Genomic DNA, 286,015 nt, shown 5'->3' with positions numbered 1-286,015 from the left:
TCGATTGCATAGACAGCCCTGCTTACAGTTTACTTAACAGGGAGTGTAATGGAGGTTTTCTGCCAATGAAGATTACCACCCTACCACCTTTTTCCACCATTGTGGTGGTGGGAGGGCATTTGCCTGAGGCTTTTTCCTCCGTTTTTTTGAAACACACATCTCCTGGAACTAAAGCAGTACTGCTTACTTTGATTCTTGACATTCATATACTTTTGTGAAAGTGTAACAGATTAGTATATAAGAATAACTACATGCCATGCAGGTTATTTTGTTTGAAGTGTTCAGGAAAAATATAATGTAAGCAGTAACAGTATTCACAAAAAGGGCCTGGTTTTCTTACAAACACTGGGGAGAAAAAAAAGCCTTTATGAATTGGCCCTTCAGTGATGTCCTGAGACCACAGGAGATGTTTTAACATTTCCTGTCCAGTCTTCAAGTCATAGGTGGAAATGCAGCAGTTCTGCTTAGTGAAGGATAGGAAAAGAGCCAATGACAGTACACAGTATGCTGCCCTCTGGTGGCTGCAGAAAGGCATTGCAAAGTTTAGTTACTGAGGGATTCATGTCCTATCAATGATTTGTAAGTCCACCCTTTTCCTACTATCATCATATGTTATTTAGTAAAGAAAAAGTAGGGAAGAAACAGTACACGTCAGCCTGAGATAAAATTGAGTTTATTAAATGCAATCATCTATTAAAATATATATAAGATAATCAGTTTGTCTTATCTTATATGTATTTTAATAGATGATTGCATTTAATAAACTCAGTCTTATCTCAGGCTGATGTGTACTGTTCCTTCCCTACTTTTTCTTTGCTGTATATTTGTCATGGGGTTGTTTACCTTGTTTTTTTGGACTGCATTTAATGAACATCATCTCTCCCTATCTTTAGATTGCAAGCTGCCCAGATGGCATGTTCTTTTAGGTGGGTTGGTAAATTTTATTGAAACTTGATTTTAAAAGTATAGTGTTTGAAATTCTCTTCATAAAGACAAACTTCTCGTTTGTGAGGTAGGTGTATATATCATAGATGTATCTGTTTGTATAGATAAAGAGATGTCTGTAGATATAAATAAATCCCTTTTGTATCGGAAAGCAAAGTTACTTACCTGTAATGGGAGTTCTCCGTGGACAGCAGGATAAGTCAGCCACACTTTGGTAACGTCATCTACACATTAGATGACATCACCAAAGTGTGGCTGACTTAGACTGCTTGTCCATGGAGAATAAGGCAATATGCAGAAGATGATTAACGATTATTTTGATATTCTGATTTCTTTTCTTGGTTGAGGACAAGTTTCAAAAGGAAGTGTCTTGTCCTTTGATGCTAAGCCCCAAGTCTGGTTGGTTAAGAGCCTTTTTTGCATATGTCTGAGCATGCTAAGGTTTCTTGCAGGAATATATAGTTTGGTATGCTTAAAGGTTAATCCTCTATTTATTATATCCTCATTATATATTATCAAGGAATTTCTTTAGCATCAACAATCTTTCAAAGACTTCTGATATATTATGATTTACTTGAATGTTATATTGTTAATCCTTTCAAATGTCTGGACTAAATAATGAGGTTGAATGGCTGTCTCTGACCTAAGGTTTATAAATAAAGTTATTCCAGGGCTTAGTTGGGTGTCCTGCTATGATTGGTTCAAAAAGTCACATGATCTCAGGATATTTAAAGTAGCTAGTGGGACGTTGCCACCATGTTAGAATGAAACAGAGACTGGCTGCGAGTCTGTTTGATGGTAAGAGAAGCTAGAGTAGAGATACGCTTGTTGAACATTTGATATTCTAACTATTTGATTGTCTTTTGTTATATTTCCCAGGGTATCTCCTTAAAACAGCCTAGTGAAACGTGGGTCCATGTCGGAGTCCCGTTTTAATACTGCAAGCACTTTAAAGAAGCACTTTAAGTTATTTATGACTACTAAAAGCACTTTAAATGATAAGGAAATATATTTGAGTGGTAGGCAGGGGGATAAGACCAATGAGGAGGCTAGCTACACTGAAATTCTGTACTTTCAACAGATTTATTCTGTATAGAAGTAGCCACTGAGGTCATATTCCATAATCAGAATATAAGACTGTATGAAAAAGAGAAGTGAAAAGTGACACTTGAAAGGATTAACAATATAACATTCAAGTAAATCATAATATATCAGAAGACTTTGGAAGATTGTTGATGCTAAAGAAATTCCTTGATAATATATAATGAGGATATAATAAATAGACGGTGAATTGTTTAGTTCCTCATATAAATATAAATAGAGAAAGATATTTGCCAAATATTGGATGTGTGAAGGTTAATCCTGCCATTTACGTGAAAACAATTTTTATTGAACAGAAAGATAAAAGAACAATAAATACAGCAAAAGGTACAATATTTGTTCAAAATACAATTGTAAAACCCCCCAATACAACTCCCCTTTCCCCCCACAACAATATCGCTAACGAGGAAAATTACAGCAAGTAACAGGAAAGGTAAAGAGAGAGCAAATATCCCACAGTGGCCAATCGGGAAGGTCCCAAACAATATTCAAAAGAAAAGGAAAATCAGGACCCTGGTCTCTGATGGGCCCCAAAAGACACAGGAAAAGGACCTCCCCCCCCCCCCCCCAATCCGCCTTCCCCTCCCACAGAAGACAGCAACGAACACACACACATAATCCTACCATTTAAAAATAAATCCTAACCTGAGTCAGAAGTTTTGTTGGTCAATCTAGGAACTTGGCAGTTTGCTTGGAAAATGCCTTCTTGTGATTGTGGGCAATTATTGCCTCAGGTATGAATTTAGAGTGTAAGCCGTCTGGGTACAGGTTGCCAGATTTTGTCTTAAAAAAGAAAGAGGAGCCTGGCCCTGTCCTGTTCCGCCTCAAGCCCTGCCCTGTTCCACCCCCAAGCCCACCCCCACACGGACCTTCCTGAGTTCGGAGCCACTTCTGGAAGGCCTCTGTGCATGCGTGGATGTTGATACGATGTCACACGCATGACATCATCACATTGACATCCATGCATTAACAAAGGCCCTCCTGATGTGGCCCTGAGCTCGGGGACTTCCAAACCCTAGACAAAGTGCCGGGTTTTGGAAATCCCTCCAGGCACCCGGACAGTCCTCTCAAAAGAGGATATGTCCTGGTTTTCCTGGAAGTCTGGTAACCCACCTTCACCTGACTGAAACTCATGTGGAGCTACTCCAGAAAAGGCATGAGCTAAATTCAGAATTGTCTTCTGTTCCAGCTCTTATACCTAGGCAGTGGTTTTGTGACCCTCAAAAAAGAAACGTACATGAACAGCCAAAAGAACAAATGAGTAAATGTTAAATCTGCATTCAGTTTGCAGTGATGGAAGTGTTTTAAGTTAGAAATGAAAGGCTTTACCGGTTCCCTGTGCAGAACAGGAAAGTGACTGTTAAATAAGCACCCCGAGAGAGCTAAGATTTTTGCTAATTTGGGGTTTAAAAAAAAATATATTTTAATGTTTATTATAGTAACAGCAAAATACAATGCAAAACATAGTCAAGCACAGTGTATCTTAGCCTTTTGGAACTCAATCTGGGATAAAATAAATTGTTTATTGGAAAACCATGTAACGTTATCTTATGATACTGTGATATTTGGAATGTATATGAGAAAAAAGAGTCAGATATCATCGAGTAATAATAAACTTTTAATGATCATGACTGGAGTTGCCATCCAACATATTACTAATAACTGGAAAGATCATACTAGGTTGAACTTTAATTTTTGGTGGAATTCATTATGCTACATATATAGAATGGAAAGATCAATAGCGATACAAAATGGAAATTATAATAATTTTATTAAAATTTGGGAGCCATTAACGTCTTTTTGTCATGATTAAATGCCATTTTTCTATTAGTCATACAACAAATAGTAATGGGAGGGGGAGGGATACAAATATAGGTTTCTTATAAATGAAGAGATTTGAGGGAGGGTGGGGAGAGGGTTACATTTGTATGTTTAGATTATAATGATAAGATATGCAAGTGCTCTGATTAATTGTGTTTATTATGATATGTTGTACACTTGATGAAAGTTTTAAAAATGAATAAAGAATTAAAAAAAGAAAAAAAAAAGCACAGTGTACAGGTAACCATGGGGTCTCCAACAAAGCAAAACATATACTGTAACTCTTAAGTACATGACTTTAAGACTCTAAACAACCCCTCTCCCCTTCCCTCCCCACAGAGTTAATTTGTTTTCTTGCATGAAAGAGAGAGGTACCACAGGTTATGAATATACAGTCCCAGGCTCCAGCCCAGATGAATACACTAGAAATCCTCAGCATGAACTGCAGGCTGTGCCCCAGGGAATTGCTTGATTAACTGCATTTGCAAAGGGTATTCATTTGCCATGCCTAGCTTTTGAAGAATGCAAATTTCAAGCTTTGGTTGCATTCATCTGTTCTTTGTTTAGGCTGGCAGTACAGATCCTAGAAGTGTGGAGAACTCATCCTGGTGCCATATGGTATCCAGATGGCCATAATGTAGGGCATAGTTTCTCAAGAAGCGTTACCGCGTGTTCGGGGGACGTGAAAATATGCGGGGCTCCCACCCCCCTTCCTCCTAAAGCCGCAACTGCCACAGGTTGGGATCCCATGACCGCCTCTCTGCCCACTAGCCTCCACTGCTGCCACAGGGGATCCCTTGCCCTTCTTTCTGCCCCCCCCCCTGAAGCTGACCTGGAAGGTTTCCCTCTGATGTCGGAGATTGAGATTGAGTGAAAAGAGTTGGAAGTAAACAGCTTCTCGTTGGAGCACTTCCTCCTCTGCTGAGTTAGACCTGCTTGCTCATGTGAACCGCACCAGCTTCCATACGGCCTCAGAGCTGAAATAAACAGGCCTAGGCTGGCAGAAGAAGGGACCATAGCCTAATGTTCAGCCGGCCTTTTCCTTCTCCTCGTGCTATGTGAGCGTTGAACCTGTGTTTGGTGGGAATTAGCAGGATACATATCACATCACACATCTCTCGGCTGAGGGGGGAGGGGGTGTTAACAGTGCAGTTGCTGCCAGTACCTGAGTGAATGAGGGGGGGCAGGGGAAGGTATGTGACTTGGGGTTGAAGAGGACGTAAAGAACATAAAAATAACCATACTAGCTCAGACCGTGACGGGACTAAATCGCGCGAGACAACGGCGCGTCGACAACTGAGCGCAAGGTTGACGGCGCGCCGAAGAAAGCACTATTTTAAAGGGCTCCGACGGGGAGTGTGGGGGGGAACCCCCCCCCCCCCCATTTTATTTAACAGACATTGCACTGGCGTTGTGGGGGGGTTTGGGGGGTTGTAACCCCCCACGTTATACTTAAAACTGAACTTTTTCCCTAAAAAAACAGGCAAAAAGTTCGATTTCAAGTGTAATGAGGGGGGTTACAACCCCCCAACCCCCCCCCCAACACCAGCGCGATGTCTGTTAAGTAAAATGGGGGGGGTTCCCCACCAACACCCCCCCCGTCGGAACCTTTTAAAATAGTGCTTTTCTTCAACACGCCGTCAACCTTGCGCTCAGTTGTCGGCGCGCCGTTGTCTCGCGCGATTTTGTCTATGAACCGGTCAGACCGATGGTCCATCTAACCTAGTATCCTGTTTCCACAGTGGCCAATCCAGGTCACAAGTACAAAGTTCAGTTTTAAGTATAATGTGGTGGGTTACAACCCCCCAAACCCCCCACAACGCCAGCGCAATGTCTGTTAAGTAAAGTGGGGGGGTCCCCCCCACACCCCCTACACCCCCTCCGTCAGAGCCCTTTAAAATAGTACTTTTCTTCGGAGCGCCATCAACCTTGCGCTCAGTTGTCGGCGTGCCGTTGTCTCGCGCGATTTAGTCCCGTCACGGATGTTGGCACTGTCATCTTGAGGCTGGGACATTAGATCATCTTTTATTCTATTGTCCATTTATATTATTAGTTTGGAAATCAATTTGGCCTCAAATAAATAGGATGATGGACAATCCAGTAGCCTTGATTTATGGTACTATTTTATTTGGTACAACCATGAGAGCAAAGAGTCAAATTTCGTCACATAATAACAAACTTTTATTCATATTGACTGGAGTAGCAATTCAACAAATAACATACAATTGGAAAAATTATGACAGATTATGGTGGAATTCGGTATGCCATATATATAAAATGGAGCGCACAATAGCAACACAGAAAGGTTACTTTGGTAAATTTCAGAAGATTTGGAGACCATTAGCAGATTTTTGTAATGATTAATAACATTTTCCCATAATAAGATATTTGTTAAGTGGGGATGGGGGTGGGTATTATTTTATTTATCTCATAATATGTATGAATTAATTAATACATTTTGATGTATTAGGTTAGATTTTCTCAAATAGGTAGGGAAGGATTGGGGGATTTTCTATTTTATTTACATTTGTCATATATATTAAATGTATTACATAATATTTAAATCATTATAAAATATGAATATAAGTATGATATATTGTACTTAAAGTGTTCATGAAGAAAATCAAGTGTGTATTTATGAGATTATATGAATTTTTCTGATACACTTGTTGTAATAAGCAAAACTGAATAAATAAATTTAAACAGAAACCTAAATCGTAGCAATATTCCATGTTACCAATCTCAAGGTAGCAGAGGCTTCCCTCATGTCTCTCTCAATAGCAGACTCTCTTAAAATCATAAATACAAGACGCCAATTTATTTTTTCTGTTACTGCACCCCAAACCTGGAATTCTTTACCCTACCACTTGAGACAAGAAATCAATTTAGAAAAATTTAAAAGTAACCTAAAAACTTTTTTATTTAATGATGCCTTCATAAATCAATAATGATTTCATTATAAAATAATTCCAAGACTCTGACTTACCCCTCCCTCATGTACCTTCCCTAAATGTTTTCCCCATCTGTACATTATATTGTAACTTCTAGCCCTTCTCTATCCTATGTGTGTCTAGTATTGTTAAATTTGTCATCAGTTTTATTCAACATTCTTTAATGTATTAATTTTTTATATTGTAATTTTATTATGTACATCGCTTTGAATTTAGATAAAGCGATTAATCAAACCTAAATAAACTTGAAACTTGAACTTGACTATCGAGCTTTCCTCCAGGAACTTGTCCAAACATTTTTTTTAAATCCAAATATGCTAATCACATCCTCTGGCAATGAGTTCCAGAGCTTAACTATTCTTTAATTGAAAATGTTAACTCCTATTTATTTAAAAAAATGACTATGTAACTTCATTGAATGTCCCCTAGTCCTTTTTTCTGTTTGAAAGAAAGAGTACAAGATTGATTTATTTTTACCCATTCTACACCACTCATGATTTTGTAGACCTCGGTGATATCCCCTTTATAGCCATCTCTTCCAAGCGGAAAAGCCCTAACCTCTGTAGCCTTTCCTTGTATGAAAAGAGTTCCACCCCCTATATCATTTTGGTCACTCTTATTTGATTGGGGTGGGGGAGGGGCAGAAGCAAGGCCATTGGCCCCAATTCACTAAAGTCAGTGATCGTCGCTAAACTTGTTTTCACAGGTTTAGCGACAATCACTGCTAACCGACCCGATTCACAAAACAGCCCACCGCGTGTTTTGCCCCCGATCGCCCATTTTCCAATCCAGCCAGTAAAACCCCATGCAAAATAGCCAAGCGATTGATTCACTTACACTGCTTGGCTATTTTCCATTGGGTTTTAGGATCCTAAAAACCCAACTGCTATAGACCTGTCAGTAACAGGGAGGAGCCTGAGGCACCCAAGCCAATCAGAAACTTCCTTAGGCTCCTCCCTAAGGAAGTCCCTGATTGGCTCAGGTGCCTCAGGCCCCTCCCATGGGAGGAGTCGAAGACACCTGAGCCAATCAGGGCCTTAGGTCCCTCCCCATGCATCACATGATGCACCAGGGAGGGGTACTAAGGCCCACAATGCTGATGGATGCCGGCGAAGGAGCAGGAGGGCCTGGGCACCCCTCCTGCTCCCGAATTAAAGGTACGGGGTCCCGGTGGGGGATCGTGATGGCAGGGGAGGGGGGTCTGATGGCAGGAGGGAGTGGGCATCCCTCCTATCATATCAGTTTGGCGCAGGAGTGTCTGGTGGCAAGAGGGAGTGAGCATCCTTCATGCCATATTCACATTGGGGGGAGAGTCTTGTGGCAGGAGGGAGTGGGCATCCCTCCTGCCATTTTTGGGGGGTTCAGGGGGGGGGGAGTTTTTTGTCATTTTTTTATATTGGGCCATTTTAAAAAAAAAACCCAACCCAGCAGAAGCCCTGACAGCAGTTACAGGAGCTGCTTCTCCTGTCACTACTGTCAGGGCTCTTCTGTGCATGTCTCAGTCACTCACTGAGCGATTGAGTCGGTGAGTTTGCATGCAAATGATTTGCACCTCCGTGCAAATCATTCGCATGCAAACTTGATAGCGAATCAATCGCTGTTCGAAAATTGGCCAGAGAATCGACCAATAGTGATTGGGTATCTTTAGTGAATCTGAGCCATTGTGTGTACTGGGAAATGGTGGAGGGGAGGAAGAGATGGTGCTGTAGGGATGGAGGCAGAGCAAGCTGAGTGTGTGCCACTGTTGTGAAAGGGATCAAGTACGAGAGCGTGCCATGGCTGAGAGATATAGTAACAGCTGGTGAGCGGAGGGGGGAAAAAAAAGTGGTGTGGGTATGTGTCTTGAGGGAGGAAAAAGGAGAGATGGGGGTACTGTATGTGGGACAAGACTTTCTGGACAGACAGAATTAGGGATCTTGCTGGGAGCTAAAGAGAGAGCATGGTAGTTGGACTAGGAACAGGGGCAGTGGATTTCAGGACTTATGATGAGGAAATTATGTGTAAAACTATTAATAAACTTAAGAATTCCCCCAGGAGTAGTAGTCTAAGATCAGCTCGTGCCTTCTAGTATACCAGCCAGCAGAGGGCAGAGTACAGTACTGGATCAGCCTGCCCCTTTGGCTCCCGTCTGTTGTAAGCAGGGAACCTTTAAACCAGTGGTCTCAAACTCGTGGCCCAGGGGCCACATGCTGCCCGTCAGGTACTATTGTGAGGGCCTCTGTATGTTTATCATAAGCACAAAAGTAAAATGAAATAGTTTCTTTATCATATTTCTCTGTAGCTATAAATTACAATATTATTATTAAGACTTAGCCAAAAGGAAAGATTTATAAACTATAAAGAGTTTTTTTTTTACCTCATGCAAAATTGTCATTTCTTTAATAAGACATTAACTATTTTTTTTCTGAGGCCCTCCAAATACCTACAAATCCAAAATGTGGCCCTGCAAAGGGTTCGAGTTTGAGACCACTGCTATAAACAGTGCCTGCCCTTAATCTAGTGTGTCTGTGTGTGACAATCCTAGCAAACTTCCAAATAAATGGGGAACAAATTAATTTAGGATAAGATTCATCCCCTGGAGCAGGGAGTAGGCAATTCTGGTCCTGAAGAGCCAGAGCCAGGTCAGGTTTTCAGGATATCCACAATTAATATGTATGAGATGGATTTGCATGCACTGCCTCCTTGAGATGCAAATCTATCTCATGCATATTTATTGTGGATATCCTGAAAACCTGACCTGGCTCCGGCTCTTGAGGACCTGAACTGCCTACCCCTGCCCTGGGGGAATGAGCTGTCTCCTTTGAAAAATTATTTGAGTACTCCAGATGAACTTACTCTTCTCTGGCCTCCCTCCCACTGACCTTACCTCCACCCCAAAGTTCATGTTGTCACAAGAGCTGTTGAAAGTATCACTCCATCATCCTCCAGTCCTACACATACATGCCCCCAATCTGCCCCCATTCCTGGAACTGGGAGCAGAGAAGTAGCCACCGCTTGCTGCATGAGATTCTATCAGTGATGAATCTTCCATCGCGCTGGGTCTGGGCTGAGCAAAATCCTGGGAATGTGAACTGAGGAGCTGGGAGCCATTTGTCTTTCAAAATTAAATCTGCACGCGGCAGACTCCGCTTTTCACCTTACTTTTCCATCATGGCTGGATGGCAGCACTGTGACCTTTGCTTCACCTCTCAGTTTACTGCACAAACAAATGCGGGCCACCACTAAGTTGGGGTTTGTCCTGCTTTCTCAGCGTTCTTGTTGGACTTCTCATACAGGCTAACATAATGTATTATTTTGGAAAAAAAAATAGCAATTGTCTCTGTGTGATTGGTCATAAGAACATAAGAATAGCCTTCCTGGTCCATCAAGCCCAGTAGCCCATTCTCACGGTGGCCAATCCAGATCACTAGTACCTGGCCAAAACCCAAGGAGTAGCAACATTCCATCCAGAATCCTAAAGAATAGCAACATTCTGGAATCCCAAAGAGTAACAAAAGATTCCGGAACCCCAAACAGTAGCAACATTCCATGCTACCGATCCAGGGCAAGCAGAAGCTTCCCCATGCCTTTCTCAATAACAGACTATGGACTTTTCCTCCAGGAACCTTCCTTAAAACCAGCTATGCTATCCACTCTTACCACATCCTCTGGCGACGGTCTGGGGAAAAAAAAGTCATTTACTGTGTAGTTGAGTGGAATATGAAGCTTGAGATGTGTTTCAGTGATTGCATATGGTGGGACACCCATTGGTTAATGATAATTCAAGTGAATACATAGCTTGCACTTTTTCTCAAGACAATAATGTTAAACGGGATATTTTTTCTTTCTTTGCTAGTAAATTAATTAACTGTTGCCAGAAAGTGGCGAGTAACCACATTCAGGTTTTTCTCCACAATGCATTTTATTCCTAGACCTAATGAAAGAATGTATTTAGTATGGGGCATCCGAAATTCATTCTGAAGCCCCCCGAGCCATTCCATTTTTCATATCAGTAACGAATATGTATAAATTTAAGTTTGCATGTAGTGTTTCTCATGCATATCATGGCTCTACTGAAAATTTGATTGTGGGGTCCTCAGGAGAATCATGTAGGGTTGAAGAGATGACTTCTTGCCTGCATAGGTCACTTTGAAATCCTTCATTCACATCATCACGAAGAGTTCATGCATCTATACAACCCAACATGGAACCGCGTTTTGGCATTACCATGCCCTCAGAGGTTACTACAATGGGTATCAGTAACTATGTCAAGAGACCCTGAGTTCATCGATTTCGGACAAGAACACAAAGGCCTGGCACAGGATCAAGGCTGCTAGACTGCCAGAATCAGCACAAACCCACAGTGAAGAAAATGATTTAACTATAACTGAGGCCAACATCTTCTAGAACAATCTGATTAAACAACTTCAGACTTTTGTAGGGTTCATGTTTCTGTTTTTGTGAGGCCCTGATTTAGCACTTTTGTCCGACAGAGCAAGAAGTTTATTTCATAAGATTACTTTTAGTCCTAGGAGTTCCTTCTGTGTACCAGCCCCCTATATAATTAAATTAAGACTTACCTTCTGTTTTTTCGTTTCACAAAGTGTACAAAGCAGATTACATTACAGGTGTCAAAAGCATCCGTGTAATACATCTCACTCCCCATCAGCCCCCAGTTCATGAACATGCGTATGAAAATATTGGCACGTGTGTTTTGAGTGGGCCATTGAAAACACCCAGAGTACAAGAATGGGGAGTAGGGATATGCGATGGTTTTGGGGTACAGGAGAGGTTTCTGAAGCAGTGGAATACCTGAGAGGGGGGGAGAGGGGAGGTGGATTGATTATGATACGAATGTACTGAAAGGAGGGCAGCAGTATCTGATGGGACCTTTCTGCGAACGTTTTCCAGATCCAGATGTGCATGAGTCAACCCAACCCAACGAGGGACACCTTTCCCCCCTTCCCTTTGTGGTTTTCCGAACGATACTGGAGTAGTTTCCCATTGCCTTCTGAGGCATGGGAGTAGAGTAGGAGTGTCAAACCCGGTGCCAGGTCAAAAGCGCGCCGGGACAAAGGCGCGCCCAGACAATTGAGTGCAGCACGGAGGTGCGCGCCACACAAAATTACTGTTTTTAGGGCTCCGACGGGGGTGTGTGGGGGGAACCCCCCCACTTTACTTAATAGACATCGCGCCGCATTGTGGGGGCATTTTGGGGGGTTGTAACCCCCCACATTTTACTGAAAACCACTTTTTCCCTGTTTTTAGGGGAAAAGTTAAGTTTACAGTAAAATTTGGAGGGTTACAACCCCCCAAGCCCCCCATAACGCCGGCGCGATGTCTATTAAGTAAAGTGGGGGGGTTCCCCAACAAAACCCCCCGTCGGAGCCCCTAAAAACTGTAATTTTGAGCGGCGCACACCTCCGCGCTGCGCTCAATTGTCCGGGCGCGCCTTTGTCTTTCTCGCCGTTGTCTATGAACCGTCAAACCCATCACATAAGGGGCCGAAATCTAACACACAGGCTAAGTTGAGGGCCAAATTTTCTATTAAGATACTTAGGCCCTCTTTTTCTAAGGTGCGCTAAGCGTTTTAGCGCATGTTTAGCGTGCGCTAAATCAATGCTTGCGCTAACCACTAAGGCGTCCATAGGACAACATGCACGTGTTAGCGTTTAGCACACGGTAAAAAGCATAGCGCACCTTAGTAAAAGAGGGGGTTAGCCTTAGTAGAAGTATAGATCCTTCCTCGCCCTGAGACACCTGTGCCACAGTCAGGCACTTCTGTGGAGTGCCCTGCTCTCCAACCTAGCTTTTACACTGGGTCCTTCTGCCTGCAAATGGGTACTGAGGCAGCATGATGAGGAGCTTGGAGTGCCACTGGGACCAGTGCTGCACAGTCAGGCACTTAGATGCGACACTGTCACCAAGGGCCACATAAAACGGCCAGGTGGGCCGTATTTGCCCCGTCCCCCCCCCCCCCCTGGGCCTTGTGTTTGACATGTGTGGAGCAGAGAATGACACGGGGACATATTTTTCCCCGTCCCCGCGGGAGTTCTTTTCCTGTCTCTGCCCCATTCCTGCAAGCTCCGTCTTGATCTGCACAAGCCTCAAATATTTTAAGATCATAAGTGTTCGAGTCTTGTGCGGTTAAAGCAAAGCTTAGGGGAATGGGACGGGGACAGCGACAAAACTCATGGGGATGGGACAGGGAAATTGAGTTCCTGCGGGATTTGTCCCCGTGTCATTCTCTGCATGGGAGTTAAGGAGCTGCTGTGGGATTTAAAGTGGGCCTCCCAGTAGAGAGTTGCGTGGGGACAGAAATCCCACCCATCCCCGCCCGTCCCCGCCAGGATCCTCTCCATCCCCACCCATCCCCGCAAGGAATTACCTCCATCCCCGCCCGTCCCCCTAAAAAGCAGCAATTACTTCCGACAGGATCATCAATTCCACAGTTTCTTTTGTGTTTGTGCTGCTGTTTTCCTTGTGGAATCTCTTTAGTGGAACCCTTTTTTTTTTGTTTTCTGTTCAGGTAATTAACTTATAACCCCCCTCTTTTACTAAGGCTGACGTGTCCATTATATTATATGGATGAACCCTGCTTCCAAAGCCTTCCATCCCCGTGGGAGTCCCGTTGGCTAGAGGGGGTTCCCGTGGGTCAGAGGGGGTCCCCGTGGGTTAGGAGGGAATCCCGAGGGACCCCTGCGGGACCCGTGGAATTCCCGCAATCCCCGTTCCTGTGCAGACCTCTACCTCCCAGTTCCCAGCCCACTGTTCTTCAAAACTGAATTAATTAACTGGTGGGTGTTAAGGGAGTTGCCAGCAAAAGCCCTTTCTTTAATGCTAGCATACCCCAAAACACAGCAAATTATTTTGAGCTACACATAAACATCATTTTAAAAAAATGTATATACCACTAAAGCCTTTTGGTTCTATGCCGTTTACAAAAGAGGTAAGGCTGACCAAAGTCAGCGAGCTGCAGGATAAATTGGCAGGTGGTTCACAAAGGAATTTTCAATGAGCTGTTGAATTAAAGTTTGCAAAGGCAGAAAGAGAGCGATGAAATATGCTTGCGAGTTGATTTTTCTTTTTTTCAAAAATCAAGACATCTAGACTGTGGCTTTTCATGGAGATTGATTTGGTTCCTGAACCAGTGGCTGTCACTTTCTGTGTTCTTAGTCGACTTTTCAGCAGAGTCATTCAACTGGAAATGGGCTGGAGAAAAGCACAGGAGTTTCTCCTTTTGCGACAGGGGACACATAACATTTAGATGGCTTTTTATAGATAAGAACTCCTAGATCAACCTGGCAGATCAAACAGCAGTGGGGATATTTTTGTAATGATTTACCAAAATGACCTCTGACCAAATACCCAGGTATTCCGACTCCATTCTAAACTTGCCCTCCCGTTTACCTCTCGGCTGACCTTATCGGTTCCTTCTGGACATCATCAGGATTGGTGCACAGAGGGCTGGGCTAATCTTGCACCTCTTCCAGCTGAGGTGCCTGGCTCTGCTCTGGTTGCATTTTATTAAGTGGCATTCATTGATTACACCTGAAAATGAACATTTTAGTTAGAAGCCCACTGAAGCAGCTTTGTTTCAGTTTCGGCCAGAATCAAAACTGCCTGAAAGATTTCAGCCAAAACTCATCACCTGATTTCAGACAAAGCTGAACCAAAACTGGAAACAGAACTTTGTGTGAACGTGAACCAGTGAGGGCCACCGAAAATTAACAGAGCTTGTAGTCTACATTAGAGAATGGCATGGTGACAAAATTCATCACCGTTCCCGTCCCCGCGGATAACCACGGGAAATAATCCCATGTCATTTTCTAGTGTCTGTTTCAACCTCAGTCCTTCTACACCAGCATTCTTCAAAGCAAAGCTTGCGGGTCAGTGGTTGTGGCCATTCATACTCTGATTCTTATGGGAGCCAAGGATAATGAAGCCATTGTGACATCACTGATGTGATTGGCTCTTAGGCACTGGTGGAATGAGGCATTATGACATCACAATATCTGCTCTGGATATCAGAGACTGTCATTCTGTAGTGTCTGTTTCAACCTCAGTCCTTCTACACCAGCATTCTTCAAAGCAAAGCTTGCGGGTCAGTGGTTATGGCCATTCATACTCTGATTCTTCCCTCTCTCCTTAAAGAATGACATGAAGATGGTTTCCTGCGGTTATCCGCAGGGACGGGAACAGTGATGAATTTTGTCACCGTGTCATTCTCTAGTCTACATCCCTCTTCCAAACTTACAGTATCCAAACCTAGGGTTCCCAGATTTTTCTGGATCCGTAGCCCCGCCCAAGTCACGCCCTGTTCCGCCCCAGCCTCGTCTCCCTCAACCTGTTCTCGTCCTCGGGACCGCATCGGGAGGGCATCTGCATATGCGCGGATGCAATGAGATGACATCACACTCATGCGTGTGACATCACCACATTGTATCCGCACATGCACAGATGCCCTCCTGACGCGGTCCTGCGGTGGAGGTGCCGGGTTTTGAAAAGTCGTGCGGACACGTCCTCTAAAAAGAGGATATGTCCGAGTAAATCCAGACATCTGGTAACCCTACCCAAACCCAAATATAATTTAAATGATGAAAAGACATATTCTATTTCCAGGCAAAATAGCCTTCACATTCGTGGACTGCAGTTAATGAAAACTGAAACTAAAAAGCCATGGTGTTTTTACAATGGCTGACCGGATACGGTGCCACACTTGGAGTGAGAGCTGACATCATAACTCCACAGAGAGCCTAATTCCTGAGGAGCTTATTATCCCAAATTTACAGACTTAAACTCCTGCTAAAAGTTTTGTTTCAAAAGCATTTATTTAGAGCACTCTATCATAGTGCTACCCGATTCAGGGACGACTTTTTCGATTCGATTCAGCTAGGTACTTGGGACCTGAGTTGGCCACTGTTGGAATCAGGATGCTGGGCTTGATGGACCTTCGGTCTGTCCCAGTATTGCAATTCTTATGTGAGCCTAGTATAGGACAATCAAGCCATTGTGACATCACTGATGAGTTTGACTCTTAGGCATTGGTGGAATGAGGCATTATGACATCACAATCTCAGCTCTAGAATGTTGCTACTATTTGGGTTTCTAGCTAGGTACTTGGGACCTGGGTTGGCCACTGTTGGAAACAGAATACTTGATTGACCATCGGGCTATCTCAGTATGGCAATTCTTATATTCTCTTTCCCTCCTCTCCATAGTGCTAAACTTTCTATCTCTCTACCCTAATTTCTCCCTCACCCCTATTATGCAGTTCTAGTCCTCAGTCCTAATATGTTAATCTCTCCAGGCTCAGATCTTTCCCTCCCTCCTCCTACTTGTAGCTCTCAGTTTTTGCAGTGTCGTTCAGCCTTGGCAGTGGCACATTAAGGGTGATGGGGGATGGGATGGGACCCAGAATTAAACCCACAGAAAGCTGTGGAATAGGGCTCATAAACATGAGGTTGCATACAGTCAAAATGATGGAGGACGGTGAGCAAAGCACAGTGAACAACTGCATGAAAACGCTTCCCTTGTACCTACTTCCTGCATTAGCAGCATGGTCTTCGTCATAAGGCATATGGGAACAGACTTAAAGATCTCAATCTTTATACTTTGGAGGAAAGACGGGAGAGGGGAGATATGATAGAGACGTTTAAATACTTACATAATGTATAAGTGCCTGAGTCGAGTCTCTTTCATTTGAAAGGAAGCTCTGGAATGAGAGGGCATAGGATGAAGTTAAGAGGTGATAGGCTCCGGAGTAATCTAAGGAAATACTTTGTTATAGAAAGGGCAGTAGATGTGTGGAACAGTCTCCCGGAAGAGGTGGTGGAGACAGAGACTGTGTCTGAATTCAAGAGGGCCTGGGATAGGCACGTGAGATCTCATAGAGAGAGGAAGAGATAATGGTTACTGCAGATGGGCAGACTAGATGTGCCATTTGGCCTTTATCTGCCATCATGTTACAATGTTTCTATAACCATAAAGTTCTATGACCTCACAATGCAGCCGTAAAGAGCCTTAGCCTATAGGAAGAGGAGATGCAAATGTTAAGAGCCTTAGCCAATAGGGAGAGGAGGAGATAATGGTTACTGCAGATGGGCAGACTAGATGGGCCATTTGGCCTTTATCTGCCATCATGTTTCAATGTTTCTATAACCATAAAGTTCTATGACATCACAATGCAGGTGTAAAGAGCATTAGCCTATAAGAAGAGGAGATGCAAATGTTAAGATCCTTAGCCAATAGGGAGAGGAGGAGATAATGGTTACTGCAGATGGGCAGACTATGTGGGCTATTTGGCCTTTATCTGCCATCATGTTTCAATGTTTCTATAACCATAAAGTTCTATGACATCACAATGCAGGTGTAAAGAGCATTAGCCTATAAGAAGAGGAGATGCAAATGTTAAGATCTTTAGCCAATAGGGAGAGGAGGAGATAATGGTTACTGCAGATGGGCAGACTAGATGGGCCATTTGGCCTTTATCTGCCATCATGTTTCAATGTTTCTATAACCATAAAGTTCTATGACATCACAATGCAGGTGTAAAGAGCATTAGCCTATAAGAAGAGGAGATGCAAATGTTAAGATCCTTAGCCAATAGGGAGAGGAGGAGATAATGGTTACTGCAGATGGGCAGACTAGATGGGCCATGTGGCCTTTATCTGCCATCATGTTACAATGTTTCTATAACCATAAACTTCTATGACATCACAAAGCAGCTGTAAAGAGCCTTAGCCTATAGGAAGAGGAGATGCAAATGTTAAGAGCCTTAGCCAATAGGGAGAGGAGGAGATAATGGTTACTGCAGATGGGCAGACTAGATGTGCCATTTGGCCTTTATCTGCCATCATGTTTCCATGTCTTCTGCCTGCTTTGTTTAATTGTGGCAAAGAGGAGATGTGGCTGCAACTGCACCAGGGTTGAGACAGGAATAAAAGACAATTAGGGTTATGGATTCACTACCCCTTCCCCCCGCCCCGCCTTTTCCAACACATGCACACCACAGAAGCAAATCATTTTATTTTTTTATGCAGTAGTTATCCTAACTTGAGCAACAAAGCAATCAAGGCTTTGTTACTATTTGGATTTTCTTATCTTTATGAACTTGGATTTTTAGCTCTGACAGAAATTAAATTGAAAAAAAAAAAAAGAGAATGACTGTGGATAGTGGTTGATGAAATGCATGCTTTCTTGTCAACTGTTGAGCCACATTTTGAGTTAATTTGCATTGAAAAACAAGCACATCCATCTCATTGATTTGCAATTCTATTCTGTCTACTTTAGTTTCACCGTTGTTACAATTACCCATACATAGCTTAAAGAGCTTTAAATAAATAACTCTCAAATTAACCCCCCCACACACACACACACATTAGGGGTTTTTTATCGCTGGATGTGGCGGTAAAAGCTCCAATGCTCATATGAGCATCGGAGCTTTTACCGCCACGACCGATGATAAAAGAAAACCCTAACATGGTTGCGTAAAAGGTGGGTTAATTTTTTTTGTTGGTTTTGCAATTTTATAATTTAAATTATAATGTGCCGTGAGAAACATTTGCTCCGTTTAGTGTGCTAGAGCTAAAAAAAAAGTTTGAGAGACACTGCTTTAGTTGTTCCATAGCTGCTGTCCTAGTTATCCGTCTAACAATATTTCTTGACCGTTTTCTTATATCATATACTACATTTAGGACATTAAGATCAACAGAGCAGCATCTCTTGACTATTCCCTCCCTAAGAGTTATCGGCACAAGGAGGTCTACTATCTTTTCCATCATAGCTCCTCAGCTCTGGAATACTTTACCAAGCTACACTTCTCCCTCCGTATCCACGGGGGTTAGGGGTAGAGCCGGCCTGCGAATATTTAGAAACCGCCAATAATATTTGGGCCGGCTCTGACCCCCACCCCCCCACCCCGCTTCCCCCCAGCATCCCTTAAGCCTTACCTGGTGGTCTAGCGGGTTTTCGGGACAGGAGCGATCTTCCTACGCTCCTGCCCCGTGCAGATCACTCATAGGAAATGGCTGCCATGAGCTCCCGTCGTAGTCTCGAGAGATTACGGGAGCTCACGGCAGCCATTTCCTATGAGTGATCTGCACGGGGCAGGAGCGTAGGAAGATCGCTCCTGTCCCGAAAACCCACTAGACCACCAGGTAAGGCTTAAGAGGGGGGGGGGTCTAAGAGAGCTTATTAATAGCCCAAAAAATGAAAATGGACCCCCCAAAAATCACGAATAACCTAATCCGCGGATGCTAAAACCGCGGATTCGGAGGGAGAAGTGTATTTGCGTGGAGAAACTTCATTAGAAAAATTCAAAGGCTCTTTAAAAAGCTTCCTGTATAGAGATGCCTTTGAGATATAATTAAGACGATTTGTCTATATCTGAATTTTTTAAACCTTATATTTTAACATCCAACACCTAATTAGTCCTCATCTCCGAGACTTAATTAATTTGATATCTCCCTACTTCTTCTATCTCTTTGCATCTTTGCCCTCCCTAATGTGTTACCCTTACATGTTCTCTTTATCTTTAATTATTGTAGTTCTTCCCCTTTTCCTTTTGTACCTGTATCGGATTTTTGTATGTATATATTAATTTGTATTCAAGTTTCAAGTTTATTTAAAAATTTTATAAACCGCCCGATCGACCTTCTAGGCGGTGAACATTATGTTAAAAAACATATATGGGGTAACTATACAACCTTTAAAACAATAATCATTATTGAAAACATTTAAAAACAATACAAAAACATACAGGAACAAAAAAGGTGAGAAGGACAGAACTACAATTTATCAAGTAAGAAAGAGAACATATAGGGAAAGAACAAAAGGGAGGGTGTCTAAGAGTAGAATAAAATTATGTAGCTCTATAAAGGGCATTTAGGTCTTGAAAGCATCAAGAAAAAGAAATGTTTTTAATTTTGTTTTAAAATGGTGAAGAGTTAATTCTTCCCGTAAGTAGACCGGAATATTATTCCAAAGAGATGGAGCGTTGACAAAGAAAACGGTAGACCTCATTGTGCTGATAAACTTCAAAGACGGAACAGATAGCAGATTTTTAGAAGAAGATCTTAGAGTCTTTGAAGAACTATAGGGAATAAGACGGTTATTGATAAATTCTGGTTGACTATTTTGTCTAGTTTTAAATTTGTAATACGCTTTGAAATATTTGACAATCCTTGTACATCAAATTTTAATAAAAACTTGAAACTTATTCTGTAGCTATCTCTGTACTTAGTTAATTCATAGTTACAGCTTTAGTTATTCCAGAGCTACTATTGTACCTAGTATGAATATTAACTGTTCTATAGCAGAGACATAGCCAGCTCTCTGATCTTTGAGGGGTAGCAAAGGTAGTTGAGGGGGCAACATATTCCAACAAATACCCTTCCCTACACCCCCCCATCCCTCCCCCAGTGAGTTAAAAATACCTTTGCTGATGGGGATGCCGAAGCCCCGCCAGCGAAACAAATTCCCTGCGAAGTTGCACCCTTCCTTCTCGCACTGCTGCAGTAACTCAGATGTCAATGGGGTATTTCGGCCACCATAACAAGAGAGTTGACCCTGATTTCTCCACAAAAGGGAACACAAGCAAAGCAAAAACACTTGTGGAGAGTTGATGTCCAAGACGAAGGCTTTATTGGAACAAATAAATAGTCTGCATCAAAATGTCTAGGGCCTGAACCACTGGAAACATATGGACCCAACACGATCCGTGTTTCGACCCTGTTGTCTTCCTCAGGGGTCCCTAGAGGTCCTATAAGCAGGCTTGTGGATTAAATAATGAAAACAAGCGATAAACTTCTGCACTGCTTGAGATGTGCTCAATAGCGAGAATGATGGGGGATGCCGAAGCCCCGCCAGCGAAACAAATTCCCTACAAAGTTGCTCCCTTCCTTCTCGCACTGCTGCAGTAACTCAGATGTCAATGGGGTATTTCGGCCACCATAACAAGAGAGTTGACCCTGATTTCTCCACAAAAGGGAACACAAGCAAAGCAAAAACACTTGTGGAGAGTTGATGTCCAAGACGAAGGCTTTATTGGAACAAATAAATAGTCTGCATCAAAATGTCTAGGGCCTGAACCACTGGAAACATATGGACTCAACACGGTCCGTGTTTCGACCCTGATGTCTTCCTCAGGGGTCCCTAGAGGTCCTATAAGCAGGCTTGAGAATTAAATAATGAAAACAAGCGATAAACCTCTGCACTGGTTCAGATGTGCTCAATAGCGAGGCTGATGGGGGATGCCGAAGCCCCGCCAGCGAAACAAATTCCCTACGAAGTTGCTCCCTTCCTTCTCGCACTGCCGCACTAACTCAGAAGTCAGTGGGGTACTTCAGCTACTGACTCCGGGACTCCCCAAGCATAAGAATAAGCAAAGAGTCCCTCCGACTTTCAGGTTGCTGCAGCAAGGTGGCTGCTATTGCTGTTAGCAGTGTAGTTAGTTACCCCTGACTGTGGAAAAACTAGAGAAAATTCTGCATGCTTTATTTGTACTTTTTTGTGTGTGGGCAGAATTCCCCCATTGTAAGGGCTAGCTTCTCCCGCTAGGCATGAAATGCCCCTCCTTCCTCCTCCAACACTTACCCATGTATCTTCCTACAGACCTCTACCCCGTCCCCGTGGCACGCGCGTACACACCTCATCAACTTTTTCCAGACCAGCATACACACTCCATCCCCCTTTGTGCCATCCCCCCACATGTCCCATCCACTTTTTCTTGGATTTATTTAGGTACTTATATACCGCCTATCAAGGTCATCTAGGTGGTATACAATCAGGTACTCAAGCATTTTCCCTATCTGTCCCAGTGCTCACAATATATCCAACGCACCTGGGGGCAATGGAGGATTGAGTGACTTGCCCGGGGTCACGAGGAGCAACATGGGATTTGAATCCACAACCTTAGGGTGCTGTGCTTTTCATTCCTCCTCACTCCATCTTCATTTTTTCCAGGTCTCCAAGTTTCAAGTTTATTAGGTTTTAATATACCGACCATCAAATAAATATCTGGCCGGTTTACATTACAATAAAAAATATAGATAAGAAAGAGGAGTTAATATAATCAATATTTAGAGGTACATATAGTGTACATTAAAACATAAACAAGACAAACTTGATTGTGAGGGAAGAGGTTTAAGGGAGGGTAAAGTTACATTGTTAAGAGAGAGGGAATGGGAAAAAAACATTTGGGTGGGGAAAAAGTCTTTTTGAAATAATTTTTGAGGTTAAATGATTGAAAATAACAGAAAAAATAGATACTAAACTGAAGTGAATGCATCGCGGAATAGGAAAGTCTTTAGGCCTATCTTAAATTTATCCAGTTGTTGCTCGTCGCGAAGAGGTTGTGGTAAAGAGTTCCATAGCATTGGAGCAGAGACAGAGAAATTTATCTTCCTTGTGTAGTAAAAGTGTTTAATAGAGGGGATCAAAAGGAGATTTTGATTTGTAGATCTCAGAGTACGAGATGAGCATTGGGGAATGAGGAGTTTATGTAGAAATGAAGGCAGATGAGAGGATTTTATTTTAAAGGTCAAGAGGATAATTTTATATGTGATTCGGTGGGCCACAGGAAGCCAGTGGTCTCCCTCCCCCGCCTCACCCCACTCCATCCCAACTTGCACACTCAGCGCTCCAGTACGACAAGAGGAGGAGCCGCACAGTGGTACATTGGGCTCCTTCCTGCTCTCTGCTCTCCTGGGCTTGACTATTCCTTTGAGCTGCATGGGCCTCCATATAGCAGCGGGGCTTAAGGGAGCCACCAGGGAAGAAGAGGGCAGAGGAGGAAACAGTTCCTCCCCTTCCTGTGCTGGAGCAAGAAATGTGTTAGGAAGGAGGGGCCAGGAGTAAAGCGAATATCTATGCAGCAAAAGCGGACTGCACAAAATTCTGCATGGGAAAGGCAGAATTCTGTGCAGTTTTCAGAAGTGGGGAATTCTGCACAAATTCTGCTTTCCTCCAGGAGCAGTTAGTGCAGCTATGCCTATTATTACTGTAGTTGTAACTGTAAATGTTGTAGGAATAAGTACAATTAAGAACATAAGCATTGCCCTACTGGGGCAGACTGAAGGTCCATCAAGTCCAGTATCCTGTTTCCAACAGTGGCCGATCCAGATCCAAGTGCCTGGCAAGAATTTAATGGATTTTCAAGTCCATCCTAATAATGGCTGATGGACTTTCATTAAGGAGTTTGTCTAACTAAATGGGTTTTTTTTTAAACCCTACTATGCTAACCGCTTTTACCACATTCTCTTGCAATGAATTCCAGAGTTTAATTACATGTTGAGTGAAGAAATATTGTCTCTGATTTGTTCCCTAGTACTTGTATTTTCCAAAGGAGTAAACAAGCAATTCAGGTTTCCCCATTCCACTCACTATTTTATAGATCTCTATCATATTGCCACTCAGCCATCTCTTCTCCAAGGCTTCTTTAGCCTTTCTTAATAGGGAAGTTATCCTGTCCTCTTTATCATTTTTTATCCTCCTCCTCTGTACCTTTTCTAATTCTGCTCTATCTTTTGTGAGATGTAGTGACCAAAATTGCACACTGTTTTTGAGATGTTGTACCTTGGAGTGATACAAGGGTATGATAACATTTTCAGTTTTATTCTCCATTCCTGTCCTAATAATTCCTGTTTGATTTTTTAGCCACCAACGCACACTGAGTAGATATCAACATATCATCAACAATGACACCTAGATCATGTATCTATAGGTTGGGTTTCTCTTCCCTACATGCATCACTTTTGCACTTGCTCACATTATATGTAATCTGCCATTTGGATACCCAGTCTCGTAAGGTCCTCTTTTGTGATTTCACGACTTTGAATAACTGCGTTGTCAGCAAATGTAATCACCTCACTCATTATTCCCATTTCCAGATCATTTATAAATTTGTTAAAAAGCAGCAGTCCCAGCACAGACCCATGATCTACCGTCTCCATTGAGAATACTGACCATTTAACCCTACTTTCTATTATATAAGAACATAAGAGTTGCCATACAGGAACAGACCGAAGGTCGATCAAGTCCACTATCCTGTTTCCAACTGTGGCCAACTCAGGTCACATTTACCTGACAAAATCCCAAGGAATAAAACAGATTTTATGCTGCTTATCCTAGGATTAAGCAGTGGATTTCCCCAAGCCATCTCAATAATGTCTTATGTACTTTTTAGGAAATTATCCAAACCTTTTTTTAAACCCTGCTAAGCTAATTGCTTTGACCACATTGTCCGGCAATGAATTCCAGAGTTTAATTACATGTTAAGTGAAAAAATATTTTCTCTGGTTTGTTTTAAATCTACTACTTAGTACAAGCTTAATTGTACGAGCTTAAGGGCTGTATTTACAAGAGATTCCTTGATAGAACACTATCATTCCAAGCAAGGAAATGGAATAAATGTCTAACCAACTTTATTTCAAACGCACTTTCTTATCAAACCTTTAGGAAGTCAATCAAAACTTATCTCTTTTTGATAAATTTATCTGACTCCACTTCTGCCTTAATGTATTCTTAAAACTCTCCCAGACAAATTTGATCAATCTTAACATGCTAATTGCTTTGACACGCAGCTCCTGATTGGTAAGGCCCGACTTTAGTACAGGAAGAGGCGGTCGGAGCATACAGCGAGTGATTTCCTTCACTCGCTGGCGCTCCGGCTGCCCTCTCCTGCCCGGTCATTCGTGGTCGGAAAATACCGCGAATGACCGGGACCGCAAACTGCCAACCGTGAATTTGTGTGGGAGCACTGTATAATGTCTTCACTAGGAAACCCTCAAACTATCAACATTATCTTGCTTACTTCAAGTGAATTGACTTAAAAAAAAAAATAAAAAAATAAGATTATTCATTTATTACAAAAAAAAAAACCCCCACCTGTAAGCAATTAGAAAGAAGTTCCAGGAAACAAAAAAATCATACACCAACTTAAATTTCTAGTCCACATTATTAAGACCGCTGTTAACACAGTGGAGGAACGCATATATCAAATATATAATATAGAAAGTATATAATCACCTTTTCTACAGGCAGGAAATTATTCATCTTCTTTTATATCTCTTCTTTTCAAACCTCTGCATTAGTCTGGGGTAAATTATCCAATTTAGGTTTATCTTACATAGTAACATAGTAGATGACGGCAGATAAAGACCCGAATGGTCCATCCAGTCTGCCCAACCTGATTCAATTTAATTTTTTTTTTTTTTTTTTTCTTCTTAGCTATTTCTGGGCAAGAATCCATAGCTCTACCCGGTACTGTGCTTGGGTTCCTAATGACGAAATCTCCGTTAAAACCTACTCCAGCCCATCTACACTCTCCCAGCCATTGAAGCCCTCCCCAGCCCATCCTCCACCAAACGGCCATGCACAGACACAGACCGTGCAAGTCTGCCCAGTAACTGGCCTAGTTCAATATTTAATATTATTTTCTGATTCTAAATCTTCTGTGTTCATCCCACGCTTCTTTGAACTCAGTCACAGTTTTACTCTCCACCACCTCTCTCGGGAGCGCATTCCAGGCATCCACCACCCTCTCCGTAAAGTAGAATTTCCTAACATTGCCCCTGAATCTACCACCCCTCAACCTCAAATTATGTCCTCTGGTTTTACCATTTTCCTTTCTCTTACAAAAATATCTCCAACTGAGATGGATAAAGAAAAATGCATTTGTTGTTCTCATGTGTGACCAAGCACTTACAGGGAAATTTAAGAAAGAATAAAGCTTCCAAAGCTATGGCACGAGCCTTAAGCTGCTGCAGGAACTGTTTTTTGTCTATATTGTGTTTGCATGGAGACATCAAGGAATATATTTATATTTTGCCCACAGAACAAGGTCTGTTTCTTTAAAAAAATAAAGGGCTCCTTTTATCAAGCCGCGCTAGCAAGGTTAACGGGCATGACTTTTCATCACGCGTTAACCCCCGCGCTGGCCAAAAACTACTGCCTGCTCAAGAGGAGGCGGTAGCGGCTAGCGCGTCCCACGGTGTAGCGCGTGATATTATGCGCTTTAAACCGCTAGCGCGGCTTGATAAAAGGAGCCCAAAGTTTAAGAAACGCTTGCTTCTTCAATTCATTTTTGAAGGTGACCAACAGAGTAGCTCTTTTAGCAATACACTTCTCCCTCCGTATTCGCGGTTTCAGCAATCGCGGTTTCGATTATTCACGGTTTTTAGCTTGCTGGCTCCTCCCCCCATATTATGTCAGCTTGCATAGAGAAATCGTTGATTCCAAGCGTTTACAGAGAAAATCGCCGATTCCCGGCACTTTCTTCACCGTGTTTTGCCTCTCCACCATGTTATTTGCGGTTTTCACCATCTTCACGATGGTTTTAAATAGAAAATAGCGAATAACATATGAAAAAGTTATTTGCGGTTTTTCTGTGTTTGCGGTTCTGTTAATCCCTTATCACAGCGAATGCGAAAGGTGAAGTCTATAGTCAATAGATGACTCCAGGAATTGTGATATATTCAAACTATCAGAGGATACAAGCTGATCCGTTCCTTCCTCCTCTGATATAACCTTGGAGCTTCTGGGGATGTAATACAAATTATCAGGCAGAAAACCTTCTGCCTGATTATAATGAAGAATATCTTTTAAATACATCCTGAGAAGCTCAACTGGAGACAAATAATGAGAATAAGGAAAGTTAAAAAAAACGAAGATTACTTGATCTTATAACATTTTCCATTTTTTCCAACTGTACATTTATCAAGGTATTATCTTTTACATTAGACGTTAAACAGGATTGGATCACAGATACAGATGTTTCAACCTTATCAATTCTTTTCTCCATTAACTCTAACTGAGTTCCCTGTTGATTCACCTTCTTTGTAATGTCAGTGGAAAATTGGCAAAGCTGAACAACCGTGAATTGACCTTTTAACCAGCTTTATTTTTCCTTCCGAGCCTCAGTGGCACCACTTCACTGCTCAATAAACTTTCATACCGACAAGCTGTACGTGTCAAATCGTCACTGGCTCCATCGTGTTTTATATTTTTGAATTTAACTTAATAATAATTTATTTTATATTTTTAAATATGTGTATATATATCATTTTTTTTTTTTTTTTAAAGTACAAGACAAATCACTTATCTTAAACGTTTCGCTCTTTCAGTTCGACCCGGGAAGGTTGGACCCGATATGTTTCGTACAAACTTTCGCAAGGCCGTCAATGCCATCTGGCCGCAAGCCGTCAATATCATCTGGCTCACTAGATTTTCAGAGCACTAGATTTTCTCTGTGGTATACCCATACCTCGAATACTGTGTGCAGTTCTGATCACCGTATTTCAGAAAAGATGTAGTAGCGGAATTAGAAAAGGTACAGAGAAGGTCAATGAAAAGAAGCCCTATAAAACAGCTAGGGATCTTCAACTTGGAGAAGAGATGGCTCAGAGGTGATATGACAGAGGTCTATAAAATACACAATGTGTAATTAAACTCTGGAATTTGTTGCTGGAGAAAGTGGTAAAATCAGCTTAGCAGGGTTTAAAACAGGTTTGGTTAATTTTCTATATAAAAAAGTCCATAGGCCATTATTGATATGGCTTGAGGAAATCCACTGCTTATTCCTAGAGCTTGTATAGGTTTGTGCGACTCACAAATAGAAGATTAGATTAGATAAGCAGCATAAAATCTGTTTTACTACTTGGGATCTAGCTAGGTACTTGGGACCTGCGTTGGCCAATGTTGGAAACGGGATATGACAATTCTTATGCTCACTGTGAATACATCTTACACTACTACTATTTATAATTTCTATAGCACTGAAAGGCGTATGCAGCATTGTACGTTTAAGATGCAATAGACAGTCCCTGCTCAAAAGAGCTTATAATCTAATTTGAGCAGACAGTTTCAGGGCTCATCTGCTCTCAGTTGTAGGAAGGAACCTGACTTGGACAATGGTAGCATTTTTGGACCCATTTCTCCCACTCCTCCAAGGTTTCCACGGGAGATGTTGACCCAGTCTTTGGAGGGACCCGGGCCTGAGAACATCAGCGAGACCCAGACTGAGGCAACAACTGAGGTCAGACTCATCCCTGAACTGAGCCTCCTGCATGCAAATACAAACCACTGAACCCCTTGGTCATCAGATCAATCCAGACAACACATTTGAAATTATATCCAATTAAACAACTTTCATGTGAAATGAGAAGTTACTTTCTCTTCATGTCTTAGTGCAATCCATTATATGGTTTAATTTACTTGTTTTGTTTCTATTCTTATTGTCATAGTATGTTTTAATTTTTTAATAATTTGTAACATTGTACTTGAATGTTTTTAACAATTGTATTACTTTTATTATATAATTTTAGATTGTACGTAGATAGTGTGTTCTATGAAACTGTACCATGTGCTTGAAATGTCTCAGTATTTTCCTGTTGTGAACCGCCCAGAACTAAATTATTATTATCTCTTTTCACTATTGGTCACACAGTTTCCTTTCATTACCATTTGGGTCACACATACAGTCAAACCTCGGTTTGCGAGTAACCCGGTTTGCAAGAGTTTTGCAAGACGAGCAAAACACTCAGCAAACCTTTGACTCGCAAACCGAGTGTTGACTCGATTTGCGAGCACTCCCCCCCCCCCCGATAACTGGCATCGCTCCCCCCGCTCGCAAAGGCCCCCTCGCTCCAACAGGCACCCCCCCCCGCATGAAACTGCCTCCTCCGCCCGAACAACTTAGACTTATCCTCCCCCCCCCTGTCTAGCACAGGCACAGATCGTGTGCCTAGAAGATCTTCTGGCTTCCGCTTCTGCCTGCCTGCCTGCCTTGAGCATGCATCTGCGCATGCTCAAGGACTTCTAATTCTTCCTCTCGCCGAGATTCTCGGCGAGAGGGAGAATTAGAAGTCCTTGAGCATGCGCAGATGCATGCTCAAGGCAGGCAGGCAGAAGCGGAAGCCGGAAGATCTTCTAGGCACACGATCTGTGCCTGCGCTAGACGGGGGGGGGGGTGTAAGTTTAAGTTGTTCGGGCGGGGGTGCCGGTTCCTGCGGGGGGGGGGGGTGCCGGTTGGAGCGAGGAGGCCTTTGCGAGTGGGGGGGGGAGCGATGCCGGTTATCGGGAGTGGGGGGGGGGAACGAATCAAAGCGAGTTTCCATTATTTTCTATGGGGAAACTCGCTTTGATAAACGAGCAATTTGGATTACGAGCGTGCTCCTGGAACGGATTATGCTCGTAATCCAAGGTACCACTGTATATGCTTTTCAATTTTTGCATATCTCATATTTGCTTATGATATCATCTTCTGTAGGACCCCTGAGGAAGGACTGTTTCTCCGAAACACGGACCGTCTTGGGTCTGTTCCACAGGAATATTGGGACCAGTCGTTTTGGATATATTTTTGATGCAGTATATGCACTTTGTTTTTGTGATTTTAATAAATTCCTGTACTCTGTACATTTTCTTGTAGGTTTGCTTTTCTGTTCTTTCTACTGCAAATCCTCTTGGTTTTTTGTTTGGTTTGCTAATTTCTACAAAGAACACATTCACTTTGTGACTCCACATCTGCTCTAAACAAACTCTACCCATGATTGTGTCCAGAGGCGCTTGTGTTTTTTACATACTGTACTTTTATTGCATACCCTTTGGAGCACTTTTATAAATGTCCTTTTACACATATAAAATTTGTTTTTATATGCAAATAAAGTTTGTAGAATTGTCCTTGTGCTGCACAAGAGGCACATGGGTCTCAGATATATCAACCAAGTGGAACCAAAGTTTGCTTGATGTGCTGATCCTTGTACATTGAGAAAGTAACTTTTACTTTAAACAAATGCAGAGCTATAGACAGACTGTCTCAGTATGAGGCCTTTCCATACTAACTGGGGTTTTGTATACCTAGCAAGAGATACTGCAGCAACACTTGGCTTAGCCAAGAAAAGTCTGATGCGTAGAATGAAGACAATTCTGTTTTGCATTTAGTGAGTCCCCATTACATTTTTTTTTTCATCTGGGGGAATGGGCATACTTCTGGGGTGGGATTGAGGGGGTGTTGTTTGCTTTGTATCTTGTAAACCTTGATGACATTGTTGTGTTGTATTGTTCCGTGAGTTTTGGTCATCAATAAAAACTGTTTCAACATAAAAAAAATTTTCATGGCCTAGAATTGGAAGCATTTAAAATGGCCACTTTTGAGCCACAGTTTAAAGGAAACCAGAGACCCATCTTTAAATTCTGTTGATGAGAGGGAATCCCCCGAGTCCTATGTCAGCATCTTAAAACTATATTTCATACAGCAGCAATAAAGGTGAAAGAACGATTCATTTGAGCAAGTTGAAACCAGTACAAAGTATGTGTGTTTACATTTATAGATTTTCAAAACCATTGCATGCTGGGATTGTCAGTTCTCTACTAAAAGTTGGACTACAAGTCCTGCATGCAATGAGTTAAACCCAGGACTGAATCTGGACCATTTGGCAACTTTAATTAAATGACCTTCTACCAGAACCTCTTCTAGTTAAAAAAAAAAATTAACCCATGGAACTATTGTACGGATATTATGAATAACTTGAAAATGGTTTGGAATGCATTATGAAGAAAGATGCAACAGAAAAAGAAGACTGTGGTATTACTCTAAACACAGAATAAATCACCAAGAAAAAAAGTGAAATGCATGACGATGAAGTAGCTTGGGGAATAAATAGATTAAGGCTCCAACTGGGTTTGGATTCACAGAACAGGGTCGATCCAAGCCTGGGTTTATCCTAGTGCATGCTGGGACTTGTAGTCTTGCTTTTCTTAGGGAATGCAATGCGGAAAAAAAAAATCTTATCTACAAGTCCCTGCATGTAGTAAGGTAAACCCAGGACTGGTTCAACCCTATCCTGCAAATCTGGACCCAGTTGGCAGCCTTAGAATAGATACAACTTCTCATCAGCTCAAAAGCCTTTTTTCAGTTAGGCTAGTATGCTGCAGAGGGGAGGTGTTGCTAGGCCGGATGTTGAGAAGCAGGCTGTTTCTCTGTACACTTTGCCACAGGAATAAGTGATCCCGTACAGTGTGTGCTGCTCATGGCCACTGGTCCTGTAACCGTTTGTAGGCTAGTCCTTCGCTCTGGGGTGTCTGGCGACGCACAAGCTGCTTCTCCAGCTGCTGAGTCACCTTCAAGACATTCTGCTGTCTGTCTGTCCCCTCTGTCTCGTGTTCCAAGAAGCCTCATCTCTGCCGATGCAGCACTTCTGTCAGAAACCTGGCAGAACTCGGCTTCATCATCATCTTCAGAGTCAGAGTCGTCATCGTAAAAGTGAATCGTGGCTTGAACAGGAAAACCGGCCAGAGCCTTCTCTCCCAGGTGATGGAGGTACTCGTGACATTTAGATCTGGGCATATAAAGTCTGGTGAGACATAAGTGGAAATAAATTTTATAATGTAAAAAGAAGCCTTTAATGCTCACTAGCAGGAACAGATTACCCTATTACAGTGGTTTCTTAAACTGTCCTGGGGATTCCTCCCAGTTCCGTTTTCAGGATATTCACAATAAATATACATGAGATAAAGTTGCATTCAGTGGAGCTAGTGCCTGCAAATCAGTGGTTCCCAAACCTGTCCTGGGGGACCCCCAGCCAGTCAGGTTTTCAAGATATCCCTAATGAATATGCATGAGAGAGATTTGCATATAATGGAAGTGACAGGTATGCAAATCTCTCTCATGCATATTCATTAGGGATATCTTGAAAACCTGACTGGCTAGGGGTCCCCCAGGACAGGTTTGGGGAACCACTGCTGCAAATCTTTCATTGATATTTATTGGGGATATCCTGAAAACCCAGCTGGCTGAGGATTCCTCAGGAAAGTTTGGGAACCACTGTAAAGCCTCCAAGTTAACCAGTTCCAGGAGGGAGATTTCAGACTAGTCCGGGATTTCTGACAACCTCATCATGGTGATTTAGAGCAGTGGTTCCCAACCCTGTCCTGGAGGACCGCCAGGCCAGTCGGGTTTTCAGGGTAGCCCTAATGAATATGCATAGAGCAGATTTGCATGCCTGGCACCTACCTCCATTATATGCTGATCTCTCTCATGCATATTCATTAGGGCTATCCTGAAAACCTGACTGGCCTGGTGGTCCTCCAGGACAGGGTTGGGAACCACTGCTCTAAATCACCATGATGAGGTTGTCAGAAATCCCGGACTAGTCTGAAATCTCCCTCCTGGAACTGGTTAACTTGGAGGCTTTACAGTGGTTCCCAAACTTTCCTGAGGAAAGTTGGGAACCACTGATTTATAGGACCTAATGCTCTGATTCAGTGGGTAGAATCGGGGACTTCAAATTCCACACTGCTTTGGGATGTAAATTTAAAAAGGAATGGCTAAAAAGTCTCCTTTCCAGAACTGGGTAACTTGGCAGTTTTGCTGCTGTTCTATTGAACATTTGGTTGAGTCCAGAAGTGCAAAGTTACCCAGTTCCAGGCTGGAAATTTCAGGATAGTCCTGGATTTCTGATCACCCTATCCTGGTGCATTATGGGACCTGCAGCACTGATCGCAATAGAAACATAGAAACATAGAAGATGACGGCAGAAAAGGGCTACAGCCCATCAAGTCTGCCCACTCTGCTTACCCACCCCCTGTCTATGCCCTAATGACCCAATTTCCTTATCTTGACCCTCGTAGGGATCCCACATGGGTATCCCATTTATTCTTAAAGTCTGGCACGCTGTCTGCCTCGATCACCTACACTGGAAGCTTGTTCCAATGATCAACCACTCTCTCTGTGAAGAAATACTTTCTGGTGTGGCCATGAAATTTTCCGCCCCTGAGTTTGAGCGGGTACCCTCTTGTGGCCAAGGGTCCCTTGAGAAAGAAAATATCATCTTCCACTTCGACATGTCCCGTGAGGTACTTAAATGTTTCAATCACGTCTCCCCTCTCCCTACGTTCCTCAAGAGTGTAGAGCTGCAATTTGTTCAGTCTCTCTTCGTACGATGGGCAGGATCAGGCACTAGAAAGCCCAAATTTAGGGTTACCAGATGTCTGGATTTACCCGGACATGCCCTCTTTTAAGAGAACTGTTCATGAGTCCGGACAACTTTTCAAAACCCGGCACTTTGTTTGGGTTTTGAAAAGTGTTGAGACTGGGGCCGCGCCTGGAGAGCATCTGCCCAGGCGTAGGACAAGAGGACATGTCTGGGTTTTCACAGACGTCTGGTAACCCTATCTATGGAGGATGGGAACAAGAATATGATTGACAGGGGGCGCTTTAAAGTTAGGAAACAGAGCAGCTCTTGAAACAGAGAAATGGTTAGTAGTGGAACAGCGTCTGATCACTTACCTGACTGGATGCTGAAATCCCAAAGCACCTTTCTGTCTAATGCTGCCTTGGTCACCCTCTGAAGCAGACTGGAATAAGACATGAAGACAAAATTCACATTTATCTTTATCAATTCCACAGACATCCAGATTTCTGTAACCTGTAAAGTAACTAGATGGCATTTATTAAGTACTCTCAGAAAATGTGACTAGCTACCATTGTATACCGCCTGGAACTTTGTGGTTGGGTGGTATACAAGAATACATTTATTATTAATTGAATAACTAAGCAACTAGTTCCTGTCACATTTGTAGGTATTGGCAACCCCCCACCATAGAAGTTATACTCAATTCAGTTTTACCTATCTTCTAAATGCGTAATACTATTAAGTAAAATATTCGACAATGTGGTGTTTCCTGGACTGCACTAGAGGTCTGCACGGGAACGGGGATCGTGGGAATCCCGCAGGTCCAGCGGGGGTCCCGCGGGACTCCCCCCTAACCCACGGGACTCCCACAGGGACCCCCCTCTGGCCCACGGGACTCCCACGGGGATGGAAGGCTTTGGAAGCAGGGTTCATCCATATAATATAATGGACACGTCAGCCTTAGTAAAAGAGGAGGTTTATAAGTTAATTACCTGAATAGAAAACAAAAAAAGGGTTCCACCAAAGAGATTCCACAAGGAAAACAGCAGCACAAACACAAAAGAAACTGTAGAATTGATGATCCTGTCAGAAGTAATTGCTGCTTTTTATGGGGACGGGTGGGGATGGAGGTAATTCCTTGCGGGGATTGATGGGGACGGGTGGGGATGGAGAGGATCCTGGTGGGGAAGGGTGGGGACGGAGAGGATCCTGGTGGGGATGGGCGGGATTTCTGTCCCCTTGCAACTCACTAGACTGCACTTAGATAAGAGAACAGTCCTTTTAAAATGCCTTTTTTTTTTTTTTTCAAACCCACGTCAATATAGCTAGAATATGTGCAGGGTAAAGATGCCAGTGAAATATCAGTAAATCTTGATTCAGCAGTTTGAATCTAATCGATTAGATATTTTGCTTGACTCTTTTGCCTTAGTGATGATAATATCCTAGCTTTTAGAAATAGCAGGATGCTCTTTTTTTTCTGGTTAAGTGGTATTGAGCCCCATCTTCCAACATTTCCAGGGATTGCCTTTCATGGTGGCAGATTACAACAACTTGGTATGATACTGAAGGGGTCTGTTTGTGTTTTATGGGAGTCTAGGAAAAGGAATCCAGTAGGGGGGGGAGGAAATAGAGTAGAACAGGTACAAGTGGATCGATTTTTCACTCAGTCAAAAATTTGAAAGACTAGGAGCCACTCGATGAAGTTACAGGGAAATACTTTTAAAATCATTATGAGGCCATTTTTTTTTTTCACTCAGAGAATAGTTAAGCTCTGGAACGCATTACCAGAAGTTGTGATAAGAGTGGTTAACATAGCTGGTTTTAAAAAAAGTTTGGACAAGCTCATGGGGGAAAAGTCCTACTCTACTATTGAGACAGACATGTGGGAAGCCACTGCTTGCCCTGGATCGGTAGCATGGAATATTGCTACTGTTTGGGGTTCCGGCATCTTTTGTTACTCTTTGGGATTCCAGAATGTTGCTATTCTTTAGGATTCTGGATGGAATGTTGCTACTCCTTGGGTTTTGGCCAGGTACTAGGGACCTGGATTGGCCACCGTGAGGACAGGCTACTGGACTTGATAGACTTTTGGTCTGACCCAGTAAGGCTATTCTTATTTCTGGTACAGCACTATTCTAGAAAGAGTCTTCTTTCCCCAAAATTCTATTAATATACTTCTAACAAAGTCCAATATATAAATGTGATGATTATATTTAAGAAGGTGTCTGCTGTCTTTTCTTGGAGATCCCGTCACCAATTCAAACTTGATAAATCAGATCCTGCCATTCCCTTGCTCTCCTCCCCTTTTTTCGAGCTCAGAACCAGAGCTGGGATCTGCCATCAGGTGTTCACAAGACCCGCAGATCATATCTCATTTTTCAGATTCCCTCCACAGTGCCTTTAGTCCTGTCACTGCACAAAAGGTCTTGGACCAGAGAACAAGCACTAAGGTTCCTTCCAGAAACTTGCAATCATGGCTCCTGAATTTTCCCACTAGGCATCAGCATTGCATGATGACCATCTCTTCCTCTCTCCCAGGAGGTGTGCTGTGAAGTCTGCCTTGCATTCTTTTCTCTTTTTTAATTTAATTTTATTTATTACTATAACCAAAAATGATACAAATACAAAAAGTCACACATAAAGTGTACACAGGTGAATAGCCAGAACTAATGCAACGGTACTCTTCAGCACATGACTTCTGAAAGGAAATACAACGTAAATGTGCACCCCCCCTCCTTCCCCTCAATAAAAGAAAAAAACCCTTCTCAGAAAAAAAAAGGATGTGTGCAATCAAGATAATTTAGAAATAACAGCAGAAAAACAACCATTACAGTAAATCTGCAGACTCAGAATGCGCTTGCTGCCAAGTGATATAGACGTCCCAGGTCTTATGATAGAGTCAGTGGCGTACCTAGGGTATGTGGCACCCGGGGCCCATCATTTTTTGACACCCCCCCCATCTATATGAAAAATATGACTTTTAGTAACAATCCACATATCGCACAACAAGAGTGTACCTAGGAAAAGGCAGCATCTTAAACACTGCAGTGAGCACTAGAACACCAACACATATATTGTAAAACTAAACAAGCCAGATACCGCACAGTCAATTGATCCTGTAGTCAATGCCAACTGAAAACTATGTCCTTTTCATACACACAGAACAGAGATACACTCTCGCCCAATATGGAATAATCACAAACTAAAAATAGAAATATGTAGACAAAAGTTAAACTGAACCGCCAAGAAACCAGACCCTGGATACAATGCAACACCACAAAAACAGTAACACATGTCCTCTAATACAGTGCAAAATATAAAGACAGTAGATGTAAATTTGAAAAAACTAATACATAACAATCACCACTTTACAAATTAACAAATAAAAATAAAACAAATAATGAGAAATAAAAAAATACCATTTTATTGGACTAATCACTGTAAGCTCGGTCCCCATCCCCTCAAAGCACCTGATTCCATCCACACAAGCTTTGAATTGTTTATATTAAAGTATAAAAAGAAACAATATTCTGTACAATTGTCAATTTATAAATCAGCGTCTTCTTCCCACTCTCTCTTCCCCATTTCCCTTCAGCGTCCTCAGCCCACTCTCTCTCCACTTTCCTTCAGCCCATGCACATAAAAACAAGCAATTTCATTCTATTCATTCATAGAAATTAAAGTCTAAATAATGCCAGACACATAACAAAACATGATTTTACAAAAATATTTCCCTGCACAGTCAAGCCTGCAAGGATTACTAGATGTCTTTCAGCAGCTCCCCTCCCTCCCTCCCCCTTACCTTTGTGGCCAAGTCAAAATGATCTATCAACAATAAAAAACAAACAAACACAACGCACACTGTATGCATAGAATTGTTAATTATCATTCCTATTCCGGGGTTTTTTCAAAGAGGTCAAAGCAGATGACTCTATGCACTATCACCTCAGTAACAATCATACAAAAATAGACAAATACCCACCCCCTCCCTTTTTACTAAACCACAATAGCAGTTTTTAGCGCAGGGAGCTGCGCTGAATGCCCAGCGCTGCTCTGGACGCTCATAGGCTCCCTGCACTAAAAACCACTATTGCAGTTTAGTAAAAGGGGACCATATTGTAAAATATAGACAGCAGATATAAATTCAGACACATTTTGATCACTAAATTTAAAATAAAATCATTTTTCCTACCTTGTCTGGTGATTTCATGAGTCTCTGGTTGCACTTTCTTCTTCTGACTGTGCATCCAATCTTTCTTTCAGCCTGTATACTTCCTCTCCTCCACACCTCATTCCCTCCCCCAACTTTTTCTTCCTCTCTCCCTGACCTTTCTTTCTTTCTCTCTTCATGCCCCCTTTCTTTTTTTTCTGTTTCTCTTCTTTCCTTCTGTCTCCCTGCCTGCCCCCTTTCTTTCTTTCTCCCTGCCCTTCCCCAAGCCACTGCCACTGCCGCTGCCATCGGGGAACAGGACCCAAACTGCCACCAATGGATAACAGGCCCCAAAGCCGCCTCTGCCACCGCCGCCCCATGCTCTCCCTGTTTCAGCCGACCAGCATTCCTCTCCCCGACGTCAATTCTGCCGTCGGAGAGAAAGTTCCGCCCAGCCAGGCAGCGATTGGCTGGCCCTAACTTCCTCTCCGACGGCAGAATTGACGTCGGGGAGAGGAAGACTGATCGGCCCGATAGATCGCCAAGGTAAAGTGAGTCCTGGGTGATCGACTCACTTTGCCTTGGCGAGCTACCCGTTGAATTGTGCACCCCTGCCCTAGGGAGAACACTCAGCTCTCTCCTGTGCACCCCCTAGGGCGTGCACCTGGGGCGGACCATCCCCCCCCTTAGGTACGCTACTGGATAGAGTTAAATGATTCCTCCGGAGAGCAGTCAGCTTAGACATTTGGAGAGGCATAATCAAAAGAAACATCTAAGTCCCCTTTTGGCCTAAGTCCCTAGACGCAGAAAGTAGGCAGCAGGAAAATGTCCATTCTAAAAAAAACACGTCCAAAATGAGGTTTATTTTGAGAACGGCCTACCTCTACGTTCAGCAATCGCCTAGACTGCCACTACGTCTATCCTTACCACACATTCCCGACCAAAAAATCGCCCAAGTCCCAAACGCCCATAACAAGACCTTTTAGGCGAAGGAGGGGCCAGTCCTTTGCCTAAAAGCAGGATTCTCTAACTGGCATCTGTCATAAACAACGCCAGTTACAGAATCCTGGAACCGTCTCCCCTCCCCCCACCCCCGCAACGATTGCGGCAAGAGAGATGCCTAATGAATTTGCGGGAGCCAGTCAAGAAGCCGCTCAGCGCCGAGCAGGAGCGCCAAAGCGTGCTCCTGCTCGTTGCCGCTCAGCAGCAGAAGAATCCCAATTCCACGGGTGAAGAGCCTGATAGGGGTTGGGAGGGAAGGGGGCTGGGGCAGTGCTCATTGCCGCTCAGTGCTGGGGCTGCTTGTTGCCGTTCTGCAGCAGAAGAAACCCGATTCCGCGGGTGAAGAGCCTGACAGGGGAGGGTGGGAGGGAAGGGGGCTGGGGCAGTGCCAATTTTGGGGGAGACCACGCTCCCCCCATTCCGACGCCTATGCCCCTAGTTATTCACTGCCGCAAGCAACTTTAACGTGCTCCTCGTGACTGCATTGTCTCTCCCGCGGATGTCACTTCTGGGTGCCGTGCAAAGGAAATGACATCAATGGGAGAGACAACGGGGTTGTGAGGAGTGCGTTGACGTTCGTGTTGATCATGGCGGTGAACAAGTAGAGGTATGAGGAAGGGAAGGGGGGGTACACCTGTGGCAGGGGGGATCGGGGAAGGAGTGGAGGGGCGGAGACAAGGGCAGGGGAGAGCCGCCACTGTCCCAGGCACCTCCTACCCTCGCTATGCCACAGCATTGGAAACAGGCTTAATGCCAATTCCCGGAGCTAGGGTCAGACCAATGGCTCTTCAGGACTGGCTGATGTTGGAAACAGGATACTGGGCTTGAAGGACCTATGCTCTGTCCCAGTATGGCTAGTCTTCTGTGCCTATCCCTGGACACCAAACCAAATATTTATTTCCAGAGCTTTCTGGAGTAGTATTTTTAACTCACCGGTCTCTGCCTTCGTTCCATCTCTGCATCTCTGGCTGTGAGGGTCCAGGGCCTCCATATTATTATGTCACTGTACAGGTAAAGAAAATAAACCATAGGATTATTCTGATTTCATGGACAGTTATGGCACCATTTTTTTAAAGTACACAAATATATTAGGCAGTAGTATATATCTTTATAAGGCCAAAAATCTAAGAAGCATCAAACACTAAGCCTCAATCAGAGTTAGTATATTCGTTTATGACCTCAGCAGTACAAACTGTGAGAAAGGTTTCATTCACAGTATATCTTGCACTAAAGTCTTCATCGGTCAGATTTTTTTATCAAATCTTATTAATTAATTTATTTTTATTTAGTTTTCAAAATAAATTAAGAGACAATACTCATCTCATTATCAGAGCATAGCAGGGGTTCTTCACCGACATAGGCTATGTTTCGCCATATAAGGCTTTATCAAGGTAATCCCCTTTCTTATGCCGATTCCACATGCACTGCCATCGTTATAGTTTAGTTCAAACTAGTTTAGTTATAGTTTAGTTCAAACTAGTATAGTTTAGTTTTGAACTAAACTATAACGATGGCAGTGCATGTGGAATCGGCATAAGAAAGGGGATTACCTTGATAAAGCCTTATATGGCGAAACATAGCCTATGTCGGTGAAGAACCCCTGCTATGCTCTGATAATGAGATGAGTATTGTCTCTTAATTTATTTTGAAAACTAAATAAAAATAAATAAATTAATAAGATTTGATAAAAAAATCTGACCGATGAAGACTTTAGTGCAAGATATACTGTGAATGAAACCTTTCTCACAGTTTGTACTGCTGAGGTCATAAACGAATATACTAACTCTGATTGAGGCTTAGTGTTTGATACCATTTTTTTAAAGCCATTTGAACATCTAGAACGGTTTACGTATTCAGCTAGGTTTTTATAAAATGCCCCCAGGGTGTATATATAAAAGTAGGTGGCCTGAAAATATACCCCATATTCTGTATAGTTTACAAAAAAATTGGGCACCCAAGTTTGGGCGCGGATCCCAAGATCCACACGTAAACTTTGGAACTGTGCCAGGTTTTGAAAAGCCATCCGGACCTCCGGACGTGCCCTCAAAAGGAGGACATGCCCGGGAAAATCTGGACGCCTGCTATGTGAGGTGGACATCCATTTGAGACAGACTGACTAGGACATTCACAATCTGAGCTGGACCTCCTTTCTAAAATGCCACTCTGTACATTAGTAGCACCAGCACTGGAAGAAAAGGTTTCCCTGCACTGGACTTCAGAAATAAGAGCTGCAAGGAAGCCTTCTCTCCTGGGCGGTGCCTTTCCTAGTGCCGCCTTCAGTTGTTACTATCAGAAGAGTTATTACCAGGCAGAAAGAAAGTGGCAGTTAAATTGGTTTGGGGAGGGGGGTAAGTCCATCCCATAAATCTTAATTCATGCCCTCTAGTTTTACCATTTTCCTGTCTCTGGAAGAGATTTATTTCTATATTAACACCTTTCGAGCATTTAAACATGTGTATCTAAACTAAGCCTTAAGTTTATATACCGCATCATCTCCACGGAAGTGGAGCTCGACACGGTTTACAAAGTTTAAAAATATAGGAAAAGAGAGGAGAAAGCTTTACAAGAGCATATGAATAGATGAGGATGTGGACAGGGGAGGAGATGTTAGATGTTAGAGAAAAGCCAGGTTTTCAGTTGTTTTCGGAATAGTTGGAGGGAGCCCCGGTTCCGCAGCGGGATAGTGAGATCGTTCCAAAGGCCCGTGATTTTGGAGAGAGAGGATCTTCCCAGTTTGCCAGCGTGGAGGATGCCGTGTAGAGTTGGGAAGGATAGTTTATATCTGTGAGCGGATCTGGAGGTAGCAGGCGTCCGGACGAGGAAGGATAGGGGGATTAGGGGCGGAAGGATGCCGTGAATGATCTTGAAAGCCAGGCAGGAGCATTTGAAATGAATTCTGGAAAGTACTGGGAGCCAGTGGAGATTGGTAAGGAGACGTGATCAAATTTGCGTTTAGTAAAAATCAGCTTGGCTGCAGTATTCTGGATAAGTTGGAGTCTGCGAAGACTTTTTTTTGTTAGGCATAGATAAATGGCGTTACAGTAATAGAGTTTGGATAGGAGTATGTCCACTCCTCTCGAGTTGACATAGTCAGGTTTTCCAATCTCTTCTTGCGCAAGCCCCATACCATTTTGGTCACTTTTCCGTGGTCTGCTTCAAGTCTTTTTACATCCTTAGCCAGATACAAATAATGGGCATCGAGCTTTAACATAACGAGTAATAAAAGAAGCAATGTGAAATCAGAGATCAAGTGTTTGTTATGTAGTTTAGCCCCTATCGGAACTTAAATCACTATTCAGCCAAATGCGAATAATGTTTTTGGGGTGCTATTTGGGGACGGATTGAATCAAATATGAATATTTAGTACAGTCTTACTATTTTTTTTTATTTTTATTTATCCATTCCATTTCCTATAGCGTTCTCCCAGGGGAGCTCAGAACTGTTTACATTCATTTATTCAGGTACTCAAGCATTTTCCCTTGTCTGTCCCAGCAGGCTCACACTCTATCTAATGTACCTGGGGCAATGGGGCTCTATCTAATGTACCAGGGTCACAAGGAGCAGTGTGGGTTTGAACCCACAACCTCAGGGTGCTGAGCTTTAACCACTGTGCTACTCTAGACTTCAAAATGTAGTAAAAGTGAGCTAGGTGTAGGACAATCAAGCCATTGTGACATCACTGATGAGGTTGGCTCTTAGGCATTGGTGGAATGAGGCACTGTGATGTCACAATACCAGCTCTGGCTATCAGAGGCTGAAACTCTTCACACTATTTATTTATTCAATTTTCTGTACTGTTCTCCCAGGGGAGCTCAGAACGGTTTTCATGAATTTATTCAGGCATTTGTCCCTGTCTGTCCTGTTAACAATCAATAATTGGTGTTAGTTGGCAGTCATTTGGGTGGATCTACCCTATTCTGTAAAATGTGTGCCTAAATTTTACAGTGCCTAACTCAGAAGGGGGCTTGGCCACGGGCGGCTCAGCGGCATTCCCAGAATTTAAGTGCGATGTTACAGAATAGGATCATTTATGCCCTACCCAACCACCTTTAGGTGCACGCCAGCATTTATGCCAGATTTCGGCAGGCATAAGTTCGGCGCCAAAGTCAGGCACGAGATCCGTGCTATCCTAGTATTAGTTTAATGCAGATCTTCCCAGCACCTAAGTACGTCAAGCTCATCGAGCTCTGTTCCTGGCAGTATTCAAATCCAGGCTGGTAAATACGAATAAAATTCCTCCAATGCAAAAAAAAAAAAAAAAAAAGGTGTTTATTGGATAAACACCAGAAAATCACCAATTCCAACAGTAGCCTGTTAGTCCTCACTGGCTTGTCTTATTAATCCACCACTCAGTGTTTGGGCCTTTTTTCTGTGTTTACAACTCCTGGGTGACAGAAAAATGGTTGGGGGAACACGGACTAATATTAAATATGTCAAAAACAGTAGCATGTTGTATTTCCAGTCACAAGGTACCAACTACACATCTTCCTTGTTATTTGCAGGGGATAGGGGCAGAGCCGGACCGCGAATAGGGAAATACTGCCAATATCCAGCTCTGACCCACCCCCGCCTCCCTCCCGCCTTCCCCCCGGCCTTACCTGGTAGTCTAGCGGGCTTTTGGGGCAGGAGCGATCTTCCTACGCTCCTGCCTCGTGCAGATCGCCAATAGAAAATGGCTGCCGCAAGTTCCCGTAGGCTAAACTTTTAAACGAATACTTCTGTTCGGTCTTCACTCACGAGGTGCCGGGATCCGGCCCTCAGCTACAGACAAGGGATGGCTCAGTAGACCCGTTTAGTAATTTCGAGTTTACGCCAAGCAGTGTCTACTGTGAGCTGTCTAAACTCAAGGTTAACAAAGCGATGGGGCCAGACAACCTACACCCCAGGGTGCTCAGGGAGTTAAGTGACGTCTTGGCGGAACCACTATCCGCGCTCTTCAATCTCTCCCTTAGTATGGGTATAGTCCCGTTGGACTGGAAAACAGCTAACGTCATTCCACTCCACAAAAAAGGTTGCAGGATGGAGGCTGCGAACCATAGACCGGTGAGTCTCACATCAATAGTGAGCAAGCTGATGGAAACTCTAATCAAACGTCAATTGGATACGATCCTAAACGAGGAGAATCTACGGGATCCCCGTTAACATGGATTTACTATGGGGAGATCCTGCCAATCTAACCTGATCAGCTTCTTTGATTGGGTGACGAGGAAGCTGGATGTTGGGGAGCCCCTGGACATCGTATACTTAGACTTCAGCAAAGTTTTCGATAGCGTACCACACTGCAGGTTGTTGAGCAAAATGAGTTCTATAGGATTGGGTGACACATTGACAAAATGGGTTGGGAACTGGCTTGGAGGTAGGCTTCAGCGGGTGGTGGTGAACGGCACCCCCTCTGAAACTACGGAGGTGATCAGTGGAGTGCCGCAGGGCTCGGTCTTGGGCCCGATCCTGTTCAACATCTTTATAAGAGACTTGGCTGAAGGGCTTTGAGGTAAAATAACGTTATTCGCAGATGACACCAAACTATGCAATGTAGTAGACAGGAGTGCAACGGTCAAAAACTCAATGTCCGACAATATGACGCACGACCTACTCCTACTGGAGCGCTGGTCTAGGATCTGGCAATTAGGTTTCAATGCCAAAAAATGCAAAGTCATGCACCTTGGCAGCCAAAATCCATGCAAAAGTTACACCCTTAATGGCGAGATCCTAGCAAGGACTGTAGCAGAACGGGCTTAGGGGTGATCATCAGTGAAGACATGAAGACTGCCAATCAAGTGGAGCAGGCTTCATCTAAAGCTAGACAAATCATAGGGTGTATACGTAGGGGTTTCGTCAGCCGTAAGCCTGAAGTCATTATGCCATTGTATAGATCCATGGTGAGACCCCATCTGGAATACTGTGTACAATTCTGGAGGCCTCATTACTGCAAAGATGTGCTGAGACTGGAGTCGGTCCAGCGAATGGCCACCCGGATGGTCTCAGGACTCAAGGACCTCCCGTACCAGGAACGGCTGGATAAGTTGTGGCTATACTCATTCGAGGAACGCGGAGAGAGGGGAGACATGATTGAGACGTTCAAATATCTCACGGGCCGTATCGAGGTGGAAGAAGATATCTTCTTTTTCAAAGGTCCCACGGCTACAAGAGGGTATCTGTGGAAAATCAGGGGAGGGAAGCTGCACGGTGACACCAGGAAGTACTTTTTCACCGAGAGAGTGGTTGATCGCTGGAATGGTCTTCCACTTCAGGTGATCGAGGCCAGCAGCGTGCCTGATTTTAAGACAAAATGGGATCGTCAGTGGGATCTCTTCACAGAGAAAGGTAGGGGAGGGTCATTAAGGTGGGCAGACTGGATGGGCCGTGGCCCTTATCTGCCGTCTATTTCTATGTTTCTATGATTTCCTGGATGAAAAATCATTACATACATATTTTAATCCATGCTTTTGTTCTATCTAAGTTGGATTATGGTAATTTAGTATAAGCGAGAATAACAGCTGGGCAACTGAAACGTTTACAAACAGTACAAAATGCGGCAATTCGGCTGTTAGGTCGCGCGCACATCTATGATCATGTAACTCCATTATATTTGAAATTCCATTGGTTACCAAATTTAGAATTAAATTTAAAATCCTGATGCTGGCACATAGGACATTATTTGAGTTACAACCATTACACTTCTCCCTCCGTATTCGCTGTGATAGGAGATTAACAGAACTGCAAATACTGAAAAACCATGAATAACTTTTTTATATGTTATTTGCTGTTTTCTATTAAAAACCATCGTGAATATGATGAAACCGCGAATAACATAGTGGGAGACCGGGCCTGTTTCTATAGGAGAGGCAAAACACGGTGAAAAAAGTGCTGGGAATTAGCGATTTTCTCTGTGCAAGCTGATGTAATTTGGGGGGAGGAGCCAGCAAGCTAAAAACCATGAATAATCAAAACTGCGAATGCTGAAACCACGAATACAGAGGGAGAAGTGTATATCTCTCTAATCTAGTGTTATTTTACACACCTAGTCGCTGGTTGAGATCTTTAAATGGCAATAGAGTAGCTGTTCCCCATATTTCAAAGGCTCACCTCGCCTCAACCAGAAATGGTGCATTTTTCCACTTGGTTCCAATATTGTGGAACAATTTGCCAGTAGGGTTAAGGAAGGAAGAATCATTTCAAAATTTTAAGAGACATCTGAAAGTACATTTTTTTCAAATGGCTTTACCGAATTCAGTAATGGAATGGGGACTGCAATCTGCCTTAATTTGTACTGATTCGTATTGATTTGGAAGTATTTAATTTATATAACAGTTTTCGTGGATATGATTTAGAAATGTTCATTTCTTTGATGCTCTCAAGCTCTGCCAGTGACGGATCTGTGACGTGGGCTGTGCCGGGAGTTGTATTAAGACTTGCACTAAAATAGGACCGTTTGCTGTCAGGCCGCTTCAGAGACTTTTCTATCTCTTAAAGTTGTTTTATTTTATTTTTAAATTTTTTATCTTCATTATTTCTATGTCTTTGATTTTTGATCTTGGAAATGTATTATATGTTGTTATTACATATTTTTTTATTTTAATCAGGTACTTTAGCTAGATTATGAGCCTTCGGGACTGATAGGGTCGTTTTTCTCAAGTACCTAATTTCATTTTAGTTTGATACTTTGTAAACCGCTTAGGTCAGTAAAATGCAGGAGCGGTAGATCAAATCTTAAATCAACATAAACATAAGAATAGCCTTACTGGGTCTGACCAATGGTCCATCAAGCTCAGGGTGGCCAATCCAGGTCCCTAGTACCTGGCCAAAACTCAAAAAGTAGCAACATTCCAGCATCTCAAAGAATAGCAAGATTCCGGAACCCCAATGAGAGCAACATTTCAGAGCTGAGATTGTGATGTCATAATGCCTCAACCTCATCAGTGATGTTACAATGGCTTCATTGTCCTATACTTGGCTCACATTATCTTCTTTCATTCTTTCTATTTCTTTGATTTTTGATCTTGGAAATGTATTATATGTTGTTATTACATATTTTTTTTATTTTAATCAGGTACTTTAGCTAGATTGTGAGCCTTCGGGACAGATAAGGTAGTTTTTCTCAAGTTCCTAATTTCATTTTAGTTTGATACTTTGTAAACCGCTTAGGTCAGTAAAATGCAGGAGCGGTAGATCAAATCTTAAATCAACATAAACATAAGAATAGCCTTACTGGGTCTGACCAATGGTCCATCAAGCTCAGGGTGGCCAATCCAGGTCCCTAGTACCTGGCCAAAACTCAAAAAGTAGCAACATTCCAGCATCTCAAAGAATAGCAACATTCCGGAACCCCAATGAGAGCAACATTCCAGAGCTGAGATTGTGATGTCATAATGCCTCAACCTCATCAGTGATGTTACAATGGCTTCATTGTCCTATACTTGGCTCACATTATCTTCTTTCATTCTTTCTATTTATTCTTTCTTTGATTTTTGATCTTGGAAATGTATTATATGTTGTTATTACATATTTTTTATTTTAATCAGGTACTTTAGCTAGATTGTGAGCCTTCAGGACCGATAGGGTCATTTTTCTCAAGTACCTAATTTCATTTTAGTTTGATACTTTGTAAACCGCTTAGGTCAGTAAAATGCAGGAGCGGTAGATCAAATCTGAAACCAACATAAACATGTTTGATTCTACTGGAAATGGTAACCAACAGCAATACCTATAGCCTATAAATACAGATTTTTTTGTTGCACCCTCAAATCCGTTCCTCCCTAATTAGCTGGAAAACAAACACCTAAATCAGTGTATTGCAAACTGTGCGTCACGGCAGATTCCAAGTGTGCTACTAGACGCCAGCAAGGAGGAGAAGTGCCGGCTGCTCACAGGACGCACCTCTTGTGGCAAGAGGCACATCCTAAAGGCTGTCAGCTGGTGCCGACGCCTCTCCTCCTCTCCCCACCCCTCCCGGCAAAGGGACGGGTTCAGGGTCCGGCCAGAGGGCCTTCGCACATGTGCGGACATCGACATGATGATGTCACACATACACATGATGCTATCGCGTCGACATCCGTGCGCTTCCGGGTGCCTTCCGGCCGCAGCACCGGGTTTAGTTTGCCCCGGTGCTGAAAGGTTTGCGGGACACTGACCTAAATTAAAGTGGCTCAACACCCAAGAAAAGAAGCCCTAAGTATAATGTAATGCATTCCTGATTATTCATACAAATTATTTTATGGAAGCTGCAGTGAAAGGCTTTACGTGGTGGTGTCTGATGCATGTGTTGAATATGAATTGATTTTTTAGAATTTTATATTTATTAAGGCCCCCTTTTACTAAGCCATGGTAGAGGAATTCCATGAGCGCTGGAGCAGTGTTGGAGCATTTAGTGCCCCAGGCTATGGTAGAAACCTCTACCGTGGCTTAGCAAAAAAGGGGGATGGAGAGGTGTAATTGTTCATAATACTTATCAAAGAAATTACTGTAACAAACACAAAAACATATAGGAAAAGATGACAAAATACAGTAAAACCTTGGTTTACGAGCACAATTCGTTCCGAACACATGCTTGTAATCCAAAACACTTGTATATCAAAGCGAATTTCCCCAATGGAAACTCAGACAATTCGTTTCACAACCCAAAAACTTTAATACAACATACTGTACGTACTTATATTGCAAGACCTTGCTCATTTAGAACAGACACTACACACCTGCAGTGTCAGAGAGAGAGAGAAGAACCATCAGCTCAGTTGTGATGATGTGACGCGTGTATACCGTATGTACTCGTATTGCAAGACTTTGCTCGTTTAGAACAGCCACTACACTCCCGCAGCGTCAGAAAAAGAAGAACCATCGGCTCAGTTGTGATGTGTGTTTACTGTATGTACTTGTATTGCAAGACATTGCTTGTATATCAAGTTAAAATTTTATAAAATATTTTGCTTGTCTTGCAAAACACTTGAAAACCAAGTTACTTGCAATCCAAGGTTTTACTGTATCAGGAAAAGTAATATATAATACTACATCCACAAACTTAAGAATGATAAACGAGAAAAAGGAAAATTGACAATTCGACATACTGCTGACCAGCTAGGCAATCGAACAGTGGAAGCTATGTTTCAACTCTCACCTCCTCTTTAGCAGAAACAAAGTCCAAGATTTGGTTTGATACAAAAACCACATGATTTCTAGATTCAAAAGTAATTACACGTTGACTAGGAAATCTCGACGCAATACCGGTCCTCGAGAGCCGGAGCCAGGTCAGGTGTTCAGGATCTCCACAATAAACATGCATGAGATAGATTTGCATCTCAAGGAGGCAGGGCATGCAAATCCATTTCATACATATTCATTGTGGAGATCCTGAAAACCTGACCTGGCTCCGGCTCTCGAGGACCGGAATTGCCTACCCCTGCCCTAAGCCAATGCCCTGGTTCTCATTGCAAGGAAATCCTGATGCCTCCTTTGTGTGTCTCTAGATAAATCAGCTCCAAAATATTGATGTCAAATTTAGAATACGTCCAGAATCTCTGTTACAACTATAAATAAAGTTCTGGATATAAAGTTTCAATCTATCTTTTGGCCTCAGACCCACAACACCACCGCCTAATAAGAACTTATAGTGGAGAGAATTACATGGCTCTTCATAATTGGCCCATCAAGTCTTTTTACTCATCTTATCTTATTTTACTTATAATTTATAGTTTATAATATATTCAATAATTTAGCCAATAATACTTTATAATAATTCTAAAAACATAGCTCAATATGTGTGACTCAGGAGGGAATGACCCGACATGTTTCACACTGTTGTACTTTATCAAGGGTCCCCCGCGACCACTGTTGTCATCCGACTCATATGTTATTTAAAGAGCAAGGTAAATCAGGACATACACATATCTTAGACCCCCAGCTCATTCATATAATGAAAATATAAACAAAGTATATTATTTCAATCTGGTTACTACTATTACTAATAATTAATTCTATAGCGCTGCCAGACATATGCGGCGCTGTACAGAGTCACAAAGAAGAAGATAGTTCCTGCTTGAAAGAGCTTACAATCTAAAACAGACAAGACAGACAAACAGGATGTCATGGATACAGTTAAGGGGAACGGTTAATCAGTGGGCTGGGTTGGAGGACAGAGGGGAGAGTACAGGACAATCAAGCCATTGTGACATCACTGATGAGGTTGGCTCTTATTGGTGGAATGAGGCATTATGACATCACAATCTCAGCTCTGCTTCCCAAAGACTGAAACTCTTCATACTACTACTACTCCTCCAAATTATTTCTATAGTGCTACCAGACACATGCAGTGCTGTACAGAGTCACAAAGGAGACAGTCCCTGCTCAAAAGAGCTTACAATCTAAACAGGCAAGACAGACAAACAGGATGTCATGGATATAGTTAAGGGGAACGATTAATCAGCGAGCTGGGTTGGTGGGCAGAGGAGTAGGGTTATGGATTGAAGGCTATATCAAAAAGGTGGGGGTTCAGTCTGCTTTTAAACAAGGGAAGGGGCTTGGCGGACAAACTCGGGTTCTACTACAAAAGTCACCAATAGTGTAGTCCTTTGGGTGATGACTTCCAATGAAGCCTAAAGTAACTCCCCCCTTACAAAGCTGTGTTAAGCTTTTTTATTGCTGGCCACAGTGGTATTAGCTGCATAGGAATTCTATGAGAGGCGGAGCTAATACCATTGTGACCAACAATAAAAAAAAGCCTAACGAGGGTTCTTAAAAGGAATGGGGAAGGGGGTCAGTTAAGTTAATCAAATTAGTCTGATGTTTCTCAATGTCTTTATCCTGTTTTCCCAACTCCAAATATGGAACTCCAAAATGGAATGCGCTCCCGAGAGAGGTGGTGGAGAGTAAAACTGTGACTGAGTTCAAAGAATCGTGGGATGAACACAGAAGATTTAGAATCAGAAAATAATATTAAAGATTGAACTAGGCCAGTTACTGGGCAGACTTGCACGGTCTGTGTCTGTGTATGGCCGTTTGGTGGAGGATGGGCAGGGGAGGGCTTCAATGGCTGGGAGGGTGTAGATGGGCTGGAGTAAGTCTTAACAGAGATTTCGGCAGTTGGATCCCAAGCACAGTACCGGGTAAAGCTTTGGATTCTCGTCCAGAAATAGCTAAGAAGAAAAAATTTAAAAATTTAAATTGAATCAGGTTGGGCAGACTGGATGGACCATTCGGGTCTTTATCTGCCGTCATCTACTATGTTACTATGTTACTATGTAAATACTCGGACTTGTATTGGGCTCCTTTTACAAAACTGTTGTGGTAAAAGCATTGAAGCCCGTTCAATTCCTACGGGCTTCAGCGCATTTATCCCCTCTTTTACGCAGGTTTTAGCGCCGTTAACTGCTCCGACGCTCATAGGAATTCTATGAATGTTGGAGCGGTTACCGTCACTAAAACCCGGGCTATGCCTTCGTAAAAGAGAGGGTTACCGCGGCAGCATCACTACCATGGCTTTGTAAAAGGGGCTCATTGTGCTTTAACAAGCGGTGACAAGGTATCTTTAAGATATATTTTTATAAAAATAAATTTCTGCGCCATATCTAGGAGCGAAACTAATGGCAATTTGGGGAAAATTTTTTTAAATCTAAGTTTTTACTTTCTAATTTGATTTTCCAAATACCATACTCAGTTTTCATACTGGGGTAGATCTTATCCTTTACCAAACTTGTATTAATCATTGGAGTCTTAGCCTTTGAGTGTGGTGTAGTGGTTAGAGCTACGGCCTCAGCACCCTGAGGTTGTGGGTTCAAATCCTGTGCTGCTCCCTGTGACCCTGAGCAAGTCACTTAATCCTCCACTGTCTCAGGTACATTAGATAGATTGTGAGCCCACTGGGAAAATGTTTGAAGTACCTCTTGAGTGTGGTTGCAGAACCACAAAAAAAAGGTGGTATACAAGTCCCAATCCTTTTCCCTTCTTGGCTCCCAAAGCCGGAGGATATGAATTGAGACTTTTGCTGATTCAAGTTAGATTCCAAAGGATCCCAACAGGGATCAGAACAAGATTAAATATGTTGGCCAGAAGGAGACAATCTCAAGGAAAATATATTATAGCGAACATCAAAAAGTAATGGTTTAGAATAAAAAGAGAAAGTAAGGGTGCTCCAGCCTGATTGATGAAAACACCCCCGTTCTTTCTTTTTAAAAAAAAAAAATCTTTATTCATTTTCAAACTTACAATAAGTGTGACAATATGTCCAAACAAATTAGCAATAAATATATCACTTAATAATCATCAATGGTACAAATGATATGCTCTTATCTCCCATCTTTTCCTATCATATAATCAAATACCTTGTACAATATGTAATAATAAAATTACCCCCTCCCCCCTCACCACTGAACTTGTAAATTTAAGGGAAAAAATATCATCTAATCAGTACAATACTTTGTTAATGGCTCCCACACATCTTGAAATTTCCTGAAACAACCCCGCTGTATTGCAATAAATCTCTCCATTTTATAAACATGACATAAGGAATTCCACCAGAAATTATAATTTAATCTACTCCAATTTTTCCAATTATACGTAATTTGTTGAACGGCAACCCCAGTCATTATAAGTAATAATTTGTTATTATTTGAAGAAATCTGACTTTTTGCTAGAAGAAAACTGAAAAAGTTTTGCACTGGACCACTATGGATGAAATACCGAGAAAGCAACCCTAGTCTGACTCTCCCAGTATGAAACGCTGCAGCTGTGAAGCCTTTACTATACTGACGCGTTTCTGTTGTGCAAACAGATAAAACAACACAACTCAATGAACTTTTATATTCCACATCAAACCATTAGCTCAGAACAGTTTACGATATAGAGAGGCACATAAGTGTCAAGTCCTGCTCCGTGGGTCTTGGCTAAAGATACGACTGTGAAAAAAATGGTGACTTTCTTTTTAATCGCAGAAGGACTTTTCAATTTGCAGTGGCTCCTATTTTTGTCCCAAGTCATAGACAAACATAAGAATTATATTAAAAAAAAAATCAATCAATCAAATCTCAAGCTGGTCAAAAGGAAGACTACTCCAGCCTTCCTTCGCAGGACCAACCGGGCGGCTAGGATTCTTTCCCGAATCTTCAGCCCCTTTTGAAAAGGACCCTGCTGAATGTGGGAGGATGGCAAGGCATTGGGCAGCTACTCCCTTACCTGTCGGGCTGCCTGGGTTGCTGCAGGTGAGTGCTGCTGATTCTCCGGGCGCAGAGACACATCCGAGCCTGCAGCGAACAGGGAGCAGATTCCATAGTGCGCTGGCTTGTCCCCCCAGCCCTCGGTCTGTACTTCCACCTCCAGCTCCTCAGCCCCTGTTAAGAGTCAGTTCCTTTATCTCAGCTGTCAGGCAGACCTCACCTATGCAAACAGCTTCAGGTAAAGAAAGGGGAAGGGCATTGCAAACAGAGACCCTCTCTCCCCTCCTTCCCCATAGTATAATTCACACAGCAGCGGTATGCATTTTATTTTGAACCTTCAACAAACAATCCCAGTGGGTATCCTGGTTTATTTCTATTTAATATAGCAATCTTTCCCATTTTATTATTTTTTTAAGCAGTTGATATAATTCTCCTGATATGGCAATGGTCATGACATCATTTTATCCCAAATAGGGACAGGTGGCAGGGATTGGCTGCTCTTTCATATCCCTCCAGTACATTCAGATTTCTTTGGCATGACAATTTTACATGTGTTTCCAAAATAATACACTTACTGATATTTATTTTTGGATTTACTGACTTTTTGAAGAAATTACATTAGTGATTTCTATTCCGCCATTACCTTGCGGTTCAAGGCGGATTACATCCAAACTAAAACAAGAATTACATTTCAACTTTGAAGTAATAGAATAAACGATGAGATAAAATTTTAAGGGAGAATTATAGGTTTTAGATAATGTTTGGTAACTAGAAAATTAGAGAGCACTAAGGGTTTATAGAGTGTTGGATGTTGGGTTAGGTTTAACGTGTTTTTTGAAGAGTATGGTTTTAATTTCTTTCTTGAAGGTTTTGTAATCTGTGGATGAAGATAACAGAGTGGTGAGTTGTTTATCCAACTTAGCTGCTTTTGGAGGCTATTAGGTTGTCATAAAGATTTTTCGTTTGACATTTTTGGATGGTGGGTAATAGAATAGTGAATATGTTTTACATGTGTTTCCAAAATAATACACTTATTGATATTTATTTTTGGATTTACTGACTTTTTGAAGAAATTCACCTCTGGCAGTATACAATAAGAATAATTTAAAAATAAAAAATATTAAAATAACAGTACACTTCCCCCTCCGTATTTGCGGTTTCGCAGTCCGCGGTTTTGGTTATTTGTGGTTTTTCAATCGAAGGCCCCGCCCCCAAATTTGCATCACAGGAAATCACTGCTCCCGGCGATGCACATAGAAAATCGATCCTCTCAGCTGCACTTTCTTCAGTGGAAAAGGTCAGGTTATTCGCGGTTTTGTGTCTTTTTTTTGTTTGTTTTTTTATACAGAAAATCCACGAATAACATACGAAAAGTTATTTGCAGTTTTTCTCTATTTGCTGCCTTGCCATTCCCCTATCACCATGAATGCGGAGAGGGTAGTGTACATATTATGGCATACTTACAAATATTGTGGAATAGCAAGAAAAGAGGAATGAAGGGAAAATATACTAGAAAACAAATCACTCCATTTGATCAATACACACCAACGCCAGAAAAAGTATTTTAAGGTAAAAAAAAGTCTTGGACATGGAGAGGTGTTCCCACTCTCGAGGCTACAACGGGAACTCGCGGCAGCCATTTTGATGACGGCTCTGCACGGGGCAGGAGCATAGGAAGATTGCTCCTGCCCCATGTCACCGCTAGACCACCAGGTAAAGTCCGGGGACGGATCAGAGCCGGCCCAAAAACTTATTTGTGATTTTTCCCTATTCGCGGGCCGGCTCTGCACCTAACCCCAGCAAATACGGAGGGAGGGCTGTATTTCAAACCCAAATATTTAACCATACATTTGCATGGATAAGCTAGAAGAAACGTTGCTTCCAAAGTAACTGTCTCAATTCTCATTGCTAAATTGATTTTTCATGACACTTTCAATTATAAGCACCAATTTCAAAAATTACCCTCCCCCACCCTTTTTACAAAACCGTGCGAGGGGATTTAGTGCCAGCTGGTGCACTGAATGCTCTGCACTGCTCCAATGGTCATAGCGTTTTGTTTTTTACTTGCAATTACATCACTTTCTTTTCTAGACATAAATAAAAAAAAGATTTGACATTGATATGTGAACATTTCTTAAGAAAGAACTGAATATTTTGGAGACCGTATCTGGCGAAGGACGTAAGAAGACTTGAGGCGGTCCAGAGGAGGGCGACGAAAATGATAGGAGGCTTGCTCCAGAAGACGTATGAGGAGAGACTGGAAGCCCTGAATATGTATACCCTAGAGGAAAGGAGAGACAGGGGAGATATGATTCAGACGTTCAAATACTTGAAGGGTATTAACGTAGAACAAAATCTTTTCCAGAGAAAGGAAAATGGTAAAACCAGAGGACATAATTTGAGGTTGAGGGGTGGTAGATTCAAAGGCAATGTTAGGAAATTCTACTTTATGGAGAGGGTGGTGGATGCCTGGAATGCGCTCCCGAGAGAGGTGGTGGAGAGTAAAACGGTGACTGAGTTCAAAGAAGCGTGGGATGAACACAAAGGATCTAGAATCAGAAAATAAGATTAAATATTGAACTAAGGCCAGTACTGGGCAGACTTGCACGGTCTGTGTCTGTGTATGGCCGTTTGGTGGAGGATGGGCAGGGGAGGGCTTCAATGGCTGGGAGGGTGTAGATGGGCTAGAGTAAGTCTTAACAGAGATTTCGGCTGTTGGAACCCAAGCACAGTACAGGGTAAAGCTTTGGATTCTTGCCCAGAAATAGCTAAGAAGAAAAAATTAAAAAATTTAAATTGAATCAGGTTGGGCAGACTGGATGGACCATCCAGGTCTTTATCTGCCGTCATCTACTATGTTACTATGGGGTGTCCTAATTTTTTCACACGACTGTAAAATCTCTTGTTTTGTATTATAATATATATTGTTTTCTATTATAATATATATTATAAACTCTGCTTTATCTCAGGTTGATGTGTACAGTTCCTTCCCCACTTCTTTGTTGTGTATTCACGGTGAGTTGTTCACCTTGGGGTTTTTTGTTTTTTTTTTGGATTGCACTTGAATCGATCCAGAACATTAAGGCAGCCACGACAATGCAACTAAAGACAATCGCGAACAAGGACTTCCACAAATGCCTCGGAAAGTGGCAAGAACGATGGGATAAGTGTATTTGAAGCGAGAGGGAGTATTTTGAGGGGGGAATAATGGCAATGTGTCTTTTATTGTAATAATTTCTTTTTATTTAAACATTCACTGTATTTTTTTGATCACACCATCTCCATTAAAAAAAATGCTTACTCCCAGTTAATTTTGCATTGGGTTTAGTTTCAAGAGTCCTCTTTTCTTAAATTTATGTTCATGGTGACAGAGCAGAAAATGCTAATAGCTAATGAATCCAGGTGATATGGTAATGCTAGTAGATAGTGGATAATGGAAGGTACCTATGACCAAATCTTTTCCAGAGAACATAAAATGGTAAAACTAGAGGGCATAATTTGAGGTTGCCGGGAGGAAGACTCAGGAGCAATATTAGGAAATTCTTTTTCATGGAGAGGGTGGTAGATGCCTGGAATGCCCTCCCGAGGGAAGTGGTGGAGAGGAAAACGGTGATGAAATTAAAAAAAAAGCATGGGATAAACATAGAGGATCTCTAATTAGAAAACGAAGAATGTAAATTAAAGAGCTAAGGCCGGTACTGGACAGACTTGCACAGTCTTGAACGGTCTGTGTCACATATGTGGTGATTTGGTATAGGATGGGCTGGGGAGGGCATCAACGGGAATTCCACTAACTTGGAACATGAAGGTGTTACTGGCCAGACTTTATGGTAGATATCCTGCAAACAGGATGGTTGGATAGGTTGGAGTGAGCTTGGACGGCAACTTCAGCATTTGGAACCTAAGACAATACCAGGTGGACTTTACAGTCTATGATCCAGAAATATCAAAGAAGAGATAAGTTAATTTAATCATGTATTTTTAATGGGTATAACTAATGGGCAGACTGGATGGACCGTTTAGGTCTTTATCTGCTGTCATTTACTATGTTACCTGGCAGAAACCCAAAGAGTAGCAACATTCCAGAGCTGAGATTGTGATGTCATAATGCCTCATTCCACCAATGCCTAAGGGCCAACCTGAGCAGTGATGTCACAATGGCTTGATTAGATGGAACTTCAGCATTTGGAACCTAGGACAATACCAGGTGGACTTTACAGTCTATGGCCCAGAAATATCAAAGAAGAGACAAGTTAATTTAATCATGTATTTTTAATGGGTATAACTAATGGGCAGATTGGATGGACTGTTCAGGTCTTTATCTGCCTTCATTTACTATGTTACTACGAATGTAAGTCAGCCAAGAATGAATGCATGTTTCAGGTACTGCACTGAGAGACTGTTTACATAAAATAGATAATACATACAGTAGTGAATAGATGGCTGAACTGTACCCTGGCATGCAGTTTAATCCCTTGCATTAGATTTTCTGCCAGCCAGGGTGGGGGATGCTGTGGAGGCAGCAGTTGCAATCCAGACAGGGAAGGAGGCAAAGGGATACCTGATCTTTGTTTAAGGGTGACACCTGGTGGTGGATCCATGGCTCTTGACAACAAGGGTGCAAGATGTGTCCTAGATGAATTTTCAGCCCTTTGCCTCCCTCTCAAGTTCATAATGAAGTATAAGAATTGTGAATATTCCCACTAGAGAATGACATGGTGACAAAATTAATCACTGTTCCCGTCCCTGCGGATAACCGCGGGAAACCATCTTCATGTCATTCTTTAAGGAGAGAGGGAAGAATCAGAGTATAATTGGGCACAACCACTGACCCGCAAGCTTTGCTTTGAAGAATGCTGGTGTAGAAGGACTGAGGTTGAAACAGACACTACAGAATGACAGTCTCTGGTATCCAGAGCAGATATTGTGATGTCATAATGCCTCATTCCACCAGTACCTAAGAGCCAATCACATCAGTGATGTCACAATGGCTTCATTATCCTTGGCTCACATAAGAATCAGAGTATGAATGGCCACAACCACTGACCCGCAAGCTTTGCTTTGAAGAATGCTGGTGTAGAAGGACTGAGGTTGAAACAGACACTACAGAATGACAGTCTCTGCTATCCAGAGCAGATATTGTGATGTCATAATGCCTCATTCCACAAGTGCCTAAGAGCCAATCACATCAGTGATGTCACAATGGCTTCATTATCCTTGGCTCACATAAGAATCAGAGTATGAATGGCCACAACCACTGACCCACAAGCTTTGCTTTGAAGAATGCTGGTATAGAAGGACTGAGGTTGAAATAGACACTAGAAAATGACATGGGATTATTTCCCGTGGTTATCCACGGGAACGGTGATAAATTTTGTCACTGTGTCATTCTCTAATTCCCACCTCACCCTTCCCAGAACAATCTTGTAATATGCAAAACTGGACAGCATGCCCTGAAGAAGCCACAGCATGATGGCTGAAAAGTCAGCTCCGCTTAGACGTGGCAAGACCTTGACCATTGGAACAATCATGACGCCAGCCATGGAAGCCTACGAGAGCACTTTTAGTTGAAATCTGTTTAGTCAAGGCTTCGACACAAGGCTGGACATAACGTAACGTAACAATTGACTTAAATGCCGCCAACTTCCTCACAGTTCAGTGCGGTTTACAGCGATTTAAACAAAATAAAATAAACTGCGCATTCACAGGGAATTACAATTCAGCTGCTCAAAAGTTTTCTTACAGAGATAAGTTTTTAACAATTTCCTGAAATTTAAATAGGAATTAGAACTTGAGGTCAAATGACTAAAGCTTTCATCCCAGAGGGCTGCTTGATACTACAACAGGTTTTAGCGTCCATCCCTATAACCAGTAGCACCTTAATCCATCTCACAGCTGGTAAATACATCGTCATGTAACACTTAGGGCTCCTTTTACTAAGATGCGTTAGCGTTTTTAGCACAAAATTACCGCGTGCTACACCGCGCGTTACGCTTCTAGAATAACGCAAGCTCAATGCTGGCGTTAAGGTCTAGCGTGCGCTATTCTGCGCATTAAGGCCTTAATGCACCTTAGTAAAAGGAGCTCTTATGAGCCCTTTTAAGTTTCAAGTTTATTTGTTATTTGATTAATTGCCTATTACAATTACTAAGCGATGTACACATAATAAAATAAATTTCTAAAATGTACATAAAATAGAAAGTAATGTTAGCAACGGTATAAAATCACCAAAACAAACTAATTAAAACAAAGTAATTAAAACAAAACAAGCAAACAATAGGACAGAAGGGGAAGAAATACAATTTTCGATAGGAAAGAATCAACAATTAAAGGTAAATCCCAATAGGAATGGGAGGACAAATAAATAAATTTTACTGAAATGTGGTAACTTCTTACAGTCCCTATGTTGCTATTTGTTTTAAAGGATTTTTTTTGTTTGTTTTTATAGATTATAACTATTTTATGGCTGATTGAAATGTTAGGTTCTTATTACTATTAATTTTATAAAGTTGTATGTTTATCGAATATATGTTTTTGTTACCCCCCTAGAATTGTAGGATAAGTGGGATATAAATTGTTTAAATAAATATATAAAATAAATACAGTGGAACCTCGGTTTGCGAGTAACGCGGTTTGCGAGTGTTTTGCAAGACGAGCAAAACACTCGGCAAACTTTCGTCTCGCAAACCGAGCACTGCCCCGATAAACGAGCACTTACACTGCAGGAAGCGCCGCTTCAGAGGGATGCCTCTGCCGTCCGCCGGCCAGCCTTCCACGCTGGGTGCCTTCTGCGTGTTGGAGAGCCTCTATCTGAGCCTATGCAGCCGAGCGCCGTCCCACCTGCACGTTGCGTATGATCACGCACAACGTCAATCATCTAAGTTGTGCGTGATCGTACGCAAAGTGCAGGTGGGAAGGCACTCGGCTGCGTGGGCTCTCCAACATGCGGAAGGTACCCGGAGTGGAAGGCTGGCTGGTGGACGGCAGAGGAATCCCCCTGAAGCGGTGCTGTGTGTGCTCAGGGGTTCTTCAGCGGCTGACGGACAGAAGAGGCATCCCCCCCCGAAGCGGCACTGCGGGGTTCTCCATCCCCCCCCGAAGCGGCACTGCGGGGTTCTCCATTCCCTCGAAGCGGCACTGCGGGGTTCTCCAGCGGCTGGCAGACGGAGGAGGCGGACGGAGACAGCACTGCAGCACCCGGCAGGTACACACCCCTGGGCTACCCCTCGCCACTTCCTCAGCATCTTTTGGGTTCTGGAACTAATTGTCAGCATTGCCATTATGGCTTATGGGGACATGCGCTTTAATATACGAGTACTTTGGATTACGAGCATGCTTCTGGAACGAATTATGCTCGAAAACCAAGGTATCACTGTATTAGCTAAACCCAAGGCACAGGAAGCATGTCTAAAATCTCCACTACAGTTACTGCATAGAAAAGTTATTTACTGCGTGTTAAAATTATTTTCTACAAACACAGATGCACTCACTGATGCCTTTTGAGGAGGTGTTCAGTACACCCATGCTTACTGTACAAGTACTGTACATGGTAAGTTCTGTATGCTATCTGCAATGTACAGTCCACATGCACAACCTGACCTCTAACATAGAAGCAGTTACAGAGCAAATTAGCAGGCACTAATAGGGCTAGATGCATTAAAGTCAGCTTTAGCGACAATCGCTATTACCGACCCGATTCACAAACTGGCTCACCACGTATTTTTCCCCTCGATCGCCCATTTTCCGATCCGGCCATGCAAATTAGCTAAAACTCCATGCAAAGTAGCCGAGCGATTGATGCACTAACATCGTTTGGCTATGCAAAACAAAACAGGGTTTTAGTTGCTGGAAAAAAACGACAGTTTAGACATGTCGGTAACTGTTACCGACAGGGTAGCCTGTTTTGTTTTTTTTTTTCAATGGCACAGATATTTTGCACCACGAAATGGCCTTCTGCACCTGTGAAAACAGCAGGAGGAATGCCCACATCTTCCTGCCAAGGGGCGGGGCCTTAGGCACCTCCCCTTGCATCACATGATGCACCAGGGAGGGAAAGCCCCGCCATTCAGAAGCGGCAAACCTATGAGCAGGACGGACTGAGCTCCGTCCTCTTCCAATGTCTCTGAGAAGGAATGGGGGGATTCAGGGGGTGGCGAGGGACCTCTGGTGGCAGGAGGGAGTGGGCATCATTCCTGCCTTTTTGGAGGGGAAGAAAGGGGGAGGGTAGAGGATGTTTGGGGGGGCACCTGGTGCAGGAGAAGGGCCTTTGGTGGCAGGAGAGAGCGGGCATCCCTCCTGCTGCATTGGGGGTGCATGGAGGGGGTGGAGTCGCATTGGCAGGAGGGAGTAGGCATCCCTCCTGCCATTTTTGCTGCTTTTTGGGGGGGGTTGTAGTGCCATAACAGCAGTGACAGGAGGCTGCTTCCCCTGCCACTCGTTAGGGCTCTGCGCATGTGTCAATCGCTCACTGAGCGATTGATCTGTCGAGTTTGCATGCAAACCTGGTAGTGCATTGATCGCTAGTTCAGAATCGGCCAGAGAATCGGTCAACAGCAATCCAGTGGATATTACCGACTACCTTTAATGCATCCAGGCCTTAGTCATGCCGGCATGGTCACAGTTATTGCATATCTGTGTTAAAATTTAATGTGCACTAATTTGAGTGTTAACTGTGTAATGCACTTCAGTAAAAGGGTCCCTTAGATTCAGGGTTGGCTTAACTTGTGGACCAGGTGAGGCACTCCAGCGCTAAAAGGCGCCAAACAATCAAGCCCGTATCATCACTGGCCTATAAGTTAAGCTTGAACACTTCCCTCCTTCTCCTCTTCCCTCTTGTGATCCTGCTGCTCGGTCCTGGCAGGGAGCTGCTTCATAGTCCAGCTGCCGCAAGGAGGTGGGGGGCAGCATCAGGGAAGGGAAATGCAGCACTTCCCTCCTCTAACGCTACTACTTGACACTGATGCTTATATGAAGCTGCATCCTGCTGGGACTGAGCAGTTACATCAGAGGAAAGAGGAAGGAGAAAGGAACTGAGCAGGGGGGTGGGGCATGGATCAAGGGGCGGGGCATGGGCCAGGTGATGTAATCTCTTCAGCCATCCCTGCTGAGACTTGTATCCACTCCTTCACCTAAAACAGGGATCTCAAAGTCCCTCTTTGAGGGCCGGAATCCAGTCGGGTTTTCAGGATTTCCCCAATGAATATGCATGAGATCTATGTGCTTGCACTGCTTTCAATGCATATTCATTGGGGAAATCCTGAAAACCCGACTGGATTGCGGCCCTCAAGGAGGGATTTTGAGACCCCTGACCTAAAACAAAATATAAAGGCCCCTTTTACAAAATAGGAATTGAATGCTTCAGTGCCTATGCCAGGGGGGGAACTTGCTACTGTGTAAAAGGGGTCCTAGGAGAAATGTTGGATTTGGAAAATTTTAAAATTAATTTTGTTCTGCTCACTTTTAGCTTCAGTGCTTCTCAGAACGATAAACAGTGAGGGAGTTCACCCCAAGGGTTTCCTGCCCAGCCAGCATATGGGCCAGCAACTTAAGCAGCAAGGAGAAAGGTGATATTTTCCCATAAACACCACTCGAGACACTTGGGTAGATACTCATTTCCTTGGACTCTGTTTAGACAGCTGACGTATCCTGTTATTCTCATCACAAAGTTATCTGCAAGTCCCATTTTGGTTTTCATATGTAGATCTCTAGATAGTTTAATCATTTGTTATGTTATTCTTGAGGGGAATGAGATTGGATTAGAGGAATAGATAGATTTTGAAATGAAGGGTTTATTTTTTTCAGAAGCTGCTGTGCTTGATGGTTAAAAAACAGAGTTTAACTTTAGTAGGGAACATAAGAATAGCCTTACTGGGTCAGATCAGTGGTCCATCAAGTCCAGTAGCCCGTTCTCACGGTGGCCAATCTAGGTCACTAGTACCTGGCCAAAACTCAAGAAGTAGCAACATTTCATTCAGAATCTTAAAGAATAGCAAGATTCTGGAACCCCAAGGAGTAACAACATTCCATGCTACCGATCCAGGCAAGCAGTGGCTTCCCCCATGTCTTTCTCCATAACAGACTACGGACTTTTCCTCCAGGAACTTGTCCAAACCTTTCTTAAAACCAGCTATGCTATCCGCTCTTACCACCTCCTCTGGCAACGCGTTCCAGAGCTTAACTATTCTTTGAGGGAACAAAACATTTCCTCGTATTGGTTTTAAAAGTATTTCTCTGTAACTTCATCAAGTGTCCCCTAGTCTTTGTAATTTTTGAGAGTGAAAAATCGATCCACTTGTACCCGTTCTACTCCACTCAGGATTTTGTAGACTTCAATCCTATCTCCCCTCAGCTGTCTCTTTTCCAAGCTGAAGAACCCTAACCTTTTTTAGTCTTTCTTCATACGAGAGGAATTCCGTCTCCTTTACCATCTTAGTCGCTCTTCTTTGAACCTTTTCTAGCGCCACTATATCTTTCTTCAGTTAAGGAGACCAGAATTGAATGCAATACTCCAAATGAGGTCATACCATGGAGTGATACAGGGGCATTATGACATTCTTAGTCTTGTTAACCATCCCTTTTTTAATAATTCCCAGCATCCTGTTTGCATTTTTGGTTGCTGCTGCACATTGGTACCCATGTCCTTATCTTGGGAGCTAACCCCCAAGGTGGACCCTAGAATTCAGTAACTGATTCAGGTTATTCTTCCCAATGTGCATCACTTTGCATTTATCCACATTAAATTTAATCTTCCATTTGGACGCCCAGTCTTCCAATTTCCTAAGGTCCGCCTGCAATTTTTCACAATCTGCTGATACCAAGCACTAGGGGGGTTCTTTTACTAAGCTGCGGTAAAAAGTGGACTTAGGGCTAGATTCACTAAAGTCAGCAATCGTCGCTAAACCTGTTTATGCAGGTTTAGTAACGAGATCAACCGACCTGATTCACTAAACGGCCCACCGTGTGTTTTTACCCTCGATCGCCCATTTTCCGATCCGGCCATGTAAATTAGTAAAACCCCATGCAAATAAGCCATGCGATTGATTTATTTACATTGTCCGGCTATTTGGCATCGGGTTTTACCAATCCTAAAACCCGATTGCTGTAGATCTGTCGGTAACTGTGTTACTGTCAGGTCTGCCAGGTTTGTGTTTTTTTTTCCATTGTTTTCCAACGGCACAGATATTTTGTGTGTATTACACAAGCAAAATATCTGCCCCTTAAAAAAATGAAAAAAATAAAATCCCCCACCGCTACAAATGACCCCTGATAATTGTGCGTCCCCTGAAGAAAATGACCTCTCCCTTGAAAAAAAAAGGCAGGAGGGATACTCACTCCCTCCTGCCATGAAGGCGGTTGCTTCCCCCCCTGAAAAAAAACAGCAGGAGGGATGCCCACTCCCTCCGCCTGGAAAGATCTCCCCCATCCCCCCCGAAGAAAAAGGCTCAGACACCTCAGGCTCCTCCCTTGGAAGGAGGAAGGAGCCTAAGGTAAATCCCTGATTGGCCAAAACAAATGGCCATTACTTTGTGCATAAAAAGAGTGGTTTTTTTTAGATTGTTTAAAGTTTAATAATACTTTGTGTATGCCATATGTATGAAACAATCAAATCTCAATAAATAAAGCACCGTATATACTCGAATATAAGTCGAGATTTTGGGGCCAAAAAAAGGCCCAAAAATGAGGGTCTTGGCTTATATTCAGGTCATTACCTACTTGCCCCCCCTCCCGAACCTACTGCAGGCCTCCACAGGGCTTGCCGCAAGACCCGGTGGTCCAGCAGTGGGCTGTGACATGAGTGATCCCCTGTCTCCCGTCCCGGATGAAGTCAAACCCCCTCACCTCCCCCATGCATCCTCCACATACTCGGGGGCCTCGCGGTGGAAGGGACAGGCCTCCTGTGCCTGCCAAAAATGACAACCACACCTCCCTCCCACACCTTTTGGGGCCCTGGTAGCCTGCCAGTGCATGGAGTAGGAGCGATCTTCCTGTCCTCTTGCTCCGTTTGAGGCCGCTGCTGTGAGTTCTTGACAGGAGAGAGAAGAAAAGATCGATGGACAGCAATCACTTGAAGAAGAATTTGCAGAAGACAGGAAAGCAGAAAAAAGAGAAACTGTAACCAACTTGATAGCATAGTAAATCTCAGACCATAAAGGTAAAAAAAGGAATTTATTAACTGAAATACTTTAGCTTTGGAATTGGGGCTAGGGTTACCATTTTTTGGGCCGAATAAATCTGAACATGTGGCCCCGCCCTGTTCTGCCTCTGATCCCGCACCATTCTACCTGACCCCACCCAGTCCCGCCCATTCAACCCCAGCCCCTCCCAGTTCTGCCCCCAGCCCCACCCCTACAAACCTCCTCTCTTCTTCCCTAACAAGCTCCGGCTGTGTCTGGAGGGCCTGGAGAATGCGCAGATGTGTGTGACGTCATCCACACATGCTCAGATGCCCTCCAGACGCGGCTGGAGCATGTCAGAGCTTTCCAAAACCCGGACAAATGCTGGGTTTTGGAAAGTCCATCTGGGAGCCTGGACAGTCCTCTAAAATTAGGACATCTCCAAGGTTTTCCCGGATGTCTGTAAACCCTAGTTGGGGTGGGATGTGGGTGGGGCTGGGGGGCATGTGTCCTTTTTTTGTATACACACAATATGGTAACCCTAAGCAATGAGAGTACTGGAGAGAAGATGAGAGGGAAATGGGAAAAGCTGGTAGTTAAATGAGAGAAGACTAAGAAAAGAGTAAAATCAAATAGGTGTATATAAAGGCAGATAAAGGAAAAAAGCATAAAACAAAGATTAGTGGCAGTCGTAGAGAAGGGGCAAACAAAGCAAAAGCCCAGATGTTCCACAGTCGAAGAACGGAAGTCCAAAGCGCAAAAGAAGAACTGACTGTGGAATACAATGATCTTGATGAGGCATTTATTATGACAAAAAGATATAGGCTGGTATGTCAAATGTTTATACCCGTGGAGCTCTCAGATACCTACACCTTCAAATCATAAACGATTGTTCAAACGGCTCATGTAGGTATAAGTATCAATCATTGAGCTCCACTTGTTTTCTATTATAAAGTGCAAGAATAATAGACAAAATTTCAATAAAGCACTTATCTTTTTAGTAGTGGCTTTTTCCAATCATGCACTGTATATTATTCACTCTGTGCCTCTGTGCCAACGGGACCCGTTTCGCCCAAATAATGGCTTCTTCAGGGGTCTAAGGCTTCTATAATCAAATAGGTGTATATAAAGGCAGATAAAGGAAAAAAGCATAAAACAAAGATTAGTGGCAGTCGTAGAGAAGGGGCAAACAAAGCAAAAGCCCAGATGTTCCACAGTCGAAGAACGGAAGTCCAAAGCGCAAAAGAAGAACTGACTGTGGAATACAATGATCTTGATGAGGCATTTATTATGACAAAAAGATATAGGCTGGTATGTCAAATGTTTATACCCGTGGAGCTCTCAGATACCTACACCGTCAAATCATAAACGATTGTTCAAACGGCTCATGTAGGTATAAGTATCAATCATTGAGCTCCACTTGTTTTCTATTATAAAGTGCAAGAATAATAGACAAAATTTCAATAAAGCACTTATCTTTTTAGTAGTGGCTTTTTCCAATCATGCACTGTATATTATTCACTCTGTGCCTCTGTGCCAACGGGACCCGTTTCGCCCAAATAATGGCTTCTTCAGGGGTCTAAGGCTTCTATAATCAAATAGGTGTATATAAAGGCAGATAAAGGAAAAAAGCATAAAACAAAGATTAGTGGCAGTCGTAGAGAAGGGGCAAACAAAGCAAAAGCCCAGATGTTCCACAGTCGAAGAACGGAAGTCCAAAGCGCAAAAGAAGAACTGACTGTGGAATACAATGATCTTGATGAGGCATTTATTATGACAAAAAGATATAGGCTGGTATGTCAAATGTTTATACCCGTGGAGCTCTCAGATACCTACACCTTCAAATCATAAACGATTGTTCAAACGGCTCATGTAGGTATAAGTATCAATCATTGAGCTCCACTTGTTTTCTATTATAAAGTGCAAGAATAATAGACAAAATTTCAATAAAGCACTTATCTTTTTAGTAGTGGCTTTTTCCAATCATGCACTGTATATTATTCACTCTGTGCCTCTGTGCCAACGGGACCCGTTTCGCCCAAATAATGGCTTCTTCAGGGGTCTAAGGCTTCTATAATCAAATAGGTGTATATAAAGGCAGATAAAGGAAAAAAGCATAAAACAAAGATTAGTGGCAGTCGTAGAGAAGGGGCAAACAAAGCAAAAGCCCAGATGTTCCACAGTCGAAGAACGGAAGTCCAAAGCGCAAAAGAAGAACTGACTGTGGAATACAATGATCTTGATGAGGCATTTATTATGACAAGTCAGATAAAAGTACAAATCCAAAATGAATTAATCTTCACTTCATGAATAACTGATGTGTAGTGTAGAGAAGGAAAAGACAAGAGGAGAGAAGAAATGGAAACCTGGAAAATAATATAGAAGACTGACACAAGGAACAGTGGTGTAGTTAGGGGGGGGGGAGCAGACCACCCCAGGAACCATCTTCATAGGAGACACCGGCGCCTCTGTGCCCCCCATGTACCTTTTTAAAAGTTCACTGACACAAGTAGCATCTTCCACTTGCTGCTCGCGCCAACCTCGGCTCCCTTCTGATGTTGCTTTTTGGTCTCAGGACCAGAACATGAGGTCAGAAGGGTGCCAAGGCTGGTGCAAGCAGCAGATGGATGCTGCTGCCTGTGTCAGCAAACATTTCAAGAGGTATGTGGGGCGGAGGTGCAAGGCATGGTGGGGACAAGTGAGGGGGAGGGCGCATGGCTTGGTGATGCTGGGTGCTGACACCCTGGGTACCAACCTCCCTCACCACGCCACTAACAAGGAAATTGGAAAAGAGACTAAAACCAACCTGAGTGGTGTAGAATGGGTACAAGAGGATTGATTTTACTCCATCAAAAATAGCAAAAACTAGGGGACACTCCATGAAGTTACAGGGCAATACCTTTAAAATTAATAGGAGGAAATATTTTTTCACTCAGAGAATAGTTAAGCTCTGGATCGCGTTGCCAGAGGTTGTGGTAAGAGTGGATAGCGGAGCTGGTTTGAAGAAAGGTTTGGACCCTGGGGCCACTGTGAAAAACACACATGTGTGGCCCACTTTGGTCTGTATTGTTAATATGTTAAAAAATTATTATATTAAAAAAGAAAGGTTTGGACAAGTTCTTGGAGGAAAAATCCATAGTCTGTTATTGAGAAAGACATGGGGGAAGCCACTGCTTGCCCTGGATCAGTAGCATGGAATGTTGCTACTCTTTGGGGTTCCAGAATCTTTTGTTACTCTTTGGGATTCCAGAACCTTGCTTTCTTTAGGATTCTGAATTGAATGTTGCTACTCCTTGGGCTTTAGCCAGGTACTTGTGACTTGGATTGGCCACTGTGAAGACAGAGTGCTGGGCTAGATGGACCATTAAACTGACCCAGTAAGGCTGTTCTTATATTATGCATAGCCAGTGGCGTAGTTGGGGGGGGAGGCATGGTCCACCCTGGGCACCATGCTGGTGGGGGTGCTGACACCCCTCCTCTTCTCCACCCCTGCTTCTTCCTATTCATCCCTTCCACGTGTGCGCCCCCTTCCCCATACCTCTAGTTCAGGGGTGTCAAAGTCTCTTCGCGAGGGTCGCAATCCAGTCGAGTTTTCAGGATTTCCCCAATGAATATGCATGAGATATATTAGCATACAATGAAAGTAGTGCATGCAAATAGATCTCATGCATATTCATTGGGGAAATCCTGAAAACCCAACTGGATTGCCCTCGAGGAGGGACTTTGACACCCCTGCTCTAGTTGAAGTTGTTTGAGGCAGTCAACAACGTGCTCTTCCGATCCTGTCAGCTCTCCCGCTGACATCACCTCAGGGTGCCATGCACAGGAAGTGACATCAGAGGGAGAGCCGATGGGATCGTGAGGGGCACGTTGTTGACTGCTGCAACAACTTTGGCTAGAGGTATGAGGGAAGGGGCGCGGCAGGCAGGACCAGGGAAGGAGCAGAGACCTCTCACTGTGCATAAGTCAATGGGAAGGCTGCAGGGCTTAGATAGGTGCCATCGACTCATACTCGAGTCCTAGCAATTTGTTGCATTACAGATCTAAAAAGAGATCGGTTTTGTGCTAATCTGGTAAGATCCTCCAGCAGTAGGGCTAGCATCAGTCCTTGCTCCTTACCAGGAAAGAATTGCTATTTAAAATGTTTGGGGAGGGGGATGGAATTGAGAAACTAGCTTAAATATTTATTTTGCAAGTATTTTAAATTTTGTTTCCTTTTGTTGTTGTCTACAAATATGTAACTCTAGTAATTATGTTTTGAAGTGGGTAAAAGAGCAGTTTACGCTGAACAGGGGGTTTGTTGGGATCAAGCGCTCGCGGATGTCAGACAGAGAACGGGCAGATCCCCCTCCAAGCAGGTCCTGCAGTTTAAAGAGCGCTTCCAGGGCAGACTGTAGCGCAGGGGGGGGGGGGGAGGGGTCTAGGGCGGCTGCTCGAGCACAGCGGCGGCCTGTCTTCCAGCAGGTCCAACCGGCTAAGCAGAGCCGCTTTATTTACTAGGAAGGAAACGAGCTGAATCAACTCGACGCGACTGAACTAACCGCCAGCGGGCGCGCAACCAATGAGCGAGAAGCTCTGTAGGAAACACTGAGGCATGGGACGTACACCAGGAAGCTGCGCAGACCAATCAGCGGGAGGGAAGAGCCTGGCGGGACCAATCGACGGGCGGCTTACATCTCGCTCCCAGGAAGTGGGCCGGCGGTAGCGTGACAGGTAGCGCAGAGCAGGGAAGCTGTGCGCCGCCAGTCCCGGTACGTTTCTCCCCCCCCCCCTTCCCCGTTCCTCCGGCTGCCGCCAGGAATGACCCCGTTGCAAGAAGCACCGGCGAGCACGGGTTCTGCGGCAACATGCTCATAACTCTTTGCTACGTGTACCTGTGGCTGCGCTTCCGCGCGTGCTACGCGCTCTTCATCCGCCGCACAGTGCGCAGGCTGCACCGGACCCGCTCCCTCACCTTCTGCACGGCGCTGCCTCGGGGCAGGCACCTGGCCGGCGAGGAGCGCGTCTGCTTGCGCATGGGCAACAGAGCCTTCCTCGTGGATGAGTCCCAGGTAGCTTGAGAGGTTCCCTGGTTGTGCTTCTTGCAGCTGTTGTGGTTAAGCTTTGCACGTTAGGCCTATACTATACCTCGGATGAAATGATAATGAAAGTAGGCACATAAGGATTTTCTGTATCTGGGGTGTAGGTTTGCTTTTAACTCATAATCCCCAATGACTTGTAAAGAACCCATGCCTAAGAAACTCCCTAACCCCCTATTTGTCCTGTCTGATTAAATTGTAAGCTCTACTGAGCAGGGACTGTCTCTCAAATGATCTGTATCTGGGGTGTAGGTTTGCTTTTAACTCATAATCCCCACTGACTTGTAAAGAACCCATGCCTAAGAAACTCCCTAACCCCCTATTTGTCCTGTCTGATTAAATTGTAAGCTGTACTGAGCAGGGACTGTTCCTCAAATGATCTGTATCTGGGGTGTAGGTTTGCTTTTAGCTCATAACCCCCACTGGCTTGTAAAGCACCCATACCCGAGAAATTCCCTAACCCCCTATTTGTCCTGTCTGATTAAATTGTAAGTTCTATTGAGCAGGGACTGTTGCTCAAATGATCTGTATCTGGAGTGTAGGTTTGGTTTTAGCTCATAACCCCCACTGGCTAGTAAATCACCCATGCCTAAGAAACTCCCTAGCCCCCTATTTGTCTTGTCTGATTAAATTGTAAGCTGTACTGAGCAGGGACTCTCGAATGTTCTGTATCTGGGGTGTAGGTTTGCTTTTAGCTCATAACCCCCACTGGCTTGTAAAGCACCTATACCCGAGAAACTCCCTAACCCCCTATTTGTCCTGTCTGATTAAATTGTAAGCTCTACTGAGCAGGGACTGTCTCTCAAATGATCTGTATCTGGGGTGTAGGTTTGCTTTTAGCTCATAACCCCCACTGGCTAGTAAATCACCCATGCCTAAGAAACTCCCTAGCCCCCTATTTGTCCTGTCTGATTAAATTGTAAGTTCTATTGAGCAGGGACTGTTCCTCAAATGTTCTGTATCTGGGGTGTAGGTTTGCTTTTAGCTCATAACCCCCACTGGCTTGTAAAGCACCCATACCCGAGAAACTCCCTAACCCCCTATTTGCCCTGTCTGATTAAATTGTAAGCTCTACTGAGCAGAGACTGTCTCTTGAATGTTCTGTATCTGGGGTATAGGTTTGCTTTTAGCTCATAACCACCACTGGCTTGTAAAGCACCCATACCCAAGAAACTTCCTAACCCCCTATTTGTCCTGATTTGATTAAATTGTAAGTTCTACTGAGCAGGGACTTTCGCTTGACTGTTTTAATGTACAGTGTTGTGCATGTCTAACAGCGCTAGAAATGATAATAGTGGTAGTAGTAAGATTGCTGGTTGGCTCTAGATTAGCGAATCCTAAGTTTCTCCTTGCATGGATCTGTAGCGTTGCTCGTCTTATGGATTGCTATCGGGGAATAAAGTTTAATTTTGTCTGTTATTGTTTGTTTAACTGTATATTGCCGCCTTTGGGGTTGCTGACATCCAAAGGAGCTGTGCGGAGAAGCTGATGTGTGGAGATTAGAAGAAATAGTGTCTGAGCATCTTCCTTTCCCAGTGCCCTGTTTGCAGACTTCAAGCAGCAGAACTACACTTTCAAGAAGGCTTTTAAAACGTAGTCTTGCCAAATCTAGGTTATTCTGCTGCTCTGGTGAAATGTAATTATTTTGTATTTCTAATTCTTTTTTGTACCATTGTGGGCACGCTATGTCAGGAACATGAGGCGGGAGAGTTGCTGAACTGCAGAGGGTTGAAAGAAGATGTAGAACAAAGATGTTTACTACTATGAATTAGTTCTATAGGGCTACCAGACGCACACAGCACTGTACAGAGTCACAAAGAAGACAGTCCCTGCTCGATAGAGCTTACAGTCTAACAGACAAGATAGACAAACAGGATGTCATGGATACAGTTAAGGGGAACGGTTAATCAGCTGGCTGGGTTGGAGGGCAGAGCGGAGTACAGGACAATCAAGCCATTGTGACATCACTGGTGAGGTTGGCTCTCATTGGTGGAATGAGGCATTATGACATCACAATCTCAGCTCTGCTTCCCAAAGACTGAAATTATTCACACTATTACTATGAATTATTACTATAGCACTACCAGATGCACGCAGCGCTGTACAGATCCACAAAGGAGACAGTCCCTGCTCAAAAGAGCTTACAATCTAAACAGTCAAGACAGACAAACAGGATTTCATGGATACAGTTAAGGGGAACGGTTAATCAGCTGGCTTATTTCTATAGCACTGCGCTGTATATTAAGATATTCAAGAGACAGTCTTTGCTCAGTAGAACTTGAAATCTAATCAAATAGGACAAGTAGGGAGTTTCTCAGGCATGGGAGCTTTACAAGCAAGTGGGAGTTATGAGTTAAAAGCAGCCTCAAAGATGGGCTTTCCATTATTTTATTTTAAATGATCTACTCTTTTTTTTTTTTCTTCCAGATGGTCTGCGCATGTGCGGGGATCGCTATAGAGCGATCCGTGCAAGCAGATGGGGGCGATCCTCCAATTGCCCCCATCTGCATATTTTTCGTTCCTGAATTCATTGAACTTGCCCATATTGGACCCGATCGGGCAGGTTAGTGAATCCAGGCCCTAGTCTAGAGTTGACAGTAGAGGAGAAGGGTGCAGATAAGAGACTTGCCCAGGGAGGAGTATAGGCTTCCCAGCTGGTGTTGCAAACAGCTGATTGGCAGGCAGATCACAAAGGAGCTGCTTTAGCAGGGACTGTTAAGAGCATGGGCCAAAGGTAGGTGATAGGCAAGTGCCTGGGTCTCTCCACATTACCATTTTCCTGGTGTAGATATTAGATTTCTGTGGGGGGTGTGCAGATGGCCTTTTCTTTGCTTTTTTCAAGACGGTGCCCCAGCTCTGGCATTTTTCTCACTGGTTCAGTGATGATTCTTATAGCTTTTCCTGGAACCTTTACTTCAGCCCCTGCTCAAGTTTAAAGTTTTTATTGGTGTTTGATGAATCACTTATTTAATTTCCTAAGCGATGTAGTGAATACAATAAAATAATTTCAGATTTACAGAATAGGACTAACTTAAATCGTGAGGGGTAGGGGGGAAAAGTTACAATTCCTTGTTAGAGTTGAAAAACAATAGGGAAGTAAACTAGAGGAAGGGTAAAAATTCAAAGATGTTAAAAGAAAAAAAGCTTATGATTTCAGGTCAGTGAGTGATAGGCTGAATGCGTCTTTAAAAAGATAGGTTTTTTAGGATTTTTTTTTAAAGGATGAGAAATCTTTTTCATCTCTGATGTACTGTGGTATAGAGTTCCACAGTTGAGGGGCCATAACCAAAAACATATCCTGTCTTCTGGTGCCTATAATTTTCAGGGATGGAATCGTTAGAAGGTTATGAGAAGTTGATCGGAGAGACCGGGATGTGGTTTTTGACCTTGGCCTGATTTGACCCTTTTTGCTATTGGGTACCCGGCTCTGATCCATGGATGAATGTGATGGGTCTCGTACCTAGTGGCGGCCCATGTTTCAGCCAGGAACTTCTCAACTCTTTTATCCCCATCTTCTGTTCATCATCTATCGCTCACCTTTTCTGTTCTCGAATCCCCTTTCCCAACTTTGCCAATTCAAATCCTGTTTTGCTAATAGAAAGTAGAAAGGTATAGTAGATAGGCTATATAGTCTTATGTAGTTTGCTCAAAGCAAGTTTTTCTTGTGTAAGTGGCAGGATTTTGTTTTTGCAGTTAGAGAAAGCAGCAGTCTATATAATAGTGGAGTTGGGTTTTAAAAAAAATTATAATCAATTTTTCATTGAATTTTTAACATAGAAACATCAACTAACAGCACAGAGCTAAATGAGCTAAATAAGAGAACAAGAGGGCATTCGGAAAAGTTGAAAGGGGACAGATTCAAAACAAATGCTAGGAAGTTCTTCTTTACCCAACGTGTGGTGGACACCTGGAATGCGCTTCCAGAGGACGTTATAAGGCAGAGTACGGTACTGGGGTTCAAGAAAGGATTGGACAAATTCCTACTGGAAATGGGGATAGAGGGGTATAGATAGAAGATTACTGCACAGGTCCTGGACCTGTTGGGCCGCCGCGTGAGCGGACTGCTGGGCACGATGGACCTCGGGTCTGACCCAGCAGAGGCATTTCTTATGTTCTTATGAGCCACACTCGTTTGTTTTTCACGGTGGCCCCAAACCAATGTGCAAAGTCACAAGTAAAGCACACAATCACCCCACCCACCCACATTACATATTCAGATAACTACGAGCTCTTGGAGGCATATTATGCCACACAGGCGTCCAAATCTGAACAAAACGCCACCGCGCAACTTCCGAGCGTTCCATACGCAGCAAGGCATATACAGTATTCTGCCATTCTGTCAACAAAGGGGGTTGTGGCCGTCTCCAATGGTGTAAAATATACTTGCTTGCCAAAAGAAAACCTCGATCAAACAAACGATTGTTTGCACTACTCGTGCGCAGGGAGAGAAAATTGGAAAACAATAAACGATCGGCTCTGTGAGGTGATCTCTTATGCAGGAGTCTCGACAGGTGCACCACCACGGCATTCCAAAAACGCTGAATTGGGGCACACTGCCAAAACATATGATACAAAGTAGTTGGATCATGTTGGCACTTTAGGGCACTGTGCTTTCTGTGCTATACCTGCCCAAAACGCTCGTTGGGGTGCCCAATACATCTGGTGCAAAAACTTACATTGTAATTCCTGTAAATCTGACGGTTTGGTGAGGCAGCAAATATTCTTCAATAGATGACGTAAAGCCTTTAATTAGCAGAGTATTTTTTTTATGCCGATGATATGAAGAGACAGTCTTGCTTGCCTTTTGGTACCTGTTTGTCTATGAGGCTTTTTTTTCTCCGCTATCATTTTAATGAATGATTTTCTCTAAGGCTGAATAATCCCCCGATAAACATTTGGAAAATAGATGTTTATGAGTTTCAGTAGTCTTCGTAGTTTGCCCCATACCAACCACCACAATGTATAATTAAAAAGGGGAGACAGAAACGAATAAATACTCACAAAATAATACATGACCAACTAGAAACAATAGGAAAATGGGGAGAATTACAAATTAAGAGTAAAGAATACATAGAAGGTAAACCACAGTGGGGAAGCTAGGGAGTAAAGATTATAGAATAACCCTGGCTGCAATCAAATCTAATTAACAGTCAAATGCATCTCGGAATAGGTAGGTCTTTAGATTTCCCTTAAATTTATCTAAGTTGTTTTCTGCCCTAATACAAAGAGGTAAGAAATTCCATATTGTAGGGACCAAAATTGCAAACGAGGTAGCCCGACGTGTGCTAATAATTTTCAAAGATGATATTTGGAGTAAATGCTGAGAAGAGGATCTTAAAGCTCTTATAGGTTCAGCTTGTTCTTTTTTTTTCTCTGCACTGTTTCTTCAATAAACATAAAAAAAAAGTGTTTGATGGAAGTAAATGGGATTCTGTGGGATTGCTTTGTGATTCCTACGTCTGTATTTACTAGTTTAAAAATCACCTTTTAGCATATTAGTAATGTTTGGTGAAAGGGCTGGAGAGCTCAGCCTTTGTATTGTCTGTAGCTGTTGTAAAAAAAAAAAAATGCTGATATCGCCAGATTAAATTCTGTTGTATGACAACATGACCTATAGAAAGAACCAAGTCCAGCTTGTAATTTTTGCATTTAATTTTTTAAAAATTTTTACTGGTTAGTGATGATTCCCACCTCAAACTAAAGCAGTGCAGTTTCTGATTGCTTTAAGCTCTTGGCTTCTCCCCTCTGTCTGCTGCTTGAGGCTGGAGCACCAGTGGAATTATACTTTGTCCCTCTAAAGCAGTGTCTTGCAAACTTTGCGAAGCCGTGGCGCACTAAACGTGGTGGCCGTGGCTCGAGAAAACAAAAAAAACTCTGTGGAGTGACGATGTTCCTAAATGGACTTTATTTGAAAGTGTCAAAGTTCCAAAGGTACACTAAAATCATCCACATAAAATAAATTCATCCACATAAAAGCCTTAAAGCAGTGTCTCACTTCCGGCTCACCACACAATTGTTTCCCATGTATTCACCTTTATAGGACCCCCAGGGACCCCTGAAGAAGACTTTTTGTCGAAACGCAGACCGTGTTGGGTCCTGTATCCCTAGCGGACTAGGTCCTTTAAGGCTTTTATGTGGATGATTTATTTTTATGTGGATGAAATTATTTTATGTGGATGATTTCAGTGTACCTTTGGAACTTTGACACTTTCAAATAAAGTCCATTTAGGAACATCATCACTCCACAGAGTTTTTTGTTTGTTTGTTTTCTCTGGATTTTCTTCTTTGTGGATATTTTGGGGTCAATTCCTTTTGTTTTTGGCCATGGCTCGAGGGCATCCGGAAGTGCGTGGACGTCAATGAGATGATATGCAAAGGTCCTGAATTGCCAGGGATGGGGGGGGGTGCTGGAAGGGAAGAGGCACGGAGAGAAGGAGAAGCGCTGGCACTAGCTGACTGCTTATAGGATGCGTCTCTCGCCACGAGAGGCCCATCCTGTAGGCAGTCAGCTGGCGCTTCTCATCCTACTCCCCGGCATCTGGTGGCACACCTGTTATCTCGGGTAGCACACTAGTGTGCCACAGCACACAATTTGCGATACACTGTTCTAAAGCTTGAGGATGTGTCTGACATAGCATGACTGAGCCCTGTCGCTCTCAATCTACTGTACAGAACAGGTTAAAAATACATAATATGCAGTTAGCAGGTTATGATTTGCCATTACAGTACAAGTTTTACGATACAAGTTTTATCCTAACTGGACACATACTAGGGCTCTAATACCAATATACATAATATACAGTTTATAGGTTAAATTTACCATAGTTACAATGCAAGATTTTTCAATGCAAGTTTTTATCCTAACGTGACACACACTGGGATCTAGTACCAATATACATTTCTTTGTAATCCATTGGTCATGGGCACTAGCAAAGCTTTTCTTCTCTATTTTTATCAGTTGTTTGATGATCTGCACAAATGGACCCTGCTTCTTGGATCTCCATATATTCAGTCTGGAAAAAGTCTGGGAGCTGATCACATAGCATTCGTCATGGAAAGTATTTCTTCGGAAGCCGAAAACTCACCCGCAGTGTCCGGCTCTTCAAAAGAGGTAATCCGTCTTTGGCTTCTTATGCTATTTAAAGTACAAGTCTGCTCAATTGTGACATGCCCTTCAGTTTATGTTCATGTGACCACCTGCAAGTTTCAAGTTTAAGTTTCAAGTTTAATACATTCTTTGATTAGATCGCAAAATCTCATTTCAATGCGAATTACATCAGATAAAAATCAGATAAAATAATAAAATCCACATATATCATATATACTACTAATTGACATTGAAACATTAGGGAAAAGAGCAACTTAAATTACAATATTAAAAAACCCCCAAAAATAAAATCAGATATTGGTTTAGTACACACAGGATGGGAGACACATACCCACATATTTCAGTAACCTCCTCATCCTACCCTAAAATATAGTAAGACTGATCTATTAAAAAGTGTCTTTAAAAAGCCAGCTCTTTAGGATACTTTTAAATTTGTTCAGTAGTTTTTCTTCTCTTAAATTAAGTGGAAGTAAGTTCCAGATTTGGGGGGCCGAAACAAAAAAATCACGTCTCTCCTAGAGTATATAACTTTTAAAAAAGGGACTGTTAATGGGGCTTTGTTTTCTGATCTTAAAGATTTTAATGGGGAGTATGATATTAAATATCTTTCTAGAAATGCCGGGGCTTCATTTATGAGTATTTTATGAGTAAGTAGAGCTGTCTTATAAGTGATTCTATGGATTACTGGTAGACCTCCGATCTGCTCGGCTTACAAGTTTAAAACAAAGGATAAAGAAGTCATACTGGCAGGGGGACCAATTCGGCGCTGGCACCAGCAATACTTATTTGGTGGGCTGCCAGCTCCCACGCCTACCTCAAAGTACACTTCTCCCTCCGTATTCACGGTTTCAGCAATCGCGGTTTTGATTATTCATGGTTTTTAGCTTGCTGGCTCCTCCCCCTCCCCCAATTACATAAGCTTGCATAGAGAAATCGCTGATTCCAAGTGTTTACAGAGAAAATTGCTGGTTCCTGGCACTTTCTTCACCGTGTTTTGCCTCTCCTCCAGGAACAGGCCAGGTCTCCCACCATGTTATTCGCAGTTTCACCATATTCACGATGGTTTTTTAATAGAAAACAGCAAATAGCATATGAAAAAGGTATTTGCGGTTTTTCTGTATTTGCTAATCCCCTACAACAGTGAATACGGAGGGAGAAGTGTACACCTGCATGGTCATGTGACAGAACCTAAGAGGGGAGAGAGAGCACATGGCTGCGAAAGCAGACTGACAGATGAAGGAGAAAGCAGCTTCCTTTGCAATTCACTGGGACGTGCCAGATATAGTAGAACACGTACTCTGGTACATCAAATTCTGAGTAGGGAAATGGGTAGTGATTTTTATTAGTGTTTTCCACTGTTTACTCCTGGTATACCACACTACTCTAGGGCAGAAGGAAGTAATGCCTCTCTGTAGTCTAGGAATTCTGTCCTGTCATAGTTGACTTCTGCAGAGCCCTTTCAGGATAGAGGGTGATGGAAACCGAATCAGCAGCCAGAATTTTCCAACTCTGTTTTGGCTGAAACCAAAGCCAAAACTGAAAATGGCACCTCTTGCCCCTCCCCCCCAACAGAGAGAGTGGGACAACCCGTGGCAGTCTAGACAGACATTTCGACTGAGAAACCAGTGGATGCAGAAGTGACTGAGAAGCCTCCTGCCTGGAAGATGCCACTAGACCAGGACATTAAATAGTAGGCCAGGGCTTCTTCAATAAACATATTAAAAAAAAAAAAAAAAAAAAAAAAAGTATTTGATAGAAGTAAATGGGATTCTGTGGGATTGCTTTGTGATTCCTACATCTGTTTTTACTAATTTAAAAATCACCTTTTAGCATATTAGTAATGTTTGGTGAAAGGGCTGGAGAGCTCAGCCTTTGTAAATAGGGCATTAAACAGTAGGCCCGGGGGGGGGGGGGGGGGTGTCCGTCCAGTCAGGACGCTCTCTCTGGTGATACTTGTGATGGTGGGTTTTAGACAAAAATACATTGCCATTTTAGTCAGGTACCAAAGAATGACTGAACTTGGATTTCAGACCAGTTCCAGTTAACCTCTACTTCAGGCTTCCCAGTATTTCAGAGCCAAAAGGCAGTAAACTTGCTGTTTGACCCTTGTTGCAGAGAAACCTAGCAAAATGTGCTTTTTTTTTTCTTTCTTATTTTCCCACAAATCAGCCAGAATAGTCAGTACTGTTCCCTGTAGCAGGAATTTGGATATTTTTTTATGGACTGCGAGTACTGATGGAATATTGTACAAACTCAACTTCCATGGTGACAGTTTTGTTTCCTAAAGAGGTCTTCCTTTTGGTAATCTGCCGTGACACAGTCATTTAGCTCACATTACCTTCCTCTTGAGTTAATTTCCTTCTTTGAAGGCCATGCCCTGCCTTCCTTCCTGCTGTCAGTGGCTCAGGTTGGATAGAGTGGTGCAGGTCACTTGCTCAGCTGAGGCGGTGAACTCTTTGAGGAACATTAGCAGGTAGAATATAATAGATTTTTTTTGCATGCTGCTTGCTCCTTGTTTATGGTAAGTGGCGTTTCCTTTGCTTTGATGCCTGGGAAAAAGGCAGCTTCTCTACTCCCCCTTCAATCAAGGCTGTCGGAGAAAGCCGTGCTGTCTCTGGTGTCTGTTTATATTTGCCATACCGGAGTGGGATGCGCGTTCTGAATCAGTGCTGTAAACGCCACCTTGATCAGTTTCCACGGCTATTGTCTAACTTGTGCCCTGGCCCCTATATTGATGATCTCCTTCACCCGTAGAACTCCATCTGGGGAGTCGTTTGACTGGAAGGACAGAATTACTTGTCGTGGCTACCTCTGCGACGCCTGCCTACCTCAAACCGCGTTTGGAGCTGAAAGTGATTCTGCTTGGTGCAGTGAAACAAAAACAAGTGCCCAGGGAAGGGGTCGAGCAAGGGTTAAACTACTTGAAAACAGAAGGAATTTGGTGTCGTCCATTTTTCCATTGACACCGCTTGGGTTTTTGTTGATCCATTTCATTATCCTTAGAAGTGTCTGAAATGTTTTATGTTTTCCTCTTGGTGTTTCCTAATGACTTTTTGTTGTGCAGGAGTTAAAATATGGAACTCCCCATGTGGGCCAAATACGAAAATGTCGTGAAAAGGGCACGTTTAGGAAATTTCTTAAGATGCAATTATTTGTAGATGCCTCTTTCTAGTTAATAACTGCCCTCTCTGCAAAGTTGATGAACAGTTCATGACCTTCTTAAACATGGTTTTAGTTTGTAAATATGATTTTTTTAAGATTATTTGCTATGATGATTTTGCTTTTAAATTATGTATGTAATTCTGTAAACCGTTTAGTTTTAAACAGTATAGAAATTTTTAAAATAAACAAATACGTTTTGTTTCAGTGATGCCCTTCCATTTTTTAAATAAAATTTTAAAAAAGGGTTGCAATTTATTTCTGTTTGGGCTTTAGGTCTTTATTTAGAACTCTGATGGGGGTGGGGGGCAGGGATTCTCCATTTCATAACTCTTTCTCTGATCTAGTCCAAGCTGGGGTTGGAGTAAACGCCAGCCATTAGGGTTTGAGGGTATCCACAGTGAGTCCTGCATGCAGGAAGAGCCTGAGAAACACCACTGCATTGGAGCACTGTTCCTTGCTAAGGAAAAAAGTATCAAAATCATTCAACTGACCCGCATTGGTAACAAAATTCACGGAGAGTGATCAAAATAAAGTTTATAAAACTACTCAGAGATATGGAACTCTGTAGGGAAGGCTTGAATACCTCCCTTGGGTGAAGAGTTCACCTTCCAGTCATTGTGATTTTATAAAAACTTTGATCACTAACTCCACAGAATGTTGCTTAATTCAGTCTCAAAAAAACTTTCATAATAAAGATTTTTAACGTATTTGAGAGTCACTGTGTGTTATAATATATTTTGAAATAATACTTAGCTTAAACAGAACTTGGGGGTCCCCCCTGCGTCAGGGGACCCGAGTGGTGTAATTCAGACAGGTTCCTGATGAAATGCAGTTGAAAAATGGCTCTTGTGACTATCAAAATGATTCTCTGCTGGAAAACAGTTGTTTAATTCAAAAACCGCCAGCTGGAAGGTGAACTTTTCACCCAAGGGAGGTATTCAAGCCTTCCCTACAGAGTTCCATATCTCTGAGTATTTTTATAAACTCTATTTTGATCACTCTCCATGAATTTTGTTACCAATGCGGGTCAGTTGAATGATTTTGATATCATAGCCTATTTCTGACCTCAGGTCTGTAATCATTGTCCCTGAATCTCAAAGGAAAAAAGTATGGCTACTAGGTCTCGCTGTTGAATGGTAGCAGAGAATTCTTCCTTCTGCAGTATCCGAAATTAGTACTAAATATGCTTTACTAAATTGGCACACAGGTTTTCAAATTGATGTGTAAGTTAAACTCTGGGCAGGATTAACCCTTTCGTAAGTCCTAGCAAACAAATGTGTTTGGGATCACCATCGTAATATTAAATACAGTTCAACACTCCCACAAATGGCGTCCTGGGTGGTGGATTAGAGAAGACTGGCAGAGGAGGTGGTAGGTAAGAAGTAGAGAATGACACGGGGACAAATTTTCCCCCGTCCCCGCAGGAACTCAATTTCGCCGTCCCTGCAAAATCTGTCTTAACTGCACAAGTCTCAAACGCTTAGGATTTTAAAGTGTTTGAGGCTTGTGTAGATGAGGACAGAGCTTTCAGGAATGGGGCAGGAAAAGAACTCGCGTGGATGGGGAAAAATTTGTCCCCGTATCATTCTCTAGTAAGAAGCTCTGCTCACTGACAGTTTCTGCAGATTGGAGGACAGTGCAAGGGAAGATCGTGCCAAACAAACTTACTGCACTTCTTTGAGGGGGTAAACAGCCAGTTGGACAAAGGGGAACCTGTAGACATCATTTACCTTGACTTCCAAAAGGCCTTTGACAAGGTACCCCATGAGCGGCTACTTAGGAAGCTGTGGAACCATGGGGTGGAAGGGGATGTACACAGATGGATCAAACACTGGTTGGCAGGCAGGAGACAGAGGGTTGGAGTGAAGAGTCACTACTCGGGCTGGAGGAAAGTCACGAGCGGAGTTCCGCAGGGGTCTGTACTTGGACTGCTGCTGTTCAATGTATTTATTAATGTCCTGGAAACGGGGACGAAATGTGAAGTTATAAAATTTGCGGACGACACTAAACTCTGTAGAAGGGTTAGAACTACGGAAGAGTGTGAGGACCTACAAAGGGACCTAAACAAACTGGAGGAGTGGGCGAATAAATGGCAGATGAAATTCAATGTAGGGAAATGCAAGGTCATGCATATAGGGAGAAAGAACCCGATGTTCAGCTACCAAATGGGGGGATTAGTATTAGAGGGAAGTAACCTTGAAAGAGATTTGGGTGTACTGGTGGATACAACAATGAAGTCAACGGCGCAATGCGCAGCAGCCGCGAAGAAGGCAAACAGAATGTTGGGTATTATTAAAAATGGTATTACGACCAGAACAAAAGAAGTCATCCTGCTGTTGTATCGGGCAATGGTGCGCCCGCACCTGGAGTACTGTGTTCAGTATTGGTCACCGTACCTTAAGAAGGATATGGCAATACTTGAGAGGGTCCAGAGGAGAGCAACACGAATGATTAAGGGCATGGAAAACCTTTCATACACTGAAAGATTGGAGAGGCTGGAGCTCTTCTCCCTGGAAAAGCGGAGACTCAGAGGAGACATGATAGAGACCTACAAGATCATGAAGGGCATAGAGAAAGTAGAGAGAGATAGATTCTTCAAATTTTCAAAACATAAAAGAACAAGAGGGCATTCAGAAAAATTGGAAGGGGATAGATTCAAAACAAATGCTAGGAAGTTTTTCTTTACTCAGCGGGTGGTGGACACCTGGAATGCGCTTCCAGAGGACGTAATAGGGCAGAGTACGGTACTGGGGTTTAAGAAAGGATTGGACAATTTCCTGTTGGAAAAGGGGATAGAGGGGTATAGATAGAGGATTACTGCACAGGTCCTGGACCTGTTGGGCTGCCGCGTGAGCGGACTACTGGGCACGATGGACCTTAGGTCTGACCCGGCAGAGGCATTGCTTATGTTCTTATGTCCTGTGAGCGTCGGGAGCAGTTCAGAGCATTCAGTGCATCGGCTGGCGCTAAAAACTGTTTTACAGTTTTGTAGAAGGGGAGGGGGATAGTTTGTTTCATAGTATTCTAACTTTGAAAGAGCTTTGCAATTCTCACTTTTATGCAGTAGCGTACCTGGGGGGGGGGGGGTGGTCCGCCCCGGGTGCATGCCCCAAGGGGGTGCACAGGAGAGAGCTGAGTGTTCTCCCTAGGGCAGGGGTGCCCAATTTGACAGGTAGCTCGCCAAGGCAAAGTGAGTCGATCACCCAGTACTTACTTTGCCTTGGCGATCTATCGGGCCGATCAGTCTTCCTCTCCCCGATGTCAATTCTGCTGTTGGAGAGGAAGTTCGGGCCAGCCAATCGCTGCCTGGCTGGGCGGAACTTCCTCTCCGATGGCAGAATTGACGTCGAGGAGAGGAATGCTGGTCGGCCCGAAGCAGGGAGAGTATGGGGCGTCGTCGACTTTGGGGCCTGTTATCCATTGGTGGCAGTTTGGGTCCTGTTCCCCGATGGCAGTGGCTTGGGGAAGGGCAGGGAAAAAGAAAGAAAGGGGGCAGGCAGGGAGACAGAAGGAAAGAAGAGAAACAGAAAAAAAGAAAGGGGGCATGAAGAGAGAAAGAAAGAAAGGTCAGGGAGAGAGGAAGAAAAAGTTGGGGGAGGGAATGAGATGTGGAGGAGAGGAAGTATACAGGCTGAAAGAAAGATTGGATGCACAGTCAGAAGAAGAAAGTGCAACCAGAGACTCATGAAATCACCAGACAAGGTAGGAAAAATGATTTTATTTTAAATTTAGTGATCAAAATGTGTCTGAATTTATATCTGCTGTCTATATTTTACAATATGATCCCCTTTTACTAAACCGCAATAGTGGTTTTTAGCGCAGGGAGCCTATGAGCGTCCAGAGCAGCGCTGGGCATTCAGCGCAGCTCCCTGCGCTAAAAACTGCTATTGTAATTTAATAAAAAGGGTGGGGGTGGGTGGGGGGGTATTTGTCTATTTTTGTATGGTTGTTACTGAGGTGACAGTGCATAGAGTCATCTGCTTTGACCTCTTTGAAAAAACCCCGGAATAGGAATGATAATTAACAATTCTATGCATACATTGTGGTTTGTGTTTTTTTAAAATTTTATTGTTGATAGATCATTTTGACTTGGCCACAAAGGTAAGAGGGAGGGAGGGAGGGGAGCTGCTGAAAGACATCTAGTAATCCTTGCAGGCTTGACTGTGCAGGGAATTATCTTTGTAAATCATGTTATGTGACTGGCATTATTTAGACTTTAATTTCTATGAATGAATAGAATGAAAATGATATAAAATTACTTGCTTGTTTTTATGTGCATGCGCTGAAGGAAAGTGGAGAGAGAGTGGGCTGAGGACGCTGAAGGGAAATGGGGAAGAGAGAGTGGGGAGAAGACGCTGATTTATAAATTGACAATTGTACAGAATATTGTTTCTTTTTATACTTTAATATAAACAATTCAAAGCTTGTGTGGATGGAATCAGGTGGTTTGTGGGGATGGGGACTGAGCTTACAGGGATTAGTCCAATAAAATGATATTTTTTTATTTCTCATTATTTGTTTTATTTTTATTTGTTAATTTGTAAAGTGGTGATTGTTATGTATCAGTTTTTTCAAATTTACATCTACTGTCTTTATATTTTGCACTGTATTAGAGGACATGTGTTACTGTTTTTGTGGTGTTGCATTGTATCCAGGGTCTGGTTTCTTGGCGGTTCAGTTTAACTTTTGTCTACATATTTCTATTTTTAGTTTGTGATTATTCCATATTGGCCGAGAGTGTATCTCTGTTCTGTGTGTATGAAAAGGACATAGTTTTCAGTTGGCATTGACTACAGGATCAATTGACTGTGCGGGATCTGGCTTGTTTAGTTTTACAATGTATGTGCTGGTGTTCTAGTGCTCACTGCAGTGTTTAAGATGCTGCCTTTTCCTAGGTACACTCTTGTTGTGCGATAAGTGGATTGTTACTAAAAGTCATATTTTTCATATAGATGGGGGGGTGTCAAAAAATGATGGGCCCCGGGTGCCACATACCCTAGGTACGCCACTGCTTTAATGACTGGTTCTATTTCATTGTAATCTATTTTGTTCACTAACTAGGATTTGTCAGAATATAAATATGAAGATTAGTTTAATAATGAGAAATCATGTTGATCGAATCAGCACTTAAATGCTTTACTGAGGCTTTTTTCCCCATTCTGTCTTAATGAGACAATTTAATATTGAACCTTCAGATTAAGTAGACAGTAGAGCATTGATGGAGTACTGTAGATAAACTAGGCTTATTGTTTCTACTAGGGCTGAAGTTGTCATATTTCATTTTGTCTCTTAGGGTCTAAAGTGGTCAGACTATTGTCTACCTGTGGCACGCAGTCCCGAAGATCCTAACAAATTAGTGGCTGAGACGAGTGTGGATAACTTCAGCAGGCTGGGAATAGCATTCATGGAGAACAGGCTTCACATGGACAATGGGTTGGTGCTGCACAAGCTCGTCTGTAAGTAGACCAGTCAATTTTTGGCCTTCTATCTTCTAGTGGGGGTTTTTTCCTCCACAGAAGCATAAAAATTTGAAGTGTCTTCATTTTGGGGGATTTTTCTTTAACTTTATCATCATGCAACAATACTCTAACCAAAAAATTTTTTTTTTTTCCCCCCAATGCTGTTTTGTAACAATAGTTCTAGTTTTGGTGACTTAATAATATAGAGCAGGGGTGTCAAAGTCCCTCCTGGAGGGCCGCAATCCAGTCAGGTTTTCAGGATTTCTCCAATGAATATGCATGAGATCTATTTGCATGCACTGCTTTCATTGTATGTTAATAGATCTCATGTATATTCATTGGGGAAATCCTGAAAACCCGACTGGATTGTGGCCCTCCAGGAGGGACTTTGACACCCCTGGTATAGAGGTAGACAAGTAACTTTGGCCTCATGGCCACATTGAGGGATAGATATTAGGGACGCACTGGATGCTATTGTATCTCCTTTCGTACTTCCCTCTCCATTAATGAACCCTGAATACCATAGGCTGTGGGAAGGGGCCTATGGTATTAGGCCAATGGTAAAAGACCCTTCCCAGTGAATCCCAGGATGCACCGGGCAGAGGCAGGCTGCTTATTTGAAGAAGCGGGCCCAAGACAGGAGGGAGTGGCATCCCTCCTGCTGAACTTTTCTACCAAAAGGTATGGAGTGTTGGGTGGTGGTGGGTCTTGGCCCATATAGGTTGTTGGTGGTGGTGGGGGGGTGTGGTTTTGTGGTCAGCTCATTAGACCACGGTATGTTTTTTGGTGTTGGGTGGGTGGGGCTTTGTGGAAGGAGGGGGGAATTGGACAGCTCTGGGTGGGAGGGAAGGAGAGAACGCTTCATTTTTTAATGGGTGGGCAGCAGGGGATTTTTTGCAGATTTGAGCTTTTATGTAGCCTTCTTTTATCCCAGGACAAGCAGGCATGATATTCTCACATGTGGGTGATGTCATCTACGGAGCCCCAGCGCGGACAGCTTTTCAAGCAAACTTGATTGAAGTTTCAAGTTTGCTATGCTGCACCACGCATGTGCATGCCTTCTTGCCCACTAGAGGGCGCATCCCCACCTCGTGGTCCTCAGTTCAGTTTTTTCCGCGGAGCCAGAAGCCCTGTGGAAATTGTGCTCTCTCTTTTTTTGCCTTCTGACACCGCGTCTGAGTCGTTTTTCTCGGTCGCTGTGCTTGCTTTATTTTTTTTATTCGTTCGTGTGTTCGGTAATCGTCACAAAAAAAAAAAAAAAAAAATGATTTTTTCGTTCGGCTCCGGGGGCTCCCGGTAGCCGCGGCCGCGGGACCTCGTTACGTTCCCGGCCGTTTTTCGATTTCATGTCCCGTCCTTTGACGGGCTTTAAAAAGTGCACCCGGTGCGATCGGCTACTTTCTCTCACCGATCCCCACCGGTGGTGCTTACTTTGCCTGGGTCCCGAGCACCCCACCGATTCCTGTCCTCAATGCTCGACTTTTCAGCCAAGAGCTCTCCGCCGCCGTCGTGCCAGGATGGCGGAGCTCTTTGCTGTGGACCCCGCGGCGCAGGCCTCGACGTCGGCCTCGGCTTCGGCCCCGGCCTTGACCTCGGCCTCGCCGAGACATCCTGCTTCGTCGAAGCCGGCGTCCTCGACTTCAAAGTCGACGGGGGGTAAGTCCTCGCTTCCTTCCTCAGTTCCAACTTCGAAGAAGCCATCCTCGGGATCCTCGACGGAGGCGGGTGGGTCGTCTTCGGCCCCGCCCCGAGCGTCGAAGTCGGGTGCCCCGCGGGAATACTCGAGACCGAGGTCGCCCTCGAGGGAGCACCTGCCGGCCCCGGATCTACCGGCCATGATGGGGGTTCCGGTTTTTCAGGACTTGCTCCTTGCCCTCATTGCCTCGGAGCTGTCCGGCGCCCTCGCGCATCTGCAGCCGGCTTCGGCCTCAAGTGCCCCGGCTTCGGCGGCCTCGGTCTCGGTGCCCTCGACTTCGGCCCCCGGGGGGGCGCCGGCCTCGACCCCGACCTTGCCCTCAATCTCGGTCGACCAGCCGGAGCGGAGTGTGCGGCCTCGGGATAAGGTGCGGAAAGTTCGGAGGATCTCTTCCACTTCTTCCTCGTCGAGGTCCTCCCGGGGCTCTTCGCCCTCGGGCCGGCCTCGGGCGAAGCGCCGGCCGAGGAAGCCCAAGCGTCCTCGGGGGTCTCCTCGGAGGCGCGGTCGCTCCTCGCCGACCGGGGCTGAGACGCTGTGTGTCTCGGAGCTCCGCCTCGATAATCCGAGGTTGTTCCGTTCCTCCGAGGGAGGGTTATCGAGAGACTCCTCGCCGAAACGGAAGGGGCATGCCTCGGTGCCTCATACCCTGGGGACTTCCCACAGGGGTTCCTTGGGGCATAGGCGGTCCCCGACCCCGTCGAGGTCGCTCGGGGCGGCCTCGTGGGGCTCGAGGTCTGGTAGGGAACCTCGGTATTCCCGTGAGGCTTCCCCTTCCTTTTTGGCGTCGCGAGCCTCTCGATCTCCCACCCCGCCGTCCAAACCCTCCTCCTTTTCGAGATTTGTGCTTGATATGGGGAGGGCCTTGGACCTGGATCTGGTGTCTGGTTCCCAATACACCAAGGAGTTTTTGGAGGAGCAGGATTTACCTTCTCCCCCGAGGGAGACTCCTCGTCTGCCTCTTAATAAAGTCCTCCATCAGACCTTCCTGAGGAACTTGGACTCCCCTCTTACAGTCACAGCGGTTCCATCTAAAATGGAGTCGAAGTATCGTACCATTCCATGCAAGGGCTTCGAGAAAGCACAACTGTCTCACCAGTCGTTGCTGGTGGAGTCGGCGTTAAAGAAGTCCCAGCCTTCTAGGGTCTCCGCTGCGGTCCCCCCCGGGCGGGAAGGGCAGACCCTGGACAAGTTTGGTCGCCGCCTCTATTCCAATTCCATGATGGCGGCCAGGGTCCTAAATTATGCTTTCACTTTTTCATCTTATCTGAGGCAGATGGTGAAGGCGTTACCCCGTTATCATGGGGTCATGCCGGATTCCCATAAGGGGGACTTTGGCAAATTTATGGCCGACTTGTCACAACTGCGTCTATACCTTTTTCATGCGGTTTACGACGCATTTGAGTTGGCCTCCAGAGTCTCCGCCTTTGCAGTAGCGATGTGCCGTCTTGCATGGCTCCGAGCGGTTGATATGGACCCGAACTTACAGGAGCGCCTGGCCAATCTGCCATGTGTTGGATCGGAATTGTTCGATGAGTCCTTGGAGGCGGCGACCAAACGCCTGTCCGAACATGAGCGCTCCATCGCCTCCTTGATCCGTCCTAAGCCACGGGTACCGCCACAGAAGCCATTTAGATCTCCACCGCGGAGATACCCTCAAAAGTCGACGCCAGCATTCTCTAGGCCTCCGGCCCGGCGCCCTCCGCAGCAGGGCAGAGGGGGCCAACCTAAACCTCAGGCGCAAGGGGCGTCTAAGCCAGCGCCGTCTTTTTGACGTGATGAGCGGATGGGGGCGGGCCCCCTCCGCACTCTTGACGGACCCCCTGCCCATCGGGGGCTGGCTGCGGGCCTTTCATTCGGCCTGAGCGATGATCACGTCAGATGCTTGGGTGCTCCGTCTCATCTCCGAGGGTTACTCGCTGAACTTCTCAGCCTCGCCTCCGGAACAACCTCCAGAAACCTCTCTTTCCAGTCGAGCCCAGCTTCCTCTTCTCCTCTCGGAGGCCAGGGCCTTGTTGAGCCTTCGGGCGGTGGAGCCAGTTCCCCCAAACCAATGGGGGCGGGGGTTTTACTCCCGTTACTTTTTGGTCCCAAAGAAGACCGGGGACTTACGCCCCATTTTAGACCTCTGGAAGCTCAACAAGTTCCTGGTCCGAGAGAAGTTCCGTATGTTATCGCTTCCGGTTCTCTACCCTCTGTTGGAGGAGGGGGATTGGATGTGCTCCCTGGACTTGAAGGAAACGTACACTCATGTTCCGGTGCATCCTGCCTTCCGCAAGTTCTTACGGTTCCAGGTGGGGGAGTTGCACCTTCAGTATCGAGTCCTTCCTTTCGGGCTGGCGTCGTCCCCTCGAGTCTTCACGAAGTGCATGGTGGTAGCCGCGGCTGCCCTGAGGTCTCGGGGGCTACAGGTCTTTCCTTACCTGGACGATTGGCTGATCAAGGCATCGTCCAGGGAGGGGGTTATCTCAGCGACCCAACAGACTATCACTTTCCTTCAAAGTTTGGGGTTCGAAGTGAACTTTCCCAAATCGCAGCTGTGCCCTGCTCAATCCCTTCAGTTTATCGGGGCCATGCTGGACACGGTTCGCCTTCGTGCGTTCCTCCCCCCTCCGAGGTTGGAGGCTCTGCTTCGACTGTGCCGTCAGATTTCGCTGCAGCGCTCCGTCTCAGCGCATCGTCTGATGATTCTGCTGGGCCATATGGCGTCGACGGTTCATGTCACACCGTTCGCCCGATTGCACCTGAGACTCCCTCAGTGGACCTTGGCCTCCCAGTGGCGTCAAGATCGGGACCCTCTCTCCTTGCCTGTAACAGTGACTCCTTTCTTGAAACGCTCGCTCCATTGGTGGACCAACTCTTCCAATCTTTCCAGGGGTTTGCTCTTTCTCGTCCCTCCGCATCGCAAGGTCCTGACCACGGACTCTTCGGAGTACGCGTGGGGGGCTCATCTCGACGGTCTGCGGATTCAAGGTCTATGGTCGGCGGAGGACCGTCTTTGTCACATCAATGTGTTGGAGCTTCGTGCCATTTTTCTGGCTGCTCGAGCGTTCTGCCACCTGCTGCACGATCAGGTAGTACTCGTGCGGACGGACAACCAAGTGGCAATGTATTATGTAAACAAGCAAGGGGGGACGGGCTCGTAGTCCCTGTGCCGGGAAGCTCTGCGCCTTTGGGAATGGGCGGTCTCCCAGAACATCTTCCTGCGGGCGGTTTACATTCAGGGAGAGAAGAATTGTCTGGCCGACAAACTCAGCCGTCTTCTCCAGCCGCACGAGTGGTCGCTAAACTCTCGAGTTCTGCGCGAGGTCTTCGACCGCTGGGGGACCCCTCAGGTGGATCTGTTTGCCTCTCCGGAGACTCGCAAACTGCCTCTCTATTGTTCTCCAATGTACTCCCCGGACCGTCTCGAGGCCGATGCCTTCCTTCTCGAGTGGGGAGGGAGGTTCCTTTATGCGTTTCCGCCTTTCCCTCTGATCTTGAGGATGTTGGTTCATCTCAAGTCATCCAGAGCCACTATGATTCTCATTGCGCCTCGTTGGCCTCGTCAGCACTGGTTCTCCCTGCTCCTTCAACTCAGTGTCAGGGAGCCTCTGCTTCTGCCTGTTTTTCCCTCTCTACTGTCTCAGAGTCGGGGTTCGCTGTTGCATCCCAATCTTCAGTCCTTACATCTGACGGCTTGGTTCCTTTCCCCCTGACTTCGGTTTCTGTTTCTCAGTCAGTCAGGGAGGTGTTGGAAGCCTCGCGCAAGGTCTCGACTCGGCTTTGTTATTCCCAGAAGTGGACCAGATTTTCATCCTGGTGTTCCTCGCACCATTTGGATCCGAGTTCGGTTCCGGTGTCCTCAGTTCTGGAATATTTGTTGCATTTGTCCAAGTCTGGGCTGAAGACGACTTCCATTCGGGTGCATCTCAGTGCTATTGCTGCTTTCCATCGGCATCTAGAGGGGCGATCTCTCTCTCTTCATCCTCTGGTGGTTCGTTTCATGAGGGGTCTAGTGAATGTTAATCCTCCTCTGAAACCTCCTCCTGTGGTTTGGGATCTTAATGTGGTCTTGGCTCAGTTGATGAAACCTCCTTTTGAGCCTATTGACAAGTCTCTTCTTAAGTTTCTCTCTTGGAAGGTGATCTTTTTGCTTGCGCTCACGTCCGCTCGTTGGATTAGTGAGCTGCAGGCTTTGGTTGCTGACCCGCCCTTTACTGTGTTCCATCATGACAAGGTGGTTCTTCGCACCCATCCTAAATTTTTACCTAAGGTTGTGTCTGATTTCCACCTCAATCAGTCCATTGTTCTTCCGGTGTTTTTTCCGAAGCCCCACGCTCATCCTGGGGAGGTGGCGCTTCACACGCTTGACTGTAAGAAGGCGTTGGCTTTTTATCTTCAACGCACCAAGCCTCATCGGAAGGTTCCTCAATTATTTTTGTCCTTTGATCCTAATCGGTTGGGACGTCCTGTTTCCAAGCGCACCTTGTCCAACTGGTTGGCTGCTTGTATTTCTTTTTGTTACGCTCAGGCTGGTCTCGAGCTGCATGGTCGGGTCACGGGACATAAGGTCCGAGCGATGGCAGCTTCTGTCGCTTTCCTCCGGTCTACTCCGATGGAGGACATCTGCAAGGCAGCCACTTGGTCTTCGGTTCATACTTTCACCTCCCACTACTGTCTGGATACGTTATCCAGGAGTGACGGCCGGTTTGGCCAGTCAGTTTTGAGAAATCTGTTTTCCTAAATTGCCATCCTCCCACCTGCCCTTTTTTGGTTGGCTTGGAGGTCACCCACATGTGAGAATATCATGCCTGCTTGTCCTGGGATAAAGCACAGTTACTTACCGTAACAGGTGTTATCCAGGGACAGCAGGCATATATTCTCACAACCCGCCCTCCTCCCCGGGGATGGCTTCTTTGCTGGATATGGAACTGAGGACCACGAGGTGGGGATGCGCCCTCTAGTGGGCAAGAAGGCATGCACATGCGTGGTGCAGCATAGCAAACTTGAAACTTCAATCAAGTTTGCTTGAAAAGCTGTCCGCGCTGGGGCTCCGTAGATGACGTCACCCACATGTGAGAATATATGCCTGCTGTCCCTGGATAACACCTGTTACGGTAAGTAACTGTGCTTTCCTGTCAGTGCCTGAGCCAGTCAGCACTCGGGCACTAACAATAAAGTAAGGCTATGACAGCGCAGACCCTGCTGTTAAAGTTTGCACAGGAAACAACATATTTCCTTGCTGTGCATTACACGGAGTGCTTATTATAATACTAATGTGTACCGTGTGCTGATTCGATCAACATGATGTCTCATTATTAAATTAATGTGCACCATGAGGGAGGGACAGGAGCCTTGGGCTTAGTTTCGTCCTCATCCTCCAGGGCTGGTGAACCACTCTGGGTTCATGACATGGGTAGAAAATGCTGCCTAGAACTCTCTTTTCGTGTTGATGCAGAGGTGTGTGGCATCTGGGGACCTCACGGAGAGCCCAGCCAGAGGATTTGCAGGCTTGATTTATTTCCCATGCACCAGGCTTCTCCCTGGAATTTGTGAATCTCTCATGTGGAAAACCTTTCTGATATGTCTAGGACAGGTGATGCAGCTTACGGGTGCACGGCCATTGACCCAGGAGTGTCTTCTCCACTGGTGTCTGCTTCTCGAGTAAGCAAGCTTGCCCCTGGCTCCGGTGACCTTTTGGATCACGATGGGTTGGATGGAATGTCAGACTTCATGCTGCTTTTGTCCTGGGATTCTGACTCGGTCCTGGATGACACCAGTTCCTTGTTTAGGCCCGGCAGCCAAGAGGCATCCCTGGTTCCTGACCAGGGGGAAGATCTTCATATTCCTCTGTCTTTTCAGGTTGGTTTCTGTCCACCATTTTATTTTTGATGCGGTTTCAGAATTGAAGCTGAAAACACAGCCCTTCACTTCCCACTGCACAGTCATGAGCAGTGTTCCCGCTAAGCTGCGTTGGCCTGCGCTCGCGCACAAAATATTACATCGCAGCGCAAAGTTTCTCTTCACAGCGCACACACGCGTCGGTAAGGTAAGGGGACGCATTGGGGGGATTGCACTTCCCCACAATTGCCATGCTTCGGTTCCTCTTCTTCCTTCCTTCCTCCCCCCCCCCCCCCCGCGGGACCCTGCGGCACCATCAACTCTTACTCCCTCTAATGTCGGCCCTGCAGCTCCAGACTTCCTCGCACCTTCTCCCCTCCCCCTTTGGATCGCTATTATTTTAAATGTTATAGCCGCGGAGCTGTATCCATCAGTGGAGATGTCTAACCTCGGCCTGCCCCGGAACTCTTACTGCAACAGTGACTTCCTGTTCCTGCCTAGACGGGCGTCTGCTGCAGTAAGAGTTCCGGGGCAGGCCGAGGTTAGACATCTCCACTGATGGATACAGCTCCGCGGCTATAACATTTAAATTTGGCGGTCACTCAGGTCACCATAGTGTATTGCTCTCTTGAGTGAAGGTGGTGTTATGCTGAAGGATGCTCAGGACTGCGGAGTGGATATGATTCATTAGGAACAATTTAAAGCGCTTCGCTTTCTGTGGGGATCAAGGCTGCTGTTGCACCCTAGAATCCAAACCTATCTGGGCGCAACAAGAATCATCCGCAAATGTGCAATAAGTAAGTTAAAATGAAGGCTGCTGTGTGGAGTACTTGAAAATATTGATTCTGTGATGGGAGATTGAACTTTAAGAAAATGTTGAAAATGCAATTATTTGTCAAATGCCTTCCTGCGCTATGGATAGTCTCTGTTAATGCTTTCCTGTCCTGTAAATGATTTTATGGGATCTTGTGTTTCCATCTTGTAGAATGAATTTAAAAGAAGATTTTAATAATGATACTGTTAGTTAATGTCTTCTTGTGTTTGTCTTGTTGAAACATGTTTAGCATTTCTTAAATATGTAATTTTGTAAACCGCGTAGTTAGTATGCGGTATATAAATTTTTAAATAAATAAAAATTAGCACAGCCCCTGAAGAAACTGCATGGTGAAATGGTTGGGTAACCATCGGGCAGAAGTTAAATGCTCGTTTTTTTAAAATATTCTATCACACACAGTTGTTTTTCTTTCAGCCATTAAAAATTATTATTATATATATATATTATATAATAATAATATTATTATATATATATATATATAATATTATATATATATATATATATATATATATATATATATATATATTATATAATAATATATATATTATTATATATATATTATTATTATATATATTATTATTATTATTATTATATATATATATATATATATATATATATATATATATAATAATTTTTAATGGCTGAAAGAAAAACAACTGTGTGTGATATAGAATATTTTAAAAAAATGAGTATATATATATGCCTTAAAGACCAATGATGAATATAACACCCCAGCAAGGGCACAAAAACATGTTGTAAGTAGTGCCTTGGGTGTATGAGGTCTTGTGAAGAAGTTAGTCATATTCTGTACAAGAGCCATCTGGACCCGACCCAGAGTTTATTGGAAGCTTCTATACTGCTGCTAATGTCTGGAGTACCTGGGCGTTCTCTTTCACACGGCTTGCGGCAGAGTATTTGGTTTTTCCCGAGCCATGCAAACAGAAGCTCCGGAGACAAATTATGTCTCTCTTGGAAATGCAGACGCTGAGTGCTTGGCATTACCTTCAGGTGCTGGGCTCTGTGCTTGTCCCCTGGGCCAGGGCTCAAATGCCACCTCTTCAGAACTCCCTTCTGTCCTGGTGGTCTCCGCAGAAACATCCCCTTCAGCCCCCTTGGACAGGGGTTTCGAGGGTCAGCCTAGCTGGTGGCTTTAGGATGCGTCCTTGTCAAAAGGCATGCCTCTCTGGTTCTCAGACTGGATGACTCTCACGACTGATGCCAGCCTCTTTGGCTGGGGGGCTTATTGCAGGGACCACTTGGTTCAGGGCCAGTGGACTCCCCATCAGAAGTAGTAGTCCATATATTGTCTGGAACTCCAAGCCATTTGGCTGTTCTTAACCACTCTGGAAGACACCCTGGAGGGGAAAGACTGCAAGAGTGTACTCCGACAATGCCATGGTTGTGGTGTACGTGAACAGGCTGGGAGGGGGGGCACAAGGAGCACCTCCTTGCGACTGGAAGCTCAGATGCTCTTCCAGTGGGTGAAAGCCCACCTTCGAGCTCTTTCCGCTGTCCTCACCCCGTCTCCATGAACTCTGATCCCATCTGCACAAGCCTCGAATAGTTAAGATTTTATATTGAAATACAGTGGTGCCTCACACAACGAACTTAATTCGTTCCAGGAGCAAGTTTGTTATGCGAAAAGTTCGTTATGTGAAACGCGTTTTCCCATAACAATACATGTTAAAAAAAATAATTCGTTCTGTAGCATAAAATATGCTAAGATGACATAAAAAAAGATAAATTTTTGGTTATTATTTTTATTTAGATACATCTAAAAACATAATTGTTTTTTAAAACAACACACATTTTTTAAATTTAAAGACAGACTAAGTAGAGTCTAATTTTACAGTGAGAGGGCAGAGTCTCAGCGGCAAAAACTGGGACTTAACTGTTCATTTTTTTTTTTTTTTCTACCGTGTTTCCCCGATGATAAGGCAGGGCCATCAAATAAGACAGCCCCCCCTTTTTAGAAAAAAATGTAAAATAAGGCACCCCCCCGCAAATAAGCCACCCACCGATACCTGCGCTTACCCGAATCGGGTGGTACGGTGGGTGACTCCGTGTGGTCCCTGGCACCCCCGACACGATCGGGGCAAGAGGGAGCTCAAGCCCTCTTGCCCCCCCCCGACTCCCCGACACGATCGGGGCAAGAGGGAGCTCAAGCCCTCTTGCCTCCCCGACTCCCCGACACGATCGGGGCAAGAGGGAGCTCAAGCCCTCTTGCCCCCCCGACTCCCCGACACGATCGGGGCAAAAGGGAGCTCAAGCCCTCTTGCCCCCCCGACTCCCCGACACGATCGGGGCAAAAGGGAGCCCAAGCCCTCTTGCCCCGCCGATTCCCCAACTCCCCGACAATATCGGGCCAGGAGGGAGCCCAAGTCCTCCTGGCCACGGCGACCCCCTAACCCCACCCTGCACTACATTACGGGCAGGAGGGATCCCAGGCCCTCCTGCCCTCGACGCAAACCCCCCCTCCCCCCAACGACCGCCCCCCCCCAAGAACCTCCGACCGCCCCCCCAGCCGACCCGCGACCCCCCTGGCCGACCCCCACGACACCCCCAACCCCCTTCCCCGTACCTTTCTGTAGTTGGCCGGACAGACGGGAGCCAAACCCGCCTGTCCGGCAGGCAGCCATCGACGGAATGAGGCCGGATTGGCCCATCCGTCCCAAAGCTCCGCCTACTGGTGGGGCCTAAGGCGCCTGGGCCAATCAGAATAGGCCCGGGAGCCTTAGGTCCCTCCTGGGGGCAGGGCCTGAGGCACATGGTCGGGTTGGGCCCATGTGCCTCAGGCCCCGCCCCCAGGAGGGACCTAAGGCTCCCGGGCCTATTCTGATTGGCCCAGGCGCCTTAGGCCCCACCAGTAGGCGGAGCTTTGGGACGGATGGGCCAATCCGGCCTCATTCCGTCGTTGGCTGCCTGCCGGACAGGCGGGTTTGGCTCTCGTCTGTCCGGCCAACTAGCAAAGGTACGGGGAAGGGGGGTGGGGGTGTCGTGGGGGTCGGCCAGGGGGGTCGCGGGTCGGCTGGGGGGGCGGTCGGAGGTTCTTGGGGGGGGGCGGTCGGTGGAGGGGGGGAGGGGGGTTTGCGTCGAGGGCAGGAGGGCCTGGGATCCCTCCTGCCCGTAATGTAGTGCGGGGTGGGGGTAGGGGGTCGCCGTGGCCAGGAGGGTTTGTGCTCCCTTCTGGCCCGATATTGTCGGGGAGTCGGCGGTCCTTCGGGGTGGGGGTGCGAGTGGTCCTGCCAGGGGGGGCAGGGCAGGGCGGGTAAACGGAGAGTCGGGACAGCGCACGGAGAGTCGGGGAGGGCGAAAGGAGAGTCGGGGTGGCCAGAGGAGAGTCGGGGCGGGCGAAAGGAGAGTCGGGGTGGCCAGAGGAGAGTCGGGGCGGGCGAAAGGACAGTCGGGCAGCATGCGCGTTATACCCGTGAGCGCGGTATACAAAAGTTTTTATACATAATATTGTGGTTTCTGCGCGCTATACCCGTGTGCGCGTTATACACGGGTGCGCGTTATCTGCGTGAAAATACGGTAAAGGAGTTGGAGTCAAAGGTGTTATGTACCAACTCCACACCCCTTGTTGCATGGCCAAAATTTATGAGTTTTTGAACAAAAGCATTAATTATATGGTTAAAATATTGGTAAGAGTATGGTCAAGAGAATTCTTCATTTTTGTGCATATGACATGAAAAATATTGTGAGTAGACAAGGCCTTCTCTCCAATGGTTGTAGGCGTTTTAAGGGGCTTTGGGGGAAGGGTGGGAAAATTGATGTTTTGGGGAGTAGGTACTCTGTTCTTTGAGTTTTGTATAGTTCCTGTGTGATGTGATATTTACAGTGGTGCCTCGCATAACGGACGCCTCGCACAGCGAACGCTGCGCACAACGAACTTTATGTCTTGATCCGTACAACGAACTTCGTTTCACACAACGAAGTCGCCCAAGCTGCATCCATGGACTAAAGTCAGCGGGCCGTTGCTTCGACTAATCAAGGCCCAAAGACAACGCACATTTGCTACATGAACAGAAATTGGCGTACCTATTTGTACAATAAGTTTTTGATAGAACATTGATATATCCATCCGTCTACTTCTCAGACTCTGCCCAGAAATAACAATCTACCCAGAAGTACCTTGCATAGGTCTTGCCTCTGCCTCGTCATTCTCTTGCCGCCGCCAGAGGAACCCGAGCGCTTTAGAAAATAGAACGAGCATGGTTGCTTTACAGCTGGCAGAAAAATCGACTCTAAGAGCATGCGCCAGCAACACACTCCGCACTACCAACTGCGCGCCGAGCAACAGAAACGTCAGGAGAAACTCCACCCACTCTGCGTGACCACGTATGACTCAAGACCCTCCCCCCCACCTTATCTTGGAAAATATCTCTCAACTCTTAGCGACGTTTCCTTTGAGCTGCGCACCATTTTTGAAGCTTTCCCATATCTTCACCTCCCACTGCCAGCCAAGACCTTATAGGTACGGGGGGGGGGGGGAGGGGGGGTCGTGGAAGTTGGCAGGCCTGGGGATGGAAGGGCAGTCGAAATACGGTATGTTGGAGCAGGGGATGAGAGGGAGGGAGAGAAGGGGAAATATTGGACAAGGGCAGAAGGGATGCTAAATCATAGGGTGACAGGCAGAGAGAACAACAGGAAAAAGAGTGGAAGCAATCTTGAACCCTGAGGGTGAGGGAAGAGAGAGGTGGTGAGATGATTGATCATGGGGAGAGGGACAAAAGGGAATAGAGATGGGATAGGAAGATAGTGGAAGTAAAAGGACAGGGAGATGTATGTTTTTAGATGTATCTAAATAAAAATAATAACAAAAAATTTATCTTTTTTTATGTCATCTTAGCATATTTTATGCTACAGAACGAATTATTTTTTTTAACATGTATTGTTATGGGAAAACGCGTTTCACATAACGAACTTTTCGCATAACAAACTTGCTCCTGGAACCAATTAAGTTCGTTGTGTGAGGCACCACTGTATATTCTGCCAACTCCCAATTAGGTACAAAGCAATAACAATCATTGAAACTGCTCTAGATTAAAAAAAAAAAAAAGTGAGAACTTTAACAAAAGAACTTTTTAAACAAGTAGGTCTTCAAATTTCTTTGAAACACAAAGTAAGAAGATTCAGATTTCAAATCTCTAGTTAGTTCCAAAAATGTATTAATTTGATGACAAATAGAATGTGATAAACTTTTATCCCAAATACCTTGAAAAGACGGATAATACATTTAGGGGTCCTTTTACTAAGGTGCGCTAAATGCTAACATGTCCATTATAGTCTATGGACGCGTTGGCGTTTAGCGCACGCTAAAACGGCTTGCACGCCTTAGTAAAAGGACCCCTATATGAGATTTTTGGTTCAATGTAATAAAAACGTTGACTTTGACAGTATTGTGAGCAGATTCCTCTATTTTTCCTTTTTGTTCTGTTCTGTTAATTGCTTGAAAGTGTTTCTATTGTTGGTACTTTAAATGCATTTGTATTTTGTTTTGGTTCCTAGCGGTCCATATACAAGACTCATCTTTTGAGGAGCTGGAGCAGCTGCCCCATGATTCAGAAGAGCATATTGCTGACAAAAAAGCCTCAGGGGCAATAACACCTGGAATTGTCAAACAGGGGAAGAGAATAACTGAAGGCTTGGAGGAGCTTGGAGAGAAAGAGAGCCATCCTTCAGATGAGATGTGTAGTCCTCCCACAAATGTATCAGGAACTAGGATCCGGGACCATCACCATCACTTACACCTTTCAAGCTGCCATGAGTGTCTAGAACTTGAGAACAGCACGATAGAATCAGTTCGCTACACCTCTGCGGAGAACATTCCGGATCTTCCTGATGATTGCAAAGGTATAGAGAACAGCCATGAGACTTGTCTTGCTAGCCATCTAGAGACTGCCAACCTGAAAGGGAAGCCGCCCAATATTCTGTTGTATGTGGGTTCCGGCACCACAGCCACAGAAGCCAGGGCGGAGCAGATCAAATTGGTGTTGATGGAGTGCATTGCTTCCGAGTGCTATGTGATCTATAGCCTAGCTGAAGAGCAGGTCTTGACAGCCCCCTGGCTCGAGAACTGCTTGCTGCTGGTGGTGGCAGCAGAAGAGCCCCTATCGGAAGATGTTCAGCAGCGATTCCTGTCCTACGTGGCTAAAGGTGGCAAAGTTTTAGGGCTTTCAACTTTGTTTACTTTTGGCAGCGTCCGGATAAGGAGCAAATGTGGCATGGGGGAGGCCACTCAGTCTCTGGTGTTCACAAAGACTGAAAGTGGCAAAATCACTTTCCAGGTGCTGACCAGTGGTGCTGTTTTTGACGTGCAGGATGGAGAAAAACTGGACAATGTGGAACTCTGGGCTCACTTGAACAATGCGGAGAAGGACGTGATGATAGTTCGCCTGCCTTATGGAGAAAATGGAGGAGAAGCCATTCTTAGCCAGGTACAGAGTGTGCTAGTATATGTTTGCTAAGTAATTGATCTTGGTAAGAGTTTGTTATCTATATAGGAAAGAAATCTATCTGTTCATTTCGCATTCGGTAAAGGAAAGAAGAACCTAAGATGCAGCCAAACTTAAAATAAATTAGTTGATGACTCCCAGGGCATGAAAAATCAGCCATGTCTACTCTGGGTTTTCATTGTAGACCTAAATAGATGGAAAAATTGGTTAAACATTTGTCGCTTTGGGGTGGATAGGATGGAAAAGAAAAATGAGAACAAGTGAAATGTGTAGAGCAAGCATGTTAAACTCGAGTCCCATGAGAACTGGCAGCAGCCATTCAGTTAGTGGCGCAGGGCCGAGCAGGAGCTCGAAAAGCTCGCTCCTGCCTGCCAGCCCAGGTGCGCCGCTGGCTGCTGGTCGTGAAATCGGACGGAGGAACTCAAGTGCTGAAAGTTTGTTCCTGTCCATACACCGCTGGACCACCAGGGAAAAGGGGAATTGTTAATATCAGCCGGGATGGGAGACAGGAGGGATCCCTCCTGTCCTGGCCTAATGGCAAGCCTGCAGCAAGTCCGATAGGGTGTTGGGTGGTCACCAGGTGATGATCCAAATATAGGAAGAGACCCCCATTTTTGGGGGCCAAAAATCTCATCCTATATTGGCATATATACGGTAAGTGCCATTCTGAGTGATTATTTTGTCTCCTTCAGGTGCGATTAGAAATGTCTCCCAGCTCTTTGGAAGTCCGAACTGATGAAGATTTCAACACACTGAAGATGAGCAATGCTAGGAGATATGAAGTCCTGACGAAGATCCTGAGCAGTCTGGGTCTGGATTGTGAAATGAAAGAATTGCCTTCCTTAGCTCCTCTCTACCTGCTGTCTACAGATGAGGTGAATCTTATGTAAATCTTAAACCATTAGGACCCACAGAACTGTGAAAATGAGATTTTGAGTCCTGACTTGGATCTGCACAATCACTGGTAAAATCTTTTAAACCACTGGTGAATCTAACATTTGAGAAAGGGTTGCTGGCCCAAATATTGCAGAATTTGATTCCCAGTCTTTAAGTGTAAGCCTGCTGTTCCTTCATGCTCTTCAGTTTAAAGGGAGAGTTTTTACAGTTCAGCTATAGCCCCTTTCAGTTCCTTGATTACCCTCGGATGGATGCCATTCGGTCCCAGGGATTTATCATTTTTTTAAGCCTATCAATCTGCCTGCATACCTCTTCTAGACTGACCGTCAACCCTGTCAGTTTCCCGTCTTCGTTCCCCACATATAGCCTGTCGGCTTCCGGTATATTCTCTTTGGTTAATACAGACGCAAAAAATGTGTTCAGTTTGTCAGTGATGGCTTTGTCCTCCTTTAGTCCTCCCTTTATTCCATGGTCATCCAACGGCCCCACTGCTTCCTTTGCGGGTCGTTTCCCCTTAATATATCGAAAGACCTGCTTGAAGTTTTTTGCCTCCTTGGCTATTTTTTCCTCGTAGTCTATTTTGGCCCCTCTTACCGCCTTATGGCACCTGCTTTAATGCTGTTTGTGCTTTTTCCAGTTTTCGTCTGTTTTTGACCTTTTCCATTCTTTAAATGAAGTCTTCTTGCCTCTGATCGCTTCCTTCACTGGTTCCTTGTCCTTTTTCATCTTGGATCCCATGTTGACACGTGGTATATATAGATTTTGCACCTCGGTGACTGTCCTTAAAAAGGGACCATGCTTGCTCTAGCATCTTTAGAGTGCTTAGCCTCGTCTTAATCTTCTTCCCCACCATGAGTCTCATTCCTTCTTAATACCTCCTTTTTTCTACTTGCCATACCTCTCCCTATGCACCCTAGCATGGTTGCTGAACTGTAGGAAAGAAATTTCAGGATACCTTTATGGAACTCATTTGGCAGGGCTTTGGGATCCCTTCCTGCTCAGGTATTTTGAGCTGGGTTGGGGGACTGGGCAGTAGCTGGAGGGGAAGGGTGCTGCCATCAAGACATTGTCACCACCCATTTGGTGATAGGCCCACCCAAAATTGGAGGTCTGGCTATGCTGCTGCTTATAAAGCTAAATAGATTTGGAAACTCTTGATTGTGAATTTTATTTCTGAGGAAATTTAGTATTTACATTTTAAAAGTTGTTGTTTACCTGAGCTCACATTGTCATGCATGTACAACAGGAGACGGCCATGCTGATCCTTTAAAATTGGACTCCAAGATAAAAAACTGATTACAGTATTTGACAGCTGAAAGTTGTCTTTTAGAAAAAAAATCATCATTTGCAAGTTGAAGAGGAAAATATGTAAAGATGGAAAAAGAGAGGAAACATAGGAATAAGTCAAAGGAGGATACTGTAGCGTCAAGGAAGAATTCATGGTGAAGAGAAAATAAACCTGACCTTAGTTTGATCAGTCCTGGAGTTATTCCAGTGGAAGGTATGCACCACTAGGTGGCGCTTTAAGACTAGGTATAGGAATAAATCGCCCATCCTGTTACACAGGTAAGGCAGGCACTCTACATTCCACCAACCCCACTTCAATATTCAATCTAGTTTACATAGAAAGGGAGAGACCTTTTTTTTTTTTCATTTTGCTGAACAGCAGCTTAAGAAAGGCTTCCATCACATAGATTTTTGTGTTGTTTTTTTTTTGTGGGCTTTGGCTTGTGAAGGAAGAGAGAAGTAGGAGGGAAGACTATAGGATTTATGTGCTTTTGCAGAAATTGACATTCTTCTCTAAAGGGTAAAAGGCATACTGGGGGAAAAGCCCATTGCCTCTTAAAGATGTAATAAAATAAAATAAAAAGTTAACTTAGCTCAAAGTAAGATACAAGTAAGACCATGTGTGTTGCTTGTGTCCAAGTACCTTAGGAATAACATTAATAGCATAGTGATATGCTGTCTCTCTTTATATATAGCCAAAGTTCTTTAGAGACACTTATTTCAAACACTTTTTGCTTACACTAATAAGCCAGTTAGAGACAAATGGGTGTTCATGCAAATGGGTATTGATCATCACAGAAAGAGGATGACGGGCAAAAATATCTGGAAAAGTTGAGAGGCTGGTCGAGTACTCAAGAAAGCAAAGATGCAAATAGAAGAAAAAAATAGCCAAAACGGTAAAACGGAGGAACAAGACATTTTTTAGATATAATAGTGATAGGAGGAAGTGCTATCTTGAGACTCGGAGGTAAAGGTAAGAAATACTCATATGAAGAAGCTAATTAAGATAAGGCTGAATTACTTAACAAATATTTTTGTTCTATGGTAGACCCTGAATGATTTTCAGAGGATTGTGTTCGTGAGGAGCTAGCTATAGTAAAGATGGACAAAGCAATAGAGCCAGATGGTGTATATCGACGGTCTCAAACCTACAGCTTGTGGGCCACATGCGGCCCGCCAGGTCCTTTTTTTCAGCCTTTGGTCTGGACGCGATGATTGAGTGCTCCCTTGCTGCAGTTGGTTGTTCCTGTCAAAGCTGCGGCCACTCCTCGTGCGATCTGCGCCTGCTTCGGAAGCCTCTCTGACGCAGGCGCGGATTGCTTGAGGAGCTGCCACCCGCAGCTTTGAACAGAACAACCGACTGCTGCAAGGGAGCCGGCCAGAAATGCTGCTGCTGCACAGTGGAGTGGGGAGGTAAGGGGGAAGAGAAATGCTGCTGCTCCACCCAATTGGGGAGAGAGAGTGAAGGAGGGAGAAGGAAGACAAGGGAGAGGAGCGGAACGAGAGATGCTAAGTCTATGGGAGGGAGGGAAAGGAAAGGAGATACCAGTCTATGGAGGGGGAGGGAGAGATGCCAGGGCATGGGGGAAGGGAAGGAGACATATGCCAGGCCAGGGGAAAGAAAGGAAGGAATGGAGAGAAAGGAAGGAGAGAGATATCAAACCATGGAAATAGGGAGGGAAGGAGAGAGAGATAGGAAGGGAAGGTAAGACATGGAAAAGTAGATTTTGAAAAGAAAGCAAAAAAATGGAAAAATTGAAAGTTAAGTTAATGCCAAAGATGGATGCAACTATGTTTCCACTATGGCAGGGACAAAGTAACCAAGGAGTCAGAAAAAATGTAGCTAAAGAAAAGAGCTGACTCTGTATATTAACACACCTCAAGAGCAGAAACTGCTATGCAAAAATATTTGCTCAGAGAAATGTAACTCTAAAGAGGGAGAGGAAACCCCCTCTTGGACGAAAGAGTTTTATCTTCCAATCATTGCTTAATAGATGCAAAAGCAATTCCCACTCAAGGGTGCGAGTAAGTAAAAAAACTGAACTGAATAAATCTCTTAATATTGCTGTATGCTTTCAAAAACTTTCAAACGACTTCAATTCTTGCATTCAGGTTGACACTGGACACTTTACAGTCATGAGGTTGAAAAATAAATAAAGATACTTATCAGGGTCCCGACACGGCCCCGTTTCAGTATCTGCTTCAGGAGACCCCGTCTGATCAAAGCTGAAAAGGGTAACAACCATAAGACAATTCCAAAAAAGTGTCGTTCTTGAAATGAAACCTCTCTGTGCAACCAGAGGTTTCATTTCAAGAACGACACTTTTTTGGAATTGTCTTATGGTTGTTACCCATTTCAGCTTTGATCAGACGGGGTCTCCTGAAGCAGATACTGAAACGGGGCCGCGTCGGGACCCTGATAAGTATCTTTATTTATTTTTCAACCTCATGACTGTAAAGTGTCCAGTGTCAACCTGAATGCAAGAATTGAAGTCGTTTGAAAGTTTTTGAAAGTTTTTGAAAGCATACAGCAATATTAAGAGATTTATTCAGTTCAGTTTTTTTACTTACTCGCACCCTTGAGTGGGAATTGCTTTTGCATCTATTAAGCAATGATTGGAAGATAAAACTCTTTCGTCCAAGAGGGGGTTTCCTCTCCCTCTTTAGAGTTACATTTCTCTGAGCAAATATTTTTGCATAGCAGTTTCTGCTCTTGAGGTGTGTTAATATACAGAGTCAGCTCTTTTCTTTAGTTAAAAGATGGATGCAAGGCAGAAAGTGAAGACGGAGAGAAAAACAGTCAAAGGACAAGAAGGCCCTGGAAACATAGTTAAAAGCTCAGAAAAATAAAGTCACCAGACAACAAAGGTAGGGAAAATGATTTTATTTTCAATATAGTGATTGAAATGTATCAGTTTTGAGGAAGGAAAAATGTTAAACTTTAAACTGTGAGGGCTGCAGAAAAAATAGTTAATGTCTTATTAAAGAAATGACAATTTTGCATGAGGTAAAACTCTTTATAGTTTATAAATCTTATAAAGAGGTTTTTCTGCGGCCCTCCAAGTACCTACAAATCCAAAATGTGGCCTTCAAAGGGTTTGAGTTTGAGACCACTGATGTACATCGAGGGTACAGAAAGAACTTGAGGAAATTCCTCAATGTTTCTTGAGAGTCGGGACTGGTGAAGGCGATGTGGTCCCTCTCCACAAAACGGGAAGTAAGGAAGAGATAGGGAGTTACAGGCCCGTAACTCTGGCTTCATGGTAAGTAAATTAATGGGAACACTATTAAAACAGAGAATAGTGAAGTTTCTGGAATCCAGTGGATTACATGACCCAAAACAAGATGGATTCACTAGAGGCAGGTCTAGTCAGACAAATTTGATCAATTTCTTTGACTGGGTGACCAAAGAATTGGTTATAGGGAGAGCGCGAGATGCAGTGTATTTAGATTTTAGCAAAGCCTTTGACAGTTTTTCACCCAGATGGGCCCCAAAGTGATGGACTGGGTAAGGAACTGGTTGAGTGGAAGTCAACAGAAAGTAGTAGTCAATGGGGATGATTCTGAGGAAAGAGATGTTACCAGTGATGTGCCTCAATGTTCAGTTCTTGGACCTGTTCTTTTTACCATTTTTTAAAGTGATATTGCTGAAGGGTTGTCTAGTAAGATTTGCCTCTTTGCATATGATACCGAAATCTGTAATAGACACCTCTGATGGAGTGGAGAACGTGAGAAAGGATCTAGCAAAGCCTGAGGAATGATCCTAAATTTGGCATCTAAGATTTAAAGCTAAAAAATGTAAGGTCATGCAAAAACCCAAAGGAACGGTACAATTTTGTGCACATTCGATAGCGTACCACACCGCAGGTTGCTGAGCAAGATGAGTTCTATAGGATTGGGCAACACATTGATGAAATGGGTTGGGAACTGGCTTGGAGGTAGGCTTCAGAGGGTAGTGGTGAACGGCACCCCCTCCGAAATGACGGAGTGAAGGTCCTGGGCTTGGTCCTGGGCCCGATCCTATTCAACATCTTTATAAGAGACTTGGCAGAAGAGCTGCGAGGTAAAATAACATTATTCGCCGATGACGCCAAACTAAGCAATGTAGTGGGCAAAAGCACAACAGACATAAATTCAATGTCCGACAACATGATGCACGACCTACTCCTATTGGAGCGCTGGTCTAGGTCCTGGCAACTCAGCTTCAATGCCAAAAAATGCAAAGTCATGCACCTGGGCAGCCAAAACCATGCAAGACTTACACCCTTAATGGCGAGATCCTAACAAGAACTGAAGCAGAACGAGACTTAGGGGTGATCGTCAGTGAGAACATGAAGACTGCCAATCAAGTGGAGCAAGCTTCATCCAAGGCAAGGCAAATCATAGGTTGCATACGCAGGAGTTTCGTCAGCCGTAAGCCGGAAGTCATTATGCCATTGTATAGATCCATGGTGAGGCCCCACCTGGAATACTGTGTGCAATTCTGGAGGCCGCATTACCGTAAGGATGTGCTGAGACTGGAGTCGGTCCAGAGAATGGCCACCCGGATGGTCTTGGGACTCAAGGATCTCCCGTACGAGGAACGGCTGGATAAGTTGCAGCTGTACTCACTCGAGGAACGCAGAGAGAGGGGTGACATGATCGAGACATTCAAGTATCTCACGGGCCGCATCGAGGTGGAAGAAGATATCTTCTTTTTCAAGGGTCCCGCGGCAACAAGGGGGCATCCGTGGAAAATCAGGGGTGGGAAACTGCATGGGGGACACCAGGAAATTCTTTTTCACTGAAAGGGTGGTTGATCGCTGGAATAGTCTTCCACTTCAGGTTACTGAGGCCAGCAGCGTGCCTGATTTTAAGGCCAAATGGGATAGACACGTGGGATCTATTCACAGAGAAAGGTAGGGGAGGGTCATTGGGGTGGGCAGACTGGATGGGCCGTGGCTCTTATCTGCCGTCTATTTCTATGTTTCTATGTTTCTATGTAAAGAGGAGCAGGACTTGGGTGTGATAGTATGTGGTGATCTTAAGGTGGCCAAACAGGTTGAAAAGGTGACGGCGAAAGCTAGAAGGATGCTTGAGTGCATAGGACGAGGAATGGCCAGTAGGAAAAAGGAGGTATTGATGCCCCTGTACACTTCCCCTTCCGTATTCGCGAATTCCGCATCTACGGATTCACTTATTCGTGGTTTTAAACCACAAAATTCATTTTCATTTTTCAGGCTATTTTAAGCCCTGTAAGCCCCTCCTTAAGCCTTACCTGGTGATCTAGCGGGTTTTCGGGGCAGGAGCGATCTTCCCACGCTCCTGCCCCGTGCAGATTGCTCACAAGAAATGGCTCGAGAGACTACGGGAGCTCAAGTTGGCCATTTCCTGTGAGCGATCTGCACGGGATAGGAGTGTGGGAAGATCGCTCCTGCCTCGAAAACCCACTAGACCACCAGATAAAGCTTAAGGGGGGCTTTCAGGGCTTAAAAAAGCTGGGGGGAAGTGGGGGTTAGGAGCAGAACCGGCTCGAATATTATTCACGGTCCGGTTCTGCCCCTAACCCCCGCAAATACGGAGGGGGAAGTGTATAAGACTCTGGTGAGACCTCATTTAATAATAATAATTTAATAATAATAATTTTATTTCTTATATACCGCTGTACCGTGAAGTTCTAAGCGGTTTACAGTTGTGTACAATTCTGGAGACCACACCTTCAAAAAGATATAAAAAGGATGTCGCGTCCCTTCCCTTATTAAAAAATAGACTGAAAGCCCACCTTTTCGAGAGTGTGTTCAGCACTTAACCCTCTCCGTCTGCTCATATCCTTAGCCAGCAGTTTAGCCATCCCCCACTAACTGCAACTCTTACCCTGGCTTCCTATTTATCTGTCTTGATTGATTAGATTGTGGGCTCATTCGAGCTCACAATCCTCCATGACTGTACAGCACTGCGAACGTCAGGTAGAGCTCTAGAGTAGTGGTAGTCTGTCCAGAGGAAGGCTACTATAATGATCGGTCTTCAGCATAAGGCGTATTGAGACAAGAGAGGAGGAGCTATGGTAGAGATGTTTAAATACCTACATGACATAAATGTGCATGAGGTGAGTCTTTTCAATTGACAGGAAGCTCTGAAATGAGGGGGCATAGGATGAAGGTGAAAGGAGATAGTCTCGGAAGTAACCTCAGAAAATGCTTTTTTCACAGAAAAGGTGGTGAATTAGAGAATGACCCAGGGACAAATTTTTCCCCGTCTCCATGGGAACTCATTTTCCCGTCCCCGTGAGTTCTTTTCCTGTCCCCGCCCCATTCCTGCAAGCTCCACCCTCATCTGCACAATCCTCAAACACTTTAAAATCATAAGTACCAACATTCTAGAGCTCAGATTGTGATGTCATAATGCCTCATTCCACCAATGCCAAAGCTCTGACCTCATCTGCACAAGCCTCAAACCCTTTAAAATCCTAAGTAGCAACATTCTAGAGCTCAGATTGTGATGTCATAATGCCTCATTCCACCAATGCCAAAGCTCTGTCCTCATCTGCACAAGCCTCAAACCCTTTAAAATCATAAGTAGCAACATTCTAGAGCTCAGATTGTGATGTCATAATGCCTCATTCCACCAATGCCTAAGCTCCGTCCTCATCTGCACAAGCCTCAAACCCTTTAAAATCATAAGTAGCAACATTCTAGAGCTCAGATTGTGATGTCATAAGGCCTCATTCCACCTGCACCGGAAGTTTGTTCCAGTGATCTACTACCCTTTCTGTGAAGAAATACTTCCTGGTGTCACCATTAAATTTCCCTCCTCTGAGTTTGAGCGGGTGCCGCCTTGTGACCGAGGGTCCCCTGGGGAAGAATATATCGCTTTCCGCCTCGACACGACCTGTGATGTACTTAAATGTCTCAATCATGTCTCCCCTTTCTCTACGTTCCTCAAGAGAGTAGAGCTGCAGTTTGTCCAGTCTTTCCTCGTATGGGAGACTCTTGAGTCCGGAGACCATTCTAGTGGCCATTCGCTGGACCGATTCAGCTCGAAGCACATCTTTTTTGTAGTGCGGTCTCCAAAATTGCACACAGTATTCCAGGTGAGGTCTCACCATGGTTCTGTAGAGCGGCATTATGACTTCAGGTTTGCGGCTAATGAAGCCTCTATTGATGCATCCCAACATTTGCCTTGCCTTGGATGAGGCCTGCTCCACTTGTTCGGCAGCCTTCATGTCTGCATTGACGATTACTCCCAAGTCCCGTTCTTCTGAAGTCCTAGCTAGTGTTTCTCCATTCAAGGTGTAAGTTTTGCATGGATTTCCGCAGCCGAGATGCATGACCTTACATTTCTTAGCGTTGAAGCCCAGCTGCCATGTCGAGGACCAGTTTTCCAACGTGATCAGATCCTGCGTCATACTATCCATAAGATTGTTTTCACTTACTATATTACACAGTTTGGCATCGTCGGCGAACAGTGTCACTTTACCCTGAAGCCCTCGGGTCAAGTCTCTTATGAATATGTTGAAAAGGGATGGTCCCAGGACTGAGCCCTGCGGTACACCGCTAGTCACCTCCGATGTCTCAGAGAGGGTGCCGTTGTCCACCACCCTCTGAAGTCTTCCACTCAGCCAATCACTGACCCATGCAGTTAGCTTCTCGCCTAAACCCATCAATTTCATCTTGTTTAATAGTCTGCGGTGTGGGACACTGTCAAACGCTTTGCTGAAATCCAAGTATACTATGTCCAGAGACTCTCCTTGGTCTAGCTTTCCCGTCACCCAATCAAAGAAGCTGATAAGATTGGATTGGCATGACCTACCCCTAGTGAATCCATGTTGACGGGGATCCCTTAGGTCTCCCTCATCCAAAATCGTGTCTAATTTACCTTTAAGTAGAGTTTCCATGAGTTTACACACAATTGATGTGAGACTCACTGGTCGGTAATTCGCAGTCTCTGCTCTGCATCCCTTTTTGTGCAGAGGAACGACGTTAGCTGTTTTCCAGTCCAGGGGGACTCTTCCCGTACTTAGGGAGAGATTGAAGAGCATGGCTAACGGTTTCGCTAGAACATCGCATAGCTCTCTGAGCACTCGTGGGTGCAAATTGTCCGGTCCCATGGCTTTGTTCACCTTGAGTCTTGACAGTTCTCTGTAAACATCAGCAGTTGTGAACTCAAAATTCTGAAATGGATCTTCCATGCTTTGCTTTGTTTCCAACCGTGGCCCGTGCCCTGGTGCCTCGCAGGTAAAGACAGAGCAGAAGTAATCATTCAGCAGTTTAGCTTTATCGGAATCTGTTTCCACATAACTCCCGTCTGACGTTCTAAGGCGTACTATCCCATTTGTGTTCTTCTTCCTGTCGCTAATGTACCTGAAGAAGGATTTGTCCCCTTTTCTTAATGTTCTTCGCTAGAGTTTCTTCCATTCGAAGTTTGGCCTCCCTGACTGCTGTTTTGACCGCTGCGGACTTTGTCTTGTATTCAATGTTTGCTTCTTTCTCCCCAGTGCGTTTGTATGAGAGAAATGCTCTTTTCTTCTCCTTGACGTGGTACATGACCTCATCAGTGAACCATTTGGGTCTCTTGTTTCTTTGTTGTTTATTCACCGATTTAATGTAGCGGATAGTTGCCTCCTGAAGGGTCGATTTCAAGGTTGACCACATAGCTTCCACATTATCGGTTGCTTCTTGAACCTGTAGTGTCTGATGAACGAACTCTCCCATGCGTGCGAAGTCAGTGCCCCGGAAATTGAGTACCCTTGTTCTTGTTTGAGATCTAGGGAAGCCTTTCCTAAGGTTAAACCATACCATGTTATGGTCGCTGGTGGCTAGCGCTTCTCCCACCGAGACATCCGAGACGCTTTCCCCGTTCGTAAGTACCAGGTCCAGGATGGCCTGGGCTCTAGTAGGCTCTAGCACCATTTGTTTGAGCTGTACTCCCTTCATTGTGATATTGGTTATAATATGGTATATAACATGTGTATATTCTATTTTAGTTGAAAATGTGATGAAGGGTAGATGAGTGGGGGAGTTATTACACTATTAGATTTTATGTGTTAGAAATTATAGTGCTTTATTGGAATTACTTGTATGATGTATTTTTGTGCACTTGTTGTTTTGATTTGAAAATGAATAAAGAATTAAAAAAAAAAAAAGATTAATGAGCTGGAGGACTTGCTGTATAGTGAGAGATTAGAGAAATTGGGCCTCTTCTCCCTTGAAAAGAGGAGACTGAGAGGGGACATGTTCGAAACATTCAAGATAATGAAGGGAATAGACTTAGTAGATAAAGACAGGTTGTTCACCTTCTCCAAGGTAGGGAGAACGAGAGGGCTCTCTCTAAAGCTAAAAGGGGATAGATTCCGTACAAACGTAAGGAAGTTCTTATTCACCCAGAGGGTGGTGGAGAACTGGAACGCACTTCCAGAGGCTGTTATAGGGGAAAACGCCCTCCAGGGATTCAAGACAAAGTTAGACAAGTTCCTGCAGAACCAGAACATACGCAGGTAACGCTAGACTCAGTTAGGGCACTGGTCTTTGACCTAAGGGCCGCCGCGTGAGCGGACTGCTGGGCACGATGGACCACTGGCCTGACCCAGCAGCAGCAATTCTTATGTTCTTAGTGAATCTAGGCCTTAATTCCCCATTGCCCCAGGTACATTAGATAGAGTTTGAGCCCACCGGGACAGATAGTAGGAAGCCATCGATTCACTAAGCAGAAGAAGAAACTCCGATTAGGTTTGCCGGTCAGAAAAAAAACCAACCGCTGAGGACCAGTCGCTTACTATCCTGGCTGACTCTCCTGCCCAGAAATTTCAGTAACGAGATTACAACCCCATATAAAACAACCATCAAAATTAAAAATAAAACTATAAAATATGTTTACATAACGATAAGAATTCCTTTTTTATATATATTCTGTAAAAAGCGCTTTGTGAGCCCGTGGTTTTAACCCACAGTTTTAACCTGCGGGTTTAAAGCATTTTCTGTTCGATCTGGCTGCACAAATAATTCACCGTGTCGGTCACAAATCACCCTTTAGGGTGCTAAATACAACTAAGAAAGAAAAGGAAAAGAAAAGAACTGATGACTATACATCGCAATACTTTGCCAATGGCCCCCATATCATTACAAAGTTATTATATGTCCCTTTTTGTATCGCTATTGCTCTTTCCATCTTATAAATATGGCATAATGAATACCACCAGAATGTGTGATTAAGATTCTTGTAATTTTTCCAATTATTGGTAATATGTTGAATGGCAACCCCTGTCATGACTAATAAAAGTTTGTTATTATACGACGATATTTATTTGCTCTTCTCTGGATCATTATTGGGTGATTCTTGGCCAAGTTTTGCCAAGCAACCAATTCACTACAGATTCTACATGCAAATGATCTGATCGGACGCACGCCCTATAATGATCCCACTGATCAATGTAAGAGCGATCGAAATGCATGTGCAGAGTATCCTTGTTGTTTATCGATGCAATTTACACATGGGCTAGCTCGTCGCTGTTACTACGCAATTAGTGGACGGGGTTTATTCCCGCAAGTCATTGGCAGCAAAGCACAAGCAAGCTCAAAAGAAAGGGGAACGGGTGGCTGTAGTTTACTTTTGGTGGCCTCTCGAGTTGGACATTTTTAAAAATGTGCTATGCGTTCGTAAAAGTGGTGTAAATTTTTCAATTATGCCTCCACTCTGCCCAAAATGTGCCTTGGGAATGCCTACATGTAGACTGCTTAAAAGCAGGCAAGCTCTTTCTGCACACCTTACCAGGCATGTGCATTCGTTCCTATATCATTGGCAAAGGAAGTTTCTTTTTAACATTTTTATAAGCAATATTGCTGAAGGGCTGTCGGGTAAGATTTTCCTCTTTGCGGATGATACCAAAACCTGCAATAGAGTAGACACCCTGGATGGTGTGATTAACGTGAAGAAATACCTAGTGAAGCTTGAAGAATGATCGAAAATTTGGCAGCTAAAATTTAAATGCTAAGAAATGCAAGGTCATGCATTTGGGCTGCCAAAACCTGAGAAAACAGTACAGTTTAGGGGGTGAAGAACTTATTTGCATGACAGAAGAGCGGGACTTGGGTGCGATTGTATGTGATGATCTTAAGGTGGCCAAACAGGTTGAAAAGATGATGACGAAAGCTAAAAAGATGCTAGGGTGCATAGGGTGAGGTATGACCAATAGGAAAAAGGAGTTATGGATGCCCCCGTATAAGACTCTGGTGAGACCTCATTTAGAATATTGTGTGCAATTTTGGAAAACCGCACCTTTAAAAGATATGAAAAAGAATGGAGTCGGACCAGAGGAAGGCTAGTAAAATGATGCGTATGGGGACAGACTTAAAGATCTCAATATATATAGTTTTGAGGAAAGGTGGGAGAGGGGAGATATAATAGAGACGTTTAAATACCTACGTGGTATAAATGTGCATGAGTCACGACTTTCATTTGAAAGGAAGCTCTGGAATGAGAGGGCATAGGATGAAGTTAAGAGGCTCAGGAGTAATCTAAGGAAATACTTTTTTACAGAAAAGGTGGTAGATGAGTGGATCAGTCTCCTGGAAGAGGTAGTGGAGACAGAGACTGGGTCTGAATTCAAGAAAGCTTGGGATAGGAACTTGGGATCTCTTAGAGAGAGGAAGAGATAATGGTTACTGTGGATGGGCAGACTGGATGAGCCATTTGGCCTTTATCTGCCATCATGTTTCTATAACCATAAAGCTCTATGACCTCACAATGCAGGTGTAAAGAGCCTTAGCCTATAGGAAGAGGAGATGCAAATGTGAAGAGCCTTGGCCAATAGGGAGAGGAGGAGATAGTGGATGCTGCAGATGAGCATTTGGCCTTTATCTGCCATCGTGTTTCTATAACCATAAAGCTCTATGACCTCACAATGCAGGTGTAAAGAGCCTTAGCCTATAGGAAGAGGAGATGCAAATGTGAAGAGCCTTAGCCAATAGGGAGAGGAGGTAATAGTGGATGCAGCAGATGGGCAGACTGAATGTGCCATTTGGCCTTTATCTGCCATCGTGTTTCTATGTTTGAGTTGTCTAAGATGTGTTGAGTTTTTACATATTGATACTAGTCTCACGTTTTCATTGACATGGTTTCAGTTTGTCCCCATCCCCGCATGCTCTGTCCCTGTCCCCACTGTTAACTGCGGGAACCCATCCCTATGTCATTCTCTAGCCTGTAATTCATGTGTACCTTATTTTTGTTTTTCCTTGTGTTTAAGTGACTTATCTAGTGCTACAAAGAGCAGCAGTGGGATTCCCTGGCTTCTCTGTTTCTCGGCTCATTGCTTTAACATTTATGCGGCTACTCCACGATTGAGTATTTCCATTCAAAAGAGCGTAGAAAAGTTGGAATGCAGAAAGGCAATGTGTTGGGTAGGGATGTGCGTTTGTTTAAAACCATGGGAGAAAGTGGTCATTTCATGATGGTTTTAACCTGAAATATTGAGGGTGTGGGGGGGGGGGACTTTGGGTTTAATAGTGTGTCCCTTGGCTCTAATATTGCATCCTATTGCTCGATAATGTGTGCTGAAGACTAGTGTGCATTATTGAGCAATAGGGGAAAAAGGGATGGGACGTGTATAGTGTCTTTTAGTAGTTACACATTCAAAGTGGTTTACGTATATGGGGCAGTGTTGACGTTGCCCTCTGAAACAACCAAAAATGCCATGAATAGAATGACAAATCCCATAAACATGGAGAATCTGAACAAAACCATTCTTTTTCTTTTGGCCTGCACGTTCCTAGCATTGTGTTGAAGGACCCACCCATTGAAATCTTGAATGGACATATGGCTCTGGGGTCTCTAGGCACCCCAACTCCAAGCTCTGAGACTGTACCATCCAGCCAGCCCCATGCACAATGTATATTTTCAGACAAATTGCCTTAAATGGACCTCAGGACTTTTCCCTCAGGATCTTGTCCAAACCACTTACGTTAACCGCTCTTACTACATCCTCTGGCAACACATTTCAGAGCTCAAGTATTCTCTGGGTGAAAAAAATATTTCTTCCTATTGGTTTTAGAAGTATTTTCCTGTAACTTCATTGAGTGTCCCTATTCTTTGTCATTTTTGATGGAGTAAAAGGGATAACAGGTGATCAACTTGCTCTTCAGCCTCCACCTGATCTTTTCACTAGCTCTCAGGTACACAATGGTTGCTTCAATGTATGCAACCCGTAGCAGACTTCTCTCGAGACCAACCAAATTAGAACCAGTTATAGGTTGTAAAAACATAAAATACAGTATTTTCACGTAGATAACGCGCACCCGTGTAAAACGCGCACACGGATATAGTGCGCGGGAAACCGAAATATATGTAAAAAAAATTTTGTATACCGCGCACACCCATATACCGCCATGCTGCCCCGACTCTCCCGTCGTCGTCCGACTCTCCCTTCGCCCGCCCCGACTCTCCTCTGGCCACCCCGACTCTCCTTTCGCCCGTCCCGACTCTCCTCTCCCCCTTGAAGTCCTGTTCCCACCCTGAAAGCCTGATGCCCCCCCCGACGTCCGATTCACCCCCCCCCCCCCGCAGGACCGCTCGCACCCCCACCCTGAAGGACCACTCGCACGCACCCCCACCCCGAAGGACCACTCGCACGCACTCCCACCTGCACCCGCACCCCCACCCTGAAGGACCGCTCGCACCCCCGCAGCCTCCCGACCCCCCCCCCCATCATGTAGACACTCCTACCGGTGTCCTGCTGCTTCCTCTTGGCGGTCCCGGCCCTTCTGTGAGCCCTGCGCCTGCGCTGCTTCCTCTTCCGGCGGTCTCTGACGTCAGAGAAAGGGCGGGACCGCCGGAAGAGGAAGCAGTGCAGGGCTCACAGAAGGGCCGGGACCGCCAAGAGGAAGCAGCAGGACACCGGTAGGAGCGTCTAGATGATGGGGGGGGGTCGGGAGGCTGTGGGGCTGCGAGCGGTCCTTCAGGGTGGGGGTGCGGGTGGGAGTGCGTGCGAGCAGTCCTTCGGGGTGGGGGTGCGGATGCGGGTGCGTGCGAGCGGTCCTTCGGGGTGGGGGTGCGAGCAGTCCTGCGGGGGGGTGAATCGGACGTCGGGGGGGGGGGAACTATGTAAAAAAAAAATTTGTACAACGCGCTCACGTGCGTGTTATATGCGTGAAAATAAGGTAATTCTCATTGAAACAGGAATTTCTAGATTCAGTTTTTTTTAAATTGCATAGGAAAGCTATGTTTTCTTTCTCCTTCAGTGCAATAATTATTTAGATATGTTTTTTGTTTCAGAAAGACTGTTGCCTCCTCTATTCCCTCCCCCCCAATATTCAGCCGGGCTACTTTCATTCAATAAACAGTTTATTGACAAGAGCAGCTATCTTATCACTTTCTACCAGACTCTGCAGGCAGTGTGGTGAAGGGGAACAGCTGATGAGCCAGTCCCACATGTGAGAATATTATTATGCCTGCTTGTCCTTGGAAAAAGCATAGCAGGTGTTTTCCAAGGAGAGCAGACATGCACTCTCACAAACCACCCACCTCCCCCAGTTGGCTTCTTAGCTGTTTTACTGAACTGATGGCCCCATGAGCCGACGTTGGGCAGGAAGGCACTGGCATGTGCGCAGTAGTGGCACTTTCTGAAGATTTAAAGTGACAGTGCCTACTGCCCTTGGAGAACACCTGCTACAGGTAAGTATCTTTGCTTTTACAGTTAAGAGCAAAAAATGTCTGTCAAGTGGTTTTTAAGGTGTCTCTCAAGTCACACTTAATACTTTTGGCGACTCAGGTGTAGAGCAAGTTGATCATCTGTTATTCCTTTTACTCCCACATGGGGACAGAAATTGTCCCTGTCCCCGTCCCTGCGGTTAACCATGGGAAAACAATTCCCGTGTTATTCTTTAAGGAGAGAGGGAGGAATCGGAATATGAATGGGCCCAGCCACTGACCCTCAAGCCTTGCATTGAAAAATGCTGGTGTTGAAGGACTGAGGTTGAGAAAGACACTAAAGAATAACACGGGATGTTTTCTTGCGGTTATCCACAAATTCTGTCCCTGGGTCATTGGGAAATGCTTTTAAAACCAATAGGAGGAAATAGTTTTTCATTCAGAGAATAGTCAATGCTGGAATGCATTGTTAGAGGATGTGGTAAGAGCGGTTAATGTAGCTAGTTTTAAAAAAGGTTTGGATAAGTTCCTGGAGGAAAAGTCCACAGTCTGCTTTTGAGACAGACATAGGGGAAGCCACTGCTTGCCCTGGGATTAGTAGCATGGAATGTTGCTGCTATTTAGGATTCTTCCAGACACTTGTGGCCACTGTGGAAACAGAATATTGGGCTAGATCAGGGGTGTCAAAGTCCCTCCTCGAGGGCCGTAATCCAGTCGGGTTTTCAGGATTTCCCCAATGAATATGCATTGAAAGCAGTGCATGCACATAGATCTCATGCATATTCATTGGGGAAATCCTGAAAACCCGACTGGATTCCGGCCCTCGAGGACCGACTTTGAAACCTGTGGGCTAGATGGACCCTTGGTCTGACCCAGTATAACAAATTTTTCTGCTACTTATTTTAAGAATAAGCAGTGGATTTCCCCAAGCCATCTCAATAACAGCCTATGGACTTCTTTTTTAGGAAATTATCCAGTCCTTTTTTAAACCCCGCTAAGCTGACTGATTTCAGCACATTCTCCAGCAACAAATTCCAGAGTTTAGTTACATGTTGTGTGAAGAAATATTTTCTCCCGTTTGTTTTAAATCTACTACTTAGTAGCTTCATTGCATGCCTCCCAGTCCTAGTATTTTTGGAAAGAATGAACAAGCGATTCATAGCTACCCTTTCCACTCCACTCAATATTTTATAGACTTCTATTCCATCCCTCCTGAGCCGTCTGTTCTCTAAGCTAAAGAGCCCTAGCCACTTTAGCCTCCCTTCAAAGGGAAGTCATCCCAAACCTTTTATCACAAAAAACTGTTTCTATAAACTCCGTCTAATACGTTGCCCATGTTTGTTCAAATCCTTATCCATTCTCTGATCATCCCACACTTAGGGCTCCTTTTACTAAGCTGCGATAGCTTTTTAGTGCACGCAGGATTTTAGCATGTGCTAAACCCGTGCTGCGCGGCTAGAACTAACGCCAGCTCAGTGCTGGCGTTAAGATCTAGCGCGCACGGCATTTCAGCGCGCGCTAAGCACGCTCTAAAACCGCTATCGCAGCTTAGTAAAAGGAGCCCTTAGACTACTGTAATTCTTTATCATGGAATGATCCAAGAAGAAACCCGCCGACTCCAACTGATACAAAATACTGCAGTTAAACTCATTTACAAAGCTTAAAAATTAGACCACGTCACCCCATTTCTTCGTGAATCTCATTGGCTACCAGTCTCACATAGAACAACATATAAAATACTTTTACTAGTCTTCAAAATTAAACTTTCCCACTCTCCTGCTTTCTTGGACAAATATCTTATCCCACATGCTCCATCTAGAGCCCTTAGATCCTCCCACCAAAATCTATTAACAGTTCCCTCGATCAAAGATCTAATACTACACTAGAAATACCATTTTTTCCGTAACGGCCCTTTCCCTTTGGAACGCAATGCCACCGTATATCCGCTGCAAAAATTCTTTAAACAAATTTAAAACCAATCTTAAAACATTTTTATTTAACGACGCATATCAAATTTGCAGTTGTGCATCATAATCATGGAAAAACCAACACAAAAAACAAACAAAGAAAAAAAAAAAGCCCGCGAGCTAGTCTCGACGGGCGACTATAACAGTTGGCTGGATGGCCCAAGTTGGTCGCCCGTGGTGAGACTGCTGAAAAGGCTTGGAGGGAGGTAATGGGGAAAAGTGGGGGAGAGGAGGTAGGTGAGGAGGAAGAGGATTTCCCACCGGATGGCAGGAGGTGATTGGCTGCAAGAAGGGAAGCAGGGCATGATGGGTGAGGGATAGAGTCTTCATGCCTCTGAGGAACAGTGTGCTTCCCAGTCCCTCGGAGGCAACTTTGTGATGTTTGTACCCAGAGAACTAGATGCTGCTCCCCGCCAGGCCTAGGGACAGACATATCCAAGGGCTGGTCAAACGGAGTGACAGTCAAAACCCACACACCACAGCCTCCCATTTGCACCACCCCATCTCCCCAGCATGACCCAACAGGAGCTTGGTGGTTCGCGTCGCTGCTGGGGGCGAGTCTTCCCTATTCCAGGCATGGCAAGCTATGTTCGTCATCGGTCATGGGACCGGGGGTTCCCCTGGGGGGTGGGGGTTGTCTGTGAGGCATTTCGGTACTTCCTTTGCCTGTGGTGTAAGGGGATATCTAGATGGTGAATTGGGTTTGAGAGTATCTCTTCTAAAACCATTTGGGCTCACAGTTTCGCAGTGGGTACTGTGGCGTTTCTCACGGGCAGATGTCTCCTCCCCTGGCGGGTCAGCAGCTGGGGAACTGCTGGGAGTATTGGTTACTCGTTTCTTCTGTTTCTTAGGCGCAGTACGTGTGGGGAGGTTTGCGGGCATGTGTCTGGGCTCTGTGGTAGGGGAGCCTTGGGGTTCATACGGTGTGTACCTGGTGACACTCTTGACCACATCTTCAGGGAGTTGGGCTGCCCCCGCGTGGGGGAATGGAGAGTACTTTCTGGTTTGTGCGTTCTTGGGGTGGTGACCGGGCAGGGGGGCTGGCGAATATAGTATGGTTGGAGGGTTGGGTTGTGTGCTGGGTCGCGCTAGGAAGTGCTTTGAGGTACATCGTGGTAGCAATGGAGTTTGAGCACTTTGTCATAGCACTGAGTTTGATTGCTTCCTATCAGTTTGATAAGACAGTGCATTCGAGACAAAGTGACTAGTATCGGGGGTGCTGTGGGGGAGGTTTTGCGAGCGAGGATGGTCCAAAAAGCTTCACTGGTGCTTGTGATGGGGGAGCGCCTGGGGCGGGAAGGTTAGTGCTTTGGGCGAGACGGTTCTCTTGGTTCTCGTTCTTGGGATCCCTTGGGTTGCAGCTTCATTTTTGGGTGGGGGGGCCTGTATGTTACAGGCCTGTGGCGATAATCCCGAGCTACAAGGTTTTGGCTCATCGAAAGATGAGCGGGTATTTGGTAGTCAGCTCAGTTAAGTGGCGATGACGAGGGTCAGGTGACCCTGAAAAGGGGGGGCATGGAAGTCTATGCCTACCCCCTAGGCTTATCAGGGGATGAGCAGTTAAGGGGAAAATGAGCTCAGGTGAGCGAATCTGCATGGATTCAGGTGGCACGGAATAAGGCATGGAGGTCCATGCCACCCCCTAGGCTCTTGCTGAGGTGGTAGAGTCAGGGGTATACAATTTGATGGCACGGAATAAGGCATGGAGGTCCATGCCACCTCTTAGGCTCTTGCTGAGGTGGCGGAGTCAGGGAGTGCTTGTCAAGTTGCGATGTTTTGTAGCTCGGGAGATGAAGCAATTGTTGATTGCTTATTGGTTGTCCCCAATAAACAAAGCTGCGGCCTGGTTTTTATCATCAATAAAGTGTCTGTGGTTTTTTATTGTACAAGTTATTGCTGTGATTATATGAACTGGGGTAAGCAAGTAAAGTGAAGGGATTTGTGATGAGGGGTGTGAGGGGTGACAACTTGGCCATTCCAGATCCGTATGTTAAAACCCAAACAATTAAACAAATCAATAAACAACAAAGAATCGCTTTTAAGAAGCAACTTCCCTTCTGTTTTATCCTCCTCATCTTCTCTTCCTTTTATTTCTTGTTTTTAAAATGTAATTAAAACTTTCCTTCCCCCTAGCTTTCCTCAAATCAAGCATTGTTTTGTCTTCACTACTTTTTTTTTTTTAATATATATACTTTTTATTAAGATCTTTTTAAGATCTTCCAAATTTTTAATACTGTAAACCGGCCAGATACTTGTGATGGTTGGTATATCAAAAACTAAGAATAAACTTGGATCATATTCGTTGCCCTTTTCTCATTCCGCTATATCTCCAACACTTATCTCTATCCCTTGCAGTTCAAGGTGTCATCAGCATTCCACACTCTTGTTCCAAAACAGCAAGTCTGTTAAGCCCAAAAGCCGACAATGACCTGCCAGCGTTTTGCTCTGCTTTGTCAGAGCGTATCCGGCACTTAACTAGACGCAGCCTTATTGCCTTGACGCAGCATAGCATAGCTTTTGTGCATATTTCATGCTAGCACTCATCCGATCGCAGTTCTAACACACTAGCGGGAAGTGATTTTATGGTCACTCCCGAGTACCTCTGTTAGGCCTCCTCCAGCTTAAGAAAGTAAGGCTGGAATGTAGCGTTTAGCTCTGAGGGAGTTTTTTATTTTTTTCTTGTTTAACATTTTTATTGATTTTTTCATATAACAAGTGTGTTATAACCTTTCATACAATTATCTTAAAAATACACTTGATATCTTCATAACATATTTATATACAACATATCTTATATTGTCCTTATTATAATTTTAGACATCATATAAAATATAATGATTTATCAATTATCTAATTATGAATCCCTTTCCCTCCCCTTATATTGTTAGTTGCATATAATATAACCACTATTATGATAATTTATTTAAATATTATAAAATTAATTATTTGATTATGAAATTATAAAATTGATAGGGAGTTATAAAATTAACAAAGAAACATAGGGAGGAGGAGGTTTTTGAGCAATGAGGTAGCTCATGAATACAGGCTGCTTGAAAGCTAATGAGCGGTGGCAGGCTGGGAGTCTGAGGCTCTTTCCTCCTTTCCTTGTGAGCTGAATACATTATGATAGCAGAATACTATATTGAAAGTTAATCCCTTTTAATTAGGGAACAAGTGAATATATCCCCTAGGTGTTTGGAGTAGTAAACCAAGGTGTCCCCTGGACTGGGGCTTGGGAGGAGTGTGCACTTCGGTATATACTTCAGATAATTCAAGCACGAGTGCTTTCTTTTCACAGAACTGCACCCAAAATACCGTATTTGCTGGCATATAGGACGCACTTTTTTTCCCCTTAAAATACGCTTAAAATATGGGGTCCGTCTTACGCGCTAGTAATCAAAATTATGAGTTGAAATTTCAGTCAGTCTAAAACTTCTGTTTTATATTAATTTACCGTCACGTTGTTTCTGCTCTCTCTCGGATGCTACATGGTCTGTATCAAGTTGTTTCTGGGTTTTGAGGATGAAGATTAAAAGGTACTTAACTACAGTGTTCCCTAGTTACATTTTTTGTAGATATAAATAATTATAAAATTAGTACAGTAAATCATGGAAATTCACAAAAATATGTAGAAAATTATTTTTTTTCTTAAAAATGTGTATAAAAAGGGAGTGGGTCCTATACGCCAGCAAATACGGTAAATGCCAGCATGTTCCTAGTTTTCCTGCAATAATTTTCACACGAAAAGTATACATATACTTTGAAAAATCCAACAGAGACTACCTTCTGAAAGTACACATGTACCTTACACCATTGCAGGCAGGTATCCAATAACCCCCAGGCTGTAGTCTATGACCTCTTATGCCTAAGGTTTACCTAATTCATTACTCGTTAATTAAGGTTTCACAGATGATAATTATCGAAGGAAGATGGTCATTTGTAAATAGCGACTTTAAAAGATCCGTTTTCTGAATGAGAGAGAAGAATAAAGGGCTAGATTCAGATCGGATCTGTGAGGGATCTGATCCGTGTCCGAGGAGCTGATTCACAAATCGCCCTCATGCAAATGAGGGCAATCAGAATCACGCCCCCAACCGAGCAACCGGATTTCTCTATAGCAATCCCGACGCATGTGCGGACCATCTGTAGATGGTCTGCGCATGCGCTGGCCCTCCGTGCTCGGCAGAGCAGGAAACGTCTTTTTTTTTCTTCGCAAACCCGTTGTTTTAACCCGCTTTAAGCCCACGGGTTAAAACCACGGGCTTGGAAGGGGAAGGGCAGGAGATTCGGGGCGAGAGCAGAAGATCGGGGCTGAGAGCAGAAGATCGGGGCTGAGAGCAGAGAAGCAGGGCAGAGAGCAGGGCAGCAGAAGGCAGGGCAGTCGGAAAGGACCTGAGCGACTGGTCCTCAGCAGTCACTTATTTTTGACTTGATCAGCCCAGTTGGTGTCCCTTTTTTTTTTTTTTTTTAGTGAATTGCTGCCTGCCTACATTTGAATGCCGTTCTTCCTCATTTGCATGTGCGGATTGGAGGGTGATCGGGACAGAGGTTAGTGAATCAGGTCGCAAAGGGGGTTGCTAAGTGGTTGGAAGTTGATCGGTGGGCTTAGTAAATCTAGCCCAAGTCTAAATTTAATAGATTATCATCATATAGTCTGGTTTGACATTTGGGGCCTGTTTTACAAAGCCGCGCTAGCGGCTGCAGCGCGGTAACGCCCCCAAAGCCCATAGAGATTTAAAGAGCTTCGGGGCTGTTGCTGCGCGGCTTTGTAAAACAGGCCCTTGGTTGAAGATGGTGTTTAGTTTGCTTTTGATTAAACCTTTTTTTTTTTTTTTTAAGCATATTAAAATTGCAAAGTAAAAATGCACAAATTAAAAGCAGCAATATTGGGCCATTCAGCTAAACTCCATAACACTATGCAATGTAAACAAATATCAGCAATTTAATATTTTATTTATGCATAATCTCAGTAGACCATGCTTTGTTTTTTTTTTTCTTACAAACCTGGATAATTCTCCATAGAAAATAGTGGCAAATAATGATCCCTGCCTATAGGATAAGAAAGAATGCAATTTGCATTGATTTGTGGTACAGTCAAACCTTGGTTTGCAAGCATAATTCGTTCCAGAAGCATGCTTGTAATCCAAAGCACTCGTATATCAAAGCAAATTTCCCCATAGGAAATAATGGAAACTCAGACGAATCGTTCCACAACCCCAAAACTTTAATACAAAATACTATATGTACTCGTTTTGCAAGACCTCACTTGTTTAGAACAGTCACTACACTCCCTCCCGCAGTGTCAGAGAAAGAGAAGAACCATCGGCTCAGTCGTGATGATGTGATGCGTGTACTCGTATTGCAAGACTTTGCTTGTATATCAAGTTAAAATTTAATCAAATGTTTTGCTTGTCTTGCAAAACACTTGCAAACCAAGTTACTTGCAATCCAAGGTTTTACTGTATTTGCAGAAAAAAGAAGCTATTTAAAAAAGTGTAGTGTAAGTTCTACTAGCTGAATGTTTTCTGTTTTCTTTCAGTAAATACCACAGAGAGATAACAGGTGAAATGTGTATACGGGAACGTCAGTTGGATTATATCAAACAGTGATCCTCTCTTTCCCGGAAGATGTTCGCTCTATCTTTGTGCTGCAGGACATTTTATGTTTAAGATTCATGGTTTTTGTTCCGGTTAATTTTAGCATGTGCTATTTTATTTAGCATGTTAATTGAGGGGTCCTTTTACTAATTGCTAAGGCGTCCACTATATTCTATGGACGCCTTAGCATTTAGCGCGTGCTAAATCGGTTAGCGCGCCTTAGTAAAAGAACCCCTAGGGGCTCCTTTTACGAAGGCGTGTTAGCGGGTTTAACGTGCGCGACTTATCATCACGCGCTAACTCCCGCGCTTGCCGAAAAACTACCGCCTGCTCAAGAGGCAGCTAGCGCGGCCGGCGGTTTAGCGCGCGCTATTACGTGCGTTAAACCGCTAACGCGCCTTCGTAAAAGGAGCCCTTAGTATGCAGTAATATGAAAGAGCATGTGCTACTGTGTTTTGGTGCATGTAGTTTTGTGTTGGTGTATGTTTTTAATTTTAGTACTTGCTAAAACAGAAATGGGGGTCGATCAATTGGAAAAAAAAATATTAAAGTAAATAAAAAAAAATAGAACCCAAGAGAAGCTCCCACTCGCACTTCGTTTCTCCCCCGGTTAGAGGATGCAAACTAAAAAAACACCATGAGCATCTTCTCTCACATCAGGCTGCTCTATGGGGTAAAGACCTAGAACAACTCCTATTGCCCACCACTTATGAGGTATTCAGGAAACACCTCAAAACTCACCTATTCCTGAAATACCTAGACAGCTGACCCACTTCCCTCCTTCCCCTCTCTTGCCCTTTCTCCCCATTGTTCCCACATCCCTTAAGTTAACTCAACTTGTACATCAACTCAACTTGTACCCCACTAATCTTCTGTAAACCGCATAGAACTTAACAGTATTGCAGTATATAAACTGTTATTATTATTATTATTATTGTCTCTGAACATGCTATAGCCTTGTCTAATTTACTTTTCTTGTTTCCCTTTTAAATACAGACAATTTGTGTTTCGTTCCTCAGTTGGTTATGGGAAAATGTGGGCACAGAAGGAATAGTTAAATCCAGTAAGGCAGCCCTCAGAGTTGTGGCATCGTACCATCCGGGAGCAGAGATAACGCCATCTCTTATGCCACTTATCACGCAGCAAGAAGGCTTTTCATCAGCGCACTTCAGCCTAGAGGCATATCGGGAAAACTTGCAAACAAAAAAGCTGGGGAAAATTGTTCTGTTCAGCGAAGTGACATCTTCGACCATGGATCTTCTTGATGGGTAAGGGGCCCTTTTTTTAAAAAAAAATATGCTAGTGATTAAGCAGAGCACATCTTCTGTGAAGGAAAAATAAACGGGTTAGTGAATTTGTTGAGTGATCAATTGATCCATGACTGATTTGATGATCTGTTTGTTCCCTATCATGTACCAGCTGGCTGTTCGCATTATCCTTTTGAGAGAAGCATACGTTTCTAGTAAGAAGATAGCCAAGTTTGGAGGCTGGGTGTTTAATATTTAGCTCTTCGATTGAAAATGGAAAAATACAGAGATGTTCGATAAACTAACTTGAATGCAATAGAGAACAAACTCATATCAAGTAAATTTTAATTACCAGACCTCAAACACCCAAGGCACTACTTTGTTAATTTTTTCGTGTCCTTACTGGGTTGTCGTGTCCTTACTGGGGTGATGTGTTCATCATCAGTCTTGGGAAACTGACGTGTGCAAGTTAATTTTTATAGGGCTCTATAAAATTATAAAGTGCTTATAGTGCTGTAAAGGGAAGGCACTTATCTTTATGCCTCTGATGGTTTCCTAACCGTTTCACTCTTGATTTAATCAGGGGCTATGCCTTCCCTTTACAGCACTATAAGCACTTTAAAATTAACTTGCACACGTCACTTTACCAAGACCGATGATGAACACGTCACCCCAGTAAGGACACGAAAAAATTAACAAAGTAGTGCCTTGGGTGTTTAAGGTCTGGTTATTAAATTTATTTGATACGATGTGGTTTTCTATTGCATTCTAATAGTCAGCTCTTTCCACTTAGAAGATTGAAGTCTATTCACTTGGTCTATGCCTAGGGTCTAGTTTACTAGTCTTTTGCTAATTTCTAAGGGGGGGCTGCTTTGGATCCAGGGGAACTGAAGGAAAGCCACCGACTAAACTCCACCTGTGGCACTGATGACCAGCATATATTAATACTCCAGATCACTACCAGGCACGTTAATAAATGATTCATTCAAGTAACAGCATGATGTTAGACATCTGGAGATCCTCTGTACTGGTCTATGCACGGCATTCAGTAGAATTGCTAATAGCCACCCATATCATCATTGGTTGCCTGTCTTCACTAGTCATATCTTCATTGTTGATATCTTCAAAATTTCACTTGTATTCAATGAGAACCACTCAAAACTTAAGAATGGAGAAAAAGCACTTATCTTGCATAAGAGCCATTCCATCGGACCACTGCTGACATGGCCCATGTTTCGTCTCCTGCATCAGGATAGAGGTCCGATCTTTTTTTTTTTTTTAATTAATCTTTATTCATTTTTAATCTTTCAACAAGTGTACAAAATAGAACCATACATAGTCTTGAAAACATCACTTGTAAATCCATCAAGAAAAACAACAATTTTATATATATATAAACCCATAACCCCCCCCCCCTCCCCATTATTATTATTAATATACACAATATAATAAGAACCCTTCCCCCTCTCTATTATTCATGGTGTATATTTCAATAGAAAAACTGATGTTTAATCATCACAAAAAGATGTCAATGGCCCCCATATTTTAGTAAAGGTCTTATAATTTCCATTTTGTACAGCTAATGATCTTTCCATTTTGAACATGTGACATAACGATAGAGGTCCGATCTAATCCAGCACGTGACTCTTCTTTCACCATTGCTGGATTAAGATTGAAATTGAAATTTTGAAGATAAAACCGGCGAAGCTGGGCTCTGGCGCTGGCTGACTCGTGGCGAGAGGCATGTCCTGTAGTCAGCTAGCCAGCGCCTGAGCCTCTCCTCCTCGCTGGCGCCTCTTCTCCTTCTGCTGCACCACCCCACCAGCAGCTCAGGGCCATGGCTGGAGGACATCACGCACACGTGTGATCTCATCGCGTCAATGTCTGCGCATTTCCGGGTGCCCTCCAGTCGCAGCCCCGAGATTAGTGTGCCAGCAGCTTAAAAAGTTTGTGACATACTAATAGATAGATATTGATCAGACTGGCCCACAGTTATGCATTTGTTATTGAAATTAACGTTAACATACAATTTACTGTACATGTAGGCATGCTGTGGCAATGCCTTTCTCTCTGGGACTGTAAATCAACCTCAGCTGGCAACTCCGGGAATACTCTGCTGTATTGGAAAACCCTATGTAAGTCTTGTCAGGTTAAGGAGGAACAGTAGCCTAATGGTTAGTGCAGGGGAACCAGGGGAACTGAACATAAGTATGCGGAAGATTAGCATTTATAATAGTAAAATTAATAAATCGAATGATTATAATAATTATAGGACATTAAATGCAATTCATAGTAAATAAATAAAATCTATTCTGGCAGTGGGTGGTGGACATAAATGATTATAACAACATATAAGACTGGAACCTGGATATATCAGAGGTTCTCAAGATTGAAGTCTGTATAATTTATGATATGTCCACCATATTTTTCTTTGAGTACTCAATAAGGATTATGATTTTATTCTTATTATAAATTTGAATATTTATGATATCTTTAATAAATAACTTGATTTAGATTCGTTATATTAGATGCCATTTTGGCCTTTATTTGAAGTTGTGAATGACATTAGAATTGATAAATTGATCATACATGATTAATTATCTACTCTTTGGGTTTTAGCAAGGTACTAGTGACCTGGATTGGCCGCCATGAGAACAGGCTACTGGGCTTGATGGACCATTGGTCTGACCCAGTAAGGCTATTCTTATGTTCTTAACTCCAGGCAGTGTTTCAATTTAACAACTTTTGTCCGGGGAAACCGGACATCTAGTTAACCCTAAAGCAGCTCAACCTATCCAGAGTCATCGCACTCCCCACACACACTTATCAGTAGTCCTCTCCCCCGATGCGCACATATCCAGAGTCCTGTTGCCTCTCCAGTCCCCCGCCACTGTGCACCTATCTGGAGTCTGCCTCCCTCCCCCCTTCCCCGCGGGATCCTGTGCTTGCTCACCCGGTGCTTTTGTAACTCTTCAGCCATCGTCAGCATCGGTGAACACTACCTTCAGCAACTCGGAAGCTTTCTCTCTGCAGAGAAAATGCTTCCGGGTCGCCAAAGGCAGTGTTTGGCATCGTTTGTGTATATTAGAACTTTTTAGTTTGCGGTCCTGCATAAGGTCTATCTGTGTTCTGCATGTGTGACCAAGGCCAGGTGTTCTGGTAGGAATGAATTTCGTGAAGCGTTATTGGTGTCAGGGCCCCAAGTAGGAGGATATTTGTTGGCAGTTTGTCCGGATTTTGGAAGGCCCTGAACTCAGAGCAGCTTCTGGAGGGCCTCTGCACATGCGTGAATGTCAGCGTGATGACATCATATGCATGGGCATGATGTCATTGCATCAATGTTCACGCATGCATGGAGGCCCTCTAGACACGGCCAGAGCTTGGGGAGGGAAATACAAGGTTCGGTTGGGGGTGGAACAGGGCGGGGCTGGGGGCAGAGTGGGGCAGGGCCAAGTCCCCTTTTAAGAGGAAATCTGGTAACCCTACTACTACCATCATAAGCAAAGTGGCAACTCTCCAGTGTTGGAGAGCTTCCATTCCCATGAGGGCTGAAGAAGGAAGACGCTATAGACCAGAGGTTTCAAACTCATTTTAATGTCAGGTTGCAATAGCAAAAACAGCTGATGTAAGTAAGCTAACTGACTGATTTTAGATCTGGATAATTGGGCATAGGGGGGTCAGTATAACTACAATGGCTGGGGAAATGGAGTTGGAAGAGGATAATTTACAGGGTAAAAATCAAGTTGTAAAGGATTTCAATCTCCTCTACTCTTTTATAAACAAAGAAGCAACTAGCAGGTAGGAAATACTCCGTAGAATAACACTTGGTTGCTCATCAATGAAGACTCTCGACAAAGTATTCAAAGGCAAGGAGGTAACATTCCAAATGAAGATCAGACTTGTCCATGCACTCATTTTCTCAGTGGTCATTTACGGATGTGAAAGCTGGACAATACGGAAACAAGACAGAAAGAAGATTGACTCATTTGAGCTTTGGTGTTGGAGAAGGATTTTATGCGTGCCGTGGACTGTGAGAAGAACAAACAAATTGATTCTGGAAGAGATCAAACTGGCTATGTCACTCGAAGCCCAAATGATGAAGTCACGACTGTCATATTTGTTCACACTGTGAGAAGAGAAAGATCATTGGAGAAGAACATCATGTTTGTGAAGATTGAAAGAACCAGGTGAAGAGGGCTGGATATGTTGAAAACAACCATGGGGATGATGCTGGAGGACCTTTCTGGACTAGCACAAAACCAATTAGAACATAAGTAGCCTTACTGGGTCAGACCAATGGTAGCCCGTTTTCACAGTGGCCAATCCAAAGAGTAGCAAGGTTCCATGCTACTGATCCAGGGTAAGCAGTGGCTTCCCCCATGTCTCTCTCAATAACAGACTATAGACTTTTCCTCCAAGAACTTGTCCAAACGTTTCTTAAAACCAGCTGCGCTATCCGCTTTTATCACATCCTCTGGCAACGCGTTCCAGAGCTTAACTATTCTTTGAGTTTAAAAATATTTCCTCCTATTGGTTTTAAGAGTATTTCCTTGTAACTTCGAATGTCCCCCCCCTAGTCTTTGTAATTTTCGATGGAGTGAAAAATCGCTCCACTTGTACCCGTTCTACTCCACTCAGGATTTTGTAGACTCCCCTCTTCCATCTCTTTTCTAAGCTGATTTCTTTTTAGATCTGCAATTCATCAAGTCGCTAGGACTCTAGCATGAGCCGATGGCACCTAACAACAACAACAAAAATCAGCCTCTCAAATATCCAGGCATTCCTTATTAAAGTCATTTGTGGCTCCTATGTAAATGTTTAGATGATTAATCTAAAATTTTGGTGGTCCTGGGCCATTGTTAAGTTTAACACAGGTAAGAGGGGAAAGGTAAAATGGGCCTATTTTTACTCACCTTTGTACTTTATGCACATTAGGTGCCTGCTGTACCTCACACAGGGTAGGGGAACTGAAGGGCCTTAAAGGTGTTTCCTCTCAGCCTTTCCCTGCTTTTTTAACATATCTTCTTCCTAGACCCCTTGGCGCGTCCCCTGGATTATTTCCTTCAGAATCAACCATTTTTGTGCCTGTTCCTCATCTGCGTTCCAACTTCTCATGTTTTTTTTCTTCTCAGATTCAAAATACTTGTCCACTCTTATCTCCTCCTTTTTCTCTCTTGCATACTCCTTCCCTCCTATGGTCATCATCTTTCCTTTCTTCTCTACTCCACCATGGTTCAGCATCTATCTCTCCCTTCCCTCCCAGTTCTCCTCCTCTGCCTTCTGCTGTCACCAGTGAGGCTTATCCCATCAGGCCTAAAGCAGCAGTAAAACATACTTCATTGCCAACTTCAGGGCCTTTGAATCTCTGTCCTTAGAATACAGACATACCCTTCCCATCTGAGTCAAATTTCTGTTTTTTGATGAAGCGGGATATGGCAGCAGCTGTAGAGTAGAGGCCGCCCACATTTTGGTTTTGGACTCTGCACCGAAACCAGACTCGGCAGGAAAGAATCCCTCTCTTTCCTACCCAGTGTCACTGCTGCTTTAAAATGGCTGGTAAGACTTCCTTTGGCAGGCTTGCAAGACTGCTGCGGGAGGTCCCAGCAGCCATATTGAGATTGCTCTTGCTTTTGCCGATGCTAATCTCAATATGGCTGCTGGGACCTCCCAGGGCAGTCTTGGCACTACCATGATAGCGACTCTGGGTAGGAAAGAGTGGAGTTCTTTCCTGCCCCAAAGAGGCTACTAGACCACCAGGGTGTGTTAAGGTAGGCCCACTGGTACACATTTCTGCTGAGGGGACGGGGGCAACCACATTTTTGGTTTTGGCTTTGGATTGACTGGAAGCAAAACCATCAGTTTTTTGTTGACCTCTAAAGTAGAGGCTCCAAGTATCTGCATTTGGAGTAGAAGTATTTTACTACTGTTACTGACTTGAGCCTGGTAGGATGCAGCAGTGGGGGTGGAGGTGGGGGGTAGAGGATATAGTGTCCACAATGAAAACAGTTTGGCCCAACCTATTCTTATGTAAAATTTTAAAAAAAAAATTAAAAAAAAAAAAAATTTAAATTGAATCAGGTTGGGCAGACTGGATGGACCATTCGGGTCTTTATCTGCCGTCATCATCATCTACTATGTATTGTGTAAGACAGTGGTTCCTAGCCCTTTCCTGGAGGACCACCAGGCCAGTCGGGTTTTTGGGATATCCCTAATGAATATGCATGAGAGAGATTTGCATATAATGGAGGTGACAGGCCTGCAAATCTGCCCCATGTTATCCCACAAACACGACTGGCCTGGTGGTCCTCCAGGAGGGGGTTGGGAGCCCCCGGTGTAAGAAACAAATGTGCAGTTATACGGGAATGTTGGATGGGGCAGTAAGCTAGAAATGGCCTGTGGCCGTATGTTTGATGCCCCCTGTTACAAAAGTTTCTTCCCAGGTCACCATCCACACCAGAGCAGGATCTGGCCATGCCACCATGACTTCCCTTTGCTTTAACACACCAAAATTACCTGGACATAGGCTAATGCCAGAGCAAACTAATCTCAGTAACACTCTATTAAAGACTATGAATCTCAAGTGCTCACAGCTATAGGCCAATTGAACTCGTCTAGGCTGCTAGCTTAAATGCGAGCTACCATCAGTCCAGGGAGTCTCTTGTTGAGTACTACTTGCAGAAAGTTCCTTGTAATGGCGAGAATGCGCTGGGGTAGTATCAGCAGTATTTGTCAACGCACAACATCCATGCCCTGAAGAAGCTCTCTTTACAGTGTGAGAGCGAAACGGAGATCTTCCGTCATTTGTCTTGAGGCCAGGTAGAAAATCGCACCCGAGCTAAGTATTCTATACCAGTGTTTTTCAACCTTTTTACACCTATGGACCGGCAGAAATAAAAGAATTATTCTGTGGACCGGCATCGGTCTGTGGACCGGCATCGGTCTGTGGACCGGCGGTTGAAGAACACTGGGCTAAGTCGTGGGCCAGACCCCGCCCATCTCTACCCAATCTCCACCCCAGACCCCGCCCCCATAATAGTACGAATTGCACCTTGCACGTCCCGTGCCTCATCTGGAAGCCTTCCCTTCGATGTTGCAACGTCGGAGAGAAGGCTTCCGATTCACGCGCAGGACGCCCGTAGGAGCCACTGCCCGTGGCTTTGTGCACTGAATCAGTTAGGAAGAGGGAGCTGGCTCGAAGATAACACCGCATCGATCGCACTATGGACCGGTGGTTGAAGAACACTGTTCTAAACAAATACTATTGCCCTGATAGTGGCACATATATTTTCAAGCCAGTTGGGTAAAAGCCCTTAGGCATTTATTTATGTATTTATTCATATTTATGTATTTATTCATATTTGAGGAATAATAGATAAAAAAATATAAAATAATAAGATTAAAAATTAGAAAGAAAGTAAGTAGTACTCAACAAGAGACTCCCTGGACCGATGGTAGCTCGCATTTAAGTTCAATTGGCCAATAGCTGTGAGCACTTGAGATCTATAGTCTTTAATAGAGTGTTACTGAGATTAGTTTGCTCTGGCATTAGCCTATGTCCAGGTAATTTTGCTGTGTTACACATAAGAAAGCTAGGGTTTAAGTTCCCTTTTTGCTGCCCATCAAGGAGAGGCTTGAGAGGAGACAAACTGGAAGGGACCAGAGCAAAGAAAATTAAAGCAAAATAAAAAGACCAAACAAAAAGTAAAAAAAAACCCCAAAACAAGCTGAAATCTGTTTCCTCTAGCTCTTGCAGGTTTGAACTAACCCCTTCCTAATTTTCCACCTTTGCGGACGTACAACGGAATATTTTAAAAAAGTGTTGCAGAATTTGCCCTGAACTGCCTTACAAAATCAGGGGGCGCTGGTAATAATCAACACTTATATTTCTAGATTTGTTTGGTTTGAAAGAAACTAAACCCATTTGAACAAGATGAAAGGGCAGCCTGTGATGTGAATAAAACCAACAGAGGGCGCTGTAGAACCAAGAAACTAGCAGGATGATTCGACTTGCTTTGTCATGAAGCCGCCACTGTTCTTTCTTACATATCACCCATTTGGACTGTCTAATTAGCTGAGCAGTCCATACTTTCTTTTTGAAATCTAAACACTTAAGGCTCCTTTTATGAAGGCGCGTTAGGGCCTTAACACGCGGAATAGCGCGCTCTAGCCGCTACCGCCTCCTCTTGAGCAGGCGGTAGTTTTTCGGCTAGTGCACGCTAATCCGCTGCGTGCGCTATAAACGCTAGCGCACCTTCGTAAAAGGAGCCCTTAATCTTTGAAAATATAATCTTAATTTTACAACTGTATTTTCTCTCTAATGCTTGTCACAGAACACTGTGGAAATGTATGCAAGTTACAGCAAAAAAAAAAAAAAAAAAAAAAATCTATACATACATACATACATTAATATGTAGAAATATCAACTGCCATCTGGAGAACTAATGAACCATCAAGGGATTCCAAATTAAGCACTAGAATTTTGCTTTTGACTCTTTAGGATAACGCTGTCAAGTTCAATCTATTCACTTCAACTCCAGAATCAATTTTTCAGACTCTGTGACAAGTCTAATAGGTTCCACCTGTTTCTCCTGCCCGACTCTTGACTGCTGTGGTTGCCAGTCAGGGTGGAAATGTAGACAAAGACCTCTATTAGGCTCCGGCTGTTTCTCTACTGTGAGGTCACTGAGCCATTAAATTAGTTCCAGCCCACTATCTGTCCTTCCACACATTGACTAGTATTTTGTTTGAGAGGCTAGGCATATTGTGTCTGAAGGTGTTTCGAGCTTTGGAGAAATCAGAATATGAAATACTATCCATGTACAGTAGAAGTATTTATATGTAAAATCATTCTTTCTTTGATTCTATATTTTAATTATTTGTATATACACATGTAATATATGTGTGTATGTAAAGTGTTCCCCTGCGAATTCACGGTTCGCGGACTCAATCATTTGCGTTCTGCTCCGACCGCCTCTTCCTGTGGTAAAGTCGGGCTACACCAATCAGAAGTTGCATGTCAAAGCAGCTACTGATTGGTGTAGCCCGACTTTACTACAGGAAGAGATGGACGGAGCAGACTGCGAGTGATTTTCTTCACCCGCCGGCGCTCCAGCTGCCCTCTCCTGCCTCCCCTGCTTTTTGACAGGTGAAAGTTCCTGGAACAGAACCCCTGCAAATTTTGGGGGAGTACTGTACATCTATAGATATTCCGTATATACAAATTAAAATATAGAATCAAAGATGTGAGTGTATGTGTATCACACACACACACACACACTCACTCACACTCACACACACTCTCACTCTCACACACTCACTCTCACTCTCACACACTCACACACACTCTCACTCTCACACACTCACTCACTCACACACACTCTCACTCTCACACACTCACTCACACACACTCTCTCACACACACTCTCACTCTCACACACTCACTCACACACACACTCACACTCTTTCCATTTTGTGGTGTTAGTTCTGTCAGTTGCATTGAAACCAGATTGTACTGTATCTTTAAGTTACTGAAAGGTGATTTTATTTTCTTAGGGGTATTTTTTTATCCCATCCAAAGTTGTCCTACAAGATTAAAGGAGACATCCTAATTAAAAATGCTTTTGGCCTTCTCTGCGTTTGCTGTGGATGTGAACTTGGGCACGTGGTTTAAACAGCACTGCAGAATTTTGTGTAGTACCCTATGCTGTGATTTAAGATACTCATGCAATGGAACAGTACCTGTGAAGGCTTTTGGTCTCAGATCAGTGGTTCTGGCTGAGCAGGATGTGCAGTGGAGTGGGAAGTCAATAAAAAGGAAAAAGGATAATAGCAGAACAGAGGGCAGTTGCTGTGATTTTGTTGTTAGGTCTGTTTTCGTGCTGTGGGCTCTTATTCGTTGGTTTTCTCCTTCAGATTTTTGCAGTTTTTGCCCCCTTTTTTCACCCTACCCCCTCTTTCCCTCCCCCCTTACAGCCTGCATCCCTTATCCCTTATTCATAACCCGTTTCCTTTCTTTCATCCCTTTCCCTTCCTTCTGTCCACCCTACTCTTTTTATCTGGATTATTCAATACACATTATTTTATTTTTTTATACTGTTCTCCCAAGGGAGCTCAGAACAGTTTACATGCATTTATTCAGGTACTCAAGCAGTTTTCCCTCTCTGTCCCAGCGGGCTCACAATCTATCTAACGTACCTGGGGCAATGAGGGGATTAAGTGACTTGCCCAGGGTCACAAGGAGCAGCGTGGGTTTGAACACACAACCTCAGAGTGCTGAGGCTGTAGCATTAACCACTGTGCCACATTAGACAGTCTGTTTAGATAATAGTGTTTTATTTCTAATCTAATCTTCTATTTCTGCATCGCTCATACCTAGATAGGCTCAAGGTGACTTATAGAGAGGGGTAGGATGGGGGAGGAAAGGGGAGGGAGAAGAGAAGAGGAGGGAAGGAGGGAGGGGAGGGAGAGGGGTGAAGGGGGGAAGGAGAGGATACAGGTGATTAAGTGTCAAATAAATGAGCTTTCAGTTTCTTCTGGAATATGGCGTGGTTAGGTTCTGTTCTGGTCGTTTCAGTAAGGTCATTCCAAGTTTTTACACCTAGAAAGGTGAGCATGGAGTGGAAAACACGTTTGTATTGAAGATTTTATTGTGGAAGGGAGATTTAGAAGTATTCTGTTGAGGGTTTTGCGAGAAATAGACCATGCTTTGGAGAAGAGCTGGATGAGAGGAGCCACGGTGTTTCCATAAAGTATACACGGTGAATGATGCACGAAGTTGTTTTCTGTTTACCTGTTCAAAATGCATTTTTTGCCCATATCTTGTTACTGTGGCTTTCAATTTCATAATTATATTTCCATATATTTATATATTTTTGTGCCACATATATGCCCTTTAAGAATCGTCTTTAATACACATTTTTACTTTCAGTTTTATTAGCATTTTTCTTACGAGTAGGTTTATTGCACTTTTTATCTACTTTTTGATGGTTCGCTTTTGATGATGTCGCTTTTCATGCCATCGTTCTCCCACATTTAAGTCTTATGACTCCTCATGGACTTTTTTTTGCATACGTTTGTCATTTGGTGACATGATTTTGTGTGACATAGTTTTATATAGTTTCTGGCTTTAAAGTTTTTCCACAGTATTGCGATTTCACTATTCTTTTTGCTTTATCACGCTTATGTTACCTTTAGCGGCATGCAGTCTTCTCATGGGTATAAGTTTTTAAAGTTTACCATTGTGATACAGCACAACTCAACTTTAAGGTTATTTATTTGATTAATTTTCTATACCGTTCTCTCAGGTGAGCTCAGAATGGTTTACATTCATTTATTCAGGTACTCGAGCATTTTTCTGTCCTGGCAGGCTCACAATCTATCTAATGCACTTGGGGGCAATAGGGGCATTGAGTGACTTGCCAGGGTTCACAAGGAGCAGTGTGGGTTTGAACCCACAACCTCAGGGTGCTGAGGCTGTAGCTTTAACCACTACGCTGTACAAAAAAAAAAATTCTCCATGTACTGCTTCAGTTAGTTGACAAACTTTATATAGGGGTCCTTTTATTTAGCACGTGCTAAATGCTATGGCATCCATTATATTCTGTGGGCGCTAAATCAGTTAGCATGCCTTAATAAAAAGACTCCACGGTTTATCCAAATCTTTATGGTTATACCAATTTGCACATTTCCAATATTGTGTATTTGCTTTTTATGGCTTTACTTTTATAAGCACACATGGTTTTGGTGTGTATTTTTTGTGCCCGCAGTTGTTAAAAATGCTGTTTTACACATCTGTTTTCTCATCCTATTCCTACTTTCATTTTTTTCTTTATGTAGCTGATTTACATAATCTGCACCATTTAATTTTGGATTTTCCTTTTTGTGGATTCTTTGTTTTTCATGATTTCCATTTTTGTTTCCCCTTCCCCTCCCCCTTATTGGCCCTTTTGTTTTTTTATTTTTTTATAGGTTACTTCCATTGGATTAGTTAGACTTTAATGTGACACTATTTTGGTGTTTACTTGGTTTGTCATCAAGTTTTTTTCGGTAATCCATTTTTCCTGTACACTTCTCCCTCCGTATTCGTGGGTTCAGCAATCGCGGTTTCGATTACTCACGGTTTTTAGCTTGCTGGCTCCTTCCCCCAAATTACATCAGCTTGCATAGAGAAATCGCTGATTCCAAGCGTTTACAGAGAAAATCGCTGATTCCCAGCACTTTCTTCACCATGTTTTGCCTCTCCTTCAGGAACAGGCCAGGTCTCCCTCCATGTTGTTCACGGTTTCACCATATTCACGATAGTTTTTAATAGAAAACACCAAGTTACATATGAAAAAGTTATTTGCAATTTTTCTGTATTTGCGGTTCTGTTAATCCCCTATCACAGTGAATACGGAGGGAGAAGTGTATTTAGTCACAATGTTGCAACATAATATTTTTATTTATTTGCAATTCTGTAATACATTTGCATCATTTTTAAGTTTAAATGTTTTTTATTAAATTTCCAACATAGTGCAAGCAAAATTATACAGAAGTGTCCATCGACATCTCTCACAAGTGCACAAACCATTCCCCACCCTACTCCCCTCCCCCCACCCCGCATTTATAAATAGAGTCTAGTAACATCTCAGGAATCATGTGATCAGCTTCACAAATTCAATAATCTACTTCAAGCATGGGGAGTAAGGTCCATCCAAAAATGTTCCCAAGTCTGACAGAAGCAGCGACCCGGATCGCGGTCCAGATCCCCAACCTGTCTCCTCTCCAAAGAGGCATGTACATCAAGGATCTCCATTGAGTATAAGAGGGCTGGTCCCGGGACAACCAGTTAGTCAATATAGCTTTCTTTCCCAGAAGCAACACTCTTGTCACAAAGGCTGTCATCCCTTTAGGTTTTGGCGTTGCTATGGTATAATATCCAAACAGTGCTATTGGCATAGGAGACCATCGCCTGCCCCAGATAGATGTAGTATATTGTCCAAGTATATGCCAGAACTGCAGAATATGGGGGCAAGTCCAGAGCATGTGCTTGAGCACATTTTGGACAATTATGGTGTGGGGTGATTCCCATCCGGGACGCTCGCTCAGGTGAAATGTAAAGTCATTTGTATCATTTTTAATTCATGAATTATCATCTACAATATAAGTGTTACCATACTGGGACAGACTAAAGGTCCGTCAAGCTCAGTTTCCTGTTTCCAACAGTGGCCAATCCAGGTCACAAGTACCTGGCAAGATCCCAGAAAGTAAAACAGATTTTATGCTACTTATCCAAGGAATAAGCAGTGGGTTTTCAAAAGTCTATATTAGAACTGTTTTTTCTTTTTTTAAAATTTTTTTATTTATTTTCCAAACTTCAATAGCGCAATACATAAAATGTAACATATAATAATACAATAAAAACACATTCAGCTTACACGTATTCATAACCAACCATTTTTTCCCACCCAATGATTATTCAATAAAACTCAAAAGCATAGACTATCGCAAAAACCTTACTCTAATCCAATTACAGTGGTACCTTGGATTACGAGCATAATCCGTTCCAGGAGCATGCTCGTAATCCAAAATGCTCCTTTATCAAAGCGAGTTTCCCCATAGGAAATAATGAAACTCGCTTTGATGCATTCCCCCCCCCCGAAAACCGGCATTGCTCCCCTCGAAGGCCCCCCCCTGCGATCAGGCACCCCCCCTGCGATCCGGCACCCCCCCTGCCTCGAACCGGCACCCTCCCCCGCCACGATCCAACCCCCCCGCCACGATTGGGCACCCCCCCCGACACGATCCGACCCCCCCCCGACACGATCCGACATCCCCCCGACACAATTGGGCACCCCACCGCCGCTTCTTACCCTCATCTGGGCTCTTGAAGATCTGCCTACTCGTCTGCTGGGCCGAGTTCACGTTCACGTTCAGAATGTGAACTCGCAGGCCTTGAGCATGCTCAGATGCTCAAGGCCCAGCAGACGAGTAGGCAGATCTTCAAGAGCCCAGATGAGGGTAAGAAGCGGCGGGGGGATGCCCAATTGTGTCAGGGGGGATGTCGGATCATGTCGGGAGGGTGCCCAATCGTGTCGGGGGGGGTGCCCAATCGTGTCGGGGGGAGGGGTCGGATCGTGGCGGGGGGGGGGTGCCGGTTCGAGGTAGGGGGGTGCCAGATCGCAGGGGGGGGGGTGCTCGTAAATCAAGCCATGCTCGGTTTCCGAGACACCGATTTTGCAAATGTTTTCCTCGTCTTGCAAAACACTCGCAAACCGGTGCACTCATAAACTGAGGTACCACTATAATTATATCTTCCCATCCACCCACCCACTCCAAGTGTAAATACCCAAAGAACAAAATTAAGAATAATCCCCCCTCTCCCCCCTTCCCTGGATGTGCATGAAAACAAACAAAAACTGACTCCTGAAGAGATGTAAGATGTCAATGGACCCCAAACCAATCTAAATGAATTACTGTGCCCCAAACTATCGGCATTTATTCTTTCACATCTATAACTAGAGCACAGAGTTGCCCACCATAAAGGGGAATTTTAAACTATCGTAGTTCTTCCAATTTCGAGTTATCTGGATGGCAATGGTTTTTCCGATGCTTTGCCCTCTCACAGTTGTGATCCTCGTAGCCTTTGGGCAATATAATGGGTCCTAGTCTCGTATGATTATCTTGTCTGATTTTTCCGTGTGATAAATATCTTCTGGAATCTTGGCTTCTCAAAATATACCCGGTATTCCTCTTTTGTGGTTTATATTCGTAGTACAATTCATTTACAATTTTATAGTGGTTCTCTCTCTATTTTGTATTTATTATTTAAAAGGCATATGTTGTTTTTCCTATTGTTGTAAACTTAGGGGTCCTTTTACTAAGGCGCGCATGCTGAAGCGTCCATTATATTCCACGGCCGCGTTAAATTTAGCACGCAATAAATCGGCTAGCACGCCTTAGTAAAAGAGGGGGATAGTTTTATATTTTATGTGTGTCCTTATATTGGCATATATTATATTGGTATCATCCGCAAAGAGGCAAATCTTACCTGACAACCCTTCAGCAATATCGCTTCCAAAAATGTTGAAAAGAACCAAACCTTGAGGTACACCACTGGTAATATCCCTTTCCTCAGAGAGATCTCCATTGACCACTACCCTCTGTCACTTTCCACTCAACCAGTTCCTGATCATGAAGGGCATAGAAAAAATAGACAGGGACAAATTTTTCAAATTATGGGAATCAACAAGTACAAGGGGGCACTCAGAGAAATTGAAAAGGGAGAGGTTTAGAACAAACGCCAGGAAGTTCTTTTTCACACAGAGGGTGGTGGATACATGGAACGTGCTGCCGGAACATGTGATAAACAGGAGCATGCTACAGAGGTTCAAAGATGCTTTGGATAGGTACTTGGAAGACAAAGGGATTGAGGGGTACAGATAAGAGTAGAGGTAGATTATAGGGATGGGATTAGAGGTAAGTTACAAAATTAATCAGGGATCACTGTTCAGGCACTAGGCCTGATGGGCCGCCGCGGGAGCGGACCGCTGAGCAGGATGGACCTCTGGTCTGACTCAGTGGGGGCAACTTCTTATGTTCTTATGATCCAGGCTGTCACTTTGGAGCTCATCCCGAGGGCACACAGTTTATTTATTAGATGCCACATCTAGTGCTCTCCCTCTATGTCTGGTCACCCAGTTAAAGACACTGATCTGATTTCTCTGACAAGACCTGCCTCTAGTGAATCCATGTTGCCTCCGGTCCTGTAATCCACTGGATTCCAGAAACTTCACTATTCTCTTTTTTGAAAGCATTTCCATTAATTTACTTATCATAGAAGTTAGACTTACCAGCCTGTAGTTCCCCATTTAGAAACATAGAAACATGATGGCAGATAAAGGCCAAATGGCCCATCTAGTCTGCCCATCCGCAGTAACCATTATCTCTTTCTCTCTCCAAGAGATCCACTTTTGTGTAGAGGGACCACATCCGCCCTTCTCCAGTCCACCAGTACATAGAACATAAGAATAGCCTTACTGGGTCAGACCAAAGGTCCATCAAGCGCAGTAGCCCGTTCTCGAGGTGGCCAATCCAGGTCACTAGTACATGGCCAAAACCCAAGGTATAGCAACATTCCATGCTACCGATCCAGGGCAAGCAGTGGCTTCTCCCATGTCTTTCTCAATCACAGACTATGGACATTTCCTCTAGGATATTGTCCAAACCTTTCTTACAACCAGCAACACTATCCGCTCTTACCACAAAACAGGCCTGTCCTAGCAGAGGACGGTTGAGATCTATTGACCTCAGGGTTATTGGCCCAGCATGCTCCCGCTGCGCCACTCTGCTCCCTAAAAATATGTGTTGGGGTATCTAACCATACTTGGGATTTGAACCCATGACCTTTGGAAGATAGAAGAAGTGCCTTTAACCACAGAGCCACATGCACCTTATGTACCTTATGTAGAGAATCATTTGAAAGGTCAGCCAGTGGAGCCGACAGAATTTCCCTAAGTTGTTTCAGTACCCTTGGATGTACACAATTTGACCCCATTGCTTTATCCACCTTCAGTTTAGCTAGCTCCTCAACACAATCCTCTGAAAATTGATCAGGTTCTACCACACCTCTAGTGCTATTTGCATTTGTCTTCTGCGGTCCTGCTCCAGTCGCTTCAGCTGTGAACACAGAACAGAAATATTTGTTAAGCAAGTCAACCTTATCTGTATCAGCTTCTACATATTCCTCTCTTTCATCTTTGAGTCTCACAGTACCACTTTTGCACTTCTTCCTAACACTAATATACCTGAAAAATGTCTTGTCTCCCCCGTTTTGCTGTGTCAGCTATTTTTTCTTCCATTTGTATCTTTGCTTTCCTGACTACTTAACCAGCTTCTCTTAATTTTTCCTGAATTGGTAGCATGGAATATTTGGATAAAGGATACAGGGGATTGAGGGGTACGGATAAAGGATACAGGGATTGAGGGGTACGGATAGAGGTAGTGATAGGTTCTAGGGTGAGTCAGGGACCACTTGACAGGTCATGGACCTGATGGGCCACTGCGGGTGCGATGGACCTCTGGTCTGACCCAGCAGAGGCAACTTCTTATGTTCTTACTCCTTGGATTTTGGCCAGATACTAGTGACCTGGATTGGCTTCTGGGCTTGATGGACCATTGTTCTGACCCAGTAAGGCTATTCTTATGTTCTTATGTGATGCAGCTGCTGCTGCCACCAGTAACAGAAATGCCACCTCGTATCTGCCCTGGAAGATTAGATCCTGTATATCGCTGGCAGCTAGTTACTATTAGTATTTTGTGAGATCTGTTTGAAATGGAGCATAATTTAGGAAGTGATCAGATGTAATTAAAAGTGAGACGCAATATACTGGAAATCTGAGGTACAATTGGATATTATTGTTTAGATGACAGTCAAAATATGCATATTATGTGATAAAATTCCCCTCTGATTTAACACATAAGTGGTGCAGAATAAAAAACCCCAACTTATTAATGTATTCCTATTCATAAAACCTACTTACAATCCCCTACATTCTTGCATAGTCAACATTGCCAAAATAATTTATCATCACCTAACAGAACTGGAGGACAGGCATTTTTCAAGAGATCTCCCGCCTACATAAAGAGGGATTACTGCATCCACTGGGGGACAATTTTTGTGCCTTCCATGCACTGTGAAACTCTTGATATGATAAATCAGAGTGCTCTGTATGTATTAGGTTTTTGCTTCTGAGTGCTGTAATCAAATAAGTCCCTTGAGATTTGTTTTGAATACCTGTGAGCAGGCGTGTTTGGAATGATGCCACAAACCACTTCATGTGAAGTGGATCTCATTGGTTCAGTCACCATGTGTGTTGTCAGTTATCACATAATGGGCAGAACAAACACATTTAGCAATGAACATGTCTGGTAATTGAGCTTTAATGTTAATACATAGGTAGTAAACTTTTTTCAGCAGAAGTGAAGCTGTAGAAACAGTCATGATATAAAAAGCAGTGCCAAGAAATAATCTTTTTATAGAAAGGACAGCTGGTCCTTAGAATGTCCTTTCACAGATGGGGTAAAGTTGAAAAAAAAAGCAATGAAGTTCAAAAAAAGGGTGGCATGAATTCAGAAAATCCAAACAAGAAAAAAAGGTGATCATACAATGATGCTTATATTAATATTACATACTATGATGCTTATATTAATATTACATGCAGCCACAATGTATTGTAACTGTGTGTTGGTGTATATCCACAGACTCCAACTAATCCAGAACACCGCGGCCAAACTTATCTTCTCAAAAAGTAAATTTGACCATGTCACACCGCTCCTATCCAAACTCCACTGGCTTCCCGTTATTTCCAGGGTCTACTTTAAATGTGCCTGCCTAACCTTCAAGATCCTCCACGGTATCCTTCCTCCTTTTATCCCTCTATCCTGGAATTCCTCAAATCCAACCTCCACTAGATCCACTCAAAAATTAAAACTATCCTACCCCTCCTTAAAAGGCATCTCCCTTGTTGGTAAACTTGGCTCTTCCCTCCCTTTCAGAATCACTCAGCTCTGGAACAGTCTCCCTTCCCCTCTCCGCAATTTGAGCCCCCTTCTACCATTCCGTAAGCATCTGAAGACCTGGCTCTTCTCCAGAACGTAACCCCGTCCCGCTCCTGGCACTCTCACACCAACCTCTCTTCTCTCATACTTATATAATTCCACTGTAGTTCCGTTCCTTCCCTAACCATGTAAACCGTGTCGAGCTCCATCTGCGGAGATGATGCGGTATATAAACCCAAGATTTAGATTAGATTAGATTAGATCAGTGGTCTTAAACTCAAACCCCTTGCAGGGCCACATTTTGGATTTGTAGGTACTTGGAGGGCCTCAAAAAAAATAGTTAATGTCTTATTAAAGAAATGACAATTTTGCATGAGGTAAATATCTTTATAGTTTTTAAATCTTTCATTTTGACTAAGTCTTAATAATAATATTGTCATTTATAGCTAAAGAGACATATGATCAAGTATCTGTTTTATTTTACTTTTGTGATTATGATAAACATACCGAAGGCCTCAAAATAGTACCTGGTGGGCCACATGTGGTCCCCTGGGCCGCGAGTTTGAGACCACTGGTGTATACCATGCTGAATTATATTTCAAATGGTTAGCTACCGGATTTAATCATGAACCCCACTCACAGTAAAAAATGTGTTCGTTTGCATGTTAATTTATCACTGAAACATGTGAACCGAGTTGAGCTCCGTTGGGAGATGACCCGGTATATAAATTGAAGACTAGATTGGATGATTGGAAGATTTAGATTATTCACATGTGTTTGGAATAACTACTAACTAACTTAATTTCATCGTGAGTAGGGTAGGTGATTAATGTGGTAGCTGACCACTTGGACATTTCAGCATATGATATGATACATCAGCACATATACTACATTGTGGATGCTAGTAATATTTTATTATATAAACATTTACTAAAACACTTTGTCACCCCCCTTTTTACAAAATTGTGGCACAGCTTTTAGCGCTGGCTGCGGCGGTGACAGCTCCGACGCTCATATGATCGTCAGAGCTGTAACCGCTGCAGCCAGCGCAAAAAAAACACACTATGTTTTTGTAAAGGGGGGAGTGGTGGTATTTGTAAAGATAATTACTGATCATTTGGGGGGTTTTATGTGTTTGTTAAACACAGAAACCATCACTATGATCCAGCTTGGGTTGAGGGGGAAGTTTGTTTTGCTAAGGTTCTCTTGTCCTGACAGCACACTGGAAATCAACTGTCCCAGCAGATTTGGCATTGGTGGTCAACAAATTGGATGACTGACACTCTCCGTATCGATTGACAGCTTTATAGCATCATAGATGGCGTTTTCATAGAAAATGGTGTTATATTTTATGGAAGAGGTATTTTGAGTGAACATTTCTTTTGGGGGGGAGTTTGGTAACATTGAGGGGAGGAGGGATGGGGGTATATCATTAGTTTTGCTATAATATGCTATGCTATATGAATTGACTGAATGCCCCTTTTATTTTTCTGGCGTGTTTGGTACAATCAAGATGTTTGGTGTTAATTTTTACTATGCTGTTTGCGTCTTTGAGTGTACTTCTGTTAACAATATTCTAATAAAGCTATAAATTTAAAAAAAAAAAATAGCAGTGCCTAAAGTTCAGTATGCCGAATCAGATTTGTGCTAGTCAGTGGCGTACTGAGAGGCACCTGGGACAGTGGCACCCCTCCCATGCTCTCTTTCCCCCCCCGCCACAAGCATGCACCACTTCCCTACCCTGTACCTCTTTTAACTTCTTGGTGCGAGCGTCATCACCAACTCGCTGCCCGCATTGGCTCTCCCTGTGACATCACTTCCTAAGCACAGGACCCGGAAGTGATGTCAGAGGGAGAGCTTGACGCTAGCGCAAGCAGCAGGTTAGAGTTGCTGCTCGCGCCAGCGAAGAGATAGAGGTACGGTGGGGGGAAGTGAAGGCACACGTGCGGTGGGGAAAGAGTAGGAAGGAGTGTGGGGGGGTTGAGAGGAGGAGGGGTGCTGGCACCCTCACCAAGACAGCACCCAGGGCGGACCGCCTCCCCCCCTCTTTACTATCCCACTGGTGCTAGTATTCTGTAGTGGGTTTGAAGTGTCCTAATGTTGGGGTCCTTTTACTAAGACGTGCTAAAACGGCTAATGCACCTTAATAAAAGGACCCCGTTGTTAGAGGATTGATACCAAGCCTAGCTATTTGAGTCTTTATTAGGAGTCACTTTATGGAATTGTAACCTATATGCCTCGGTGGAAAGGGGAGGTTGGGCTTTATTGATACTGACAAAAAAACAAAAGGAATTGACCCCAAAATATCCACAAAGAAGAAAATCTAGAGAAAACCAAAAAAAAAACTCTGTTGAGTGACAATGTTCCCAAATGGACTTTATTTGAAAGTATCAAAGTTCCAAAGGCACTAAAATCATCCACATAAAATAATTCCATCCACATAATGCAAGCAGTGTCTCACTTCTGGTTCACCACACAATTGTTTCTCACGTACTCACCTTTATAGGACCCCCCAGGGACCCCTGAAGAAGACTTTTTGTCGAAACGCGGACCGTGTTGGGTCCTGTATCCCTAGCGGACTAGGTCCTTTAAGGCTCTTATGTGGATGATTTACTTTTATGTGGATGGAATTATTTTATGTGGATGATTTTAGTGTACCTTTGGAACTTTGATACTTTCAAATAAAGTCCATTTGGGAACATCGTCACTCCACAGAGTTTTTTTTGGTTTTCTCTTTATTGATACTGAGCAATGTGTATGTCTGGGAGTCAGGTTTTATCATATTTAGCCTTATGTCAGCGGAGAAAAATGGTAATTTAAGTAGAAGCTCATATAATTGGTAAAATATTATTTCAGCTTCTGTGTTATGAGTGCTAAAGGAGTGTACAATCTCTCCTGTGTTAAGAAAGTAGCAATAACCTTTTGATTTACACAGACAAGGTCACTCATCTCTTAAAATCGTAGCAACTTCTTTCAGAGGAGCTGGTGTGCAAGACGTGATGGAGCAACCTTGACGTTTCACCTGCCACATGTCAAAGGCTAATTTTTGCTTTCAGATAATCAAATGATTGTCTCAAAAGTTTGTACCTTCAAGGATTATGTGACATTGACCTTAAGTGATGCAATTATAAAATCAGTGTTCTGCCCTCTTCTCCCCAGCTCCCACTGGACTAATTTCTCTCCAATTACACGGCGAGTGAAAATATTTTAACAATCTGATTTTGTACTCGCATGAAATTTTCAGTCATAACACCTCATATCCTTTGGTTTCAAGTGTCTTTAAGTGTGTTGGGGAGTGTAAGGTTTCTCGGTGCATATATTCTTATCCCTCTCATGATTACTTTAAAAGTGCTTCCTGTGAGAGTATATCTCAAAGGCTTAATAAGAGGGGTTTTTTTTTCTCATGATAGAATATGCATTTTGATGTGATTTTTTTTCATATTTTGACTTTTCATCTAAATTTTCCTTAGCAACAGCAACACCATATGCAAAACCATTTTGGTAAGCAGCTTAAAAAGATGTATGAAGAGTTAGGTGTTTTTCGGTAGAGATTGTCTTGAAAAGTAACATAAATCTTTATTTATATACCGCAAAAGCCTTTTGGTTTGAGGTGGTTTACAGGAAAAATGGCTGAGGAGAATCAGAGATTTTATTAACAGGCTACTTATCCCCCATACCCTCCATCGCACTTTACGTTCATCTGATCAAAACTTGCTATATCCATCCCTTCTTTAAGATACATTAACACTATGCGTACTAGCATCTTTTCTGTTACAGCCCCTACCATCTGGAATTCAGCACCAAATTATATAAGAGAAATTACATCCCTGGATAAATTTAAAAGTAACTTGAAAGCCTTTCTTTTTAAAGACTTATTCGGTGTATAATAGTCCTTCTATGGATGGTAATGAAAATTTGTTCCTTGCCATATTTTAATCATGGTAGCTTATCTTACATTATTCAAGACTATTTATATTTTTGTTCCCCTTCCTTTTGTTTTGACCCTTTTCCCCCTCTTTCTCTTTATACAAATTGTATTTCTGCCCTTCTTCATCCTGTATCGGTAAGTTAATGTTTGTCAGTGCGTTTGATTGTAGCATTATTTGTAATTTGTTTTTAATGTATGATCTTTTTATACTTTGCTACCATAGCTTTGTAAAAGGGGCCTTAAGTTTAGTTTCTCTGGCCCGAGGAAAAAATTACAGGGATAGGAAAACCTTGTGGATGGGAATTGTGGTACTTGAATGCTGTATTCCGCATACTCCTACCAGGTATGGGTCTGCAATCACTGGGCTAAGAGGGAGGAGAGGAGTAAGGCCCCATTTAAAATCACCTGCTGTCATGCATGAATAAGGATCTGTAGCTCCTTCACTTCAGACCCCTGCCAGATGTGACAGCAAGGTAGGAACTTGTTCTAAATTGGCTGGAATCTGAAATATAACGACAGAAATGCCAAGAAGAGTATGAAAGCACATAATTAAAAAGAGATTTATCCTGAGTAGAAATATAAACTTGTTCAGAATATTTTCTATAAGGGTACACATGGAAATATGAGATTTTTCTCTTTTTGATTTTGAGGTTCTCCTTTTTATAAAGTTTTACTTTTTAAGTATATTTATGTGATTCTACTCTGAGCAAGGGCAAATCAAGGGTTAAGATTGTTATCTGAAACAAAAAATTGGTTAGAATTAGTGCCATATATGTTCAAACTTAAACCAAAGTTTTGTGCTAAAAAATGGCCCAGAAATGAGGGTCTCAGTTTATATTCGAGTCATCCCCGGATGTGCACCCTCCAGGACCCGTTGCAGGCCTCCCTCAGGCCTGCCTTGAGCCCTAGTGGTCCAGCATTGAGCTGGGACAGGAGCAACCCTTACCATGTCCTGTCCCGGCTGATTCGTCTCCCCCGGACTTGCCTTGAGGCCTGGTGGTCCAGGGGTGAGCTGGGCCGGGAGTGACCCCTCCCATGTCTTGTCCCTATTTGCTTTGCACTACCCCACCTCCTTCCCAACCCCCGCATCTAAAAATAATAATAATAATAACTTTATTTTTGTATACCGCCATACCCAGGGAGTTCTAGGCGGTTCACATCAATTAATCAGGTTTACAAGCAACGAAGTCGTTAAGTTAAACATGAAAGGAATATAAAAGTCCTTGGAGTTAACAGGTTGGTACTGAACAATAAGAAGGAGTAAGAGGAGAGTTCAGATCATTAGTGGAAGAGGTGAGAGAAGTGGAAGAAAGGGATTAGGGGGTCTGTCCATGGAATAAGTGAGTTTTGAGTAGTTTTCTGAAGTTGAGGTAGGTGGGGGCCTCGAGCACAATTTGGGCTAGCCATGGGTTCTGTTTGGCTGCCTGGAAGGCGAAGGTTTTGTCGAGGAACCTTTTGAGGTGGCATAGTTTTAGGGAGGGGTAGGTGAATAGATGGATTCTGCGAGAGTTCTTATTGTTACAATTCAGGTTGAAGTGAGGGTTGAGGTAGCTCGGAGATAGACCAAATACAGTTTTGTAGCAGAAGCACGCAAACTTGAATAGGACTCTAGATTCAAATGGCAGCCAATGTAGTTTGTGGTAGAAAGGGGTGATGTGTTCCCATTTGTTCAAACCAAATATAAGGCGGACGGCGGTGTTCTGGATCAGTTTCAGTCTCCTGATGGTTTTCTTCATGGAGCCCAAGTAAATAATATTGCAGTAGTCTAGGATGCTGAGAATGGAGGATTGTCCTAGCAGGCGGAATGAGGTGTCGTCGAAGTATTTTTTTATGGTGCGGAGTTTCCAGAGCACCGAGATGCATTTCCTGACTGTAATATCAGTATGTTTTTCTAGGGATAGATGTTTGTCTAGGGTGACTCCCAATATTTTTAAGGTTTGTTCGAGGGGGAAAACCGTTCCTTTCACTTGAATTGTGGTCTCTTTGATTTTGTCGTTGGGGGTGGCTAGGAAGAATTTGGTTTTGTCAGGGTTTAATTTTAGTTTGTAGGATAGCATCCAGAGTTCTATCTGAGTAAGTAAGTTTGAAAGAGAGGTGAGAAACTCTGGTGTGAGACTGGTTAGTGGGATGACTATTGTAATGTCATCTGCGTAGATGAAGAATTTGGTATTGAGGCTTTGTAGGAGGTTACCCAGGGAGGCGAGGTAGATGTTAAACAGGGTGGGGGAGAGGGGGGGATCCCTGAGGAACACCGCAGGAATTGTTCCAGCTATATGAGAAAGAGTCATTCTTGCATACCCTGTATGATCTATTTCTTAGGAACCCGTGGAACCAGTTGAGGACCTGGCCAGAGATACCGATGTAGGCAAGGCAGTCTAGGAGGATGGAGTGGTCGACAAGATCAAATGCGCTGCTCAGGTCAAGTTGTAAGATCAGGGCACTAGTGCCCTGGCTGAAGAGTGAGTGCAGGTGGCCGAGTAGAGAGGCTATAAGGGTTTCGGTGCTGTGGTTCGAGTGGAAGCCTGATTGGTTATCGTTTAAGATATTGAATTTTTCCAGATATGTGGTGAGTTCGGCATTCACCACCCCTTCTGCTATTTTGGTGAACAGCGGGATGCTCGCGATAGGTCTATAGTTAGATGGGGCGTTGAGTGGTTCTTTCGTGTTTTTTATAATAGGAGTTATCATAATATGGCATTGTTCTGCCGGGAAATTACCTGTGGATAGTAAAAAGTTTACCCAGTCCAACATATGGGCTTTGAAGTGAGTCGGTGCGGTTTTCATGATGTTTGGGGGGCAGGAGTCCAGTCTGCAGAAGGAGTTGGTATATTTATTGTAATATTTGCTGAAGGTTTGCCAATTGATGGTTGTAAATTGGTTCCAGCTTAGGTTTGTTCTGGACCCAGGGTCATGTTTAGATGTGTCGGTATCTGTGAGAATAGGAAAGTACCCGTGGGGATTGACCAAAGCCGTTATCGATGATCTTAGTTTTTGTATTTTGGAGTTAAAGAAATCTGCTAGGGTGTTGGCGGATAGTGTGGGTTCTTCATGGTTGTCAAAGAGTGTCTCAAGGCCTACCTTGCATGCCCCTGGTGGTTCAGCGATGAGCCGGAGCAGGATCAATCCTCCTACGCTCCTACCCCATGCAGAGCCACTAAAGGAAATGGCTGCTGCGCGTTCCCGCTGCAACCTTGCAAGACCATGGGAACTTGTGAGGTTGCTGTGGGAACTCAGGCAGCCATTTTCTGCATTGAGCAAGTGTGTAGGAGGATCGCTCCTGCCCCAGTTCACCGCTGGACCACCAGGGCATACAAGGTAGGCCTTCTTTTCAGGTAGAGGAGAGAGGTAGGGTGGTACAAAGCCGGACAGAACATGGGAGGGGTCGCTCTTGTCTCGGCTCACCGCTGGACCAACAATACCTCTACTTAAATATAAACTCCTGAATGTATTTGATCTAATCTAATCTAATACAAGATTTCTGAATCACTCTAATTCCATTTAATTCAAGGTGATTTATTTCAAAAAGAAGCCATAATAAGTCTATGGGAAATACAGTTGCTTGGATAAAAAGATGTCCTTACAATTCTTTAATTAAAAGTACTAATTTTACAATCTGTCATATAAAAATGTTTTCAACATTCTACGAAATTTCCAATAACTAACTTTTGTCCTTATTTGTATAGGTAAATCATTCCAAATAGCAATAGCAGCATAAGTAAAATAAGAATTAAATTGATGTTTAAAATGTATACCTCTAAAAGGGGTAAATTCAAATGTTTCCTGATTTTTCAAAGGAAACACAAAAACGTTGTCGTGAATTTCTTCTTTTGAGACCAGGGGATCACTTCATTAGGGGTACCCTTGTAAGTGTATTTTTTGCCACCGTTCAATTAAATATGTTTTCTTTGAACCTCAACAATTAACTGCTTTTTTGGCTTTGTCTCGTATGGACGGAGATAAATCTTGAGCTCTATAGATAAAATTGGTACTCCCGTTCAGCTCTGTATTCTATAGCATATCCTTGATGTATAGAATTATACTTTCCTTTTGTCTCGCTTGTAAGAACCTCTTTGATCCATAATAGAGGGCTTGAGCTAATTTACCCATTATGTTATTTCTTTAAATTCTATGCTTTGTTTAAAGTGTGGATATATTATGGGTCTGAATTTTCATTACGGAAAATCTAGTAACCCTAATAAAGAGAGAATTTCGATACTTATTTAACCTGATGATCCAAAAAGAAGGAACTTCAAGGAGGCCTTCATCAGTGGAACCCAAAATCCATGCTGGTCTGTAAATTTCTAAGGGAGTTACAATACACAAGAGCAGGGCTGCCCAAGTCCGGTCCTTGAGGTCTAATGGCAGGCCAGGTTTTCAGGATATCCACAATGAATATGCATGAGAAAGATTTGGCTGCACTGCCTTCTTGGTATGCAGATCTCTCTCATGCATATTCATTGTGGATATCCTGAAAACTTGGCCTGCCAGTAGATCTTGAGGTCCAGACTTGGATAGCCCTGCACAAGAGCATATTGTCACGCAAAGCTTTAAAAAATCAAAACCAGATTTTCCACACAATGGAAAGCCAATATAATTGCTTCAGGCCAGGTGAAATACGTTTAAAACAAGATACCCTACAAATCAATTGAGCCATCACATTTTTTAAAAAAAATTATTTAATTGCCAGTTGTCAGAGGTGAATAAAAGCACATCACATAGTCAATATAGGCAGAAACAATATAAAAATTAATAGTGAATGGCTGAAATCTGAAATAAATGATGAATAAACTGGGTCTCTCCAATGCACTACTAAGTTGTGGTAAATGCACCGAAGGCTATTCAGTTCCTATAGGTTTCGGCAGTTTTAATAATAATAATAACTTTATTTTTGTATACCGCAATACCATAAAACAGTTCAGAGCGGTTTACAGGAGAAGAGACTGTACATTTACAGCAAAGATGCAGAGTCGGATTAACCAGGGTAAAGTAACCAGTAACAGTAACAATTAAAATTAAATGTAAGATAGGTACTTAGAAATTCCCTTACTATCCCGAAGGCTCACAATCTAACTAAAGTACCTGGAGAATAACAAAGAAGTGAAAAATAGAGATAGAGGAAAAATAAGAAATAAGCATTCTAAAAAGACTACATTGATCTAAAATACTTTGGAGGGATGAAGAGAGGAGAGAAAGGAATATATACAGTTACAAGGGAGTGCAGGATGAGGATAGTAAGATCCGGGGAAGAAGAGGTATATAGGTGAGGAAGGAGAGGAAAGGAAGGAAGGATGGGCCCTCGGTTTTGTAGTTCTCAGCTTTTTAAATTAAACTATTTACCAGAAAACATTTTTTAAGTGCATTGGAGAGACCCAGTTTATTCATCATTTATTTCAGATTTCAGCCATTCACTATTAATTTGTTCAGAGACCCATAGCCACCCATCACAGCTACTGGGTGTTGATGAGCTAGCTGCATTATGCTGGTGCATCAGTCAAGGGGTTTTATTCTAAGATTTCTGTTTAGCAAGCAATGATGATTTATAATTGGTGGTGGTGGTAGTAAATATTATTCACATTTTGTTGTAAAGTTTATTTATTTCTTAGGTCTATTTGTGCTCATGTACTGTATATTTAAATACAGTATACGTTTTTTCAGGATTTATCTCCTGATGCAAGCAGTTTGCCAAAATGTGACTGCATTAGGTTTCCTTTGACCACTTTGTCCCAAAAAATTTTCAGTGGTTTGCCATACTGCCTATCATTGCACCTTTGCAAAATGGGATGACTATCTTGCTTGACAACTCATAATTCCCCTTTCCCTTGCTAAAAAGCTATTTTAAACTAACTGCCTCTTTTACAAAGCCGTGCAGCAACAGCCCCGAAGCCCATTAGCGCAGGGCAATTGCTAGCGTGGCTTTGTGAAAGAGGCCCTAAAACTTAAGCTTATATACCGTATCCCAGGGCTGCCCAAGTCCGGTCCTCGAGATCTACTGGCAGGCCAGGTTTTCAGGATATCCACAATGAACATGCATGAGAGAGATTTGCCTGCACTGCCTTCTTGGTATGCAAATCTCTCTCATGCATGTATGTTTATTTCGATTTATATCCCATTCTCCCAGTAGCTCAGAACGGCCTACAAGCAAACATTCACAGTGGTGTATATTTGGACAGTACAAAGATTATACAGTAGTTCAAGTACAGGGATTATACAGCAATTTAGGTACAGGTTAAGAATGGACTTTACAGCAATTTAACTACAGGTTAAGAGAGGACTATACAGTAATTTAAGTAGAGGTTCAGGATGGAGGGGGAAGGGGAAAAGGATGGGGGAGTTTAAGAGGTAGATCGCAGTTATCATTTTAGTTGAAGAGGAGAGTCTTTAACGCTTTCCGGATATCCTGAAAACCTGGCCTACCAGTAGATCTCGAGGACCGGACTTGGGCAGCCCTGCCATATCCTCTCTATAAAGATAGAGCTCGGCACGGTTTACAGGAACTTTAAAATAAGGAAAAAAACATAATAAGAATTAGTGATTATAAAGTGAGCAGCAAATTTTACATTTTTGAGAATAGCCAAGTTTTGGAAGGTGATTTTGAAGAAAAGAGATTTCCCTAATTTTCCAGCATAGATAACGCTTTTTTAACGAGGGGAAAGATAGTGTAAGTTTTTGGATGGATCTGGTAGCATCAGGTCTCGCAGAATTGCAAGATAGTGGAATTCGAGGAGGAAGAGTGCCATGCTGAAGGCTTTGATGTGGAATGTCTTTGAATTCTGTTGAAAAGAATGTGAGCACATCAGCGTGGCAGTCTGCTGTTCAAAAGTCTTAAGGTCCAATACTTGGATATTAGTTTGCAAAGTTTCTGCTTCCCACCTGATTTTGAATTCTCTCAATCCAGACAGCGATAGTCAGGTGTAGGTTTTTTAAAATTCTGTACTGCATCACCTTGGCTCCCAAGCTTCAGTTCAGCAAAACTAGCTAGAAGAGATGGAGGGGGAGAAATTTTCTAAAGCAGGTGGGAGCATGTAGGAAAACAAAGGCTTATTGACAGGACCAGTTCTTAGGTTTAAGGGTATAATTACTAATGTTTGTTCTGAGATTTGACTGCTGTTTAGATAAGTAGGACACTAATGACGTGCTCAGAGGTGAAGCAGTGTACCTTCTCAAGGTTGCCAGTAGAAAGCTCACTTTTTTGTTGTTCTGGTAAAGTCTTACTACTCGTTCACCTGGCATTCTGAGAGCACTATGAGAGGTAACGGAAGAAAAACAGAATCGAGGGGAGAATAGAAGGAATGTCATAAAACACGCCGGCCTTAGGAAAGAAGCAAAACATGAAAGCAGAGCTAAAGCCTTGGATTCAACTTCAGTGAATGCCGGAAAGACCATCCTATAAACATAAAGGGATAAAAAAACACTATTACTGTCAAAATCTCACAGATTCCTGAAGCCTTTCTGTAAACTGATAAAAAAATAAGAGAATGAAAAGAAACCCAGAGACTTCTAGGTGAATGATGGATGTTCAGAATTGGAATTCACAATGTATTAGGGCTTGAACATATTCAGTGATGACAAAGTAGCATTTATTTTTGTGGGTGTTTGTTGGTAAAAACAGCTGTTCTCTGCATTAATGTTGACTTTGTCTGCCATTTTTCATGCAAGTAAGATCTCCGGGTGTTTTCAGTTTGCTGCCTTAGTTCTGGTTGCACGTTTTAAGTGGGACACTATAATAGCAAAAATGCCAGAAACCTCTAAGTATGTATATTCTATGCCACAAAACAGGTTTCTACCCCACAACTTAAAAGTTGTGTCTGTGTTGAGAGGAAAAGGTCTCGGAAATCCTGCTCCATTCAATGAGTGAACACTGAGACAATGATGCAGGTTAGGATTCTCGTTCATCAACCAAAAACCTCTCACTCATTACTTTAAGTCCTTGATATTTTTATATTTGTGTTTTACTCAATAAATAGATAAATATAAAGTGCACTTAACTTAAAACTTCTTCAAAAAGTGCCTTAGTGCAAAGTGCTTTATGCTGTCAAATATTCACCCGACGGGGCCCGTTTCGCCAATAACTTATGGCTTCCTCGGGGGTCTTTTCTGGAAATATTAGCAGCTATAACGTTAACTTCCACAAAATGGTGCCGTGAAATCCTTTGCTCCCACATCTATGGTAAACGGCTCAATTTTTTTTCCATTCCTGAACTTCACAACAACAACATCCAATGATAAGAAGACGAGAAGTGATATTAGAGTTTTATGTACTTGGAACCTGGACATAGAATTTGGATGGCTTTACTAGGTTTGCACATTCCAGTAATTTTGGAACAATTCATGGGACTTTAGTAGATCCCATGTTGGTATGTTCTGTGCCTGCTAAGGGCAATGCGTGGCCTTCGCATATAGAGGAGGCAATTTACTAATGGCTATTGCTTATTATCTGCCACTGGACCCATAGTTATAAAATGAGCCATTGGGTTGATTAGACTGGTGCTATAAATGTGCTAATTTTACTAAACAATCTTCCTTAGATTTTTTTTTGGTTTATTTTTTTAGCCTTAATATTGCCTTCTTGAGAATCTACTGCATCTGTTATTGATGATGCAAAGATGTGCTTTTGTGACAAAATTCACACAGCTTATACCTTTTTGTAAGTGTCGCACCCAGTTCTAATCATGCATTAGTTTGCTGTTATTATGAGGGTAAATCAAAATGTAAAGATGAACTACATTTACCCCCTCTTTTACTAAGATGCGCTAATCAAATTAGCACGTGCTAAATGCTAACGTGTCCATAGACTAACATGCACGCGTTAGAATTTATTTTTTAATTTAATTTAGTTCTTATATACTGCCATACCGTGAGGTTCAAAGCGGCTTACAAAAAGATACATTAAAGATACAATAAATATAAATAAAATAAATAAAGATAGGTACTTGGAAGTTCCCTTACTGTCCCGAAGGCTCACAATCTAGCTAAAGTACCTGAGAAAACAATTTATGAAAAGTAATGATAAAAATATAAAGACAGAGGTAGAGATAGAGATAGATATGAATATTCCAACAAGTATTGAATAAATAAATTAAGTTAGAATTAAGGCTAATAAGTAAAATAAATAAAAATAGAGATAAAAAATAAGGATAAAGAAAATAAAAATAAAATATATTCCAAAAAGCATTAGGATCTGATGTTAGATGATCATAATGATTACAAGCCAAAGAGATAAAAAAAAAAAAAAGCTAGTATACTCCTTGAGGCCTGAGTATGAAACTCAGACCCCTCACAATAATTCAGCACTAAGGTTTCACAGGATGTTATAATTAGTGCCTAAAAGCAGACTCCGAGTCAATGTTATGCCATAATGCAGGATAGTCAAATTGGATTGAAGGCTATGCAGACTTGTCATTTAGATCGAGAGGGGAACCGGGCAACTATAGACCTGTGAGTCTTACGTCTGTCCCCGGCAAGATGGTTGAAGCACTGATCAAGGATAGCATAGTCCGGCACTTGGACGCACACGACTTGATGAAACCCAGTCAACATGGATTCAGGAAAGGGAAATCATGTTTGACGAATTTACTCCAATTTTTTGAGACCGTGAACGAGCAAATTGATAGTGGGAAGCCGGTGGACATAATATACTTGGACTTCCAGAAAGCGTTCGACAAAGTTCCACACGAAAGACTTCTCAGGAAACTACAAAGCCATGGCATAGAGGGGGATATACAAAGATGGATAGGCAAATGGCTGGAAAACCGAAAGCAGAGAGTGGGCATAAATGGGAAGTTCTCCGACTGGGAGAAAGTGACTAGTGGTGTACCCCAGGGCTCGGTACTTGGGCCGATCCTTTTTAATATTTATATCAATGACCTGGAGGAAGGAACATCCAGTGAGATCATCAAGTTTGCAGACGATGCAAAACTATGCCGGGCGATCAGATCGCAGGAGGATAGAGAGAAACTCCAGAGTGACTTGTGTCGGTTAGAAACATGGGCGGAGAAATGGCAGATGAAGTTCAATGTGGAGAAATGCAAGGTAATGCATTTAGGCAATAAGAATAAGGAATACGAGTATACAATGTCAGGTGCAACTCTGGGGAAGAGTGAACAAGAAAAGGACCTGGGTGTACTGATAGATAGGACCCTGAAGCCGTCGGCACAATGCGCGGCAGCGGCAAAGAAGGCAAATAGAATGTTGGGCATGATAAAGAAAGGAATCTCGAGTAGATCGGAGAAAGTTATAATGCCGCTTTATAGGGCAATGGTCAGACCACACTTGGAATACTGCGTCCAACATTGGTCTCCTTACCTAAAGAAGGATATAAAACTGCTGGAGAGGGTGCAGAGACGAGCAACAAAACTGGTGAAGGGTATGGAGAAACTGGAATACGAGGACAGACTTATAACACTAGGATTGTTCTCCCTTGAGAAAAGGAGACTGCGTGGGGATATGATCGAGACCTTCAAAATACTGAAAGGAATCGACAAAATAGAGCAGAGAAGATTATTTACATTGTCCAATTTGACACGGACTAGAGGACATGTAATGAAGCTATGGGGGGACAGGTTCAGGACTAATGTCAGGAAGTTCTGCTTCACTCAGAGAGTGGTTGACACCTGGAATGCCCTCCCAGAGAAGATTATTGCGGAATCAACCGTCCTAGGCTTCAAGAGCAAACTAGATGCATATCTCCTTAAGAGAGGCATATAAGGATATGGTGGACTATAAATTACGCCAGGTGTACACCTGGCAGGGCCTCCGCGTGTGCGGATCGCCGGACTTGATGGACCGAAGGTCTGATCCGGAGATGGCAGTTCTTATGTTCTTATGTTCTTATAGATCAGAAGTACGGCAAAACCACAAGCAGGCAAGTTGTAAAGATTTGGAGTTCTCTGAAACAGCCGAACAACCGCCACAGTCAATTCTGTGTATCAGCTGCCCCAAACGATCAACCGCCATCAACCCCATTTCCAATGGCTGTCACCTGGGATCCCGGGATTCCTCCGAAGAACAAGGCAACATCGCAGGCAGGGCAACCGCATCTTAGTAAAAGAGGGCCTTATAGAAGTAATTGTGAGCAATTGAACCTATCACTTTTCCACATAGTTCCCATGCAAAGCTTCGGCATTCCTGCAGAAAAGTCGTTTTTTGGCTGCTCCTGAAGCCAGGTGAGCACCGCTTCCTTTACATCATCATCAGAGGTGACTCTGTGACTTTACATTGTGTCCTTCAGTGGACCGAAGATGTGATAAATCACTAGGCGCCAGATCCGGACTGTAAGGAGGACCTGGAAGATGTTCGAACCTGTCGCTGCTGCTGTATGAGGACGTGCATTTGTCATGGTGCAGCAAGACTGTTGTGGACAACATTCCTTTTCTTTTGTTGCAGGTTTAGATTTATTTCGCAGTGATGCACAGTAATTTTCACTGTTTGCCAGTGCATTTGGAAATACATCAGAATAGGCCCCTTCGTGTCCCAAAAGAAAGTTTAAGTCAAAAATAATAAGTGGTGAGGTAAGTGCTCTGAAGAATACAGGGCTGAGAGGTCAAAATCAATAACAGATATAACATTGAAAACAAAAGTCAAAAATAAAGGTCAAATAAATTTCAAATACAATGAAATTTATGCACTTTTACATACACCCAGATATGTTTAATCCAACCAGGAGCCTTGGCTCCTATAGCCGAACCCACCGTCCCATCACTGTGTATGGCTATAATGCAAATAAGTGAAATTGGAGTACTTTTTAAATATTGGATATATTTTTCAGTGGCAATAAAAGGAAAACAATTCCTACCAACACACCTCTGAGTTTAAATAAGAATTGTTTTTCCTTTTATTGCCACTGAAAAACACATCCAATATTTAAAAAGTACTCCAATTTCACTTATTTACATTATAGCCATACACAGTGATGGGACGGTGGGTTCGGCTATAGGAGCCACGGCTCCTGGTTGGATTACACATATCTGAGTGTATGTAAAAGTGCATAAATTCATTGTAGTTGAAATTTATTTGACCTTTATTTTTGACTTTTAGTCTGAGAAGTCTTGTTTTCAACATTATATCTAAAAGAAAGTTTAACATGATTTTATTGGAGAAGGGCTGACGTTTTAATTTCTTCGAGGATGCAATCCTAGGCCGCGAACCTCACCTCCCTCCCGACCCTAAGTTGCAGCGTCCTGAGCCACAAATCCCCCCCCCATACCTCCCTCAAACCCCCAACACCAAAGCAGCTGAGAGAGGAATCTCCCTCCTGCCCCAAAGCACCAGTGTGGTAGCGGTCCTGAACTGCAAAGCCCTCCTCCCAGCCCCTTAGTGGCAGAAGCAGGTGGTGATCCTGTGCCGCGAACCCCCTCACTCCCTCTCTCCCTTACATGAGTGTAGCTGGTCAACGGGAGGCAGCCTCAAAACAGGCTGCTTGCAGCCAACCCTGGCAAGGCATTTGCTCTGCCGTGTCACTTCTGACAAATTGAGGGGGCAGAAGCAGTTCCCTGGAAAGGAGGTGGAGTTGGAAAACATGATTGACAGTTTCTGCAATAAATGGCTCTTTCAGATACAAGACCCTTAATGTTCAGGACCTCTAGACATATCTACAAGAAAGAAGATTACCAAAGTAAGAACCTAATGTTTCTATAGAATTCGTGATAACATGCCTTTTTTTTTTCCCCAGTTCCAAAATGTTCTTGAAATTTAATATAGTAACATACAATATAGCAGGAGAAACATATTAAACAAATTGCTCATAACAGTATTAACACAAAACTTAGGATATTAAAAGACGAAATCCTTAAAATGAAACTCCCTCTACTCAACCCCCCCTTCCATATGCATTCCATTACATTCCATTAGTGACTTCTATTCCGCCTGTACCTTGCAGTTCTAGGCGGATTACATCAGAAGATAACTGGACATTTTCAGGAAAAATTACAGTTTAGGGAGCTGGTTATATAAATTGAGTCTTTGGGAGAACTTAAGGGACGGGTAGAAATTTGAGGATCACATCAGAAGAAAAAACTGGACATTTACGGGGAAATTACAATTTAGGGGACTGGTTACATAGTTGAGTCTATGAAGGGGAGTTACAAGAGGAGTAAAAATTTGAGGGGGAAGTACAGGGGGGGGGTTTAAGATATCTGGATGAATTTTTTGAATAGCAGGGTTTTTATTTCTTTTTGAAATGATTTGAAGTCGCATGTTGCTGTCAGCAAGTTAGAGATGGAGGGGTCTAGTTTCGCTGCCTGCGTTGCTAGTAGGTTGTCAAACATCTTGCGTTGCGTTCCTTTTAGTGAGGGATAGGCAAATGGGGTCTGAAAACCCAACATCCATCCATATCTGCATGCATGTGTCTCCATTCTTTCACTATGATTCAACATGCTTTTAAAATACACCGTCTTTCTCTGTCCTTTCTTTATAACAGAAATGCAGAATCGACTGCTGCCTGCATAGCCCTGTTGAGTTGCTGCATGCCGCTAAGTTCACTTACCCCCTCTTCTATGAAACCGCGCTAGCGGTTTTTAGCGCAGAGAGAGCACAGAGAGCCGCACTGAATGGCCCACGCTGCTCCCGACGCTCGTTGAGTTTCTATGAGCTTCGGGAGCAGCGCGGACCCTTCAGTGCGGCTCCCCGCGCTAGAAACTGCTAGCGCCGTTCCGTAGAAGAGGCCCTTAGGGCTCTTTTTACAAAGCTGCGATAGCATTTTAGCGTACGCTAAACCCACACTACGCGGCTAGAGCTAACGAAAGCTCATGCTGGCGTTAGCATCTAGTGCGTGTGGCAATTTAGTGTGCGCAAAACCGCTAGCGCAGCTTTGTAAAAGGAACTCTTAGTGTGCCTGTAGATATATAGAAAAAAGGAAAAGAGGCTGTTTGGTGATGTAGATCAGTGTTTTTCAACCTTTTATTCTGTGGACCGGCATCGGTTCGTGGACCGGCGGTTGAAGAACACTGGGCTAAGTCGTGGGCCAGACCCCGCCCATCTCTACCCAATCTCCACCCCAGACCCCGCCCCCATAATAGTACGAATTGCACCTTGTACGTCCCGTGCCTCATCTGGAAGCCTTCAATCTGACGTTGCAACGTCAGAGAGAAGGCTTCTGGTTCAGGCGCAGGACGCGCGTAGGAGCCACTGCCCATGGCTTTGTGCACTGAATCAGTGAGGAAGAGGGAGCTGGCTCGAAGATAACGCAGCATCGATCGCACCGTGGACCGGCGGTTGAAGAACACTGGGCTAAGTCGTGGGCCAGACCCCGCCCATCTCTACCCAATCTCCACCCCAGACCCCACCCTATAATAGTACTAATTACACCTTGCATGTCCTGTGCCTTCCCTCTGATGTTGCAACGTCAGAGAGAAGGCTTCCGGTTGAGGCGCAGGATACCCGTAGGAGCCGCTGCCCGTGGCTTTGTGCACTGAATCAGTTAGGAAGAGGGAGCTGGCTCAAAGATAACGCCGCATCGATCGCACCGTTGACCGGCGGTAGAAGAACACTGTTTTGGGCCTGATGCATGTGCTGGCTCTGTGGACCGGCACCAGTCCATGGACTGGTGGTTGAAGAACACTGATGTAGATGATGTGTGATCAGGGTTTGCTATTATAAAAAAAATAATGACATTCTAAATGGATGTAATTTACTATTAAACCCTATTTCCTGAAAAAGCATCAAGGAAACATTTTAACTAGAAACTTGAAGCGGTAGATTTGCACATAGACCTTAATTGACCAATTGACCCTCTGTGCTGTGTTTACTGTTGGCTCAAAATTGTAAGCAGATGTTTGGCAACCCTATATTAATAGGGATTTTGTTGCCCAGCAAAGAATAGTCATTAATTGAGTGCACAGTCTAATGCATATATCCCTGGCAAGGCATGTACCTAATATTTTGTAATGGAACTAAATTTTAGCAAATCTTTGATTAGCCACCAAGAAATTTTACAGATATCATGTCCAGTCATCTTCTCTTCCAGCTGCTGCTGTTCTGTCTTATCTTCTGCGGTTTGATCAGCTTTCTTTCCTCCAAGGTGGCTGTGTTTACAAAGATTTTTAACATTGTAGGTGATACCTGGCACAAGTTAACACAAAGTACTTTACTCCTGTTGAGCATTGGCAACATAGCATCATCATTAGCTCAGATCTAGGAACATAAAAAACACATTTGAATCTGCCCTTTCACTGCATGTTTTGTGACCTTGACCAAGTCAATTAACCTTCTCATGCTCCCATTTAGAACCAGATTTTTGGGGCCTTTGCTATCAGCATAGAAAGTAGAACCCCTGATGAATCAAATACTTTCTTTCTAAGCCCTTTTGGGAAGGGACAAAGTATTTCGTGAAATATTGCTTGTGTTTACTGTGGGTTGTATATAAACAGTATACATTTATTTATTTTTCATTTTCTGCATGTAGAGCAGGGGTGTCAAGGGCCTCAATCCAGTCGGGTTTTCAGGATTTCCCCAAATGAATATGCATGAGATCTATTAGCATACAATGAAAGGAGTGCATGCAAATAGATCTCATTGGGGAAATCCTGAAAACCCGGCTGGATTGCGGCCCTCGAGGAGGGACTTTGACACCCCTGTTTTTGTGATTTATGAAGAAATTAACTATAGTAAAATGACCTTACTAACTTAATATAAAAAGGCATTTGATAAAATTAAAGTAGTAGTAGACAGATGACACTAAAGGCTCTTTTACAAAGCTGTGCGGCAACAGCCCCGAAGCCCTTTAAATCTCTATGGGCTTCAGGGCTGTTACCGCAGCGGCAGCCACTAGCACGGCTTCGTAAAAGAGGCCCTAAGTGGTTTGTGTTATTTGCTTTGGTGGGAATTAACTTGCAGTAAGTTACCATGTGTTACCTGCAAGGCAAAGTCCATACCTACTCCCTACACCTAGAAAATGACATGGGGAAAAAATTTGTCCCTGTCTCGTCCCCACGAGCTCTGTCCCCGCAAACCATCTGATCCCATCTGCACAAGCCTCAAATAGTTTTATACTGAACTTATTTTAATAATAATAATAATAATTTATTTTCTTTTATACTGCCCAACCGGAAGTTCTGGGTGGTTCACAGCAAGAGAACTGAGACATATCAGCAAAGACACAAAATACAATAGAATTCAGTGGAATACAATACAGTGAAATACAATATGATGCAGTACAATGTAATATAATGTGAAATCATCGCATAAATTTACCAAACAAATAAGTTTTTAATCGATTTTCTGAACTCAAGGTAAGATTGGGATTGGGCAATTAGAGGACACAGCCAATAGTTCATTTTCCCCACTTGAAAAGCCAGAGTTTTGTCTAAGAAACTTTTAAAACAGGCTTTCAGGGCGGGGTACATTAACATACCCGAGTTTCTTGTGTTCTTATTTGATGAGAATAATTTTAGTTGGGTGGATAAGTATGATGGTAGTAGTCCGAAGAGTGCTTTATAACAAATGCAGCCAAATTTAAAAATAACTCTAGTTTCGAAAGGGAGCCAATGAAGTTGCACATAAAAACTTTTTTTAATCCAAAGATCAGACAAACAGTTGCATTTTGAACCAGGTGAATTCTTAGCAATATTTTCTTGGTTGACCCTAGGCATGTGATATTACAATAGTCTAAGGTAGATATGATGGTGGATTGAACTAGTATCCTAAATGACTCCATTGCAAAATATTTTTTTATGGTTCTTAGTTTCCATAAAATAGCGAAGCACTTTTTAGTAATTTGGTCAGTGTGTTTCTCGAACGTTAGGTGTCGGTCTAGAGTAACTCCCAAGATTTTGATATGTCTTGCTATCTCAAAATATTGACCATTGAGTTGATTGGAGGTTTCCCTGAGTTTTTCGTTGGGGCTAGCAAGAAAGATTTTAGTTTTCTCAGGGTTGAATTTTAATTTTGACTGCGACATCCATTGGTCTATTTTTCCCAGAATATTTGAGATTAGGATACTTAGTTCTGGTGAGAATGATTGTAGTGATATTAGTATAGTGATATCATCAGCGTAGATGTAGAATTGAGACTTTGTAGTAAATTAGCATTGAGACTTTGTAGTAAATTAGCCAAAGGGACTAAATATATATTGAACAGCGTTGGTGATAGTGGAGAGCCTTGCGGGACTCTACAGGAATTTGTCCATAGGGGAGAGTATTTACCTGCATTATATACTTGATAAGATCTGTTTTTCAAGAAACCCTGGAACCATTTGTGTACATTATCCTTGATTCCAATTGAATTCAAGCAGCCCAAAAGTAGATCATTATCTAATCTAATCTAATCTAAACCTTAAGTTTATATACCGCATCATCTCCATGAGAATGGAGCTCGACACGGTTTACAAGAACTTAAAATAGTGGGTAGATAAGAAGAAAAAGGATTACATGAACTTATGTGTAGAAGGGGGGAGAGAAAGGGGGGAAGGATAGAGCTACAATTTGCTGAAAAGCCAGGTTTTCAGTTGTTTGCGGAATAACTGAAGGGAGCTCAGGTTCCTCAGCGGGGTGGTGAGGTCGTTCCAAAGACCTGTGATTTTGAAGAGAAGGGATTTTCCCAGTTTGCTTGAATAGTGGATGCTGCGTGGAGAGGGGAAGGCTAGTTTAAGCCTTTGGGCAGTTCTGGAGGAGTCGGGACTGGAGGAGTTGAAAGACAGTGGGATAAGAGGAGGCAGGATTCCGTGAATGATCTTGAAAGCCAGGCAGGAACATTTGAAATGGATTCTGGAGATTATTGGGAGCCAATGAAGTTTGGCAAGGAGTGGGGAGGCATGGTCAGACTTGCGTTTTGAGAAGATCAGTTTGGCTGCAGTATTCTGGATTAGCTGGAGTCTTAGAATACTTTTTTTGATAGATTTAAGTAGATGGCGTTGCAGTAATCTAGTTTGGAGAGGATGATGTATTGGACAAGGATGGCAAAGTGTTGTTGGCTGAAGTAGGATCTAGCTTTCCTCAGCATGTGAAGGCTGAAAAAGCATGATTTTGCCAAGGAGTTGAGGTGGTCATTGAGGGAGAGAGAGGAATCGATAGTGATACCAAGGACCTTGCATGAGAACTCGAGCTGTAGTGTATCGCCTGTGGGTAGTGTGAAAAATGTGGGCAGGTGTTCGAATTTTGGGCCGAGCCAGAGTAGTTTTGTTTTAGATTCGTTTAGTTTCATTTGTACCGAGAGGGACCAGGCACGGAGTCTCATTATGCAAGCTGTAATGTTTTCATGGAGATTAGTGAGGTTCTGGTCAGTCTCACTGACAAAGGCACTGCTTAGATCTAGTTGGAGAATCAGGGCACTGGTACATAAGCTAAATAGGTTGTTTAGTTGACTAATTAATGATTTTAGTATGGTTTCTGTACTGTTACCGGAATGAAATCCAGATTGACAGTTGTGCAGGATATTAAATTTTTCTAAGTATTTGACCTATTCGTCATTTACTAATCCTTCTAATATTGTAGTAAATAGCGGGATGCTGGCTACTGGTCTGTAATTTTTTGCGCATGTAATAGAGTCTTTCAGGTTTTTTATAATGGGTGTGACTGTAATTTGTCCTAGTTCCTGCCCAAATCGACCTTCTTGCAATTGGAAAATGACCCATTTGAAAAAGTTTTCTCTGAAGGAAAAGGGTGCATTATTCAGTAAGTTGCTAAGGCAGTTGTCTAATCGACAGTGCTTTTTTGTGTATATAGAAAACAGTTTGTGAAAAATGTTCCAATCAGGAGTGGCGACTTGGTCCCAGATCATATCTACTTTAATATCATCTACTGGTCTAGTTAAATTCAGCATGTCGTTAGTCTGGCCCCCCAAATTGGCTCGTAGCATGCTAACTTTGTTTTTGAAAAAGTCTGCCATTTTATCAGCAGTTGGGGGGGGGGCATTCCATATTTGTTCGTTTTTTGGAATTAACTTCAAACAGAGTATTGACCAGTTTGAACAGGTCTTTACTGTTGGTTTTTACTTTGCCAATTGTTTGCATGTAGTATTTACTTTGTTTCTCCGTGATCTTAGTTTTATATTCTTTTGCTCTCCATTTAATCTTGTCTTCAACCTTACCGGATTTAATCCAGACTTTTTCCATCTTTTGTAGTACCCTTTTTAGTTCCGTTAATTCCTTGTCATACCAGATATTAAAAAGAAACAATATTCTGTACAATTGCCATTTTATAAATTCAGCTGGCAGGGCTTTGTTTATAAATGTTTATCCACACAATTAATATACCAATTTATCCTAAAGCAAAGAAAAGAAATAGAAATTTTTTTCTACCTTTGTTGTCTGCTTTCCTCATCCACTGTCTGCCTTCTCTCTGCCTCTTCCATACGGCATCTGCTCTGTTACTGTGCCTCTCCCTTCCATCTCTCCCTCTAAACCCCACCCCCCATTGGTCTGGCACCCATCTCTTTCAGAGTCTTCTCCCTTCTCTACTTATTAGCTTCATTAGCAGCTGCAAGAGAGGGTGGTAGTACTGACTAATGCTGCCAATTCAGGAAAAAATGTTTGATTCAGTTCAGCCTACTGAATCGATTTTCCTGCCCAATTGGGTGTTTTGTTTTGGGTTTTGTTTTTTTTTCAAACATCCAGGTGGCACTGTGATGTAAACAAAATAAACAAAAAAAACTTTTCCTCTCTGTTAAATCCTAGCTCACGTTTGCAGTCTAACACCACCTCTGGAAGAGTACACATTTCAAATATGACATTGTAATCACAAAATAGAAAATAAAATTATTTTTTTCTACCTTTTGTTGTCTGGTCATTATTCAAATCATGTTGGTCCCAGGCTCTGGTTGTCTTCTGATAACTCGCTTGCCAGGGTCTCCTTCTTTCTCCGTCCTCCCCTTCCATTTCCCTTCCCTCCCCCGGAGGTCTGGCATCTTTCCTTTTTTTTCATCTCCATCCTCGCAGCTGCAGGAATGGATCTCACCATACCCAGATCCACCATCTCTTCTTTTCTTGACTACCCTTTCATCCAGTATCTCTCCCTCCTTCCCCACCACCCCAGGATCCACGAGCTCTCCCTTTCTCTTCCCAACTACCCTCCTATCCAGTATCTCTATCCCCCCCTCCACACCATCCTTTGTGTACAACTTCTCTCCCTTTCTGTTCCTTCCCTCCCTAAATCCCATTGTCCACCATCTCTCTCCCTCTCCTCTGTTTTAGACCTATTATTTCTTCCCCCTCTCTCCCTCCCCACAGTCTGATATATGCACATATCTTTGAACCCCCTTCCCTCCGTGTATTTCTACACCAGGGACCCCATCCCCCTGAAGGCCTGCATGTTCCCCCTATATTCACGTCTCTTTGAACCCCCCTTCCCTCCCTCCCTCTGTGAACTTCCTCCTGAAGGCCTGCCCCCTCCCGAAGGCCTGCATGTTCCCCCCCTTGAAGGCCTGCCCCCCCCCTGAAGTTTCAGCTAATTACCGCAGCCTGCAGAGAGGATTGCCGGTGCTGTAGTGAACCTTGCAGGCTGCTGTCATCCTTAGCAGCACGCTCTCTCTGCCACGGTCCCGCCTCTCCTCTGACATCAGGGGCAGGATCACAGCAATGGGAACATGCTGCTGAGGACGACAGCAGCTTGCAAGGATCGCTAAAACACCGGCGATCCTCTCTGCAGGCTATGTTAATTTAGGTAAGAGCAGGAGGCCAGGGGGATGCCGGAGGACACTGCAGCACTTCCCGACTGACCCTTCCCCCTTGCCCCCTTAAATCAGGAGCGGCAGCAGCAGTGGATGGCCAGCAAGAGGCAGTGCTGCCGCTCCTGCTTTAGAAGACCAGAAGGCATGGGGAGAAGGGTTAGTCACCAAATCGGGATGCCGATTTTTTTTTTTTTTTTTTTTTAAAGGATTCGATTCGAATCGGAAATCGGACAGTACTAGTACTGATTTGTATGAGTATCAGGAAGCAGCCTGAAGCAGAGAAGGGGAAAGGAAGGAAGCTGATGCTAGTCGTGTCCTAAACCTCAGCCCTCGACTGCCTGGAAGTTTCCCTTAAGAAGAAAAGGAATAGGAAAAGCTTTAGCACAGTAAAGGAACGGCAGGAAGAAGTAGGTAGAGAGCTTGAGGAAGGAAATCTGCTCTGTACTACCTGGAAATCTTGAAAGGGAGGAAATAAGAAGAGGTTTGCCAGTGATCAAGGAAAAATAGGTGTCTTGGTTTTGTGCCTGCTAGAATAGCAAAGAGACAGGAAGTTCACTTAGAAGGGAACTGACCTTATAGAAGTGCTGTGTTGTAATGCTGAAAGAGGGTTTGAGCACAGCTGTCTAAGCACACAGCCAACGACCATTAAGGAGCTCCTGCCTGATTAACAGAGAAGGGAAAAGAGAAACCCCTGTTATTAGCCAGGAGGCATAAGTAAGAAGGGGCTGTAGCCAAAGTAACAGAGAAGGGGGTAGGGCACTTTAGATGGGGACAAACCTAGAAGGTACCGGGAAGCTGCCTAAGGAATCTGAGCTTGGAAGAGATCACACCTAAGAACAGGATGCATTTTGCCAGCAGGCTGAGGAGAAAGTGGGATATCTTTTGAATTTTCAAGCAGAACCTGTGAGAAATGTTGTGGCAGCCGTGTTAGTCCACTCTTAAAGATAATATATGGGTTACTAGATTTAGACTGGGAAAAAGAGGATGCGCCTTAGTCCTTAATAGAAGTGGTTCCTTTCCCGATGGGAACTCGCCTATTTGGGGTTCTTTATCCTTGTGGCTCTTCGTGGTCCAGCAGCCCTCCTCCGTTGGCTGTTACCTGTGGAGAGAAAAAAAGTGGTCACTGTGGGTACAGGGACAAGGCCGTTCACCGCCCCATGGAGTGGTGAATAGCCTTGTCTCTGCAGTGAAGTGAGGGAATGCACCTCATCACAGTTCGCGCAGTCCAGCAGCCCTCCTTCCCGATCGCCACCATCCGGGCATCTTCCTCCCTCCCTTCTCCTCACCTTCATGGCGATTTTCACTTTTCTTCTCTCCCAGCGGCACGAGCCTTTCAACAAGTCGCTTGCGGCTGCTTGAATCTTCTCCTCTGACGCAACCGGAAACAGGAAGTTGCATCAGAGGAGAAGATTCAAGCAGCCGCGCGTGACTTGTTGAAAGGCTCGTGCTGCTGGGAGAAAAGAAAAATGAAAATCGCCATAAAGGTGAGGAGAAGGAAAGGAGGGAGATGCCCGGACGGCAGTGTTCGGGAGGGGGCTGCTGGACTGCGCGAACTGTGATGATGTGCATTCCCTCACTTCACTGTAGAGACAAGGCTATTCACCACTCCACGGGGCGGTGAACGGCCTTGTCCCTGTACCCACAGTGACCACTTTTTTTTCTCTCCACAGGTAACAGCCAACGTGTCATTCCCTACCTGTACCTTTTCCATGCCATGCAGTTTTGGAGGTAATTTTATAGAAAGCCACTTTTGCATGCCTGAAGCAATAGATGCTTACAAAATGGCTCTTATAAAATAGTACAAAGATTCAAAAATATCACTCCAAAACCACACAAGCCAAGAAAGCTAGCTTATTACGTAAGCAAAAGAAAAGCCTCAGACAAACGGAGAGGTGTGCCCACACTCTTCCACCAAAGCATCATAGGCAAAAAACTTTCGTACAAGTTTAAAGTTAGCAGGTGGGAGCAAAAAATAGCCGAGAATGATTCATGGTAAAAACCACCAAACACAAACAGGCCAGGCCGATGATCGTTTCATGGCCGGGTAACCACTGCTTCAGGGCCTTAGCGCCAAATCCAGGCTGAAGCAGTGGTTACCGGCCACGAAACGATCGTCGGCCTGGCCTGTTTGTGTTCAGTGGTTTTTGCCATTGATCATTCTCGATCCACTTGTACCCGTTCTACACCACTTAGGGTTTTGTAGACTTCAATCAAATCTCCCCTCAGCCATCTCTTTTCCAAGCTGAAAAGCCCTAACCTCATACGAGAGGAGTTCCGTTACCATCTTGGTCTCTCTTCTTTGAACCTTTTCTAGTGCCGCTATATCTTTTTTGAGGTAAAGAGACCAGGACTGAACGCAGTGTTCAAGGTGAGATCGCACCTTTGAGTGATACTGAGGGATTATAGCGTTCTTATTCTTGTTTACCATCCTTTTTTAAATCATTCTTAGCATCCTGTTTGCTTTTTTGGGCCGCCGCCGCCGCCGCACATTGGGCAGAAGGTTTCATCGTATTGTCCACGATGACACCCAGATCTTTTTCTTGAGCGCTGACCCCCAAGGTGGACCCTAGCATCTAGTAACTATGATTTGGATTATTCTTCCCAATGTGCATCACTTTGCATTTGTCCACATTAAACTTCATCTGCCATTTGGACGTCCAGTCTTAAAGTTTCTTAAGGTTTTGCACAGTCCACATGCATTTTAACAACTTTGACCAGTTTAATGTCATCTGCAAATTTAATCACCTCACTCGTAGTTCCAAGTTCCAGATCATATAAAAATAAGTTAAATAGCACTGGTTCTAGTACAGATCCTTGCGGCACACCACTATTTACCCTCCATTAAGAAAAATGGCCGTTTAACTCTACCTTTTGTTTTCTGTCCATTAACCTATTCTTAATCCACATTGAACATTTTAAATTGAACATTGCCTCCTATATAGAAACAATTTTTCATTTTACAGAGTTGAAGATCTGCTCAGACTTTTCAGTAATAGCACAACTTAGTAGAGAAATGCACTTTTATAGAATGAGGCTCTGGATACTGAAAGCAATAAGCATAAAAACTCGTATCTCTCTGGTCTCCTAAGAACATAAGAATTGCTGCTGCTGGGTCAGACCAGCCCTTAGGTCAAAGACCAGTGTCCTAACTGAGTCTAGCCTCACCTGCGGACGTTCCGGTTCAGCAAGAACTTGTCTAAATTTGTTTTGAATCCCTGGAGGGTGTTTTCCCCTATAACAGCCTCCGGAAGAGCGTTCCAGTTTTCTACCACTCTCTGGGTGAAGAAGAACTTCCTTACGTTTGTACAGAATCTATCCCCTTTAAACTTTAGAGAGTGCCCTCTCGTTCTCTCTACCTTGGAAAGGGTAAACAACCTGTCATTATCTACTAAGTTTATTCCCTTCATTATCTTGAATGTTTCGATCATGTCCCCTCTCAGTCTCCTCTTTTCAAGGGAGAAGAGGCCCAGTTTCTCTAATCTCTCACTGTACGGCAACTCCTCCAGCCCCTTAACCATTTTAATCGCTCTTCTCTGCACCCTTTCGAGTAGTACTGTATCCTTCTTCAAGTACGGCGACCATCATTCTTCCCCTCATTTAAAAGCATAAAATCAGTTCACTGAGCTACTCAGTAAATGTTCAGCTAACAATCACTCTCTCAGCTGCCCAGTTAACTTCCAGACTCTAGTATTTGGGAATTTTGCATTATGCTATTCGGTTCTATTTTATCTTCCGCCCTTTTTCTACTGGTGTTTGATATTTGTGAATTATATTTATGCAGTACTTTAGTAAACAGGATTTACTGAATCAAATTTACAGATTAGTTTATTGATCATAAGCATTTCTTGCTGCAAATCAATTCTAATATACTTCAAGTCTTAATTGCCAATCCATTTCTTAAAATTATCATGAATATTTGTTGGTATAATCCCTTTAAATGTACAAAGTAATCATTTTATGTGTTCTGGAAAATACTCTTTTGATATTATCTAATTAACTTTTATATTAAAAAAAATTATATAAAGAGATGGGGATTGCTAAATAGGTTTCTCCTGCTATGTTGGACTATCAGTTCAATTTCATTCTATTCCCACTAGAACTTTGGCCTGTGAGGCTTTATTCCCAGCAGTGTGATGTGCATCTATGATTTTTATATGTACTCCCTCGTCCATTTAGCTCAGCTGTTGCAACAAATGTCCTTCTACAAGGACTGCAGATCATGGCTTCTTGGGTGCCTGTATATTCTGAACCTGGCTGCTTGCTCTGTGTGTTATGTGATCCTTGGGACATTCTCTCCTTGATATTGTAAATGCTGCTATCACAGTAGCTTCCCAAGGCTCTGCTGGCTCAAAGAACAATGAGTTTTAGTAGTCCTACTTTGGCACATTCGATAATGCTGTTTAGGGAAAGGGGATGAGCCTTTCTGTGGTTATAATCAAAGCTGTTTACATATACCGTATTTTCGCTCCATAAAACACACTTTTTTCCACCCAAAAGTGGGTGAAAATCTCGGTGCGTCTTATGGAGCGAAGGTCCAAAATTGTCTTCCCCCCCGTAGTGTTGTAAAACACCCTCCCGCTGCTGAACCTTTTCAACCCCCCGCCTCTTAGCACTGCCGCCGTCACACTATTTCTAAACACCCCCCCACCTCTCAGCACTGCCACCACACCTGTTTAAAACAAACAAATACCCGCACGTCGCCGTCAGTACCTCTATTAAACAGCCTGGTGGTCCAGCGGTATTCCTCCCTCACTAGACGGCTCTGGTGTTCAGGTCAGGAGCAAGCTTTATGTGCTCCCGCTTGGGCCAGCCTCCACTTTCTGAGTGACTGGTGTCAGTTTTTGCGGGACTTGCGAGAACTGACGTTAGCCATTCAGAAAGTGGTGTGGGGCCAAGCAGGGAACACGGAATGCTCGTGCTTGACCTCCAAGTTGAGCCCATGCAGCTGTGGGGTTGTGCCATGTTTGCTGACTGCCGCCGGGTTGTTGACAGTGTCCACGGGTGAACGAGTGGTGCGGCGCTGGCCCTGAGCTTTCCTGTCGGCGGGCTACTCACTTGTGGTGACTTGACGGCAAGGCGGCGGATAGGGGCCTCTGACTCGTCTTGGGCGGCAGGGCCTGAGGTGTAACGCTGTTTGTGCTGGCTGGGGGGCCGTGAACGTGCAGGGCACACGGGAGTTTGAGAGCAGGAGTGAGCAAGATCATGGAGAGCCTTCGACAGTGGCTATCTCCCCTCCCAGCAGCTCTCGTACTTGCTAGCACAGTGATTCACTTCGGCAACTTCCTCTTTCCTCAGAGGCAGAAAAGGACCCAAGGCTGCCTAAGTGAATCGCTGCTGCAGGCAAGTACTGAGAGCTAGAGGGAGGGAAGAGGAGGAAGCCACGTTGGAGGCTGGGAAGCTGCTGGATAAAGGGAGAGCTGCTACTGGACCTGGAGGGAAGTAGAAGGCCGAGATGCTATTGGGAGGGGAGGAGGTAAAGGGATGGGAAGAAAGTTACAGTTGGATAGGGGGAGGAGGGAAGGGAGAAGGAAAAAAGGAAAGAAACAGCTGGCAGGGAGATTAGAGGAGGGGAAGGGCTCAGGGTGGAATGGAGAGATCAGATGAGGAAAAGGGGGGAGAGAGAGGAATGAGAAAGTAGAGAGAGATTGATGCTGGAAAGGGGGTCAGCAGAGAAATGAGAGAGGGACAAAGATGCTAGATCTGGTGTAGGAGAGATAAAAATGGAGAGCAGTGAAGCTGGAATGAATCATGTAAAAAGGAACGAGGGGGCACAGGCTGGATGGAAAGGGGAGAGGGGCATAGAAAGAAGACAAATACCATATGGAAGGGGGAGAGGGCAGAGAGTGGATGGAAGGGGCAGATGCTGGATTGAAGAGACAGGGCAGATGCTAGAAGGAAGAGAGTGAAAAAGAAGATGAAAGCAGAAACCAGAGACAACAAAAGGTAAAAAACCATAATTTTATTTATATTTTGTCATTAGAATATATCAGATTTGAAATATATATCCTGCTATAGACATAACTGGGGACTGCAAAGCCCAGGCAGTGCTTTTTTAGCTTCCAGCTGGCTTAGGGCTCTCTCTAACCATGGGGCACTCCCTCAACACTATTCCTGTCATGTGTGACTGCGGTATTCTGTTAGTATGATATTTCTGTGTAGCATTCTGTAATAATTTGGCTTGTTCAGTTTTCTTGCTATTAGAGGGGATATATGTGAAGGGGAGAGGAGACAGGGGTTTTGTTGATCCTTGCTTTGTATATTTGTATTTATAAAATGACAATTGTACAGAATAGTTTATTTTTATACTTAAATAAAATACATTCAATATAAAATCTTAACTGAGGCTTGTGTGGATGGGATCAGATGGTTTGCGGGGACCAAGCTCGCGGAGACGGGGCGGAAATGTTTTTTTTTTTTTTATTTCAATCTTAGTAGTTTGTCGGTCCACAAAATAATTATTTTATTTTCGCTGGTCCATAGGTGTAAAAAGGTTGAAGAACACTGGTGTAGTCGTCTGAGCTGAAGTCCCCCAGATTAAATCCATGGAAGTTTACTGACACCACTAGGTCCATGCTCGTTCTTTCCATTTCCCTCTTGATAATATTCAGCTTTCCAACGTTCATCCCTCTCATATTCCATGTTCCAATAGTGTATTGTTCTTTTCAACTCATGTGGCCCTTTTCATTATGGACTTCATCAGCAATCGGGCCTCCATGCGGGTTTTCCCCCTCTCACATCATCCTTATCCTGATTATTTCTTGGTCAATAGAAATAATTTAACAACTTGATTTTTAAAATATAATTTGGCATAATTTTCAAAAATTGCTTATCTTTGCACCCCCACCACCACGCACCAGCCCAGCCCAAAGCAACTGCTGCTCAGAACACATCATGATTTGCACATTTGCTTTCCTGGCTTAGAGAGAGCATTGGATTCAACCTAAAGCCATAGAGGGGCTGATTTCTATAAAGGGCATCAAAAATTAGGCATCTCTTGGGCTCCCTTTTACAAAGCCACGCGGCTGAGTTCCATGTGGCAAATGCTCCAACGCCCATGCATTTCCGTGCTGGCCCACTCTTCTGTAAAAGAAAGGGTTAATTTGCAAAATAGCCTCAATAATTGGTTAAAAAAAAATTGGGGTGCTAGGTTTCTATTCAGTTCTTTAAAAGGTGTCTCTTGCATGACGCTTAGCGGTGCCTAACGCCTAAGTGGGTGTTTCTATGGGTTCAGCGTGACTTGTGCTTAGGCCTACATTTCAGGTGCCTAAGTTCTTACATAGGTGCCACTAGCCATGATTCTGTAAATGGCGCCCAAATGTGATTGACATGTGGCTGGCGCTATTTTCCTAGGCGCCGTTTATAGAATCGGCCCCAGAGTGTTCATCTGAAGGTTCCCTTTTCCACAATGTTCACCAATGGAAGAGCTAATTCCAGTCTTCCACTTTCTGATTTTTAAACTCTGTACCCTGGCTATACTTCTAAACACAATCTGCTTCTACTAAATATACCTTCTTACCCCAGGACCCTCAGAACATCCCATTCTTTACCATTGTGATAAGACCTAAAACATAAACAGCTACACTTCCCCCTCCCCATTCGCGGTTCCTGCACTCGCGGTTTCATATAATTGCGATTTTTTTCTGGGAAGGGGGAAAATAAAAAAAACAGTCTTAATGTAAAAAAAAAATCCATCTTTTTTTCTTCCCTGCCGCCTTCCTGGCCTTACCTGGTGGTCTAGGGCAGGAGCGATCTTCATACGCTCCTGCCCCGTGCAGATCTCCATAAGGAAATGGCTGCTGGGAGTTCCCGTAGTCTCTCAAGACTACGTTGGGAATGGTTCATAGACAATGGCACGAAAGGCAAAAGTGTGTGCCGACAATTGAGCGCAGTGCGCGCCGCCGTGCCGCTCTAAATTTCAGTTTTTAGGGGCTCCGACGGGGGTTTTTGTTGGGGAACCCCCCCCCAGTTTACTTAATAGACATCGCGCCGGTGTTAGGGGGGGTTTGGGGGGAAGATCGCTCCTGCCCTGAAAGCCCTCTAGACCACCAGGTAAGGCCGGGAAGGCGGCAGGGAGGTGGGAGTGGGTCAGAGCCGGATAATCGCAGTTTTTCGGCATTCGTGGTCCGGCTCTGCCCATATCTCCTGCGAATGACGAGGGAGAAGTGTACTCATTTTTGATTAGCATTTAAATGGAGGTAGAGTGGCACTACAGATTCCATTTCCCCCATAGGCAGAATGTAAGCAGGGAAATAATAGAAATAAGGTTTTAAAAATGTTTAGTCTAGAGCAGGGGTGTCAAAGTCCCTCCTCGAGGGCCACAATCCAGTCGGGTGTTCAGGATTTCCCCAATGAATATGCATGAGATCTATTAGCATACATTGAAAGCAGTGCCTGCAAATAGATCTCATGCATATTCATTGGGGAAATCCTGAAAATCCGACTGGATTGCGGCCCTCGAGGAGGGACTTTGACACCCCTGGTCTAGAGGCATTAAGTGGTTTAAAGGCGCCTTGTGTTTCTGAAAGAAAAGAGAGAATTTCATGCTAGCTATGATCTAAAATGAATATTGTGATCTACGTTGCCTGAAATTTGAGTCATTTTACAGCTGTAGTTAGACGAGAAATAGGTTTATTTAGCTAAGGTACTAAATTTCCACTAGCTGGTTTAGTAAATCTTGTATATTTAATCCTTCCACTGAACATATTACATTCACATTGAATATGCATTGAATTCCTTTAAAGGTACTCTCTAAGCCCTTCTCACTACAGTAGTGTTCTGCAAGAGCCTTTAGCCAAAGATAAGATGTTGGTTACTTTTAAAGACATCCTATTAACGACATGACTCTTGGATACAGATACCATGGCAACTGTTTTAACTCTGTCTCTTTTAAAGAGCATCTTTGTCTGGAAAACCAAGACAAATGTTTTCACTGGGGGAGTTTCCTAATCTCCTTATAGAACATTTTTCTCAATCCATGAGAAAACATTTTTATCATTCTAGTTGAACATCTGTGTTTTTGTTGTCTTGAGACCAAAAAGATTTTTGGAGAGTAAAATGCCAGCCTCGCTGGTGGGAGTGAGGCGGTTTGGGAATGACCTTGTATAAATTTTCAGGAAGTGATGAAATTTGCTACCCCTAGAGTCTTTTCAGCTGTGTCTGTTTATATGTCCTGTAGAAATGCTTTTTGTGCCTTTTTCTTCAACGGTTCTTTGCATGAAAAATTTGTCTACTCCAATTAAGTAATACATTTTGTCATCAATAATTTGTTTAATGTGTCATCATTGTTCCCCTCACTTCAATGAACTGTTTTTGTCCTCTAGTATGCAGTAGTGAAGGTTTTAGTTGTAGTTAGCTGCCATAGAGCTTGAAAATGAGGCACTTTTCCAAAGGAGCGAGGAGGGTGAGACTCGATGGCAATGATGTACCATTTCACATGGAAAGATCCTGGTTTGCTTCCTGGGTGTGCTGGAGATGGTGCTGAAGAAGTATTCACAGCCCCCCCCCCCAATAGAGGAGGTAGGTAAGCGTAAGGGAAGATGCGGTCATCAAGAATCAAGCGTAAGGTGAGTTGCGGTCATCAAGAATCAAGCGTAAGGGGAGATGCGGTCATCAAGAATCAAGCGTAAGGGGAGATGCGGTCATCAAGAATCAAGCGTAAGGGGAGATGCGGTCATCAAGAATCAAGAGTAAGGGGAGATGCGGTCATCAAGAATCAAGCGTAAGGGGAGATGCGGTCATCAAGAATCAAGCGTAAAGGGAGATGCGGTCATCAAGAATCAAGCGTAAGGGGAGCCGAAGGGGAGATGCGGACATCAAGAATCAAGCATAAGGGGAGATGCGGTCATCAAGAATCAAGCGTAAGGGGAGATGCGGTCATCAAGAATCAAGCGTAAGGGGAGATGCGGTCATCAAGAATCAAGCGTAAGGGGAGATGCGGTCATCAAGAATCAAACGGAAGGGGAGATGTGGTCATCCTTCAAGGGCCTATGATTCAAGAATCAAGAAAAAGCCTGGATGCATGAGCATTAGTTAAAGGTGTTTACTTCAGGGGAATATAAAAGAACGCTCTATAATATCTCAGATTTTTGCACTTAGCAGACAGCACACCTCCTTGAACATCATGTTTGGTCAGTAGATGGTTGCAATACTGACCCTGAAATAAAGTGCAATCTTTGCGAACTCCAATGTCTTTCACAAAAGACTGCTTGTGTCACATGAACTGTTGAAACAACACATGCTCCTGGTTCACATCTCTATTCTTTTCAAGTACCAGTTGAATAGAAAGTGCTCTCATTTTAGTAGGCTGCTAAACTTGGCAAGTATCTATTTGTTTCACATCCCCACCATATAATTATTAACAATTACTTTTCAGAAGAGAGTTTACAACCCCTACTCCCTTTTACTCCCATGAAACCTGCAGCTTTGGGGATGTTGAGCTCTGGTTCCTCCTGTTTCCTGGGATGCTCTCACCACCTCCACTTCTAGGCTGCCTACTTGTCCTTCAATTTGAAGGATAGTAGTGCACCAATTGTGCAGGCTCTGGTGATCTGCTTCCAAGATTTGCTTGTTTCGTCAGAGGGAAGACTTCCTGCTCAGCATAGAGAGGGAGAGAGAATTATTGGACATGGTGGTGGGAGATGAGTTAGGTAGAGATAAGAGGGAGTAATGTTGGATGTGGAGAGGGAACAGTGGGATGGACAGATAGGGATGCAAGAGGGGCCTCAAGGAAGTGGAGAAGGTGGGAAGAATACTAGGATCCAAGTTAGGGAAGAATACTAGGATCCAAGTTACTTACAAATTCATCTTAAGAACGGTTTAAAAAACAGAAGCCATTCTTAACCTAGATAGTACTTGTACCCAACGAACGCACCCCTTCCTCAAACCAACAAACCAACCACCTCTTTACTGTAGCAACTCCCAGGAGGGCTATTATATTACCAGAGCACTGCAATCTCCAACCAGTCCACTTTGTTACTGCGTAAAAAAGTGGTAAGTCAAGAGAAATAAACTATAAATCATTCTCCTCCACACACTTTTAAAAAAATGCTCAGCCACTTGGATGACTTGGTTCAAAGACGGATCCCAGAGGAATGTTTAGGGTTCTCTCGTTTGTGGAGAGGATTTCAACAGATATGGTAGTAGCTAGTAGAAAGCACAAATTTCTGGAACCTTGGCCAATTAAAGTCAGTTTACCTGACTTTAATGGACCTATGCTTGAGAAGTTTTTGCATTCTACAAACCTCTCTTCATATTATGTCCCAATCCTCTCCACAACAAGCTGGAAAGCTCTAGTCTTTTCAACTTTTAAAAATAATTTTTGTTGCCTTTTTCTGTGATTCTGTGACCCCCCCCCCCCTCAACACAGGGTTCCAAGGATTGACTGTGGTCGTTGTTCCATTTTCCAAAGCAGCCATATTTCTTCCTTATGGACAAAAGCATATCATGCATTCTTTTATTTGTACTGAGGGAAAGGCAGATTTTATTTTATTTTTTTAAGTTAACATGTTGGCTTATGTAAAAAGAATCTTTTGAGCCTCTGCCAAAGTGCTTCTTATTAATGTTATACATTATTCATAGGGCAAATATACCTGTAAAGGTTTGGATGGCTGGGAGAACCAGGACTGGTGTGGAATAGGAGCACTGAAAAGAAAGTCAGGCTAAGCAGGCATAGAATAGAAATCAATAAACAGCAGAAGGCCTGTTGTATAAAGAGATGCCTGTTCATGATGCACTGCTATACAGCTTCCAATCAGGTTGCTTCTTGTACTGGATCAAAGGGGCCTAATATGGGTATATTTATTAACCTGGTACACTTCAAGATATCTACTGGTGTCTTATTTATTTTCGACTCTTGATTAGAGAATGACACAGGGACAAATTTGTCCCCGTCCTCATGGGATCTATCTCCTTTCCTGTTCTGTCCCTGCCCCGGCTCCATTCCTGTAAGCTCTGACCTCATCTGCACAAGCCTCAAATACTTTAAAATCATAAGTAGCAACATTCTAGAGCTCAGATTGTGATGTCATAATGCCTCATTCCACCAATACCTAAGCTCTGTCCTCATCTGCACAAGCCTCAAACGCTTTAAAATCATAAATAGCAACATTCTAGAGCTCATAATGCCTCATTCCACCAATGCCTAAGCTCTGTCCTCATCTGAGCAAGCCTCAAACACTTTAAAATCATAAGTGTTCGAGGCTTGTGCAGATGAGGACATAGCTTGCAAGGATGGGGCAGGGACAGAACTTGAGGGTATGGGATAAGGATGGTGGGGACAAATTTGTCCCTGTGTCATCCTTTGTTGGCTAGTATGCGATATATATAAAGTTTTTATAATAAACATAAACCTACTCTGATCTTTTGTGCTGCTATGGTGCCTGTTTAAACCCATTGACCTTGACACTTTCATGATGTCCATCATTTTTTTAGACCTTTGTGTCCATTTCCTTCTTTGGAATAAAGGGGATGGGACTTGATATACCACTTTTTCTATGTGGTTTACACAATTTGAAGTGGTTTACATGGGGCAGTGAAGTGTTAAGCAACTTGCCCAGTCACAAGGAGCTGCAGTGGGAATCGAACCTCAGAATGTTGAGGCATTTGCTCTAACCATTAAGCCACTCCTCCACTCCTGAATGCAGTACCTATTACCCCTCATCTATGACACTTCAAAGATGAAATTGATAAAGAAGTGCTTGGTTGGTGGGTTTATTAATAATGCAAACCTTTAGTAATGCATACAGGCAGCTTTGAGATTCAAATGAATCATAGTATAGAGATTGAATTGATTCAAGAATTGAATTCTGCTTCTTGAGCTGGGAGAGGTGATCTACTCTCCTGAACCGACTACTGTTCTCTAAGATTGTAGGGAGAAGATCCAGCCCATATTGACCTCATCACATGAGTGCATTGAAGTCTGCCATTTTCACCGCTTCTGCCCAGATTTCTACTCTTCCCTTTCTTTATTCAAAATAAGTACCTGTATATAATATGTAAACCATTCTGAATGTAACAACAGGCTTTATTTCAAAAGGTAATGCATTCCATAATAACACTCCCTGCACAGTCATCATTGAATGACGAAGACTGGAGAGCTTCATAATTTTCATGGATAGTACTTCCAAGCACATCTTGGAAGCAGATCACCAGAGCCTGCACAATTGGTACATTACCATCCTTCAAACCGAAGGACAAGTATCAAGTCCCATCCCTTTTCCAATTCCCTTTGGGATACTGCATAAACTGAGATTCATCCCAGCATCTTACAAGGAAGAAGAGAGCAACCGCATGTTGAAAAAAGTGAGGTGCATATTTACTTTTCTAAGGCTATTCAAATGTTTATGCTTTTTGTTTTCAGTGACTATATGGTGCTCCTTTTCAAAGCGGATGAACATCTTAATGACCAAAAATGTCCATTCACCCACAAAAGTCCAAATTGTGGCACTGCAGTTTATCTAAAAAAAAAAAACCAAGAGGGCAGGTTGGAGGCAGGAGGTGGACCCAAAATAGGATAGTAACATAGTAAATGATGGCAGATAAAGACCTGAATGGTCCATCCAGTCTGCCAAACCAACAGGCCTGTGGAGTCAGAGTCGAGGAGTCGGAGGCAATTTTGGGTACCTGGAGTCAGAGTCGTGGATACCAGAAACTGAGGAGTCAGAGTTGAAGGATTTAGCTACCAACTCCACAGCCCTGCCAACCATACACACTCTATAAATTAATGATTTAATTTAAATTGTCCTTTTTCTTAGACATTTCTGGGCCAGAAACCCAGAGCTCTAAGAACATAAGAAGTTGCCTCCGCTGAGTCAGACCAGAGGTCCATCTCGCCCAGCGGTCCGCTCTCACGGTGGCCCATCAGGCCCACTGCCTGAACAGTGGTCTCTGACTAATTTTACAAATTACCTCTAATCCTATCCCTATAACCTTACCTGTACTCTTATCTGTACCCCTCAATCCCTTTGTCCTCCAGGATAAGAACATAATACTGATACTGTGTTTAGTAACATAGTAGATGACGGCAGATAAAGACCCGAATGGTCCATCCAGTCTGCCCAACCTGATTCAATTTAAATTTTTAAATTTTTTCTTCTTAGCTATTTCTGGGCAAGAATCCAAAGCTTTACCCGGTACTGTGCTTGGGTTCCAACTGCCGAAATCTCTGTTAAGACTTACTCCAGCCCCTCTACACCCTCCCAGCTATTGAAGCCCTCCCCAGCCCATCCTCCACCCTCCTTAGGTTCTATCTACTGGAGTCTCCATCAAAGCTCACTCCAGCCCATCTAAACCATCCCAGCCATCGATGCCCTCCCCAGCCCATCCTCAACTGAATGGCCATATATGGGACATAGACCGTGCAAGTCTGACCAGTCCTGGCCTTAGTTCTTCAATATATGTCTATTATTTTCTGATTAGAGATCCTCTGTGTTCATCCCATGCTTTTTTTTAACACTGTCACAGTTTTCCTCTCCACCACCTCCCTCGAGAGCGCATTCTAGGCATCAACCACCCTCTCCGTAAAGAAGAATTTCCTAACATTAGTTTGTTATGGTTGGGGTTTTGTTTTTTTTGAGAAGTAGGAATTCAGTTTTGTCTGGGTTCACCTTTAGTTTGCGGTCTTTCATTCATTGTGTCACTGTTTCTAATGTTTTGTGTAGTGACAATTGTGGCGGGGGTTGGTTGGTTGAAAGGGAGGAGGGTGATGTCTTCTGTGTAGCTGTATGATGTTATGCTCAGTTGATCCAAGCAGGTACCGAGTGAGGCTATGTAGAGACTGAAGAGTGTTGGAAGTAGTGGGGATCCTTGAGGTATGCTATAGGGCAGGAGTATCAAAGTCCCTCCTGGAGGGCTGCAATCCAGTCGGGTTTTTAGGATTTCCCCAATGAATATGCATGAGATCTATTAGCATACAATGAAAGCAGTGCATGCAAATAGATCTCATGCATATTCATTGGGGAAATCCTGAAAACCTGACTGGATTGCGGCCCTCCAGGAGGGACTTTGACACCCCTGCTATAGGGGTTAGACCAGGATTCTGATTTTCTTTGTTTTCACTCTATAGTTCCTGGATTGTAGGAATCCTTGGAACCATGTATGAACCCTACCTGTGATTCCTATTGTTTCCAATATTTGTAGTAGTATGTCGTGATCTACCAGATCAAATGCTACGGTGAGGTTGAGTTGTATGACTAGCAGTTTTTGCCATATTTGTTTTTCTCGATATAACAGATGTAACCTTTGCCCTTCTTCCCTCCCCAGTTCAAGTCTGTCTTGTCTTAAATTTGATGTTAATGAATTTTTAATTTGTATCTTTATAATCTTATCCCTTTTTTACTTGTGTACATCGCTTTGTAAACAGATTCAGCGATACATCAAATATTAATAAACCTTGAACCTTGAGCTGTTTCTAGAAGAGAGCCTAGTAGTGTCTTTGTGCTGTAGTTGGTCCTGAAGCCTGACTGTGAGCAACTACCACTGGAGGGATGAAAGCATAACCCCTCCTTAATCTCTCAGTGGTTACGGACCCCCTCCTACCTTTCTAAGAAGTGAAAGGATTTGTGACTGTTTCAGGTATTTTGACCATTCCAAATAGCAAGTACAGTATAAGGAGTAGTCTAGTGGTCAGTGCAGTGGACTTTGAATAATGGGACCCAGATGTAAGTCCCAGTTTAATATGTACAATTTTGTGAGACCCCCTGGAACATAGAAATACGTGCTTACCTGAATTTATAAGACCACCTACAAGTGTGATGGCTATTGTATTGGTGTACCTTTAGGTACAATAGGTTATTTTTTCCTGGAGGACTCACACTAACATAATAGAATTAATAATAACAATTTATTTATAACCTGCTATACCTTAACAGTTCAGAGCGATTTACAACAAAGAGAATCTGCCAGACGCAGATGAAATACAAATGGAATTATATAACTAGTATGGTTGGGTTTCTTTAGCCAAAATTGTCATACAAAAGCGATTTCACAGGTTTCCTTAAGCATTTGATAAGGGGAAGAATTCACAGAAGAGGTTTCTCAAGCAAATTTGTCATAGAAATAAGATTTCACAGATTTCCTAAACATTTGGTAGGACAATGAGTTCATGAATAGGGCACTTAAGGTTTTGTCCAGGAATCTTTTTACAGTGCATCCTTTTAGCATAGAAAAAGAGAATAGAGAAATTCTCTGTGCGAGTCGAAGGTTTGTAGAGAATACAAAGCGGTTGACAAGATAAATGGGGAGCAAGGCCTGCCAGTATTTTGGTGGGATTTGTACCTGGGTCCTGTTTAAAAGTCTGCTGCACTGACCACTAGGCTGTCCCTCTGCTCTGCAGGGATGTCTCTGTGTTCATTTTTGTATAAATGATGCCAGACAAACATTTTTGTGTCTACTTTTTTGGTGTTCATAGTTTGCGCATTATCAGTGCAGGGATGTCTTTCTTATTCATTTTCAAACAGGCAATTCCAACGTTTTCCTGTTTGAAAATGGACGTCGGATGGACCCTCTTTTTTTTTTTTTTGTTTCTTATTACACGTTTTGAGTAGGACGTCTCAATTCCAACTTGGATGTTCTTTCAAAAATGCTCCTCTCGTAACAAAACCGTTGTCCTGGTATCAAAAGTAATGGCCACATTTTTCATACCATAGATTGCTACATATCTATATGTAAAGTTTGAAGCCCTAAAACAGGCTGGAATTATCTTTGGTTCAAAGGCCCTGTGTAAATCTAAATAACAATTATTAATACTGTATAATTGAAAGTTATTTCATAATAACACTGATTATATGCCCAACTAGAATAGGTAGTTTAAAAAAGTTTCTATTTTAATTTTTTTTTGTTTATTTTAGTGCATGTTCTTTTTTTTCACCACCTACCTAGCTCAATTCATTTAATGAAAACAACTTAGAGACATCAATAGAGGTGCTCAGTTTCCTTTTAGGCCTCACTACAAAAGTAATATACACTTTATTCATTTATGGGGGAAGATGTCATAGAGAAAGAAAGAGTGAGAATTCTATTACAGCTAAAGCTTCCGAAGTGCAATTGTACAACTTTCAAAACTGAAATTGGTTAAGCTAAACTTAATTAGTTCAACTATCTCGTAGAGCACATCAAACAAGGATGTTGTTTGATGTATTCTACTGAAAGATGACCAAGTCTTCTACAGCTGGCTAAGTGGCATGATGAAAAGGCATCTCTCCGTACGTCTGGGAACTGAAATGAGCTGCCTTAAGTGGAGCTTTTCATCCATTTTCTGAGGCTGCACTGCTCTGACCTCCCCAAAATCAATCCTTTGTGGATTAACATGTAAAGCAGTGTCGAATTAATTTCAGAAGGCGAATATAAGATCAGCCAAGGATCATACAAAACGTGTAGCTTCTAAACACACTAATGCCTCAAGCCGCTCAATAAGAAGCTGTCAATAAAAAAACGGAGGGTGGGGGCAGGGAGGAGGCTGAAGGATTTGAAACATGGGCAATCTGTCAGGCTAGTGAAAGCTTTGCCTACTTCTGTGGCATGGCTAATGCATTCCTCTGGAAGATAATCCTATTTCTAAAGGCCCTCCCGTGAACAGCACATAGGCCATGCTGAATGAGAGCTAAAATACATTAAAATTCTCAACAACTTCACCAAAAAGGCACACTGTTAAATTCTGAAGGTCTAAAATGCAATGGCTTAAAGAACTTTATTTTTATCACGATAGGTTTGGCAAAATCTATCACCTTGCTTTGATAAACTCCTTAGCTTAGCCAAAGCAGCCTTTGAAGTAAATCTTGTTTATGTTCATATTGCAGAAATAAATTCAACAAATAGGTCTTGCAAAGCTATATCACCTAGAAAGGGAGAAAAGTTTCAAAAAGTATGAGCATATATCATCGGTGTAGGCACTTTTCCCTGAAGTAGGGGGGAAGTGTCAAAAGCATGTTATGCAAGTAACTTTTATTAGAAAAAGTAGAAGAACAAATTAAGACTAATTATATATTGTACAAGTACAAGATCCTTTATCTGAAATTCCAAAAACTGAAAAGCTTCAAAAACCCTAAATTTGCTGCGCAAATCAGAAGTAGTCAGTTTTCCCGACATGACATATGCCAAAACCAACGTAAGTGTCTGTTTCTCCTGATCTCTGAGGGCTGGAAAGTGGCAAAGAGAAGTGTGGAGGGCTGGAAAGTGGTAAAGAAGAGCTGCAGATTCCACTCAGGGTGGCAGTGAGAAGCAGAAAACATCGGAGGGCTGGAAAATGGCATAGAGATGCAGATTCCACTCAGAAAGATAAGTTGTTCAAGTTTTTAACAATGAGAGTAATGGCCAGAAATTAATGAAAATCAGAAAAACATTGCATAGAGCAAAAAATGAACATTTAGACTATGTGCCAATTGAATGGGTTTGGCAAAAAAGACGTGAATGCATGCCATTGATTGTTTTGATGGTAATAAAGAAAGCCAAAAAATACCATCAAGAACTGATTGACGGTGATTGTGAATATTCAGAAGGTTAGCTACAGAAATTTAAGAAGTGCATGGTGTTAAAAATTTCAAAATTTGTGGCGAAAAAGCTTTTGCTGAAAGTTATATTGATGAATTTGCTAAGAGGATACCTGATGGTAACCTTGGTCCTGAACAAATTTACAGTGCTGATGAAACAACTCTCTACTGGTGCTATATTCCTGGAAAAACCACTGACAACAACTGATGAACAAGTACCATCTGGTTTTGAAAACACAAAGGACAGGGTAACTGTTCTTGCATGTAGCAATGCTGCAGGCACACATTAAAGTTGGCAGTGATTGGAAAAAGCCAACACCCCCAATGTTTCAAGGGTATACATCATCTACCTCTGGATTGTACCGCTAACAAGAAAGCATGGGTAACCAGAGAAATTGGTGATTGGCTACATAACCAGTTTGTGCCAGCAGCAAGAGCTCATTGTAGAGAAGCTGGACTGAAAAATAACTGTAAAGTTTTACTGGTTCTGGACATCTTTTCTGCACATCCACCTCAAGAACTTCTTGTGAAAGATAATGTTTCTGCCATTTACCTCTTACCCAATGTCACATCTTTACTACAGCCATGTGTCCAAGGAATTTTACATTCCATGAAGACGAAGTATAAAGACAATTTTCTAAATTGCATGCTTGATGCAATTAACAGAGGGGTTCAGTTTTAAGGATGCCATTTATGCATTTGCCAATGCCTGGAAAGATGTAACTAAATCAGCGTTAAAACATGCTTGGCAAAAACTTTGGTCATCAAAGGTGTTTGATGAAAATGAATATGTAGAGGAAGACTTTGAATGTTTGCAAGTCAGTGATGAAATGGTAGTGATATCAGACCTCATTGCTTATACCAGAAGTCTATCATCTGAAAATGGTAATGAGTTAGAGGCAGCAGATATTAATGAAATGCTGAATATTGACAACTATTCACCTGTTTTGCATTCCTTCAGTGATGTGAATGTGATAGGGTGAAGTTCTTCTTCCAGGCCAGCAGAGAGAGCCTGAGCAGTTGAAAGAAAGAGCTAATCTGCATACCATCCTGCCAAGGGCTGCTAGGAGCTGTCCACTCCCACTGAGGGGGGAACATGGTGCTGAAAAAGACAGGTTCCAAGCAGAAAGCAGAGAAAACCAAGAGCTCCTTCGGAAGTTGGGCAACACTTGGGAGGAGGAATGCTGGCTTTGGCCTAACTCCCAGTAAGCTCAGTACCACACTTGGGAGGAGGAATGCTAGCTTTGGCCTAACTCCCAGTAAGCTCAGTACCGGCCAGTGCTGACAGGGGACCCGGTGCAGTAGAGGTGCTGTCCCGTGCTGTCATGGAGCACAGTGCAGGAGAGAGAGAGACCCTGCCCTGTATTTGCCTACCTGGTAGAGCTTGGAGGGACTGGAAATCCCTCAAGCTTGATGACCAATAGAGGGCCGAGAAAGAAAGTGTCTGAGGGACCTGAAGAGTCCTCAGAGAGAAGGGACCTGAGAGGCCTGCAACCAGAGAGACAGGTAGTAGCCCAGAGCGAGAGCCTACCTGGCAGAGTTTGGACAAACTAGAGAGCCCTTAAGCTTGACGACTAGGGGAGGGCCATTGAGAGGGCATCTGAGTGCCCAGGTAAGTGCTTCAAGGGAGAGTGCCTGAGGGACCAGGGAGAGTCCTCAGTGGAATGCTTGAAGGACTGGGGGAGTCCTCAGGGTCTGTGGAGAGATCAGTGTACTGGGGAAGATCAGGCTGAGAGTGGCTGGTGGAGAGACCGGTGAACTGGTGTGAGAGACCAGTGGTGACAAATGGAGGAATCCGAGGGACTGGCTGGAGCCAAGAGGCCGACAACCAGATGGACCGGTGGTGTCCAGGACCAGTAGGGGCCCAAGAGACCAGCAACCAGAGTGACTGGGTGGTGACCAGAGGGACTAACTATCAGAATGTCCGGATATGACCAGAGTGAGTGACCGGTGGCAACCAGAGGGACCAGCAATGGCTGGAACGATCTTTGGTGGCCTGAGAGACCAGGAAGGTTGTGTGATGAAAAACAGAGGTGTAAGAACAGTGCCTGGAAGACCAGAAGTACATGGGAGTAGAGAGGTGAAGGGCAATGACCGCTTGGCCTATTCACAGAGAGATTGCTGAAATGGTGTAAAGAAAAGCTTGATAGTAGTGATGATGAAGACCTTGTGAACTTTGGAGAAAACAAATCTCTATAGATATGGTGAAAATATGTGACCAGTTAATTGCTGGCATGGAACAACATACATTTATCAGTGAATGTGAGATTCTGGCAGTCTACTCAATCAAAGAGAGACTACTGAAACAGAAATCTTTGTTAATTGGACAGATAACACTGGAAGAAGTCAATAAAAAGACTGCAACTGTTCCTGCACCATCATCAGATATGTGTTACTCCTGGTGTAATTGTGCAAAAATTTTTTTTTTAATTCTGTGCACAACCCCCCTCCCCTTATACGAAGCTGCGTTAGGCTTTTCTTTTGCCGGCTGTGGAGGTATTAGCTCTTATGCACTCCCCATGCCCAACACCTCTCTCTCCCTCCCTTGTTCCCTGGGTTAAACCTCTATCTGCCTTCATGCACCATCTCTCCATTCCTCCTCTCCATTATCATGTGCAATTTCATTCTCTCCCCTTACCATGCATGTCTCCCTCTCCTCCCCTCCCCCGTGCCACCAAATTTCCTTCGTATTATCCCTTCATTCTCTGTGCCAGCATTTATCTTTCCTTCCTCCCTTGTACTCTAAGGCTTGCTTCTTCGGGTTGCAGTATTAGCAGCGATTCTCATATGCTGCTTGCCGCACAGAGACTTCCAGGTTAGCAACAGGCAGTGTGTGGGAATCGCTGTTGATACTATGACCTGAAGAAGCTGACATTATCGAGATTCCGTGCAGGAAAAGGGAATTCTGTGTGACTGCGCACCTTTTGTATGCGCAGTTGTGCAGAATTCCGCCATGAGTAATTGTCTGTGACTAAGGACTATGCTTAGAATAAGTTTGTGTTTGAAGTGCTTTGTAAATGGGCCCCTCTGTGAATAGTGCAACTCTTTCCTCAGTCATGTATATTCTTTTCACAAACAACATGGTGCTCATTCATCAGCTGTTGTCAGTGTTGGAAAATTCTGTTTTATTATATATTTTATTTTATATTGGGCCTACATAAAATATTTGAGGCAGGGACATGTCAGGCAGTGCAGGCTCTTTGGTGAACAAGTTTGTATTTGAAGAGCTTGAAATGTTTAATGTTAGCCTTGTTTTGAAATCATAAAATTGCCACCAAAATCTTTTTTTGTCTTATGGTCTGTCTTTTTCTAACTTTCTGCCAAACTTAGCTGACTCACAAATATCGTGATAATTCTTCCAATCAGTAAATAACACTCAACCAAATACTTTGTTGAATGGAAATTCAGATTCCACCTTTTCAAACAGAATTGGTGGTAATAGTGGTGCTCTTCATTATTCCATTTACTGGTGAATTTTTTTAATTTTTAACCTTTTATAACATATTTATTAAATCTTTTTATAAAATTGAATAACTTAGTTTTTAAATCCTTATCGGTTCCCCTTCCCGACGCGTTTCGGATATCTTTCTCAAGGTCGGGGGAACAAAGGGTAAGGGTAAACTTATTCCATTTCCTACTGCCGCTAGCGATCTTTTGATCCCCCGACCTTTTTCTAACTTTAATATTACCATTCTGAAAACTGAAAAATTGCAAAATCCGAAATACGCCTGATCTCAGGATTTTGGATAAAGGATCTCGTACCTGTAGGTAGGACATTTTCAAAGTAGAAGTAGGTGTATACTTTCACTTTGTAAACTGGTTCTAAGTCAGACTTTCCATCTAGCAAGATGGTCTTAAAATTAGCCCCTAACCCCTGGATTCTATATATGGCACCCAATATTGCATATGCAATTTAATTGAGTAATGAGCTGAAAACTAGTAATAATTGGGTGATAACAACCAATTACAGTTAATTGGCTCCAATTAGGATTTGCATATGCTATTCTATAAAGACCAGGGGTCCTTCGTGCCCAACAGTCCACTCACGCGGCGGCCCTCTGGTCAAAGACCAGCGCCCTAACTGAGACTAGCCCTACCTGCGTACCTGTATATACTGTGTTTCCCTGAAAATAAGACAGTGTTTTTATATTAATTTTAAGCCTAAAAAAGGCACTGGGTCTTATTTGTGGGGTATGTACATGATCCCTTCCTCTCCTTCTCCCCAATTCTTCCTCTTTCCTTTCTCTCCCCCACATGTGCAGCATCTTTTCTCCCCTCCCTCCCATCCCTCGTGCAGCAGGACCTTTGCCCAGCTTCTATCCTACCCTCCCTTCCCTCATGCAGCAGGACCCTTGCCCAGCTTTTATCCTTCCCTCCCTCCCAACCCTCGTGCAGCAGGACCCTTACCCAGCTTCCCTTCCCTCCCTCCCATCCCTTGTGTGAGCACCGCACCCACCGTGCAGCCGAATCCCCATCCTTCCCTCCCTCCCATCGGTACCCTGCCATGAGCCCTATTACTTCCCTAAGCAGCGTCGGGCTGGCAGCACTCTAAACAGGCTGCTTCGGCCTTGTCAGCCCATGAATTCACTCTGCCGCATTACTGATGACATCATCAGTAACGTGGCAGAGTGAATTCATGCCGGACATGCTGCTATAGGGGAAAGCACCCTTCAAGGTTAGTTAAGTTCCTGCTGGACAAGAACATACGCAGGTAGGGCTAGACTCAAATAGGGCACTGGTCTTTGACCTAAGGGCCGCCGCGTGAGCAGACTGCTGGGCATGATGGACCACTGGTCTAACCCAGCAGCGGCAAATCTTATGTTCTTATGAATATCTAAATTTAGGTACCTATAATGTAGGCAAGGCCAGGGGGAGAAGTAAGGATGGAGAATGAATAAAAGGCCTAAATTTAAGAATCTGTTTAGGCTCCTATTCTCAGTCTAGAACGTTAGACCTCTGGATTCAGTTATGAATGTTGGCTACCATTAAGCTGCCCACCCACCGCCACAGTACTCTAGCAGCTTTTCTCGCCTGCTTCCCGTGTTATTCAGTTCCCTCAAAATCCTGGGAATACAACTAGACAGATGCTGCACTATGCAAACACAAATTCATAAAATCATCCAAAAAGCATTCTTCACAATGCGAAATCTGAGAAAAATAAGAAAATTCTTTAATAAAGACCAATTCAGAATCATTGTCCAATCCCTCGTGCTAAGTATGGTAGACTACTGCAACAGCCTTTACCTACCTTGCCCAATCAACACAATAAAAAAACTACAGACCGTCCAGAACACAGCCCTCAGACTCATATACTCACTCAGCAAATACGACCACATTACCAAAGCATACACAGAATCTCACTGGCTACCAATAAAAGCAAGAATACAATTCAAACTCTACTGTCTCCTATTCAAAGTAACCCACGGCGCAGCACCCAGCTACCTAAACAACCGCTTTCACTACTATCTCTTATCCAGAAGAAGGAGAACACAGAACATTTTCACCTACCCTCCTCTCAATGGTACTCGACGTAAGAAACTTTATGACAACCTACTAGGGACACAGGCAGCTAATATTGACTCCGACATCTCAAAATTACTGATCGAAATTACAGACATAAAAGAGTTCCGAAAAGAAATAAAAACACTACTGTTCAAAAAATATCTCCCATCAATCTAAACCGCCATCTAATGAGTTCCCAACCAATTCCTTTGGGAATAGAATCTCTTTATCCAACCCAAACTAAACACCCCTACTGTCCATATCATCAACATTAATTAACCAACATCATGCAATCATCAAAACAATAAATATACCTCCACTTATAGGCATATGATGCTACTCCCCATCCGAAGAAACTTGACTCATCTCATGTAACATCTTTTGTAATCTAGAATATATTGTAATTCTTATTCTCCACCAGTTATAAATTGACTTAGTTGCTATGTAACATCTCCTGTGATATTGAATGTACTGTAATTCTTCACTATTACCTGTAATTAACACTTCTCCTGTAATGTAATTCTACGGGAAATGCCCAGATATCTTCCTTATTGTAATCCGTGGCTATGTTATATCTGCTGCGATGTTGAATGTATTATAACTTTTCACTGTTACTTGTAATCTACTCTTCTCCTGTAATGTAATTCCACTGGAAATGTCCAGATATCATCTTTATTGTAATCCGCCTAGAACCGCAAGGCACAGGCGGAATAGAAATCCCTAATGTAATGTAATGTAATGCATCCCCCCCTCCCTCTGGTGCCCCCCCTGAACTTGCCTGTTCAGACGGCATTGCTAAGCACACGCTGCTTCTCTTTTGCTGGAGCCCTCCCTCTCTAGCATCCTGCTGCCTCTGATGAAACTTCCTGTTTCCTTTGGGCAGGACGCTAGAGAGGAAGGTCTCTGGAAAAGAGAATTAGCATATGCTTAATGCTGTCATCAGAACAGGCAAGTTTGGGGCAGCCACCAGGGGAAGGGGAAGAATGTGATTAAAGTTAAACGCACTTAGAGAAAACACACTTTTTAGCAGGGCAGGCCTGGTTTTTTTTTTTTGTTTGTTTCTTTATAAGTTTCTGTAGATATACTAAATACAAGAAAAAGTTTTATTTGAATATTTGTTTTACTTTAGTTATTATGAATGTTTTTATGTAACTCACTCAGAACTGTGGATGTAGCGGACTATAAAATTTTTAAATAAATAAATTTTTTAATAAATTTTTAAATAAATAAATTCACGTTAAATGTTAAATCCTGTTAAATGTTCAGCCCTAGTTAATACGTGTTATTTTAGCACAGGTCCCATTTTATGCAGTAAGATTCTGTGCTAAAATTGCATGGAAGCTTAGAAACACGATGGCAGATAAAATGGCCCATCTAGTCTGCCCATCCACAGTAACCATTATCTCTTTTTCTCTCCGAGAGATCCCACATGCCTAACCAAGGCCCTCTTGAATTCAGGCACAGTCTCCGTTTCCACCATCTCTTCCGGGAGACTATTCCACGCATCTACCACCCTTTCCGTAAAAAAGTATTTTCTCAGATTACTCCGGAGTCTATCACCTCTTAACTTCATCCTATGCCCTTTCATTGTAGGGTTTCCTTTCAAATGAAAGAGATTTGACGCATGCACATTTATATTACGTAGGTATTTAAACGTCTCTATCATATCTCCCCTCTCCCGCCTTTCCTCCATAGTATACAGATTGAGATCTTTAAGTCTGTCCCCATACGCCTTATGACGAAGACTACGCACCATTTTAATAGCCTTCCTCTGGACCGACTCCATCCTTTTTATATCTTTTTGAAGGTGCGACCTCCAAAATTGTACACAATATTCTAAATGAGGTCTCACCAGAGTCTTATACAGAGGCATCAATACCTCCTTTTTCCTACTGGCCATAATTCTCCCTATACAACCTAGCATCCTTCTAGCTTTCACCGTCACCTTTTCAACCTGTTTGGCCACCTTAAGATCATCACATACAATCACACCCAAGTCCCGCTCTTCCGTCGTGCACGTAAGTTCTTCACCCCCTAAACTGTACCGTTCCCTCGGGTTTCTGCAGCCCAAATGCATGACCTTGCATTTCTTAGCGTTAAATTTTAGCTGCCAAATTTCAGACCATTCTTCAAGCTTCGCCAGGTCTTTCTTCATGTTATTCACACCATCCAGCATGTCTGCTCTATTGCAGATTTTGGTATCATCCGCAAAGAGGCAAATCTTACCCAACAACCCTTCAGCAATACCATTTATAAAAATGTTAAAAAGAATAGGACCAAGAACAGAACTTGGAGGCACACCACTGGTAACATCCCTTTCTTCAGAGCGATCTCCATTGATCACTACCCTCTGTTGCATTTCACTCAACCAGTTCCTGACCCAGCCTGTCACTTTGGGACCCATCCGAGGGCACTCAGTTTATTGATCAGATGTCTGTGTGGAACACTGTGAAAGGCTTTGCTAAAATCTAAATACACCAAATCTAGCGCACATCCTCTATCCAATTCTTTGGTCACCCAGTCAAAGAAATTGATCAGATTTGTCTGACAAGACCTACTTCTAGTGAATCCATGTCGCCTCCAGTCCTGTAATCCACAGGATTCCAGAAACCTGACCATTCTCTGTTTTAAAAGCGTTTCCATTAATTTGCTTACCACAGAAGTCAGCCTTACCGGCTGGTAGCCAGTGTTGACAGAGATAATTTCCACCCCCCCCCCCTCAAGGAACCTGTATTTTGGCACTTAGTTAATTTTTTTCAAGTTTAAGTTTCAAGTTTATTCAAATTATTTGATTAAACGCTTTTCCAAATCACAAAGCGTTGTACAAAAGATAAAAAAATATGATTTTAAAGAAATCACTTATACATAATATATTAATCAGACCTACAAGGGTAATTGGTTTTAAAACCACGGGAAACAATAGGAAAGAGGGGAGGAAATACAATTTTTGAAGAAAAAAGTACATAAAAGGGAAGTACATTAGGAGGGTAGGAAGAAGAGGATTAGTGGCAGAAGTGGGATCGGATGAGAGAGCTATTGGAAATCTTGTTTTGGAGATGGTAGAAATCATAAAGTATTACCTCTTGAATGAACTTTGTTTTTCAGTTAAAGGCTTCTTTAAAAAGAAGGCACTTTAAGCTACTCTTAAATTTCTGCAAATCTTGTTCGAGTGTTATGTATAAAGGAAGAGAATTCCAAGTCATTGGAGCTGTTACAGAAAAAATAGAAGCACGGCGTGTTCCGATCATTTTCAAGGAGGGAACGTTAAGGGTAGACTGTGAGGATGATCTAAGAACTCTTGATGAACTATATGGAATCAGAAGCCTATCTATAAATGCTGGTGTATTGGTCTTTATTGTCTTAAAGACTAGAAGAGCTATTTTATGGGATATTCTGTGAATCTTTTAATAATGGCTACATGAAACGCTCATATTGTGGTGTTTATTGTACTGTATTTGTGCTCTTCCTGTCTCAGCATTACATGCAGATGGAATTAAGAAGCGGGTTTAAAAAAAATATTTTTAAACACTGAAATATCCCCAGGAATGAAATATAGGTTGAATTGTGAAAAGGGAAGATTTTTTTAAAATTGATGCCAGCTGATATATTTGAAAAAGAATTGCTTCAAGTGTTGGTTTTCTTGCATTTTAGACTAAGGCCCTCTTTTACAAAGATGCGCTAAGCGTTTTGTGTGGATTTAGCAGGCGCTAACGCGTCCATAGAATAATATGCACGCGTTAGCGTTTAATGCGCACTAAAAAGCTTAGCGCACCTTTGTAAAAAATGGGGTAAATCTTATGCTAGAGCGGTGGTCTCAAACTCGCGGCCCGGGGACCACATGTGGCCCGCCAGGTCCTATTTTGAGGCCCTCAGTATGTTTATCATAATCACAAAAGCAAAATAAAAGTTTCTTGATCCTATGTCTCTAGCTATAAATTACAATATTATTATTAGGACTTAGCCAAAAGGAAAGATTTATAAACTATAAACCTTGTAACCCATTCTGAGCTACTGGGAGGATGGGATAGAAATTGAATTAAATAAAATAACGAGTTTTACCTCATGCAAAATTGTCATTTCTTTAATAAGACATTAACTATTTTTTTTCTGAGGCACTCCAAGTACCTACAAATCCAAAATGTGGCCCTGCAAAGGGTTGGAGTTTGAGACCACTGTGCTAGAGAGAGAGAGAGAGAGAGAGAATCGCTGCCATTGGCCAATCCAAATTAAACTGAAGAGAGAAAAAAAAGAGTTAATTTTTTACCTGCTGATATAAAGTGGTTTTGCTGTGCAACAGGATGAATTCAAAAGCTTATCCTCTCACCTGGCAGGCATTTTCATTTGCAGGTGTTATGTATAATGCATAGATGTATGTAATCCATAGGGAAAACCTTCATTCAATAGCATCAGTGAACCCAAACCGGTAATGTGTCGTGAAATCTGGGAATAACCAGTGTTCTGATTTGTTTATTTGTTTATTGAGATTTATTAACTGCCTTTATGAGGCGATGTCAACTCAGCCTTTCATCTGTCTAAAGCAGAAATAAAACATGCAACTAATTGAAATAATTGTATCTTTGCATCAAAAAATGCAAATTTCCAGCATCAGAATCCTCAGGGCACAGCTATCCAGTCTTGCACTGGTGTTTCTAACCCCAGGATTGGTGGGGGGGGGGGGGGTTTCAGTAATAACTTGCAATTTAAAAAACTCTTCCAAAATATGAATTAATCTTGGTAATTAGGTGTTCTGCAAAACTCCCATTTTTAATCTGAGAAAATATATTCTTGAATATTAGTTTTGGGGGATTTGGGGGTGGGAGTTGCTTGTCATTGCATTCATTTTTGTTTTACCTATTAAAACCAAATATTTAAAAGAGGACAGCGCAGCTCTTATCTTCTGTTATTTTGCTTCTTGCCCCTCGGCTCCTGAATACATCGTCTACCCCCAGTGTAGCAAATGAAAGCCCAACACGAGCGTACTCCGATTCTCGCAGAGAGGTCACACCGAGGTCTCCTTACCCTGCTAGTCACCAGTGTTCTTATTAAATTTCATTTGTTCAGCAGGAGGACGCAGGAGAGTCAGCTGGGCCTCCTGTCTACGCTCATCAAGAGTTAATTTCTGAGAGAGGTGCTGCTGTCATGAACAAGTGCAGAAGGTACTCTGGTGGTCCTGCCAAACAAGGAAAGCTTGTAATTAGCTGCAGTGTTCAATCAGGCTGCTTAACCTGCCACAGAGCTGGGGGGTCATGTTCCTGACTGATGCGCTGCCGGCACACAAAGAAACCTGGGAGCCCATACCAAATCTTTCTCTGACTGAGGTGGCTATTTAAAAAGTTAAGTAAGATAGAGCCTGGCCCACTACTGAAAGTCTGGGCTTTAATAGACACTTTTTACCCCTTTCTGGCTTGAATAGGTCAAAACTTAAAAACAAACAAACAAACAAAAAAACCCCAACCTCCTCTAGGATTTAGCTTCAGAATTTATTTTGGGGAAGGGGTAAAACGCGGACCTCATGGACCTGATGGACCTAGCGGATTTAAAACCGCACGTCCTTGCCACTTGTAGTTTCTGGCTCTGACAGACCTCGATGACAATTTAGTGCTGACGGATCCATCTCAGCATAGGGAGGGAAAAGTATTAGGATCCATCAGCGCTAAAATGTCATCGAGGTCTGTCAGAGCCGCGGATCTCAGATTTTTAAATTTACTGGGGCTGCAGGAAACCGGTTTAAAGGATTCATTTTAGAGCCGCTCCAGCACTAGTCTCTGGCTCTGACACACCTCGACGGATCCTAATACTTTTCCCTCCCTATGCTGAGACGGATCCGTCAGCGCTAAATTGTCATCGAGGTCTGTCAGAGCCAGAACTAACTACAAATGGCACGGACCTCAGATTTTTAAGGACGTGCGGTTTTAGATCCGCCAGGTCCGTCAGGTCTGCGTTTCACCCCTTCCCTTTATTTTGTTTTTAGAAGCATGTCTATGTTCTTGTTCAAGATTACTTTTATACTGTTTTCTTAAAAGCTAGACTGTTAATTTTCTAAGATAGTAAATGATCTCTAGAACTTTTTAACAGTCGTCGGTGTAAGTTATCTTTCACAGGAGCCATAGAAATAAAGGGGCCTGTTTAATAACGAACAGTAAGCTTTTGCACTTACCGTCCATTAGGTGCAAACGTTAAGAGATGCCAACTGTTGAGAGCCTGACTAGCATCTGCCCTTCATTGCTGCCGATACCAAAGAATCTATCCATAACCATCATCACACCCTCCTCACTCCCCAAGGAACATCCAGCACCCTGATCACCATGACCCTCCCACCCCTCCAAAGGGGGAGTAAAGCCCCTGATTTCTCTTGCATGTGTACTATGCAGAGGTAGTTTTGGGGCTTGGATAGGTCTGACAGTTGGGTGGAGCAGTTTGGAATATAGCAGAAGGTAGTTTTGTGGGGGTTGGGGTACCTGCAAGTAATAGTTTGAAGGGAGGTGGAATAGTTTCAGTGGGAAAGCTATTGCTGGCATCTTATCCGGAGGTTATCCGTTTTTTTGAAAGGGACCCTCAGATTGTAACCTCTGTTGCGCCAGCCTTTTCTGTCATGGAATCTTAATATCGTCTTGAAGGGCCTTTCTAGGCCTCTGTATGAGCCTCTCGAAGAGGTGTTCCTTCTGGATCTTACGATAAAGATAGTATTTCTGGTGACAGTATTCTCAGCGAGAAGGATCTTGATATTGCACACTCTTTCCTGCAAAGAGCCTTTCCTTAGGATCACAGAAGCGGGGCTTTCATTGTGCACGATACATTCCTTCCTACTGAAGGTTGTATCTGCCTTTCACCTCAACCTAGAGGTTCATTTGGCCGCCTTTCAGCCTATGGGTTTGACTGAGCAAGATAAGATATTGCAGAGACTGGATGTGCAAAGTTTTACTCCATTACCTGGAAAGGACGAATGATTCTCAGCATCGTGACCATCTTTTTTTTCGATAGATAGCATACTCCACTGCCACAAAAAATCTTGAATCTTTTATTTATTCACGTGTTTGGCCCGTCCTCCCAAAAGAGCCCAGAACAGGTTACAGGAGTACCCACACAGCAAAGTCAGAACAAATATGGACAAGATGTATTTGGAAAGTGAGTGGTACAATGACTGAGTTTGATAAATTGAGAACATCAGAGATATACCGTAGGTGATTTTGCATGCTATAGTAGAGATAAACAATCGAGATACATTAATTGAATACACATTCTATAGTGGGTATAAACATATCTGAGAATACTAAACAACTCTAGTAGGCATGAACATCTAAATTATTCTTATTTACTTTTACATATTTTGGTCAGGAACTCGGCATTATGGCCTAGTTGATGAGTTCATCTGAGATCGGTTTGGCTTGGACTTTTCATGGGGCCTTTTGTGGCAGTGGAGTATGCTATCTTTTGAAATACAGCCTGTACTGTATTTTCACGCATATAACGCGCGCGTTATACGCGTGAGCGCGTTTTACAAATTTTTTTTACATAGTTCCCCCCCCCGACGTCTGATTCACCCCCCCCGCAGGACCGCTCGCCCGCACCCCCACCCCGAAGGACCGCTCACACGCACTCCCACCCGCACCCCCACCCTGAAGGACCGCTCGCACCCCCACAGCCTCCCGACCCCCCCCCCCATCACGTAGAAGCTCCTACCGGTGTCCTGCTGCTTCCTCTTGGTGGTCCCGGCCCTTCTGTGAGCCCTGCGCCTGCGCTGCTTCGTCTTCCGGCGGTCCCGCCCTTTCTCTGACGTCAGAGAAAGGGCGGGACTGCCGGAAAATGAAGCAGCGCAGACGCAGGGCTCACAGAAGGGCCGGGACCGCCAAGAGGAAGCAGCAGGACACCGGTAGGAGCTTCTACGTGATGAGGGGGGGTCGGGAGGCTGTGGGGGTGCGAGCGGTCCTTCAGGGTGGGGGTGCGGGTGGGAGTGCGTGTGAGCGGTCCTTCGGGGTGGGGGTGCGAGCGGTCCTGCGGGGAGGTGAATCGGATGTCGGGGGGGGGGGGCATCAGGCTTTCAGGGTGGGGACAGGACTTCAAGGGGGAGGGGAGAGTTGGGGTGGGGGAAAGGAGAGTCGGGGTGGCCAGAGGAGAGTCGGGGCGAGCAAAAGGAGAGTCGGGCGGCGACGGGAGAATCGGGGCAGCATGCGCGGTATATGGGTGCGCGCGGTATATAAAATTTTTTTTACATATATGTCGGTTTCCTGCACGCTATACACGTTTGCGCGTTATCTTCGTGAAAATACGGTAATTTTAACCCCTGATGAAGCTGGTTTATCCAGTACAATGGGTCCCGTTGGGACCGAGCTGTGAACATTGAAGCAGATAAGTGCCTGATCTTTGGATAATATACAAATATCATAAATAATAATACATTCATGTGGAAATGCTTTTTGAATTCAATAATTTTGATAGGTGTATTTACACAATCGTTTACATGAGAGTTTTTTTTTAGGGTCAATGATAGAAAGCTGCTCATGACCAGCCACATTCAACAGTCTTAGACTTATTGGTTCCAGATTTCAGAGACCCTTTTCCTCTCAATGATGATGCTTGTCAGCTTGTTGTGATTTAAACTGGATCTTCTAGTACTTTGAGAATCTTTGTGATGCCAGTTCTACTTATTTTTGGAGTAGTTTCCTATTTAGTTTTCTGCATTGCTTTTATGGTTGTATGAATGTTTTAGTACACCCTATTAACTGTGATCAAATACTATTATTTTTAAATTAAATTAATATTGTAAGATTTGAATGGGAAGTATTAACATTATTTCCCTTTGATTCATGAAAGATTGTTATACACATCCAGGAGGAACAGGGGGGGGGTTCGGGCGGCGGTGGTGGTGGTGGGGGGGTTAAATATCTTTATATTATTTGTTGTAATAGAGTGCAGTAGATTATATTACTTGATTATTAATCTGATTGCACTATGTATTGGATTTCAATAATGAATAAAGAATTAAAAAATATATATATATTAAAATGTCTCTGCATACATGCAAGGAATCATCAGAAGTATACTCGTCCAAGTGTAATATTTGCTGCTGCTCTATCGACATGGCCCTTTCACAAGAGTGTAAACACACTGAAATCCTTTGTGAAATGCTGTGTAAGTGGGAAGGTGATGCACTAATCCTTTTGTACATATGTGCTTATTGGCTAGACCAAATTGTTTGAAGGGTTTTTTGTGCAGCTTGGAAAGAATCCAGTGTATCTGTTAAGCAAAGGATTTTCAAAAAGAATGTAATCATTGCAGATGTGTGTGTCAGGATTTTGGATGGACTTAAAGCAGTTGGCTGGATGTTTGTAGGATGTCTGTCAAAGCTTTTCAGGCAGATTTCCTTTCTCTTGGGGCCTGTTGATGTCTTGATTTTTATGTGCTGTGGTGTTTTTAAACAAGTCATTCAAAAATACTTACGATTTCATTGATCTTTTATCTTTGACACTTATTGGGCTTCAGCGGTGACACTCGGAGCGCAATAACTCTCAGAGCGCCAAGATTTATACACCCACTTTGTCATTGGCCCTTAAATAAACCATCTATCTGCTTAACTTCTCAACCTTCAATCACTTTAACTACATTAACTCTTTAGTATTTAGTCTTTAAAAATCACTTATCTTAAAGCTGTTTTAGTCCATCGGCCAGGGGCACATATCCAACATGTTTCACCACCAATTGGCTTTCTCAAGGTTATCCCCCTATAATAAAATGGAAAAGTTATTTCCTACCTAAACATATACTCTTTAAAATTGCTACTAATTTTAGCCTATAACTAACCTTGTACTGCCTAAAAAAACCATATGCCCCAGCTCTTTCCAGACCAAAATGGCCACAGCATGCTAACTCTCTTTCTAAAACCTCTTTTTTGCTGACATTTCTAATTCTCCACCAAACCCAATCACTGTAGTAGGGATCTTATGATCATGATTGTGGAGGCCTCTTTGGAAGTTGAGAAGGAGTTAAATGAGAAGATATTGGATTTGGAGAGAGATTTACAATCAAAAATGGTTTTGGAACAATCTGAACAACGTAGTGATTTGAAGAAGACAATGGTACAATTTAGAGATACAGTTAAACAAGTGAAAATAAAAAAATTAAAGAGAAATGAACAGGACTATCAGAGTGTGGCACAGTGGTTAAAGTTAAAGCCTCATCACCTTGAGGTTATGGGTTCAAACCCATGCTGCTCCTTGTGACCCTGGGAGCTATTGAATGTCACTGCTGAAGCCCAATAAGTGTTAAAGATAAAAGATCTATGAAATCCTAAACATTTTTGAATTAGTTGATTGAGTACTACTTAGGATATAGATTATAGGTGCAAATAACTGGCAATCTGACTATGACAGGGTGACGTTCCTGTCCCAGGCTAGCAGAGGGAGCCTGAGCAGTGGTGTGTGGAGCTCATATGCATAACATCTTGCAAAGACTGCTGAGAGCTGTCCACTCACCCTGAGGGAATAGTGGTGATGAAAAGAACAGGTCCCAAGCAGCTCCTTTGGGAGCCAGGCAACCCTCGGGAGGAGGAATGCTGGCTTCAGCCTGGCTCCCAATGAGCCCAGTACTGGCTGGTGCAGGCGGGGCTCAGTACAGTAGAGGAGCTGTCTGGTGCTGACAGGAGGCACGGTGTGAGAGAGAGATCCTGTGTTGTATTAAGCCTACTTGGTAGAGTTTGGTGGGACTGGAGAGCCCTCAAGCTTGACAACCAGTAGAGGGCCCAGTGAGAAGAGTGTCTGAGGGACCTCTAGAGTCCTTCTCATTGAGGATACGTTGAAACCCTCAGCTCAATGTGCGATGGCGGCCTAAGAAAGCATATAGAATGTTAGTAATTATCAGGAAAGGAATGGAAAACAAAGATGAAAATGTTATAATGTCCTTGTATCACTCTATGGTACGGCTGCACCTCAAATACTATGTGCAGTTCCGAACACCGTAACTCAAAAAAGGTTTAATGGAATTAGAAAAGGTACAGAGAATGGCAATGAAAATGATAAAAAGAGATGGGACGACTTTCCTATGAGGAAAGACTAAAGCGGCTAGGTCTCTTCAGCTTGGAGAAGACATGGCTCAAGGGTGAAATGATAGAGGTTTATAAAATAACTAGTCTTTAAGCCCGTTACATTAATGGGTGCTAGAATATATGTCTTTCTTTCTTTCTTTCTGTCTCTCTCTCCCGCTGTCTCTCTCTCTCTCTCCTTGGCTCCCTTTTTCTGTCTGTCTTTCTGTCCCTCTCCCTGTCCCTGTGTCTTTCTTCCTTTCTGTCTGTCTCCCTCCCTCCTGCTGTCTGTCAGTCATTCTTTGCCTCCATTTCCCTGTGCAGCAGTATTTCCATCCCACTTCCCTGTGGAGCAGCAACAGCATTCCCCCCCCCCCCTGACTTCCCTGTGCAGCAGCAGCGGTATTTGGCTTCCCCTCCAGGTCCCTGTGCAGCAGTTGCAGCATTTCCCTCACCCCTTCCCTTCTCTTACCGCGATCTGGCCTGCTCCGTTCGGCCCCTCCCCCGCATTGTGGCCTGCTGCGATCTGGCTGCTCCGTTCGGCTCCTCTCCCTTCCCTTCCCGTGGTCTAGCCTGCTCCATGGCCCCCCCTTCCCTTATAGCGTTCCCCACAGGCAGGCAGGCCCAGCTTCTTCCTTGCGGCTCGAGTCCTCTTCTTTGTCGGCCCCCCTTCCCTTCATGTCTGTCTGTCTGGGTATTTTTTTATTTGTCTCTCTCTCCTTGCATGCTGCCTGTCTGTCATTTTTTCTGTCTGTGAATGTCCCTGTGCCTCCTTCCTATGTCCTTAGTGCCCCTTCCTATGTCCATAGTGCCCCTTTCTATGTCCTTATTGCCCCCAGTGCCTCCTTCCTCCCCCCATCCGATGCCAGCCTGCCTTCCATTGAAAACCCCCCACCCCCCTCCATTGCCTTCCATCCCCCTTCCATTGAAACCCCCCCATGCCAGCCTGCCTGCCTCCCATCCCCCTGAGCAGCATATTTCCATGGACCCCCCCATGCCATCCTGCATGCCTGCCTTCCATTGAATCCCCCCACCCCCCTCCAATGCCAGCCTGCCTGCCTCCCATCCCCCTTTCAGCGAAACCCCCCCCATGCCAGTCTGCCTGCCTGCCTCCCATCCCCCTGAGTAGCATGTTTCCATGGAACCCCCCCCCCGATGCCATCCTGGCTGTCTGCCTTCCATTGAACCCCCCACCCCCCTTCCGATGCCAGCCTGCCTGCCTCCCATTCCCCTTCCACGAAGTCCGACGCAGGCGGGGATCGTGAGAAGAGCCACCGCTGCGTCTTTCCACTAAAAAATACAATACGGCAAGGAGCAACAGGGAGCAGGGCAGACCGAAAAACTGAACTGTAAGCCGCGCATGCGCAGTCCTACCTGCGGGTCGCTACAGCTCATGGAAAACCGGCCCACGCATAGGAAATGCGCATGCGCGGCTTACCATTTTATTATATTAGATGAGTGGGGTGGAAAGGGTAGAGGTGAATCACTTGTTCACGTTTTCAAAAATACTAGGACTAGGGAGATTGAGATGAAGCTAAGTAGTAGATTTAAAACAAACCGGAAAAAATATTTCTTCATACAATGTGTAATTAAAACTCTGGATGTGGTGAAATCAGCTTAGCAGGGTTTAAAAAAGATTTAGTTGCTCATATGTCACTCTTTGTCAATAATGGCAAATTCAACACAGGATAATATGACAAGTCACTTCTCCATATCTCAGACTTTTTTGAAAAAAAAAAAATATGGTGTAACAATATTTCTTTTTCCAGCATAATGTGACAGAGCCCATTGATAATGAGAAATTAGCTATTTATGTCAGATCATTGTGAACCTGTTCTACCACAGCATACATGAGGTAAAGCCCAATATGATTTTTGCTACTCCAAGACTTGAAAAAGGGTTGAAATACACAAGTCTTTTTAGCTTGATCAGCTATAATCTAATCCAAACCAAGTCAGAATTTATCTTTTATTTTTCTAAAAATGGAGCCTGCAATGGAAGAAAGTTACTAAATGAGTGATATTTTCCTTGACAAGTGTCCAAATTCATCAAAGGTTCAGGACTTTCCCTTGCCTGACTTATCTTGCTTCTTCTCTCTCCACTTAAACTTGTCACAATTGAAATAACATTTTCAAGTATTAGTTGATAGAAACATAGAAATATGACAGCAGATAAAGGCCAAATGGCCCATCCAGTCTGCCCATCCATAGTATCCACTATCTGTCCTCTTCTCCCTAAGAGATCCCATATGCCTGACCCACGCTTTCTTGAGTTTAGACATAGTCTTTACCTCCACCACCTCTACCAGAAGACTATTCTATGCATCTACCATCCTTTCTGTAAAGAATTCAACTATGCAGTATACTATAAAGTTTTAAGTTTTTGATTGCACTTTAATGCACTTCATGCATTTACCAGCACTTGAAAGCACTTAAAAAAATACAAATGATAAACGGAACTAGTGAAGAGACATGGTGGAAGATCACTCAAAGCCTATTTGGTCCCATGAGTGTCACCTCTGAAGTGCCAAGAAAGTCTAAAATAATAGATGTTTGTTGAAAAAAAATTATCATCTTTGTACATAAGCTAGGCATATTGATTTAGCAAATATTTTGGCTTATTTATAAATGCATTAAAACTGGTGCCCATAAGCTCTATAAGAAATATTTCCTTACATTACTTCTGAGCCTATCATCTCTTAACTTCATCCTATGCCCTCTCCTTCAGGAGCTTTCCTTCATTTGAAAAAGCCTCGCCTCTTGTACATTGATGTCATGGAGATATTTAGACATTTATCTTATATCCTCGCTCTCCCGTCTTTCTTCCAGAGTATAAATATTAAGGTCTCCAAGTCTGTCCCCGTACAATTTATGACAAAGACCACTAACCAATTTTGTAGCAGCTCTCTGGTCCAACTTCATTCTATTTACCGTATTTTCACGCACATAACGCGCGCGTTATATACGATTTTACAAACCGTGCATAACCTTGCGCGTTATACACGTGAGCGCGTTTTACAACTTTTTTTTTTCAATCCGATCGGCATCCCCCCTGCGAACCGGCATCCTCCCCCCCCCGCTCACATCACCCCCCCTCCCCCGCGATCCTACATCCCCCCAGCACCAAATATCTCTTACCCGATTGGGCACCGGCACCAGCACCAATGCACAGGACATGCCAGTGCCCGAAGATCCTCCCTCGTTGGTTTGGGCTGGGCTGGGCTGGGCGGTGCAGGAGAGATCCTCCTTCTTCCTGCGCTGGGCTGGACTAAGCTTTGAGCATTTGCGCATGCTCAAAGCCTTCTGGTCTTGCTCTCTATCTCGGAGAGAGCGAGACCAGAAGCGTGTGAGCGCTAGATTAAATTTTTTTAACATAAATTTGTGTTTCCCGCGCACTATTACCGTGTGCGCGTTTTACACGGGGTGCGTGTTATCTACGTGAAAATACGTTATATCTTTTTGAAGGTACGATCTCCAAAATTGCATACAGTATTCCAATCTGTTTATTTATAAATTTCTTCTTACCATCTTTAATCAATAGCTAACAAAATTTATCACTTATTTTATAATTTTCCTTAGCCTCCGGATCATGCATTGCATGCAAGTGCTTTGCCTGATATTATTTTAAGTGCTAAATTTCTTTTTATATTGCCTGTCTCGTATGTGGGGGGAAATTTTGTTGCACAATTTATTGCAGGGAAGTAACAGGCTTTTCGTTATAGTGATTTTTCTTAAGTATCAGAAGTTGAAATGGAAAGGCTAATAGCATTGCTAGTTTGAAATCTTAATTGCTCTGAGATGTTAGTTTCCTCCCTCCCACCTGACTTTCTAATCTTATATAAACGGACTCACTAATCAGGGTGCTGGTTTCCAATGAGTTACTTAACATTAATCAGAAGCGAAGCATAAGGAAGTAATTTAGATCAATTGTTGGTCATCTGTAAAAACAGAAGACTAAGTAAAATTTGAGCAGGGGTGGGGAGCTTGATTAGTAATATTTTATTAAATCTTTGAGGTAATTATTTTTAGTTGGACTGGCCTTTTTTCAAACCTAAGCTATATGATTCTAAACAGGAAGCTATACCTCATAGAAACATAAACATATTTTATAGTCTGAAAGGATAAATCACTATGCTTCAAAAAACACACGAACAAGAAAACAGGCTATATATAGGGAATTACTGTTAAATCTCAAACAGCAGAGGCTAGTTAATTTTACTTGAAGAAGATAGGTCTTTCACATTTCTTTCAACAGGTACTAAAGGTCTTACAGGAGGATGGCAGGCTATATTGTCCAAAGCTGTGGTTTCTTCTGTCTTTCTCCAGACGGATATCCTAATTCCCAATGAAGAGCCAGTTTGGTCTGAAAAACACCTGAAGGTCAATCGCAGGGAGCAACTGGCAGAACTGAAAGAGGACTTGGCGAGGCTGAAAAACATCTGTAACAACAAGGACCACATTAATGAAATGCTTGAGGCACCCAAGATAGAAAACTCCAGCGGATGAGAAAATGATACTGAACCACAATATTACAGCTGGACCACAGATTATGTCAGTCAGCAAACTATATTCACACTCCCTCTTCCTTTACACTGAAGAACTACAGTAATATGAAAACCTGGAAGTGGAAGGAGAAAAACTATCCCAGAGAAAGGAACCAGCAAAACAAACCACAGACTTGCAGGATCAGCTTACCTCGAAGGCAAAAATGGCGCTTAGCGATTTTGAAGGGCATGCAGATATCCGTTTCCCAAGCAGGCCTGATGTCACGGATGTATTATTTGCCAAATGTCATCTTATAAGACATTATAAGACAGTGCTGAGAATCATTAAATTGTCTAATTATTTGATGCTGCTAAGGATCCCATTGAATAGATCAAACGTGAACTCACAACATTGAGAAAGAAAATGATACAACTGCACAAGTAGAATTCTCAATCTTTCTAGCAAAGGATAAAGGCTGGTAGTATAAGCGCAGTCAGAGATGCTCAGAGGACTAATGAACAAAGAGAGATGGCATCTACCCATTGAAGAAAGGGTGAAGTGATTTCTGAAAAAGACTGGCAAACTTACTAAAAAATGGTGAAATTACTTTATACTGGGATCATTAGGAATAGGACAAGTAAAACATTAAACACTTGTAAGGAGAGAAATGGCCCGTGGGAAAAATTTTATAGTGCTTCTGTAAAAACCTCTAGTAAGACCTCATTTGGCATACGATGTACCTCTCTGGAATAGCACCTTCAAAATGATATAAACTAGACAGAGCCAGTCCAGAAGACAGCTATTAAAACAGCCAATGGAGTGTGGGGGTTGAGGCAGCAGCCGACGTTGGGGGGGGGGGGGGGGTGTTTCGGCAGACTGATATGCGTGAATGGATTATAGAAATTAAAACTGAGATTAAGGCAGTGGGTATACAGGTTCAGGGGGCGATTCGAGATTTAAAGCAAGATCTCACCGACATGAGCACCCAAACATGCAGTGGAAAGCCGAGTCGACTCCTGTGAGGACTGGCGGTGCCTCATCTGCAAAGGTATTACCAAGCTGTCCAATTACGAGTGTTGCTGGAGTGGCAAGCTCAGGAGTATGAGCCATGGGTGGCTATTGAACAGGCAGGCTTGAGTAGTGATGCACTGTTCCACCTTCCATGGGTTCAGGTGGGAGACCTTCGGTGAGAGAGTGATTCCATGTGTATGAGTTTGCGGGTTTGGCAAGCGACTAAGTCGATCCTTTTGGAGGGCAGGACCCATCTGGGTATACTCTGATACTCTTTAATAGAGATTTTGGCCCGGGCAGGACCGACTTTGACACCTGTGTTCTAGACTATTACATTTATAGCTTCTTTTACATCATATCCAATTTGACAATGGTAGATAACACAGTAGCAAGACAGATCACATGATCTTAGCTAAGAGCTGACTGTTGGAAAACAACTTACACCTGCAATAAGTCCCCTTCAAATTCCGTACATATATTTAATATAAGCTTCTAGTTATCTTATCCCTTATTTCATCTTACCCTGTTACTATAATCTTAATACTTCCATAGCATTACAAACTTGTATATTATCACATCTCTTTGTTGGAAATGTTCTGTGTACACACATAATTTTATAATCCAATTCATTAACATGCAATCTTTCTTTAATCAGCACTTTGTATCTGTCTCTCTGAAGCACTACATAGTGAGTTTACTTCCTATCTTAACTCTTAATCTATTGCTTATTAGTAATATCTCTTTACTAAATCTTGTTTCCAAGTTTAATTTGATTCTTCCTGCATATAGCTGTAAAATGTACTTAAAACTCTAGATGGCAGAAGTGAGCTTCCCTTGTAAATTTATGTGAAGTAATTAATTTTCTATTAGTTATTTTTTTAAGGAAATATCTAAGGGAAATAGCAGGGCTTTAGTTCCCTTTTATGATACACTACCCTAACCCTCTATTGTGGAATTCTTCCTGTCAGCAATTCAGTTCCTAAAAAATTATTTTTTCAAACCTGCAGTTCAGCTCTTTCTCAGCTTCACCCTTTCTGCACATAACAACTATCCATCATTGTAATTCTAGAACTTTTGTTAGTGCCAGTGCAGTGCTACATAAAAAGAGGGAAGATAAACAAAAACAAGTAGGGGCACTGAGTAGGGTGGGGGAGGGAGATGAAGGGGGTATAGTGATTTTAAGTTTTGAGACCCTTTGTCCCAGTGGCAGTGCGCTGGAGGAGGTATGCCACCCCACCACTCCCAGCCCAAGGTACAGGCTCTGAGCAAGGCAGCCAGAGATAGAGTAGACATGGAGGGCAGGATTAGTCCTGCTCATAGCTGTATCAAAAGAGCCAGAAGTGGTATGTTACCAGATTCCCTCTATTGTGGGGTTCAGGTCTGAAGCGGTGGCCATTCCTTCTTTCTTGGAGGGGCCTGCCTGAACTCAAAAGCAATGCAAGCAATAACTTAGAGACAGCCTTTGAATGTCACCCAACTTGGATGGTTTGGGGTGATGGGAAAGACAGCAGTGGAATCTTTCAAGCTTGCTATAGCAACCTAAGACAAAAGCAGGACACCGAGGGCAACTAGCTTGTAGATGCCCCAGCAGCTAGCTGATTGAAATGTTGAGCATGGAGGTGAAGGTTGGGATGACCACTGGCCTGTCAAAACAGATGGCTTGTGGGTTATCCCATGGTTAGAAATTATTTATTTTGCATACATGTTCAACGTTCTGTTGGAATATCGTTGCATGTTATAATACAAGTTTAAGCATATATATTGTTGCTGCAGCCATGTAATAAATTCCTCTTTCGGAAGAAACAAAGGACTCTGTGGTCATTTGGCAGCAAAGATAGTGGGGAAAAGGAGTCAAGAAGGGAAGGATGGAGGTGCAACCAACAGAAATGGCATGTTCACCTTCTGTCTTTGGTATAGTGTTCACTTGCATTTCTGTATCAAGTTTCAAGTTTCAAGTTTATTTAATCTTGATGAATCGCCTATTTAAATTACTAGGCGATGTACAATAATAAAAACATAAATTAATAAAATTAAACAAATAAATGTTAATGTTGACATAAAAACAAATTTGTTGTTAGTTAAAATTTAACAAACTTAACAGACTGAGTGTAGACATAACTTTAAAATAATTTTGTGGGTAAGACTTACAAGACTTGTTTGGTTAAAAAGGGGAATAGTTACAATTTTTGATAGAAGAGAAGAAAAAACATAAAAGGGAAGAACAAGAAGAGGGGTAATAATAGCTGTTTAAAAAAAAAAAAATAAAAATAAAAAAAGATTCCAGGTTGTAGTTAAAAAATAATCGATTTTTTAGTGTCCTAAGTGTATAATAATTTAGTGTATAATAATTTTATCATTTATACACAGGAAATTAGGAAAGTGGATGATCACAGGTTCTAACCAAAGGCAGGGCAGTTTTAAAATTTAAATATAAAATGTAAATCACATGAATACAATGAAATGCTTTGACCTCTTTGAGATCTCAACTGGATTCAACTGACCTGTTTGCTTAATAAAAAGAAAAACAAACTTCTAAAGGTTGGGAGTATCAAATATACATAAAAATTATGAACAGAGCATCACCTGGCATTCTATTCTCTGTGGCACAAAAGTAAATATAATTGGATGAGCAGTTTAAAAGTAAGAGACTTTAGTTTTATTGGATCATAATTTCCCTTATAGAGTCAGAAGCATGGAAGATGTCACATTCTACTTCTTTGAAACCTGAATTCATGCCCTCTATTTCCACCACTTTCCTGTTTCTAGAAAAAAATATGTATTATCTGTCAAGTATTTAAATGTCTGTATCATATTTCCTCTGTCTCCCCTTTCCTCTAGGGCAGACATGTCAAACTCTGGCCCGCGGTATAATAAAATTTGGCCCGCCAGACAATTACTAATTTGCACTTAAGCTGGCCCGCTGTAGGTTCATGTGGCTTCCTGGTCTCACATTAAAGCAACCTGCAGAGGATCGCTGGTCAGCTGTAGCTATCCTAACAGGTTGTCATAGCCTCAGCAGTCCTGTACGTCAGAGGAGGGGGCAGGACCGTGGCAGAGGGAATGTGCTGCAGAGGCTGACGGTAGCCTGCTAGGATCCTACTGCTGACTGGCAATCCTCTGCAGGATGCTTTAATGTGAGGCCGGGATAGAGGGAGGGAAGGAATAGAGGGCCAAATCTCAGGCCAAAAGGAAAAATGCCAGACCTTCAAGGGAAGGAAGGAAAATGGGAGGGAAGAAGAAAGAAAAAGACCCTGGCAAGCGAGTTATCAGAAGACAACCAGAGCCCGGGACCACAACATGATCTGAATAATGACCAGACAACAAAAGGTAGAAAAAAATAATTTTATTTTCTGTTTTGTGGTTACAATATGTCAGATTTGAAATGTGTATCCTTCCAGAGCTGGTGTTAGACAGCAAGTGTGAACTAGAACCTAAAAGAGAGAGGAAAAGTCTTTTTTTATTTATTTTGTTTACATCACAGAGCTTGCGTGGGGTTGGAGAGGTTGTAACCCTATACTTCTACTAAGACTAAGGGATCCTTTTATTAAGGTGCGCATTTAGCACGTGCTAAATCGGTTAGCGTACCTTAATAAAAGGACCCCGAAGTATCTTAATAAAATTTTTTAAATAAAAGTACCCCTAAGTATCTTAATAAAAAATCTGGCCCGCAACTTAGCCTATGTTTTAGATTTCGGCCCCTTATGTAATTTAGTTTTGACACCCCTGCTCTATGGTATATGTATTCAGGATGTCTCTTTTCATAAGTTTTCTGGTGCAAACCCTATGCCAATAGTCTTCAACACCTGGCCCCCAGGCCACATGCGGCCCCCACATTCCTTCATGGGAGCCCTCAAACAGTTGGGAGAAATAGCCAACCCCTCACGGTCCGCATCCTCTCCCTCTCAGCTCCATCTACTTGCCCATCTCGGCCCTCCAAACTTGCCCTTATTAGGCAATATCTCGATAATAAAATATACAGTAGACACTTCTCCCTCAATATTTGCGGGGGTTAGGGGCAGAGCCGCTGCTCTGACCCACCCCCGCCTTCCTGTGGCATCCCGGATCTTACCTGGTGGTCTAGCGGGCTTTCAGGGCAGGAGTGATCTTCCTATGCTCCTGCCCCATGCAGATCATTCATACAAGAGACTACGAGAACTCAAAACTACGACGGGAACTCCCCGCAGCCATTTTGTATGAGTGATCTGCACGGGGCAGGAGCGTAGAAAGATTGCTCCTGCTCCGAAAGCCTGCTAGACCACCAGGTAAGGTCTGGGGAGATCCGGGATGCAGCGTTTCTTTTCTTTCCCCCCCCCAACCCCCCCAAAAAATCATGACTAACCGAATCCGCGGATTCGGAGGGAGAAGTGTATACAAGTCTTACAGTTTGGGGAAAATTCTGTAAATGGACTCTAAAAAGATAGGTGCCTATAATATAAGCGTCTATGTCTTGTCAATCACATTTAGGCACCTATTACAGAGTCATGCTTAACTTAAAACTTAGGTGCCTGTAACGTAGGCCAAGGTTTTAAAGGCCTACATTGTTGGTGCCTAAATCCTTTAGAGAATCGTGCTTAGTGGCGCCTAAGTCCCCCTTTGCCCCTAAGCCCAACCACTTTGGAATTAGGTGCTGCTAGGTGCTATGCGATAGCGTGATTCTACAGAAGGCAGATGCCTATCACCCAATTTATTATTATTTTTAATTATAAGCTTATTAAATCTCATAATTGAAGCCAATTTACTAATTAAGTTAGGTGCCTAACTTTAGGTGCCTGTTATAGGATGTTCCCCTTTGTGACCAGAGCTGAAGTTCAGGGACTGCAAAGAGAGTACCCACTCTCGGCCCTCATGCCGGAAGGAACACTGCACCTACTCAAAACTGGAGTGGAGGAGTTGCCTAGTGATTAGAGCAGCTACCTCAGCACTGAGGTTGTGAGTTTGATTCCCATTGCAGCTCCTTGTATCTGTGGGCTAGTTATTTAACACTTCAGTGTCCCAGATACAAAATAAGTGCCTGTCCAAAATATGTAAACTGCTTTCATTGTAACCACATAGAAAGTTGGTATGTCAAGTCCTATCCTTTTATCCCCTTTATCTTGCTTGCAGACTTTGAGGTTCCCATGCAAATTTCTGCCCTGGGCACCAATATGCCTAACACTGGGTCTGAAAGCAACTGGCTATTCTAAATCCTGAAGTTTAAGCCTTCTTTATTCTGTCCCACCTGGTTCTTTTCTCTTGACAATTCTCAGATGGGTACCTTTCTGTTCTCCTCCTCAGCTGCTATCCCTTTGGATAAAGCATTGGCACTTCTATCAAGTTCCAACCATGTGTAACGTAAACATAAGAATAGCCTTACTGGGTCAGACCAATGGTCCATCTAGACCTGTAGCTCATCCTCACAGTGGTCAATCCAGGTCACTAGCACCTGTCAAAAACCCAAATAGTAGCAACATTCTATACTACTGATCAATAACAGACTATGAAATTTTCCTCCAGGAAATTGTCCAAACCTTTCTTAAAACCAGCTACACTATCCCGCTCTTACCACAACCTCTAGCAACACATTCCAGAGTTTAACTATTCTCTGAGTGAAAAAATATTTCCTCCTATTGGTTCCCTGTAACTTCGAGTGTCCCCTAGTCTACACCACTCAGGATTTTGTAAACATCAATCATATCTCCCCTCAGTCGTCTCTTTTCCAAGCTGAAGAGCCCAAAACCTTTTTAGTCTTTCCTCATAAAAGAGGAATTCCATCCCCTTTATCATCTTGGTCACTCTTCTTTGAACCTTTTCTAGTTCTGCTATAGCTTTCTTGTATTAAGGAGACCAGAATTGAATGCAATACTCCAGGTGAAGTCTCACCATGGAGCGATACAGGGGCATTATAACATTCTTAGTTAGTCTTGTTAACCATCCCTTTTGTCATAATTCTTAGCATCTTGTTTGCTTTTTTGGCTGCCGCCACACATTAAACAAAAGGTTTCATTGTATTGTCTACAATGACACCCAGATCTTTTTCTTGTGTGCTAACCCCCAAGGTGGACCCTTGCATCTGGTAACTATGATTTGAGTTATTCTTCCCAACGTGCATCACTTTGCATTTGACCACATTAAATTTCATCTGCCACTTGGTTGCCCAGTCTTTCAATTTCCTAAGGTCTGCCTGCAATTTTTCACAATCTGAATGCGTTTTAATAACTTTGAACAGTTTAGTGTCATCTGCAAATTTAATCACCTCACTTGCCATTCCATTCGTGATCATTTATAAATAAGTTAAATAGCGCCAATCCCAGTACAGATCCCTGCGGCACTTCTAATCTAATATTTGTGCATCGCGCATTACCTAAGCAGGCTCGAGGTGACTTACAGAGAGAAAAGAGGTACATTAGGACATGGTAGGGTCTAGAAGGGTAGAAGGAGGAGATTAACAGGAAAATGAGAGAGGAAGGGCCTGATCATAATAGAAAGAGTATTCTGAAGGTTCATGTAGAGTTCACTTCACTTTTTACTCTCCTCCATTGAGAAAAACAGCCATTAACCTTACCCACCAGATCTCTCCTTTAGGAGCTCTAATGAAGGATATACCTCCTAGGACCTAGGTCTTTACCCAGTCCTCAAGGGCCCATCGACAGATCAGGTTTCCAGAATATCATAAAAACATAAGAATTGCCATACTAGGTTAGACCAGTGGTCTATCTAGCTCAATGTCCTGTTTCTAACAGTGGCCAGTCCAGATCACCCAAATAGTAGCAGAAAACCAAATAGTAGCAACATTCCATACCACTGATCCCAGGCAAGCAGTGGCTACCCCCATGTCTATCTCAATAGCAAACTATAGACATTTCATCCAAGCCCTTTTTAAATCCAGACACACTAACTGCTGTTACCACTTCCTCTGGCAATGAGTTCCAGAGCTTTTAACTATTCTATGGGTGAAAAAAAATCTTTCCTCCTATTGATTTTTAAAGTATTTCCATGCTATCTCATGGAGTGTCCCAAGGAACACACAGTCAGTGCAAAGAAGTGCAGAGTACAAATCAGAGGGAACCATATGTACTAGAGGATGAGAAACTGATATGCACAGATGGGGAAAGGGATCTTGGGGTGATAATGTCTGAGGATCTGAAAGTGATGAAACAGTGTGACAAAGCAGTGGCTGTAGCCAGAAGGATGGTAGGCAGTATAGAGAGACGCATAACCAGTAGCAGAAATGTGGTGTTGATGCCCCTGTACAAGTTGTTGGCGAGGCCCCACTTAGAGTATCGTGTTCAGTTTTGGAGGCCATATCTGGCTAAGGATGTTAAGACTTGAAGCAGTCCAGAGGAAGGAGGCAAAAATAGTATGGGGCTTGCGCCGAAAGCTGTACGAGAAGAGACTGGAGGAGAGGAGGGAAGAGAGATATGATGCAGATGTTTAAATACTTGAAAGCTATTAATATAGAATCTTTTCCAGAGAAGGGAAAATGATAAAACTAGAGGACATGACTTGAGGTTATGGGGTGGTAGACTTAGGAGTAATGTCAGGAATTTCTTTTTTGCAGAGAGGGTGGTGGAGGAGACAAAAATGATGATTGGATTCAAAAGGGTATGGCATGAACACAGAGGACCTCTTAACTAGAAAATGAATGGTATAAAGAAACAAAACTTAAATGGATGCATGTATATTTGATATGACGAATGGTGCTTAGATAGCAATTCTAGCTGTGAAGAACTAAGACCAGTACCGGGCACACTTACACGGTATGTATGCTGGATATGACAATTTGATTTAGGGTGGGCTGGAGAGAGCTTGATGGAAACATGAGTAATTTGTAATGTGCGGACAGTGCCAGGCAGATTGTTATGGTCTGGGTCCTGCAAATGACAAGATGATTTGAATAGGCTGGAGAGAGCTTTGATGGCAACTCCAGTAGTTGGAAGAAAGTGGCAACCATTTCGAATATGGATCTAGCCTGAGCAGGAGCGACTGGGGATTCCTTCTGCCCTGAAAAGGTTATTAGACCATCAGAGCTTCTAAGGTAGAGGGCCTACAAGTGGTGGGAGAGCTGGCCTACAAGTGGTGGGCCCTGAAGAGGGCCTACAAGTGGTGGGAGAGCAGCACTTTTCTGTCATGGAGGGGGGTGAAGAGAGTGATCACTGCTTTTGGTCAGGAATGGAAAAGTTTCAGTTGAAATGCATCGGCATTTTCAGCCAAGACCAAATTATGGCCCAATCAGAATTTTGGGCTGGTGTCTGCACCTACTGGGATAATGCTACATGTGAATTACATTTATTGCAAAATACCATAATGCATATTTTCCAGACAATATGAAAACATAGGCTCTCACCTCATCCCATTTTTATTTAGATTGGTTTGTTTGCCATTCAGTTAGTTTCCTTCCTGTTTGGGCTTCCTGTTCATTTGGATCTGTCTTCTACCTCTGAAACGCAGCTAATGCACTAGCATCTTTTCTACCATCTGGAATTCAGCACCAAATTATATAAGAGAAATTACATCCCTTGATAAATTTAAAAGTAACTTGAAGGCCTTTCTTTTTAAAGACGCATTTGGTATATAATAGTCCTTCTAAGGACGGTAATGGAAATCTGTTCCTTGCCATTTTTTTACTCATTTTAGACTATATTTTGTTCCCCTTTTGTTTTGGTCCCTCTTTCTCTTTATACAAATTGTATTTCTGCCCTTCTCCATCTTATATCGGTAAATTAATGTTTGTCAGTGCGTATGATTGTTTGTAGCATTGTTTGTAATTTGTTTTTAATATACGCTCTTATTATACTTTATTTTTATATTATGTAAAACCGCTTTGAATTTTAATAAGGCGGTATATCAAATTTTTAAATAAACCTGAAACGTAGACTGTAAGACTAGCCAACAGATGCTAATACACTTCCCCATCCCCATTCGCGGTTTCTGCACTCGCAATTTCACATATTCACGATTTTTTTCTGGGGAGGGGGAAAATTTTAAAAAACCATATTTTTTACCTCCCTGCCGCCTTCCCGGCTTTACTTGGTAGTCTAGCAGGCTTTCGGGGCAGGAGCTATCTTCCTACGCTCCTGCCCCGTGCAGATCGCCATGAGGAATTGGCTGTAGGGAGTTCCCGTCGTAGTCTCGAGAGACTACGGGAACTCACAGCAGCCATTTCCTCATGGCGATCTGCATGGGGCAGGAGCGTAGGAAGAGCGCTCCTGCCCCAAAAGCCCTCTAGATCACCAGGTAAGGCCGGGAAGGCGGCAGGGAGGTGGGTGTGGGTCAGAGCTGGATAATCGTGGTTTTTCACCATTCACGGTCCGGCTCTGCCCGTATCCCCCCGCGAATAACGAGGGAGAAGTGTACTGAGCAATGGCCAAGAATCTCTCCTCCAGGATCTGCTCCTTTAGCATCGTCAGCTGTGTTTGTCTTGGGGAGCTGAAATTCAGACTGAGAATTGAACCCAGATTCTCTTCACACCCTTGTGTAACACTTGCCCCTTAGCCAGCCCATCTCCTTAAGTGTTAATTGCATGTATGATCCCGAGCAATAAGTTTGTCCTCTTGTACCTGAATTTTCAGCCCAGTTCTGTTGTCGACTTGTTTGACCTTGGATAATGCATTTATTCATCTGTGCACTTCATTGACCAACTATTATCTATAATAATAAAATGCTAAGCGCGCATGCGCACTCTTTTTATTTATTTATATTTTAACACTTTATCAAGAAACTAGTCTTTAAGCCCGTTACATTAACGGGTGCTAGAAAGCAGCCCCCTTTCCCTCTCCCCCTCCAGTTCCACACTAACTGTCTCTCCGTAGCCCCCCTTCTGTCTTCCCCCCTAAGCAAAATGATCTGCCTCCCAGCACACCCCTCCCCCCGAAGCAGCTCCCTTTCCCTCTACCCCTCCAATTCCTCCCTGACAGTGTCTCCGTGGTCCCCCTTCTGTCTCCCCTCCCAAGCAAAGCTGTCTGCCTCCCAGCACACCCCTCCCCCCCAAAGCAGACCCCTTTCCCTCTACCCCTCCAATTCCTCCCTGACTGTCTCTCCGTGGCTCCCCATTTTTTCTCCCCCCAAGAAAAGCTATCTACCTCCCAGCACACCCCTCCCCCAAAGCAGACCCCTTTCCCTCTGGCCCTCCAGTTCCTCCCTGACTGTGTCTCCGTGGCCCCCCTTCTGTCTCCCCCCCCAAGCAAAGCTATCTACCTCCCAGCACACCCCTCCCCCAAAGCAGACCCCTTTCCCTCTGGCCCTCCAGTTCCTCCCTGACTGTGTCTCCGTGGCCCCCCTTCTGTCTCCCCCCCCAAGCAAAGCTGTCTGCCTCCAAGCACACCCCTCCCCCAAAGCAGGCCCCTTTCCCTCTCCCGCTCCAGTTCCTCCCTGTCTCTCTGTGGTCCCCCTTCTGTCTCCCCCCCAAGCAAAGCTGTCTGCCTCCAAGCACAGCCCTTCCCCAAAGCAGGCCCCTTTCCCTCTCCAGCTCTAGTTCCTCCCTGTCTCTCCGTGGCCCCCCTTCTGTCTCCCCCCCAAGCAAAGCTGTGTGCCTCCAAGCACACCCTTACCCCAAAGCAGGCCCCTTTCCCTCTTCCTTCTTCCCAGTTCCTCCCTGTCTCTTCGTGGCCCACGCAATTTTCTCTTCTCGCGGTCTGGCCAGCTCCCCTAGTCCCTTGCCGCCGCCGCCACCCCCTTCCCTTCCCGCGGTCGACAAACCTCTTGCCTCCAGCAGCCGCCGCAGCACTGTAAACACGCTGTTTCGCGGCCTCTACTGCCCCGATTTGCTCTTCCGTATCCCTGATGACGTCATCAGAGAAACGGAAGAGCAAATGAAGGCAGTAGAGGCCGCGAAACAGCGTGTTTACAGTGCTGCGGCGGCTGCTGGAGGCTAGAGTTTTGTTGACCGCGGGAAGGGAAGGGGGTGGCGGCGGCGGCAAAGGACTAAGGTAGCCGGCCAGACCGCGAGAAGGGTGGGCTGAGAGGAACCCGGGACCGTGGCAGAGGCTCGTTGCACAGTGTAAATACAGTTGCTCAGTGTGAGGCTTCCTTCGCTCTTCCGGGTCTGCATTCCGACTCCTCAACGCGCCATCTAGCGCATGCGCAGTCGTGCAGCCACATCCCGACAGAAAAGGGATCAGGGAACATGTTTCGCTACTGCGCACGCGCGGGCTAGCATTTTATTATTTATGATACACTTCTTGTACAGAAATGAATAAGCTATACTGTTCCTATCAAAGGAAATTAAATTCAAAAAGAAAAAATAAAATTATTTACTTAATCAATATTTAAAGTCCCATATTGATAAGATCCAAGATTCTAATGAGTGAAATTAAATAAAGAAAAAAAGGAAAACACATCCTATTTCACAAAATAGGCAGTCAACTGTTAGTGAATACAGAAACAATTTCTTATTAAGTTGTTGTTAAAATTCCCCCTTCAAGACGCTTCATAGTTAAGAATCCTGACAGCTGAAAAGGTTCAAAAAATATATAGGTATTAGACATATTTTATAACACATTTGCATGGGTATCGTAGAAGGAAAACAGCCCCCATTGCTGTCACCCCTGATTTTAACAACAAAAATTGTTTTCTACGTCTCTGGGTTTCTTTTGTCACATCTGGAAAGACTTGAATTTTTTGGCCCAGGAACTCCTTATGTCTGTTCTTAAAGAATAATTTCAAAATCCATTTCTTATCAGCCAACAAAGTAGCTGGTCTAACTAATTCTTTCAAAGAGGTATCCAACAAAGTTGAAACTGATCTTGATTCTGATCTTGTTGATTCTGATCTTGTTGTTGCAAATGTTGTTGCCCCTCTTGATCTTTTATTGGAAGATAATAAATTTTTGAGAAAGGAGGAAACAAATCTTCTGATACATTAAGAATTTCATGAAAATATTTTTTTTAACATTTCTTTAGCTGATATTGAGGAAATTTTAGGTTATGTGCTCGGCTATTATTTTCCAATATTTCCATCTTCTTTCTCAAATTCAAATTATCTCTAATCATAGTGGATTGTATCTAATTAACTTCCAAGAGGTCTTTTTCAATTATTTCCACTTTTGTATTTATTATGATATTATCTTTTTTCAAAATTGTTATCTCCTCCTTTTGTTCCTGGGTCTTCTGCTCTAAGTTTTTAATTTGTGGTGACAAAGTCTGAGCCAAAGACATTACTAAATCACATATTGAATCCAGGGTAACATTAGTGGGTTTAGAGATTGTAAAGATACTTGCTGTCTGTGCTTCCTCAGCTGCCCTGGATCCCTCCTGGATGCCTTGTTCCTCTTGCTCCAATGCTGGTTTCTCAGCAGTCAAGCTCTCATTCAGTGCCAAACTCAAAACAGCCTCCCGGGAGATAGAGTCCACCACTTCGGAAAGACTGTCCTCCCGTGGAGAGCTGGCACTCTGCGGCTGTGGAGGCAGGGTCCTGGCGTCTGGGCTCAGGGTGGACTCCAGCCCAGGGAGACTCACAGCGGCTTCACTCGTAGCCTGCGGTTCCAACGGGCGACTCCCAGATGCAATCGGCTCCTGCTGTATACGCCTCAGGAGATCTTCAATAGTTACCTGCGAGGGTGTTCCTAAGCGCCGCGAGGCTCCAACAGCACTTTTTCCCCTCCTCTTCGGCATCTCCGCGGGTATAGGTAAATTAAAGGAAATAATATCCTGAGAGCGTCTTCTCACTCTCAGTTGCACGCGGCCATCTTGCATCTAGCCTGGAATTCGCATGCGCACTCTTACCACGTGTTCCATGATCCCTGATTTGTAGGTCAGTGGTCGGCAGGAGTGTTCATGCGTGACACCAGGACTCCTCCTCTTGAGCCCCAGACTTACTGACCGCCTGAGGTCCCGCGGGCCTCTCAAGCAACGGCGGTGGCAAGGATTGCAGAAACGTTATCGAGGCGGCTGTTGGCTTCAGGCGCGCGCAGCGGCTGTCGGCGCCTGCAGGCCGCGGTGGTTGTCGGCGCATGCAGGCCGCTGCAGCTGTGGCGGAGGGCAGACATGAACGGAGGTAAGGGGTGCTGCTGGACAGGGGAAGAGGTGCTGATGGACAGGGGAGGCAGAAAAAGGAAGGGAGGCCTACTGCTGGACAGGAGGAGCAGGAAAAAGGTGCTGATGGACAGGGGGAAGAAAAAGGAAGGGAGGCCTACTGCTGGACAGGGGGAGCAGGAAAGAGGTGCTGCTGGACAGGGGGGAGGTAAAACAAAGGGAGAAGGTCTGCTGCTGGATAAGGGGAGCAGTGAAGGGGAGGTAAAAAGAAGGGAGAATGGACAGGGGGAGCATGCAAGGGGTGGTGGTGGACAGCTGAGGAAAAAGAAAGACAGAAAGAAAGAAAGACAGAAATACAGAAAGCAGCTAAGGAGAGAGAGAAAGAAATAAAGACAGACACACACACATATTCTAGCACCCGTTAATGTAATGGGCTATAAGACTAGTTAGGTAATAAGTAATTATATTGCCACTCTGGAAAACTATCATTCATGCTGTTACAGGTGCCAAAAACGTGCCTTTTGACGTATTAAATTGTAAAGTGGTTTGAAATGGAAACACCTAAAACCAAATAAATATTGGTAATGATCATCTAATTGAATTTGCATTTAACCAACTGCTTCTTTTGAAAATTTTCTTCAGAATTCATTTTTGGAATATAAATAGTATGCAGAACTCTGTATAAAACCCAATTAATTCATGTTTTTCTATAAAGGCAGGCTTGCACTTTGTGCATTACTTGTTCCTTTGACCGGCTTTGAAGTGTTTAGCCTAACAGCTGAGGCTAGATCTAAAATACAAAATTGAAATCCTATGTGCCTGAATATGAGGTGTGAAAGATCATCTCAGTTTCAGGCTTCAGTGCCGCTTCCTGTTCCAGCTGACAAGGTTTTCCCATAACTTACAGGTTGATGATGATGTCGCCGCAGGATGTGGGGATAATAGCAATTGCAGCCCAGCAAACACAAGGCAAAGGTGAGTAGTTTCCCATTGTTAAAGTACGATCTCATTGGGACCCAAGATGTTGAGCTCTGTTTATTGCTGTTGCTCAGCGCACAGAGCCATTGCTGGTATTGGTGTCTTAACCCGTCCTGCACATATAGAAACTTCTATAAATGCAGGAAACTTTTGTGCACTGGAGCAGTGCTTCTCAACTTGGTCCTGGAGTCCCCCCTTGCCAGTCAGGTTTTCAAGATATTCACAATGAATATGCATTTATATAATGGAGGCAGTGTATGCAAATCACATTTATGCAAATTCAGTGTGGATATCCTGAAAACCTAACTGGCAAGGGGTGATTTCAGGTTTTATGCTGTTATAGAGAATACAGTACAGCTAAATTTATTAAAAACAATGTTTGATGTAGTCTCTTGGTTTTACTGTGTAGTATTTCACTAAGAAAAACAAGACTGCAAAGTGCAAATCCTATAATTTACCTCTCTACAAGAAATTATGATTAGTGGTGTAGTGAAGGTAGGGTAGGAGGCGCCCCCTAGCTACTTCCCCTCCCCCCATGCCACATGTGTACCCTTCCTCCCCTGGTACCTCTTTAAATCTTCTCCAGTGCGAGCAGCTTCTCTGGCCTGCTACTCACGCTGACGTTGGCTTTCCCTCTGACGTTACTTCCTGGCCTCATGACCAGGAAGTGATTTCGGAGGGGAGCCAGGCCAGCAGACTAGAGCATTTGCTTGTGCTGGCATAGATTTAAAGAGGTATGGAGGGGAAGAGAAGGGTGCAAGTGTGGCATGAGGGGGCAGAGAGGTGCCAGCGCCCCCACCAAGACAGCGTCAGGGGTGGTCCGCCCTACTCTTACTATACCACTGATTGATACATTTTTTAAACCTTGAAAGTGTTTATTTTTCTCATTTTTTTTCCATCTCAGGTCGTGGAAGAAATGCCTGGCTGAGTCCCAAAGGGTGTGCTTTGTTCACTTTGCACCTTTCCATTCCTTTGTTTTCCGAATTGGGACAAAGAATTGCTTTTATTCAGCATTTGATGTCTCTTGCAGTGGTGGAATCTGTAAGATCACTACCAGGATATGAGGTAATGCATTCCATTTAATTTCAATAGTTTATTTCTGCTTGAATTTATCTTTTGGTTATTATGAGTGGTCAGATCTGGTCCCCAAGAGGGCACAAACTGACCTGCTTTTCAGGATTATCTACAGTGGCACATACAGTACATGCAAAATACAGAATAAACCCGATTCACAAAATGGCCCACTGCATGTTTTTCCCATTGATCACCCATTTTCCAATCCGGCCATGCAAATCAGTAAAACCCCATGCAAAATAGCCAAGCAATTGATTCACTTAAATTGCTTGGCTATTTAGCATCGGGTTTTACCGATCCTAAAACCTGATTGCTGTAGACCTGTCAGTAACTGTGCCTTTGTGGCAGGAGGGAGTGGGCATCCAAGCTAACAGGAGTGACAGTAGTGACACTATCAAGTCCTGCTGTTTTTTTTCGGGGGAGCAGGTAGGCGGGAGCCTTCGTGGCAGGAGGGAGTGGGCATCCCTCCTGCCATTTTTTGAGGGGGATTAGGTGGTCAGGAGCCTTCATGGCAGGAGGGAGTGGGCATCCAAGCTAACAGGAGTGACAGTAGTGACACTATCAAGTCCTGCTGTTTTTTTTCGGGGTGCAGGTAGGCGGGAGCCTTTGTGGCAGGAGGGAGTGGGCATCCCTCCTGCCATTTTTTGAGGAGGAGTGGGTGGTCAGGAGCCTTCATGGCATTAGGGAGTGGGCATCCAAGCTAACAGGAGTGACAGTAGTGACACTATCAAGTCCTGCTGTTTTTTTTCGGGGTGCAGGTAGGCGGGAGCCTTTGTGGCAGGAGGGAGTGGGCATCCCTCCTGCCATTTTTTGAGGGGGAGTAGGTAGTCAGGAGCCTTCATGGCAGGAGGGAGTGGGCATCCAAGCTAACAGGAGTGACAGTAGTGACACTATCAAGTCCTGCTGTTTTTTTTCGGGGTGCAGGTAGGCGGGAGCCTTTGTGGCAGGAGGGAGTGGGCATCCCTCCTGCCATTTTTTGAGGGGGAGTAGGTGGTCAGGAGCCTTCATGGCAGGAGGGAGTGGGCATCCCTCCTGCCATTTTTTGAGGGGGAGTAGGTGGTCAGGAGCCTTCATGGCAGGAGGGAGTGGGCATCCCTCCTGCCATTTTTTAGGGGTTCGGGGGGTGGATGGTAGCTCGGAGGTGCTAGCGTGGGGGAAAGACTTTTTTAATGGGACAGATGGTGCGTGTTTAATCATGCAGAACATCTGTCCCATTAAAAAAAAACAAACAAACAAAGCAGAATCCCTGACAGCAATGACAGGAGGCTGCTTCTCCTGTCACTACTGTTAGGGCTCTGCGCATGTCTCAATCACTCACTGAACGATTGAGTCGGTGGGTTTGCATTCAAATGATTTGCACTTCCGTGCAAATCATTTGTACACAAACTTGATAATGAATCAATCGCTGTTTGAAAATGGGCCAGAGAATTGGCCAACAGCGACTGAGTTGCTATCTTTAGTGAATCTAGCCCTATATTTTGTTAAGGATCTGAAAAGACTTGAAGCAATTCAGAGGACGGTGACCAAAATAGTAGTGGGGGGGGAGGGGTGCAAGAAAATGTATGAGAAGAAACTAGATCCGACTATTTATACCTTAGGGAAAGGAGGCACAGCAGAGATTTGATATGTACATCGAAATACTTGGACGGTATTAATTTTTCTGATTTTAACCCTTTTTTCCCTGAAATTTGACTGAAAAACTCAGTTGTGGAATTAGCCCTCCCAACGATACCTGATTGATATTTTTAGCCTGTAGCTCTTGACATTTTTGAAAAGTATTTTAAAACAAGATCCGAACTTATTCCAGCACAGTGAGAACTGTAAAATTGCTAGTACCATTTAAACTTAAATTTGTATTACATTTCTAAATTTCCTTCTAACTCAACCCCCCCCAACACACACACACAGACGACAGTTGAAAGACAACCCCAATCAAAGTCCATATTAATTCTAGAAAAGAGGACTAAAATATAGATATGTTATTTTTGTAGGCTATAGACTTGAGAGTGAAATGGCCAAATGATATTTACTACAGTGACCTCATGAAGCTTGGCGGTGTGCTTGTGAATTCTACACTGATGGGAAAAACGTTTCATATACTGATTGGTGAGAATTATAATTCTTTTTAAGCGTGTTAACAAATTTAGCTGCATCAGCGTTTGCAAAGGTCTGGCATATAAGCTGCATGGAGCAGGAACTCTCTTTAAAAGTATCGGTACAGAGTGGCATATGTCTGGTAGTCGTACAAAAATAAGAACACATATTGGCTATTAAGTTCTTGTCTGATGTGATTGATTTTTTTAAATGTAAAATCTGTTTTTATTAAGGAAAAATTGTCAAACACCCTTCCCTCTAGCCACCTCCTCTGCGGCTCCAGCACCTCTCACTCTTTCCCTGAGCCCCTTCCTCTGCAGGGCCAGCACCTCTCTCCCTTCCCCCCTTTCCCTCTCCTCTGCAGGGCCAGCACCTCTCTCCCTTCCCCCTTTCCCTCTCCTCTGCAGGGCCAGCACCTCTCTCCCTTTTCCCCTCTGAGCCCTCTCCTCTGCAGGGCCAGTACCTCTCTCCCTTCCCCCCGAGCCCTCTCCTCTGCAGGGCCAGCACCTCTCTCCCTTCCCCTCTGAGCCCCCTCCTCTGCAGGGCCAGCACCTCTCTCCCTTCCCCCTGAGCCCTCTCCTCTGCAGGGTCAGCACCTCTCTCCCTTCCCCCCTTCCCCTCTCCTCTGCAGGGCCAGCACCTCTCTCCCTTCCCCCCTCCTAGCCCTCTCCCCCACAGGGCCAATACCTCTCTCCCTTCCCCCCGAGCCCTCTCCTCTGCAGGGTCAGCACCTCTCTCCCTTCCCCCCTTCCTCTCTCTTCTGCAGGGCCAAAGCCTCTCTCCCTTCCCCCCTGAGCCCCCTTTTTTGCAGGGCCTGTTTGAATTGCTGTCGGACAATGCCGGGGTTGAAGAAGGGAAAGGGAGAGTACCAACGTCAGATCTGCAGTGGCTTGGGGAGGGGGGGTTTGAGTGAATTGGCAAATGACACTTTTTAATGCAATTAATGCGTTAAAATTAACACACGTTAAAATTTGAATGCGTTAAATATGTAGCTGTAATATAGAGGTATTATTATATTCTCACTCTTATTTACCATCCCTTTTTCTAGTAATTCCTAGCATCCTGTTTGCTTTTTTTGTCCACTGCCATGTACTGGACAGATTTCAGCATATTGTCTGCAGTGATACCTAGATCTTTTTCTTCCCTATATGCATCATTTTGCATGTCTCCACATTAAAGTTCATCTGCCGATGCCCAGTTTTCCAATTTCCTAAAACTGTCTTGCAATTTTAAACAGTCTGCCTGTGTTTTAACCACTTTGAATAGTTTTGTGTCACCTGTAAATTTAATCACCTCACTCATCATTCTGATTTCTTGATCATTTATAAATATGTTAAATAGCACCAGTCCCAGTACAGAACCCTGTGGCAGTGGCATTCTACTATTCACTTTCCTCCATTGAAAAGGTACAGAGAAAGGCAAAAAATATGATAAATGGGATGGGATGACTTCCCTATGAGGAAAAGCTAAGACAACTAGGGCTCTTCAACTTGGAGAAGAGACAGCCCATGGGAGATACGATAAAGATCTGTAAAATACTGATGGCCGGATTCTCAAAACTTACCGTGCCCTTACCATGGTCACCAAACTGGTTCCAGCTGATTTAGTGTGCCAGTATATTACCGGCCAATTGTCAGCATGGCCTTTTCTGAGCTTCCTAACAGTCTCCGACTCTGCCATGCAAATGTAGTATGACGAGGTCATTAATATTAAAATGGTAATTAAATGGACTCGTCAATATTTAAAGGAGCACTTCGGGTGATTTTCTATCATCGCTGGGTGATTTCCTAACCTCGTTGTGCCTTATTTGCGGCCAAAATTTTCGAACAGGGTATAAGCTGTCGTAGCCTTACTTTCTGGTCAGTTCCTGAGCGCTGATTAACTTAGGCACTGACAGGAAAGCAAGGCTTGACAGCTCAGACCTCCTCCTCTCCCTTCCCCTTCTCGCAAATTAAAAAACAAATTGAAGGATGGCAGGAGGGATGCCCACCACCAGTATCCCCATCCCGCTCTCAACTCCTGACACTCCCGGCAGGAGAGATGCCTATTCTGTCCCACTGCCAGTAATTTCTACACCTCCCAACTCCTTCAGCAGGAGGGATGCCCACTTCCTCCTGCTGCTGGAAATTCCCACCCCCCAACACCCCCAGGAGGAGGAATGCCCGCTCCCCGTCACTGAAGCCAGGGTCTCCTGCCCCCACCGTACCTTTCCGATGACAGCTAGCCAGAGGGATGCCTACTCCTTTGGCCGGCAGGCCTGCCTCTTCAAAATGGTGGGCCTTCCCCTTCCAGGTGCATCGTGGGATGCACTAGGAAGGGCCTAAGACGCTGATTAGCCCATAAGTGACTATAGCTATGTGTGCAGGGTTCCACTTAAGGAGTCACTACCCAGGAAAAGGATCTAGGTGTCATTGTTGAGGATACATTGAAACCCTCTCAATGTGTGGCAGCAGCTAAGAAAGCAAATAAAATGTTAGGAATTATCAGGAACGGAATCGAAAACAAAGATGAAAATATTATAATGTCCTTGTATTGCTCTATGGTACAGCTGCAACTCGAAAACTGTGTACAATTCTGCTCGCCATATGTAAAAAAAAAAGATGTAGTGGAATTAGAAAAGTTTAAGAGAATGGTGATGAAAATGATAAAACGGATGGGACAACTTCTCTATGAAGAAAGGCTTAAAGCGGCTAGGGCTCTTCAGTTGGGGGAGGGGGTGGCCCAGGGGTTATATGATAGCGATCTATAAAATACTGAGTGGAATAGAATGGGTAGATGTGAATCACTTGTTTACTCTTTCCAAAAATACTAGGACTTGGCATCCAATGAAGCTGCCAAGTAATAAATTTAAAATAAACTGGAGAAAATATTTCTTCACAAAATGTGTAATTAAACTCTGGAATTCATTGCCAGAGAATGTGGTGAAATCAGCTTAGCAGGGTTTAAAGAAGGTTTGGATAATTTCTTTAAAAGATGTCCAAGGGCCATTATTGGGATGGCTTGGGGAAATCCACTGCTTATTCCTAGGATAAGCAGCATAAAATCTGTTTTCCTACGTGGAATATAGCTAGGTACTTGGGACCGCCGGACCAATCAGCAAGCAAGGCTTTCATCTGTGTACGTGCTGAGCTCACTGCTCAGCATGGCTATTTCCCGCCGCAACGCCGGACTTGTAAGTTGCATGCCTGCGTGACACACTACCGGAGCCACGGCAAAGGTGGAAAAGAGCCGCATGCGGCTCTGGAGCCGCGGGTTGCCGACCCCCGCGGTAGACGGAGGGACCACACGGAGTCACCCACCGTACCACCCGATTCGGGTAAGCGCAGGTATCGGTGGGTGGCTTATTTGCGGGGGGGGGGGGTGCCTTATTTTACAATTTTTTCTAAAAAGGGGGGGCTGTCTTATTTGATGGCCCTGCCTTATCATCGGGGAAACACGGTATTAATTTATGTAAATGCATCATCTTTTGTGCACAATTGAAGTTTTTAAAATGAATAAAGAATGTATATATAAAAAAAAGAGGTGGTGGAGACAAAGACTGCGTCTGAATTCGAGAAAGCATGGGACAGGCACATTGGATCTCTTAAGACGAGTAGGAGATAGTGGATGCTGCGGATGGGCCATTAGGCCTTTATCTGCTGTCATGTTTCTGTTATGAGCTGCCTTACTTCTTTTATTAATTGGCAGTATGTGAAGTAAATGAAAATTAATGGATTATCACGGTAGACTGTAGGATGTCATCTGGAGAAGTGCAGGGGACTAGGAGGCTGTGGAGGGGTTGGTAGGGGTTTCAGGTCAAAAGCGCGCCGGGACAAAGGTGCGCCCAGACAATTGAGCGCAGCGCAGAGGCGCGCGCCGCTCAAAATTACTGTTTTTAGGGCTCCGACGGGGGGGGCGTGGGGGGGAACCCCCCCACTTTACTTAAGGGGCGTTGTGGGGGGTTTTTAGGGAAAAGTTTTTTAGGGAAAAAGTTAAGTTTACAGTAAAATGTGGAGGGTTACAACCCCCCAAACCCCCATAACGCCGGCGCGAAGTCTATTAAGTAAAGTGGGGGGGTTCCCCAACAAACCCCCCCGTCGGAGCCCCTAAAAACAGTAATTTTGAGCGGCGCGCGCCTCCACGCTGCGCTCAATTGTCCAGGCGCGCCTTTGTCTTTCGCGCCGTTGTCTATGAACCGTTGGTAGGTGTTGCAGAAAGCCAAATGTTGGAGCAGGGTGGTCAGGTTGGAGAGTCTCTTTATCCATCCTGTCTCAGACTTGCCAGAGCATATTTCATACAATAAATATTAGCGCATAACTTTAAAACATCTCTGTATTGCTGTACAACCTCCTGTATTGCTGTATAACCTCCTTGCCATACATTTTAATATGCTCTGCACTAATGTCTAGCACCCAAGTTAAGTATAGTTTCAAGTTTATTAAAAATTTGATAAAACGCTAATCATAAATTCTAAGCGTTTTACAGTAAAAATTTAAAAAGGGGTCCAGTTAGCAAACTATTAATGACATAACTTTACTTACATGAAACTATAGGATAGTGGGGAGAAATACAATTTGAAAGAAAGAACAATTAAGAATAATAATATGGGGAAAAGGAAAAATCAATTTTAGTATAGAAAATAAGCTTGGAAAGTCCCGTAGGCCAATTAATAGTCATATGCGTCTTTAAATAAGAAGCTTTTGAGGCCACCCTTGAAGTTATCTAAATTCTGTTCGGACTTTAAATATAATGGTAACGAATTCCATATTGTTGGAGCAATCGTTGCAAAAGAAGAAGCCGTATGGGTACTAATGATTTTTAGGGATGGGACATGAAGAAGACGCTGTGATGCAGATCTTAAGGTTCTCGGAGGATCATGTAGAATCAGATATTTATGGATAAAAGCGGGTTCCTTGGTTTTCATTGTTTTGTAGGAGATTAAAGCTATTTTGTAAGTGATATGGTGATGGATAGGTAGCCAGTGAGCACTGAAATCTCATTTTTGCATTATGCAGCCGGTAACGAGCATATATACCACTCATTAACTGTGCTCTTTTGCCCGCAATAGCTTTCTGTATTAGTCCCCTGGTTTGTAAAGATGTAATCCTGAACAGTCCTTTATCTGATGGGAGTTGTCACCTGCTGAGAGACATGACAATTCTCAAGGATATCGAAGAAGATTATCTCCCCTCTTAATTTGCTCAGTTCTTATTTTATTCAAGTCTCTGAGTAATTAAAGCAACCTCATTATTAGGGAGTTTCACAGCCTAGCTGCTTCCCTTCTGGCCAAGTAATTTTCTTTCATTCATTCTTCTCTGCAATGTTGGGCACATACCAGCTGTTTGTGCCTGCCGTAATCGTTCTGTCTATAAAGCTCTATGTCCACATTCTATTTTCTGTCTAATATGCTCCCAGAGGAATGTGATACAGTTCACGTCTGATATGAAAGGGTAAAAAGTAATTTCAGAAATATGTGACACATACAGTACAGTAAAACTTTATTATAAGGGACCTCGGGGGACTGATAAAAATTGTCCCTTATATCCAAACTCTTCATTAATGAACTTGTTTACTCAGTCACAGTTCCCGAGGATGTATGTGTTTGCAGTTAGTATAGTGTGAGGGGCCTACTGTTTCATCCTCAGTTTCTTGTTAACAACAAAGTGTAAATGCAAACGTAAAGGAATTTAACAGCATTTCATTTCGGTTACAATAAACCAATAGAGATACTTATTTTAAGACAACGCTCCATGCTTAGTTAGGAATAAGTCAATGGTGAACGTGTGCTGCAAAGCCACTTTGCCGCCCTTGACAGGGTAAAAATTGCACTGTAATGTTTCCAAAGCCAATACAGCTAGGGTTACCAGATTTTCCATTTGGAAAATCTAGACCCCGCCCCCAGGCCCGCCTAGTTCCACCCATTCCTGCCCCGTCATACCCCAGTCCCACCCCCAGTCCTGCCCTAGCCCCGCTGCCTGCTCTCATTGGGCAGGAGGGCATCCACACATGTGCGGGTGTGACTCGATGATGTCATGCGCACACGGGTGCATGATGTCATCGCATGCGCGGATGCCTTCCTGCCCGATGGCGATTTGATAGAAGCTTTTCAAAACCCAGACAAAGTGCTGGGTTTTGGGAAAACCATCCGGATGCCCTCAAAAGGAGGACATGTCCAGGAAATCCAGAAGTCTGGTAACCCTAAATACAGCATCCAGAAAAGTGGGTACGGCTTCCAATTCACCTCTACTAGTCTTGGTTGCATCATCATGTGATCCAAGTACTTTGGCAACAGAGGATTCATGTTTTGCTGATACAACATCAATGATGTTGTCATCTTCGAATGCTGCCTTTTGCAAACATTTTCTGTTTACGCAGAGGATTGCTGATGTATTAGTGCAGTGTTCTTCAACCACCGGTCCATGGACCAGTGCCGGTCCACAGAAATTTCCTGCCGGTCCACAGGGCCAGCACGTGCATCAGGCCCAAAACAGTGTTCTTCAACCGCCGATGTGGCATTATCTTCGAGCCAGCTCCCTCTTCCTCACTGATTCAGTGCACAGAGCCACGGACAGTGGCTCCTACGGGCATCCTGCACCTGAACCGGAAGCCTTCTCTCTGACGTTGCAGCGTCAGAGGGAAGGCTTCCAGATGAGGCACGGGACATGCAAGGTGCAATTCGTACTATTGTGGGGGCGGGGTCTGGGGTGGAGATTGGGTAGAGATGGGCGGGGTCTGGCCCACGACTTAGCCCAGTGTTCTTCAACCGCCGGTCCACGGACCGATGCCGGTCCACAGAATAATTCTTTTATTTCTGCCGGTCCATAGGTGTAAAAAGGTTGAAAAACACTGTATTAGTGAGCTACTGATTATCTTCTAATTGTGCAAGTGTTGTAATGGCTTGGAATGTCAGTTGTCCTTGGCAATCTCTGTGATTGAAAATTTCAATAAAATTTATTTTCCGTTGTTTTTCACCCACACATCCGGGGGGGGGGAGTGGGAGAGGGGGGTATATCTTATGTTTTGGTATTATTCCTGATGGTAATGATGGATGGGGGAGGGAATTTTTATCTTTTGTATAGATACTGATTGATTATAAGTGCTTGGTTGATTATCATTATTTGTATATAAATTGTATTGTACTTTTTGTTGGCATTAAGAACTAAATAAAGTTCAATCAAATATAAAATTCCAAAAAGCAGTGAAACTTCATATTTTGATTCCTTTAGGCTGTGGATTTAATGTGAACAATAGCAATCCTACAATATGCATCAATGATCTGATCGTGGAACACAACAGGAAACACCGGACAAAGCTAAAACTCCTCAGTGCAGACTGTCTAATTGCTAGAGCAGTGACAGTACTGGAGAATTTGATAGACATATTCGAGGACAAAGGGCCAAATGGAGTCCTTCCCCTGTATTATAAATACTGGGTTCATAGGTAAGTGGAGCTGCCTTTCTATCCAGTTTTTTGAAGCAGCAGTTTTCCTTGAATCTCCCTTATTATCAACTTGCCTGTTTCTTAACTTGCATTGTATCTCCTTTGTGGCCTAATTGTTCTGTATCCTATATTTGTAGACTGAATGTTTCATTATTATATCCTCTAATTTTAATCATTCTCCGAGTCCACTTTTCTGAAGTTTCAGCTATCTGCTTTCATTACATGTTTATTATTTCCTTATTTATTCATTCATTTTTCTATACTGTTCTCCCAAGGGAGCCCAGAACGGTTTACATGAATTTATTCAGGTACTTAAGCATTTTTCCCTGTCTGTCCTGGCAGGCTCACAATCTACCTAATGTACCTGGGACAATGGGGGGATTAAGTGACTTGCCCAGAGTCACAAGGAGCAGCGTGGGTTTGAACCCACAACCTCAGGGTGCTGAGGCTGTAGCTTTAACCACTGCGCCACTCTAGAAATCAAAATGTAATAAAACTGAGCCAAGTCTAGGACAATCAAGCCATTGTGACATCACTGATGAGGTTGGCTCTTAGGCACTAGTGGAATGAGTCATTATGATGTCACAATACCAGCTCTGGCTATCAGAGGCTGAAAGTTTTCACACTATGTATTTATTCAGTTTTCTATACTGTTCTCCTAGGGGAGCTCAGAACAGTTTACATGAATTTATTCAGGTACTCAAGCATTTTTCCCCATCTGTCCTGGCGGGCTCACAATCTACCTAATGGGGGATGGGGGATTAAGTGACTTGCCCAGGGTCACAAGGAGCTTTAACCACTGCGCCACTCTAGAAATCAAAATGTAGCTAAAGTGAGCTAAGTACAGGGCAATCAAGTCATTGTGACATCACTGATGAGGTTGGCTCTTAGGCATTGGTGGAATGAGGCATTATGATGTCACAATATCAGCTCTGGTTATCCGAGGCTGAAAGTTTTCACACTATGTATTTATTCAGTTTTCTATACTGTTCTCCTAGGGGAATTTATTCAGGTACTCAAGCATTTTTCCCCATCTGTCCTGGTGGGCTCACAATCTACCTAATGTACCTGGGGCAATGGGGGGATTAAGTGACTTGCCCAGAGTCACAAGGCACAGTGTGGGTTTGAACCCACAACCCCAGGGTGCTGAGGCTGTAGCTTTAACCACTGCGCCACACACTTCCCTTTTAACATGTGTCAGTGTTCTACTTTCATGCAGGTGTGTTGCGTATTATCACAGCTGCTGTCTAATTTGAAAGCGGTAAATAGGATGAACTTTAAAAGATTTTAATTATTAAGGAAGGGGTGGACAATCTTTATACATAAAGGGCCGCCCCTTTATACATAAAGTGTTCCCCCGGTCGTTCGCGGTCCCGGTCACTCGCGGTATTTTCTGACCGCAAACCGCCAACAAGGCAGGCAGGCAGGAGAGATTCGGGGCAGCAGAGAGCAGGGTTTCAGTGGAGCTGGAGAGTCGGAAAGCCATTTGCAACTGGTCCCCAGCTTCTTGGGTCGATCGGCCAGTCGGTTTAAAAAATGTCGTTGGTGAATCGCATCCCTGTCTACTTTGTATGCGTTTCCCCTCATTTGCATGCACGAATTGGAAGCGGATCGCAGGAGAGGTTAGTGAATCGGGCCGGAGGGAAATCTGCTCACAAAGGGGTCGCAAACCGATCAGTTTGCTTTGTGAATCTAGCCCTAAGTTGCATTCCCCTGACATAATTCCTTCTCCAAGGACATCTTTTATTTTTTTTTTGCTATATCTAGCTGCACAGTTTAGGTAGATTTGACTTCTGAATGGAGATACTGAATATTTTAACCCCTGCTTTATAGTCACCTAACTAAAATGTACCCCTTAAAAAAAATCTAAATTAGAAATAACAAGAAAGGATGCAGTTATGGAAGGGGGGGCAGATTGCATGGCTTGGAGCTTTTTATTTTTAAGTCAGTCTTAATAGTTGGTCTCATATTACTTGAGTTCATTGTATCTGTCCAACACTCTGGGCAGGTGCTCTCATATCTGAACACCGCCCCCCTCCCAATAAACCCCCCCCCAAATAAACCCCTACTGTTAATGACAACTCCAGATATTGCCAAAATATCAACAGCTCAGCAATGAAGTTAAAAGATGAGACAGGTGTGGATTTCACACTTACCCTTTTTCTGGATCAGGGTGATGAAGCCTGCAGTGCTGCTTTTGTGAATTAAAGGGGGGAGCTCAATTTTATGTCCTGGCCGTCTTGACCAAGAAGAATCAGAGAGGCAACAGACAATAGAGATAGCAAGACTCCCTAATAACATCATTGGAGGCAAAGGGCTTATGGCAACTGGTCATTCGAAAGAAATTTAGCATGAAAAGGATCGGTGTCAAAACAAATGTTATCGTCCCCCCTCCCCAAGTTTTTAAGCATGGCCTATAAAAAAATTCCTCACAATCTAGAGGCAGAAATTGTCCCAGTGACTTTCCAGCCTCATTCTTGCCAGAATTTAAAATTGTGACCAACAAATTTTTGTGCCAAAATTCAAATTTTAGACCATTGAGCTTTTCCTGCATTAATTCCCCACCGAAATCCCCTTCCTTCCTGAGGAAACTCCCACCCCCAAACCCCAGCCTAATCAGGTTTGAAACCCCACAATATGTAAAAACAAAGCCACAGCACGATGACTACAACGTTGGCTCCATTTACTCAAATGTGGCAAGACCTGGACAACTACAACACTAATTTAATAAGTACTTGTTAAAAGGATTCAAGGATGATCTGGAAACTACCGTATTTTCACGTAGATAACGCGCACCCGTGTAAAACGCGCGGGAAACCGAAATATATGTTAAAAAAATTTTGTATACCGCGCATACCCGTATACCGCGCATGCTGCCCGACTCTCCCGTCGCCGCCCGCCCCGACTCTCCTCTGGCCACACCGACTCTCCTTTCGCCCGCCCCGACTCTCCTCTCCCCCTTGAAGTCCTGTCCCCACCCTGAAAGCCTGATGCCTCCCCCGACGTCCGATTCACCCCCCCGCAGGACCGCTCGCACCCCCACCCCGAAGGACTGCTCGCACGCACCCGCACCCCCACCCCGAAGGACCGCTCACACGCACTCCCACCCGCACCCCCACCCTGAAGGACCGCTCGCACCCCCACAGCCTCCCAACCCCCCCATCATGTAGAAGCTCTTACCGGTGTCCTGCTGCTTCCTCTTGGCGGTCCCGGCCCTTCTGTGAGCCCTGCGCCTGCGCTGCTTCCTCTTCCGGCGGTCCCGCCCTTTCTCTGACATCAAGCCCTCTTGCCCCGCCGACTCCCCGACACGATCGGGGCAAAAGGGAGCCCAAGCCCTCTTGCCCCGCCGACTCCCCAACTCCCCGACAATATCAGGCCAGGAGGGAGCCCAAGCCCTCCTGGCTCTGGCGACCCCCCCCCCGCTAGTTGTTCGGGCCAGGAGGGAGCCCAAGTCCTCCTGGCCCTGGCGACCCCCCCCCGCTAGTTGTTCGGGCCAGGAGGGAGCCCAAACCCTCCTGGCCACGGCGACCCCCTACCCCCACCCCGCACTACATTACGGGCAGGAGGGATCCCAGGCCCTCCTGCCCTCGACGCAAACCCCCCTCCCCCCAACGGCCGCCCCCCCCCCAAGAACCTCCGACCGCCCCCCCAGCCGACCCGCGACCCCCCTGGCCGACCCCCACGACACCCCCACCTCCCTTCCCCGTACCTTTGTGTAGTTGGCCGGACAGACGGGAGCCAAACCCGCCTGTCCGGCAGGCAGCCAACAACGGAATGAGGCCGGATTGGCCCATCCGTCCCAAAGCGCCACCTACTGGTGGGGCCTAAGGCGCCTGGGCCAATCAGAATAGGCCCGGGAGCCTTAGGTCCCTCCTGGGGGCGGGGCCTTGGGCACATGGTCGGGTTGGGCCCATGTGCCAGTGCTAATCATTTTTAACAACCCTCTCCTCTATATAAAAAAGTTATTTTTTAGTAATAATCCATGAGTCACACAACAAGGGTACACCTAGGACAAGGCAGCATCTTAAACACTGCATTGAGCACTAGAACACCAACACACACACTGTAAAACTAAACAAACCAGATCCTGCACAATCAATTGATCCTGTACAGTCGATGCTAACAGAAAACCATGTCCTTTTCATACACACAGAACACAGATACACCCTCTCCCAATATGGAATAATCACAAAATAAAAATATGTAGACAAAAGTTAAACTGAACCACCAAAAAACCAGACTCTGCATACAATGCAACACCACAGAAATAGTGATACTTGTCCCCTAATACTGTGCAAAATATAAAGACAGTAAATGTAAATTTGAAAAAACTGATACATAACAATCACCACTTTACAAATTAACAAATAAAAATAAAACATAAATTGAAGATAAGAATATACCATTTTATTGGGCTAATCAATTTTTCAATTAACTTTCAGAGGCCACAGCCTCCTTCTTCAGGTCAATATAGTATACTGCTGTTACATTATACTGTCTTGACCTGAGAAAGGGGGTTTTGGTCTCTAAAAGTTAGTAAAAAATGTATTAAAATAAGTCCAGTAAAAAGATTACCTTATTTTCTGTTTCTAAAAGTTTTATCAATACAACTACAATATTATTTTATTCTAAAGCAATAAAAAATCTTTTTTCTATCTTTTGTCGTTTCTGCTTTAATCATCTTGTCTTCACTCTCTTCTTTCTAGCCAGCATCTGTCCTTTCTCAGTCTTCCATGCAGCATCAGCCCTTTCCATTCACTGTCTGCCCTCTCCCTGTTCCATATGGTATCTTCCCTCTTTCTATGCTCCTTCCATAAACTGTCTATCCTGTGCCCCGTCTCTCCTTTGTACATGATTGATTTCAGCTCTGCCAGCTCTCCATTTTACTCTCTCTGTCACCACCTCCTCTGGCATCTCTCTCTTCTCCTTTCTTTCCTTCCCACCCCACGGGCTGGCATCTCTGTCTCCTTCCCTTCCCTGATTCCCTGGCATCTCTCTCCTTTTCTTCCATCTCTCCCTCCCCCTCCATGCCCTGGCATCTCCTTTCATTCCTTCCTTTCCCACCCTCCCCCATCTTCCTTCTTCCTTCAGTTGCGTGCAGCAATTCTCTCCATCCTCTGCTCCCTTTCCTCCTTCTGTCACCCCATCTCCGGTCATGAACTTCTTCGGGCAGCAGCAGCATTCACAATTTGCTGCTGTTGCCGGCTTCGGGCCTTCTCTGTTGGATTCTACCTTCATGGAAACAGGAATTAGGCAGGACTCGGCAGAGAGGAAGGCCTGAAGCTGGCAACAGCAGCAAATTGTAAATACTGCCCAAAGAAGTTAATGACGCTAGGCCTTGGAGCAACCAGAGAAGCTCACTTCTCCCCCCCCACCCCGCTGACCCTCCTATCTCTCCCTTCCATGCAAACCCCACCGTGAGATGACCGACAAACCTCCCTCCAGGAGCATTGGCAGCTGCAGCAATCTAAATAGTTATAGCTATAATACCAAGAAAATTGCTTCATTAATAAAAAATAATAGCAAATTTTAAGAAAAATGGAGCTTTGTAATCAGTGACTTTGAGGGACCCCAGGAAGGGCTTTCAAATTTTTTTAAAAAATTATTTTCTGATCAAGTACAATCAAATTCATGGGGAAAACTTCAATTCAGTTTTTCCAACTTTAGATTTTTCTGAACAGCCTTTGAAAGCAGACATGGAAGATTGGCTCAGCCTTCTGGACAGGACAATGTGATGGTGACACTTCTCACTCATCGTTTGTCATTTTGTGGGAGGAAGGCCCAGCTGTGAAAAGGAGGAGCAGGAAAAAGGGAGTGGGGGGCTCTGAAAATGACAATGAAGAAAAAGCAAATTATGTAGTGACAGTAAAGGAGAGGTAAAAGACTGCTCAGTTTGGCTCTTCTGAGCTGCCAAAAAAACAAACAAAAAACCCCAGCTGAAATAACTACCAAGAAAACAGCAGTATTAACAAGGGGGCTTGCAAGAATTTCCATTAAGATGGCAATTTGTTAGTGCACTTTTTAAACGAATTATTTATAGCAGTACAGCCATTCTGCTCACACTTTTATTTTGAAATTCAGCTGGTTATAAGTAATAAAAACCCCATATACACCCCCCAACAACCCCACGGGGCCTGATACCTTCTCACTCTGGCCACTTACCCCCACTCTCGCGCTTCCCGTGCACCTGCGTTGTGGAAGTGATTGAGCACGCCGGTCTCACCAAAGTCCAGTTTGTTGAAGTGCAGCGGCTCCAGGGCGGCTGTTACACTCTCGCACGCCTCCCGCAGACACCGCAGTGCCACCGCTGGGCTCGCCTCATTGATTACATAAGGCCACCATCATCCTCCTGCTGCTACTGCCTGTGCCAGTAAAGTGCTGGTTGTGGTAACCACAGCCGATGGCCCCTCACTGCACCACTTCATAAAAACTAAGGAGCGATGTAGAGAAGTGCTGCCAAGTCTTGCCTTCGCGGAAACAGAAAGTAGGGAGGACCCAGCAGCAAGAGCAACAAATTGTAAGTTTCCCGCCTTAGCCCATAGCGAACTCAAGCTCCAGGGCTCTGACGTGTGTGCCGGTTTCCCTTCTCTTCCCCCTCCCCGCCCCGGACATAACTACCGGTTTCGGAGGGAAGAGAAGGGAAGCCGGCACGCACATGTTGAGAGCCCTGAAGCAAGTGTTCGCTACGGGCTAAGGCGGGAGACAGGTTAGTGAAGCATTTGCTCTTCTTGCTGCCGGGTCCTGCCTACTTTCTGTTTCCGCGAAGGCAGGACTCGGCAGCATTTCCCCCAATAGAGCCCCGGAGCATAAGCTCGCTACGGGCTGAAATCTCCAAGCCGTTTTTTTTGTTTGTTTGGTTTTTTTTATGTTCAGCAGCGGCGGCAGCAGCAGATGATAGACGGGCACTTGTCTAAATTAGCTGAGCGGACCGCCCAGCTAAAAGTCCCTAGGGAGAACACTACTTTCCTATTGAATTATTATAGGTCCTCTTTTTTTTTTTTTTTTCTTACATGATGGCAGATGAAGGTCAAATGGCCCATCTAGTCTGCCCATCAACAGTAACCATTATCTCTTTCCCTCTCTGAGAGATCCCACATGCCTATCCCAGGCCCTTTTCTCCCTCAGCTCCTCTTCTGTGTAGATATTAATTGTATATTGTAAACCACATTGATGCTACGTGAATTTGCGGTATATGAAGCTGAATAAAAACTTGAAACTATTACAAAGAATAAAATTACTGAACTCCTAGACTAGTGTATCGCAAACTGTGTGCCACGGCACACTGGTTTGCCTCCTGAGATTCCAAGTGTGCCGCAACACACTGAGGAGGAAGGGAAGCACCGGCCAGCTGACTTGCATCTCGCCGCAAGAGGCAGAGGTTCACGTGCTGGCACTGCTTATCAATCAGCAACATCTCCCTGCTGCCGTCACATATCTCCAGGGACTCCTGCCTTCTGAGTTTTCTCCGCATCACCATAACAGCAGCAGCAGCTCAGTGTATTTTTAACTTGGCCACAGAGCTGCCACTAGGATTAATTTAGATGCCGGTTTCCTCAGGCAGTCTTGGGGCCTTTGCTAGGCTGGCCCATTTCAATGATGCAACTTCCTTTTTCATCAGAGGCAGCTGGCCTAGCAAAAGCCCTGAGGCTGCCTGAGGAAACCGCGAAACAGGAGAAGTACTGCTTGGCAGGGGAGGAGGGAAAGGGAAGGGAGAAGGGGTACTGCTGGACAGGGGGAAGGGGGAGGATGAAAGGAGAAAGGATACTGCTGGACATTGGGATGCTGATGGACATTGGGAGAGGAAGAGGTGCTGCTGGACAGGGGGCAGGGAAGGGAGAAGAGGTGCTAGTAGACCTGGCAGAAGGGGAGGGAAAGGAAAGATGCTACACACTGGAGGGGAAGGTGAGATGGTGGATGAGGAGAGAGTATATTAGCTGTGAGTGGGGTTGGAGGGAGGGAAAGAAGGAAGGAAAATTGTTACAAGAGGAGTGAGAGTGATGAGAGAGGGAGAAATGGACATGGGGTGGAGGAGAGAGAGAAATGTTGCATGGGGAGAGAACATGGGTTGGGGAGTGGGAAGGAAGGAAGGATGTCACTCGAGGAAAGAGGCAAGGAGAGAGAGAGAAAGTGTGCAGGAGGCAGAAAGGGTTGGACTCATGGAGAGACTACGGGAACTCCCCACAGCCATTTCCTATTGGCAATCTACACGGGGTAGGAGCGTAGGAAGATTGCTACATAGAAACATAGTAACATAGTAGATGACGGCAGATAAAGACCCGAATGGTCCATCCAGTCTGCCCAACCTGATTCAATTTAAATTATTATTATTATTTTTTTTCTTCTTAGCTATTTCTGGGCGAGAATCCAAAGCTTTACCCGGTACTGTGCTTGGGTTCCAACTGCCGAAATCTCTGTTAAGACTTACTCCAGCCCATCTACACCCTCCCAGCCATTGAAGCCCTCCCCTGCCCATCCTCCTCCAAACGGCCATGCACAGACACAGACCGTACAAGTCTGCCCAGTAACTGGCCTAGTTCAATCTTTAATATTATTTTCTGATTCTAAATCTTCTGTGTTCATCCCACGCTTCTTTGAACTCAGTCACAGTTTTACTCTCCACCACCTCTCTCGGGAGCGCATTCCAGGCATCCACCACCCTCTCCGTAAAGTAGAATTTCATAACATTGCCCCTGAATCTACCACCCCTCAACCTCAAATTATGTCCTCTGGTTTTACCATTTTCCTTTCTCTGGAAAAGATTTTGTTCTACGTTAAATACCCTTTAAGTATTTGAACGTCTGAATCATATCTCCCCTGTCTCTCCTTTCCTCTAGGGTATACATATTCAGGGCTTCCAGTCTCTCCTCATACGTCTTCTGGCGCAAGCCTCCTATCATTTTCGTCGCCCTCCTCTGGACCGCCTCAAGTCTTCTTACGTCTTTCGCCAGATACGGTCTCCAAAACTGAACACAATACTCCAAGTGGGGCCTCACCAATGACCTGTACAGGGGCATCAACACCTTCTTCCTTCTACTGACTACGCCTCTCTTTATACAGCCCAGAATCCTTCTGGCAGCAGCCACTGCCTTGTCACACTGTTTTTTTCGCCTTTAGATCTTCGGACACTATCACCCCAAGGTCCCTCTCCCCGTCCGTGCATATCAGCTTCTCTCCTCCCAGCATATACGGTTCCTTCCTATTATTAATCCCCAAATGCATTACTCTGCATTTCTTTGCATTGAATTTTAGTTGCCAGGCATTAGACCATTCCTCTAACTTTTGCAGATCCTTTTTCATATTTTCCACTCCCTCTTCGGTGTCTACTCTGTTACAAATCTTGGTATCATCTGCAAAAAGGCACACTTTTCCTTCTAACCCTTCAGCAATGTCACTTACATACATATTGAACAGGATTGGCCGCAGCACCGAACCCTGAGGGACTCCACTAGTCACCTTTCCTTCCTTCGAGCGACTTCCATTAACCACCACCCTCTGGCGTCTGTCCGACAGCCAGTTTCTGACCCAGTTCACCACTTTGGGTCCTAACTTCAGCCCTTCAAGTTTGTTCAACAGCCTCTTATGAGGAACTGTATCAAAGGCTTTGCTGAAATCCAAGTAAATTACATCTAGCATATGTCCTCGATCCAGCTCTCTGGTCACCCAATCAAAAAATTCAATCAGGTTCGTTTGGCACGATTTACATTTTGTAAAGCCATGTTGCCTCGGATCCTGTAACCCATTAGATTCAAGGAAATACACTATCCTTTCTTTCAGCAACACTTCCATTATTTTTCCAACAACTGAAGTGAGGCTCACCGGCCTGTAGTTTCCTGCTTCATCCCTGTGACCACTTTTATGAATAGGGACCACATCCGCTCTACTCCAATCCCCAGGAATCACTCCCGTCTCCAGAGATTTGTTGAACAAGTCTTTAATAGGACTCGCCAGAACCTCTCTGAGCTCCCTTAGTATCCTGGGATGGATCCCGTCTGGTCCCATCGCTTTGTCCACCTTCAGTTTTTCAAGTTGCTCATAAACACCCTCCTCCGTGAACGGCGCAGAATCTACTCCATTTTCTCGTGTAACTTTGCCAGACAATCTCGGTCCTTCTCCAGGATTTTCTTCTGTGAACACAGAACAGAAGTATTTGTTTAGCACATTTGCTTTCTCCTCATCACTCTCCACATATTTGTTCCCAGCATCTTTCAGCCTAGCAATTCCATTTTTTATCTTCCTCCTTTCACTAATATATCTGAAAAAATTTTTATCTCCCTTTTTTACATTTTTAGCCATTTGTTCTTCCGCCTGTGCCTTCGCCAAACGTATCTCTCTCTTGGCTTCTTTCAGTTTCACCCTGTAGTCCTTTCTGCTCTCCTCTTCTTGGGTTTTTTTATATTTCATGAACGCCAACTCTTTCGCCTTTATTTTCTCAGCCACTAGATTGGAGAACCATATCGGCTTCCTTTTTCTCTTGTTTTTATTGATTTTCTTCACATAAAGGTCCGTAGCCATTTTTATCGCTCCTTTCAGCTTAGACCACAGTCTTTCCACTTCTCTTATGTCCTCCCATCCTAACAGCTCTTTCTTCAGGTACTTTCCCATTGCATTAAAGTCCGTACGTTTGAAATCTAGGACTTTAAGTATCGTGCGGCCGCTCTCCACTTTAGCCGTTATATCAAACCAAACCGTTTGATGATCGCTACTACCCAAGTGAGCACCCACTCGAACATTAGAGATACTCTCTCCATTTGTGAGGACCAGATCCAATATCGCTTTTTCCCTTGTGGGTTCCGTCACCATTTGTCTGAGCAGAGCCTCTTGAAAGGCATCCACAATCTCCCTACTTCTTTCCGATTCCGCAGACGGAACATTCCAGTCCGCATCCGGCAGGTTGAAATCTCCCAACAGCAGAACCTCCTCTTTCCTTCCAAACTTTTGGATATCCACAATCAGATCCTTATCAATTTGCTGCGATTGAGTCGGAGGTCTGTAGACTACACCCACGTAGATAGAAGTTCCATCTTCTCTTTTCAGAGCAATCCATATCGCTTCTTCCTCTCCCCAGGTCCCTTGCATTTCGGTCGCTTGGATATTAATCTTTACATAGAGAGCTACTCCTCCACCTTTATGACCATCTCTGTCCTTCCTAAAAAGATTATATCCCGGTATGTTTGCATCCCATCCATGTGATTCACTGAACCATGTCTCTGTGATAGCAACAATATCTAGATCTGCCTCTAATATCAGGGCTTGCAGATCATGAACTTTGTTGCTTAGACTGCGAGCATTTGTGGTCATCGCTTTCCAGCTATTTTTCAGCGATAATCTCCTTTTTCGTATGGATTTTTGTGTCGTTTCACTTTCCGTTGCAATACTAAGAAATGAGTTGCTGATATTGCTTATTTTGCAGCCTTTACTACTATCACATCTTTTCTTTTGCCGGGGGTGGTCTCTATAATTGTCCTTCGTACATACACCACCCCCCACCTTCTAGTTTAAATGCCTAGAAAAATATTGTCTAAATTTCTCTGCAAGGTTTCTTTTTCCTGCTGTAGTAATATGTAGCCCATCAGTGCAATATAGCTTCTTGTCCTTCCATGTATTTCCCCATCCTCCTATGTACCTGAAGCCTTCTTGATGACACCAGGCTCTGAGCCATCTATTAAAGTCCTCTGTGTTTTTCACTCTTTGCTCTCCTTTTCCATATGCAGGCAGTATTTCAGAAAAAGCTAAAGTCTTTACAAAAGGTTTCACGCCCTCACCAAGCTCCCGAAAAGCTTTCTGTGCTGCAAGTGTGGAGTTGTTGGCCAGGTCATTTGTTCCCAGATGGATAACAACATCAGTGTTAAAATCCTTAGTTTCTTCCTTAATTATAGTCAGTATTTGCCTGGAACTCCTGGTAGCTGAGGATCCTGGAAGACATTTCACTATTTTGGTCTCCTCGCCCTGTGTTCCAAGGTTAATGCCTCTGATGATGGAATCCCCCAACAGTAATAGTTTTCTGTTTTTGGCTTTTTTATTTGTACTTAGGGTGCTCTTGTTCTCTTGAGTTTCATTCATTGGTTCAAGTCCCACCTCCCTTCTGTTTTCCTGAGTATCGCAGTGCACTAGTGGAGCGAAGGAATTCTGTAGAGGTAATATTAGTGAAGGTGGATGTTTCTGTGTTATATGTCGCAGTCTTCCTGAGCCTACTGTGACCCATTTATTCCTGGGCTGTTTTATTCTTTGAGGTAGAGGTGGTAAGTTGGTATGATTTTGTGGAGTGATGGAAGCTGCTTTAATTGTATTCAATTCCTGTTTAAGTTTGCAGAGCTCCTCCTTAATACTGGCAAGTTGAAAACAGATGGGGCAAGCCTTAAGCCTCCAAATAGTATGTCTTGGAATTAAAGCACCACAGTGATTGCATAGAATAAAGGTCATCTTGATTGGTTGTGAAGTGACCAGAAATATAGGCTCTATACCACCTAAAACACAGTATTTTACACAAAAATGCAGGTTCTATCAGTGCTACCCTAAAACACAGGATTTATAACAGGATTTTCCCTACTTTAGTCACCCTGAGCCACAGGCACCAGAAATATAGGCTCTATACCACCTAAAACACAGTATTTTAAACAAAAATGCAGGAAGAGGAAATAAGATTTAACAGAGGAAAGAGAAGGATTTATTTTTTTGTGCTTTTTTATATTTTTTTTTTGTAAGAAACAGGGAGGAGAAGAGAAATTAAGCAGATATAATGCTGAAAACCAGTGAAAAGAGCAGAATATGAAATGTTGAGTAACTTAGCTTTTAGAAGTTCACAGGGCAGCCTTGTTTCAGCAATGTCCCAAAGATAATGCAATTAACCTTAGAAGTAAAACAGAGCCCCTCCCTTCTCCACCTAATCAGACACAATGGCTAAAAACTAGTGAGTCAGAAATATAGGCTATATACCACCTAAAACACAGTATTTTAAACAAAAATGCAGGTTCTATCAGTGCTACCCTAAAACACAGGATTTATAACAGGATTTTCCCTACTTTAGTCACCCTGAGCCACAGGCACCAGAAATATAGGCTCTATACCACCTAAAACACAGTATTTTAAACAAAAATGCAGGAAGAGGAAATAAGATTTAACAGAGGAAAGAGAAGGATTTATTTTTTTGTGCTTTTTTATATTTTTTTTTTAGTAAGAAACAGGGAGGAGAAGAGAAATTAAGCAGATATAATGCTGAAAACCAGTGAAAAGAGCAGAATATGAAATGTTGAGTAACTTAGCTTTTAGAAGTTCACAGGGCAGCCTTGCTCCTGCCCCGAAAGCCCGCTAGACCACCAGGTAAGGCCGAGATTCCGGAGGAAGGCGGGAGGGAGGTGAGGGTGGGTCAGAGCCGGATATTTGTGGTATTTCCCTATTTGCAGTCCGGCTCTGCCTATATCCCCCACAAATAATGAGGGAGATGTGTATACTTTTGGAACAGGAGTGGAAAGGAGAGAGAGAGAGGGAAATGCTGGATAGCAGGAAGGAAGCCAATCCATTAGAGGAGCACTTCAGTTCAACGACAGGTGGCTCATATCATTGGGTGGCCCCAGGCTTTTTGCCGGGCTCTCTTAAGTTTAAGTTTAAGTTTATTAGGATTTTATATACCGCCTATCAAGGTTATCTAAGCGGTTTTTACAATCAGGTACTCAAGCATTTTTCCCTCTCTGTCCCGGTGGGCTCACAATCTATCTATGCCCCTGTCCTCTAAATAGGTAGATGGTGCCTAAAGTGGAAGAGGTGGTGTTGATTAGAGAATGACACGGGAACAAATTTTTCCCCCTCCACAAGGGAACTCATTTTTCTGTCCTTCCCAGCAAGCTGTCCCTGCTCATGCCCCATTCCTGCAAACTTTGTCCTCATTTGCACATGCCTCAAACACTTTAAATCATAAGTAGCAACATTCTAGAGCTCAGATTGTGATGTCATAATGCCTCATTCCACCAATGCCTAAGCTCCGTCCTCATCTGCACAAGCCTCAAACACTTTAAAATCATAAGAGGCAACATTCTAGAGCTCAGATTGTGATGTCATAATGCCTCATTCCACCAATGCCTAAGCTCCGTCCTCATTTGCGCAAGCCTCAAACACTTTAAAATCATAAGTGGCAACATTCTAGAGCTCAGATTGTGATGTCATAATGCCTCATTCCACCAATGCCTAAGCTCCGTCCTCAACTGCACAAGCCTCAAACACTTTAAAATCATAAGTGGCAACATTCTAGAGCTCAGACTGTGATGTCATAATGCCTCATTCCACCAATGCCTAAGCTCCGTCCTCATTTGCGCAAGCCTCAAACACTTTAAAATCATAAGTGTTCAAGGCTTGTGCGGTTAAGGCAGAGCTTTCAGGAATGGGACAGGGACAGCGACAAAATTCACAGGGACAAATTTGTCCCTGTGTCATTCTCTAGCGTAGATTTATTTGCTTCCAAAAGTCTATTCTAAATATGAACATGCATTTTAAATTTGGGGGCAAGCATTGGGAGGGGATTTGCTCCAGGTTTCAGCGTGACAAAAGTGGTGGTGATTATTGTTGGGAGGGGCACAGGAATGCTGGATGGAAATGTTTAGAGCTTAGAGCTAAATGAATAATTAGGGCTGGGTGGGGGAGACTTAACCTTTATAGTGACCTTTACGCAGTGAGGGAGACAGCTTTTCAAGCGCTCTGTTTAGAACACAAATGGAGTGAATTTAAAAATTGTTGAAGGTATGTCCAACACCTCTCAGTGCCCATCACTTTGGGAAAGGGATTGGGATGTATATACCGCCTACTTGTAGACCCATAGCTAATCCAGTCTGCAGTATTGCAGTTAATACACGTTATTAACAGATGAGATAGAGAATGCAATAAATAATGTACCTTAGAGTTAATGTGGAGGAAGTTCCCATGCATTAATCAACAACTTGGCAGATAACATAGCATAGTTAATGCTATATGAGTGGGTATAGCTAAACACATTATGCAGTAAATGCATATCCTTTTTTTATCTTTATTGATTTTATTAAGCTTATAAAAAGTGCAACACATATGCATTCAAAAATTCAATAAACAGTACTTCCATACTTGCAAATTACTGAAAAAATTTACCCATCTCTCCTCCCCCCCCCCCCCTTCCTGGATGCACGTGGAACTAAGATCAAATTTGGTAGGTGAATACTAATCATAAAGGTGTTTAGCAAATGCATATCTTAATTTTTTTTTGTGTGTGTGTTAGCTAAATGGGAAGCTGCTGGGGAGCACCCTAACAGCTAATTCAGAGGTTTTACAGTGAACCTCGTTTAAATTTTGACAATTAACGTGCAGTGATTGCAAAATCTTACTGTACTATAAATTCAACAGTTGGCGCTTTCACCATTCAGTCCCACTATCATCCTACATTTTGGTCTGTCTGAATAATAACCATGTGCTTTTGACTGCAAAGAAGATATCTGGCTGCTCTTGGATTATGTTTTCTTCTGCTTTGTATTTATAGTGGCAAACAAGTCCGGCTTTGGAATGAGGAGGGTCCACAGGCCTGGATAGTTGGTCTAGACAATAACGGGTTTCTTCAAGTTCACCAAGAAGGCAAAGATATCGTCACAGTGCATCCAGATGGCAATTCATTTGACATGCTGAAAAACCTGATTGTTCCAAAGCAGCATTAATGCCAGGACCATGTTATTGGAAGTTGACTTTTCCTGTGGGTGGCATGGATAAACCTTTTCAGGAGGCCATCTAATGCTGCAGCTGGATTCTTCTGAGACGTCCTCTGATTCTGAAAAGCCTTAAAAAATAAGACTTAGTTCCACAAAGGATGAACAGATTACTGAGTTAGTTGCAGTAGTTTGATTTGGACTCGCAGGTCCTTTTTTTTTCCTGAATGCAACTATCTGAGAATTTTCCCCACGTTATAAACTGATCCCCTATTTATCACTTTCGCCACACGGAGAGGCCTTGGCCTGGGACAACAAACCATAGCTCTCTCCAGAACCCTGAGCTTAGTCACTTAGAGCTTCTGCTGTTAAGTGACCATGACCTTTTCCCACTCCACTAGGGACTATGAACATGTCCTCTGCAGTGTCCCTAGTCTTGCTGATCCAAGGAACAGAAACTTAGGAATTGAACTTAAGTCTTCAGAAAGTGACACCAAACCATTGGACCAGTCCTCAACGTTGTACATGATATAGTATGCTTGAACCAGAAAATAACTATTAACTTTTAAACCTATACATCTCCTATCCCTCCACCTATTACCCCCCTGGAAAAAAAAAATCCCAATTGTTTATTTGGAGCAGCAGTGCTACTAATTCTTTTGTAAAAATATTTTTTGGCAGTCAGATAAAATCATGAGGCCTCTGTGATTAATGTGGTATCCCTGAAAAGATACTGTGAAAAGTCTAAAAACCCCTCCTGCTGAGCCATTTCCATCTTTAAGAATCTGAGTGTGCCCAGAATTGCCCTACCTGCTTAGTTTTCCCTGTGCTTTCCTGCTACAGAATATCTGGGAATATTCTGTGTCTGCCAAGCAAGGCATATCTATGCTCTGCTTGCCACTCCATGCCTAGTGCAAGAAGCTCTAGCAGAAATCCATCTCTTCAAAGCCCAGCTCTTCTTCCTCAGATTTTTGCAACCTCACAATCATAGATTTGGAATCGGATTTTAAATATGATTTTGCACCTTTCCAAATACAAGCTCAGGGTCCTCCTAGTAGCAGAGAACAAGGTGTCAGGTCAAAAGCGCGCCGGGACAAAGGCGCGAGCAGACAACTGAGCGCAGTGTGGAGGTGTGTGCCGAAGAAAAAGACTGTTTTTAGGGGCTACGATGGGGGGGGAACCCCACTTTATTTAATACAGATCGTGCCGCGTTGTGGGGGCGTTGTGAGGAGTTTGGGGGGTTGTAATCCTCCACATTTTACTGAAAACTTCACTTTTTCCCTGTTTTTAGGGAAAAAGTTACGTTTTCACTAAAATGTGGGGGGTTACAACCCCCCAAACCCCCCACAACGCCGCCGAGATATGTATTAAGTAAAGTGGGGGGGGGCTCCCCAACAAAAACCCCGTCGCAGCCCCTAAAAACAGTCTTTTTCTTCGGCGCGCACCTCCATCGTGCGCTCAGTTGTCGGCGCGCGCCTTTGTCTTCCGTGTTACTGTCTATGAACCGAGAACAAAGTGGCAGCATGAAGTAGGAACTGGGGTCGTGGCTACCATTTGATGAACAAACCGATAGTCACTGGCCACTGGGTTTCTATCCCTCTTGGCTCAGCAGGAAACCCTTTGCATTACCATCTGCCTTTTCTTTGGAATTGCACACTGTCGGAACATTCATGTGGATTTGTCTGCCCAGGTAGTATTTGTTGAGTTTGGCTTCCCCTGTATTTATTACTGTTTAGATAATTTAGGGTCCCTTTTACAAAGCTGCTAACACATATTTAGCACAGCTTAAAACGGTGTACTTTAGTAACTGCCAAATGTTCATGCACTGACCGTATACTAAAAAAAATGGGTCTATGACAATTTGTAGGAAGATAATTGGTAGAACGGCAGTTGGTAGGATGAATTGGTAGGAAGACAATTCGTAGGATATGACAGTTGATAGGATCTTCCTACCAATTGTTGTATTCTACCTACCAATTGTCCTAGCACTACCAATTGACTCTACCAATAGCATAGGAACAGGAGGGGGGGGGAGTCTTCTCACATGCATAGACCGACTCCACACTCCAATATCACCACTGACATCCCCCTTGAAGAATAGTCCTTCTGACACTCCACATACCGCCAGATACTCCTCTGACATTCACCCCCCAACCCCAGTACCTTTCCCTCTCACGGGCGGTTTGTGCAGGCTGACTCCTTGCCGGCCGGCCCCCATCACCACTGGCAGCCCCCCTCTAAGAAGAGTCACCCTCCCAACACTCTACATGCCCCCGACACCCCTCTGACATCTGCACACCCTCCCATTTCATTAAAAAAAACCTGACGATCCTGCAAAGGCTGACTCCTTGTTCTCCCCTGACATCCCCCCAGCCCTCCCGACACCCCCCATACCTCTCCCCATACCTTTCTCTCTCTCAGGCAGCCATGTGGGTCCTGACATCCTCCCCCAGCCCCCAATACCTCTTTGACACCTACCATCCCCTGTATCTTTCACTGAAATATTGACAGGAAGCTTGCCCACTTCCTCCTAACGATAGGTCCGCCTCTTCAAAATGGTGGCTCTGCCCCCTTCCAGTGCATCTTGAAATATACTGGGATGGGCTAAGGTCCTGATTGGCTTAGCCTTCTCTCTGATATTGGAGGTATTCCTGTGACATCAAAGGGAAGGCTTGGCCAATCAGAGCCATAGCCCTTCCCAGTGTATCTTAAGATGAAGAAGCGGCCCTATTGGTTGGAGGAAGTGGGCATCCCACCTGCCGATATTTCAACAAAAGGTGAGGGGGTGTCGGGTGCTGGGAGGGATGTCGGGACCCACATGACTGAGAGAGGGAAAGGTATGGGGGGAGGTATGTGGAGTGTTGGGAGGGGGCTGGGGGATGTCGGGGAGGACAAGGAGTCTGCCTTCATGGGCAATATATAACTGGCAAGGAGTCAGCCTATGAGAGACCTTTCTGATGCCGTTTGGAAGCCATTCAAATACTGTTAATACTAGGAGAGTGGGTGGTCCTGCACTAATCAGTGCTCCTATCTATCTTACCATGCGCTAATTGGTTAACTTACAATACATGAGCTCTTACTGCTTACAAAATGGATGGCAGTCAATCCAAATGGTAATTTTTCAAAATGTCTGTTCACTAATGGCAACAGCATATGCATGGTCTTTAATACAAAAAATCCATTTCTATGGCCATGGTAAAAATGACTTTAATGTGCAAGGGCTACTAAACCACAGCTTCGTAAAAGGGCCCTTTAGTTTGGGGTATTCCAGAAGAAGGCCATAAAAGAGGGTCCATCCTTCGTCCAGTTTTGGAGGGTTTTTTCACAGGTAATTTTCCTTTCTGACATGAGGAAAGCACATGGATTAAATCCATCTGAACACCTAATAATAACTTCTTAAAATTAATCAAGGGGAATTAAAGAAATTTCTTTTTATCTCAGATTTTCTTCTAGACAACTTTTAAATACTAATGTGTAGGCTGTTTTTTAAATAATATATAGCAGCAGGGATTCATTCATACCACAAAGACAGAAAGAACTGTTGACAAAATCATAAGAAAAAAAACGGAGAAAAAATAAACCTCAATTGTGGGTTGCCGGGACTACACAAGTGCCCTAAGCCCCCCACATCATCACAGGTTTATAAAAAAACTCCGTACAGATATAAATCGCTCTCATACGTCGACATATAATCTCACTTTCAATGTGTTCAATATTTGCAATGACAACATTCAAAAATGTCCAATAGAAAGGTAACTCAATCCCAAACTAACTTATATCGGTACAGAGTTTTTTTATAAACCTGTGATGATGTGGGGGGCTTAGGGCACTTGTGTAGTCCCGGCAACCCACAATTGAGGTTTATTTTTTCTCCGTTTTTTTTTCTTATGATTTTGTCAACAGTTCTTTCTGTCTTTGTGGTATGAATGAATCCCTGCTGCTATATATTATATACAATACGTTTGTAACCACACTTTGTCTTTGATTAGATACGATTATACCTCTGGATATATTAGGCTGTTTTTTAAACATTCATTTTAGTTACTATGAGGGCTCTTCAAAAAGTTTCTTCACTTTAATATTTTTGCAGGAAATGGGGAGGGAGAAGTGGGAAGAGGGCGTTTTGTAGAATTCCATGTGACTAGTAAGTGGGAAAAATGATGTAATTTGCTTTTGAGATATGTAATAAATAGTGTTTTGCGGAAACTTTTTGAAGATCCCTGGTATTTACAGGTATATAGCATTTTTAGATCTTTCACTCCTGTATCCAGTAAAAATAAAAATAATTATACAAGCTGAGATCAAAGAGCAGTAGAGGGTATCCTGCACTCTTGGCACCATTCCAGAAGGCCTCTGATATTCCAGAGTCCTTAATATCTGCAGAATCTGTAGGAGTTTTTTTAACTGCAAATACATAGAACCAGCCTCTTATGGTTGATGTCATGGCTTTTTACAGTCCCTTCAGAGCCTTTTAATGAAAAACATGGGGGTTTTTTTCCCTATCAGCTGCAGTGTTGGTATTTTTTATTTTTGATGCATCAGAAATAGAACCTGTTGTTTTTAATTTCCTTTTTTGCAAATGAAAACTAATGAGGTGTGGACATATCAGAACTCCGGGAAATCCAGTGGGAATCCCAATGGTTCTAATGGCCTGTTTTGATATGTATAAGAGTGTACAGTAACTCAAAATATGAAATGGAAAGCAAGCAGGCCTGACTCTAATGTAACGTTTTCTTTGGTTTAATTTTTGCTTCAGATAAAGTTATGAATTTTGCAAAGAAAATTGTTGGAAAACAGGTGACTTAGAACATTCTAATTAGAATACTTTCAGGATTAGTAATTTATTAATTTTGCAATCCCCCCCCCCCCAAGTACTTTGACTTGTCTATCGCGGTACTAGAGAAAGTTATAACCCCCCCCCCCTTTTTACGAAGCTGCATTGGGGTTTTTATCACCAGTCGTGGCAGTAAAAGTTCTGATGCACCTAAGAATTCTATGAGCTTTTACCGCCATGGCCGACAATTTAAAAAAAAACACCTTAACGCAGCTTCTTATATGGGGGGTTTATTACTTGTTCTAATACCTCAGTAGACAAGCCAAAATACAGAAAGGTTAAAACATACAGGTCATCATATATGCTCCCATAAACATACAGATTGAATTCAGTTTTAAATTTTTAGTGGATCTTCATAAGAGAGTTACCACATTAGCAGGCAGATTCTCTTTATTCTCCCAATTTTAATTATTGGTCCTTTCACATTTTGGGGTCATTTTACTAAGGCGTCCATAGACAATAATGGGCGTGTTAGCATTTAGCGTACGCTAAAAAGGCTAGAGTGCCTTAGTAAAAGGACCCCTTTATGTTCAGTTTCAGAAATGCAGAATTATTAAAACAAAAATCTTATCTTCAACAAGAGAAGTCCTTGAACAAAATTCCATTCTAGTGCTATGTGTCTAGTGGTCCTGAACTGTAGGTTTTGTATCTGAACCCACAAATTGCTTGCAGAAAACTGTCAATCATCTTTTAAACTCCACCCCCTCGGTTTTTCTGCAAACAAGTTGCTCAGAAGTGTTTCTGCTCTGCTTTGTGGTTTTATTATTTTGGGGTATTTTTCTAAGTATTTGAATAGAGACTTGGTTCCCATTTGTTGGGACCTCTCTCTGGGAGAAAACACAGACTCACGCTGCTGAAGTCTGCTGCTAGCCATCGGGGACACCTAGCTAGCTAGCCTGCTTTCGTATTTTTGAAGCTCAGGGGCTGTCCCCTGTGTAACTGCTCACATTCCTGATTTATTCAGAAGCTTGAGGCCGGCTGCATGGTCCTCCTCCCTTTGAAATTTTCAGGGGTTGAGGCTTAGTCTGACCTTGGACTAATTGGCAGACCAAAGGCCAGGTTCCCCCAATGTAAGGCAGATCTCTTCTCCATTTGTTCCAGCTGAGTTCCTAAGCTGAAGCAGGCAGGCACCACATGGCACAGTGAGTAAGGCTGCTATAACCTATAGGGGGGAGGGGGGCCTTCAAAAGTCGATTTTGAATATTTCTGCACCCGGAGCTTAAGTCCTCAACTAAAACCCCTTTCCCTGCATTTTTTTTGTCCTTCTGGGGAGTCTCCGTGTGCCGCTTTTGGCAAGATTTTGCTGGCAGTGGCCATCTTGGATTTTAAATTATCTTTTTTTGTAAAGCCTCCATCTGTCTCAAAACCCCTCAGTTTTGCTTAAAATTGACAAGAGATTAAATCCTCGGGTCTTCCTACTCCTATTTCAGGGCAAGTATGCACTGGATGGTCTGCCGAGGAACGTCCATGTCCTGCATGCTGCAGAACATGTGGGGGGAGGGGTTGGAGCCTCGAGCTCTGCCTCATCAGAGTCATCCAGGGCTGGGGATCCACAGGAGGCATGTTCCCAGGGGAAGAGACCTTTTCCAGAGCCCTCCAAAGTTGCACTGACCAACTACAGATGCACGGGGGGTTATGGAGCCCAGGAAGACCAGCAGGGAGTCGCTGCTGCGTCTTTAAGACCCCCCAGTACAAGGCTTCATCCTGGATTGCGTAATGCCTTTTTGAACTGCCGAGGATCCTCAGCATCTGCTTGCAGCACACCAAAGACAATGGTGGAGGGAATCTCCCCTCAGCATGTGCCTTGGCCAAATGAGGACACAGGCTTGGACTAGGAGGTTCAATCTGACATAAACTGGGAGGATGGAAAGTCCGACTCCATGCCACTGTGGTCCCAGGATGAAGTTTCGCTGGTTCTTTGCATGAGAAGAAATAGCAGGGACCCTGGTCCAGGGAAAAGACCCCCTCAGAGCGCCAAATTTTCAAAGCATCTGTGCTCGCATGCATTATTTCTGCCTTGTTGAGAGAATTGAAGCTGGAAGTTCCTCCAGCTCCCTCATTTCAGTGCTTAGTTATGAGCAGCTCTGTTGCTCAAATCACATGCTTTCCTTCGCATCTGGATATCACACAGCTGGTCATGGACCACTGGAAGTCTCCAGAAGGGTCCCTGCGGGTGGGTATGGCTGTGGCCAAAATCTACCCGATGGCTCCGGATTTCCAGCAGCTGTTTGTCCAGCCTAAGGTGGATTCACTAGTGGCGTAGGTCAAACGCAAACCCCTGCTTAGTGAAGGAGGTGTGATGTGAAAGGATTTTCAGGAGCATAAACTGGACTTGCTCCTCAAGAGGCAATTTGAAGCATTGGCCCTAGGGATTAAGGTGGCAGCCGCGACTTCCTTTTGTAGTAAATGCTTGCCATACCCGCCTGTCTCGAGCCTCAGACCCGAAGGTCTACAAGGATCCCCAAATGCTCCTGTCTGGGGTGAATTACATAATAGATGCTCTGTATGATATCAGAATTATGAGTAAGGTGTCGGCCTATGCGATCTCTGCTCAATGGATGCTCTGGATCAGACAGTGGGCAGGCTCTTCTTTCAGGGGCAAATGCTGTTTGGCAAAGGTCTGGATGACCTGATGGTGTTATGGACCATCATCCCAAGGCCTTACCAAAGCCTTAATAAATTGATGGTTTAACACATTAGAGCATATTATCTCGAGGTTGATGTGTGCAGCCTCTTCCCCACTTTTGCTTATACCCCAGTCATTACAAGAGAGTGAGAATGGCGCAGAAGTGGAAATTGCATTGATTTGATTTCCAGGTTAAAAATATTTTGATATAAACTAGGGGTGTGTATATGTATACCAAAGGTGCATGTTGGCCTATCCATTTTTATGCTACCATCAAAAGAAATTACCAGCTAAACACAATTTCAAAGTAGCAGGACACCCCAATATTGTAAATACAGTGCTTCTCTAGTAGGCTGTGTCATTGCACAAAAGCAAATCATTTTAATAAGATCTTCCTGGGGAATAACTTCAGGAATAATTAATTCAATTTGTTGAGAACAAATACATTTGATGAAAAAGATCATTAAATTCTGCTAAAGTGGTCATGTACATGGCTGGCTGCCACTTGTCTGTATTCCTTCATTGTGGTGGTGGTCTTTATTCCCCCCCCTCCATCTGTTAACCATAAGAACATAAGAAGTTGCCTCCACTGGGTCAGACCAGAGGTCCATCTCGCCCAGCGGTCCGCTTCCGCAGTGGCCCATCAGGTCTGTGACCTGTGAAGTGGTTTCTGACCACTTCTATAACCTACCTCTAGTTTTATCTGTACCCCTCAATCCCCTTATCCTCCAGGAACCTATCCAAACCTTCCTTGAACCCCTGTAAAGTGCTCTGGTCTATCACATCCTCCGGAAGCGTGTTCCATGTGTCCACCACCCTCTGGGTAAAAAAGAACTTCCTAGCATTAGTTCTAAACCTGTCCCCTTTCAATTTCTCCGAGTGACCCCTAGTGCTTGTGGTTCCCCAAAGTTTGAAGAATCTGTCCTTATCCACTTTCTCTATGCCCTTTAGGATTTTGAAGGTTTCTATCATGTCCCCTCTAAGTCTCCTCTTTGAGGGCTCCTTTTACTAAATGACGGTAAAGGTTTCTACCGCAGGCCAGCAAGGTAAATGCTTCGAGGCTCATAGGAATTCTGTGAGCGTCGGAGCATTTACCTTGCTTGACCCACGGTAAAATCCTCTGCTTTTTAGTAAAACCCAGCGCAGTTTTGGTTGGTATGAATGTTTCTTGAATTATGCCTCCTGTGAGCTGTTACATTTTGTATAATTTGCCAGTAAGACTTCTTTGTTTTTGGCAAAAATTGAGGAAAAACATTACTGGTTCTCGAAAGATATCTTGTAAAGCAGCTGTTCTACTTATACCATATTGGTCCAGTTTGAGTTAAAATTCAATTATCTTTTACCTTTCCATGAAACTTCACTTAAATGTTCCTCAGAATTAGTAGAAATAACTAGTAGGAGTAGTAGAAGAAAACAAATTTATACATGAATATCTTTATTGACCAACTTAATTCAAATTCAGAAAAGAACAGTTGAACAACCGAGCTAAGAGAAGCAGCATAAAATTCAGACCAGCTTTCTGAATAGTATATGTTGACAAGAATTATCAGTAACATTCTCCCCTCCAGCTCCCCATTTCCCTTACATTTTAGTTTCTGAGTAAACTGATGTGGGCTTTGGTTTTTTATCCCCATTTCAGTATACTTCACACTCGCGGTCACCCTTCCAAATTCACAATCCACCTACCCTCCAGTAGTCCATAGTCTGTTATTGAGAAAGACACGGGGGAAGCCACTGCTTGCTCTGGATCGGTAGCATGGAATGTTGCTACTCTTTGGGATTCTAGAATCTTGTTCTCTTTGGGATTCTGGAATCTTGCTATTTTTTGGGATTCTGTATTGAATGTTGCTACTTCTTGGGTTTTGACCAGGTTCTAAGGACCTAGATTGGCCACCATGAGAAAGGTCTACTGGGCTTGAAGGACCATTGGTCTGACCCAGTAAGGCTATTCTTATGTACTTATTCCCTTCTCCCTCCATACACCCAACTGTACCAGACCACCCTTCTTATCTTCCCATCCTACCCCCCACAACCAGAAAACATGGAGAGCCATTGGTACCCAAAGATGATATTGATAGCCTTACAGATCCTTTCTATTTTAATGTTTGTAAACTGCTTAGATATGCAGTATATTAAATAAATTTGAACCTTATAAGATAATTCAAAACACTGCCAGGTACAAATGTTATAGTTAGCTAATTTATAGCCACACCATGTCATCAGAATTATGGACTGGGATTTATTAAGATAAGAAATTATTTGTTTAACAAATTCAAATGCAGTTCAGCCTTAAATATGTTCCACTAGTCTTTAAGCCCGTTACATTAACGGGTGCTAGAATATATATATGTCTGTCTTTCTTTCTGTCTCACTCCCTGCCCTTGTGTCTTTCTTCTTTTATTTCTGTCTCCCTCCCTCCTATTATTTGTCTTTCTTTCTATTTATCTCTCTTTCTGCCCCCTATGCAGCATTTATCTCCCCTTGTCCACCTTCCTGTACAGTAGCCATATCAGCATTCCCTCCCCCTCCATTTCCTTGTGCATCAGCATTTCCCCCCCTCCCTACTTCCCTGTGCAGCATTTTCCTCCCTCGGGCTAGAATATATGTGTGTGTGTCTGTCTTTATTTCTTTCTCTCTCTGTCTCCTTAGCCACTTTTTCCTGTCCATTCTCCCTTCTTTTACCTCCCCTGTGTCCACGACCACCCCTTCACTGCTCCCTTTATCCAGCAACAGCCCTTCCCCCTTTGTTTTACCTCCCCCCTGTCCATCAGTACCTCTTCCTTCTCCCCCTGTCCAACAATAGGCATCCCTTCCTTTTTCCCCCTGTCCATCATCACCTCTTCCTGCTCCCTCTGTCCAGCAGTAGGCCTCCCTTTATTTTTTCCCCCTGTCCATCAGCATCTCTTCCTGCTCCCCCTGTCCAGCAGTAGGCATCCCTTAATTTTTTTCCCCCTGTCCATCAGCACCTCTTCCTGCTCCCCCTGTCCAGCATTAGGCCTCCCTTCATTTTTCCCCCCTGTCCACCACCACCTCTTCATTGCTCCCCTTATCCAGCAGCAGCCCTTCTCCCTTTGTTTTACCTCCCCCCCTGTCCATCAGCACCTCTTCTTGCTCCCCCTGTCCAACAATAGGCCTCCCTTCCTTTCCCCCCCTGTTCATCATCATCTATTCCTGCTCCCCTTGTGCAGAGTTTTTTAATTAATCGGATAGAGTCATTGCGCCCCCCCCCCCCCCCCCGCTCCCCGCCACTTGTAAGTCGGCGATTCAAGAAGCCTGTGCAGCAGTCTTCACACGCTGCTTCGGGTCCTTCTACTGCGCTTATTTGCTCTGCCGCGTCTCTGATGACATCATCAGAGACGCGGCAGAGCAAATCAGGGCAGTAGAAGAGCCTGAAGCAGCGTGTGAAGACTGCTGCACAGGCTTCTTGAATCGCTGGGTAGGTATTCGGGTCAGCGGCAAGGGAAGGGGTGTGAGCGGCAAAGAACTCCTCTGGTCTGTTGCGGAGGGCGGCCCGGCTCGATTTATTGATTCGTTGGGGGGGGGGGGGAATGCGCTGTGTTGGGGGGAAGGGTAGGCAGACGCGGGGACCGTCCAGTTCAAGAGAGGAGCCGGGGGTGAGGAAGGCCGCCGCAGCTATGGAAATTTTTTTTTTATTTGAAAGCCGCCGCCGGGGCCGCGCATGCGCAATTGTTTTTTTCGCTACAGCTCACGGAACACGTTTTTTTTAGTGCGCATGCGCGGCTTACCATTTTATTATATTAGAATTTTATTATATTAGATAAGAAGCCAGACATGTTGTAGAATAATAGATCAACAGAAACGAAAAGAGGGGAGTCCAACCTTGTCTGCAGTGAAAAAACCAACCAGGAAAAAACAAGCCAAAACTGCAGATGTGTACAACGATGTAGACAAAATTTATTGTGACAACCAAACTATATATTAAAACCTTTTTACCAAACAGGGCACCCAATATAATAGATGACAGGAAAGGATGCTTGTTCATGCTTCAGCTCACCTGGATCCAGACACATGTACATGCCAAGATTTATAGTCTGATTTATATAAACTGCATTATGTGAACATAAAAAATATCTATGGCAGTTTTATGTACTGTTATGTAGAGACCCTGGGTAGGATTCCTGGACCTGGCGTTTGCTTGACACTCTGGGTGAGAATGCTGTAGAGGCAGCATTTGCAGCTCCTAGGTGAGGGACTCGTAGTTCTTTTGCAGTGGTGACACCTAGTGGCTGGATTTATAGTCTATCACATTACATTACATTACTGATTTCTATTCCGCCTCAACCTTGCAGTTCTGGGCGGATTACAAAAGAGACATCTGGACATTTCCAGGATGATTACAAAGAGACTTCTGGACTTTTCCAGAAGAGTTACAAGAAGAATGGTGTAGTATAGTTTAGGGAATGGGATACGGCAAGGAGGATTGGGCTATTCCAGTAGATATACAATTCGGGATGCTGTACAGATAGGATATAGTGCAGTTTCAGTATATATGCAGTTAGGGAAGCAGTTGACAAGCTTGGGCTTTGAGGGGAAGGGTAACTGGTGAAGAAGGAAGGATGGGGGAGTCACACTGAGGGGAATCCAGATTGGAGTTATGACATCTGTATAAATTTTTTGAATAGATGGGTTTTGATTTCTTTGCGAAAAGATTTGAAATCGCTTGTTGTCATCAGCAGGTTGGAGATGGCATGGTCCAATTTCGCTGCTTTCGTCGCTACTACACTGTCAAACATCTTACGCTGGGTGCCTTTGAGTGGGGGGGGGGGTAGGTAAATGGAGTCTTAGATCTTCTTTGTCTAGCGGTGATATTTTGGTTCAGGCGGTTGTTTAGGTAATTGGGGGCTGAGCCATTTATTGCTTTGAATAATAGTCTATGATTGCAGGATTCCAGAAGAAGCTTTGTTGGGTGGTCCCCTCTCCCCGGTCAAGGTCTGTCAGTTACAATGACTGGGCAAATGATTTGAGAAGGAGATATAGGAGGGGGAGAGGGGACAAAGATAATAGAAATAAAAAATCATGGAAACATAGGCCCAGTTCCATTTGCATCTTCTACTATTACTATTTATCATTTCTAATGAATAGAGCGACTGGAGCAGGAAGAAACTGGACTCAAAGATGGATAAAGTACTTTTTTCAATAATGCTTTAGCATCTCCCATTATTTGCAATATGATAAGTACCAGACTGAGATTGTGGTATTGAATGCTGTAGGTTAATGTCACGCAGTTAATGTTATATGTGATTAGTTTTTTTTAAGAAACCTTATTGTTGCACACAGCATCACTGTTCTGTACATATTATCTTGTATTTAAATATTTCACCGAAATTGGTGGGATATTTTATCATATCACATATATCCTCCCTGCCAGGGACTATAGTCAAAAGTGCTATATGGCAACAACCCTATGCATGTCATATAGGACAGAAGATATCTATATTCATACATGCAGAAGGTATGTATACTCGTATGCATGAAAGCGGGCAGTCCCATTAATACAATATGTTCAGCTACCTGACATGGCTTTGTGAAAGAGCAGTGCTTTTTCAATTTTTCTTCATGTGCATCTCATAAGAATGGGCCCTTATTCACTAAAGAGACAACTCAACCGATTGGCCCAATCTTTTCCAACATACAAATTCCCTTCTTGCAAATGTGTATATTTAGATTGGCCCTCGGTGCAGTTACAAGAACAAGTTCTGAAAATGTATAGATCTATATTCAACCACCTTGGTTAATGTGTTCGCTTGTAGCTTTGTACGTGTGGGGTTTGTTTTTGTTTTGTTTTTTTTAAATACCCAGCTGTGATGGTCAAAAAACTTTATGGATATTCACTGTCGCAGTCTAGATAACAGACTGAATATTATCACTATCCAAATAAGTTCTGAAATAACCTTGGCTCTGCCCATGTAATGCAAGTTAGCAACGCTTATCCAGATTGCAGGTGTTGTTACCCAATTTGACTTTAAAAAAAAACCATCATCAATATTCAACTGTGCAGAACATGTTTAAAATGCTTGTGTCCATCTTTCAGTCTACAGGTATAGACTGGAGGTGTACTTTTTAAGGATTTATTTGAAACCCTAGATGCCTTTGGATTGACAGCCATATGTACTCTACTATTTTAGGTTTGTAGAATTCCTTCCTGGATAAAGACACTACGTAAATAACTGTGCATATAGACTGCTGTGCAGGCAAAATCTTTAATAAAACTTGCCATGACCTAAGAACTTTTGGTGATTTTTTATGTAGCCTACAGAAAGGGATGTGAGGTTTCTTCTTTATTGTTCTGCTGATTGTTTTATTTATTGCCCAGATTTGATGTACCATAAAAGACTACAGGCCAGCAAAGTGGTTTACATTATACAATAATAAAAATAATTTTTTTTTAAAAAAAGACACATGAGGAGGGAAAAGGGAGGCATATGGGGCAGGGAGAGGGTTGCTACAGTAGAGGAGAGTGTTATCTAGTGTGTCAGCCAGGTTCCGAGTTCCTTTTTAGGAGAGATGCATCGGAGGAGGTAGTTATCTATCGGCGAACTTCACTGACTCCCTATCTACCATCACAAACAGTTCAAAATCTTATTGCTGACCTACAAGTGTGTTCATTCTGCTGCCCGTCGATATCTCTCCTTGCTTCTCTCTCCTTATACGAGGGCTGTTCAAAAAGTATCAGACCTTAATTTTTCTTGCATAAACAAATAAAGCCAGGAAGGCGTGGTTTGGTGCACGTATGTAAGCGACCCTAATGCGCATGCTTGAATTTTTTCCTGCCTACAGAAGCTGTCCAGTCGCCGTCAGACAGCCAATGAGTGAGGAAGTGCATGTGAGCACTGTCCGATTTTCATTTTTGACAAAATGACAGAAAAAGTTGAACAAAGCTAATGCATTAAATTTTGTGTAAAGCTTGGCAATTTCCAAGTGGAAACAATCTGCAAGATTCAACAGGCCTTCGGGGACAAAGCAATGGGTACCACACAGATAAAGGAGTGGTGCAACTGCTTCAGAGATGGCCGCACATCCGTGGTAGGCCCTCAACATCCAGAAATGAGATCGTCATTGACCAAGTGAGGACCCTGGTGATGCAGGATCGTCGAATCACCAAGAGGTGCTACCAAGAAGTTCTGCATCGCCTTCATAACGCTATGAGATGCAAATGGCCGGACCTGTGGGCAGTGGGCAATTGGCAGCTCCATCACGATAACGTACCTGCCCATTCTTCGCATTTGATATGGAGTTTCCTGGCCAAACACAACACACCTGTGATTCCTCAGGCTCCCTACTTGGTTCCATGTGACTTCTGGCTTTTCCCCAAGCTGAAAATTTTTTTTAATTTTTTTTAATTTTTTTTTTTTTTTTTTTTTAATTTCTTACCTATTTATACCCATTGTACTTTCCCCTTTATGTAAATTTTAACAATTAATGCAACTGTAACTTTCCCCTTCCTTCCTTCTCAAATCATGTTTGTCTAAATTCGTTATGTCAACTGTCCACAGTAGTAAAATTGTATGTATTACCACAATCTGCTGGTTTTTAAATTGTACATCGCTTAGAAATTTGTAATAAGCGATACATCAAATGTAAAATAAACTTGAAACTTGAAACTTGAAACTTAAACTTGAAAGGGACCAGATTTCAGTCAAGAGAAGACATGCAGAATGCGACGGACCAGTTGCAAGCAATCTCAAAAGAGGTGTTCCAGCGTTGCTTCCGACAGTGGTAGAACTGTTGGAAGAAGTGTGTGGCAGCCCAAGGGAACTACTTTGAAGGAGATTAGTATAAGATTATTGTATCTGAATACGAGTATTTTTTTATGAATAAAGGTCTGATACTTTTTGAACAGCCCTCATACACCTCCCAGAGAACTCCGTTCCTTAGATAAGTCACTCTTAGCATTACCCTTCTCCTCCACTGCCAATTCCAGACTTCGTTCTTTTCATCTAGCTGCCCCTATGCCTGGAATAAATTACCCTAGTTGTCCATCAAGCTCCTTCCCTTTAAAAGCAGACTGAAAACCCACCTTTTTGATATAGCTTTCAATCCTTAACCCTACTCCTCTGCCCTCCTACCCAGCCCACTGATTAACCGTTCCTCTTAACTGTATTCATGGCATCCTGTTTGTCTTGCCTGTTTAGATTGTAAGCTCTTTCGAGCAGGGACTGTTTTCTTACTCTTTGTGACTCTGTACAGTGCTGTGTACGTCTGGTAGCGCTACAGAAATAATTAATAGTAGTAGTAGCGAACATGCTCACTTGCAAATCTAAATCAAAAGGAGGAAGAGGACATCATAGTGAATCATGGATGGGATCATAGGATCTCTTATGACTCAAAGCCATGTCTGTGACTGTCACAAATTGTCCAATAAACTTGTTTAGATCTTCATCTGGGGAACCTTCATAAACGGTGTCTTCCCTACCCTTTTGTATCAATGATAACGGGAGGTGGTTTACTACAAAAGGGCGTGTCAGGTCAAAAGCGCGCTGGGACAAAGGCGCGCCCAGACAATTGAGCGCAGCGCGGAGGCGCGCACCGCAGAAAAGTACTGTTTTTACGGCTCCGACGGGGGAGCGTGGGGGGGAATCCCCCCACTTTACTTAATAGAGATCGCGCCGCGTTGTGGGGGGTTGTAACCCCCCACATTTTACTGAAAACTTCACTTTTTCCCTGTTTTTAGGGAAAAAGTTAAGTTTACAGTAAAATGTGGAGGGTTACAACCCCACAAACCCCCCACAACGCCGGCGCGATCTCTATTAAGTAAACTGGGGGGCTCCCCAACAAAAACCCCCGTCGGAGCTCCTAAAAACTAATTTTCTTCGGCGCGCGCCTCCGTCTTGCGCACGGTTGTCGGCGCGCGCCTTTGTCTTTTGCGGGGTTGTCTATGAACCACAAAAGGGTGAGGTCTCTCATGTGAAGGTTTTACAACAGAAACTTAGGAGGCTAGGTAATGCTACCGCGTAGAAATAAGAATTTTCAACATATGCAGGAAGGCACAGTTTATGAAGGTTCACCAGAACCTAATCTTCCCTAATGAATATTTCAGTGGTAAGTGAACATCGTTTGAGGCTCAAGACTGCTTATATCAGGGGTGTCCAACCTTTTGGCTTCCCTGGGCCGCATTGGCCAAAAAAAAAAATGTTTCTGGGGCCGCAGAAACGTGCAAACGCTGCAGCAAGACAGAGGAGGGAGCCGGCAAGACGGTAAACACCCAGGGGCAGCAGAGGAAAACACTGCATCACCCTCGACCGGGGCCGCACAAAATATTTCACGGGGCCGCAGGTTGGACACCCCTGGCTTATATTGTCCAATAAGTGGTGAAGGTTGAAGATGATATGGTGCTGTTTGTTTCCCAGACACAAGATATCAGCCTGAGGATGATCACTTCTCCGTAAAAATTGGTGCTATTGAAGTACGTAAAATACGATTTTCAACACCAATTCCAAAGAAAGATGCTTTAAAAAATTTTTTATTTGGACTATATTGCAACGGGGGACTTCATTCTGCCAGGATGGTATTTGGATTTAGCTCTTGCTCTTTCAAGAGTGATTTAAGATGCGTCAATTTCAGATACAATAGGCATTTTCCTATCCCCAGAGAATTTACAGTACAATCTTAGAGAGAAATGAAGGCCTATCTAGTCTTCCTATCCATGCTAACTACTATTCATTTCTCTCCCTTAGAGATCCAATATACTTATCCCAAGCTTTCTTAAATTCAGATACATTTTTTGTCTCCTCCACCGGAAAGCCATTCTATGCATTCCCCACACTGCGATACCTAAGGTAATGGAGGGTGAAGTGACTTGCCCAAGATCACACGGACCAGCAGTGGGATTTGAACCCTGATTTCTCTGTTTCTTGGTCTGCTGCTTTAACCACTGCACAATAACACCTGTCTAGTTAGACTCCTTATTGACAACTGAGACAACCTATTGCCAGGTGAGTGTTTGGATTTTTTTTTTTTTTCTTTTCTTTTTGAGTCCATCCCAATATGACTTGTGTGTTGTTGGACCTTTGAGGACTCTTTTTTTGGAGGAGACATTTGCAGTTGATTATTTTTAGAAAGGACACTTCCGTTTCAAAAAGCTAAAGTCACTTAAAATATAAAAAGATGGAAAACTAATCCGAGCAACTGTGTGATTGGAATAGTGTGATTTATACCATTTGTGGGTGCCAAGCATATATAGCTGTGATTCACAAATTGGCAGCATAGCACGATAATATGATAATGCTCAAAACATTTGCTTTTCTTGAATTGGTGGAATCAAAAGATAATGAATAATTCCTGCTTTCAGGTTCGGCATTGATAATCTTTAGAAAGAAGGTTCAACAAACAAGTTGCAGGTGAGACCTTTTTCTTGAACTAATTTAATATATCTGTGACCAGCTTCAGTGTTGTCCCCGCTTTAGCAGGTCAGGATTGGTCTGTGCAGTTTGTCACAGATAGATTATTAGTCCACTGGAAGGTCTTGTTTGTTGACCCTTGACGCAACCAGAAATCTTCACTCAAAATAATTGGAACAATGTCTTTGCACAATGAAGAGGAGAGACGCGCAATGCAACATGACCTGTGCCGAGTCTAACAATGTGCTGGATGTTTTTCTGCCTGTGTTCTTGTTCCAGGATGCTTTTGGATAGTAACTGTCCTTTTAAGGACTAAATAATTATTTCCCAATCTACCCCTACCTGTTGTTGTTTTTTTTCCCTTTTTTGTTTTCTTTTCTCCAAAGGTTGTAGTTCTTGCCCATCTCCCCTACGTTTGGCGTTCGTCTATATGTTAAGTTATTTCGGTTCATAGTCGTAGGCGCGCGGATCAAACGCGCGCCGACAAATGGGAGCAGACAATTGAGCGCAAGACTTCAGTGCGCCGCAGTAAAAGCTTATTTTAAAGGGCTACGACGGGGGGGGGGAACACCCCCAGTTTACTTAATAGTGTTGGTGCTGCCGTTGGGGGTGGTTTTGGGGGGTTGTAACTACCCATTATAGAGGAAACAACTTTTTCCCTATTTTTTAGGGGGAAAGTTAAGTTTTCTGTATAATGTGGGGGTTACACCCCCCCCCCCACGGCAGCGTGAACACTATTAAGTAAAGAGGGGGGTTACCCCCCACACCCCCGTCAGAGCCCTTTAAAATAAGCTTTTACTGCAGTGCGCTGAAGTCTTGCGCTCAATTGTCTGCTCCCATTTGTCGGCGCGCATTTGTCCCCTCGCCATTATTTCTTGCACCAACAATCCCTAGTAATGGCCCGCATTGTTAATTTTGTAACATAATTTAACAGTATTTGCTCTGTGTATTATTGTTTTTTAATCATACTCTGCCTAGAAGTCTGATTAGGCAGTGCAAGAAATTTTAAATAAACTTGAAACTTGGTTCGTTTGAAGACCAGGCGCAGTCTACTTTTTTAGGGGGAATTTATTGTGCATGTCAACCTGTAAACCGTTCTGAGCTCTTTGGCGAGAATGGGATAGAAAACAAATAAATAAATAAACAAACATATCATCACCCGTAAAAGCCAGCTGATTGGCTGCTTCTCAAGGACCAATTAAGAACCGCTGCCTTGGAGCGTTTCTCCAACATGACGGTGGATAAAGGCCACATGGCCCATCTAGTCTGCCCATCTGCAGTAACCATTATCTCCTCCTCTCCCTATTGGCTAAGGATCTTAACATTTGCATCTCCTCTTCCTATAGGCTAAGGCTCTTTACACCTGCATTGTGATGTCATAGAACTTTATGGTTATAGGAACATAGAAACATGATGGCACATAAATGCCAAATGGCCCATCCAGTCTGCCCATCCACAGTAACCATTATCTCTTTCTCTCTCCGAGAGATCCCACATGCCTATCCCAGGCCCTCTTGAATTCAGACACAGTCTCTGTATCCACCACCTCTTCTGGGAGACTGTTCCACACATCTACCACCCTTCTCATAAAAAAAGTATTTCCTCAGATTACTCCCAAGCCTATCACCTCTTAACTTCATCCTATGCCCTCTCGTCGTAGAGTTTCCTTTCAAATGAAAGAGACTCGACTCATGCGCATTTACATCACGTAGGTATTTCAATGTCTCTATCATATCTCCCCTCTCCCGCCTTTCCTCCAAAGTCTACAGATTGAGATCTTTAAATCTGTCCCCATACGCCTTATGATGAAGACCACGCACCATTTTAGTAGCCTTCCTCTGGACCGACTCTATCCTTTTTATATCTTTTTGAAGGTGTGGCCTCCAGAATGAAGCAGTAGGTGCTGTAATGCATGCAAGCTCCTAGGGGTCCTTCCAAGTATTTTCTTGTTCCTGCTCAAGTCATCTACTTTAACAGGTGACAGCATACAAAGATAAAAGCACCACAGAAACAAAACAACAACAAAAAAGGAAGTAGATATCTTTGCTCTATATTAAAGAATGACACGGAGACAAATTTTTTCCCCTTCCCCGTGGGAGCTCATTTTCCTATCCCGGCGATTAGAGCACTGAACTGACATCTATTGCTTTTCCTTGTGATTTTGAGCAAGTCACTTAGGGGGCCCTTTTACACCTCTGCATTGGACACTAATGTACACCTAGTGCAGAAAAAAATAGAGTACCGTGGGATGCGCTCAGGTGTTCCGAGGTAACTGAAATCTGTGTACATTAAGGGTTTGATTCTATAAAGCAGTGGTCTCCAACTCAAACCCTTTGCAGGGCCACATTTTGGATTTGTAGGTACTTGGACGGCCTCAGAAAAAAAATAATTAATGTCTTATTAAAGCAATTACAGTTTTGCATGAGGTTAAACTCTTTATAGTTCATAAATCTTTCCTTTTGGCTAAGTCTTAATAATAATATTGTCATTTATAGCTAAAGAGACATATGATCAAGAAACTGTTTTAGTTTACTTTTGTGATTATGATAAACATTCCGAGGGCCTCAAAATAGGACCTGGCGGGCTGTAAGTTTGAGACCACTGAGTTAAGGGGAACAGTTAATCTGCTGGCTGGGTTGGAGAGCAGAGGGGAGAACAGGACAATCAAGCCATTGTGACATCACTGATGAGGCTGGCTCTTATTGGTGGAATGAAGCATTATGACATCACAATCTCAGCTCTGCTTCCCAAAGACAAACAGGATGTCATGGTTACAGTTAAGCCAGTGGTCTCCAACTCAAACCCTTTGCAGGGCCACATTTTGGATTTGTAGGGACTTGGAGGGCCTCAGAAAAAAACAATAGTTCATGTCTTATTAAAGAAATTACAATTTTGCATGAGGTAAAACTCTTTATAGTTTATAAATCTTTCCTTTTGGCTAAGCCTTAATAATAATAATATTGTAATTTATAGCTAAAGAGACACATGATCAAGAAACTTATTTTACTTTTGTGATTATGATAAACATAGCGAGGGCCTCAAAATAGTACCTGGCGGGCCACATGTGGTCCCTGGGCCACATGTTTGAGACCGCTGCTATAAAGGGTGCCTAACTTACCCCCCCTTTACAGAACCGTAATGAGGTTTTTAGTGCCGGCCATAGCGGTAACAGCTCTGAGGCTCATAGGAATTCGGAGCTGTAACCTCCATGGCCACCGCTAAAAACCATGCTACGGTCGTAAAAAGAGGGGGTTTAATTGGAAAAATTTTCCTAATATCCTCAATAATTGGCCAAAATAAATAATTGGGCGATAGATGCTGATACAAATCTATAGAAGATAGGCGCCTATTGTAATGTGCTCAGTGGTGCCTAATGCCTAAGTGGACGTTTCCATGGACAAAGTGACAGGCGCCGCTAGGAGTGATTCTTCAAAAATTTAGGGCTTTAAAACCCTTGCCTAGATTTCAGGTGCCTACATTTTTACATGGCGTTGCTAGCCACAATTCTGTAAATGGCACCTAAGTGTGACTGACACATGGCCGTTGTCATTTTTCTAAGTGCCAGCTGATTTAGGCGCTGTTAATAGAATCAGCCCCTAAGTGTACACTAATCTAATCTAATCTTCTATTTGTGCGTCACTCATACCTATACAGGCTCAAAGTTTCTATTTTTTTTTTAGGGGACCTGGGTGCAGAGTGGGCACTACTGCGCTAACTGGTTAACATAAGAATAGCCTATTAGATTAGCCCAATTGTCCATCAAGCTCAGTAGCCCATTCTCACGGTGGTCAATCCAGGTCACTAGTTCCTGGCCAAAACCCAAGGAGTAGCAACATTCCATTCAGAATCCTAAAGAATAGCAAGATTCCGGAATCCCAAAGAACAGCAAGATTCTAGAACTCCAAAGAGTAGCAACATTCCATGCCACCAATCGAGGGCAAGCAGTGGCTTCCTCCATGCCTTTTTCAATAACAGACTATGGACTTTTCCTCCAAAAACTTGTCCAAACCTTTATTAAAACCAGCTACGCTATCTGCTCTTACCACAACCTCTGGCAATGTGTTCCAGAGCTTAACTATTCTCTGAGGGAAAAAATATTTCCTCCTATTAGTTTTAAAAAAGTATTTCCCTGTAACTTTGAATGCCCCCTAGTCTCTGTAATTTTTGACACAGTGAAAAGCAACTGCTTGCCCTGGGTCGATAGCACGGAATGTTGCTACTTTATGGGCTTTGGCCAGGTACTAGTGACCTTGATTGGCCACTGTGAGAACAGGCTACTGGGCTTGATGGAACTTTGGTCTGATCCAATAAGGCTATTCTTATGTTCCCCCATGTCTATCTCAATAACAAACTATGGACTTTTCCTGAAGGAATTTTTCCAAACCCTTCTTAAAACCAGCTACACTATCTGCTCTCACCAAAACCTCTGGCAATGCAGAGCTTAACTATTCTCTGGGTGAAAAAATATTTCCTCCTATTGGTTTTAAGAGCATTTCCCTGTAACTTCATCGAGTGTCCCCTAGTCTTTGTAATTTTTGACGAAGTGAAAAATCGATCCACTTGTACCCGTTCTACTCCACTCAGGATTTTGTAGACTTCAATCATATCTCCCACCAGCTGTCTCTTTTCCAAGCTGATGAGCCCTAATCTTTTTAGTTTTTCCTCAGACGAGAGGAGTTCCATCCCCTTTATCATCTTGGTTGCTCTTCTCTGAACCTTTTCCAGTGCTGCTATAGCTTTCTTGAGATAAGGAGACCAGAATTGAACGAAAACAAGAGAATTGGCCCAATGATCTCCACAGATAAATCCAAGAAGAAACAAAAAACAATGCGTAGAAATGATGTTCCCGAGATGGACTTTATTAATATTAAAATAATATTAAAACTTGGCAAACCATATAAAAACCTCTAGGACACAGTTTGCTGAAAAGCTTTGGACCCTGGACCCAACACAGTTCGTGTTTCGACAGAATGTCTTCTTCAGGGGTCCCTATGATGTCTTATGGTAAAGATATGTGGATAAAAATGCCAGTCCGAAATAAACTGATCCGTAAGTGCAATACTCCAGGTGAGGTCACACCAGGAGCGATACAGAGGCAGTATAACATTCTTAGTTCTTTTCAAATAATTCCTAGCATCTTAATTGCTGTTCTTGGCCACCGCCACACAAATGGATAATACAGCAGCCTTTTTTGCTTACAGAATGGGTGTCGGTAAGTGATCACATGGTAGTTAAAAAAAAAGCTAGATGCTAATGGCAATAGCATACGGTCTTCAGTGCAAAAAAAAAAAAAGAAAACAGGTATTTTTATGGCTGCAGGAAAGACCCAAAAGAGCTAAGGCCACATTTTACCGCGGCTTAGTTAAAGGACCCCTAACTCCTCAATTACCTTAGGTACCAACTTAGATTGTAAGCCAGGGGTGTCAAGTCCCTCCTCGAGGGCTGCAATCCAGTCGGGTGTTCAGGATTTCGCCAATGAATATGCATGAGATCTATCAGCATACAATAAAAGCAGTGCATGCAAATAGATCTCATGCATATTCATTGGAGAAATCCTGTGAGAGCTGAGAACATAGATTTCTTCATAAGCCTGAAAGAGCCCACGAGGCCAATAGAGAGAAATTGGAACATGCTGGAAAAATTTCTTTTTTGTGTGATTAAAGATGGTGCTATAACTATATATCAAATGAATGAAATTCACTTTATTTTCATTAGTGCAACCATATGCCATTTCCTTTCCTCTCTTGACAAACCTCAATACTAAACCATTCTTAGTGCTTTATCTTGGATGCTTCTTCACTGGAGCCACAACATCCCACAGCTTCATACTCAGCCATAGGTGCCGGAGAGGGGGGGGACACAGAGGCCATGGCATTCCCGAATAAATTTATGTACACCATTTTGAACTTCCTGGGGAGAAGGGTATAGAAAATTGAACAAACAAACAAATGTGGTGGGCCGTCAGAAGAGTCCATTATGGCTCTCCTGACTCCCTCACCTACCTCCTCACTGGATAATTTTAAATCTTCAGGCAGCTGCAAGGAGGTGAGCCCACTGCCATTGGCCTGCCCCAGAAGTCTTCATTCTGCAGTATCCATCCTTCGTAGGAACAGGAAGCTGCTGCAGAATGAAGACTTCTGGGGCAAGCCGACAGCAGCAGGTTCACCTCCTTGCTGCTGGCTGTCCAAACATTTAAAATTGTACCAGCTAGGGAGAAGGTAGGTAGGGGGAGGTAGGAGCTTGAGAGAGAGGTCGTGCCACAGGATTCTGCTGGGTGGGGTAAGAACATATGCTGTACAGGCAGTGGTTGGGGGCTTGGGAAGGCAGGGAAGGACATGCTGCATGGCTGGTAGGTGGTTGGGAAGGAGAAATACTGCATGGTCTGGGGGCTTAGGAAGAGAGGGAAAGGGAGATGCATAGGTGGGGTGGTGGGAAGGGAGGCAAAGAGAGATGCTTCCAGTGGTGGAGGGAAGAGAAAAGAAGAATTGTTGGCATAGGTGCATGGTGTGGGAGGGAAAGAGAGATGGTATATATAGGGAAAGGAAGAAATAGGGAGAATTGTTGGACATGATAGAGGTGGAGAGGAGGGGGAAATATTGGATGTTGTGGTGAAGAGGGAAGGGTGGGACAGATGGAAAGGGATGCAAGAAGAATGATTGTTGAACATAATGGTGAGGGAGGAAGTGATGCAGCATGATGTTGGAGAGGGTTGATAGAAGGTGAAATGTTGGGCATGGGCCTGGTGGGAAGGGACAAAAGATGCTGTACCGATTAGAAGCCAGAGAATGAGAGGGAGAAATGTTGAATTTGTCAGTAAAGAGAATGGAGTGAAAAATGATGGATTGGGAGGGAGGCCAGAAAGAAGGAAGTGAGGGGGAATGTTGGATTGCAGGAGGAAGAAAGGAGAAAGGGAGGGAAAATGTTACACTGGGAGGGAGGAGAAATGACTCAAGAAAGGGAGAGATGTCAGATTCTGGAGAAGGGTGATGGAAGGAAGGAGAGAGAGATGTCAGACCACTAGAAGGGGAAGGAGAAAGAGATGCCAGACCAGGGAATGGAAGGGAAGAGACAGATGCCAGACTGCGGGAAGGAGAGGAGAGTGTTACCAGACCACAGGAAGGGGGAAAGAAAATATGAGAGATGTTAAACTATGGGAAGGAGAGAAAGATAACAGACCATGGGAGAGGAGAGAGATGTCAGGCTGTGGGAAGGAGAGGAGAAAGATGCCAGACCATGGGAAGACAGAGATGTTAGACCACGGGAGAGGGAGAGAGAGGGAGAAGATGATAGAGAGAGAGGGAGAAGATGATGGAGAGAGAGGGAAGAAATGGTGCACAGCAATGGGTGTGGCAGGAAAGAGAGATAGAAGAAATACTTCTTACGGAGGATAGATGGGAATAGGTGAGAAGAAAGAGGGAGGAAATGGTACACATGGATAGATGGGAAAGGAAGGTAAGACATGGAAAAAAAAAGATAGATTATGAGAAGAAAGAAGAAAAATGGAAGAAAATTGAATTTTAAAAGTTAATGCCAAAGATGGATGTAGAGCAGAAAGTGAAGAAGGAGAGAAAATCAGCAAATTGATAAGAAGGCTCTGGAAACACAGTTATGAGGAAATGCAACAAGAGGCTGGGAAAATATGATTAGAAAAATAAATTATTTTATTTTCAATATAGTGAGTGAAATGTGTCAGTTTTGAGAATTTATATCTGCTGTCTACATTTTGCACTGTTCTTGAAGAAATTAATTTCTATTTCTCTGCTGTTGTACTGCATGTAGACTTGTAGAGTCTGGCATCTTAGGGTTTGGTTTGTGTATATTAGTACTTTTAGGGGTCCTTTTATCAAGCCACGCTAGCGGGGTTAGCGCATCAGACATTTCATCACGGCCAGCTAAAAAACTAACGCCTGCTCAATGCAAGCGCTAATGGCTAGCACGGCAAGTGGTTTAACGCGCGGTATTATGCGCGTTAAACCCCTACCCAACTCTTCTCCTTCACGATAGCTCCTATCTCCCCCTGCTTCTCCTACCCACTTCCTTCCTCATCCACCAAGTCTGACCAAATCCGTTGTAAATCCGATAAATTTGTTGTAATTAATTCTGCCCTCATCTACGAAGTTGGCTAACTTGTTGTAAATTTCCCTTTTCATCTGCCAATTTTTGGCTACAGTTGTTGTTAATCCGATAAATTTGTTGTAAATCTACAAGTCCATGTGGATCCTAATCTAATTTAATGTAAACCGCCTAGAACTCGCTGGGTATGGCGGTATATAAGAATAAAATTATTATTATTATTATTATTACCACAGCTTGATAAAAGGACCCCCTTAGTTTGTGGTCCTGTATTTGCAGAGGTTATCTGTGTTCTGCATGTGTGACCAAGGCCAGGTGTTCTGGTAGGAATGAACATTGAGAAGCATACAGTGTAGTTTCATTTTGTGTTGTTAATAAGATTATATTCTGTGTGTATATATATGAAAAATGAATGGAAGAATGGTATTACGATTAGTAGTATTATTATTGAGGGGGCGGAGTCAGAGGCGGAACTTGGGCAGAGCCTGGGGCAGAGCTTTTGGGTCCTCCTAACAAAAAAGTGTTCTGCTGCCTAAGTATTCGGCATATAATTCCAGCATTGCATTTGTCACTCTAAATTTGTAGGTGTATAAGGCTCCAAACGATGCCACTGCATCAACACCGCATCTGAGTCAGTCGGTAATACCCTTGCTTACTGCTTAACTTATTCAATCATAAAATGAATCAGAAATGGTCTGACCATGGGACTGTGCTTCCATCAGTGGCAAATCCAGGTCAAAAGTACTTGGCAGAAACCCAAATAGTAGCAACATTTCAGAGCTGAGATTGTGATGTCATAATGCCTCATTCTAGCAATGCCTATGAGCCAACCTGATCAGTGATGTCACAATGGCTTGACTGTCCTATAATTGGCTCACATAAGAGCATAAGAATAGCCAGTTTCCACAGTGGCCAATCCAGGTCACATGTACTTGGCAGAAACCCAAATAGTTGCAACATTCAGTACTACCGATCCCAGGGCAAGCAGTGGCTTCCCCCATCTCTGTCTTAATAGCAGACTATGGATAGTTCCTCCAGGAACTTGTCCATACTTTTTAAAAACCCAGATATACTAAGGACCTGTTTCACAAAGCCACGCTAGCGGCTGCAGCGCAGTAACGGCCCCGAAGCCCATAGAGATTTAAAGGGGCTATTGACGTGCAGCTTTGTAAAACGCACTAACTGTTGTTACCACATTCTCCAGGAACAAGTTCCAGCATTTAACTATTTGTTGAATGCAAAAATATCTCCTATTTGTCCCCAAGTCTTATGTTTACCTGTTCTACACCACTCAGGATTTTTTAACTTGAAAAATAAAGCTAAAGTTTTGAAGTTTGATTAATTTTGGCTACGTTTTTATTAACATTTTAATAGCTTCATTTTACATAATAAATACCAAAACAAAAAGCTTTACATGTTCAATGAATAAATAGATAGACATATCCAAGCATTAAAGGCTGCAAAAGAAATACAATTAGAATCAAAACAATTTGCTTAATACAACAAAATGTTATCTGCTAAGATACAGTGGCAATGAAGATGAAAGTAACAAAATTGAAATGATATTTTAGGATTTAAACTTAAGATAGATTTGCTTTTGTTTAAACTATTAGCTTAGCCCAGGGGTAGGCAATTCCGGTCCTCGAGAGCCGGAGCCAGGTCAGGTTTTCAGGATATCCACAATAAATATGCATGAGATAGCTTTGCTTCTCAAGGAGGCAGGGCATGCAAATCCATCTCATACATATTCATGGTGGATATCCTGAAAACCTGACCTGCCTCCGGCTCTCGAGGACAGGAATTGCCTACCCCTGGTCTAGGTCAGGGGTAGGCAATTCCGGTCCTCGAGAGCCGGAGCCAGGTCAGGTTTTCAGGATATCCACAATAAATATGCATGAGATAGTTTTGCTTCTCAAGGAGGCAGGGCATGCAAATCCATCTCATACATATTCATGGTGGATATCCTGAAAACCTGACCTGGCTCCAGCTCTCGAGGACAGGAATTGCCTACCCCTGGCTTAGCCTAATGTTTGCATTTTGATAGAAACATTTGCCTTCCAGGGCCCCATTCACTTACAGTTGCTGATACATTCTGCCTAGACGGAAGCTTTTAATACCTCATTAAAGCTTAATTTGATGTTTATCCTAATTTGGAAATCTTCTGGACTTTTAACATTCCACAGACATGTACTTAGATAAAAATGTTTTTCGTTCTACTGTAAATCTTAGTCATAGCTTGCATAAGGCTTGGTTCATGAACAAAACTAACTTGTATCTAAGCATTGCCATACTGGGACAGACCAAAGAATCATTAAACTCAGTATCCTGCGTATCACAGGAATAAGTAGTGGATTTTCCAATGGTTTATGGCTTTTCTTTTAGGAAATTGTCCAGCCATTTTTTTTAAAACCCTACTAAGCTCCCTTATACCCCAGTGGATGTGGTAAGAGATAGCGTAGCTGGTTTTAAGAAAGGTTTGGACAAGTTCCTGGAGGAAAAGTCCATAGTCTGTTATTGAGAAAGACATGGGGGAAGCCACGGCTTGCCCTGGATTGGTAGCATGGAATGTTGCTACTCTTTGGGGTTCCGGAATCTTTTGTTACTCTGGGATTCCAGAATAGAGAGTTGTATGGGGAAAGAAATACCACCCATCCCCGCCAGGATCCTCTCCATCCCCATCCGTCCCCACCAGGATCCTCTCCGTCCCCACCCATCCCCGCAAGGAATTACCTCCATCCCCGCCCATCCCCATAAAAAGCAGCAATTACTTCTGACAGGATCATCAATTCCACAGTTTCTTTTGTGTTTGCGCTGTTGTTTTCCTTGTGGAATCTCTTTGGTGGAATCCTTTTTTGTTTTCTGTTCAGGTAATTAACTTATAAACCCCCTCTTTTACTAAGGCTGACGTGTCCATTATATTATATGGATGAACCCTGCTTCCAAAGCCTTCCAAACCCCGTGGGAGTCCCGTGGGCCAGAGGAGGGTTCCCGTGGGAGTCCTGTGGGTTAGGGGGGATTCCCGTGGGACCTGCGGGATTCCCGCGATCCCCATTCCCATGCAGACCTCTATTCCAGAATGTTGCTGTTCTTTAGGATTTTGAATGGAATGTTGCTACTCTTTGGGGTTCTGGAATGTTGCTTTTCTTTAGGATTCTGAATGGAATGTTGCTATTCCTTGGCTTTTGGCCAGGTACTAGGGACCTGGATTGGCCACCGTGAGGATGAGCTCCTGGGCTAGACGGACTATTGGTCTGACCCAATAAGGCCATTCTTATGTTCTTATCAAGAACTTTAAGATCAAACTCTCAAAATCTTCTAGCTATCCCTCCCCTTCATCATCTTTTCTATGACACTACAAGTAAAACAATCTTTTCAGTTACGGCGCCTACCCTCTGGAATTCGTTACCTGCCCCTCTCCGTGAGGAGCCCCCTTTAGATAAATTTAAATCCAGTCTAAAAAGTTTTCTATTCAGAGATGCCTTCAATCTATAAACTCTTTCCTCTCCTTCCAAGCAGAAAGAAGATTATCTAATATAATAAAATGCTAGGCAGCACATGTGCACTCAAAAGTCATGTTCCCTGATCCGTCGTGGACATGAGAGTGCGCATGCGCGGCCCCGGCTGCGGTGGCGGCTTTCAAATAAAAAAAAAAAGTTACACAGCTGCGGCGACCTTCCTCACCCCCGGCTCTCACTGTGCTTGGTACCGGCTCCTCTCTCGAACTGCACCAGGATCGAGAGAGGAGCTGCGGCGGCGGCTTTCAAATAAAAAAAAATAATAATACACAACTGGAGGTCGCCGCTCTCACCCGGCTCTCACGGTGCGGCTAAGCGCTGGCAGCCGGCGAACCCTAATTGCGGCGGCAGCTTTCAAATACAAAAACAAACAAAAAAATAAAACAGCTGAGGGTAGCAGCTCTCACCCGGCTCTCACGGTGTGGCGCCCGGCGAACCCTAATGAACATTGAATCAAAGGAAATGCTGCTGCAGTTGCTGTACAGGGAAGTGGGGAGGGAGGAAAATGCTGCACAGGGAAGTAGGGAGGGGGGAAATGCTGATGCACAAGGAAATGGAGGGGGAGGGAATGCTGATATGGCTACTGTACAGGAAAGTGGACAAGGGGAGATAAATGCTGCATAGGGGGCAGGAAGAGAGACAAATAGAAAGAAAGACAAATAATAGGAGGGAGGGAGACAGAAAGAAAAGAAGAAAGACACAAGGGCAGGGAGTGAGACAGAAAGAAAGAAAGACAGACATACATATATTCTAGCACCTGTTAATGTAACGGGCTTAAAGACTAGTATTTCAAATAAGAGTACATGAAAAACTTATTGGTTTATGTTTCTATCAGTAAAAGCATGTCACAGCAAAAGATTCTTAGGAAAAACTTTTGCATTCCAGGCTAGTGCAATGAATTCATGTTGGAATGCTCTTATTCCCCAAGCTCAGGCTTACTATTCAGAAAAATTCTTAAAACTTACCTGTTTGATAAATATGTGACTTAATTGCCATTTGTATTCTCTGAGAAATATTTGATATACTCATGTATGTAATTTACTGTTTGTACAGCGTCTACTTGTTGTGAACCGCCTTGAACTGATGGTTTGGCGGTATATAAGAATAAACTATTATTATTATTACTCCCCTTCCCCATTCTTCTTTTTTCTCTTTGTTCATCTTTCCTATCAAAAATTCTATTTCTTCCCCAGACACCTCTTGTTTAAACTTGTTCCATCTTGTCATTCAGTCTGTGATTTCCCCTACAAATCTTGGATTTTATATATTTTTTTTAAGTAAGTCGCTTTGATATCGATAAAGCGGGATCTCAAATTTTTAATAAACTTGAAACTTTTGCCACATTCTCTGGCAATGAAGCCCAGGGTCGAATTGCACGTTGAGCGCAGAAATATGTTCTCCAAATTTGTTTTAAATCCACCATTGCTTAGGTTTTTACAAGGGACCACTGAAAATTTCTGTCTCCATCTAGGGTTATATGCTTAGTCCAGCGATTTTGCACTTTTTTTCACCCCGTATTTTTCCGACAGAATGAAAAAAGTGGAAAATCGCTGGACTAAGGGCTCCGTTTACAAAGGCGCGCTAGCATTTTTAGCACTCACACCAGATTAGCGCACGCTATAGCGTGCGCTACCTGAAAAACTACCGCCTGCTCAAGAGGAGGCGGATGCGGCTAGCATGCGGGGCATTTTAGCGTGCGCTATTCCGTGTATTAAGGCCCTAACACACTTTTGTAAAAGGAGCCCTAAGGCCCTGATTCTGTATAGGACGCCCGGGAGAGGTGTCCTATTCAGAATCGGACCTACACTAAACCCCGATTCTGTAACCGGCGTCCATGTTACAGACGCTGGTTAGAGAATCGGGTTAGATTAGACACGGCCCGCTACACTTATCGCGGCAAGGGATCTCTCTGCCGCTATAAGTATAGCGAGCCGCGGCCCCCTGTCCGATTGCAGGCAGGAGGGTGCCCAAAACCTCATGCCGAAAGATGCTCCCCCCCAACACTACCGACCGCCCTCCCAACACTACTGACCGCCCTCCCCCCCCCCGACATTACCGATCTCCCCCCCCGACACTACCGATCGCTGGCAGGAGGGTGCCCAAACCCTCCTGCCAGAAGATGCCCCCCCCCCGACAATATCGATCACTGGCAGGAGGGTGCCAAATCCCTCCTGCCCGAAGACGCACCCTCCCCCCCGCGCTAACAGCCCCCAAACCTCCCCCCCCCCACCAAACTAACCTTTTCTTTTGGCCAGAGGGGTCTTGCCCGTCCAGCCGGCAAGCCCGCCTGGTCGAAATGAGGCGGGCCCGCCCCTTCCCGGCCCATCCCGCCGAAGCCTAAGGCATAGCGGGTCCGCCCATCCCCACTTAATCTAAGGCCTGATTGGCCCAGGCTCTAGGCCTAACCTGGTGACAGCGATAGGCACATGCGCAGAATAAACGCAACCCCCCCCCCCAAAAAAAAATTAAACAACAAATCAAGCTGCTGAAGTCATACAACCCTCCAACCGAAAGCGTGAGAGATGCCCACACTTTCCTACCGCTATGCAATACCCCCTTGGCACCAGGAGAGATGCCCACTGTCTCCCGCCATCTAACAACACATACCCTGAAACCCCCGACCCCTGGCACTGGGAGAGATGCCCACTCCCTCTCACCAAGCAACGCACCCCTCCGGCAGTGGGAGAGATGCCCACTCTCACCCGCCACCACGCAACTAACCCCCATGCCTATATTGACTCCTGTTCTCTCCCCCCTGTTACCTTACCTAGATGGATGGTTGGAGGGATGCCTACTCTCTCCAGCCAACAGGCCCGCCTCTTCAAAATGGCAGGCCTTCCCCTCCCCGGTGCATCCTGGGATGCACCGGGGAGGGGCCTGAGGCACTGATTGGCCCAGGTTGTTTAAGGCCCCTCCGATCTGAGGAGCCTTAGGCATCTGGGCTAATAAGAGTCTTAGGCTCCTCTCTGGTGCATCCAGGAAGGGGCCTAAGGCTCTGGCCCAGACGCTTAAGGCCCTTCACCAGGAGAGGAGAAGGCCTACCATTTTGAAGAGGTGGGCCTGCTGGCCGGAGAGTATAGGTATCCCTCCAGTCAGCCATCTAAGTAAGGTAAAGGGGGAGAGGGCGGGGGTCGTCGGAGGCACGGGGGTTGCGTGGTGGCAGGAGAGTGTGCATCTTTCCCGCTGCTAGGGGAGTGTGTGGCTTGGCAGTGGGAGGTAGTGGGCATCTCTCTCGCTAATGACCTCATTGCACTACATTTGGATGGCAGAATCGGAGACTGCTAGAAAACTTGGAACATACCTCGCTGAGCCATTTTGGATAATCCGCCGCTGCAATGCATACTGAAACTGGTTAAAGAGCACATTAAAGGCAGATTTTAGTTTTGAGAATCTGCCGCTTAGCCATGGGCAGAGATGGAAGAACCCTGGGCTATAACTGGGTAACTTCAGCAAAACAAAAGTAAAGCACGATCAGCCCAGAGACGGCATCTTCTCTCTTTTCACAGAATTATTACTTATTCCGATGCCCCAGGTTCACAGAGTCGTCTTCATTTTGCAGATGTGAATGTTCCCGTACGCTGGCAAAAGCAACGCATGTACAACAGAGGACACAATCTTTCCAGATTAGTCACAGTACACACAACTACAATAGGAATCGGTTCATAGACCACGGCGCGAAAGACAAAGGCACGCGCCGACAACTGAGCGCAAGACGGAGGCGCGCGCCGAAGAAAATTACAGTTTTTAGGGGCTCCGACAGGGGGTTTTGTTGGGGAACCCCCCCCCCCACTTTACTTAATAGACATCGTGCCGCGTTGTGGGGGCGTTGTGGGGTTGTAACCCTCCACATTTTACTGTAAACTTAACTTTTTCCCTAAAAACAGGGAAAAAGTTAAGTTTTCAGTAAAATGTGGGGGTTACAACCCCCCACACCCCCCACAACGCCCCCACAACGCGGCACGATGTCTATTAAGTAAAGTGGGGGGGGTTCCCCCCCACACCCCTCCGTCGGAGCCCTAAAAACAGTAATTTTGAGCGGCACGCACCTCTGCGCTGCGCTCAATTGTCTGGGCGCGCCTTTGTCCCGGCGCGCTTTTGACCTGACACCATAGGAATCAGTGGAAGGCAAAACAAATTGCAAATGGGATTTCTGTTTTGTTCAAGTTTCCATCCCTTTTCCATCCCCCCTCCCAGCCCCTCTTCCCTACAAGCCAATCTAGGCCTGATTTCTACCCATTGCATGTACAGAGATGTAGTCTTCATTTGTTTAAGGTAGTGTATCGCAAACTGTGTGCCGCGGTGAGATCTGGGTGTGCCGCGAGATGCTGGCATGGAGGAGAGGCCCTGGCGCTGGCTGACTGCTTAGCAGGGGTGTCAAAGTCCCTCCTCGAGGGCCGCGATCCAGTCGGGTTTTCAGGATTTCCCCAATGAATATGCATGAGATCTATTTGCATGCATTGGGGGAAATCCTGAAAACCCGACTGGATTGCGGCCCTCGAGGAGGGACTTTGACATCCGATGCGCCTCTTGCGGTGAGAGGCACGTCCTGTAGGCAGTCAGATGGCGCTGGGGCATAGAAACATCAGGTTCTGCACCTGCGCAGATGTTGGCGTGATGATGTCACACGTGTGGGTGATGTCATCGCTTTGACGCCCGCACGTTTCCAGATGCCCTCCAGCCGCGGCACTGAGTTTAGTGTGCCGCGGTTTCAAAAAGTTCGCGGGACACTGGTTTAGGGAAATCACGACAAGAAATCCGTGGATACAAAATGGAGGTGCCTGCAGCTGTTTCAGAAATGTTGCTGGTGACTTGACCCTTTTTGTCAGCTTTGCAGGCTGTGTGCAATTACTATACCTGAGATTAATTTGCATACTCTGAAGACACAGCACCTGCAAATTTATCTCATGCATGGCTGGTGAGGAAGTCCTGAAAACTTGACATAGGCGTGGGATCGCCAGGACAGGTTTGGAAAGCAGCAGCCTAGGTGGCAATTATGAGAATCTCAATCCACTGATCGCAAATTTCAAATCACATTTCCTGAGTGGACAGGCTAGCACGCAAACAGTTTAAAATAAGTTTCTAGGGTCCTCTACTTCTTGAATGAATCACATGAACCCCCCAAAAGATTCTTAAATGGCTAATTTATTCAGAAGTATAAACCAATGTGACCACATTTTGCTCTCAGGCTGTGTCAGGGGTATTACATCACCTATTTAAACATATGCCAAATAAAAATAAGTTATAACATTAAAAATATTTGCTTTTTCTATGCACAGATCAATAAAACAAATGAATAAATATCATCCCAAAAGTGGTATAAGTATAAACGGAAAAAATAAATAAAAAATAACCATATGTACAATTTTGTTTTTAATGTATATCTGAAATAAAAGTCCGATAGCTAAACCTGTGGTTTTTATTTTTAAAAGATGAATTTCTTAATGTATCACTTATATATGAAATGAATATCTAATATGTATGTACAAATTTGCTTTTAATGTATATGCTTTGCATTATGAGTTTATATTTATGAATTTTTTTGGATGGATATTTATTCATTTCTTCCCCCCCCCCTTTTTACTAAGGAATTATTTTACAAAGGCGCGCTAAGTGTTTTAGCGTGGATTTAGCGCATGCTGAATCAACGCATGCACTAACCGCTAACTCGTCCATAGGATAACATGCACGTGTTAGCGCTTAGCGCGTGATAATATTTAGCGTGCGTTTAAAAAGCACAGCGCACCTTTGTAAAAGAGGGGGGTAAGTCACAGCAGAGGTTTCTACCGCGGCCTGAAGCGCTAAATGTTCCGACACTGCTCCGAAGCTCATAGAATTCCTACGAGAATCGTAGCATTTAGCGTCCCGGGCCACGGTAGAAACCTCGACCGCAGTTTAGTGAATGAGGGCCTTGATTATTTATGCAAGTACTTAGATATTTTGTGTATTAAGCATGCTTTAGTATGTGACGTGTTACCCCCTCACTCAACCTGAGGGCAAAATATGGCCACATAAATTGATTTTTTTTTTTTTTTAACTCTTTTGAGGTATGGTAAACTGTGTCATCGGCCCTTGGACTTTCTGCATTGGCCAGCTTCTGTGCAATTCCTGCTTTACATAAACCTCTTTCAAATCATTTACAAATTGTCAGCAATGATCTGCAAATCACTATATCAAACTTTGTGACCCTAAATTTTGGATTCGTCCATATGAATTGGATAGTCTCGTCTGCTGCTTGTGCTCCCCAGAATCAAAAAAAAAAAAAAAAAAATCAAAGCAGAGAAGTTAAGATTTTGTGCCGGTCTCTGCAAATCGATGAATCTGGAGATGGATGAGACGCTTGCAGGCATAGACACCGCCATTTCAAAACGATTGGCCATGCCAAACACAACATAAATGACCCCTTACTGGACACAAAGAAGGAGTTTACTCAACATCGGTGGGTGCTCTGCACCCACAGAGCTAACTCCTGTGGCTCCAGATCCAAGTCAAGCCAGGTATCAGAACTGAATTTAGTGGAGCTCTGACACAAACTTCTCTAAATTCGCTGGGGCTCACTAGCAAGCAGTTCCAAAAAGTTCCAAAGAGGAGGATGTTATTTTTAGAAATCTTCAGGCTTTCTATTGCACTACAGGCAGTCCCCGGGTTAAGAACGAGTTATGTTTTTAAAACTGTTAAGTCGGATTTGTATGTAACTCAGAACTTGTAGATTTTAAGGTTCTTGCTGTTTACCTCTGCTCCCAGCTGACAAAAGGGCCAACTGTCCCTACCCGTGTTCCCTCTAAGGTACAACATGCACAACCACACACTGTTCTTAATGTGGCCAGGCATCGTTCCTGAATCTGCTGCCGGGGAAGTGTAGGAGTCTATGCCACTGGAAATGCTGCTCGGTGAAATCAAATGAAGCCGCAACCGCTTTCTTAAGTGCGAGTCGTACATAAGTCAGGCATCTAAAACTTGGGGACGGCCTGCACTTGACTCACATAAGAACATAAGCGTTGTCAAAGGCCCCCTCAAGCCCAGTATCCTGTTTCCATCAGGGGCCAACCCAGGTCACAAGTGCCTGGCAAGATCCCAAGGAGTAGCAACATTCTAGAGCTGATATTGTGATGTCATAAAGCCTCATTCCATCAACGCCTAAGAGCCACTCCATCAGTGATGTCACAATAGCTTGGTTATTTCTATACAGGCAATACCCAGGTTAAGAACGAGTTAGGACTTTAAAGCTGTTCTTAAGTCGGATTTGTATGTAACTCAGAGCTTGTAGATTTTAAGATTCTTGCTGCTTACCTCTACTCCCAGCTGATAAAAGGGCCAACTATCCCTACCAGTGTTCCCAGTGCACAATCACACACTGTTCTTAATGTGGCCAGGCATCATTCCTGAACCTGCTGCAGGAGAAGTGTAGGAGTCCATGCCATTGGAAATACTGCTCGGTGAAATCAAATGAAGCTGCCACCGCATTCTTAAGTCCAAGTGGTACTTAAGTCAGGTGTCTGTAATTCGGGGACTGCCTGTATTTTGAAAGTGCCAGACATCTCTAACTGAAACTGACAA

At 43.7% G+C, this 286,015-nt stretch overlaps 2 protein-coding genes across 6 annotated transcripts; one reads left to right on the top strand and one right to left on the bottom strand.

Moving 5' to 3' along the window:
* Positions 1 to 30,055: 30,055 nt before the first annotated feature.
* Positions 30,056 to 52,127, bottom strand: RIPPLY3 (ripply transcriptional repressor 3). Its single transcript, XM_033949820.1, has 4 exons — positions 52,020 to 52,127; positions 38,793 to 38,862; positions 33,082 to 33,149; positions 30,056 to 31,147 (listed from the first exon to the last, which is right to left on the bottom strand). Exons 1-4 carry the CDS (start codon positions 52,112 to 52,114, stop codon positions 30,742 to 30,744), a joined length of 639 nt encoding a protein of 212 aa, XP_033805711.1. The 5' UTR covers positions 52,115 to 52,127; the 3' UTR covers positions 30,056 to 30,741.
* Positions 52,128 to 67,983: 15,856 nt separating this feature from the next.
* HLCS (holocarboxylase synthetase) lies at positions 67,984 to 249,763 on the top strand. 5 transcript variants are annotated; one of them, XM_033949818.1, is made up of 11 exons: positions 67,984 to 68,014; positions 76,150 to 76,302; positions 84,755 to 84,917; positions 98,780 to 99,708; positions 100,419 to 100,601; positions 125,087 to 125,358; positions 222,745 to 222,812; positions 223,720 to 223,880; positions 225,881 to 225,995; positions 233,189 to 233,402; positions 248,896 to 249,763. In XM_033949818.1, the coding sequence occupies exons 2-11, from the start codon at positions 76,243 to 76,245 to the stop codon at positions 249,065 to 249,067; spliced, it is 2,337 nt and encodes a 778-aa protein (XP_033805709.1). In that variant the 5' UTR covers positions 67,984 to 68,014; positions 76,150 to 76,242; the 3' UTR covers positions 249,068 to 249,763. The 5 variants fall into 5 exon arrangements, with proteins under 5 accessions (XP_033805709.1, XP_033805708.1, XP_033805710.1 ...); XM_033949817.1 differs by lacking the exon at positions 67,984 to 68,014 and adding an exon at positions 68,063 to 68,186; XM_033949819.1 differs by lacking the exon at positions 67,984 to 68,014 and adding an exon at positions 68,656 to 68,826.
* The last annotated feature ends 36,252 nt before the right edge of the window (positions 249,764 to 286,015 follow it).

This window comes from Geotrypetes seraphini, chromosome 6, assembly GCF_902459505.1.
Source record: "Geotrypetes seraphini chromosome 6, aGeoSer1.1, whole genome shotgun sequence".
NCBI classification, from domain to species: domain Eukaryota; kingdom Metazoa; phylum Chordata; class Amphibia; order Gymnophiona; family Dermophiidae; genus Geotrypetes; species Geotrypetes seraphini.
This window is presented reverse-complemented; position numbering and strand designations above follow the sequence as displayed.

Excerpts from the sequence above, each read along its gene's own strand:
- RIPPLY3 (XM_033949820.1), bottom strand. The coding sequence starts at position 52,114 with ATGGAATCTGCTCCCTGTTCGCTGCAGGCTCGGATGTGTCTCTGCGCC. Across the intron at positions 33,150-38,792 it reads TGGAACGAAGGCAGAGACCG|TCTGCTTCAGAGGGTGACCA; the intron begins GTGAGTTAAAAA and ends GTCTTATTCCAG. Across the intron at positions 31,148-33,081 it reads GGATTTCAGCATCCAGTCAG|ACTTTATATGCCCAGATCTA; the intron begins GTAAGTGATCAG and ends ATGTCTCACCAG.
- HLCS (XM_033949815.1), top strand. The coding sequence starts at position 68,961 with ATGCTCATAACTCTTTGCTACGTGTACCTGTGGCTGCGCTTCCGCGCG. Across the intron at positions 99,709-100,418 it reads GAGAAGCCATTCTTAGCCAG|GTGCGATTAGAAATGTCTCC; the intron begins GTACAGAGTGTG and ends TGTCTCCTTCAG. Across the intron at positions 125,359-222,744 it reads ACCATGGATCTTCTTGATGG|GTTGATGATGATGTCGCCGC; the intron begins GTAAGGGGCCCT and ends CATAACTTACAG.